This window comes from Bemisia tabaci, chromosome 1 (assembly GCF_918797505.1).
Source record: "Bemisia tabaci chromosome 1, PGI_BMITA_v3".
In the NCBI taxonomy this organism is placed as follows: Eukaryota; Metazoa; Arthropoda; class Insecta; order Hemiptera; family Aleyrodidae; genus Bemisia; species Bemisia tabaci.
Window position 1 is genome coordinate 71,163,699 of NC_092793.1, and position 237,062 is coordinate 71,400,760.

A 237,062-nucleotide genomic window follows, 5' to 3' on the forward strand; every position below is an offset into this window, starting at 1 on the left:
GTTCGGATTGAAGGAGTTCCTCTGTCAATGAAGCCGTAATGTAAAATTCATGAGTACGGTTCATTTGCGCGTTTATTTACTTTGCATGTTGTTTCATGATTGATATTCTCAGGATCTTCCTCATCAGATTTGAGGAGCTTCATAATGACATCTGAACTGCATAATATCTGAATATCTCGGTGACTTTCGCGGAATTTTTGGCCGACATTCGACAATTCGAAACTGACAATTCGAAATTCTCAGCAAGCTCCGTGTTTGAATTTCGAATGCAGAAACTGATTGAGTGATACAAATTGAAGGGTTTATTCGCTGGGAGTACTAAGCGTCCCGAACTTATCCTCTTATGGTAAAAGTGCAAAAATACCAGTGGTGGGCTGATGATCGATATTTCCCCATTTAAATGCCGCGGAAAAGAATCGATCATTCACGGGTAGGTTGCGAACACCATCTTTATTGATCCGATTCCTTAGGTTTAAATGGCAAACCTATCAATGTATCGCAAAACAATCCTCAAGAGCTGCTCCTCATATGTCCGCATGCGTTGTTTTTGAGTCCGCATAAGGCACTCTATGAGTTGAAGCTCTGCAGTAGTGTTTCTTCCCGCTTTTATCTACATTTGCGAGATTCGGCTTCATTCTGCATGCCATTTTATGCAACACCAGCTCCCTGGCAAAAATTGGCAGCAGAATCTGTGTTCCAAAATACCATAGACCTACAGCCGGCTGTAAGATTTCCAATAGCTTCTATAGCCGGCAACACAATTTCTTATAGCCTTTTATAGCCGATGGCGACTAAGCAACAGCTTGGCGATAAAGTGTATGCTAAACGTTACTGATTATACGGATGCTAGGACTTAGTTAGTTTTTGGACTACCGCCCCCTTTTGGGCCGTAGTATCTTGATTTATTTTGCGAGGAAAGCTCCGCACTTCTGAAGGATGCCTGCCATTCCTAATATATTGGAGAGCCTTCAATTTCTTATGATACTGTGCAATACCTCTGGTGTGAAATAGTTGCTTCAAGCGCCGTGGTACTCTGCGGCGCGGCGGGCGGATAGCCTGCGCGAAACGTGCATTGGCGCCTACAAACCTAACAGAGATACTTCACGCATTGCGCAATGCGTGAAGTATCCCTGTTAGGTTTGTAGGCGCCAGTGCGCCGCCGCTCCGCTTTATGTTAGGCTCTAATATTTAATCTCGTGGAGTCAGCGTTATTCAACTCATGACTTTGAAATGTTTGCACACTCTGTATGGATTATTCTCATTTTATTTGATGAAAAAAAAATATGTTCTAAAGGAAAATATAATGTGCGTTTTGTAAATATTAAGGTGATTCCGTACAAACTTAAAGATTTACAAAGCACACGAATTTCTACACAATTTCTTATAGCCTTTCATAGCCGATGGCGAAAAAGCAACAGCCAGGCGATAAAAACTATAGCCCGGCTGTATAATTTTTTATCGCTTCGTGTAGCCCGGCCGTATGATTTTTTCCACTTTCTACAGCCAGCTACATTATTTTCTATCGCCTTCTTCGGTCGGCTATAAGAACTCTTACGGTATTTTGAAACGCAGCTCCTATCGCCAATTTTTACCAGGGCTTCCTTGCGGCGAAACAGGGGTATTAAAACTGTAGTGCTGCATGCGGCTATTAGTAGTAGAGTTAGGCAAAAGTAATCTTAAGGTGAAAACTCAATTTTTTTAGCACGAGGAAATAACCATTCGGGGTCAAAAATATAGATCTTCGGTTTTTTATGCTTACTGCCGATTCCGTATAGCTTGACATTTTAGTTATTCTTCGCGGGTAATTTTTCAAGAAATGAAGAGTATTTTTTCAATTAAAAAACAAAAGATGACAGGAAATTTGCTGCGTCGCAACCCGAGGTACGTTTTTTGCAGTTGCATTGTCGATGCGCGCGAACTGCACGGAACGCGAGGGGCATGATTGACATCAAAACTGCCGTGCTAAGGAAAAACGTCGTATGAACATTCGAGAGTTGCCAAATTTTCACCGATAAAGTGTTTATTTTTGAGGAAAATTAAAGATATTTTTCCTTGAAATTTCCAGAATTTTCAGATCAAATTGCAAGCAAAAATATCTGAGAAATTGGAAGGAAATTTTCACAAATTTTCTTGAAAATTAGCGATTTGTCCAAGGAAATTTGGCAACGCTTGAAGGTTCATACGGCGTTTTTACTTAGCACGGCAGAAAATCTGGCGATGCCAGACAGCGCGTGCGCAGTGTCCATTCTCTTCCGGATTCCGCGCTCGACGACAAAGGCTCGAGCAGCTGAAAGCGCACAAAACTTCCTTTTCAGGGCTAAACAAAAAGTAAATAATTCTGGAATCCGATTTGAAGAGGACAAGAGAATGAAAGGCCGGAGGAAAAAAAAATCTGCCATCCTACAACGTCCTTGTTACCTTTCCTATTCTTTCCTCTTCTTTTTGCCTTTACTCCCCCCCCCCTCTTCAGACCTTTCTTCCCGAAGGATATTTACCTTATGCCTCGAAAGATCGTGGATGGGAGGCGTCTTGAGGTTCGACGTTGCACCTGGACTTGATCGTCTTGTGCCGGAGGAAAAAAATCATTTTATGGGGATAATAATTTTGACTGGAACGGAACAATCCCTCCTCTCTCCTCCCTCCTCACTTCAGCTCTTGTCGAGTTGAACAATAGTGTCGCGTGCGGGCCTTTCCGATCGGTCGCTTTATTCCGTCCAAATGGATCGCGTAAGGCGTAAGACGAGACTACACTAGAGGGAAGAAAATAGGGGGATTTCCCCTCAGTTTCATCACTGATCCGCACCTTGAGTGAGCTGTGACAAAAACTAACTCTGAAGACCATATAAGCATTAAGAATAGACTAAGGCTATCGGCTATAGGTGCCCAAGATCTGATGGGAGTCTGAACGCAGCTGCTGCTCCTGAATGTTTTATTTTCGATGTAACTTCAGAGGAAGGAGCATTCAGGGTGGATACCGGAAAAACATGAAAATTCATCGCAATGTTTTGAAAGCTCTGCTGTTATTTGGACCGCGCTAAACAGAAAGGAACCAAGCCACATCAGCTATTGCCAAATTTAATAGGGGAATTTGATTTTTACGAGAGACCGTGGCCGTTTGTGCGGATTCCTTTGAAAATTTTAAGGAATTTGCTTTGTATTATGGAGAAAATTCATAGAAATTTGCACACAAATCCCCAGAACCGTTTTCCTGTAAAAAATATTAAATTGCCCGATTAAATTTTGCAATAGCTGATGTGGCTTGGTTCCTTTCTGTTTAACACGGTCCATTTAGTATTCTTGGAGAAATAGCGAATGAACATTTTCACAACGAGATCATGAAACGAAATAATTCATAATAGTTTTCTATGGCAAAAATAAAACGTTACAGAAAATGTGTTATGTATGTATTGTGTAGAAATAAGTTTGGATATGTATAATGTAGGTATGAATTTGGACACGTATTTTCTAACCTCTACCATTGACACATTATTTTACATTACGCATAAGGAGTGAAGGAGACTAGTATCATATAAAAGTATAAACTAGACGGGGCCAAAATTTCAGAGGGGAAAGTGTAGTTATTGTTTAATTTTCATTGATATATTTACTAGACTATATAGTGCTATGGTTTTGCCATTACACCTATACGAAATTATATACGTTTATTTAGGCTTATGCTGTTACAGATTTCCTGTTGCATTTCATTTTGTCGAAGTACGAATGATGGTCATCGTCTTTATTCCAAATTTTGAGCGATTCATCAGAATTGTTCTTTGATTATCAAATTTTTTGGCGATTTTGAGGGCCGGTAACGTTGTAACACAAATAATAATTCATTTCTCAGAAAATTGACAATGTCGCATTGTCGTTATGAGAAGTAGTATTGGTTTACTTCGTAAGCACAATAGACAACGAAGGAATTAAATTGAGGCATAAGAGAGACAATCAATAAGTTCTAGTTAGTGTTGCATGCAACGGATACTAAACTATTTTCATTGTGACGCCTTAATGCAACTATTCGGGCTCCATGGATGTCCCTGTTGCATACGAACGAAAGCGAAGGCGTTTTGAATCTTCAGCATTACACTGCCCATTATGAGCTCACAAAACATTAAAAGCTCGGATCGATGGTAATTCGGAACGTAGAGGGTTTAGAAGTGAATTCATGGATTTTCTCGTAAAATTTCCCTCAAGAGGCACCCAACACAATTAATATTGTGAGAGAGTAATATCAAAATGTGCGGTTTTAGTTAAAATAATCATATCCAACCTCTCTAAAAAGCTCGTTCTGTTGTGGGGCGGGCTTCACTGTGATGATCTAAAATGACAGTGTGCCTTCAATTCTTCATACATGCATTTCGAAAACAACACGTTCATACTACATACAAATATATCTCTTAGACATGAATAGTTACTCTAAAAACCATGCTCAGCTTATCGCGATATCCAAACTAAAGCACAAAAGAAAAAGATACTCACATGTCATGTCTGCGTGCAACTTTTCGTGCCTAGGAGGTATCTTTGTAGAGTAAACGAAGAATTGAAAGTTCTCTGCCAGTTTGGAGCCTTGCAGTAAGCCCGCCGCGCTTATGGCGCCCATTGGCGGATCGAGCAAATCGGCAACTCAGTCTTTTTTCCATTTAAACCTATGGAAATGTATCGATTTTTGGAGGGGCCAGGGGCTCTAACAAGAATCGATTACTTAACATAGACCTAAATGGAGGAAATACAGTGTTGACATATTGCCGAATCTGCTTCTGTTGGCGCCGCGCATCGCGTCTCGGGTAAAGCGTAAAGCAGTGAGTGCCTGAACAGTCAAAACGCCTTCCCTTTCCGTGTGTATGCAACACGGACATCCATGGAGCTCGAATAGTTGCATCTAGGAGTTATAATGAATGTTTGTCGCATCCGACACTAACTAAGGGCGCTTTGCAAGTTCCTCTCGCACCGCAACTTAATTCCAGAGTTGCTTATTGTGCCGATGAAGTAAACTATTACCGATTTTTATCACGACATCGTCAATCTCTCGAATACTGCTTTGTTCGTTTAATGTAACAACGTGGCCGTTCTAAAATGTGAGCTGCGTGGCCCCTGTCTTCGAACAACGACGGATGCAGCAATGTCGATATGGTCACTGCGAGAAAAATTCGAGCGCGCACCTCGACATATTTTTATTTTTGCCGAAGAAAAGTCCAGTCAGAAACGTAAATCAACCTACAGTTGGACATATTTCTGCCAAACGAAACTATGTGCATCATAACGTGAGCCCTGTTGTGCATCTATTCTTATGGGTCTCAGGGCTCACGTCTTAATGCACATAGTTCCGTTTGACAGAAGTACGTCCAATTTTGCAGGACAAAGTTTTCTCTTGAGAAATTTGCCATTTTTGTAATTTTGAGGTTAAATTAGACATTTTTTCTTACATTACAGCGTTCCCCGACAAAATTTGAAAAAAACTAAACTATCAAACAAGTCAACGTCATTCATCGAAAATATTCATACAAAGTGTACCTGTGTAATAAACTTCACAATCACAAGTTGAAAAACGATCCGCGAGTTTGATTGATCGCGCCCAGCACCGCAGTCGGCTCGAAGCGTATGTAAGCGCCTGTAAGACTGCATAAATACTTCACGCATTGCGTGTACTACACCGTGCGCGCTGTTGGTGCCTGCGAGACTGCCTGGATACTTCACGCATTGCGCGTACGCCACGGTACGCGCTTCAACCGTGGCGAATCCCCGTTTTTCGTCCTATGTAGTTCAAAACGTAAACAACGTGCAACAGCTTTTTTGCAATTAGGAACTACTATTTCTTGTTCATTTCAGAAACAACTTGTTTGGTTTTGTTTTCCTCGTAGAGATTGGTGCTGTTGTGGGTAAGCCAGAAATCGTAGTTTCTAATCGTAAATATTAGTCCGAATAATTCTGCAATATATTCTTGACCCACAAACAAAATCTTGATGAGAGTTCAGATCAGAAGTCTCCAGGATCGTTTTCATCTTCTCATCAAAATATTACAACCCAACAGGTTTACAGTGATAGATTTTTGTTTAAATTTAAAAGATAAAATAGTCATTCAACAATTATTTTCCTCATCTTTCAAATCAATAAAGATAAATAAAGGGTGTTATAATAAACGAAACTATGTGCATCATAACGTGTGCCCTGTTGTGCATCTATTCTTATGGGTCTCAGGGCGCATGTTTTAATGCACATAATTCCTTTCAGCAGAAATACGTCCGGTTGATTCAGAGCCCGGTAAGCCAGGACCCAAAGTTTGTAGAAAATATGTCTTAAGTTACTGATAAGTTCTTATCAAACACACATAGTTTCATCCAGGTTTGCTTCCTTGGTGTATTTATTTTAAATTAACTGAATTAGATATGGACTACGTTTGGCAATAATTACTGATCAATTTTAGAAACGGCATTCGTGTCATTAGTTCCCTTACTCAGGTAAGTGAATTTATAGATCAGCCAAAAATATTGATTCCTTATTGCAGAATGTAGTCTATTGAGTATCTGCACGTATCCGGGCACGATTATATGAACACGAATGTTGTGTAATAGAATCATGAAAGAAAGATGGCAATTTTTCCTTTCTGTCTTACGAACAAAGTTATTAGGACGTCGGTCATTTTTTAATGGCACAAAAATGTGCCCTCACATGTGTGTATAGTCTGTAAGGTATGAATGAGAGTGTGAATGGAGTGCGAAAGGAAGAATGTGAAACAATTAAACTAAAAACCTTCATGTTTTAATATCTCTAAAAAAGAAGGCAGAGAATTTTACAATTCCTGTTTTTTTTAGATAATCACCGTGTTATCTAATGTTACCCTGTAAATTAAATGAAATTCGTTTAATTTTAGTTTTAAACCGTGCAGATAGATACAAGGAAAAACTTGTAGTAGTTACGTTACATTTAAATCAATTCCTTCAAAAAAAAAAAAAAAAACATTTGTGTGAAGGTGTGTGTGTCTGTTTCCCTCTGCAAGCTGTTGCCCTTGTATTCTGAGGAAGCTCGACTTTGAAAACTGCCAGAAAAAATTAATGTCATTGTAAAAGACGATTCCACCAGATCATTTGAAGGGATGAGCTAATTAGTTATGACTGAAACTTTAAAGTTTCATTCAAAAACCGGAAAAAACCCCCAATTTTTCATGACGAACACGGGAAAATTTGTATCACACATCCTGACGTGCAAATCTCCTTTGAAGTCAGCAGCCCTATGGGGAAAGTAAACAATGGTGCTTCAGCTTTCATGATAACTCTCATTTTCATTGGCTCTCAGCCTCCTCGTTCGGTTCTCGATCGTAAAACAACGTAACTCCCACAAAACCTGCATACAGATGTGCGATTTTTGGCTTTGTTTAGTAGAATTTGCGAATCGCTCAACTCGCCAGGGTTGCCGAGAATATACCAGATTGCCATGGCCTTAACAGTCCGAAGAAATGACATATACTGGGATACCTACTGCCGTGCTTAGGAAAAACGCCGTATGAACATTCGAGAGTTGCCAAATTTACTTCGATAAAATGTTTATTTTTGAGGTAAGTTGTGAATATTTTCCCCTCTTTTCAGAATCATTTGGTGACATTGCGAACAAAATTAACTGAAAAATTGGGAGGAAAATATCCATAAGTTTACCAGAAAATTCGCGTTTTATGAAAGGAAATTTGGCAACGCCTGAAGGTTCATACGGCGTTTTTCCTCAGCACGGCAGGAGAGGCGCAGAGCTGGCTTGGCAACGGAGCTGAGCCACTTTTCACGTCTGCGTCAAAAGAGCTTTCTGTCTCTTTTTCGCCCTCGATTCTCCCTGAAGCTGGAAAACACGCGGATTCTCAACGGTGCTTTTATTTACTCCTCTCGACTCTTGACAACTCAGCGAGAGAATGCGAGTTCCTCAAACGTGCAAATTCGCCATTAGAGCTTTTCTGTTTCTTTCTCGTCCAGGTCATGCTTTATCTTCGCTCCTCCTCCCTCCGCTCTTCCTTGTTTCCTTCCCTAATGAAATTGGCGCAAGTGTCTTGTCCTGAGTCTCTTCACCAGTCGTTCACTCACTTTTACTCCCGGGTGAGGGATCGCACATGATAGCCTAGGTTAATTACACCAGAGAGCGAAGCTTTCGTCTTGTTACCTCGCGCTCGCAGTTGTCTCGACTCAATAGCAAATCTTATTTTCATGGCTGAAAATAGACGACCCACATCACATATTTTCTAAGGTAAAAAATGACGGTTTTAGGAGAAAACCTATCCACTGTGTCACCTTGAGCTGCTCGCTAAAAAGTCTCGAAAAATCTAAAAGGAGCGCGGTTTTTGTCAAAATGTTCTTTACTAGAGGATTTACTCCACTCCTGGTGTTACTAAAATTACTGCAGATATTCTGAACAGTAAAAACATATGCCAAAACGTGCCTTGGGGTCAAGGCTGGAATTACCATAAAGCACATCAGGCGCGTCTCTGTAGAGGCCCGTGCTACATAATTTTTCCCCCCTCTCTTTCCCTCGCAACACAAACTTTTTCATTTTTTACGAACTCAGCATTTGTCCATGCTTTTGAATGCTTAATAGATAAATCTGAAAGGAGAGCCTTAATGGCCAAAAAAAGCCTCAAATTGCGACTGTCAATGAGGGTAGGTAAAATTTCAAAATTTTCCGGAGGAGACCCCTATGGTTCCGTTGCTGTGCTGAGAAAGTTCACCACCAATGCCGCCTTCCTCTCTCAGGATTAGTGCACTTTCAGGGGAGCCCACGCCATAGTTTGCGCCAGGGGCCCGAAAATCCTAAATACAGTTCTGTTGGAGGCCGTTCACAAATTGCCATGCCGAAACTTTGGAATTTCAGACCCCATCCCTCTCATAAAGCACTTCTCAGGCAGATCGATAAGCCCCCTGAAAAATTACGTTATGTTTTACCATAGCCATTATTATCTTTCCAACGTAAAAAGGACATTCTGTTGTCGATATTTTCAACAAAAATTTCGAAAGTTTTTGAAATAACAATCAGCGCTTCAAACGGACTTTTGAGGTACTTGGAATGGTCGATGTTTAAACCGAAAGTGTCCGTAAGTTGATGAACTACAGAATGTATAGGCTTTCTTACGGACGGGGCTGAGGGGCATCAGTAAATGGATTTGCGAGGTTTTTACGATCGATTGGTTCCCTTAGTTGTGATGGTGGCGTTGTTGCTGTGGGGAGCAGAGCCCACGAGAACAGGGTAATCTAACCCCGTTAGATTGTTACACAACGATAGACTAACGAATGTATGACTCATTGCGTAAAGAGTTAGATCTTCGATCAGCGGAGAGTCAAATAACATGGCATAACCAGTATCATTGGCTCAAACTTCAACCGCAGATCTGATCATGTTGTGAAGCCAGACTATTATTCATAGCGTGTGCCACGGTTTTATCACGGTCGAGCTATGTAAGTCTCCTCACTTCAAGTTGAATGCAACAAGCAACACACGTAAAGGATAATGCTAACTGAACGAATTGTCTAATACTCTGATTGGCATGGCCGTATTTGTATATAGGCCGTCGAGGCCGCTTGCCTATGGCGGCAAAAAATGTGCCAAAAGAAAAATAAAGATACGACGCCGACGTTCCTTGCCGTGCCGCCCAGTGGATCAAGTCAACAGGAGAGGTCGGACAAAATTTTGGAAACCTTAAAAGCTTATAACTCCGTTTATACAAAATGTTGAGGTTCTAAAAGTTGTTCCATTGGTTTCCGCGTGAAATTTGCCTCATGAAGCACCCCTTTGAATTTAAAATGTGGCAAAATAGACATCAAAATTTACAGTTTTAGTCAAACATTTTACGTCCGACCTCTCTGATTGACTCGATCCACTGCGGCACGACGCGACGTTCTCGGGGATTAAATCCTGAAGAATTAGGTCCGAGATTATGACTAACATAGACCGAAAAATAGGTAATGAGAGAGCCTGAAAATCTCCATGAAAAATTGTATTAGGTGCGTAAATTGCGAACGGCATAATACCCCCCTCCCCTCCCTGTCCCCATCCCTCTCACGCGGCGACAAATGGAGGCGGCAATTACACAAATCCGGCCGTTCTGATCAGGCTCCACTGTCCAACCCGTGTTGGCTCCACTGTCCAAGTGTCCAACAGCCGATCCAGGAAGCGCTTCGGCGTTACGCACTGCCTGAGGGCTGATTATTGAACTTGATGATAGACAAATCTATAGACGCTTGTTATAGATTAGGGGGAAATGATGGACGAACAATGGGTACTGTTAGTTAGTCTATTCCCATGCAGTCCAGTTTGTCCATTACAACCACCCGTTTCTTCCACGGTGAAAAAAAAAAGTTACGGGCTTTATAGACACACCGTCCGTTCCGGGCTTAGAATCCGAAAGTTCCGGGTGCTGGAGCCGAGTATGCCGAGTCTATGTAGCCCTCAAGCACGGCCTCCAAGGCAGGAGTTTTTTTTCAGTTCAATGGGATTACTACATTTTCTTTTTGTCCTCATTGCCTATCGCTTTGTCTATCAAGTTCAATAATTAGACGGCAGAGGGCACCTACACGAGGTGAAGCGTACTCGGCGATTAATCCTCGGATAATTACAGAGACTCGCCGGAGAAAATAAAGGAAATATGAATAGTCGCAGGGAACATCGAACGAGATAACAACGAATTTCAGAGGAAAGCTGCGACGGTAAGAGCTTGGCGCGGCGCAGCGTGGGCGGGGGGAGGGAAGGGGGTCGGCCAGCTGCATCCTTTGCGCGGGAAACGAGACTGCAATCTGCAAGAACCACGGATCTCCGTAAGGTTTCCAAAGGAGGTGCGAGGGTTCTACTCAGCGCGGCCGAAATCGTGGCACGAGCCCGGGGAACCCACCGGCGGCGGCCCGGCCCACCGCGATGTCAGCTGATGCAGATGCCACCGAGGAAATGATCGCACCCGGACCATTTTGGTTATGCCGTGACCCATGATTAGGGAATTAAATTAAATTCAAACCTCATCCGTTCCGCACTTCCCCCCGCCTGAAACAGAATTGGACGCAGGAGGCGTTAGACTAGGCAATAGGCATCGAGATGGGTCAAAGAATATGCTAGGTATCATTCCATTTATATCAAGCACTGGAAAAAAAAACACATTGGATCTAGAGTCCAGACTCTTGAAAACATTGACAAGAAAAAATACTCTTGATTCAATCAGATTGAAGCTTAAATGAAAAAGAAATCCGCTCAAATTAAGAGGCTTGGTTCTTGATTTAAGCTTAAATCTGATTGAATCAAGAGTATTTTTTCTTGTCGATGTTTTTAAGAGTCTGGACTCTAGATCTAATGTGTTTTTCTTTCCAGTGAGGGCCGTATTCAAAATCGTCGCTTGAAATTAGAGATCTCGTTTGCCACTGTATTTCTCTCGGCGCTCAGCATATGGATACCTTAAAGTTAAAGGAACGCTATGAGAATGTTCCCAATCTCACTTCATTTTAGGGTGACTGGTTTTTGTTTTTCATTGGTTTGGAAAAAAAATATGATATCACAAAACTAGGCAATGTGAGCGTGCACAGGACTTAAGTGCCGAAAAACTCAAAATTAAGGTGTTGGTTCAGGAAATTCCGAAAACAGCGAAATAATTGGATTTTCTAGGGTTATAAAGTTTGAAATAGAGGCGTCGTTTTAAGTTTTAATTCCCTTGGTTGGGGCTTAAAGTTGTGGGTTAAACATCCAAATTTACGAACTTTTGGTAATCTAGAATATGCCGGCATGTTTAAGTCAGGTTCGGACTGGCTCGCATCTGAGGGCGTGGACCCATGGCTGGTTGAAGAGGCGTAATGTAATATTTCCTGGCAGGGCATCCCATCCCCTCCTTGGAGAGGGGTTTTAGAAAATTTTGGCAAAGCAGCACAAGTTTACGAAATTTTCAGGTTCAAAGTTTATTAATCGTACAGAGTAAAAATTGCAAAATGGAACGCATTGAAGTAACCGACAGACTTCTGAATTTAAAGGAAACATAACAAATTAAAGCCACTAGACGCATCCAAGCACCATTATTTCTAAAAGAACCGAACCAGTGCTTCGGTTTACAACCGCTTCCGACGTGGTTCTGCAAATCCATCCTAAAAAGAATTAGACAAGAACCTGAAAAAAGAAGAAAGAACGAGTATCAACACAGCCGAGGACAGAAAAGACGTAATCGAACCTCTTTTTCACCTTTTTTCCCGAATCTAAGCGACACCTCATTGACAGCCTTTAGCAGAGCATTGACAGCTCACGCTTCGCGTCATCGCGCCTTCAATTTTTCAGACGCAGCACGGACGTCCATCAAGTACGAATAGTTGTATCTCTGCGCCGTCGTTAAGGTTCATCCTTTCCCTCGCTTTATTTCCATGTTGTGTTGGTTTGCGTTTGTCTTATTCGTTATGGCGCCTCAAGCCCTACTTGAGTAACACAGTCGAAGGTAGGAGGGATGTGTTCGGCCCTCTTTTTCAACTTTCCTCCCGAATCTGATCGACACCTCATTCACAGCACATAGCAGAGCATTATATTGAGAGCTCACGCCTCGCGTCATCGCGCCTTCAATTTTTCAGATGCTGTACGGACGTCCATCAAGTACGAATAGTTGTATCTCTGCGCCGTCGTTGAAGTTCATCCTTTCCCTCGCTTTATTTCCATGTTGTGTTGGTTTGCGTTTGTCTTATTCGTTATGGCGCCTCAAGCCCTACTTGAGTAACACAGTCGAAGGTAGGAGGGATGTGTTCGGCCCTCTTTTTCAACTTTCCTCCCGAATCTGATCGACACCTCATTCACAGCACATAGCAGAGCATTATATTGAGAGCTCACGCCTCGCGTCATCGCGCCTTCAATTTTTCAGATGCTGCACGGACGTCCATCAAGTACGAATTGTTGTATCTCTGCGCCGTCGTTGAAGTTCATCCTTTCTCTCGCTTTATTTCCATATTGTGTTTGTTTGCATTTGTCTTATTCGAAATGGTGCTTCAAACTAGTAGCATGGAGCGGAGCATTGCGAGTTTACGACTCACGCCATCGCGTCTTACATTTTTCGTATGCTATGTGGACATCCATTTTGCGCGAATAGTTGTATCGCAATTACACTTTAGATGTCTCTTATTTTTTTAATTTCGAGATAAATTAAGGCTAAGTTTGCCTGTCGTACTAAGGAAGAAAGCCGTATAAGTCATCGGACGTGTCAAATTCCATCTGTTAATATACGACTTTTCAGGGAAATCAGTGAATATTTTTCCTCCAATTTTTCAGAGAATTTATTTGCAATCAGTTCTAAATCATCTGAAAATTTCAAGAGAAAATACTCATGACTCTACTTAAAAATGAACATGTAATTGGAGGAAATTTGGCAAATCTCGAGTGTTCATGCGGCGGTTTTCCTCAGCACGGCAGTATGTCCTAGTTACGGATGTACTGTTCATCACGTCATCTCGGGTTTATACTAACGCGCATGACCTTGAGATATTGACGAAAATGTTGATAGTGTGACCAAGGCCCAAGAGGAGCATAATATGATTCAGAACCCATTTCAGATGCCGCTAATTTGTGTACCTTTCCGATGGGGATAGCGGTGATCGGAGCATCTGTTGCGTGAAATCGGACGCAGGCAGAAGGCAGGCGGCAAAGCGACCACTGCACAGTGCACCCTGCACCCGTCGCATGGCCACAAAAAGCCTGTAAACACGAATTAAAAGCCGCATCCGGAAGTCAAAAATCTTGTGCCTGCCGTAGGCGACAGGGACCGAAATCTATAACTCAAGAGGAATTATGGATACGTCAATTGCATTTGTAACGGCCCCAATGATGATTTTTTGTTTCCCCTCTTTCATTCCTTCTTCGGATCGGGCATCCATGTCACCCTCCCCTTCCCTCCCCGCTCAGCCATCGAGGCGCACTAACACCAAGAAATGAATCTTAAGAGTGATCAAGACTTGCATTGCAGACATATCAGGGATAGAGTCCCTTTATACCCAGAGTTAAGACAACTCGATTATCAGCTGACTGGCAGCCGGCCTTGGCTGGCCATGGAGGCCGAAACGAGTGCACCCAAACGAACGATATTGAGGGATAAAGATCAGGAATCCTGCGATGTCTGTCACACAAAAACAACAACATCAACAAATTGATCAGTTAAAAAGAAAATGAGATTGGTTTGTGAATAATTTCTTAATCTATTTTCATTTCGGACCGATGGAAATAACAATTTACTCTTGAAAAACCACAATTAGGTGATATTTTCATTATTCTTGTTCACATTCGAGGTACCGCCATCTTGGTGCACTCGTTTCGGCCTCCATGAGCGAGAACCAATCAGAATTGGATTTTTTTTTAGGCCACTTTCAGCCCAACCCTGGCCCAACCAAAAGTGAGTTGTCTTAACTCTGGGTATAAAGGGACTCTAATCAGGGACAGCCTCACCTCGTCGTTTCCGAGATGAAGGAACGTAGGTAACTCCCAGTGGCGTGGCGTGCTTTGCGATGTATCGATTGATCGGCCATGTAAACCTATGGAAAAGTATCGATAAACAGGGTGTTCGCAGCGAGCACCTTAATAATCGATTATTTACCACTGCTTCAAATGGGGAAATCTCGATCGATCGCAAAGCACGCCACGCCACTGGTAACTCCATTTCAAGGGCGCAAAATTAACTCAAACAATTCATTCCTTACGAAAATCAACCTGCTTAATTTTCGTTGAAATTTTGTATAGTTTTTATAAGAGATCAGGGGAAAAATCAGTGTGATTTTCGGCTAGAATTTTCCAAGATTCTCCAGGTAAAAATGCAATTCGTGCGAGGAAATTTGGCAACATTCAAATGTAGTTACGCTCTTTCGCAAGGGACACGAGCTGCGGTGAAAGCCGCTGTAATGCCGCCCGCCGTACCGATATGGACTTACTAAACTGTTAGAAATCTAGAGTCAAAGGGTTAAAGTTGAAGGTTTAGTTTGACGGACCGAATAGTTGGGATGTTATAAAATACCATATTCTACTTCATTTCGTGGATTTGCAATTTTACCCACCAGAAAGTCAAAATAGATGTGTCGCGCGTTTTGCCCCATCCAACTTTTCTACTCTGCGTTAAAGTCTCTGAGTCAGCAGCAATGAGTTCACGTTTTCCTTCATTTTGCGAATATACAATTTTACCTAATTAGAAGTCAAAATAGTTGTATCACGCGTTTCGCCCCATCCCACTTTTCTACTCTACGTTAAAATCCTCAAGTCGGCGGATAAGAGACCAAGCTCTTTTTCGTTGTAGATATATGGGAGAAAGTTGTGTTGCTTCATATCGTAATTGTGACGGGATTTAGGAAAAGAGACCTCATCTCTCGAAGAAACCGAAACTTCAAACTTCGCACAAAAAAAAAGAAAACGATGGCGGAAGCGTCCACAAAACTGTTGGCAAACTTCAAACATCGCGCACATTGCGCCGTCTCCACGAAGTCATGGCAGAATCTCTAGCTCTAAGTTCAGAGTTGCGTACGCTATTTGGAAATGCGTAGGGCAGCGCCTGTGTACAACTTCAGAGGGTGCACGCAAAAACTGAGCGCATTTTGATCAAATCGTAATAAATATTATGTCATCCATTATCCAGATCCGTAGACTGCGCAATTTTTCGACAGTCTACGCAGCTCGCGAGCGACCGATCGGTTTTTGGTTCGTGGACACTCTGCACCCCAGGAATATCCCTGGGCAAACAGTGACTGATTGCGTGGAGTTTTTGGCAATAATACAAACATTTTCGCGAAATTCACAAAGTCGGAAGGTGAGATACATGGTTCGGTTTTGTGTTCCAATATGCACCACCAATATGCTTCGGGAATTAGTTCATTTTGCCCCGCTCCACCAGGTCAGGCTTTTTGTGAGGACAGATCGCATCTCCAGGTAACAATAAATAAGAGCGCGCGTAAGGGAGGCCCTGCAGAGGCAAGAGGGGCATGGGTCGGGAGAAAGAGGGAGTAAGCAGGAACTATGCTGTCGTGCTAAGGAAGAACGCCGTATGAACATTCGGGAGTTGCCAAATTTCCTTCTGTAAAATGCTTATTGTTTAGGAAATTTATGAATGTTTTCCCTTTACATTTTCAGAATCTTTAGGTAAAATTGCGAGCTAAATTATTTGAAAAATTGGGAGGAAAATATTCATAAATTTACCAGGAAATTCGCGTTTCCTCATAGGAAATTTGGCAACGCCTGAAGGTTCATACGGCGTTTTTCCTTAGCACGGCAGTATGGGGTTGCCTGCTCCCTGACTGATACCGAGCTGCCAACTTGTTTTTATTGCCAGCCCGACTCTCAACTCCTAAATCATGGGGTTTGATCGACCCTCTCTTCCTACCCCCCCCCCCCCCCTTCCGCGAGAATCTGACAAACTTACGAATAGAAGACGGGCTTTCTTGCAGTCAAGATTCGTTTTCGCACGACGCGACAATGAAACATATCCAGGTGTATTTCGAGAGACGAAGTTAGAAACAACTAATATGTGGCTGAAACGCATATTTTAAGTTTGCAAATCGACGTTGAAACTGCAAAAATGCGTTTCTCGGTTGCGACGTTTGAGATCTCCGTTCCCATTTTATTTTTTAAAATGAGACGGAGCATAAATCATACCTTGAGATTTTCTTAGAATATTCTTCACATAGAGAGGAAACACGCCGACATTTTCAAGAAATGCGTTCTGTGTAGTTTTCGAATCGGAATGCGTGTGCGCACAGAGGCATAATATATCCTAGGCCCGTTTTACCGGGAGGTGTAATGAAATGAAAGCTTGATAAGAAACAATGTAAAAGTGGGCGTTATTCCCTTCAGGAAAATAGAAAAGCGGGATTTTACATTCTATCAAACGGAACTAAGCGCCAACTGTAGTATGCGGCATTCATGAGCCGTGGGCATGGGAAAAGAGCGTTGTGGATAAAGCTCTTGAGTTTAAGACTCCGGACGTCAAGATCCTCGCCTCGATCGTCCACGCTGACGACACTGGCGCTTTATATTTCCCATTAATTCTTACGGCCCGAGAACTAACGAGCACACCCCTTCATTCCTACCTGTCTCTGATTCCGTTTAGTATGAATACGTACAATGAGACCATGAAGGCTTTTTCCATTTAAATCTTCCGTCGCATTTCTGACGGCGCAATGATACAACTATTTGAACTCTCCGGAATGCGTGAGGTATCACGCCGCATTTGAAGGCGTTTTCAAAACAGCCAAGTTCCGATACCCGGATTATCGTTTTGCATAGTTCATATTCTTTTGTTATATTCCGCACCACTCGTTTATTTTTAATCCTCGTAGAAAAACCACCCATTTGCTAAATACAATTCTAGCTGGAGCGCACTTAAGCGCATTCACCACTGCAAAAGTGTCAAAGGAAAAAGACACGCCTAGCGTGCATGGAGACTATTTCCACTGTAATTTTCCGTCGCATCTCTAAGGCGCAATGATACAACTATTTGAACTCGTCGGAATGCGTGAGGTATCACGCCGCATTTGAAGGCGTTTTCAAAACAGCCAAGTTCCGTTATCGGAATAATCGTTTTGCATAGTTCATATTCTTTTGTTGTATTCCGCACCACTCGTTTATTTTTAATCCTCGTAGAAAAACCACCCATTTGCTAAATACAATTCTAGCTGGAGCGCACTTCAGCTCTGCATTCACCACTGCAAAAATGTCAAAGGAAATCGACACGCCCAGCGTGCATGGAGGCTATTTCTATTGTAATCTTCCGTCGCATTTCTGAGGCGCAATGATACAACTATTTGAACTCTCCGGAATGCGTGAGGTATCACGCCGCATTTGAAGGCGTTTTCAAATCAGCCAAATTCCGATACCCAGATTATCGTTTTGCATAGTTCATATTCTTTTGTTATATTCCGTGCCACTTGTTTATTTTTAATCCTCGTAGAAAAACCACCCATTTGTAAATACGATTCTAGCTGAAGCACACTTCAGCTATGCATTCACCACTGCAAAAATTTCAGAGGAAATCGACAAGCCCAGCGTGCATGGAGGCTATCTCCATTTAAATTGCATGCAAACTCCATGCAACAATTCGCAAGTATTTTGTGCTGAAAGTAGAAAAAAAAACATAATTATTCCGCAGAAATTGATGGAAAAATTCTTTATGGAAGCTTGAAAATGCGTCCGATTATTCGTAATAAATATAAATATATTCGTAATAAATTCTAAAATTTCTCGGGGGATGCCCCTCGGGCCCCCCCCCCCCATCCGTGCTTGGGGCCCGGACCTTAAAACTGGTACCAGGGCCCGAGATGGGATGTGGCGGGCCTGATGAGACGTAAATCATGTAAGAGAAATGGACTGGGGGCAGAGAAAAATGTATTTGAAGTTCCATTCCGAAAGGAGGCTCAATGTGAAAAACAAACCTCCAATCGAATTTTGGCAAATTACATATCCTTGACGGGAGAAAGTAGATTCCTGAACGAGCTCAAATCCGTCCTCAACGTCACCTGGCTCCCTTTACACATAAAACAGTGCCCATTCGGGAGAGAGGGCACCGATGCCTGCTCTCTCATTTTTCCTCGAGACGATCTTCATCCTAGAATTAGTCGCAAGAATTCTTTCGAGAATAAACATTTCCGAGACCTTTGGAAGACTATATTTTTGGACCCATCGTACTTTTTTCTTCTGAACCAACAATTATTTGTGTTTAAGGTGCGAGAAAAAAGGAACAGAGCGGTCGGATGAACGCACAGTCTCCCATCCTGCCATGCCAAGAAAAAAGACCGCAAGTTCTTTCAAACGTCGCCGAATTTCCTCGATTAGAACATGAATTTTCTGGAAAGTTTCGCATATCGACGGTGAAACTACCAAACCACGTATCTCGGTTTGCGACGTCGCAGACTTCCTGTCATACTTCATTTTTTAAATGAAAAACTACTTAACGTCCAGTCTTGAAAATTTCTGTGATTTTTCCTCTTCGTGCGGAGAAAATTCTGTGAAAATTTCAAGGAATGATATTGATTTGGTCTACCTCAAAAAAATAAAATGCGAGCGTAGATTTTTAAACACCGCAAACGAGATACGTGGTTTGGTACTTTCACCGTAGATATGTGGTTCATATGGATTTCTTACAAATTTTTCTCCTGGTAAAATTAAATGTGTACTTACGAATTTTTCAACGAAAATTGGTCATTAATTAGAATAAATAGGAATTTTCTCGTGGTGACATTCGAATGCCAAGCGTTGTGCCATATTCTTCCTTAGAGCGGCAGCAGTGCCTGGTGACATTGCGGGGTTAATAGGAGAGGGGACGGGGGGTGATAGGGTGGGTCACGGTGGCTGCAGCGAACGCCGACTGAGGATGACCCCACAAAACAAATTTATGCACCGCCAGCGCTGTCTTAATAAAGGAGCAAAACAGGATCCGAGTGCATCGAGCATGAGCCTGTATGGAAACTGCATCGCGTCAAATGGACGCATTTATGCTGAAAGGAACTATGCTGCGCGCAAACCCTATGCTCATAGTTCCTTTTAGCATAAACACGCCCAAATCATGAGAACCCGCGGGTAATCTCCTTCTCTGGGGGCGACCGAATCCGGGGCTCTCGGCTTCTGCCTCTCCTTTATTGATTGTCTTCATTCGTTTCAGGTAAGTTTCAGCCACTTGCAATTATGCACCGCGCCGACGACGCTCGCTCTCAGCCAATCCTTTAGCCCTTGCATCTGAGAGTCAAGAAAAAACTGACATCACTTGATTTGTGAAAAAAACGCCCCTGGATTTCGTCCCGTGAGAACCTGGAGTTACCCGCACTCTCCGCAGAAATAGATCCTTGGCACCTACGATGGATGGCAAATTTTCCGCTTTAATTCCTTCGAGCGTATGTTTGTAAATGGTTTCCTTCTTTTCTTACTTTTTTCTCTGTCTTATGAGTCGTTTATAATATGCGACAGCTGGATCCTGTATCCAGGAAATGTAGGGAACGGCATTATTTGATGTTGTGTCTCCGTCTATAGTTCCGTCTTCTAGAAAAACGCCGTATGAGCAATGAGCATTCGAATTCTCCACGATGAAACATTTATTTGGGAAGAAATATGTGCATTTTTCCCTTAAAATATTCAAGTATTGTAGATATTTGCACAAAATTGCCTGAAAAATTGGAAAAAAAATATTTACAATCGTTCCAATAAATTTGTATCTCATCAAAGAAAATTGGGCGACGCTTGAAGTTTCAAATGGCGTTTCTCCTCAGCGCGGCAGTACAACAAGAAGTCAAAGGAAAAGGTTATTAAATTTTTGGGAATTTACTGATTATTTCAGTGCTTCTTCGCGTTTAACAACCTTGAATTGATCGGAATACCCAAGATTGGGCGGTTCAAAATTGATTTTTCTCTACCTACTTAGTTTACAGAAAGAGAAAAAATTCTCAGTGAAAATGTATAATTACATACTCGGAAGTGAATCGAATAATTATAGTACGATTTTTTCACTTTCCCTCATCTTAATATTCTTATTTTTCCTCTCTTTCTCTTTCCTTCCTCTTCTTTCTCTCCTCTTCCCTCTTTATCTCCTTCCTCCCATTTCTCTCTTCTTCATCTGCCTCTTCTTTTCCTCTCTCTTGTCATCTCCTATCCTTTTTCCCCCTCTTATTTCTCCTTCTTCCTCTTGTTCTTTGTCCTCTTATGTTCATCTCCTTCCTCTTCTTCCTTCTCTGCTCTTCTTTTTCTCTATTTCCATCTTATTTCTTCCCTTTTCTTCTTCTCCTCTCTCTTTTCTCCTTTTTCTTTCTCTGACTTCTTTTTTCTCATTTCCTATTTATATCTACTTTTCCCTCTTACCTTCTTCTTATTCTTCTTCTTCTTCTTCTTCTTCTTCTTCTTAGACTTTTCATTTTCGCTCTCTTTTCCCCTTCTCGTCTGTTTTTCTCTTTTCTTCGATTTCCTCTCCTTTCTCTTTTCATATTCTTATGTTGTCGCGTCAACAAGAAATTCGCCGACAGAGACCGACCATCCATAGGGGAGGATGCCACTAATCGACCACGTGGGAGCTGGTATTGCCTAACTTAGAAATTGAAGGCAGACTGACAAGAAACCTCTTCTCATTTTTGCATTTGGCTCGAAATTTCAATAGATCAATTTTCTACTGATCATTTTTGTTTTTTGTCAACTGATGTCCTGTAAATCTATTTGATAAATGGATTGTCACACGCACGAATGCACTTATTTCAAAACAGTCTCAGCCCGAAAGAATTGGTCGGGAAGCATTGTGCTCTTTCTTACCAGGGCAGTATTCTGGTTCGCCAAGTCGACATCGTGCATTTAAAGTCATCCACCAATTTATCCTTTATTTTGGGTTGATTATCATGGGACATTTGTTTGTACACATTTATGTTATTAATGCAACATAATAACTTGTCAATGGAATTTTTTAAAGATATTGAGAAACTGCCTCCACTCATTAAGAGATCCTCACATAAACAAGATTTTGACTTTACAAGCCTTCATTGCTGGGTGATACTCTACGTCCTGCCCCGAAGTTACCTTAGTTACCTGGATAACTCGAATCTAACTTTAAGCCATTAAAAATGTTCGCTCGGCCCTTTTTTTTAGTACCACTTTTGAAGAGAATATAAAGTTCGATCTTTCGTTTTTCCTTTAGGCCCTTCAAAAATTTTACGAGGGGTGCTTTCCTCTTTAAGTGTATTGTCAACGGACTAGGCCAAGCGAACCTCCGAGGGTCAGGCTACCCTGACACCCCGATAAACAGAGTCGATAAGGAATTGAAACTGAATGAATTGGATTTAAATGATTCAATGGCCGGCTTACCAGCTCATCGTTGTTCAAGCTTTTAAATGGAGGTCAAACAAGTATGACTGGTACTTACCATTCTTATTATAAGGTCCTTACTTAAATCTGATAAAGTTAATGCATTCTCTTTCTTTCCTCCCCCCCTCTCTCTCTCTCTTCCCCAATCTTCCCATAAAAATGTCTCTCTATGGACTTTAAGAATAATATAAATCAATATGGCCTATACTAAGTGCGAAACCACGTTTCTCCGTTTGTGATGCTGCAGACTTCCTGTCATATTTTATTTTTTCCTCGGAAAACCAGTAATCTTAATCTGAAAACTTCCTCGATTTTTTCCCCTGTTAGCAGAATACTCTGTATAAAATGTAAGCCATAAAGTTGGCTCCCTCCAAAAAAAAAAATTAGAAACACACATTTTGGAGCACTGCATTAGAGATACGTGGTTTTGTACTTTGAATATCGAAGTGTATTAGTAGTATTTTTCTCCTAAATTGAAAGTTACTACTTACGTGCTAATAAATCCTCCTCTGCCTCTTAGCTCCCCTCATGGGTCCTTCTGATACGCTCCCAATTGGTTAATGAGCCACATACTTACAATTAGATGTTTCAAAATTTGTTTTGGAATTTTTGAATTTCGCGAACATCAAGATTATAGGTCTCTGTGAAATGGTATCATTATTTTCTGTCCTTGTTCGCGCTGGCCACGATTTTATGGTAAACTTATGGATATTTTCCTCCCAATTTGTCAGATAATTTTGTTCGCAATGTCACCAAATGATTCTGAAAATTTATAGGAAAAATATTCACAACTTACCTCAAAAATAAACATTTTATCGAGGTAAATTTGGCAACTGTCGAATGTTCATACTTACAGCGTTGTTCCATAGAATAAAGAGACTAAAGTCGTTGTTCCTTAAGCACGGCAGCGTAGCCGGCCGCGACACGGAGCGACGCGCGGCGATGTCAGGAGCGGTCGAAGAAAAAACCCACCTCAGAAAAAACAAATCGCATTGCAAACGCCTTCAATTTTTCGTCTATGCAAATGTTTATGCTTCTCACATCAGAGATCACATGACCACATGAGCATCACGTGACTCTTGTTTTCATTTACGAGGAAAGTTAAGGTTACGTTTTACAGCTCACGTCTATCCATGTTTTAGAAAATATCCTGCCGGTAATCATGTAATTATGAGTAATTGGTTCGCGAGAGGAAATCATTTTATTGCGACTGTAATTTCCGCATCCAGATCCAGCGGCATCGCCCACTTTTTCAAGGATCTCTGATCATCCAGCAGTAGTGCTTTCAGTGTTTTCCACCTAGTTTTTCCTGGATTTCTGGAAATATGGTTTTCGAACCTCTTATCAGCGTTAACAAATTCATCCTTAATGTAAGCCCGCACAAACTTATCTTCTCTTACTCACTGTCCCCATCTCATATCATTAAGTATAGAAGTTTTTTCAAGTGCCTCATCATTTCCTAAGTCAGTCTATAGGGTATTTGCTTAACGCAGCTTTTGCATTTTGATCCATGTAGGTACATCACTTGGAAATTGTACGAGAAATCATCCTACTGAACGATGTTTCAAAGGAAAGTGAAATGTGTTTTAAAGTAATTTTGAACGCTGAAATTTATGAGTGCTCATTGTTTGAAACTTCCCCCTTCACCCGCTAGTCACACCAGGTCTTCTTTTATTTGCGCTGCAGCAGCATATGATGCAATGCAATGGTTTTATATCTTGGCATATAGCATGGTCCAAATCTTACTGACGTCTAACTAAATCCTCTTTGGTCTGCAAATACGAGAAAAGCCCTGATATCGTTGCAACCTCCCCCTCTCCACACTACTCAAGCCATAGACTCACACTCTACATCTTTAATATTATTTTGTTTCTTTTATCTGGATCTTAGATGATGCACTGAAAGCAATCATAATAATACTAGTATAGTATTTTTATCCAAGTTGATAGTCGCTGTTATACCTTTTACTGGGTCACCCTACATCATAAGGTATTATTGAACCAACAACAATGAAATTTTTAGGACGATTCTCAGTTGAAAAATTAAAATTTTAGGCAAAAAGCAGCAAAAATGCCCTCATTAAAATTTTTAAGTAGGAAAAGATAGTTTTGGTGGATTATTATTTCAAGCGGATTGAAATAATGCCTCACCAATCAAGCCATGCATTCATTTTGAACTAAGAACATGTCCGCCCAGATAGTTTCTTATTTCATGTCCATCGGCATGTGCAGTAAGAATGTGCCAAAGTTTGCCATGGCACATCCATAAATTTTGCGCTAAATGCTATACTGGTCTATTAATAGATTCAAATTCGCTGTAGAATTATTCCTTCATTTTCAATTACCTTTTTCTTAGCAAAACTTTCCAATGGCCAATATTTTATGTACCCACTTCAGAATCAGCGTACAGATATGCATCTTTTAATATTTGGTATTCGTTTTGAACCATTTTTTTCTTCAATTTTTTGTTAAAATGATAAAAAAAGGTTACTTAATTTGCAGCAATTTCCTTGAATGCAGTTTGTGCCACCGAAGTATATTCCATTGGTGTCTAAAAGAAGTCAACTTCGACCAAAATTTGCTGGGAAGATCTTCCAGGGACCGCAGTAACGATAGACAGGGGGGGGGGGGGGGGTGTGGTGGTGGTGTTCCTAGAGTTCCAGCACACCCCAGATTTTTTTGATTTGGAACACCACAAAAAATTCTCTGCTCAAACTTATGTTCATGTCCCCTGTTTTTGTTCCTTCTGTGCTTGAATTTTTTTCTCTGTTTGATTTTTTGCTGTCAATCCCTTTCCTTTTTCAATCAGAAGAGTCTGATTTTTTCTCCCTTTTTTTTCACAGGCATCTCTGCAAGATTTTTTATTGGAAAGCGTATTGGGAGTTGTTTTCTTGTGGTGTTTGTACAGTTGGAGGAAGAAAAAACATTCAGCTCTTTCACTGGAGGTATGTCAATTGTTAACATTTTCAAATAAGCAGGCAAAGAGGCTTATGAAGGCCAAAAAATCATTCCAAACTCTCTTCTTAATTTTAAACATTAACAATTCTTAATATTTTTGCATCTAGTTTCAAGTAGAAATTACCTGGCAGATATTTTGTTTTACTCTACAAGCTTAGCCAAACAATTTACCAGCCCCAATTTAAGATCTACTGGTTCTGCAGCTTTAACATTGCACCAAATTTCCCTTTACAGTGTTGTGGTCTTTTAAAGAATGTGATGTACCCATAGAAGACTTCCAGCCATCGTAATTTTAGGACTTATTGAAGATAAATGATAAATGAATGTCTTATCGTGGAACTGATTACATAGGTGTTTCTTCCTCTGAAAATGTATCATTATTGCCGATATGTTTCCTCTCAAAGTAATCGGTGCTCTTTCTGTTTTGTTTTTTTCTTTGCTCTGTATAACAAAAGATTGACCATAATAGTCGCCTAATTTATTTTTTTGTCGCTCAGGAAGAGGAAGAAATCATAAGAAATTGGCATCCAGAACCTTTAGTCTCCAGTTCCGAGCCTCCTATAGATCGAGACCCTGCCAATTACCCATTAGTAACCAGTAAAGTAAGTTTTAATTAATTATCGTTTTATTTATTCATCTATTTTCCGATAAAAGTGACATGTATACAGATGTTTCAGTCACCAAGTTGCATAGTCACCTGCACCAATGTCGAATTTCCTGCAATATTTTATTATCAGAGACTTCACCCAAAATATACTCCATAGTAAATGTATAAAATTAAATAGCATTGTGGTCTCAAAAGAAACCTCTCATTTTCTCCCCAAGTCTTAGTATAATTTTGGCAGTATTCTTCCAAGAAAAACAAGTCTCTGAAGTCTGACAATATTGCAGGTGACTCTGCGGCTATGCATTTTGAACAGTCGGTTAGTTGTCATTTTCATCAGAACTCATAGTCAGAAAACTTACAGAACTCTCAAAGGATTCCAAAATTGATCATTCATATTGCAAGAAGAAATTGAAAGTCTATGTTAGTATTGTTCGTCTATTAGTGAACATATTAAAATCATGCTTGGTTAAAGAATTATACACTGCTCAGTTGAAAGTATGATGAATGAGAAAATATTAAGGTCTGCTTAATAAAAAAAAAAAAAAAAAAAAAAATGGTGAATGCGTATTAAATTACCTTGACTTGTGACTTAATACAAAATTTGCGAGTAAAGTTATTGTTTTTTCACTGCTTTAGTTCTAACGAAGCTGCCTCCTGCTGAACTTCAGTTTTGTTTTAGTATCACCAACTGGAGAAATTAAGAAATACTCTTAAATTAATGTCACTGATTTTTTTCCAGGACCAACGCAGCTTTTGCAATTTTGACCAAGTAATTCCCAATAATTTGATTATTCTTATGATTGTAGGTTGATGTCATTACTCAAATCAATGGGAAAAATTTCCTCAACTTTGCTAGTCATAATTATTATGGATTTGCTGCAAATCCTACAGTAGAGAAACGTGTCATCGATTGTCTCCACAAATATGGCGTAGGAACCTGTGGACCTCGAGGGTTCTATGGAACCTTAGGTATATTTTTGTATTCTTTCCTCTCTTTTCATCTTGAAATGTCTTTGTCCTCTCAGGAATGAAATCAGGACAACTAGTGCATTTCTGCTGTGCGAGTTCCTATATTCAAGTAGAGATGCAAAATATACCAATCGATCAGTGTTGGTATAAAATATAAACTAAAGCACCACATTAATTTGGCATAATTTTTCATGATGGTGTTAATGCTATTAAATTAATCTTACCCGTGCAATACCAGTTGAAAAACAGCACCCCTTAAATTTTATTACCCCTGCTGGAACCTTATTTAGAGTAGTCAACAAAGAACAAAAGATGTGAAATTAAAGAATTTAACTCAATATAAGAATAGAACTCAATAGAATTGGAAAAAAGTGTTCATTTTGGAAGCAAAATCCACAACAACTGATCAAAGAAAACGATATACATCAGATAATTAAGAAAATTAAGTTGATGAAATTAGTATAAATTGCGAAAGGCGCTTAAGGGATGAAAGGAAGAGTCTCATTCAATTATCTATAATTGGAAAAGCAGAGATCCATCCTATTGAACTGAAGCATTTGAAATGAACAAAAACCTCAACCAAAAAAAAAAAATCATTCATTCTCACTGTATTTCCTCGAATTCTAGTCCAAAAATTTGAGAAGTGACTTTGTTTTAACAAAAAGAAAAAAAAGAAAATGTATAATTATGAGTAGCAAACTGACACAGTTAAATAGACACCCTTATAAAATTAGAATTTATAATTAAATATCATGGAGCTCTGATCCACAAAAAATAAAAATAACGGTAGCTATGACTTAAGATTCGGAGTCTCAAACCATTGAAATCACAATCTAGAATGTTAAAGCTTGTACTTTTCATGAGCCACTTTTGAACATCGGGGAAAAATAAAAGATGATCACAAAAACCTGGATATTAGAGTTAGCAGTGTTAAGATAGAACAGGCAATCAAGGTGTGAAAAATTTTCCCCATTTTCATTTTAAAAATTAAATTAATTATCCTCCAGAAGAGAGCATTAATTGACTGTCTTTTGTAATACTTGTCAACTGATTTTTAGAAGTAATATGAAATTTTTGTTTTTGTTTTTTAAATAGATATCCACTTAAACCTGGAACAAAAGTTAGCTGATTTCATGGGAATGGAAGAAGCTGCGTTGTATTCGTATGGATTTTCAGCCGTGGCAAGTGCTATATCTGCATATGCCAAGAAACCAGATATTATTTTTGCGTAAGGTTTCAAATTTTCACTATGTACAAAGTCTGAAAAATTGCCGGGCTCTACTTACCTTCCCAGTTTCAAGATTTTTTTAGAATTTTTTGAAAAGTGAGGAGATTTAAAAGCTTCACTCCAATGATCATGAATCTACGTAAAATATCAGATTGGCAGTTCAGAGGTTAATTCTAAGGTAATCACTTGTGTTTGACACAAGTACCTTTTTCAACTGAGAGTGTAATTTGTTCTGGGCAATAGATCATTTTTTCCTTTGTTAGAGAAACATTTTCATAGTAATTAATAATAAAATGGTAAGACAAAGATGCATATTTTTCAAGTTGATAGCTGTACTTACAACATGCACTATCCTATGCCTCAAGGTACATTATTGCCTCTCTTTTTAGTTTCTTATGTACTGTATTTATGTATGATTTTATGCTCAATTTGTTTTTTTTTTTCTTTGCAGGGATGAAAAAGTGAATTTCCGAATTCAAAAGGGACTAGATGCGTCCCGCAGCACAATTGTATTTTTCAAACATAATGATATGGATGATCTAAAAGCAAAGCTTGAAGAGCAAAGAAAAAAGGACTTAAAAGTAAGCATTTTTCCTTTATCCATCATGATAGGAACCCACAATTCTCTAATCAATCCATGCCTAGGGCAGATTTTTGTCACGTAATTTCAGAGGAAAATTTTAATCTGGTTTACATATGTACCCCTACACAATTTCAGTAAGCCTCAATCAACTTTCAAAGCCCTCAATCGTAGCTCTTTATTTTTTTTTACACATCAATACTACTTTTCATCCCTCCAACTTTTCTTGTCTGATTTCTCTCGTGTTGTGACATCGAAATCCTGTTTTGTTTTTTTTTCCAGAATCCATCAAAAGCCAAGAAAATTCGGAGATTTTGTATCATTGAAGGCATCTATATGAACACAGGCAATATTTGTAAACTGCCAGAAATTGTCGCTCTTTGCACAGAGTACAAACTTCGTGTATTTGTTGATGAAAGTATATCTCTGTTTACAATTGGAAAAACAGGGAGAGGTGTAACTGAATATTTCAACATTCCGGTCAGTACACATGCATAGGATACTCTCTTATTAAAAATTGACTCATCCAGCTTTTATCATCCACTTTCCTCATGAAACATCTCTTCCTTATCATGTCAGCAAAAATTTGCAATAGACCCTTTGTTGCCTCCCTAAAATTTTGCGAATAAGACGCCCATGGATGCAGTTGCAGATGCTACCTTAAGCCATTTCAACCTTATTTTGTAGCGTTATTTATTATGTAGATTTTTAGATACTACTCACTCAAGGATTGCAAAAAGTCCCTGTGAGAAGTCTGCTGGTTTGGCAGTTTATGTTCCTAATCATTTTGTTACCAAATCTATTAACTTCCAACCAATTTAAAAATCAGCTTTATTTAATGCTTTGTGCTCAAATATGCAATACTCTTTTTTTTTATAAGTACCTCCTCATTTTTTCTTACTAGTTTTCAAAATTTAATGCAAATCAATTTTTTTCTAGACGACTGAAGTGGATCTTATAATGGGGAGCCTAGAGTTTTCTCTCGGTTCTGGTGGAGGCTTTGTCATAGGAACATCTTATGTTGTAGAACAGCAACGTCTCTCTGGCCTAGGTGTGTTATTCCCTCATTGAGTAGTGAATATTTTCAATTAATAGACAATATCAAGTAGATTTTTCTATGGTATTTTCAAACAATTCTATCAACAAGTTTTTTGGATATTACTTGGATCATTTAGTGTGATCCATAGAATAGACGGATACCTCTTTCACTCTAAAATTATCAAGAGTGACATACAGGATAGTGCGACATTTGGCCAATGGTTACCCGCGAAAATCATAACCGGTCGGAACTGGATATCCAGTACCCGGCTGGATAATCTGGCATTCCGGATAGTTGCAGGATACCTGGCCCAACTCTGAATATCAGCCAACTTAATAATCTTAAGTTTTATGGGGATTAGCCTGTTTCCAGTAGAGCAAAACTGAAAGGAAATGTTATGTTGAATCTTTCGGTAAAAGAGTTTACATGTGTAATACAAATACTCCTGTACTTTTGGAAAGTGCAGAATCTCAAGATTGATGATTCAAATATTCACAGTAGACTGTAGTCCTTTGTTATCCATCATTGGGCAATGCAGACATGAGGTGAGCCATAGTGATGCATGTGAGACTTTTTATTATGGTTTCAGAATGTTGAGAAGACCATTAATTGTAAACTGTTGTTTTCTCTCATTGTCCTTTGCCATCTTGAATTATTGCAATACCTAGCTCATTATGACCCTCTTTTTTTCCAGGATATTGTTTCTCTGCTTCTTTGGCTCCAATATTAACGGAGGCTGGAATGGCAGCTATTGAAGTTCTAGAGCAAGATGCGAAACTAAAAGATGAACTAAGTAGCAAGTGTAGATACATTGATGAGCAGTTGAGAAAGTTGCTATCCGATTTTTTCTCCGTGAGTGGACATGAAGAAAGCCCTATCAAACATTTATTTTTAGTTGTGTCCCTTCCAAGAGATGAAGAAGAGACCATTTTAAAATCCATCGTTAAATATGTAAGTTCAAGTTTTGTTTCCCCTTTTGTTTCCTTTCCTCATTTAAGCATCCCTCAGTATAAAAAATTATTGAACAAGGTGCGTATAGAAGTATTGTGATAAACATTATCTCATCAAAATTTCACATAGAACACAATTTTTACAACGCAAATTACTGACTCCTAACAACGATGTTAACGTTTTTCTTAATATCCTGGTCGGGAAATTTTCATCGCAAAAATCGTGTTTTACTTGAAATACTGAGGCAGAAACATACATCAAAATGCTTAAACTTGTACCCTGTCTAGCGGTTGACGATATAGTGGTATAGACTTATACAGTGGCTGGTATGGTATATAAATATACATTTTTCCTCCTTAGCTCAAGTCTTTATATGAGGCCTTATATGTAACAATGGCGGATGTGAAAAATTACCTTTTCGAAACACGCTTAAAAAACTGTTTTGTTCACACAAAAATTTAATATGTTTGGCTCTGGCATAATGTACAGATCTCGAAGATCACATCTCAAGTATTTTCTCAAAATTTTCTTGATGCCAAAACAGTTTCTTGAATGTGTTTCGAAAAGTTAATTTTTCACAACCCGCCATTGTTACATACAGGGTGTCTCACGAAAAACGAGCCACCTTGAATATCTGCCGAACGCGTCGGAATTTCGAAAAACGGTAAAAGACGTGTTCGCTTATATCGAGGGGGACACCATTTGGCGTATTCGACATTTTCCCAAACCGCGGGAGGGGCGCGGGGCGGGGGGTGCCCCACCCTCAAGTCGAACTTTTCAAATGGCACCATTACTTTTTTATTGCAGAAATAAATTTTGCGCAAAAAAACAAGCCACCCTGTCCAAACCGAATGTAAATCGGACAATTTTTCAGTGATTGAGAGAGTTTGAAACATTTTTTTCATGCTCTTTTCAAAAATTTCCCACGCCCAATGGAATCGCTGTATCAAACCAAACTTTCCGCCAAAAAAATTCTTAAACATTGCACTTTCGATAAAAAAATCAAAAAAATCTGCTGCACCCGAAATCTGGAGCACGCGGAGCCCTTCTTTGCGACATTAAAATTCGTAATACGGAACATTTCCGAGGAGCGCTCATGGGGAGGGAGTAGTAAGTTTTAGACAAGAATTATTAATCTTTTTTCTGAAGCATAAGAAACCGTGTCCATAAAGAAGCAGTTAAGTAGAAAAACAAATGGATTAGCTTTTTTTTTGGGGGGGGGGGGGGTCAATGACTTGAGCCGGACCTTGATACTTCTGAGGACGCTATTTTTCCGCGGTGCGTTGTTTTTCTACTTAACTGCTTCTTCATGGACACGGTTTCTTATGCTTCAGAAAAAAGATTAATAATTCTTGTCTAGAACTTACTACTCCCTCCCTACGAGCGCCCCTCGGAAATGTTCGGTATAACGAATTTTAATGTCGCAAAGAAGGGCTCCGCGTGCTCCAGATTTCGGGTGCAGCAGATTTTTTTGATTTTTTTATCGAAAGTGCAATGTTTAAGAATTTTTTTGGCGGAGAGTTTGGTTTGATACAGCAATTCCATTGGGCGTGGGAAATTTTTGAAAAGAGCATGAAAAAAATGTTTCAAACTCTCTCAATCACTGAAAAATTGTCCGATTTACATTCGGTTTGAACAGGGTGGCTTGTTTTTTTGCGCAAAATTTATTTCTGCAATAAAAAAGTAATGGTGCCATTTGAAAAGTTCGACTTACGGGTGGGGCACCCCCCGCCCCGCGCCCCTCCCGCGGTTTGGGAAAATGTCGAATACGCCAAATGGTGTCCCCCTCGATATAAGCGAACACGTCTTTTACCGTTTTTCGAAATTCCGACGCGTTCGGCAGATATTCAAGGTGGCTCGTTTTTCGTGAGACACCCTGTATAAGTCCTCATATGTTTTTGTCTCTAACAAACTCTCAAAAGATTAAAATTACATGTGTATAATTTCTTATTTCTTTAAAAAAATCATCGGAATGGTTAACACTGAAAGCGACACAGCTTCTATTACTTTCTTACAACAGATGTGGATTGATAAACTTTCCCTATTGAATCTCTCATGCTGGAGGAAACAGCATTAGCGGTCCTCTGCTCCCATCCAATTTTCCTTATCCTAGATTTTGTCCCCTGTGCGTTTCAGTAATAGTCCAACTGTTCGCTTTGAAATATAAGCATGATGAGCTATAGCCAACAGCTGGCGCAGTTGGACTCTATTCTTCTAAAATCCCCTCTTTTTAATTTTGAAATGAATTTTTTCCACAGAACATTAATTTTTGTGGTTTGCCATCTTACCAAAAAAGTCCTTTATTAATTACTATCACAGTCCTCAACCTTGACTTTCAAATTTATTAATTTAACAATGGCTTTTTTTATTTTCAGTGTTTCAAGAGAAACATTATCCTGTCAATGCCAACTTATTTGGACAAAGAGGTTTTCATGCCGAGGCCAAGTATCTTACTAACAATCAATGTTGCTGTATCAACATCTCAAATTAGTGAAATGTGCTCAGTGCTTAAAGATGCATGTACTCAAGTTTGTTTCCGCCAGAAACTTGTATTTGCCAGTCAGTAGATCAAGATTCGATCCAATCTCTCATGGACCTCACATCAGATCACTCCTTTTATATTGTAAGAGTCCAAAGCTTCCTTTCAACCTTGTTAAATAAACAAAGTTCAGTATACACTCAGTCTCTTAAACTGCAGTATAATTACTTTTGTAAACTTTCAGAGAACTCAATGATCCCTCCAATAGTTTTAAAAAAAATCGTGTTTAGCTGAAGAGGGTGAAGAGTATTAACTGTGCTTTCTACTTTTTTGTTTTTGATACTCAATATTTACTCTCATAATGAGACCCTTTTTGGAGAAAAGCTAGATAAGATTTCAAAACATAAAGTTGTTCTCCCTTTTTTTTCCTCAAACGTATACAATTATAAGCTGTTTTAATCCTTGCATTATAATTGAGCTCAGTTATCAGAAGAAGTTTGTCACAAGAGAATTAAAAACTGTATGATTTGACCAGTTTTACTTTCTTGACGGACTCTGAATTTTATTTGAAAGATGAGATAGGTTTCCTTTATACATGTAAAATTCTTTATACATAATAATATTTTCTGCTAAGTTTATTTTATTTAAACTCTCTCCGTCTTTTCTATTACAAGTAATGGACTTTGGCTTCTGTCACAGTAAAAATGGTCTCAAGGCGTTGGAATACAAGATATACGAATCAAGCGATTTCATTTTTGATGAGCAGTATTTGTGGTTTCCATAAAACCTTTTTTTCAAAGCTTCTTTAAATTCAAAGTTTTGTGTAGAAAGTGACTCCTGTATCAAAAAGATCAGAAACTAAGCTCTTAGTTGGATAGCAGCGATTGCCATTAAGACACTCCAAATGAAGAAAAAAAGAAAGAAGAAGAAAAGAAAAGATGATGTCATCTAATTTTCAATAAATTAAATTTGATGAATCTTATCCGTAAATGTTGATACTGGTTTGTGAAAATTTTCTTTACTTGCATCATTTTCAATAAAAAATTTTTAAGGGATTTTTGAGCAAATATTCTACTTCAAACTTTTTGTTTCTTCTTTTTTTCGAATTTCCTAATTTGAATTTCAACAACACTCAAATTTTTCCCTTGGATTTTTTTCTTTTTTTCATATAAGTTATTTTATTTATTTTATTTTCAGTATTTTGTATTGCATTTATTTTGTTACCGATCCTTAATAAAGGTTTTTTTTATTTATTTTCAAGTGAGTTCAATATGTTTTTTTTACCTTGTTTGAAGTATTTAATAGATCACTTCGTAAAAGTATGCTGTCACGAGGTCAAGTATTGCAATGAGGGATGCCCAGAGATGCAAAGTTTCTTAAAAATTTTTATAATGAAATTTCATGAAATTTTTTAAAGATTCTGCAATGGACTCGCAATAATGCCTTGGAACGCATGGTTACAGTTTAATACCAATTTTGAAATTGGGGGGGGGGGGGATATAAGTTTTTCAAAGATTCTTATCGAATTCTTGGATGATAGTTTCGGGTTGCAAATGCAGCCTTTGAAAAATCGTTGATATTTCATTTTGCATCTCTGGCCTAAGACCTCATTGCATTTTACCAAGACTCCTCAATCACCTGGTCTGTCACTGACAGTATCCTTTTCAAAACTTGTTTCAATATCTATGTACTCATATTAGAATATTTTTGCGCATTCATTTGTCTGAGAGAAGGAAACTTTTTTTTTATTTTTAAAAGCAAATAGAATCTCAAGCCCAGGGCCTCAGGGACACACATTATTTCACCAAATTCTAAGGGAGGGGGAGGTGTCAAGTTGATGGGAGGAGACAAAATTTGTTTGATGGGGGGGGGGGGGGGGGGGCGAAATTTCAAAAAACGCTCTCTAAATATCCCGATTCGATACCCTCGATTCGATTCGACCCCAAAAATAAAGATGACAAGCTGCCAAAATTACATCTCTCGTACAAGTTACTATCATTAGAAGCGGGGAAGGGGGCAGCTGTCCCTCCCTATAATAACTCGTCCCCTGTCAAACGATGCAAAATGAAAACATATAGTTTTTTTTTGCTGAAATGTGAAATTTCATTTTTCATGAATTTAAATTTTTCAGCGATTTTGGTTGCGTATGTAATCCGCAACCTATCCGCAACTATCCGAGAATTCAATTAGAAAATTCAAAATTTCAGAATATCAATCATTTCGTGAAATTTTGCATTTCTGCCTGTCCTCACTACTCACTAGTAGAGTCCTTCATCTCATCCTTTACTAACAATTAACGTACTAATAACGCAACTACTACGTTGCCGCGGTCCTCATGCGTGCTGTGGTATTGCATATCTTGCAGGATACATTACTGGAAAAACAAAAGCGGAGGTTACTGAGGAAGGTGACCCTTCTGTGGTTAGAGTAGTCTAACGTGTTTTCATCTGAATTCTGGATTGTATGCAAACAAATAGTGAAATTTTTTTAAAATTTTGTGTGAAATTCCTCTCTTTTCTCTTTCGACCGGCATCTCGCTGTCTGCAAAATGATTGATGCTAAAGAAATGTTTGAAATAATTGTTGGCACTTACGAGGAATATGTGATAAGTCACAGGGTCTCAACTTGTGATGGGAAGGTTAGTAACCTAAAAACCTGATTTAAACACGCTATTTTCTCTCTCTTCTTCGTGGAACCTATAAATCTATTTTTTCATTCTGTTGTCTTAAATTTTTTGTGCATACCTTAGCAATAATACCCTGCCCCCTATGACTTTTTGCCAGAGGGTCAAGTATGCAATCTGCTGGTGATGGTGAACCGCATCAGCTATCTTTCGCACTTCATAGAATGAACCTTCTGTACCATCACTGGCAAGCGCTCAGATGCACTACCTATTAATCAGACATCAGATTTGAAAGAGTTAGCCTTTTCACTGAAAGACGGCAAGAGGCATCATATTTGGTGTTATCCGACCCTCTCACTGCCTAGTTGGGTACATGAGCTCAGCATTCCTTTGGCTGTTCCCACTCGCTTAAAAAAAACTGGTTCTAGGAAGTTGCACCCTACTTAGTGCACTCAACTTTATTTAAATTTCCAACCTAGTGCTGGGGCAGACTGAAATAAATTCATGATTGCGAGATGACTGGGAAGTAGGGGTCTCCCCGGTAGAAGTAGATTTAGCCATATGAGCAAAAGGGTGCAGTACATTCAGTAAGATTAGATAGATCTCTTGTTAGACAAGGAGGTAGTTGTTTACTTTTGAATGTCATGTGCAATAGACAGTCTTCTGGATCTGCAGAAGACTGGGTCATCAGTCCTAGATCGTCCTTCAATGGCCGTGAGATGGTAGCAGTGCATCCATTTGGAAATTGAAAATGAACAACCATCGAATCATCTACTGGGAGCTCTACTTGATTTTACCATGGTTACTAAGTGCAAGGAAAGAAGTATTTATTGCATGATACATAAGTAAAATCTGGCCCAGGTCTTGAGCCTGGTTTAATCTGTGCAAGTGCCAATTTTAGGATCTGTCACAGCAACCTGACTTCTGCTTTGGTTTAATTTTTGAAGAGTATACAGATGGCAACCTCCATTCCTTTTGGAACCTAAGATTTCAGATTGCGGAGCTGTAGTCTTCCGGTTACAACTCCTTTTTACTGGGGGAACTGATCAACATTTTTGACCTAAGTATCTAGAATGACCATGTTTATTTTCAGTTGTGAACTACACGGAAAAGTATCAGAGTTTTTCAGAAGCATTCTAAAGTTTTCGCTCTACATTTTTATTCTGTTTGGTTTCTGGTACTCCTTATTTTATTTATTTATTTTCCTCCCATTTTTCTTATGACTTACAGTTATCTTTGACGCGAGTATTTGCAAGTCACTCTCATCAAGGCAGTGTAAATGCACTAGCAGCAAAAGATAAATGGATAGCATCTGGCGGCGCAGATGATCGTATTGAACTCATTGACATGGAGTCAAGAACCAAAGAATGTTCCATACAACATGAAGGTACGAAAACTGTTCTCTTTGGGATTTTGCCATGTTTTCTATTTCTTTCCCTAAATGCCAAAATCGTCTCTCAATATTGTGTCTGTGGAGGAAACTACTCAGGTTTAATGAACCAGATTTGTCATATAATCAACTAGTGCTCTTTTAAAAGATGTCCCAAGCCTACGGTAAAATCAGTTGGCCCCTAAAAGATAGCTTATCGAGAACTTACGCTTGAGAAAACATTGCATGTTGTCCTGTTTTTATTTCTTACTTATAAGGGGAACTTTCCAAGCTGCAGCCCAATCAGAAGCGGCAGCTTGGGAAGTTACCAGTGTTAGTTGCTTTGTCTGAAGACTTTCGAATGTGTTAAAAAAAGACATAATTTTCCGCATAGCATTTTCAATAGTCTTAGACATAATTATTGCATACCAATGGTGACAATTAAGAATCATGCTCCTTAATTTGCAATTTGACACATTTCTCGGCTCATTTCAACTCTTTCAAGGGAAAGCTAATGAACCTTATTTCTTAGAATTTTTACTGGTTTTCTCCAGCATACGTTCACAGTATATCCGGTGAAAAACGATGAGTAATCTTCTGAATAGTAACATTTGTTCATTCTGCTAATTTTAACAGAAACATTCATTCGTTATGCTTCAAATGAATATCAACAGCAGAGATTTAAATTATTGAATTGAGGTTTGTGTTATTGGCTTCTCACTATCGACATTGATGGCATATCTAGAAAAATAGAAGGAAATAGATATCTTAGTTTGAGAGGCTGCAAAAACCCGATCATTTTTATTTATTTTTCAAGTGTGACCAGTTATCTATTTTGCACAATATTTTTATTATTTTTTAAAAAAATTCCTTTGAAATTACGCACAAAAATATTGGGCAAATCTCTTGAAATAAAAAAAATTGAGCTGAGGGTCTGATCAAGTAATCAATATATGTCTTTCAAGTTTCGTATGAACAACATGAACAAGTGCTGGACTTAAACCCAATTCCAATGGGCAAACAAACTGAAATTGCTTATTTAATATGAGAGGTGTTACCTCTCTTACCAACTTGAGTATTTTTTTCAATCGTTGCAGTTCTTTTATCATACATTTAGATAATAGTGGTTACCAATCATAAGTACTCAGCAAGTACTTACCATTTTAAAAGTTTCTCAAAAATATTGCAACCCTCAACCAGTTCTGCGTCAACATAAAATGATTTGCTCAACACTCTATTCACTGGTTGCACTCTAAATTAGCTGTTACACTGTAACTAATGAAGTTATCAGCTGCTAAAACACAAAGATAATTCTCAATCTGTTCAATTCAAAATAAAATGCTGACTGGAAACATTAGAATGTTTCAGTGGAATGGTACGTTCCTACAAAATACTTTAGTGTCAATCGACAGAAAATGAGTTGCTCTTTCAAACACCACCAAGCTCAGCTCTCTAGCTCCCTTATTTCAACAGTTACAGCCCTAGTTTCAGCGATTTTGGAACAGCCATTTATTTACCCTATCCTCAATCATAGGATGGCCTAGGGATGTTTATTTGATGAAAACTATAAGAAAGTTACTGCTCAAATGTTCTCATTTCAATAAGTTTTTTCATTTAACTTCAAATTTCAGATACAATTACCTCCTTAAGTTTCACGCCGGATGGAGTGTACCTAATAGCTGGCAGTAAAAGTGGGAACATTGCTCTACTACGTGTGTCTAATTGGAAAGTGGAAAAAGTCTTATCCTCGAATTCGGGTAAGATCAACTTTAGCACTCTTTTCTCTATTCTATCAGCAGAGTTGTACCATTGAGTTTTGGCAAGCTATTGAAACAGTTAGGTGCAATAGTAGGTAGCAATTATGCAAGGATTTTCACCAATAGCCATTGGAGTTTTTAAAGCTGGGAACAATGAGCAGTTGCCGTGTACATCAGTATTACAAGTCAAACAACCCAACAAAGAGACGTGAATGGTAACAAATCTTTTATTCAGAGCTCACCCAATTCCAATAGACCTGGCTGTTTTGGACAGCATCGCGGATCGTGAATCACATCTTTAATTGGGAATAAGGTGTACCAACACCAACAGCTCACAGACAAACATTTGCTTGAACATCCTTATCAAGTTCCATCATCTCATCAGATAAAACTGTTAATTTCATAAGTACCCTATGGGCCACCAGACAGGGCCTGATTTAGAAAAATATGTTTCATATTTCTCCTTAAAATCTCATGTAAAAAATGATTCATACAGCAGCAAGTTTGGAAATCAATTCTTAAATAAGATATTTTTACATACTTTTAACACAGATAAAATGGAAGTTAGATAACACCAATGATGTAATTCGTATTTTTGCAGTTTAGTCAATGTTGATTGTAAACACTCACATCTTGTTAAGGAGTTGGTTGCCAGACTCCCTGTAGTGTGATTCATTTTCCTCATGAAATATTGAAGAGAAAGAATTTTATGTTGTGCTTTAATTTATATATTGTCTAGTGACCCACTATAGAGCTTCATTTCAGCTTATAACTGTCTTTTTAAAAGTTGCAAATCCTTTTTATTAGTTCTTATTATCTCTATAAGTAATTATCCTTTTGAAATTCATTTTCATTTTAAAACATTTTCATTTTGCAGCATCGTTCTTCAGCTATCACTCGAAGGTAATCAAATAGGATTCATCTCATAAACAATTAAAATGAGAATTTAAAATCCTCCATCTTCAAATTTTTTTACGCAAATGATAATTAAACTTGCTAATATTTGTTAAATCTAATAATGCCAGATCAGGTGTCAGAAGTTTTCATCGTGAACTGTCTCCGTCTTCGAAATTACTCTACATCTGATCTTGAATTCATTGTGCCAATTAGTTTGTCAGGAATTTGACTTCAAGATAAATGTTATCCTGAAAACTGAAGTGGATGAGTTTCTTTGAATTTGACGATGAAAACGTTTTGTTAGAAACAAATCTTCATTGCTCTACATGGCAGAGTAATCAAAGAGTATCTAATGATATTTTGTTAACTTTTTTTTTTCGGAAGTTGTCTTGTTTACAATCTAATCATCTCATTTTTTGTGCTTATAGGTATCCAAAGTATTTCAATACATCCCTCTGGAAAGCTAGCGCTCTCAGTTGGGCATGATGGGCATGTCATAACCTGGGATCTTGTAAATGGGAAGGAAGTTTACAAAACCAACATAGGGAGGTAATACTTGTCTTTCAGTTTTTTTATTGTAATTTTTTTTCTCTTTTTTATAATGAGACTTTTTCCATGGATGATCTGTTACATCCAGACATCAGATCTGCTGTGTTACCAAAGTTTTGAAAATATGAACGTAGTAGCGAACGAGTGAAAAACTCTATCAAACAAGTTTTTCGTTTTTTGTGAATTCATCAATAAGCATCCAAAAGACTCTCAGAACTCATTCAAATCATCAAAAATTGACAGATTTTGTCCTTGACCATCTAGAGGTGCTTTATTAATTTCATGTCAGGTATAGCAGAAGTATGTGCTATCCTCTGCACGCTTGCTTTGTCATGTTCTGGAAATATCATGTGTTCACATGCTGAATGCTGATGCTGGAAGGTGAATCATGAAAGTTGAGGTTAAGTTAATGCGGATACATGGTCATTCGTCGAGGCCAGATGCCTTGGGAGCTGAGCTAGCCGATGGATGCTCAGTTTGGCATCCCCAGGAAGACTTGACATTTCCCATAGTGCTTTACATATCATGCTCATATTTAGCTTGCATCCTGCTAGCACAGCTGGTCACCTGAGTGCTAAGTGTATCTAGGAAGCTTTTTTGCGTTCCTGCATATTCCATGACTTGGCAGGTTGTGCACACTGTGCTTTGTATATTGTATCCCTAATGAGTAACGACTTATTGAGTATATTCTTTATTTTTCACTGCCGTGTGGAATCCTCTTGACAGAAGTTAGACCAATCATAGTGCTTTGGTGTCAGGAAATGTAAATGGTTACCGGAACCTGCTAGCACCATCACTAATAAATTCTTATTTGATCTGTTTCAGTGTTTATGATCGTCCAGGAGCTGTTGTTTGGTCTCCTGACGGATCGTTTTATGCAATTCCTGTTGGACATATGTTAGAAATTTATAGTATTTCTTCTAGGGGAAAAATGTTTTCACAGAAACATGATTCAAAAATAACTTGTTGTCAGTTTCTGAACGTAAGCCACAATGTTTTTAATTTTTTTCTTTTCTTTCCTTCTTTTTTTCAAATGAATTTCAAGTCAAAGCTTACAATTGTTCAAGAGACAAAATGGATGAATTTTTTGACTCACTCAATAACATCAGGAATTATTTTAAGTCTATACTGATAGAAAAACAATTTAAAATTCCCAAAAAATGTAGGCACAAACTGAGAGCTTAACGTTTAGAATAAAAATGTGTGAACTTCTTAAATAGACATTGATTATTTTATTTGATAGGTGGGTATGTAGCAAAAATACAAAAAAAAAAAAAATGCAAGAATTAACTTACATAAAAACTGTTTTATTCGTTATAATTTTTGGTTGAAGTTAGAGTCAGAAAACTATACTTAAATAAATTTTTCAATCGATAATAATAACTTTGGTAGGCACTTTATTGACTAGGTAGGAATGTAAATATAGATAAGATGTTTTCAACCTATAGTTTTTTGACTCCAAAGGTCCTGACGATGGCAATGCAATGTGCCAAAAAGCTTAGACCAAAAATTATAATGAATAAAACAGTTTTTATGTAAGTCAATTCTTACACATTTTTTAGCACTTTGGCTGCATAGAGTACCTTTATAGACAGAGTATGGCCATTTGTATCTTTTAACTACAGGAAAACTGTGCCGCTTTTTGATTGGTCAACGAGTTTTTAGGCCTCATGATGCTTTTATGGCCGTGAATATACAAACAAGATGGCGACCTGTCACAACATTCATAAGAAGCTAAAATTTGACAAAAATTTCAATTATACAGCAGTAACAACTTAAACTAGCATATCGACGGTGCAAGTCGGCAATCACATAACTCGTTTGCGGTGTCTGAAAATCTCCGCAACTATGTTATTTTTTTAAAGGAGAACAAATGGACATGATTCCTTGCAGTTTTTGCAGAATTTTCCTCGCACATAGAAGAAAAATCATGGCAGTTTTAAGGAATTACCGTTGAGTAGTTTTCCGTTAAAGAATAAAGTATGACAGGAAGTCTGCGACGTCGCAAATCGAATTATGTGATTGCCGACTTTCACCGTCGATATCTATGAATAACACATGAAAAACACATGAAAACACTGTTAAATCGCCTTTATCACAGGAGGATGTAAGACGTGCATAACATCAAATTTGCTTGCTGATAACAGTCATTGTGTTTGTTTATTTACGGCCATAAGAACATCGTGTCAGCCTATTTTCTTGCGACCAATGAAAAACTGACACAGAAATGGCCATACTCTGTCTATAAAGGTACTCTATGGTTACATACCCACCTATCAAATCAATCAAGTGTTACTACCAGTATGTTACAAATCAATGAATAAATTTATGTTAAAGAATTTGGCCTTGTTAACAGGAGCGCAGTCTGTGGAATTTCAGGTGAACTCACTTCAGGAATTTATTATAACTTAGCTATTACTTGTTCCACCGAACCCCCAGCTCATGGTACTAATTCACCAAATTGTGCTCAAGTGGACAAGACCTTACTTCCGGTTTACCCTTCCATTGAAAATAGTTATTCTGTGCCAGAATAACATTCAAATCTATCATAGGATAAATTCCCAGGGCACACAGTATATCTGAAACTTCTTCTCTGAAACTGGAATTGACTTGATAACTTATTTTGTCACAATTTGGTCTTTTTCTGGTTTTATTTGCACTAGTTCTTATTATTTATCATTACAGTTAAAACAATTTTTCTCATTTGTTTAAAATATATTTTTTAGGAAGGAACGGTCTGTTTTGGTGATGAAGATGGGACTCTTTCTTGCTTAGCTTTGGATACTCTAGAAATGCTGTGGGAATTGAGGCCATCAGAAGTTCGTGTGAAACATATTTGTGTTTGTAAAAATACCAAATATCTGGCAGCAGCCTTTGGTGATGGTAGCATTAAACTGTATGATTTTGGAAAAAGTAAATCATATAACAAAGCACCAAAACTTGAAGCTTCAACATCAGTTGGTGCAAGAATTACCTGTCTAGTCATTTACGAACATATTTCTAGCAAGAAAAAGTAAGTAGGATCGCTATTTTTAATCTACTTGCCTGTGTTGCTAATATGTGAATAGCGCTAATAGTGTGCTACTTTCAACTCTTTTTCTGACTGCCTGTATGGCATGCTCGCATGCTGGTGACTTTTTGTCGGCCACTTTGTATTTCAGTCCTACTATAGGCAACAAATTGGAATAAGGCACAGAAAGATGCACCTATTTAAGATATTTTGATTTCTGACTTAAAATTATATGAGATCTGACGTTCCAATTTATCTTGAAACTGATCCCATTGTTTAGAGTTGTTTCTTATAGAAAATGTCTCAAAAATCACAATGAGCGCATCGGCTAAGTCTGAAATGCTTTCCTAACTTCACAATCTGCGTAAAAAATTTTGGTTTTTTTTTTAGCTTGCTGCTTTAAAAACGATACTACGGCACAAGTTAACATTGTGTTGGAGGAGCCATTCCATGTAACTCCTGCTCAATAGGATGCTACTCAGTATTCAACATGGCCGACGCCAATCCACCTAAACATGTATGACGGGATGAGATTCTAACCACCTAATAACAATCGGTGTGTTTACTTTCACATTTTCCTTGCATTGAGACTGTTAAGAGATATCTGCCTTGATTGATCTTGAGCTCTCCTCGACTTACGCGTGGAAGCATCAACCGTGTGGAATATTGAGTAGCGTCCTATTAAGCAGGAGTTACATAGAACGACTATTCTAATAAACTATTCACCTGCGCTGCGGTATCGTTTTTGATGCTGCCAACTTAAATAAACGCAAATTTCTTGCGCAGATTGTGATGTTAGGAGTACATTTCAGACTTTGGCAATGCACTCATCATGATTTATGAGACATTTTCTGTAAAAACTCTAATTTTTGCGCTAGCAAAAATTTGCAACAGACCTATTGTCAGGACTAGAGGATAAATCCGACTCATCTGAATTTCCGATAGATCCATAATAAGATTTATTAAGATTTCACTGCCGTTTTTATCTTCTGGGCACTAGCAGCTTACTCTGACATACAGCAACATTTTTAACTCATCGTAGATGAAATTGAAGCAAAATTGCAAAATGAAGGAACTTCTATTTTTCCGCATGCTCCAAAGTAGACATCTTCAAGAGGGCACATTGAATCACTGCTCTGTCAACAAGACTGTGGTTGAAAAAAGTATGTCGTGCAAGTTTCATCAGCCTTTACTAGGAAACGCTCCTTCTAAGAGGTGTGTTGTCTCATTTAAAAAATACATACATTTTCTGTTATTGATCTCTATCATTTATTTGAGATTATTATTGCAGGAAGCAGAAGCTGGATGAAAGTTTAGTAAAGAAAGAAAATGTCTATAAAAAGTCTAACAAGAGGAAGAATGCGCGTGTAAAATGTTTCCCAAGGAGCTCTCATTGGACTGTCACTTGCTCGTGAAATTCAGGTTTCTTCAATCCTTTTACAATCTTTTGGTCTTCTACTTTGACACATCTTACTTTTTTTCTTTGTACATTCTTATTTTGTAAATAATTTGTTATCTGTTAATTTAATGAATTGCACCCAATGTTTTAAGGTCACCTCCCTACCACTTTTTCCATAGTGAATTGAACAAATACAGTACTTCAATCAGTTGCTTCAATTTTGTACTCTTCTTTTACAACTGGTTCATAAAGTGTTTAAAATCTTAAGATCAAAGGCTTGTTTTTCTTACTTTTTGAGAACTTGGTTCTTTCATCGAAACTTCCCTCTGTCAATCACTCATCAACTTTTGGTAATTGGTTCAAGAAAGAGAAGGACACTGACACTTTTCGACGAAGCAACTGTGCTAACAATTCTCACTTGTAACTTTTTTTTCAGGGGTGCAAAAACTTCCTAGCCACGTGACCCGCCTGGTTGTATCACCTGGGAGAATTCCTGCAAGAATAGGACAAAATGGGGGAACCCTCTTGAGAAGGGATAAAATGGAGTAGCTCCCAAATGAATGAGATTAGTGCGAAAATGCAGTAGTTCGTTTTTTTGGGGTAAGAGGGTTTTCACTTTTATACCAGGGAAAAGCGAGCATGAATTTTGGTTAGATATGGGGAGGGGTAGATTGATTAAATTTGGGGGTAAGCTTGGAATCTTTTGCACCCTTGATTTCTTCGCAGAAAAATTAAGGTTTTATCTAGATAAACCAGAAATGAAGCTACAAGTACCAGTTAATTGGTCAACAAAGCATAAACCAACGAAACTTTGAGTATCAAAATGTGATTACGATAAATGGATTGCACTTAGCAAGAAGGAACCAGCGCGATTACAGTGATGTAAAAATGTTGCTTCTTCGTAAGTATCTAAAAATTCTCCCAGAATTGTAAAAAGTTTTGGCTTCCCACTATAAAATTGTTCATTTTAAAGGAAAATAATTGTGTAAATTTTAAGACTGTACGTATACTAAGTATTTTTAAAAGAAAAGGAGAAATTGCACCATTTTGAAAACACTGTAATCACAATGGTTCCTTTTTGCTAAATGCGATCCAAATGGAATACATGATGGTTGAAATTTGAAGGAGCAAGGTATTTTTGTACATGAATCACAAAAAAAAGGCCGAATAAAGAAGAAATAAAGTTTATTTAATAATATATGTGAACAAAAAAGTAACTTGTCAAAAATAATAAAATAAAACGGAGGGTAATGGATCCATCCTTAAGAAAAATTAACTAAAAAACTATCTCTAGGCAAGAGACTTCATCAGTCATTCTTAATAATCAGCAAACTATAAAACGTGAGGGAACTGCCAAGTTGTTCCTCTCAAGATCTCGTTTGTTTTAGAATCACTTGAAGGCTGCCTGAGCCATCAAGAGATCTACATGTAAGATTCTTACACATAATAGTATGCTATATGAAAAACTATTAGGAACGCGTAAATAAAAACCTAGCGTAATACCTAACTGAGTGAATAGCAGTCAGTGAAAAGTAAAAAAGTTGAAATAATTTAGAGATAATATGTTCGAATAACTTAGAAGTTGATACGGAAAAAAAGGAGAATAGAGAAAATACCCCCAAGTTGATGACAAGGAGACAAAATGGTGAAGAAAAGTGTAATACACAAGTACAGACTTGCTTCAAAATGATCTTCAATATTAAATAATGAGAAAAAATAAAAAGTAGTGTTGGTATGTTCAAAGACATTGAGTACTAGCTTAAGGTAATAATCAAAATTTCAGATGAGACTACAACACTAGCCTACATAATTCTAATGAATAATTTTAATGGTAAGAAAAAGGCAATGAATCAAGTCACAGCTCATAGGTAATACTGTTTAACTTAAGAATAAATTAAGCATAATTAACTATGCTACAAAGTCTTTGATACAATCAAATACATACAAAGAAATATAGCACTGAAAACCCCTTGATTCTCGCATTATATGCAGGAGTATCAAGACTGGGCAATTAATTACTTAAAAGAAATGGAGACCATGCTTACTCTGCATTAAAAAGGGCAAATGGAAAGGAGCTTTGATTAAATTCAAGGTCTAAGGTAAAACTTCCTGTTATCCAATTATCAATTTAGCCCTAGAGCAATTTAAAAGAAGATACAGACAAAATTAAAGAAAGTGCACTAAACTTCAAAATAATTATTGAACAATATTTTATTTTCTAATACTTTGCGAGGTCTCGAAAAAAATCGGTCCGAGTGCAAAATTCTAATTTACCTGAAGGATTACTTAGGATGGACCCTTTTTCATTAAGAACTTTTTTCAAAGGAGTTTCAGCAAAAACTCAGGATTGCCTTTCCAGTGATGAAGAAGGAATAAACATGAAAAGTTGCCCAATTACACAATTTAGCCCACTGGTTCTTTTCTCACTACTTTCGTTGGCTAAAAGGAAAATTCAGCACAGGATACATTACTTAATCAGTCAATTCGCACCATTTTTCTTAAGAAATAAAAAATGGAGCACCATACATAAAATCACAAGGTTTATAGCCACTCTAAAAAAGGACTATCAAGGAACCGCAATTTAATGAAAAGATCAGAAAATTCACAAGAGTAATAACAGCAAGTATGGTAGGAAGAATCACTAATTAGGAATATTAAAGGTTTATATATGATCAAAACAGATAATAAAGTCACTAATACGGCATTTCACCAGATTAAAATATTTTAAGTATTTAATACTACCTTACATAACCAAAGTTAATAAATACTTAAACTTAATAAAACTCGACAAAAACTTAATACTGCTCTGCAGTTCTTAAAAATACAAAACTTTCAAGAAGGCAACCCTTCAGTTAACATTTATGGATACTACATACATATCTCAATCATTTTTTTCTCAGCCTGCATTGCATAGCATGAGATAAACAGGGTTGCTACCTTCATAATGATCCTCAGCATTTATAAAGGTTTTCAACAAGATCAAAATGCAAACCAAAAATGTGGGGGGGGGGGGAGGGAGAGGAAGGCAGATCAAAAAGAAGATCAGTTCATGGAAAGTGGAAGGGGAGCAGGGTTAATTAAATTCCAATTTCTCAATTAATTTTATGAGAGAAGATATATTTTGGACAAAAAACATTCTTTAGACTTATGCATTGATTTTCATTCTGTGTGAACAGTTGTAGAACTATGGCTGATATTTTGGCCATATTTTTACGTCTCAATCTTAAAACTTCAGTACAACATTCTGCAAGAAGATTCAAAATCAGTGAAATCCACAAGCTATTTCAGAAAAAAATGCAGTGTTTCACAAAGGTGTCCACTAAATTTCAGGATTTCCTCATTTCAGGAACAAAAATCAATCGGAAGATGGAAAAAGTTGTGCTTTCTTCATTCAATTTTTCTGTATTAAATATTTGTAGAGGTATAACAACTCCATCTCAAATGGAACAGCTCTGCCGGGAAGTTCAATTGTTTGCTGGAGTTTCTGCTTCACTTAATTTTAACTATTTTTTAAAATTTTGTGCTTCTGCAATGAGAAAGTGAGATGCAGAAACTATAACTTGCATCATGGACTGTTTTATAAGAGAAAAAGTTGTTGACAGTTTGACACTTTAGAGTAAGGAAACATAGCTTCCCACTTTCTTAAAAGAAAAAAGACGGCTAATAATTCTATTAAATCTTCAGAATACAGTGAAATTATTCGTAGTAAGTAGGTTCATAAATACATAAAGGTACACAATACATATATACATTTAAGAAATGAAAAATATTGTGCTTTTACACACTACGTAATGAACGTGTTTAGAATATGCAGGTTCATCAATACTGATATAGGCACAAATACATTTTCGGAATGTAAAATACTGAGGCACTAAAGGTTGCTTTTAAGTTATTTGATCATAATTGACTCACAACTTATCATAAGCATCCAGCAGATGTTTTAAGTCTCTGTTATTCAATCTGCTCATTACTTTATCCATAAATGAACTTTTTGCATGATAATTTGATGAGAAATATTTTTTGACATTTTCGATTGAATTTTGTCGACGAAGCAATTCAAGTCTTGCTTGACCAGCTTTGTTTCTGTCGCACATTAACCTACAGAATCCAGGATAGAGAATACTGAGCGCTTTCTGGGCGCAATATTTATCAATGGCAGGAATTTCTATCAACTGCGCCGCATCTTGATCAGTTGATGTTGCAAAATCATAAAATGTGTAATCGGTTTGAGGAATTTTCATTTTTTTTAAGGCTACTAATTCATTCTGCAACTTTCTCAAATGTAACTCAAGTTGAAAATTAGAAAAAATATAACTTTTTTCTTCCTTTGAAAATTTATACAGTTTCTGGTCCTGCAGCAGAACCAGATGTTCCATTAAGAGTTTGCGGCTTTGCTCTGCTTGAGTCGACAGATCATCAGAGCAATGAAGAAAAGGACTGACCTTGGTTCCCTTTTCTTCACAGTGGACAATTATCGATGCTCCAGCATTGATGAGACATCTCGTGACATTAGAGTTAGCCTTCCTAATACTATAATGAATTAGTGATGGTTCATGGGCACAAATATGTGTATCACGTGTATTAACATTGAAACTACTATACTTAAGCAATAACTCAGTAATATCAACTCTACCTCTAGCTATGCCCCAAGCTATGGGTGACATTTGACCACCATTAATCAGCTCTTCTGTGCTCGCTCCTTTTATTAGCAACTGCTCAATAATCTCAGCCCTGCATAGAGTCATGGCTCTGGAGAGCGCAGTTTTTCCAGATGCAGATTGTACATTGATATCAGCATCTTTACTTAAGAGGAGTTTAACAAGTGAGGTAGCAAATTCATAATTTGTACCGACGACAGCATAATAAAGGGCAGTTTTACCATCTCTTGACGTTAAATTTATATCAATGAGTGAAGAGTTAAGTAGGACTTCTAAAATCTTATAGTTTTTATCAAATATTTCTTTGTTAATCAGCTTAGCCTGCTCTTTTGTGAGCACATCAAACTCTCCGTACGGGATGCCGGAAGGCACAGGTTTGGTGGGGTTTGCTTTTCTAATTACAGTATGTATTATCCCTAAACCATAACTATTTCTGATATTACAATTGGCCCCATGAGCTAATAGAAGTTGAACAATATCACTTTGTTCCTTTTCCACTGCTAGTTGAATAGGTGTTACTCCTCTATAATCGGGGGCATCTACATTGAATCCATTTAGAAGAAGTAATCTCACTATTGGGATATGGCATAGCCTAATCGCCACATGCAATGGATCCTCCTTTCTTGAGAGGTTGGCAAGTTGTGGATTTTGTTGCAAGATCTTTTGAACTTCGTTGAAGTTTCCTATTTTTATTGCTTGCATCAAATGAGCTGATGAGTCTGAAAAAAAAAAAAAAATTCATCCAGAATTTTGTAAGTAAATAAAGTAGGTAGCCAGGAAGTGCTGCATTGGTTAATTGCCGTATACTTTCATGAACATCCAAAAATTCCTGATCATCATTTCTCCTGCATTCAATATACTGACAATGTTCAATTCATTAGTAGGGCATAGTCAGTACAGCAGCCTGATTGTTGAAATTTTTTGTTTGTCGGGACGACATAGATGACACAGGTTAAAAGGCGGATCGTGATTGGTCGGCTATGTCTTATCGTTGCTTTGTTGTGCCTTTGTCCGGTGGGATGATCGATATACTGTCGGAGAATTAAGAGGTCCCGTTAGCTTGTCGAGAGGTCAACCCGACATAGACACGACAAAGCAGCGATAAGACATAGCCGACCAATCACGCTCCGCCTTTTAACCTATGTCATCTTTGTTGTCCCGACAAACAAAAAATTTCAGCAATCAGGCTGCAGTTGTATCTTGTCTTAATGTTTCTCATAATAATGTTTTTCCAGAAACAACATTCATTTTTTCAAAGTCCAGCTCATGTTTTTTAGTTACAGTGTTATTTGGAAGTATCATTTTCACAGAAACAACACTATACTTCTAATTCCTCTTTGAAAACGTTCGCGACTGTATTAATAGCCTGCTGTGCTAGGCTTGCCGAGATGAATCTTCGGAGTCAGCCTAGGGACTCATGCTCTCTGAAAAACTTTCCTGAAAAAGGTTCAGAGGGGCACTTCTCAATTGCAAGGTCATGGAATCTATGCTTGCTAACATTTCGTTCACAATGATCAAAGCAAATGTATGTAATTCATCAAAGCTTTTTTGAATGCCGATTCTTGACGATATCAAAATGATCTAAACCAAAAATTTTACATAATTCGGCCAACATTTTCGTCTCTAAAATATAACTTAACAATGGATATTCAAAGACCGCACCGAGAAGTGTCCTTTCCCTACCGAACACCTCAATCACAGTTTCTTATTAGAAAAGTCATGCTTTGGAGGGGAAAATATACCTATTTCTTCTGACTTCTTCCGTTTGGGAGGGGAATCATCTGGTGGCAGGCCTTCATTTTCTTGTATTGGAGATGAGGACTGTCTTTTCCTGTTTATCATTGGATCGCTAAAATCAAAAGACCCATCTTCACAATCGCTGTCAGAATTACTTCCAAAAACGTCACTGAAAAAACTTTCGTAAGTGCTTGCATTCGATATTAAAGAATCCATTTTGATTGTGTTTGCAACTGAAAACAAAGAAGAAAAATATTTTACCTTGTGCACATGGACTGGATGAATGCTAACTAAAAATTCAAATAGTGAAAATCTTATTACTATAAGACTGCTCGCATACCAAACAAAAATAATACTGTGAACATTTTTCTACCGATTTTCATCTCTCTGTTATTTAGAAACCATAATAGCTAATGTCTTGGGATTTTTGTGCCAAAGATGTTTTCAATTTTTCTTTTAAGCAGTGTGGGTCACAATGTTGGGTTTCATTTGATAAAAAAAATTACGGAGTTAAAGCGTCACTTCAGAATATCTCCAATTGTTTCTGCAGGGGTCCAAAAAATAGTTCCTTTTGACCATAGAGAGCCGCCAAAATATCAAGAGCTCTACCTCTATTCGTTAAAAGGAGGACACCTTACAACTTGTGGGAAACCCTGTACCAAGGGGCAAGTTTTGAGCCTGTAAGGAGCTTCATCTAGAGATCCAAGCATCATAAACAATATCAAATAAATCAAGTTACGCTAATCTGGTCAATCTTTGCGAAAATAGTATACTAAATCCCTGAGGACGAGCCTAAGGAAATTTGCAGGAAAACAAAAGAATGCACAATTTGAAGATGTTATAATGTTTCATAATACGTAAATATGATTCTAGTATGGAATACACAACTATTTTAATAGACAAATTTAAATGACCTAAATGTTTTGGACGTCTGTGATTTTCGTTTACGGAAATGATTCTTTAGACCTTCCTGGAGGAGCTAAATTCCCCCCTGACAAACAGTGGGAAGTATTCTTGTGACATTCATGCTGAATCAATTGATTAAAACATTCAGGAACAGCAGCATTAACACCGTTAATTAAATGATTGGCCGTTATCAACAGCGGAGCGAGAAACTTTTTTCCAGTATGGAAGGGGGGGGGGGGGGGCAGAGAGGCACCTAATCAAGGAGAATCGGTGGGACATAAAAAGACATTCTAACGAGAGAGATCTTTGGGATTTAAGTTGTAATTTTGAATTTCACTTGCACGTTGTTTATCTTATTCATCAACGGCGTCTGAACGGTTCTGGTCTCTTGAGGAGGCCTAAAAGCGTCCAACCGGTATAAGAATAACAAAGTGCAAGTAAGTTTCAAATGAATAACTTTAATATTAAGTTTTTGTGCAAACCCGATCCTAACATTCGAGATTTTAACTTACAAGATGCATAGGATCAGATGCTGGTTGGAACACAACTCAAACTCCGGATGAAACACCTTAGTACAAATCAACTTAAGATTTGAAACTAGCCACTGATGTTAAATTGCAAAAGGTTATTACTAGATAGGGATAGCTACTCTTGAATCTGCGTGGACTTACAGGTTCACGCAGATTCATACATATCCGATGTAAACTCACATGGGTGACATAAGCATATCAATGGCATCTCAGAGTGGAGAGCAGTGGCACTCAGCTAAAAACGGACATATAATCAAGCATTGAGTAGTGCTTGGTGTGGAATTAAGCGCACATTGATTGAGATACAGTGCAAAATGTGGAATTAGATTCCGTGTCACAGGTTATAGTGTCTATTGCTCGTGAGTGCCGATCAGTACCATTCAACATCCTACTTCAACGGCATCATCTACAGTAGAGCAAACGTCATGATGATATCTTCTCACTGGAAACTGCAAAGTCTGAACTAATACACTGGGAATATCCCTCCTCAAGCCTCGAAGCTCTAGCAACTTTGCTCCGTCCCGTGTCGAAAAAGTGGGTACAGTGTATATCTCGATATTGCAACGTGCATGTTGTTTACACCATGGTATCATTAGACAGGTACAGTATACAGCCAATTATTAAAAACTGGCATTTGCAGTGTCATTTAAACTCACATAAATTCATTATATTCATAGATAATGTAACACCCAAAACTGTTTCAGCAAGTCCTGCTAAAATTAACAAGTAGAGAGACTGACGAATTTTTACCTGAGCAAGTAAAACGAATAATTTCACAAGTGGCTCTGGCTATTGAAAGCAGATGATTATTGGGGATGGTCGGCGAAAGTAATGTTAAGGGCAAAAGTTAAACTTTATTCACTAGAAACTTTAAAATCAATAGAGAGATGAGAGACTAACTGACTACTGAGTGTTGAGTGATTTGGAGGGAATTTGCACGGTTTCAGTTTTCTTCTCACATTTCCCTCCAAATTTTAGTGATTTGCCGCATTCGCGTGGAATAGGATGGGAGGGGGGATAGTGTTGTCCCTGGTTTTCCCCTCCCGCCTACACCCTGCACGAGCGACAGCGACCACACCACCATAACAGGATCATACTACATAATACTGAATTTTACAACCTAAATCTTCAGTTATCAGTTTTATGTTGTAATCTCTGTTAAATAGATTTCCCAAACTGATCAAAATATTTTTTTGAAAATTCAAAACCAATTTTACAGATGAAAACATTATAGGAAAAGCCTCTTCATTGTCTTTATTGTAGGATCAGATGGCCATTTCATTTCAAATTTTCGCGCTATAAAGTTGGTTGATGACCAACGTCGTTGTGCTGTCACTCTATTTTATTCTATGATGCACGTATGTTGCTATGTTGTTGACATTTCCACTAATCTCCTTTTTAATTTCTTTCAATAAGTTTCGAATGTTTTTATTCTCTTAGAGTGTTTTAGATTCTACAGAAGCTCTTGTATCCTCTTTTCTATTTTGTGGAGCCCTGTTTGCTGTTTTTTACCTCGACAACTATTTCTCAGGAGAAGAGAATTTTGCCAGTCCATACAAGAGGATAGGACATGTAAGTTCTAATGGTTTTTTTCTTAAGCACAAATATTGAGTTTTCTCTTTACCAATTACTTCTCCGTGACTATTATTTCGAAATTTTACCTGATTTCATGTTATCTCTCACTCCGTGTCTTCCATTAAGGACAGTTCTCTGTAACTGGTGTCCTTGTCTATGCGAGGAGGAGTGCCCTCAATTTTATCTTTTCATGGGTCCTCTTTGATACAGTGCATTTGTGCCTCCAAATTTTCTCTGGATCTGCTAAATTTTAGTAGTGGATGTTAACAAATTTCCCGCCAAAACCAGTGACAACTTGAGTATCATCTGAGCAGAAGGTACATTTAAGTCTATTATTCACTCGTGCGACGTAAGTCGGCAATCACATAACTCGTTTGCGGTGTCTGAAAATCTCCGCCTCCATGTTATTTTTTTAAAGGAGAACAAATTGGCATCATTCCTTGAAGTTTTTGTAGAATTTTCTTGGCACAGAGAAGAAAAATCACGGCAGCTTTAAAGAATTGCCGTTGAGTAGTTTACCGTTGAAAAAATAAAGTATGACAGGAAGTCTGTGACGTCGCAAACCGAGTTATGTGATTGCCGACTTACACCGTCACGTGGGCCGTATTCATATCGTTACATGTATCCTCTCGGTGGTTTCTTTTTATTTACTTATCCCTCATCAAATGATGAAAAATTATGCTTTATGTTTTTGTTTCAAGATTTTATCAGCCAAGTAAATTCACTGTAATGAGGTGAAATTGAATCTTTATTCTTCATTTAGCCCTTAGTTTAAGGACATGTAATGGATATGAAAATTCAAGTTTCTTAAAATCCAGTAACTTATCTTTACTTCCTCTCTATCGTACACCCAATTAATTGTTCTCTCATACTTGGGCCGTTCTCTGTGAAGTTATTTCTCAGCTTATGGTGAAATTTTTTCTTATTTAATTGCCTTAGCTCATATCTGAAGTACCCACTTTCTGTGGGTGCGTTGCCATAATAAACCTCCCTGAAACCATTCAGTGATCTACCCTCCTCCCAGTATGACAGCTAGATTCTAATTTTAGGCTCATGCAATTCTTGTCTTCAGCATTTTTAGTCTGAAGTAACCAAAGTTGTAGGAGCAGATATTGTAACATTGGGTTTTGATCAATTCCATTTCCGAACAGTATGCATCCATCGCACTTCCATGGGTGTTGGGTTCTGGACAGTACCAAGAGTCTCTGTCATTTTGCACATCCTCAATCGCTAAATGCACATCCAAAGCTTATCCTCAATTGCTAAATTGAGGATGTGCTTTGGGCACAAAGATCTGGGAAAAATTGGCGCATGTGTTCACTAAAAGCATCTTTGTTGATCTCTCCTCTGTACCTGAATACTTGTTTTTTCTGTGTAATAAACTGATTCCAGTAACTTTTTATCATTTCTGTGTTTTCATACCACTTATTACCAGTTGTATATGAGAAACTTTGTTTTTCAGTGTAAGACAGTGTGGGCCTGGGGGTGTACGCCGCTCAAGCTGCAGCTGTCTCGACAGACAGTGGCAGTTCGCGGCAGAATGGGAGAGATCGTCATGGTTGGAGAAAGACCTCATTCGCCTGTCCATCTGCCTCACATCTCCGAAAAACACCCTCGTGGGATCCTCAATGAACTCAACGTCTTGCGGAGACATAGAGAACTCTGCGATGTCGTTCTCAATGTTGGCTCACGCAAAATCTTTGCCCATCGGTAAGATGACTATTTCTACCTAATATATTCGTTTTTTTAGTTTGCAATCTACAGAATGTCAAATTTTAAAAAACAATGAAAGTGTCCTGGAAGTGTTTCATTCAGAATCTTACATGAAGAGGACATAGTTTTTGCAAAGCACTTTATTCTTCCTGTCTACAGAGCACCGAAAAGCTGGTCGTAACAGAAACTGCTCTGAAAGGAAATTTTTTCTGTGAATTTGCCATGTCAAATGCATGTGAATAGACCTGGCTTTGAAAGATACCTGCTGTTAGAGCAGACGCATTGTATGTTGAGACAAAAGTCAAATATTATTTAGGTCACCACTCATCAGTGGTGCCATCTAATTGCAAGTATTAACCCGTTGAGAGGTGCTGATTCTTAGGTAATCAGAGATTGACATTTGTCTCAACATACGATGCGTCTGCTCCAGCAGAAACATTTTTCCATCCATGAGATTCTGATATGATCAGTTTCTCTTGATGTACAGTATCTGGATGCACTCACTAGAAATGAAGCCTACCAACAAAATTGTGTTTAAAATGCTTTCAACTTAACATGCCTAAAATTACATTCTTGACTACAATATCATGGTATGAAATTTAATGGAGAGTCTAGAATAGAAGGATTTTTTGTGTGAGAAGGTAAGCCACAAGGACCTGATAAGAAGAGCATCTCCCCTCACACCCTCCACAGGGTACACAGGCACACAACAGTCAGAAAAAAGTCACACGAGAGCATAGGCAAATAATGAGGGTGGCATTGATAAATGTGGCATAGAGTCGAGAGAAAGTTAGGCTTTGCAAAAAATAGTAACTGCTTTATAGTAAATTAGACATCCTGTAAATCTGCACACTGTGGAGAGTTTTTAGTCAGAATAAGCAACTACCGTTCGTCCACATATTGAGAATTTTGTTCCTACTAATTTGCCAGAAAACCAAATCGTAATACCTCTATCACCTATTTTACTAACTTACATATCTTTATTTTCAGTGTCATATTATCTGCCTGTAGTCCATATTTTCGTGCTATGTTTACGGGGGAGCTAGTAGAATCTAGGCAGACAGAGGTCACCATTAGGGACATTGATGAAGCTGCGATGGAACTCCTCATTGACTTTTGCTATACTTCGAATATTTTAATAGAAGAATCTAATGTACAAATGCTATTACCAGCTGGTAAGTTTTAAAAGTCACTTTCCTTCATGCTGTATGAAAGAGATCACCTGAGCCCTCAGCAATGCAATACCTCAGGAAGATATATTTGTTTATTTATTTTTTTTTAACAATTTACAGGCAAACATTTACAACAATTTACAAAAAATAGAGAAATAAGTACTAATTTCGGCAATTGGCAAGCAAAAACAGATATAATAATCACCCAATGAGAAGGGAGAAAAAACACAAAGAAACATGGCCCTAACTGTATGTAACAGAATGGTTAAGTAGTGCTGGGCCCACACAATTTTGCGGGGAAAACAAGGCCAAAAAATTTCAATAATGTTCAATTATAGTAAAACATTTTGAGCTCTAATGAGTGCCTAATCTCTCGGCATGATCTCAACTTAGTATTCCAATGTAAACCGCCTGAGCTGGACACTCTCCCCCCTCAGTCTTGTACTGGCACTCATTCAATTTCAAAATTGTTTGCTCTAATTGAACATTTTTGAAGTTTTTGGTCTTGTTTTCCCTGCCAAAAAGTGTGGACCCAGAACTATGTTACCACCTTGTAATCACTTAACATAGAATAAGTTGACATAACTGCATCTAAATCCAGCGAGAAAGAATGTTAGAACTCATGAAAGCAACATTAGCAGCTATAGAAAGATTAAGCAAATTAAAATTCCAGAATGAAAAACAACTTAATCAGCCAAAATACACATAATAAAACAACAACTTAATTTGGGGGAAAGGCTGCATAAAAATAACGAAGGATAAACAAAACCTGGAACATTACAATTTCATTTTCAACCGGAAAAGAAAAAAAATTTATGAGTTTTGTTTATCCTTTGTTGTTTTTTTTGCAGCCTTTTCCCCAAATTAAGTTGTTCTTTTATTAGAATTCCAGAGTATATGACCTCAAGTACTTTTTGAACATAGAGATAGTGGAAAATATCTTTGTCTCCAACAGTATTGTTATCGAAATGGGATTGATAATGTTACATTTGATCACCAGTTTTCCTTGAATTGCTTCAAGAAGAAATCGAGTATATGACTCCAAGGCAATAATATAGAATTGGAGTAACTCTGTCAGTGAAATGACTTTTATTCCAACCGATTGTGATGGACGCACGGTTGTAAGACGATATGTTGGAGTTTTTTTAACCAACAAGCATTAAATTCAACATAAAGCTGATATCTCACTACAGAGGGAAATATCTCACACACAAGCACAATTTTCCCTCAAAGAGATACGCTGTTTGGTGCAACACTAGTAACAACCATTCAGGTAGGCAACTGCAGACGCGTTTCGGCCTTGATGGGCCAATCCTCAGTGCAGCGCGGCCTCCTGAATTGTTTGCTACCAAGCTCGGAGGGGTCGAGAAAACCAGCCCGAGACTTGGGCAAGCGGTTGCTGGAGGCAAGTAAACTTGCGCCATCTAGTGAGAGATTATCCAAACAGCTCCACATATGCTTTGGAAGGCGGTTTTATACCAACCGATTGCGGTGGACGCACGGACTTTTATTCATCAATCAAAATAAGTTCTACAATTTTAAATTTCTATGTATCTATCTTGTTTCCAAATGTACATTGATATTCTTCAGTTTATATTTCATAATATCATAATATTTTTTTTTTTTACATTTTTGATACTTGAATTTTATTTTTTGCAAGTACTACTGGTTTCAAACACTGCATTAAGCACATTTATTTATGTTTTATTTTTTAGCTTGTCTCCTCCAATTAGCAGAAATTCAAGACATGTGTTGTGAATTTTTAAAACGGCAACTTGACCCTTCAAATTGCCTTGGTATACGAGCCTTTGCTGACACTCATTCTTGCAGAGATTTACTGAGAGTTGCAGATAAATTTACGCAGCATAACTTCCAAGAGGTATTGTCTTTATCAATCACTGTTTTTTTTCTGTAAGATCCTGCATCAAGCACTTTTTTCTCAAGCTTTTTTTTCATCGCCTTTATTTTTTTCTGTACCTAAGATATGTAACCAATACCTGAATTGCTAGTTCTAAGTAAATGTGTAGTGAAGCCTAACCTGATTTTACAATGAAATAATTTTGATAAAATTGTGGAAAGCTCTAACCCTTCAACCAAAAAAACAGATATCTGCAATTATGTTCGAAAATACGATATTTGGCTCTATGCATACATTCCAGTTGTCTGTTCTGAGCAAATGTGCCATAAAATGGAATCTATGTTGATAAAATCATCATTTAAAATTAATTGAAAAATGGTAGTGAAGCATCTTTTTTGTTCCTCCTTTTCAGGTGATGGAGAGTGAGGAGTTTCTGTTGCTCCCAATGTCTCAATTGATCGACATTGTTTCTAGCGATGAGTTGAATGTTAGATCAGAAGAGCAGGTTTTCAATGCTGTCATGTCATGGGTCAAGTACAACGTATCCGAAAGGCGGCAACATCTTTCGCAAGTAAGATGAAAGTTTCTTTTCTTCCTTTATACTTTTAGTTCTGTAATGTACTTGATCAATCATCTGTTATTAATTCAACTCTTAATTTTAACTTTACTAGGGATGGTTTAAGAAGCTCAAAATTAGTGGTGAAATTTAAATTGAAAGTTGTAGAGCAAATCCTTTCAATTAATTTTGTTTTTAAAACATATAAATTGGTTGAATGAGAGCGCAGGTTCAAAGATTCCATGAATGCTAAAAGGAGGCCAAAACAGTGTCTCCAGCAATACTATAATATCCATTGTAGGAATCATACGGGGATTGGAACAAAATCAATCTATGTATTGAATTCTTCAAAAGGTACATAGTGTTAGATAGAAAAACTGGATTTTTCAAAAATGGTCCCTGAAGTGAGAGGTGCAAAAGGCGATGTAACGCCAATCACTGCTTCACATCTAGTAATTTGCAATCAGCTCCATTCTAGAGCCATTTCCATTAGGGCCATCAACCAAATGGATTTCTCATACTTTACTAATTCATTCAATTTGGCTCAAAATGTTCAGGTTTTGCAACATGTGAGACTGCCCCTACTCAGTCCTAAATTTTTAGTGGGCACGGTTGGATCTGATCTGCTAATTAGGAGTGATGAGAATTGCCGAGACTTGGTAGATGAGGCCAAAAATTACCTCCTATTGCCGCAAGAAAGACCACTAATGCAAGGACCTCGCACCAGACTGCGGAAACCTTCCCGCCGTGGAGAAGTTCTATTTGCAGGTAAGCATTAAATGTTCCATGTATACTTCATAATAACAAGGTTGAAAAATGGTGCTGGGTCCACACCATTTCAAGGGGGAAAACAAAGCTAAGAAGTTCCAAAAATTATAATTAGAGTCAAAATTACATTTTTTTCAACTTTAAATGTGTTTTTCTCTAAATCTTAAACATGTTTTAACTGCCCATGAGTACGGCAGTGTGTCAGAGTAATCTCTATGACATCGTCAATACTTTTGATTAATATTTTTTGATTCTGATGAAAAGCAGTCTGAATGAATCAGGCAAAGTTAAAAAGAGGCTTCAGACCTAGGACTGTAGTTGATTAAATAGCTGATGCAGAACTAAAATATCTTTGACTGATGGTTAATTTGTATCTTATAGTTGGTGGCTGGTGCAGCGGTGATGCAATCGCCTCTGTTGAGCGTTTTGATCCACAAACCTCTGATTGGAAAATGGTCGCCCCCATGAGCAAACGACGATGCGGCGTCGGGGTTGCTGTTCTCAATGATTTGTTGTACGCAGTTGGAGGGCATGATGGACAGTCTTACCTGAATAGTATTGAAAGGTATGAGAAGCATCCATCAGTTTTTCTCTTTTCTACACAGAACAATTTCTACCTATTTGCTTGTTTTTGTTATCGCTGGAAAAAAGAAAAATCTTGCCTCTGCAAATGAATTTGCTCTAGACATGGCTTAGAATGTTCTCAACAGCGAAAAAAATAAGGCACTAATACCAACTAAGATTGTTACGGGTTATTGTCTTTAAGTTTTGAAATTCGTAGTTTTTAAGTATGAGGTTTTGTCCCACAGAAGTTATTTTTCCACACATTCTAAAAGTTTTATCCATAAAAGAAATCAAAATCTAAGGTTAGTCTTTAGGTTTTGGATCCCTTCTACAAAACCTGAATCACTTCATGAAGGAAGAATAATTCATACCTCCAGTCTAAGGAGCACTTGATCTAAAATGCTCGAGTTTCTAGATCCTCAATCATGAACCTAATACTTATTGTATACAAACATGAAGTATTTTTTAATTGAATGCACTATGGTTCGGGAAATATCTTGCGAAGGCTTGATACAACATAATTTTTATTAGCAATGAATTCCAGAAAGAATGCAATTGTTGAAAATCTCCAAAGATTTCATCCAAGTAAAATTTAACATTTCAAACCGATTAATTTTTACAAAATGTTTGGTAATGTCAGGTATGATCCGCAAACGAATCAGTGGTCATGTGATGTGGCACCTACAACATCTTGTCGGACAAGTGTCGGCGTTGCTGTTCTGGATGGCCTCTTGTATGCAGTTGGTGGGCAAGATGGCGTGCAATGTCTTAATCATGTTGAACGGTCAGTATAATCTATAAAAATTTACACTCAAACCTTGGTTAGCTCTTCACTAAATGTTTTTTCCCACTGCAGAAAAGGCAGTATGCTGGAAACTGGCCTAAAACCATTTTAGCCATTATAGCCAAAAATAATTTTTAAACAAAGTTTCTTTAGATTCTTTTCTTTCTCAACTGGCCACCACCTCTTGCTCTTTTTTTTCAGTTATCCTCTTGACTTCGCCAGTAATTCAGATTTTAAATTTTTGTGAGACTGCCAAGATCCTCTTTTGATTCGCAATTTTTTAGAGTTTTCAAAGCTATACATTTATAACTGTATGCAAGTATGTTGTTATACTGTGTATAGAATTTTTTTCACTTTTTTAATGCTTTTTAATGTTGCAAGCTCTATGTAAAATGGACAATTTGGTCTCTTACCATCAAAGCTTGTACCTTGAATTGCCAAATGCTGAAGATAAAATCTAAAATAATATTCTTTTATCTTTCATTATAAACAAAAAAAACCGTATTTGAAATTTCCAAAAAGAAAATAATTTTTATACCATTTTGTTTTTCATCTTGTTTGCTCAGATATGATCCAAAGGAAAATAAGTGGGGAAAAGTTTCACCAATGACCACTCGAAGGCTAGGTGTGGCAGTTGCTGTTTTAGGAGGTTATCTGTACGCGATAGGTGGATCTGATGGTCAATGTCCTCTCAATTCAGGTATACTTGTCTTTCTCTCTTTGCATTACAGTGGTGTATTGTTCCTGTCTTACTAAAAAAGGTAGAAAATCGAGGGAAACAAGTTTTCGGAAATCTCTTAGCCTTCCCATTTTCCAGACTGCCCTTCTCATTTCAAAAACCCCTTGGTCCCAAAATTTTCCAAATTATGACTTTTTTTTTCTTTCTCAAAAACACGCTGTAATTGGACGTATTTCTATCAAACGGACCTAAGCGCCATAGGGTGAGGAAGGTAAAGGGGGGCTTGGATTGGCGGCGGAATCAGGCGTTCGGCTTATTCCGTCCTATACTTGCAATGCGCGCTTAGGTCCGTTTGACAGAACGCGCTATCCAGGATTCTAAATTCCTCAAAAGGAACTCAAATTGGCGCTTAGTTCTGTTTGATAAAAATACGTCCAATTCTACAAAAAAAACTGCACATTTCTCTATGATTTTTATGAGAATACGCGATTTTAAAGCTATTGGGAGCTGGGTTTCCACATTTCAAAGCCTACTCATTTTTCCAAGCAAGTGGTCATGCGATCAAGATTGTATGATCGAGAAGTTTCTGCATCCTCAAGGGAACTTTCGTCATCCATTGAAAAACTCCAAAATCAGGGTCCACATTTGCTGTCAGTTTGTTGCTGTTGGGCCTCTAAGCTTATCAATGTATTAATACTTTTTTTGTCCAAATATCTTGGTCTTGCTCATGAACTGAGGTGTTAAATTTTAATCAAATACTTTTTCAACATGACACTGCTTGGATTGGGCAAATTTGCACGTATTTTTCCACTGTGACCTAGATTGTTTTTATATTTGATTGTTTGGCAGTGACAAAAAAATTAAAGAATTATTACTGTTAGTGAGAAAGGGGACCTAGTTTGACAGAGCTTAAATTTTCAGTTGACCAATACTTGTCAAGTTTAATTTTAAAAAAAATTGGATTTGGAGATTTTGATGGTAACTTTCATCAGTGTCCTAATGAATAAGTTGCGAGTAGTTTCCTTAATTTTTATTTCAATATAGAAAATAAAGTCTCTTCATAATCCAGGAATTTCGTGTCCTGAACATCGCAGACTAAAATTTTAAATTTATTTTTTTTACAATTACGTCTTCTTGAACTGCAAACTTTCAAACAGCCATAACTCCAGTTAGGTTTGACGTTTTTATCCTAAAGTGTCGGTAGAGTGCTCTTTCATGCTATATTAACACCTCAATTATGAGTTTAGTGGATTGAGGTATCTTACTGAATGACCGTCTCAGTGTGTCTGATCCAAGTTAGTACTTTTACTTCCTATTTCTCTTGTAAGTCTGCCATTATTTAGATTCTATCCATTTTTGTTGCATTTCTCATCAAGTAGCATTATAAAATAAGTTAAATTTTTTTAGTCAAATTAATTTAATAAGGCAGCAATGAGCATTAGTGGTGTTGTTTGCATTATATCAAAAGTAAATGATTAATATTTTTCCCCTTAGTGGAGCGTTATGATCCAAAGCAAAATAAGTGGACAGCAGTGGCTGCAATGTCAACACGAAGAAAACATCTAGGCTGTGCAGTATTCAACAACATGATTTATGCTGTTGGTGGGCGTGATGATTGTATGGAATTAAGTAGCGCTGAAAGATATAATCCCCACTCTAATGCATGGTCGCCCATTGTAGCCATGACTTCTAGACGCAGTGGCGTGAGTATATTTTCCCCTATTTAGTTTTGTAGTGAACTGAGAAAAGTTAATCAGGAAGATCTGAGAATGGTCGAAGTGAAAGGTTTCTTACTGGAATCTGCAGAATGTTTTAGGCTGTTTCAAAATTGACATAAGTTGTAAAATTGCCCTGAATTGCTAAGACCAATTTTATATTTCTAAAAAAAATGGTGTATGATTCACATTGCAGCATCGAATTCAAGTTTAAAAATCTACATTGTATTTTCATACTTGAAAGAAGTTCGGTGCTAATGTAGTTTGTATTGCGCATCTAAATTACAAACCACAAATAAGAGAAAACAATAACATATTAAAAAAATAAAGACTCAAGTAAAAATGTATTTCTGTGTCAAAATGGTTTAAAGGTCGATTGAAGCAATTACGTTTAATAAAACATTTTGAAGAATATTCCTAGCAGCAGGCTAATTATAGAAAGTTTGAAGCAGCACAATAAGACATCAAAATGCGATGTTTGCATGGTTAAGATGGGGCTATGTCTAGTCTTTTCGTGCCAGCATAGTTTTAATAATTGGGCTGCTGCTTGATAAGTTTTGTGAGATGCCTACAGTCTACAGCATGAGAAGTGGCGGCCAAAGTGCACAGTCAGTGAATGGCTTAGGGTATTGTTTAAGGGTTGAAACGCATCTACATAGGTACATTTCAAAGGTACATACATTGAATCTCAGCTTGCCAAATTTAATCAACCCTTATACAGTAGATTGAACCACTCACCTGACTCCGCCCCTCAATTGTCCCTTTTCATGCTATCGAATTTTAATGTTGATCAAACAATTGCAATCCGAGTTTTTCTGATTCAAGAAGCTCCTTTAGTTTTGATTCTTTAAATGTCCTTGAAAGCTTGCTTTGAACTTCTAAATAGTATTTTCAGGACTTTTTCTTAGAGATTTCAAGAAGCATTTTAAGATTAAGTGGAAATAATACTGCAACACTTACCATTGCCCATGCCTAAATTTTCTCTTAATTTTACGTTTTTTAGGTAGGACTAGCTGTAGTAAATAACCAATTATACGCTGTTGGTGGCTTTGATGGCACGGCCTACCTGAAAACAATCGAGGTGTACGACCCAGAGCAGAATCAATGGCGCATGTGTGGTGCAATGAATTACCGTCGATTGGGAGGTGGTGTTGGAGTCATGCGGTCACCTCACACAGAAAACTATTCTTGGAACAACAATAATAATCACTGGTGCTTGTAATTTTATTCTCATTTGCATTGATCATTGTAACTCAAACATATTTTTACATCTTCACTTATTCTTCCATGCACTCAGAAGAATTCCTTTTACCGGGAAATTTCTTCTCCTAACTTCCCCCCCCCCCCCCTTCACAGAATCATTGAACTTAAGGAATCAATGGCCTGGGATAAACCAGTATTCTGTCTGTATCTGATATTCAGAGGTCTGGAACTTAAAATTTAAGTTTTTTTTTTTTAATCTTCCTTCTTATTCGTCACAAAGGAAGTCAAACAGTGTTATCTTTACTGTCGTTGACTCAGGTAGTCATCTCAAAATTTGCATCTCAAAATGTTTGATGGATAAAAATTGTACAGTTAGTTGAGATACACAGCATTTACTCTTCATGATGACTTGTCCCAAGCCAAGTTTCTCTGTAATGAAAAAATTGTCTAGTCTCTTGAACTTATTATGTTCATTATCGCTGCTCGTCGTAACAAAAAATTGTCTGGTCCATTGACATTCCGTTGTGGAGGGGGGGGGGGGGAGAAAGAGTACTGTATTTCAGTTTCAATGCGCTTTCCTAAAAGTTCTGGATGCCTTAGGGCAGTCAATTTGTAATTGAATTAGTTCAACAATTGCTGAGAATTGTGTTCGATCAAATCTTTACTATTCAAAGTAGATACATAATTAAGAAAAAAATTTAAAATCTTGAATGAACATAAAATACTAATCGCTCGAAGCTAATCTTCTCTGAAACTACTTTAATTTCTTTTTAGATGGACCCTATGAACCAATCAAAATACACCAAGTGTATTCCTGTTGAGCATTGTTAAGTACCATTTCAGTAACCTTTAGAGGCTCCCTGCAAGGTGCCAAGTGTTGTGTATACTCTCAGCATTCTTAGTCTGTATCCATGTTCTCAATCCTCGCTTCTAACTTTGAAAAGACATTTACTTTTCTTGCAATTACACTTGTAACCAAACTTTGGTTGTTAACCAAACTTATCACTAAGAATGTAAAATCTGCATAGCTTGAAATTTTGCATTCTCACTTTTCAGTGTGTTAATCTGGTATTAATTTAATTTGTTTTGCAACACAATCATTCTACTAAAATAATTCCTGTCTTGATCATGAAGAAAACCTTAAGGGAGATCTGCGTGTGCTGTATCTTGTAATCTCCGTAAAATACTGTATGTAATATCTAACCCTCTCCTGCCTCTCAATTTCTTGAAATTATTAAGATGGCTCAAATTAACACCCGAATTGAAAACATAAGTGCTTAAAACTACGTGGAAGAATTAAGTTTTTCACTCATTTGTTAAAGTCTTTTTATTATTACTTTATCATTTACCATGACTTCTCACAACTTTCATCATCTTACTGCCATAAATTAACTAGAACTCATTTTTGTCATTACCAATTTAATTATGAATCTCAACCATGTTTTCTGTGTAGAAATCATCGAATATTCGTGGTGATGACACCTAAGTATGTGGTTTCACTCTCTTTGAATACTTATACCTAATTTCCAATGAATTTTTTCATGTTGATAACCATGATCACTCTTCAGGATAGTTTACCTATTATTCAGATGGTTGATCCAAGTGATGTATTTGGAGAAGTATTTATATCAAAAACTCACTTTTGGCAACATGGAAGTATGTCTCCTGAGTGCTTTCTGTAGAAAGATACTCCTCTCAATAACTGTCATTGTTGCTTTTGGTGAGTGAGATTGATCCTAATGCTGGAACTCTGTCAGTGGGTTTTTCTTCTTCTAAATGAGTTGTTTCTCATATTGTATGCTGTGAATCATTGTTGGAAACATATGTCTTACATAAATATTATTGAAGTTGGTCATCACAGTTATCTGCTAGACAGTATAATACTTATGTTTTTTATGTCTGATTTTTTCCTCAGTTTTGAATTTCCGTTCATAACACGTGTCAGTTTTTTTTTTTAAAAAAATTTGTTTAGATTCCATCAATGTTTCTTAATGATTAAAATTCCATCATTAAAACACAGTCTTATTGTATGAGCCGGAATTTTTTCGACTGGTCAAGCATACATTAAGGCCGCTGGAGTTGCTCATAAGTCAAGCGTAAGCTTTATGATTGTCTTAGTTGGATGATATTAGGCTATGGTCACTAGATTTGCAGCCATCTGTATTGGACCAGTGACATTCAGGCCCTGGACATTTAAAACATACTTATGCATTTAACCTCACATCGCCGAAGATTCGCTAACAAAAAATGCTGTATGCTGATCTGGTGAACTCTTCACTTATGGAAGTATGTGTACTCATCGTGAGAAAAAAAAAGAAAAAAAAGGAGAAGTATGCCAATTTGACCTTATCAAGTCATATTTATAAAATTTGCTCAAAATAGCCTAAGATCTACAGCCTTTGTGTACGTTTTAACCTCCTTTGTCAAATACACAACATGAGCTATTTTGTTTCATAATTTGTTAAAAGTTTTGAAAGTTTAATTTCTGAGTGATGTTTTAATGTTTCTACATTCATCGAGTTTCCTTCTTTTCATTGAATGTAATCATACTTTCTATCATTTAGTAGTATCTGTCCAAAGAAAGGCACATGAGAGAAAAGAAAAAAAATAAATGAAATAACTAAAGCAAACATATCGATCCAGTTATTCCAGTCTGAACTACCTTTTTGTTATGCTGTATTTCACAAAAATTGATGGGTGAGGGGCAGAGTCTGATGAGCAGTTTGGTCTATTGTGTAAGGGTTGATTGACTGTGGCAAGCTTGGGTCGCGAGCTAGTGTGGCCTCATTTTAATTTTCAAACAATGGATCAAGCTGGTCAAGATTGTGCTCTTCATCAACACCACCAGTTTTGGAGACGCTGATTATAAGCAACCATTGCATTTTATTAGTCCATCACGTATACTGCTAAAGCTGCCTAAGTGATAACGCATTCTATCATGTGCAAACTTATCTATGGTGAAACTGCAGAAGTGCTTATCTCGGTTTGTGGCATTGCTGACTTCCTGCAATACTTAATTTCTTACTTGGAAAATCATTGAACATTATTTCTTGAAAATTTCGGTGATTTTCCTTCTCTATGCCAAGATTATTCTGTAGAATTTTAAGCCATGATGTTGGTTCTATTGAAAATCATCTATTAAAAATAAAACCAAGAGCATAGATTTTACAACTCCATAACTAAGGTACGCTTCTTTGCGATTTTACTGTCCATACGGTGCGTTGAATGGCTGCAGCGAAACGACCAAAAAGATAATTCTACTGATATTAAGGGGTTTATTTGGTCTTTGTTGAGTAATCAAAATGCATCTGATAAAAAATAGATGATACTTACAGTCTTAGCCGTAGCTTTCAAAAATTGCGGACCAGAGCATTTCCCAACGTAAGTTCATGGAAGCAAAATAATTTTCAAGTAATTTTTTATTCAATTAATTTAAGTAATTAACAAAATTGTGATTCAAAACTGATGTTGCAGTGATTATGAGGTTACAGTAACAGTTATTGACATTAGGTTAAGGGAAGGAAATGGACAAAAGAGAGCTCAACCTCCTCCACCACCCAACTCTTCTTCATACTGTTTGCGGAAGCAGTCTCCAACCGGGAAGAAGTCCCAGCATCGTTGTTGGTACATGTTCCAAACATATGTTTCTTGACCAGTGTATTCTGTGTCGGGTTTGTTGATCAAATGCATGAGGAAGAACCTGAAATCGGTCAAGACCAAATTAGAGACAGAATCCTCCTCTAGTGTTTTGGAAGAAGAAAAGAAAACTTGAGGGAAACGCATCACTCAACCATAGTATGAAAATAAATCTTAAGTTTTACCCCTTAATCTACACCAATGAACAGAACCTTCCAAAGCCGAGAAACAAGTGTTTTTGACCGTTTTTGATTCGCGGTTATTTGCCAATCACGCAAACCAGCCAGCTCGTGGAGCTTCTTTTAGACCAAAACATTGGACTCAGCAGGTGATTTCTTACAAACTGCCTTGGTTTCAGTCCAATCGGAGAACTTTCGATTTTGACTCCGAAATTTTAGTCCACATGGAAAAAAAAAAATGCTGATTCAACAATTCAATTGCTAAAAACAGTGAGTGCAATGTTTCAACGCAGATTTTACAACAAAAAAATGCTACTTTAACCACCCCCGTGGTTAAATTAGTTTACAATGTGTTTAAAGTAGCATTTTTTTGTTCTAAAATCTGCGTTGAAACATTGCACTCACTGTGTTTAGCAATTGAATTGTTGAATCAGCAATTTTTTTTCTCCGTACATTTATCTAACCCCTGTCGATTTTTCTCAATTTTGAAAGGAAAAAAAATTTCGAGATTACTGTCGATTCCTACTTAGTTTGAGGTGTAGAATTGATTCTGCTTAGTCCAGAGAGTATTAGGAACTTCCTTGGATGAGAAACGTCACTTTTTGACCGTTTTCGATGATTCACCAGCAGACAACAAATTGAGACAGTTACATTTACTGTAACTGCTGAGGGTTTAGATTTCAGTTAAAGTGACCTCGTTTGAGCAGAGGATTTGAAACAAATTCCTCATGAGAAGTGGTCTAGTCTGCATTTTTTTCTCTCACACTGGATGACTCGTGACTGAGCTGGTATCGACTACCCAAATTTACAAGAAAACATAGTGGTTGTTCGGGGAAAGCACTCCTCAGTTAATATTCTTAATTTGATCCAAGCTTTCACATCAAATTAATTGCAAAAGGTTGGGTTCAAAGTTTGGGTACAGAAATCTTTTAGAAAGTCCCAGTCAGCTAAAAAAATTAAGGTTTGCACAGCTTTTCATTTACTGAACTCTTCTCTGAAGAATTTTTTCTCTGTTTTAAAACTTACATGTAATTGGCTAAGTTGTGTTCCTGTTGAACATGAGTATCAAACCCATGAGGAACGGTATCAAAGAAATCTTTTCCTATGCCACAAATAAAACAGTTGGATTCCATGTCATCTTTTACACTCTCAAGTTGATCTCTCAACTCTCCAAAAGCATCGATGATCAAACCTGAAACAATCGGCAGAAAAGTCAAACTGCTTGTCAGACTAAAAAAGAATCAAAAAAATTGACAATCAAAATCGAAGGATAAAATATGTGTGAAAAGGACCCCTCATGGAAAACCATGAGATTCGGCGCTCGCTATATTTTGTCATTACTATGCAGAGCATTTCATAATCAAGTATCGACTTGGAATATCTTCTGAACGAATTCGAAAATCGAAAAGCGCCAAAACGCTCTCTGTAGGGCCCAAAAGTGAAAATATGCGGAAAAGATGTCCCCTCAAAAATATTACACACATGTTTTGGCGTCTTTTGATATTTGAATTTGTTCAAAAGTTACTTGAGGTGGATACTTACTTCCTTTTAAAACAACCTCTATAATGCTCTTTACAACCCTCTGAGCATGATGGGGTTTTAAAATCAAACCTTGTACGGGCTATAATTTAGAAGAAATATGGGCGGAAAAGAGGAATATTTCAGCAAAAAAAAAAAAACAAACGTTTTCCTGATCTCCTGAAAACAAAAGGCTCTGCACACCCAATACAGCGGCAGTTCCATGCCTCCAAAAGATAATGGTGAATGGTGGCCCCTCTTTTTTCAAAATTAGCATATTAAAAATTAGATCACTTAAAAACTTGCTACACTCAAGACAAGAGACATTAAATAACATCATACCAAAAATAACAAAATTCAGCCCTTAAAATCCACTGGAATCCCTTGGTTTCCCATACTGTGTCATTTACTTATTGAGTAGATTCTGTATAATTTGTTAAAGAAGAAAGAATTAAACACCTTTCTATCCTCCTGAATTCAATTTTTTTTTAATGATAATATCGATGGCCAAAATGCAAAACCATTTATTTCCGTTGCAATGTTTCAAAATTTCCGTTCCTGTTTGATTTATTTGGGGAGAAACAAGCCAACTTTGCAGCTTGAAATTTACACTGAATACTCTGCTAATAGAAAAGAAATATCAAAGTTTTCAAGAAATTACGTTGACTGGTTTTCAAAAATAAAAAAATAAAGCATGACAGAAAGTCTAAACGTTGCAAATGGAGATACTTGGTTTTGCACTTTGATCATCAATATGCTACATAGCAACTTTGTCTCCGCTAGCATTTTCTTCACTCCCACTGATTGAAAAAGAAATATTGAAAGTTGAAGGCCGCATTATGAAATTTAAGTGTATCTGATTCTAGATTTAGTGACTGTTAGTAAGATTATAGAAGAACTATATCTTGATTCAGCGATTCCAAGCGTGCGGATAAATCCGTGCCGCGCAGACCTTCCCTATACCAGCACGAACCGTATACAGACTAAAACCTTATGGGAAAACACTTCCCTATTTTAACTCGTCCATATGCATGATGTCACAGAATGACAGTAGCAGCACGGAAAGCAGCAAAGCGGACGGATCTCGCATGTAGAGCACCCGGGAGCTCTGCTTTTGATGATAAAATCTAACATAAAATGAAAGGTTAACAACAGGAAAGAAATAAAATCCAGTTTTAAATTACTAACCCTGGATGATGGCCAAAAGGATGACAATAACAAAGAAGAAGAAAGTAATATCGAACATTATCCGATAGACTTCATAGTCATCACCATCTGGTGGCTCGATTTCATCACCAATACCACCACCAGCACGCACACCCTTATATAAATGGAACACAAAACACTGAAAAAAATACAGAATAAATAAGACACAATCAGGTTGGTAATTATTTTAAAATTTTGAGGAAGAGAGAGTTAAAAATGTTAGAACTAAATTATTTAAAAAATTCCCAGATTTTTTGTTCGTTTTTGGGTACAACTGAATACGTAACAGGACTGTGCACTTAATTTGAGATTGGCATGTTGTTGATTGAGGAATCTTTTCTTTGAAGAGGTTCTTTGAGAGGTCTTTTCTTTTTGTTGAAAAGGTTTCTTTTCTTTGGCATTGTACTGGATAAAAAGTACAAGAATATGAAACATTAAATAGGTAACGAGTTGGTTTATGGCAATAACATGGAGGTGCTGCGTTTGAATTTTGCTTGTCTGAATTCCCCTACTTTACTGACTTTCTGGGGCTCGTTAAAAAAATATAAAAATGCATGTTCCCCAGGATCATCAACACTATTTCCATGCAAAAAGAATTAATGTTGCAACCTGAACATTAGTTCTACAAAGGAGGCTCCTATTGTAAGTCCATAATGTGTTCTGATGAAGTTCACATCTTAAAACAATTAAGTAGTGACTTTAATGGGATTAAAGAGGAAATTGTTACAGGCGCCTTTCATGAAGCATAGTAAGCAAAATTTGAAAAAGTGTATAGAGCAAAATATCAGGAAAAATTCCTCACCGTTAACATATTATGACACTTCATGTCAACATTATCATCCTCTTCTTGAACATAGAATTTTCGGAAGAAGTTAAATGCTATTACAGTATAAATATATACAATGATTGTCAACAGCATGACAGTCAAGACAAGCTGCAAAAAAAAAAAAAAAAATCAGATTGAATTAATTGACCTTTATTACCTGCATTCTATTTACAATTTAAAATTGAAAGGGCTATGTTGTTGACCAATGACGTTTTTCTTTTACCACATGTCCACACTGAAAGTCCTAAATCATGTATTTCAGTTTAAGATGTTGTTAGACTTCCTGATATACTTCATTTTTAAAATGGGAAATTGTCAATTCTTAAAGACTTCTGTGATTTTTCTTTTCCGTGCAAAATATATTCTGTGAAAGCTTTAAGAGATGATGTTGATTTTTTCTCCTTAAAAAAGTAGAGTGTAAGAGCATAATAAGAACGAACATTGTTAAACACCACAAATGAGATGCATGGTTTGGTAATTTTACCAGCGATATGTTTCTTTCTTCAAGTATAAGTTTCAGGATATGATACTCTGAGTATGCAGGTATATTTACACATATTTGTAGTAAAATTTCTTAAATTACTTGTTTCACATTACTCAAATTTTCATATCACAGGAGGTAAATTTACTTACTTTTTGTTCTTAAGAATTACTGAGGCTATAAAAATGATGCGAACAGTTTTCCTTAACTTTTGCCATCTTAATACATAATTTTGATACATTTTAACTCCCCAATTGTTGACAGGATTGCTGCCTAATTTTTGTACTTCTTTCTACATCCTCCTCATGACAGATATTTTTTCGTTATTGATCTTTGCTCTGATATTTTCCCTTAGTTTCTGCGTGATTTTCTTTTAAAACTTAGATTCATGAGTGGAAACTTCAAAACAGATCAGCACAGACATGTTTAAAGCCCTATGAATTAGAATTAGAGGACATGAGGCCCCAGCTGCCAGTAGAGCTCGTATGCCTGGTGTTTCAGAGCAAACAACAGGCCTCAACATGTAATGAAGGGCAGAAAAAGGATGAGATGAGATGTAACACAGAAATCTTTAGAGCCTTAGGGAAAATTAATGTACCTGTTTGCCATTATGGGTGACAGACTGTAAAATGGTTCTCAAGGTTTTGAAACCAACAGCAACGTCCAATAAATGAGCAGCGAAGAAAAAATTGTTAAAATTGCCTAGAATTGAAAAAGTGAAGTACCATAAACTGTACAAGAAAGCCTGAAAAATAGAAACAGAGGAATAATGACATTTTAGTGATTTACAACAGTAATTAAATGAGAGTGAACGGACAGTGAAAAAAAGGAAAAATCAATAAGATGTAAAATGGACATTACATGTGAACGTACGATTACAGTATTGTATTAATTAGGAGTAAACAATACTTTCAGACAAATAAAGGTACTTTTAAAAATGAAATTTCTATTCAAATCGATGCTAAGACTGTAGAAATGCGTATCTCGGTTAGTGACATTGCGTGGTTCCTGTCATACTTTATTTTCTACGTTGAAAACTTCCTGATGTCTTTTTTTGAAAACTTTGGTGATTTTTCCACTCTAGGTAAAGAGTATTCTGTGAAACTTTCAAGCCATGATGTTGGTTTAGTCTGCAAAAAATAAAATAAGGGCAAAGATTTTGAAACACTGCAATCGAGATACGCATTTTTGCAGTTTCACCATTGATATGCATAGGATGCTAAAACAGTCCCTTTTCATTAACTAGTGTGCGTTGCGACTCTCAGTCACTGCTCTGAGCGATCCTAACAGAGTTTTTTCTGCAAATCACATCCGTTTGTCTTGTGGTGCTTATCATGCATTCATGAATTCTACAATCTTGCAATGAGTGAAATTTTTAATGACTCAATTAAACTGACCAAACAGTTACTCGACCTCCATTAGATTTGCATGGAGTTGATGAGAGGTCTTGCCAAAACCATCTATTTCCACCAAGGGCAGAAGCAGTAATGTAACTATTAATTAAATGACCCCATTCAATATGGTATTTTATCTGCCTTGAGGAATTTTTGCCTTAAAGTGGCAGGTGAAAAAATCTATTCCTGGGGCCTCATTGCAGATTATCAAGGTTTAGATAGATGCAGGACTAGGAGGATCTTTCAAATTAGTTAACGGTGCATTATAAGGATAATACATACATTATCAGTTATTGTGACGCCAGCTTTCCAAATTTGGTACCTCCAATCAATATTCAAAATACTGAAAAACAAACATTAAAATGTAATAAGGCTTCAGAAGTTTTTTCAATGGCAAATATTTAACATAGATATTGAATACGTTGTTAGGATAGGAGAGGAAAAGCGAAGAGTGAGTTTTGAGACAAATGTTTTTATATCTTCTTTTCACAGCACTTTATCCCTGAACGCACATATAAAAAGTGCATGGTGAGTGCAATTTGGCCACCACTATTTGATCTAATGCCAACACCATCACTGCCCTCAAAAGGCAGCTTTTACTTTTGAGCTTTTTATCCTTTGCTGACTGCTCAGGAATGGATATTTTTTATCTTCCCTGCCGCTTAAACCTCAGAGAGCTCCAACCCGAAAGGTGACAATAGGGCTCCATTTTGGTCATCCAGTTTTCTACACTCCATACCAGTGAATAGACTGGGGTCCCTCCACTTACATCACAAATTGCCAACCAATTGCTGATTCTGTTGGCACGCTTGAGGACAAACAAGAGGAACCCTGCTGGTGTTTATTATCATCCACTCTCTCTTCAAACACTTTGCTCTGTTGCCCTACCCCAAAAAACGAGTTGGGGAGATAATCACCGGAGAATCCTTGATGAGACTTTGTTGCCTTTATTGAACCGTTGATGACCACATTCTTAAATTCTGCAAAAAATTACTGATAAGTCTTTTGAGGGTATGAAATTCTCATGGAAACCGTTTGCAAAAATGAAATGGTTAAGGACTCGACATTTCCACAATCAAACTTTGAACGCATTAGTCGTCAATTATAATTGTGGATTCGGCGTAAAGTATTATGCAACCGAGGACTTGGAGAGAACTTGAGATTTAGAAATAAAACCTACAAGTAAACGATGCCGGAGCCCTCTTCGTTTTCTTGTGAACTGAAAGAAGTCTTCTCCATGCCAAGCAGGTTACTGATTGAATCAAAGTCGTACGTTTCACTATACTTTTGTCTGACTTTTTTCTTAGCAAATTTGTCCCAATAATTTACAGGAAATGACCTGGAAAGCGAAATGAAATGTTTAGATACTGACATTTGAAAAGAGACACTGTAAATCTCAAAAAGAGTAACTGATACACTGAAACAAGTACTTAACACTGAGGCTCTGTTATTCTCAAATAAAAGACATGTAAAATATCAACAGTAAAAAAAGAATTAAGCTCCGTATTCAGTGCGTTTAGACTTTTCGATCATACTTTTTTCCCATGGATACTGCTGTAATAAGATTGGTTTGATTTATGAACTAAATTAAATTCTTATTAAAGGATACATCTTAAGTTTAAAGACTTGTAGTACAAACATTTGAGCAATTTTTTGTGATTTATAAACAATTTTACGAACATAGGTGCTACACATTCTTATAAAATAATGAATCAATGGCACCAATTTTTTTAAAAATTCATTTTCTGCAAGCACGGAGCGGATTGAAATAAGCTCCAAGGAACTTTTTCAGATTTTTTTAAACCTTAAATGGTAAAGAAACTTCGTTTTAAAAATGCCAAAAAGATGCAACCCACTGAATACCCATTTGAAACGATATTTTGAAATGAGGGAGAATGTCAATCAGTCTTGGTCTGGTTAGCAGCAAGCCCATTCATTGTACAACTTATTCATAGAGATTATGTAAACCAGACAACTTTTTTTATCAACCAGCAAAATTCTAACATCTTCACTTTATTTGATTAGTTTAGAATCGTTATTATTCTAGAATAAAGAGTTCACAAGAAAAATGCAAAATATTTACGACTCTTTAGCCAAGAAACATGCTCCTTCAACGATACTGAAATGATATATGGTTGCAGAACTAGACAATGTCTGAAAAAATTATCTGCTGATAATTGTAGTTTATTGTAGTGCTGATGATTGAGTTTAATTGTAGAGGTTATAACAAATCTCGATGATTAAAAATGATTGAATCATACTTGGCAGAGATAACTAGCTTGTCCCAATGCGACTTGATGTCATCATCACTTGGTTGTTCAGCAATAAATAAACCGTCAAACTCAAGTCTTCGAGCAATTTCTTTCTCTCTTTTGAAGATGGCGAGAGGCACCTACAAAATTAAAAAACAATAATTATATACTGAATGAAAAAAAAAAGTTTTAGAGATACTTTAATTCCAAGAACTGACTGGAAAAAAAAATTAGTTTCATCTACCTGAAGAAATTAGTTAACTCTAAAACAGGAATCATGGCTATTCCTTGATAAATATGGCAAGTGCAAGCATGAACGGAGCTGAATTTGATCTATGGCTACCCATACAGCAGGGATGCAAATTGATTTAGGACGCAATTTTCTGCAATATGCTGGGTTTTCAAAAAAAGGTCAGTACAATGCGCTGATCTTTTGTTGAGTTTTTGGATGTGTGTTAAAATCACATTATTTCACAAGAGTTGAAAATCTGAAAACCTTCAAACAGAAAAAAAAACCCTCTCAGCCTCCACAATTTTTAGGGCACTTTCACAATTTGCTGTGTACATAAGATTACTTTCCTTCAAATTTTTGGAGGCAGTCTTCACATTGCTGTCCACATAAGACTGCACACTTCACCATTTTCTTAGCATCCCCTTGGTACATTATACAGTTTCCTTTGCCAAAAGAAATGAGTTCAGTAGTTTTCCTAAAAATAAATAACACGTGTAATGGTTTTCTTCTCAAAAATGCCTCTTGCCTTCACATTTTCCCCCTTTTCAGGCGCCTTTACATTTCTCCCGCAAACAGGCACATTCTGCAGCCCTGGAGCAAAATATCATAATTGAGGGAGGAAAAATCAACTAGAAAATTCATGGTATTTAATAATGCATGAAGTAGACGCTGTCAGTCTGATACCTTGAGATGGTAGTATGCAATGAGCATGGCTAAAGAGACTAAGGAATGGAGGAAAGCAGCAAAACGTAGAATATGGTACATGTAAAAGAAATCCTCGTCAACATGGACAATCTCCAACGGCTCTTCTTCATCCTCTCCACTCCCTCCACTACCGCCCCCATCCTCACCAGAGCCTGCATCCAGACCAACCGAGCCTAAAAGGTCCTCACCAGATAGACCGCCAAAATCATCACCACTTCCGCCATCTTCCTCTTCTCCACCAATTACTGTTACCTACAGTTCAAAAAATAAATTAAAAAACAGGAATATAAAGGAAAACAAAACAAAATGAGTAACTAAGGCTAATATACTGCATAAATTGCCTGGAACGTTTCTGGATACTTTCAACTTCTTCACCAACCAGAAAAATGAAAATAAAATAAAATGTTCACAAAAATCATAGACCTTGATGGTCTGGTTTTTCATTTGGGTTATATCTTACTTTTATTTTCTGGGTCGAAGAGGGTGTTGTGACCATAGGGAAATATCCTCGGCAGATCGTGTAAAATTTAGCATTATGCAAATTTTTGGAACTTTTAATACATGTGGTCTTACGGCACACTTTGTTCGGAGTCTATGAAAAACAATGAGCTAAATCTGAGGTGGCTTGGATTTGACAGTTCCCTAGCATAAAGTGATTTTGTAAAATATGAAGACAGGGGTTATGAAGGCTGTGAGTTTATTTTACCAAGCAGGTCCAAGTCAGAATTGTTTCCTTCATATCATTTAATATTTCTGCGATAAGAATCACTTGTAAATCATTATATCCATTGGCCATTTTGTATTTATTACTCTTATAATTGCATTTCTAATGCAACACTAAATTAACATATGTAATTTCTAATGTATCAATGCAACACTAAATTAATATATGTATTTTATAATGTATCACTATATTCAACACATTGATTGTATCAGAAAAGTTGAGAGGAAAATAATACCTTGTAAAAGAGAAGAATGAAGTTGATGCAAAATGCAAGAACAAGAGCAGCATATTTCAGATTGTAGAAATTTCTGGCTAAGAAACTCAAGGCACGGTGGGTGTATCCATTAAAATCAATCTACGAAAATGAACAAAAATTAATTCCAAGGGGATGAATATTATAAGAGGCACCATTTTGCGATTTGACTTGTTTTTTTTGGCAATTAAACTGTTTTGAGGTTATTAAAATCTTGCATTAGAGAATTATATTATAAAATGAAATGGTTGTTAGCAAGGGTATCCTTTTGGGCCAAAAAAATAGCTAGACAAATTTTTAGAAAAAGATGAGATGGAATGTAAATGAACATTTCAGAAAATTAGCCTACCATAAAAAATTATTAGAGTATATCTAAAAAAACTGAGAGAATTTAAAATAGAATACATTTCTGCCGCATCTTTAATTAAGATACTGAAGTAATTTCACGAACTTCAATGCAGGGTTTGATTGACAACTTAATTTACAGGTTTTTACTGAAGTTTATGATATTTTTTTCAAAATTCTCAAAAATTGCATAAAAAAGATAAAATATTAAACGATGCACATTTTTTATCTTCTCCTGTAAAATTTGACTTTCAGGATATTTTAAATTTTAATTGACTTTATCATATTTTTTATCAATTAATAAGTTTGAACTCACCTGTGAGACTGCTGAAGGCTCTGAAACAGTTTCTTGTTTCCCTTCAGCTTCAACTGCCGCCATTACTGCTTGATGCTGAGCTGCTACTTCTGCAACAAGAGCTGCTTCTTTTTTGGCCGCTCCACCACTAAATGGAAAAAAAAAGAATTTAAAAGGAACATTCTCAAGAAATTGTAATTGTAACTCAAGGAATTGTAACTTTCAACAGATACGTCACAGCTCGTAAAATGAGACTGCGCAAAGCCCACAACAATTCTCATTAATTTCTCCTCTTTCAAAATCCAGACAGAAAGGTCTCCTAGCTTTTTCTGGTAAACCGTGAATGCTGGAGAGAATCAATCATATATCTGGATTTTCTATACTATCAGTTTAAATTTGAGCCCTTATTTTCCAAAATTGGACAGAGTGAACCCCGTAGAAAAGCAATTTTCACTAAGCATTTTTCGACATTGCCCTTGAATTTGATATTCCCAAACTGCTTTCAAATTTATGACAATCTTCTGAGTTTGCGTAAGGATACAAAATATATTGTAGTATGAGGGTCATCTAAAGAATGAGTTTTAATCTCACAGGCTGAAGAATCCCAGTAATAATTACAATCATTAGAAACAAACCCAAGTCCATTGTCCATTGTTTAGTGAGTAGTTCATTTTTCACCCAACAGTAGGAGTACAGTGAGAATTTCTATTTCATTGCTAATAAATCATGAGAGCAAGACAAAGTCACAGTTTCTTAATTCTTATGCATTGCAGGCCAAGAATTAGTTTTCAACCAATATTTTTGTCTCTAGCAATTTAGATTCCATTTTAACCGAGTTCAACTGGATGAGAGATGTGCTGTATTCATTCAGTTACAAAAATACTGTCTTAAGATTACTTTTCAAAACCATTACGAGAGAAATTTCATCAAAATGCACTGAACATTTACATATTTACAAAGAAAATTGCAGTTGTCAGAATCAGAAGTTAATCTGTACTTATGAGCGAGTTACATGACAAAATATTTACATGAATTTATGATTGTTTGCATGAGAGTATGAATATGATGGTAATGAACCTTAAGACATGATCTCCATGAAATACACCTGGTTAAGACAGTCAGCATACTCAGAAAATATACTTGGTGGCTTCAAGATTTGAAAAAATTCTGTCAAAAAATTTACAACTTTAAATGACATTAGTATGAAACGAGGGAAAGTGAGGAACTTTTTCTTCCTTTCCACAAGAAAAGAGAACCAAGATATTGAAATTTTTGCTGTAATCTACACAAGTTGGCAAGTCGAGATAAATTCAATTGTTTCATATCTTAATGCATTAAAAAAGGATGAACTGACAATGCACTTGCATTTCTCTTTTCGAGCAATATTCATCGACAACAGAAACGATGCAAAGACAAATTCATTCAGAGTTCTACATAATAAGGTACCTATCTTCTGTAGAATGGTCCCATCTGTAAAATAAAATTGAAGCATAGGAAAATATAAATTTATGGGCTTTATCCTTGCATTTTAAATAACTATCTCCAAGAGGATAATGAACAGAAAACATTAAAAAAATAAAAGAAAAGATAAGTTTGACGGAAAGTTCAATCTTTAAATAATGTCAACATTATTTCAATGAGAGGATTATCCCAGACCTCTTAGGTGTTTCCAAAAGCAATGAGAGAACGATCACAAATGCTGACACTGGATCAGCAAATTAATGATTAGAGAATGTCCAATATTCACTCTGATAAATTAAAGATTGTGATTACATTAACAGATCGGAAGAGGTGCGGTTTGAGTGAATCAACTTAAATGTCATATTGTTCATTAGACTTTGATACTAAAAGAAGCAAACATTGTCAAACATAGAGGCAAACGCTGTATTGTTGTCGAATGTACTATGTATAAGGACAATTGTTGTCATTGAGGTTAACGTTGTGTACGTTGTTAAATAAATTTTCATGTAAAAAAGTATTTTCTGGACATGGATGGAGTTCTTTTAATTTACACTAATCCAATTTTTTGGCACATATTTAGAAAATATACGCTTGGATTAGTGAAACGCATATTGCTCTTAAGACTAGGTAAAGACTGATATAAAACCTTCAATAAATGTTTAGCTCTTAGCTTAACTTTCTTTAATTCATGGAAAATTCTTTATCTTCAATTTATTATTACATAAAACTGGAAATTGAATTTTGGGGTGAAACTTAGATATGTTAAATTAAATTCTAAATAATATAATTCAATAAATTATTTGATATAAGAGTTAAAAAAAGAATCTTACCCTAAGAATTCTGTGAGCGTTAAGGCACCCTCTGCCCTAAGTCCTTCATCGGAATCAGACTTGGAATGGGAATCACCGCTTTCACCGGTAGGCGAGTCACCACCTTCCTCAGTGCCTAACTGTGCGCTCATTGGAGTGCCTTCATGACCACTAGGTTTTATGCTAAAATAGAAAAAAAGTGTAGAAAAAAAAAATACAGTCAAATATTCTTTAAAAGATGTCCACAAATAATATCAGGGTCCTAGGGGGAAAGAGGGAAGTCTAATGGGTATAGCCAGGCTAAATCTGGTGTCTGACTGAGAGCGTCAGAGCAAAATTTAAATAAAATTCCAAGGAACGTTTTTATAAGGTTTCAGCTTCATGAAACTTACTAGAAACTTAACTTGCTTGCATTTATTGAATCATTCTGTCACTGCGCTCAATTTAATACTGAAATGATTAAGTTTTAGGATACTGGGTAGATGAAAAATCAAACCATGAGTTTATTAATTATAGTATTAAACAAAAAACTTACTGAGCCCCATCTTCTTTAGATCCTTCTGATCCATGCATGATGAGTTGAGAGTCTTTGCCATCTTCAGGCGGAGGTAATGCAGGAAGTTTTCTCATAGAGCCCCACTTTTCTTCTTCTTTAATTTCCACGACTGGTTCCTCAACTTGAGGTCCTCTCATTAAACTCATTAATATTCGCCCGAAATACCTTGAAATATTTTGGACAAAAAATCAATAACATACATAACTGTCAATGATTTTCACAGAAGGGAATTTAGAGGGAGGAGACTGTACAAGTAATTGTGTCATGATAGTGTAATTGCGTCATGATAGTAAAATTTAATCCCTATGCTAAGAAAACTGAAATGATGGCACAAACGGTGAGACTTCTTAACTATGTATTCCGGTTTGCAAGGATTTGAAAAAATTTTGGTAACTTTGACAGCCTCATCTCCCTCTCAGAATTTTTTCGAGAAAAAATGATCAGCGGAAAATTTCAGCCAAATCGGTGCGTTCATAGAAGTCATGCATAGACTTCGAATTTTGCTGCGAAATTATTTAGTTTTAATTTAGAAAGGGGGAGAAGATAAGCTTTGTACCAGAATCACGTCATTGGTGAGAAAAGTTATCCTATGTTGTCTCCTATTCTTGTATAATTATTATCTTTAGAGATTTTAGGAAAAGAAAAATGTCACTTTGCATCAGGAAAGGAAAGGGGAAAGTTTTTCTTAAAGAAGAATCAGAGTGGTAGAAACTGCAATCAGGGCTTTCATGCTGCGCTGAAGTGGTCAGCAAGCTTCGTAAGTAAGATATTTGGGAAAAAATTGAAGATTTTACGACGATGGAATATTTAGTACATCAATGACCCCATTCAATTTACCCCAGGGCAGGGGCCATTTTGGCCAGAGTTGACTTTGACAAGCCAATAGTAATGTTGGCTGATTCTATCATTGACTACAACAGACTTGAAAAGCTCCTGTAAGATTATACGAAGCTATAGCTGTGCAAAAAGATACAAACTGACATTCTCATCCTTTGGACTGTGAGTTACTCCAAAATTATTTCAATGGATGAATTTTCAAGATATCATAAAACGCATAAAATAAAGCTTACCTGAATACAACCATGACACTGAAGCCAGAATAATAGAACAAATAGAAAATAAGCTTGAAGAAACCAATGACCATTTCCGGCACACTCATTTGTTGTAGTTCTCCCAATTTTTGTTTTATGTTTGATGGAGAGAGCATTGCAAAAAGGAAGAAGACTGTATCTTTCACGGCTTGTAAACCTCTTTTTATTGGATGTACATTCCTGAAAATTAAGCATGAGAAAGCATGAATGTAGTTTTTAACTAATAATTAAATGAATACATTTTTGAGAATTATGTCTATTAGCAGGCTTTAAAATTTCACAGTTCAAAAGATGAAAAAATACACCTCATTCATTTTTTAGAGCACTATGAGTTAGGGAATATTAATTCTGGAAGGATAAAGGTAAAGATAAAATGGTATTTTCTCTTTCTTCTGATTTTTCTTTTTGTGATTTTTCCATGACATGTCAGTACTTTTCAGCTGACAATCATTTAGTATTACTTAAAAATAAATCACTTTACATCACAACATCCACTTGTTATTGCACAGCTGTAGCAATATTATAGCATATTGCAGAGGTTCTTAGGAGAGTTCATGCAGAGAACATTTTTCATGGTAAAGCAGCAAAACCATGTGCCTCGGTTTGAGCCATTACTAGGATCCTGTCCTATTGTATTTTTTTACAGGATGAGAAATCATCATTATCACACAAAAGTTCATCTGTTTTTTTTTTTTTTTTTTTTTTTTTACCATTTCATAAGTTTTCGCTGATAATTTTGTAAAAAAGTAAGTGGCAATAATTTCATACAAAAATAGACAGTTTGAAACACTGCAACCAAAAAGGTATTTTCATAGTTTTCTTATCGCAACTCCTGTTCTTTACAGCATACAGCTAATATTACGAGAGCTCCTCTTTCACACAATCCTCTTTAATGCAATTTTTTTTTACCCAAAGTGTGTCTATTTGCTCAATTTAGAGCGATAGAGAAACAGAAAAATAAGATCGAACATTAAGGAGGTATCTAATCGCAATGAAGTGAATGTAAAAAGGTATTACCTACCTGACCGAAGTTGTTACTCTTGCATTTTTTTAATGAATTGTTTTATAACTGAATTTCTTTAATTCGTTTAACTTTTTTGAATGGTGAATGAATCTTAGTGATTCTCCACAATGCAGCTTAAAAATTGGCCATGTTATTCCATATTTTTCTGGGCATAATAAGAAAAGCATACATCTGATAGAAATTAGGTGTTATTGCTGCATTACAACTTTAAATTTTTTCTTGTATTTCTTTCAAAGAATACTTACTTTTCTTCATCTTCATCGGATAAATAACTGTAAGCGGCTTTCCTTGTTTTTCCACCACCCACTCCGCTGCCATCATCAACAGCCATTAGTCCACTAGCATGCTGCATCTCAAAAATGGCATCTTCACAAAAATTAACAAATGCCTCCAGTTTCTCTTTATCACCACCTTCTGTTACTATGGAGTAGAAAAATGCACGTTTTGATTCCTGCAAAAAGAAGGAGTTTTATGGTTTTAGGATCATTGAAATGTAACAAGTTCTAACGACCCATGATTAGGCAAAGTAGTTACTTTTAGTATAAATACATCAAACTGATCTTCATCTAGTATATTGGTATGTCTGCATAGCACTAGCACCCAGCTTAGGGTCATGGCAAGGTATACATATCGGCCTGAGCAAAACTAATTTTGCTGTAAAACAGATTTTATTACTAACAAATGCAATGCATCAGAAAACTTGTACTACAGTCATGTAAGCTACTTAGTCCTGATAGAATATCCTATACATTTTAATTATGCTCAGACCAATCCACACAGGTCAGTCATTGCGCAGCTATTTTGAAATCCACTCCACCGCCCGGCTCTAACTCGCAGCACTCAATGCTACGTCACAATGGGTGCTCCCATAAGAAATACATTGCAGGCACTCAATACTAGGTCACTGCGCAGTAGAGTACCAAAACTCGTCCTCGGGAATGACTGACCTGTGTGGATTGGTCTTAATTATGCTCTCTTGTAGATAAATAAAATTTTCTAAGAAAAGTGTTTTCTTCCCTGTGCAGAAACAGTTTGTTATGACTACTGTCATGATCACAACCAACTCGTGTGAGGGTGAGCGCACTTAACTTTTAGAGGAGCCTCGATCTTCATACAAAGAGGGCAAGAACTGAGGACAACACATGAATGGTGCTCATAACATCTTCAACCATAATTTTTTTTGATCTTTTCGAAATACTATAGACATGAGGACGAGCTAATAAAGAGTTTTTTTTTTTTTTTTTTTTTTTTTTCGTAAAATTACTTACCTTAATTTGTGGTTTTTCCCATTGCTCTATATTAGATTCTTTGATTTCAAAGTATACTCTTTCAATCTTTTTACTTCCACCTAATATTTCTATTCGACCCAGGAAAGGCTCAAAGTAATTTAAAACACTACCAGCAGTTTCTAAAAATCGAGCTAATCTGAAAACACGCAAAATAAAGGGAGTGAAACTAAATGATAACGTAAAAGATACTGAACATCAAATAGTGTATGATAGGTCTGACTAAAATAAATTCCTAGACTTTTTATATCATTTCAAGTTTTTATTGTCTATATTTTTGTTTTCCTGCTTACAACAAGTAAGAAAAGGCCAGCCACAAAATAATAAAAGATATTAAGACTCTGACAACTTTCAACCTTTTTTTAACTTCTATCCCTGCATTTGATATGAGAAAATTTCAAACCTGATGGTAAAATCATTTTAAGCAAAAAATTCAAATCATGATATGATACTAGTAATATGTAGTGTTATGAGATCTCACTGTCGAACGCCCCTGTATTTGAAGATGTCTCTATCATTTACAAAAGTGTCTTTGATTAAGGCTGACCCCTCACAGTTTTTTCAAGCATCCAATTGTTGTTGATAGATAAACGAGCGAGGGGATGTAAAATAGTTATGGCATCAGAGATTTAAATCAGTTATGGAAATTACCTAGGTTCATTGGGCATATGCTCTGATAAGTTTGTTAGAAGAACTGCAAGGTTAAAGCCAATTTCCTTGGCAGGCTCATGGAACCTATCAGTAAATCCAACATAGTCAATTTTACCATCATGATTTGTTTCACAGCAGGCCAGCATAAACTCGATCTCCTCCCTGGAAATTCGAAAAATAAAACAGTCATAAGATAAAGCATTCATTTTCAGCTTTACAAACATAAGCTATACATAGCAATCATAGCACTGATAAAAGAGAATCATGCATTTAAAGTGCTATTCACTTTTTCATATTTTTCTCACAGTTGAAATCTTCACCCTAAGACCCCTGTTCAGTCACTTCACAAACCCACTTCCATCAAATAAGATGAGCTCTGCTTCAATGCTGACGCACAGGATGGAAGAAACTCTGCACAGCTACGCTTACCATACCAGTTCCTACCCAAATTGCAGTAATTGCAATAAAGAGCGATTTGATCGGTTAATTATCGCGCTTATTTGGATGGCAATATATCGAGATATTATTGCATTAAAAATTGAGATATATGGCGATTAAATCGCAACATATTGCAATTTTTGGTTTGATAAATTTTTTTTTTTTTTTTTTATTTTATTACATATCGACTTCTTTATACAGAAATATGATACATTGTTATAGCATTAATTAGTAATTAGCTTTTATCGACTAAAAATATTTACAATTGTACAGTCTTTTTTCTAAATTGGATGCCCTGGGACGAGCATCGCCGAGCCTATAGGGAACGGTACAGTTCCCGGTCTCTGCGGTGTCCGACCCCGGGCAACCGGAACAGTGTTATACCCACCATGAAGTGATGAGCGCAAACCTAACCTTTATCAGTGAGATTAGATATTATACACTTTGTGCAGACAAAAATAGAAGATACTTAAAAGAATATAACACTAGACTTATCACTACAGTTTTAAGCCACCCTCAATTAATGGATTTTAAGATGTTGTATGGGGGTTAGGTTTGATAAAATCGTGATCAGTTTTTGTTGATAAAATCGATATTAAATCGCCATTTATCGTGATTTTTATTTCGAAAATATCGCGATAAATTGTTGGGCGATAAAAGCGCAATTTTATTGCAATAAGATCGAGGATATGAGATGTTGATGATCCTGGCGATTTTATCGCCGATAAAATCGCAATATATAGCGATTTTTCCATTGAGAAATGCTACTTGGGTATGATTGATTGAACAATTGTATGAGACTAAGGGGGGAAAAATTGCCCGGTAAGACAGAGAGCTAAGCAAAAGGGATGAGCAAGACCTCAGCAGAAGGGGATTAACAAAAGGGTGAAGCTGAAGCCTAATGGAAAGGAGGAAGAAGGATGAAACCTTTGCACTAAGTTTGCTATGACTATTCCTTACAGTAACAGATATTTTGTAGAAGGCTTGGAAATTGAATACTCGTATTGTGATCAAAGTTTTGCGAATAAAACTTAAAGAACTTACGGAGTGTAACTTTTTTGTTGTTCCATTTTTTCCTTGAAATCTTTCGGTAACACCCAGCCTTCATTGTTAGGGTCAATTTCCTAGAAAAAGGTGCAGAACAAAAAGTAACATTTATTAGGAGTACAGTTTTTGATACAGATACAAGAGAAAACCGAATAAAGTCAAAAATATTTTAATAAGATAACCTTGAAAAAACTTCCTAAAAAACCTTTGAAAGATACAATGAATTTCTTGACTGCCATTAAGGTCCATTTCACCAATGAATAGGGGTCTTCTTTTGCGACGCCACTTAAAAGGGCGGAGCAATCAATACGAGTGGTTTGACTTTTTGCCTGAGGACTCACTATCAAGGTGTCTTTTAGCTATGACTCTTGTAATCAGTTTGGAATCCAGCACCCAATGCACCCAAGACTTAGATAAAGAAAGTCGTGAAATTCGCCATCATTAATATTAAAATTGTATTAATCACTCGTTGAATTTCAAAGTCTGATGGTGTTGGACAAAATTCTATTTCTTTTTGTAGAGAGAGACGTAGTCTTACGCCGAAAAAGAGGGAAGAAAATAAACTAAAACTGCTACTTTAATAGGTCTTTGAAGAGTGAAAGAAAACTTACTAAGAAACTCGCTGAGCTGGTTAAGTCCTTTAACTTCAAGAACATATCAAAGTATTTCAAAATTAGCTGAAACACAATTGGGAGAGAATTAATGCAAGAGTTTAAAAAACAATAAAAAATAATTGAGAGTTAGTATGAAAGCAATATCTGAAAGTTTTGAGTTTAAAATAAAATTCAGAGACTCGAAAAGAGGGTAGTTCATACTGCAGGTTCCAACATCTTTGAGCCAGGTAGCATATTCATAGCTAGAGTAAAAATGCGCGACTTTGATTGCCACATTACAAATCTACACTTGTAATTTTTAAAAGGCAAACTAACAAACTGTTTACCTTAAAATTTTCTTTCTTCATTCAGAAACTTTCACGAAAAAATTTTAGAAATATTTTTCAGATTGTTTTCTCTTGAAAGAATGAGACATGCAGTTTTCGAATTTAGGCATCGATATCAGGCTGTCATTTCCACCAAAACTGCTTTTACAGACTATTTGGTTTGGTGGGAGGTCATCAAACCAAATTGGAGAATATATTAAAATTTGTAGATAGTTAAGCTGAGAAATTGACAAAAATTCCAACAAAATCAATACTAATTAACAAATCCTGCAGTAGTAGAACTGATTCACTTGATAAAAATTAATAAAAGGGGGGAAAATAGGAAAATAATTTATAATAATAACTTATTACCTCAACATTGGATGCAGATTCTACGAGAGTGTCCACCATTTGCTTACCAATTGTGCCATTCACTACATTACCTACAGGACATGATAAAACCAGTCAAAAATTAAAATGTTAAAAAGGATTATTTTAATGACTTTACTTTTTAAGAAAACAATTCCTGGGAGAATGATTGAAATTAAATTTTCAGATAATCTGAATGGATTTGTAACAATGGTTTACCCAATCTTTTTAGAAAGATGGTAAATAATTTTTTATGATCAAAATCTATGATATTTTTTTTATTTGTTGCTTTTACGGACAACTTGGGAAACCAAGTAAACTTAGGCAAGGGATAAGTATTATTAGAAAAATGAATAAGGTCAAAATATATGAACGAATCAGACATAGTACGCATTGATATTGGGTAAAACAGAAGATAGCGTAGGAATATTATCAAAACATGCCTTGGAAACTTAAAACACAGTCTGAATAAAATTTTGCCGAAGAGGTAAGCAATTTTTTCTAAACCGTTGCATTGAGTTCAATTAGAAATCTCAACTTAAGAGCTCTTAGGTTTCTTTAACCACATCTAAAGGGAGAAAAGAGAGGTCAAAGGATAAAAAAATAAACAGGTATGAAAATAATTATACCAAAGCCAAACTTGAAAAGGCGAGAAGCCTACCTTAATTATGAGTAGAATTCAGATTTGTTTCTACCAATAAACAAAAGTCTTTGGCAAGTAAGAAACTCCAAACTTATAAAAATGTAAAATGAGAAGAACGGGATGGCTTGAAGCTTGGTAAGAAAAAAAAAATGTTCAAAATAACAGTGCTGATTTTGACATTTCATTTTTGGGTGACATGTATTCTGTCTCATTTTATTTTAGGCCAAGGTACACTTTTTTATGAACAAAGAACGTACCTTCTAACATGGAAAGCATCATGGTAATCATGTCTTTTTGTAAATTAAGAAGTTCTTTAAGGAGATCCACTTGACTGGAATGTTTTGATAGTTTGTCTTGCATATGAGAGAATAAGAATAAGAATCCACCCACAGCATCCCACAGTCTGAAAAATGACAAGGAAACATTTAATATTACAGGTTCAGAGTTAAATTAGGAAGCAGAGTTAAGAACATATACCTACTAACATTTATCTAGGTCGCTAAGTCACCCCACTCAGGGTTTGACTCATGCACGTCTTTCAAAGTGTCAGACCTATCCAACGCTAACATTTTTAATGATTAAATGTGCACAATACTAAACAAGCTCCTGATAATGAAAAAATTATCCTGTTCAAGAGGTATCTTTACCAAACTATAGGTAACTGAACCTGGAAATAAAATATAAAAAGTTACTTGAGAGAGGCTTCGAAAAATAAAAATTTCCAGGGGGAAATTTACCCGGTATAGATCTTTGCTTACAAGAGGTAACGATTTTCTACTAGGAACAAACCTTGAGTGAGCAAGGGCCTGTTGATTCTGTGTACATGGACCCTGAATGACTTCAGAGAGGGTGTTAAAAACTTGACTAGCAACACCAATGGCTTTGAAAAAATTGGCTTTACCCGCAGGATCAATTAACTCTTTGCTAGAATAATGCCAGTAGAAGTCCATGATAGATTCCTAAGAGAAAGACAATAAAACGAATGTAAAAATTTGAGATACACAGATAGACATAAAAAACACTTTCATCATTGTAAATAACAAGCAATAATTTCTTTCCACTAGGTATGAAAACTTTATTTTTAACTGCAGATAATCGCACAATTAAAGCAGGAATAATGAAACTTTATCAAGGTGAAAAAATAACATTATTTCGATCTTTACAACCAGTTTTGCTATTTATGACATTTTTTTAGATGAAGATTAGGACGGACAATTGTACAACACTATTATTGCGTTGACTCCGTCCTCCTAAATGGAATCCAAATATTACTGTGATTTTTCTGATAATCTTCAACATGAGTGCTCCAAAAAATCCAATTTTTAAAAATCAGATTAAGTTTAAAAGGTCAAATGGAACGAATGGTAATCCAAATTTTACGATTCAGCTATAATTTTGAAGACCTTAATGGATTAGCACCGGTGCATTGAGAGTGAAATTCCTCAATAGCTTCTTGTTGACAAATCTGACTTAGATTTTTTTTTTTTTTTTGCTAAAATCCTCTTTCAATATGAAGTTAGGTCTGCATTTCAGATATTTTTTCACAAAAAAAGGAAACACGTTGAAAACAATGAAATTACCTGTAGCCTAAGCAGGTAATCAACTGTGCAAATGACAACATTCACAGTTGTTGTATTACCAGCTTGAGTCCTAAGATAATTCTGCCATTCTGTAAAAGAAAAAACACAGTTGACATGAAAAATACTTTTAAGCAACTGAAAGACTTAAAAGCAAACACAGAGCCAATTTTTCATTTGTTTTCTTAATAGGAAAGTTGTTGTCATATGTACTTCGGACTGAGACAGAATTTTTCTGTTGTAAAATCAAGTGTTGATGGGCCCTCCATTGACTTAGTAAGATCCTTTTTTTTGTTCTTAAACCCTTCCCTCCTCCCTCATCCTAGGGCACCTGTGATGCATCCTCTCCTGTGCGTTTCCTCTGCGTTTCTCCTGCGCATTTTCAATGCTCAATCAGCTTTTCATTTTGGCTAAAACCATACGGAAGTTATAGTATCTACGATATGCGGACAAACATAAAAATCAATAAAAGCTAAGACAGGCAGTGAGGAAACTTTTTATTTCTACAAATACATAATATCGAATACCGATGATAAAACAGATGATATAGCCACACCAGTATCAGTTGAAACATCGAATCAGACTCACCCTGAAATTTCAGTCAAGGAAATATTGGAAAAGGCTGAGGTGGTGATCAAAGAGGGTATTTCCATCACTCACAATGATACGAAAGCCATAAATCAGGTGCAAGGCCTTAAAAGCACGATTGAAGGACTTGTTAACATCGTTAAAAAAGAGGAAGAAAAAAAAGAAGAACAAAAAAAAATAATTGATGACCTTCAAAATAGATTGCTCGCGCTTGAAAAAAAGGAGCAAAGACATTCTGAAACTCGGAGAGAAATCCCCCAGCCTCAAGCAACCTACTCAGGGAAGTACGCAATTCTTAGCAATGATGGAGAAAACAACGAGGATGATCCAATGGACGATGAAGACCCAGAAGATCAAATCGTGGAAGAAGAAACTGACTGGATACTTTGCAAGCAGAAGAGGAAGAGAAACGAAGGAAGTGACTCATCCCCACAAACAACTCAGGCTAAGAAAGGAAGGAAAGCGGATACAGCGCGGTCCGGAAGCAGAGGAGGTGCCGAGAAAGTCGCCACATCTAGTAAAAACACCAATGGTTCGTTCAATAGCTCTAATGATAAAGATAAAAACAAAGGTACTAAAAATACTGAAAATAAAAAGGAAAATGAGGTGAGCAAGAAGCTAGTTCCTCCTCCATTTAAGGTTACCCAATTAAAATCAATCAGCGAGGTTAAAAAATTTGTTGAAAACATCGATTCTGATAAGTATAAATTAACAGCATTAGTTGGCAACGTCTGGAAAATTAATACTGCAGACCACGAAACTTATAGATTAGTTAGAGAAAACCTTGAAAAACATAATGCTAAATGGTACACATTTTCAGACAAACATCTTCGTCCAAAGGTTTTTGTAGCTAAGGGGATGCATTCTACCACTGATCTAGATGAAATTACAGAGGATCTTACATCCAAAGGTTTTAATATTGTTAAAGTTGTTAATTTGCTAAGCAAAAAAGACGAAAATGGGAAGAGGAAAGGTCTTCCATTACATCAAATCATATTCGATAACAAAGATGATACTAAGAAAATCTTTGAAATTAAATTTATAGCACATCAGAAAGTAGAAATCAAAAATGTTAAGCACAATCCGGCAAGGATTCCTCAGTGCCACCGTTGCCAGGGGTTTTTGCATACTCAAGCATTTTGTCATAAAGATCCTAAGTGTGTTAAATGTAGTGGACCTCATTTGAGTTTCTTATGCGCTGAGAAGAAAGTGGATAGTCCAAAATGTGTGAACTGTGGTCAAAACCACACAGCAAATTATTCCGGTTGCGAGATCGCTAAGTTTTTCAAAGAACGTAGGCTGGCAGATTTAAACAAGAAAAAACAAAAAAATAGTGGTAAAGAAAATTCAGGAAATAAATTAAGTCAGAGACCAGTCAGCAAAAATGTATCTTTTGCTAGAATGGCTAGCGATGGTAAATCCAACGATAAAGAAAATTCCGAGAGTCTGATGGAGAAAATACTTAATTTCTTAAATGAACAAGCAACTATTAATGCTCAAATTCTTTCTAGGCTTGATGCTCTAGAGGGAATACTTCTTGGCAACGATGGCACATAGGGTGCCTCATAGCAGAAGGCCAGGACCTCCTTCGAATAGTTTCAAAAGAATTCCTGGTAGTCACTTTGACAGGGATAAAATCCCCACTTACGTTGAGTCTAATTTAAATTGTATTGAAACAATTAAATTTGATAAGATTAGAATTGTAGCATGGAATGCTAACGGACTGACGGCAGAGAGGAAACTAAAATTATCAAATTACATAGATTTTTACCAAATTGATGTGGTGTTGTTGTCAGAGACTCACTTTTCCGACACTAGTCACTTTAAGAAGCGTGAATTTAATGTCCACTGGGTTAATCACCCTTCTGATAATGCTCGCGGGGGAGTCGCTATCATGGTCAGAAAAGAATTTCAATACTTTATATGCAATGAAACTAAATCTGAAGCGATTCAATCGATAGCAGTTACTATGAAAACAGAAGTAGGGGATATAACAATTGCTTCCATTTATTGTCCTCCTGGACCTAAGATTAAACATAATGATTTTTCGGAATTCCTAAAAACTCTGGGGAACAGATTCATTGCTGGCGGGGACTGGAATGCTAAACATATAAGATGGGGTTCTAGAACCACCCTAACAAGAGGAAGAGCGTTGAATTCTGCAGTAAGAAGCATTAATGGAGACTATGTCTCTTTTGGGAGTCCCACACATTGGCCGACTGACCCAACAAAAAAACCAGATGTAATAGATTTTTTTGTAGTTAAAAATATTGCTATGAACTCAATAGATTGTGGTGAAACCGATATAACTAAGGAATTAGACTCTGATCACTCTCCCATTAATATGGACATGTATAATTCAGCTATTTTAAAAGAGGTAACCACTTCAATAACAAATAAAAAAACGGATTGGAAAGCATTTAGAGAAGAACTAAATTCAATTGTTACGTTAAAAAATCCTATAGATACACAACAGCAAATTGAAGACGAAGTCGCACTTATCACTGAGCAGATCATTACAGCAGCAAAAAGAAATACTCCAATTGTTAGACGAACGAAATTAGCCCCTAAAGTTCCTCATGAACTTCTGGAAATAATTAGCGAGGCCAGGAAGGTTAGGAAATTATGGATGAAAGAAAGAACTAATGCACTAAAAAATAAATTAAATAGACTAAATAGAGAGGTCTCAAAAATGAGCTGGTTTTTTAAAAATAAAGAAACTGAAAATTTTCTGAAACACTTAACACCTACGGCCCCTACTGATTATTCCCTCTGGAAGGCGACAAAGTACCTTAAAAATCAGATTTTTTATTCACCGCCCATATTAGATAAACATAATGTTAAAGTAAAAGACGATGAAGGGAAAGCTAAAGTTTTCGCTGATCATTTGGAAAGTATATTCACTCCTAGGAAAAGTCTTAAGGACGAATGCGATCTTGCTGACAAATTGCTAGAAATAGAAGAGCGAGACAATTTGGAAGTTCCTAAAATTACAAAAACAGAATTATTTGATCTAATTAAATATAAAGTTAAATTAAAAAAAGCCCCGGGCGCTGATGGGATCACTGGTGAGATTCTAAAACAGCTCCCAATGAGAGTGATTGCCAAACTAGCCGAAATTTTTAATGCAATTATTACAATAGGATATGTGCCAGAATCCTGGAAGACTGCGGAAGTAATTGTTATCCCGAAACCAAATAAACCCATGGAAAAGGTAGATTCCTACAGGCCGATTTCATTATTGTCAGTGGTAAGTAAACTATTTGAAAGGGCTTACTTAAAAAGACTATTGCCAATTTTAGAAGAAAGAAAGATAATACCAAATCACCAATTCGGTTTCAGGGCGTCACATTCTACCATAGAACAAGTGCACAGAGTTGTGAGTCTTATAGAGAGAACATTGGAAAATAAAGAAGTATGTTCGATGATTTTTTTAGATATTTCAGCAGCTTTTGATAAAGTCTGGCATCTGGGTCTTCTCTTCAAAATACGAATTTTTTTACCATTTAATCATTATAAGCTAATCAAATCTTACCTGGAGAACAGAAAATTTAGAGTTAGATTTAATAATTGTTATTCAACATATAGAAGAATAAAGGCAGGAGTACCGCAAGGATCATGCCTGGGCCCATATTTATACAATATCTTCACTAGCGACATCCCAAAACCGAAGAGGGGCTTTATCGGCACTTTTGCAGATGATACTGCCTTAGCAGAAAGAGACAAAGACATATTTATCTCTAATCATAGATTACAAAAAGCTATCGATGAAATGGTTGAGTGGGTTTCTGACAATGGCGCCACGCTCAACGCATGTAAATCTGCTCATACTGTTTTTACAAATAGGAAAATACCACAATTACCAGTTCTCATAGAAGATGAACAAGTTCCTTACGTTACAAGCGCTAGATATTTAGGAGTTTATTTAGACTCTAGACTTACTTTTAAAGATCACATCAGAATCAAGGTGAAAGAATTAAATAAAAAGTATAAAAAAATGTATTGGTTGTTAGGCAAAAGATCAAAATTGTCAAAGAAAAACAAAATTTTGCTGTATAATCAAATATTAAAACCTATATGGCAGTATGCTTCACAACTATGGGGTTGTGCAAGCAAATCTAATATAAATAAGGTAGAAAGATTCCAGTCGAAGGTTCTACGAGAAATTATTGGAGTACCATGGTTCGTAAGGAACGAAGACATAAGGAGAGAATTAGAGGTACCCACGGTTAGACAAGTAATTGCTGAGACAACGAAGAGATATGAATGTCGTATTGAAAAGCATATCAATGTAGAGGCTTTAAACCTTTTAGATAGTACAATACCTGTGAAAAGGTTAAAAAGGTGGGAGACCTTTGAACTCCCATCAAGATTTAAGTAGTCTGTAAGGTATGAGTGAGAGTGTGAATGGAGTGTGAATGAGGGTGAAAGGAAGAATGCAAAACCATTAAACTAAAAACCTTTATGTTATAATACATTTAAGAAAGAAGGCAGAGAATTTACAATTCCTGTTCTTTTAGATAATCATAGTATTATCTAACGTTAACATATAAAATTAATGCAGTTTGTTAAGTTTTAGTTTTAAGCCACGTAGATAGATACAAGAAACACTTGTAGTAGTTACGATATATTTAAATAAAATTTCTTTAAAAAAAAAAAAAAAAAAAAAATAATCATAATGATTTATTATAAGTAGAACTAAATTTGACAACTGCTTTAAGGTCATAACTCATAGGAGAGGCTCTGGACAAAAGGCTTTATTGCAGATATTTTATTTTAACAGTTTTCATCTTTGGCAAATATTCCTTGAAATTTTATAAGGAGAGATACAGCTCAGGACCATTTATCCAGAAAAGCATTGATTCAGGCACTTGTTTTTGTGAAGAAAGGTTGGACCATCTCAATGAAAAAAGTCACTTGTGGAAAAAGTAATATTCTAAGGGGTTTTGCATGTAAAATATACATACCTAAATTATGTCCCTCACAAGTCAGCTGGATAAATCTGAAAAGTGTGCATGTAAATTCAGCATCGTGCATATTTTTTTCACCGGCTGCTCCTTCCAGCCCAACTCCTAGACCCTCTGCTTTAGTGTTTCGTTCAAAAGCATCAAGATCAAGAACACTGTAAAAATAGAGCAGTCTCATAAGGGACAGAACAATCATGGATAAATCTGATTCAAAATCTTTTACAACAGTTTTTTTTTAACTAATTTGGAATGACCTAAATGTTGGTCTCACAAAAACATAGATCAAAGAATTGAACTTTCTATGGTCAGTATAATAGTTCATAAATAACTATCATGTGGCAGCTTAGAATCATGAATATAGTTTGGAAAATCAATTTTTGAGCAACAGAAACTTTTAAAATCCCTAGAAGTAGAAAATTTAACGTCATTGGTAAGCATAAAGGAGGAAGTTTTCAGTTACCTGCACGAGTTCATTAGCCCAGCTATAGATGTGAAGAATCCTACATCCTTCTTTTCTTTTAGATGATTCAACATTCCCTAAGAACAAAAAGTAAAGAAGAAAAAATATAAGAATAACATAAGGCAAAAATGCAAATTTTTAATGGTTAGTACAAAAGAAATACAATGAGGAGCCTTTTTGAAATGCTGCTGCAATTTTAACAGTTTTGGCGGACAGCTATCTTCCGCAAGCTGATTGCTCAAATAGAATGAAACATGAACTGAATTTTCCATGAGAAATGTTAATTTGTTAAACCGATCTCGATACAAATTGCTCATTGATTGATAGCTTTCTTCAAACTTGTTAAATTACCTAGGTGAAAAGTCCTGGGCACTTGATCAATCAATCTGTCAATATAAATGACATCATGACTGGGCCATTTTTGTCAACATTTAGTCAGCTACTGAAAATTTAGAGCTGGTCATTTCATCAAATTTTGTTGATTTTGATGAGTATATTGACCAAAACCAATGTGCCTAACGTACATTGCAAAATATTTGTGATGTCATCATGAAATTTCAGCCACCAATAAAAAATTTACTTACCATTTGAATATCAGAATTACCACCTCTTAGAACAGCAATTCCTAATTGTAAGGTTTTCATCACCATTTCACTGGGCACACCTTTGCAGGCCGAGATATGCAATAGTACCATTTCTGCTACTCCGCGATCTGCAAGTCTAGACTGGTTAAACAGCAGTTTCTGTTTTTCCATCTCTTGTTCCTGTGTCCGCAAAAATCAGACACATTATGTGCAAACTTCAAGTAATACATTTGGGTGCAGTTTACCTCAATAAATTTAGATTATGAATTTTGTAAACTGCAAAGAAAACGGCAAAAAAATGTTTTTGTGCAAAACTATGTAAAGAAAAAATGATATAACGATCCTAGCGGAGATAGGGGAAATTTCTGGTTGTTGGCACCAAAATTCCAAACAAATTTTCTCATTTTTCTGATACTTTACATTCCTCTATGAATCCCAGTGGTTTTCAATTTTTTCAGGTCCCTAGTACCATTTCCAAAACATCATTTGGTGTAACATGGACTTTCCAGAACTTTGAAATAATTTTCTCATCAGATCATGCCTAAGTATGCTTGCTGGAACGGCTTTTTGCCCATTTTTGGAAGATTCTCATGACCTTCCTTAAAGTAAAGACAGAGTAAAGGTAGACTGTGCAGTGTTGCTGGTGGGTTCTAATCCAAAACGCACCTATGGTTCAATTCCTGGTTGTTCATGTAACGGGGTGTCCCCCTACCCCTTCACTTTTCAAAAATTTAGCTCACCGAGTAGCGCTAGAGGTCACGTGGCGGCTATTAGCACTACTCAGCCCCCCACCTCTTTTCTTATTCTATCCTTGAGTTTGTGTTTGGGTCAGTTGTTCTCTTGTCGTCCTCGTACTAACAGCCGGTTACCATTTTCTTTAAAATGTGAGTGAAAACCTAGTATTGCCCTGACGGTGGCTAAACCCATCAAACTTCAGTCTTTTGTCCCCTTTGTGTGTTTATTGCATTTATTGTGTCACTTGCTAGCCTTGTCTTGTTCGCCTCTTCGCCAACCGAATTTCCAGTGTTCAGACTTTCATTTCCCGAAACCCTTGTTTTTTAATGAGCTCTCCTCCCTGCTGGGAGAGGAAATGTTTCATTCATTACTAATGCTGTGCCAATGTTAGGATATTTTTGTAAATGCTAACTGAGCAACAAGGAGCACTTCCCTTTCATTAACGTACATATTTAATTTCAAAGAAGATTGATGCGACAATATATAGACTAAAATCGATTAATTAAAGGCTGAAAACATACATGGATAGAGGTGCCGCCTTCTTCACCTTCAGCTGCTTCTTCGCCCTCTTCTTCACCTCCTTCTTCTTCCTCCTCACCGCACGATCTGGAAAAAAATTAAAGACATTGCAATTATTTGATTTCTTCAAGAGAGGAAGAGTTTCTCAATTGATTTGCAAAAGGAAATTTTCCCATTTATATTGTTACTTAAAAGTTGGTCAAACCTAATTTACTTTTATTTTTTTAAACAATATTTAACATTTTATTTTTTTATTCTTTTAACTACCTTGTTCTCGCCGGATACTTAAAGAGCACAAACCAAAATAATAAACTGAAAAACGTACACTGCTGGAAATTTTTTCCAGTAGAACATCTAACTTTTTTCTGAGTAATAAGGTAATTATTCACTTTATGTTAAATTTCCAAGCTTAAAACTAGATTCCAATAAGATACAGAGGCCTATGAACCTTGTTCTTATCTTTTTTTGCGCTCATAGAGCGCTTAATAAATTTGTTTTAATGTGAAACATAAATTGACACAAAATTATCTCTTCTAGAGATGGAAAAGGAAAAGTACTGAAGTTGACACTTTATCTGCCAAAGTAAATATACATAAACTTCCGAGTCATGGAAAATTTTAGTCTAAATTATGAAGATTTTGGTATTAACAAACGAAGAAGCATCGAAAAATTTCATGATGACGCTATCAACAGGTGTCTTAAGGACAATTGAATCGACGTATGCGAAAACGTCAGTTGTCCAATACAGGATTTCATAATTGCGGTGAGTTTCTTTTGTCCCATGACACTGATGAATGGGATCAATCTCTTTTCTAAACGTTTAATTACACTTGGGGGATTACTTATAAAATTGTTCTACATTCCTAACGTCTTGAACCATCTTGTGTCGTTAAGTTACAACGAAATTGTCCACTCAAATTCTGAAACACTGTCTTGGACATCGGACGTTTTTGCATACGTCGATTCAATTAACAACAAGTTCATGTAACAATTGTCCCAATGACATCATCAGTGGGTGTAACAACGCTTGATGAAGTCATCAAAGAACGTCCCGAAGATGTCATTGGCCAGAAGCTGCCAAAAACAGCCAAACGTAATCCGGAAGCAACAAGTGATTGCTAGCTTCAGAGGGAGAGCGAAAGTACCAGGTAAAGAAAGAAATTGACTTTTTCAACAAATTAGATTAGAGTTATTTTTCCATTGTTGCCAATTTTCAGAGAAAATATTTCCAAAATGTTAAAAATAACACCACTCAGAATAAAATGTCTGTTAAGGGCTTTTTTGCTAGGGCTTTTGATTCCATTTTGATGCTTCTTTCACCCCTAGTTCAGCTACACAATGTAGGAAAAACTCACTTGGCAATAATTTCGGCATAGGACATGTAGAGAGGGTCTTCTTGAAGAGCGCCACTTCGCTCTGTCATAGCTCCTCTGCAGAATGTGGTTACCAGTTGAGTTAAAGGGTCTGGTTTTCCCTCATTTTCTTCTTTGTCTTGTTTTTTCAACTCCGCCTCTTCAAATGATTGCTGAAAAAAGGAAGAATTGTGGGGAATACAATTTAAAGCCTTGGAGTAACCTTGGACCACCAACAGAATCAACGAATCCAATCGGAAAGCAGTAGAATTTTAAAAAAAGTGACAACCTGTTACTTTATTTACTATCTATAAAAAACAAATGTAAGAATTTAGTTCAATTATAGAAGGTCTACGCGGTAGGTGTAGTTCATTTTTATTATCACAGCCTTCGATGGAGATTGAGTTGGGGTTTGGTCTAAACTTTTATTTAAAAAAATGGTCTATGGTCTATAGACAATTATTGCTAGAAAGACCATTAAAGTCATAATAAAAACCTCTAGCGGTCACTTTAGGAGGGATTTTATTATTTGTGTGCGGTATAACCTCTTTAAATATATAAAAAACATTTTCACTTCAAAGGTAGAAACAAGCGTATTTGTAAGACAGAAAATGGCATTTACGTTTATGTTGGACAAATTGAGCTACGTTCGTCCCTTATTAGTCAACTATACGAAGATGTAAATAACTTACTGTGAGATCTTCTATCATGACTTCTTGACCAACATTTTCATCTTGAAGCCACAATTCTCTGTATGTTCTCCCAAAAATATTTACAGCTCGATGCCTGGAAAGATAAGATTGTGATATTATAGGGGCAGTTTTCAAACCAAGATAATTGGTGGCCAAGATAAGTACTGCTTACAGCTGATGACTCAGTTTTTTTTAAATTGAATAATTGTACATATTTTACAAATATTGGTGATAGGTTTTAAAATTTTCCACAAACAAAATTTCTCGGAGGCTGCAGAGAGTGAAATACAGACTGGAACACAGACATTCTTCAGGTGCGTTTTAGATTCAATAAAATTTTTCCCTAAATCTACAAATAGTGAGACGCAAATTATTTCTTTTATAAATTATAAATAGTGTTTTAAATGTACAAAATGGACACAATTTTTAATTGAGAAGATAATATCTGTCAATTAAATAGTCATTTTATGATACATTTTGGATTTTTCTGATTTGAATTTGACTTCGGATAATATTAAATAGTCTGCTGATTTAGTCTCCTATTAGAGCGACAGATTCCTGTGGTTTTAAAATTTTTTCCTGATTTTTCAAGGGCATGAAAATACTTTGGACAAGAGAACTGTCCATGCTGGGACCCTTGAAATTGAAAAAATGCAAAACTTGAGAGTATTGGGGCAGAAACGATACTGCTAATCAACAATGGAGATCTCATAAATTTTGCAGAGGATCTTATGATATCAATACTATCTTATGTTATATTTTTGAGGCTTTCTCTTAATTATTCTTCCACACGCCAAATTTCCTACTGACGTATTCTTCAATGAGTTTAAATTGTTTAAGACCTACTTCATTCAGTTAGTTCTTTCAAGGTTTTTAGAGCAAGAAAATGTTAATTTTGAAAATAATCACTCAACAGCACAAAGGAAAACATGTAAGAAGATGAATATTTAAACATGGAAGATCAAAATTTTAAACATTTTTCATGAAAAGTTTGGGACCAAATCTGATTGCTTTGAATGCTCAAAACTCACGAGGCATAGTTGTTCCATACCTTGGCAAGTTGTAAAGGGGAACAGCTCTCAAACAGGCAACAGCAGCTCGAATCCTAGCAGCAGTAAGCAGCCTCTTCCATCCTTTAGGCTGGGTTTTATACTTATGCGCATGCTATTATAAAAAACGCACAAAATCACACGTATGTTAGTTGTTCAAAATTGAATAAAAGTGCAGAGCAAAAAATGTTAAATCAATCGCAACTATGAGAACAAAGTTCATGCAAGAGATGAGATGGAGCATCATCATATGTTTTTGACTAACTACGGAATGATAAGATGAATTTTTTATGATTAATTAGGGGACATTTAAAAAAAACAAATTCAAAATAAAAAATGTGTTGAACAGGAAAAATGAGAACAAGCCAGAAAATAATTATGCAGACCTTGGCAAAGCATGGAGCGAGAGTTGTCGGAAACAGGCGATGACAGCTCTTTTACGTTGGGTGGAAACAACAGAACGATAAACAGCCTTACTCTGAAGTTGTGGATGATCAATCTAAAAAACAATCACAAATGCGAACGTTGCTAAAATAGTCAAAAAGAAGCTTAGAGTACTGAAGAACTAAAATTCAAAAAACAAAATTGAAGAGGAATATGTATCTGACAAATGAGGCATGACAAGCAGTTCTAATTGGGACTGAAGGGAGCAGTAATTATTATGGAAAGTAAAAAGTTTTCAATGAGACTTTTCATAGGGTTCTATCAAAGCAGCAATTTTGAGTGAGTTAAGATAAAAAATTTTCAGACATACTTCCTAATTTGCATTTTTTTCAAGAAGCGAAGATTGAGTACAAGTAATTTTAAACCGTTATAATATTTGCAAAAAATTAACGAATGGAAACAGTTTGGGCTAATTATAATTTATTTTGGTACTTTAGGTTTCGCCAAGGGAAATTGCCTTGATTACCTTTACATAAGTGTCGAGGAATTTTGCACAAAGTAACCTCTTATGATGCAGGATAAACTTTCCACAACTCAAAATTCACTCACATTTTTCAGTAGAAACACACGCAGGGTTTAGAATGACAAATGCTAATTTGATGGGAAAATGATTCAAAAGAGGTTGCGCACTGTCTGAGATGCCACCCATGATCATTTTTTAAGGACACACTAAAGGCACGAATGAAAAATCAACAAAATTCATCACAATTGGTGTATTCAGAATTCTTCCGCAGGGTGCCCTAATAATCAGTTTGGTTGTAGGTGCCAAATCCCCCATGAATAAGACACTTATATTTTGCCTTATTTGCACAGCCCCAGAAACTTTTTGTTTGGTTCAAGTCAAGGATTCTTTCATAGCTTTGAAAAACGAGGATTAAAAAAATGATAAATTTTAAACACAAGGAACTTAAAAAATGTTGACTCCAGAAGTTATTTTTTGTGATATTCATACCAATAACAGAAAAGACAAAAAAGCAGAGCATACTGAAAAGAAGGTGCAGGGTTCAAGTCCGGTGCATAAGCAACCTTAAAGTATAAGACTGCAAAGGGTTAAAAGCTGTGAAAAGTAACGCCATTATTTTGATTCAACAAAATATTTTAAGACTTCCGACTTTTAAGGAAGAGGGTGAGGAAAGTTGGAAAGCATTCATGGAAATGTGTTTAGCTGATATAAGTTGTAATTATTTTAGGACATCCCTGATATTAACTAATCTTTGCTGAAAGTTTGGTGGATGAGGTTTTAGATCTTAGATTTCAGACTTTGTTGAGTCAAAAGATGCAAGACATAGTTTTGTTCCAACAACAGAACTAATGAGACTAGCAAGGGAAAAGAGATACGGAGGCAAGATTATTTTTTTGAAGAAATAAAAAATTCCAAACCATATGAAGTCCGTATAGAACTTTAGCCATAGCAACAATACGATCCACAACTTCATCAATTTGCTGGGGTTTCGCGACTTCACCTCCATCCTTCTTGCTCCCTAATTTGGAATATAGGTAATGCTGCCATGACATCTCATCTGCTGGGTCAATTTTGTCAGGTAAAGTGAGCTGTGTTTTCACAAAGTCCATTATTTCATACTCCTGCATTTTCTGTTCAGGAAAAAAAGAAAAAACAAACAATCATTATTCACGAGATAATTTGTAAAGTTAACAGAATCAATTTAGGCTCTACAACACTAAATGGCACTGAAGAAGAGTATATTTTATTTAACTGGTAAAGATTAATAGAGAATTTGCAGGTGTCTTAAATTTTGTGAATTTCATCTTTAAAATGATACTACTAGGAAAACTGAGTACGAGGATATCCTTGGTCTCTAGATTGAACAATAATTGGAGAAAATATGACAATATAACTTAATCTGCTAAAATACATGTGTTTAAATGGTAAATGCTGCCATATGACGTCTTAAGGCAACACATTTTCTGACTCTTAAATTTATTTTTCTCCCATTTTCCATGTCAGAAAAAAATTATGAAAAATATTGCAAACTTAGCTCATTACGCACTCTCAGATGAAGCAATAAAATTTTTGTGTGTAAATTCTCCATTCTGTCTTCGTCTTTCAGTAGTCAATTAATGTCTAAATTAATCTCTGGTCACTCACAAAGGCTTTGCGGGGATTGTGATTTCTACGTAGTTGAAGTTAAATTGAGGTTTCTATTGATTAGAAAACTTACTATTTTGATCGCTTTAAAGTCATACTAAGGCAACTGAAAGAAAATACGCAGAATCATACAAGAGTGAAAAATCCGGAATTACCTTCAAAAATCTATCCTTGCAATGTTGAACTAGTTCTTGTTCTCTTCCTGCGAACAAGTTCAGTCCGACAGGTAAGAGTCGCTTCAGACATGCGACCATCAGACTCGCCTGCAGTTCCTTGTCTTTGTCCCTTTTCTTGTCTCGATGTTTTTTCTTTTTCTGGAGGAGGAAAACAGAGGTAAAATTAGTACTCAAGATTTAAATTGCTGATGCATTCTAATTTTGCTAATCTGCTAGTTCTAATTTTCTTTCAGTTTTTTTCATTACATCATAAAGTTCACATACAGACAATGAAAAGTTGGTTTTAGAAGTCAAAAGTTGGTTTTACACATCTTGGGCTGACATTTTGGGAAATTCAGAATAAAATACTGATAAAACCTTCCAATTGCAAGTTAATGTATTGCACCATGTATGAGTAATGCTTTGTTCTCTTGAGTAAATATCATTTGGCTGTTTTGCAGCATTAAAGTTATCTAACCATCATTTCCTAGACCAAAATCAATTACTAATATTAAAATACTTAGATAAATTAATGCAACGAGATGCCTACTATAAAAAAAAGAGAATTGTCTCTTCATTTGTAGGATGGAAGAATGCTACGGCTAACAATGCGATTGTTTCATTACTTGTTACAGAAATGACTTTCCTAGTGATTTTGCTTTCAGTTTTACTTAATTATAGGAGCCTTTGCAGGGCAGCCACTGATGGACATTACCTCCAATATCAGGGTGGTTAAGACAACTGCAAGGGACCACCATCAGAAGCTCTGGGAGTCTACCGCCTATTGATCGACTGTTACAAATAAGAAGGAATTACTTCGATTCAAAAGGGATGGTGAACAAAAAAGGGAATGGTACCTTTCCTCGACCTCCACTGCCAGTTCCTTCAGAGACTGCCGATGCTGAACGTCTTGTTGCTGTTGGCATGATCAAAATCATGTTATCAATTTCATTGGCAGAGATGAAGTTCTGCTCCTCACGAAGGAAGTACTGAGATTTTGACCAGATGTTGAAAATTTCTGAGATGTGATTGTACAGATCTTCTGCCTCTGGGATATTATTTCGCAACCAATGGTTACGTTGCAAATCCACATATTTGATGAGAAGGGGGTAGAATGCATAAATGTCTCTCACGACAAGACTCCAATCTTCTTGAATTTGGGTTTCTACCTTTAGGGGAAAAGGAGAAAGAATGAAATGTACAAGCTAAGTAAGTTCAGTCAATGAACGTAAGACGTAATACCTACAAAGTTAAGCACCAAAGAATATGTTTCTTTATCAAAATTTTACCAAGAACTTGATGTATGCATTGAAACTTTCCAAATTCAACTCTTAAGTTGGGAAATGAGGTTTTTGTATGCATGTCTATTTTGCATTTTCTGTTCTCAGAAACATGGTCTACCCTAGTCAAATCAAGCACTAAACTGATTTCAGTATATTTTGCAGTAGAAGAATTTTCCTATGCATGACAAGTTTTGGGCAAGATTGAAGGTATCTTGAAGAAGGAGAAGGAAGGCAATTGTGTGAAATCAAGCTCTAGTTATTTGCCTGGCGTACAGGTTGATTTCACTGCTAAATTTGCCCTATGCTAATTAGCTTCCGATGTTTGACCAATACCTGAGATGTGTCATCAGTGGCAGATTTGATAAATCCTCGCAATGATTCTTCTTTATGGAAAAGATTTTCTGTTCTTCGTTTAACCCGTTCTGCTAAAGGTAAGAATGGATCCTTCAGTAGCTCTTCTGAGGAGTTGATAATAATTTGTTGTGTGTAAGCTGTGGATAAAAGCAAATGAATTGGTGATTAATGCATGATTTTTACAGCTCAGCAAGTGAAGTATCTATAAAGAAGCTTCCAGCTATGAACCTGTTAAATGAAAATTTGTACAGAAGAGAAGTTTATTCCCTTTAAGAGTAATTTTTAAAAATTTTTTCCCTGATTTCCTGCAGATTTTTTTAACAAATTACTGCTCCAAGACAGGGCACGTTTGTGTAAGAAGTGTCTTTGTACACTGTTTCTGAGAAAGTTTCTCTGTCCTATGGACAAATAAAAAAATTTCAGATAAATGGGTGGGATAAGTAGGGTTGGCAAGAACACCTACAATTGTAACACTCCATGCTCAATTTTATCAAAGTTTTTTTTTTTTTTTTTTTACTACTTCAAATTCCACACAAGTGGTAATCCTTGAGCATGTACACAAAGTACACATGTACAGCCCATAAAATATGCTTGAAATTTCTCTGTGGAGACTTGCTGTCCCTCTCCTACCATTTAGAAGCAAGTTGAATCAGTTAATTTGATTGAATGGTTTAAAATTCGTGACGATGGCTTTAATTAAGGACAGAAAGAGATGAAGAAGGAGCTTACCAGCGATACGAGTCATCCATGGAGCATTGTCATTGCCAATATTCTTTTTGATCATATTTAGAACGTTTTTCAATAGTTGGTTCATATGGTCACTTGTTACCATTGTAACGTGGTTACTACAAGAATGAAAATGAAAAAATATTAATGCTAATCTAATTTGTTAGAACTAAGTTGTATATCAATAAAGAGACTGCGAAAACATACATTTTCCTTCAAGTGTTTCAAAATTTCTGCTCCAATTACATTTTAGCAAAAGAGACCAAACCAACAGTATTTTACTGATATAAAGAAGGTAGCTGTATAAGCTTTCAGACACTGCCGAATTTCCTTTGATTAAATACACATTTTTATGGAAATCTGAGGGTGTTTTTCCTCCAATTTTTTAGAGAATGTAATCCACAATTAGATCTACATTATCTGAAAATTACGAGAAAAAAATTCTATGCACTCTTTGAAAATGAACGTTCCCATGGAGAAAATTTTGCGACTCTTGAAAGTTCATACAGCATTTTTCCTCAGCACAGCAGTATTGCTTGATATTGTCTCATAGTCTTACGGAGGAACAAAATCACGGAAGTTTTTCTTTTTAAAAAAAAAATTATGTTGAGTGTTTTACACTTTGGAAAATAAATTAAAACGGGAAGTCAAACCAAGATATGTATTTTTGTAATTTCACTGTCAATTGCTGATTTACTTTAGTCTTTACAATCTTGAAGCAAAATCCCTAAAAAAATATTATTCAGGGGATTTTAACAACATGGTTGCTGGGTTTATGAAAATAAAACAATACCGGTGTTGGATCAAGTATGTTGGAACTGCACTACACATTTTCTTCTTTTTTATAATTTTAGTATTAACAATATCTGAGCAAAATCTTCAAAAATTAATACTAGGAGAATGATTAATTTCTTCTGATAGTCTGAATTGGAGTTTTATACAAGGACTTAAACATGTTCTTTAGGAAAAATAGAATGAACAAAAAAAGCAAAAAAATAATGAAACCACTCACCCTGCTGTGAGATTAACATTATCTGGTCCTTGGGCCCACCACACTGGCAAGTATGAGCAAAGGAGGGGAAGAATGACATCGATCACATGAGGGGCATCACTGTGGGATTTCCCAGATTCCACAAATTGATCAACCTCACCTAGGACTGCTTCAAGAGTAGGCATGCTGCTTTCCATACGTGCCATAATATCTGAAAAAAAAATTAGATAAATGATTCTGCAATTCACTGAACAGTAATAGGTGGTTATAAAAATTCTTTAATAGGAAATTGCACGATGGGTTAGTTGCGCTATTCACAGAATCGCGCTTTTTTTTTTTTTTTTTTTTTATTTTACTTTACAAAGCATACATAAAGCCATCAAAAGGGGCTATTGTAATAGTCAGAAATAATTACACAAGAAAGAAAATCAAAAGCATTTCTATGGCTAGTAAGATTTAAAAAGTTCAAACATATTGGAAGAAGAAACAGCAAATACAGCGAATTAGGGAACAGAAGCATTAGGCATAGTATACACCACCGCAGTGGATGAAGTCAAATACTGTGTTCTTTAAAGGGCGTTGCCTCCATTAATATTCAAAATAGAAATTGTGCGCTTAGACAGTTGTAATTATTTTTTTACTAATATATATAATCTGAAATAATTAGAATACGATTCTGTGACTAGCACAGCTGATCCATTTAATTAGAACTTGCCCACTTTGTTTCATTAGCGAAGGACCAGCATTCTATGAATTAGAGATGACTTGCTCAGCAGTTCAAGCTTTCCACGACTCTGTTCTTGCAGTACAGCTATAGGAAAACTAAAACTCCATGGACTGAAAATGGTGCCTCAGCTCAGAGGGGTTTTATAAATTATCCTCAATACTAGAAGAGGGTTGCATAAATCACTCAAAGAGTTGTATTTAATGAGTACTTCACAACTCTTACGGTAAAAGCCATTCAATTCTTAAACGCATGGAGGAGGTGAAAAGAGACCTACAGATTTTGATACTTAAATCTTCATGGTTTGTTGTAAGAAATTTTTAATCTGAAAATTGACAAAGCAAACTTTTTTGCATTGTGTGAATATACATATCTAATTTTAAAAAAAATTATGAACATTTAAAAAATTAAGCAAGACAGGTGCAGAGGAAATCCCGTGAATTTGGTACTGCTTTGCTATAGGTTTACCTAAAAACAAAATATTTCTCCTCATTTGCAGAAATGGAGAAAAAAAATCCACCAAGGCTTCAGACTGGATTGTTTTGTCTTTTCGAGAGAAATTGTACTACATTTAGCAATCAGGAACTAAAATCTCTGGCTTATTTTAGAAACAACATTTGTGCCATTAGTTTCCCCATGCAGATAAGTGTTTTTATCTATGAGCCACAAATTTTAGTTCTTAATTGCAAGATGTAGTCGAATTGATGGTCATAATAGAAAAGCAGGATAACATCCATGGTAACCATATCAAATGAATAAGTTCTTTTAAAATTCAGAATGTTTTCAATACACCAAATTCATAGTATATTTTGAGTTGTTTGCAAACCTAGCTGTTTAATGCAGAAAACTAAAAATTACTTGAGCAGACTCCAACCATTTAATGAGCTGCATTTAATAAAGTGTTGAAGGGGACCAAGGAAGGCAATGTTAGTAAATGGAAGTGCATGAATTAACCTAAAAAAGCGAGATATCATAAATCATATGATCCAAAAAAGGTAAGCATTGTCTTAGCACTATCCACAAAGAGAGACCCAATTCCAATTTTGTGTACGAGTAAATCCGAGAAAAACAATAATTCATTTATTATAATCACCTTCATTCATTGTTTACTTTAAAAAATAGATAGGAATTTCACACTCAGATGGGTATGATTTCAAAAGATCAAGGTTCAGCCGGTATGATGCAATTCATTATGGCGCAAATTAGGAAATTTATATTCACAGCTCAAGGTCAGTAGGAGTTATAAGTATCTCGTGATCACAACGCTACGTTGTTAGCATGAGATTGTTGGAATTAATCTATACCTCTGGGGAAAACTTTGACTGATAAGTTTTTTGCCACATTTGCTGTTAGACCGAACCAAAGATGGCCCTTTTGGCAAGAGGATAAGAAACTTAAGAGGATAAGAAAGTAGTAAGAAGGTGCGGTAATATTAACATCTTCCATTATTACGTTGGGTTTGCTCGTTCAGATGTAGCAATCAGTTTTCAATTGCATGTTTTACAATATTATCATCCAATAACATTTAGCTTAGGAAAATAAGAGTGCTTACAACCATTTTTCAGCTACTTTTAAATTTCATAATAATTACCATTTATTCAAGACAATAAAAAACAAATTGTTTTCAGCTACTATACAAAGAACCACGACAACAAAAAAAAGATGAGGTCGGTTTTGTTGTATGAACGGTATCATAAAGCGAGAATGAGTTAGTTAGTATTGGATCAAATTATAGATCAAATAGGTTACACTTCACTTTTTTTTCATAACTTTTCTGATATGCGTTAGGCATAGAAAATTCATAGGGTAAGTTGTTCAATTTAAGGTACACTGTGAAAAATAATTATTTTTTCTTCCGTTTTTTCTAGTGCTGTAAGAGATAGAATTCAAATTTGAAAAATAAATAAAAATTGATTCCAAACGAGGAACAGGAAAATGATTTAAATAAAATGAGCAAACGAACGCTTGAAGAAGAAATTTGGAAAGAATGAGCAAGCCGAAAAGCAGATGTATTTTCAACATAAGAAGCCATGTGAAATCTTCTCGGGAGTGTAAATGTCCAAATGAGACTTCGGCCGAGCCTCAACAAGAAAACACCAACATACAAGAAAAAAGTAACGTTGAATGTGACGAAACAAAATTTTATGATGGGTATCCCCACCCAATTCTTAAAAAAGTTTTATCTACAGCACAGCAAAGCAATAATCAAAAACTTCAAAGAGAAAGATACCATTCGATGGTAAATTCTGACCTCTATGCAAACAGGCGGGAAACTTTAATACAACGCACAAACAGAGATCAGTACAAGAGGCCATTGGAGGCGTCCAGGGCACAAGAAAAAAGTGCTATCTTTGAAAGTACTTCAAATCAGTATGCAAGCAGTATTAAAAATGATGTTGCTTATAATACCAAGAAACAAAATTGTCACCCCAATTGTGTTGATGCACAATTTAGGGAAAACTTAGGAGAAATCAATACAATGAATAAAGTCTGCATTCATAATCATGTGGCAAACCACAATCATGTGAGAAACCATGATCATGAGATAAACTATAACCATGACGCAAACCATGTGGACCACTGCCATGGCGTTACTCACTGTCAAAATCATGGAAATTATGCATTTAGCCATAATATGATGCATAATTTTTGCTCTCATAATTCACGACATCACTCAATGGATGATTCTTTAGCTAAAAATATTCATTATCATAAACTTCACCATTGCGACAACCATCACGCAAAGAAATCTTGTCATCATTTACATGGATTGAGCACTGAAAATTCGTTTGATAGAGGACAGTTAGCTCCCTCACACCAAATTGAGCTATCCTACATTGAACAGATACTAAAAAAGACTGAAAAGTACAAACTTGATGGAATGAACAACAATGCTCCAAAGACTTACGATGACAAAAATACAAAATTAAAGTACAAGCTTGCTCAGAGATCAGAATCATTAGATGATGTTCCAACAACAGAATATCAGTCTAGTTATGGGAAATTTCATGATACCAGTAGCATTATTGAAGCAAGAAGAAGAAGTCTGAAGATGGTACGTGACAGGAATAGAGACTCATTTTCAAAATTCCAAAATGAGCCAAAACCACTTTCATCAAGATTGAAGCGTGTATCCTACGAAGGTGTTCCAATCACCTGGAATCTGGAAAGTGCTTCTGCCCCAAGGTTGAGATGACAAACTTCAGCTCGATATTTGTAGTTGTCAGAAACAAACCCTCAATAGAACAAGACCGTAAAAGCCTTATTGCAACAAATTCTTCATTCTTATTTCTAATGTCATGATTCCTATTGATATTACTGAAGAGTGGAGCTTAGGCAAGGAAAATTCTCATGAGAATATAATGAAAAAAAGAATGGGTCAGCAAACAAATGATTTAAAACACTTTAGAAATGTTGCTTCTTTAAAATTTCGAGTGGGAAATGATTTGCACAGCCGCAAGTTTGGATATTAACTCCTAAGCAGGATATTGACATGTCTGCTTAGTAGTGATCAAAAAGAAGATGGATGATGTTATTATCTCATTGCCACTTAACTAAAGTGAACAATTGAAAATATTTGTACCTTTTCAACTTTATTTATGAATTCACTTTTGCATGATTCATTTCCGACAAGAAATTTTGAAAAGAGAAAATGAACAGCTTTTAGCAAAAAGGATCAACTTTTTTTTCTTCAAAAAATTGCGCAGCTGATAACTTCAGGCTTGCTTAGAAGCATGATTTTGCAAACCAAGACTTTAAATGTTGCAAAAATTTGAATTAACTTTTACACTGAAACTTATGGAGGGTTGAAACGTTAAACCTATTTTTATAAGATCCAAGTCCATATCATATGATTCCCATTTGCTAAATGCTGCTCACATGTGATAAGGTTTTTTAATTTAAACCTGACCTGCTAGCTTATTAAAATGAACCCAAAAGAAGATAAAAAGGTATTTGATCACAGTATTGATTGAAACAATAAAAATAAAAAATTCTCTCAATTTTGAAGAAAAGTCAGCTATTCCTAAATTCGTTCATTTAAATATATTAATTAAAAAGAATTAAAAAAAATCTTTACTTCGAGTTTCATGATTAAGAACAATAACCTGTCTCTTCATATACAGTTTTGAGCTTTCAGTAAAAATGTAATGGGTATTGCAAATAGTTTAAACTTACCTTGAGCTTCAAGGGAATGGTCTGCAATTCTATTCAGCAAAGAAAATTGATTATGTTTATTCAAATGAGGCTCCAAGAAAGCAACGGGGAAAGTTGAAGAGAATGCTCCGAGACAAGTTCCTAGTGCTGGGCGATGACGCTCTATTTCTGTTTTTAAATATTTCCTGCACAAATGAATCATGAATATAAGAAATATGTTGATAAGTTTCTGTACAATTGTATAACATTTTTTATATACCAAATTGAAAGAAGACCATTTTGAATTATTTAGGTGCCATTAAGAACTTGTCATCTCTGAGACCTAATGAAAAATTTTAGTGCTAATGAAGAACTGCCTTAACCTTGTTTTTAGGAGCATCTTTTGACTGTACTTTCTATAACCAACCTAAATCATGAACACCTCATTTCGTTTCACATAATTTTTGGCTGTTAATATGACTTGAATCGCTTTGTGTTAACAGCATTGGGACATTCATGGCAGTTATTTAGTCTAGATGATCAAGTAAAAAGCCATGCTAGTGTGGCAAAAGGACATAACACCCACAAAAATCTGTGGATCTCGAGCCCTGAAAACGAACCTCATATCTCTTCAGTGATTGGCGAAAATACGTAGAAATTACAGGAACTTAATGGTTTTATACTTAAAGTGATCTGTGCTTCTAATTGTGATGCACTTGACGGCAAGAGGACTTGAGGTAAAAATAAAAAATGAAAAACTGAGATAGCTTTATTTTTATATTCAGGGAATAATTTTGGATCAAATTACGCAAAAAAAAAAAAAACCACTACAAAATGTCAAAAATTGATGTTGGTAGAGCATTTCAAAGCTCCTTCAACTTGAGAAATGATTTTGACAGAAATCTGATAACAAAGGAGGACACGAGGGCACATTCTTGCAGTCTGCATTTTGATTTGTTAAAATTTCAAAAAGTGTGAATATGTGGACAGCATCTTTTAACGGATATTTCTAGAATTTACCTGTCATGGGTGAGTGAACTATCAATTCCAAGAGTGAACAAACTGGAGAGAATTTTGTAGGAAGCAACTTGAATTTCATCCACTATTGATAAAAGAAGAATAAAACAATTAGTAACTGTTCCAAACATTGCTTCGGGAGCTTAAAATTTAAAGATTTTTTTCAATTTTTATTGCATAATTTAAAAATTAAAGGAGGGGTTGCGATTTGGGCCGAAATCGGCCCCTCCACGGAATTGAGAAATTTTTGGATATACGGCAGTTGACGGTGCATATTTGACAGAAATAATCGAGTTTTGCCAATACTCACGTTTTTTGGCTGTGAAACGGGGGCCTGAACATGGCTCCGAAGGCAAAAATAGCTGAAATTTCGCGTTTTTCGCGGTTCTACCTCAGATTTCGACCTGGGCCCAAAGGCGATGGGTGATGAGCTTTAAATATGGTGTCAAGGACACCTAGACACGTAACATACTTGAATATGATCAACCGTTGCCTTTGGGCTCAACTTCAAAATCAAACTTTTCCAACTTTTTAGCCCGAAATGGCTGAAAATCCATGTTTTTCGCGGTTTTACCTCAGATTTCGACCTGGGCCCAAAGGCGACAGTTAATCATATTCAAGTATGTTACGTGTCTAGGTGTCCTTGACACCATATTCGAAGCTCATCACCCGTCGTCTTCAGGGCCCAGGTCAATATCTGAGGTAGAACCGCGAAAAACATGGATTTTCAGCCATTTCGGGCTAAAAAGTTGGAAAAGTTTGATTTTGAAGTTGAGCCCAAAGGCGACGGTTGATCATATTCAAGTATGTTACGTGTCTAGGTGTCCTTGACACCATATTCGAAGCTCATCACCCGTCGCCTTTGGGCCCAGGTCGAAATCTGAGGTAGAACCGCAAAAAACATGGATTTTCAGCTATTTTCGCCTTCGGAGCCATGTTTAGGCCCCTGTTTCGCAGCCAAAAAACGTGAGTATCGGCAAAACTCGATTATTTCTGTCAAATATGCACCGTCAACTGCCGTAAATCCGAAAATTTCTCAATTCCGTGGAGGGGCCGATTTCGGCCCAAATCGCAACCCCTCCTTTATACCTAATCAAATAATATGCTGAGAGAGCACAGCATTTGTTTAGAAAAAGAGACAGTATGGTAGAATAATGCAGAGTCCACCCTGTTCTGCAAGGAAAAGAAGGCTACAAATTTCCAAAAATTTTCATTAGATTAGAAAAGTTGAACTCTAATGAGTATCAGTGCAAGAATTGGGAGAGGGGGAGGGGAAGTGTTCAGCTCAGGCAAATGCATTGCAATATTAAGCTAAGGTCTTGCTGAGGGACCTACATCGATTTGGGTCTCTTCAGACCTTGTCAGTGGATCACACTTGTCAGAGCCTATGTCAGCCAAAGGCGGACAAGCCAACTAACTAACTTACTAGCAAAGCTAAACTAACTGACAAGCCAACTCTACAGTTCCTCTAAATTACCCAGTCCATAGGTATGTCACCTTGTAGCAATGTTGATGATTAAGTTGAGGTTGTAGATAGGAAAGGGTCATGCTAACTACCTAATAATGCAGAAAAACAAACTGCACTAAAAAGTAAGGGACTAATAATTGATTTACTGATTCATACTATGAAAGAATAATTAATCAGAGCTTGATGTCTTCCTTTAAAGAGGACGGCAACCTTAAAAACAAGTTTGGCAAAATCAACAAAGAAAAGTGTGCAATGAGTGATGCCAAAATCCGGTTGCGAATATCTGCATTCGTTGAGCCGCTATCGCGAAAAAACAGCTGAGCGCGTGACGTCTTGAGCTCCGTCTCGCATTTCGCAGTCTGCACTCTGCAAGTGGCCGATGCGTGTCCGCGACATGTTATTCGTTCGCCCCAATCTCGCTCGTTCCTAGCCGACTCTATTTTCTTTGCTTGGGTGTGACTATTAAGGCGACTTCACGGCACCAGACAGCGAACGTGCCAGACTTTGAGTTGTGTGTAAGTGAACCACAGTCGCACCGGAAGCGCATGATGTCACCAGTCAGACTTACAATCTTTCATATCTCTACCAATTCTGCGAAATTTTCATTTGGGACAAAGCCATTTTGCTTCTGATACCTTCCCGCTTCAATTTTTAATACTATCTCATTTTCGATTTTAGGGTTGCCGTCCTCTTTAGAAAAAAAAGAAGAAAAAAAAAGAGAAAAACGTATCTGAGGAAAAACTGAGAGAGAGAACTACTCACAAAGTAGATCACTGCCGTATTCACAAGCAGCTAGATGATCAAACATGGCTGTTAGAACAGGAAGAATCACATCATTGACATAGAAAAGTGAAGTTGAAGTTTTCAAATGAGTTCCTCGCAGATGACTATATTTCCCCTAAAACAATGTAAAAAATCATTAGTATACAAATATTTCATCAAGTTTTTGAAAAATTAAATCAAAATAGTAGATTACTGCCTTAAAACTGAAAAAAAATTTCACATCTGAATGAAAAAGGAAGAGCAGCTGAGTATTGGAAAATTTTCCACTGCAGAAGAAATTTCCGAGGAAGAAAATTTTTACCCCATCAAGCTGCTCAACATGCAGTCTCTATTTCTTTTGGCAGATAACAAAACGCTGAGTTTTTTTTTATACTCACAGATTCATTGTAAAATATGCCTTAAAATCAGGTCTGACTGGTATGACTGATACTACTGCTCTACTTGTGGCTTAAACAATGATATTAGATTTATAGGCTTCCGAGGCTTTTTTCATAAAAATGTCCTTGAGATTCTTTATTTGCACTTAAGAATTTTAAAAATCTTACCAGCAGTCGTAAGATGGTGATCTTGACAAACTTCTGATCAAATGAGCTCAAAAGAATATGTTAGAACCATAATTACGTTGTCTAGAACCTTGTAAAAACAGTTTCTTTAAATCTTTCTTCAATCTTACAACTGTGACAGTGACATAACTTTCATGAATAGCACAGCCTTTGTAGATTTGTTAGGATCAACTAAACTCAAAGCCTTACATTAAGGAGGGAAATTGTTAGGCTGTTCATAAAATGAACAGGCATAGACAATTGAATGAAGAATGGAAACAGTATTTTCCATAAAAAACTCACTTCTTGAAGATTGATGATTGTGTGTCCCAAGTCGTCTGCTGTATTATTGAAAAATGTGAGCATTGATGTTCGGATGAATTCTGGGCAATTCTTGACAAGAGATCTAAAATTAAACATCTCGTTGTTAAAAAGGACACCAAAACTTTAATATTAGAAATATTTTCAGAAAATTAGATGATTATAGTCCATTTCACACAACCTGAGCTCGTAAAATTAGGATTCAAATTTACGAGTGACAACGCATCAGTCACTTCTGCGATGACCTGGCCATTCACTTAAGACTCTATAAGGCAGCTAAGACAGACACAACCTATGTATTGTGCAAAGAAGAACAGTGGTTACCTTCCATCGCTCCTTGGAAACTTCAAGAACCTAAACTGAATTTTTTAGCCGTTGAAAATTTATGTTCAACAAAGAGTTCTTGTGACATTACATTGAAATTCCATTCTATTGGCATGATTTGAAACTGATTTACGATCTTAAGCAAATACTAGAAATTACCTTTAAATTATGATCATAGACTGAATTTTATTAGATTATCATGAAAATTTTTCACTGAAAATAAATCTATTTGCCATAATAGTAATTATTCAATGGCTAAAAAGTTCAGTCCGGGTGCTAAGAGTTTGGGAAGATGAGAGGTAATCGTTCTTCTCTTCACAATGCACGGGTTGCCAACCTCTCTTGGCTGCACAATGGAGAGAGTGAATTGAAAGCCCAGGTCATTGCAGCCAGGCTTGATGCGTGGTCACTTACCAATTTTAATAGCTCAAGCTTTGTAAGATGGACAGTAACAGATGACTTGCTGCTACACCCTGCTACATCCTGCAATAATACTATATGGTTTAGGAGCTATTTACATCAAGTATGACATGACACTTCGTCTCATAAAAAATTGTGACAGAAAAATTATTACAATCGCTATGATGCAAATTAGTGAGCCCCCATGGATGATGCAAGATACTTGGAGACATTTTTTCAGCATTTCAGATTCTCGAGTCTCTCTTTAGATTTTTTATGATCCTCTGTCTTGAAAACTTAAAAAGTATCCAAAACTATCTTCAAAACACTTCAATCAGCAATCACCACGGAAAAGTCTTACCTGGCATCAATGCTTTTGACTAGGGTTTGTAGACAACGAACAGTGATCCGAACATCAGCTCCAAATGCTGCTAAACGAGATCGTAGTAAACTGGCCAATTTGCAAAATAAACTAAATTGAAAGCAATGAGAGAGAATCTGAATTAGAAACTTATGTACGACAATCATTTTAAAAGGAGAGTTTTAATTTTGCCGTCGAGTACTATTGAAAAAAAGGGTCTTGATAAAGTTTACTCGTACGGTTCCAAAAAAATTTAAACAAGCAGATCAAATGGATTTTAGTCACATTTTTCTTCTTTTTTATTACCAAAACGATGGTGAAACATTGAGACTAGACAGATTTTATACTATCAGTTCTGAAATATATTATCAGCAGCCTCACATAAACTACTGGACATAAACAAACATCATGACAAAGCTTCTCTGTGTGACAACTTGCACAAATCCACTTACAGAAAACCGAAAGGAAGACCCTGCCCTGAAAAATCCCGTTACTATGTGGGATATCAATAGCTAAAGTTGAAAAATATGTACCTCAGATTGCAAAGTTGTAAGTTTCCACTTATGTTTTATCTTTATAAGGGAAAACTTAACGACAGTTTTGATTTAATCTTCCTGTAAATTTTCTTCTCTCTTTCTATTGAAAAAAATAATACATAATTCCAATTTTTCTTATGTTGATTCTTAAAAGTTGCACTTTAAAAAAAGCATTTTTTGGATTCAGCCATCAATATGTGACTGATGGTGACGTCATCACATCAAAAAACCAGATGTATTACTTAAATAAGGATTTGAACAGGGCTACAGTTCTTTTATTGATATAACCATGAAGACATTACAAACAATATTCACCGTAAGTTGGAAAATGTAGCCAACTTGCATTGAAATGCAGAAAACTGGAAATCTCAATACAGAGGTAAGAAGCTCATCTGAACACAATTTTCTCTCAAAGAAATACGCTATTTGGTACAACACTAGTAACAACCATTCAGGAAGGCAGCTGCAGGTGGGTTTTGGGTTTAATTGGACCCTTCATCAGTGCAACGCAGCCTCCTGACTTCTGCCTCCTGCAGTTGCCTTCCTGAATGGTTGTAACTAGTGTTGCATCGAACAGTGTATCTCTTTGAGGGAAAATGGTGTTCGGATGAGCTTTTTCCCTCTGTATAGAGATTTCCAGCTTTCTGAATTTTAACGCATGTTGGCTGCATTTCCAACTTACTGTCTATACAACTCGTTTGTCTGCCTCGATCTGTTTGTGAATATTCACTGTGTATGCGACCAGAAACTTGGCCAGTCTGCGGACAGGACAAAAAGCCCTGCTCTTATGTGGACAGGCCGTTTCACCAACAGGACATAATATATACGTATCAACAAAGGAGAATTTTTGAACAATACCTTGCAACCATTTCTTTCTCTTTCAATGAGGCAGCACCAACATTATTTGAAGCTGTTGCCACGACAATAAAATAGTTACGATGAGAGTTAAAGTATTTTTCCACCAGAGGTAAAACAACCTGTAAACAAAAAAAGAGAGACAAAAAATGATGAGCGGGTGGATAGTTGACTACTATTCAAGCTATTGTAGCCTATTTTACAATGAAATTACTAAATTGTGTTTGCAAAATCACCTAAGTGTGAGGGAAGCGAGTCAAGACTCATTAAACGAGGACATTCCTCAACTGAGGTAATGCACACCAATTTAGTGAAAGATTCTCTTTTTATTTCCCATTTTCCATTCATCGCTTGCACGATTGCAGCATTAGAAACTTAAAAATGATGACATTTAATGCATCGCTACTTACATGAAATTAAAATGAATTCAACTCATCATGTTAAATTGAGGCAATGGATGCAAGCGGATTACTTCTGGGTTGGGAATTTTTAGAATTTCTCCTGGTAATTTATACTTTAGAGAAAAATCTCATTAGTGATTATTTATTGGAATTTTTTGTTTGGAACAAAAGAATATTTGATCAAAGTTTAAAGGAAATACATGCATTTGCTTCCCTTGCAGTGGATGAAATGTTAGGAGAGATTCTGAAACAATGAAACCAAGATGTTTCATTCCTGCACCTAGCCTCTCCATTATTTTAACAAATAGTTACATACCTTTGAGAAAAATTTTATATCTCTGGAGCAAGTTTTAAAACTGCTTCTCCTACTAAATGTTGCAGATGGCTTCAGAAGTTTCATATTAATTGAGGCTTTATCCATGTATTGTATTAATTTTTCAAGAAGACTATATGCGAATCGCAACTCGCCAGTTTGTACGGCAGCCAGCTGTTCAGCCTCTGATGTTGCTGTCCCTCGGTTTGGCCTACAGAAAGAAAAGAAACAGATGCAGAGAGTGGGTAATACAGCCAGATTTTCAAGAGAATTTTAAAAAATCATTGAAAAACTCATCAGTTTGCTTTTTGAGGAGAATGGATAATACAGCAAAAGAAAACAAATATGAATGTATCACATTTTTAGATTTGGTTTCAGATACGATGAGCACCTTTGATCAAACAATTATTTTTCTGAAGGGTTTAAAACTCAGGCAATGACTAACAATTTAACAATGACTATTAAGGACGATTAAGCAACTCATACATTTAATTGAGAAAACAACTCACGAAAACTGGATCAACAAGATTAAGTTGAACTAATCTATAGGGATTACCATTGTCATAGAGTAAAAGGTGTAATTTCTGCGCTCAATTTGTAATCTCACATCCCTTTTGACTATTATCTGGACTAAATGCACACAAACCAATGCAATATTTGAACTGTCAACCTTTTTTCTTGAAATTACAAAAACGTTGTTCACACCCTGCACCCTTCAATTCAGAAAATTCATAAATGTTATGAAGTTTCTTACGGAATGGTTACTCTGGCATGAGATACTTTGGCTTCGAAATTTTATAACGGAATACGACTTTGATTTTATGAATACTCACCTGTGTAATTTGTATCCCTGATACTGCAAATATTTCAAAAACTCTTGTGATCTTTCTCTGTCCTTGCGTTTTTCTTTATCTGTGAGTAAATCGTATGGGACGAGTTGAGGGTGTATACCTCCACCACATGTGACAAGCTCTTCCTTTTTCTTTTTTGCCCAAATATCATGTGCATTTTCAGCTAATCTCTCTGCCATATTCTGCATTTCTCGACTTAGTGTCAGATTTGTCATGTCGATAGGATTCGGATGGTAATTGAATGGTGTTGCTGTATCTAAAGTAGCTTTTGATTGCCTTCGGACAGAGTTGCGGTTAGAAATTGGGACATCAACTTCTGTGTGTTCCACAGTCCAGCCGATGGCAAGTAGTGCTTTTAGAGACTCTCGCACTGGTTCTTTGTAACGTTCTTTTTCCTGAAAAATGTATTGGGGAAAATATGGATTAATATAATAAAAAAATATCAAACAAAAACGAAAAAACCCAAGAAGGGCTTCCAACTTTCTGATCTCAGCCTATCTGAAAGATTTGCTGTAAAAATTAAAGCCTCTTCATTAGTATAAAAGTACCTACTGAACAATAAGTAATAGAGAGTAGGACCTTAAAAAATTGCAAACATTTTCATCTGACTTGCACAGCTTTGTTCAAAGCACTCACGCTTTGCTGGCATATGGAAACTGTCGCACTAAATATGTGAAAGGTAGAGCTGGCAAAATGTGTCCACTTTAAACAATAAAGTCAAATTGAGTTAGACATATTTACATAAACAATTTTAAGAAGTTTTGTGCAACATCTCTAACCTTATTCACTTTGAGACTAATACTTACCTATTTTCGTACTGACATTAAAAAAAGCTCTGATAGGTACCCTTCAGAGCCTTCTTATTCTTATTCTGGATAAAAATGATGCTTTATGTAATACTTACTTTTTTCTGAAAACTACCAAATAATTGAAATAAGGTATTTGTGCCGACAGGTTTTACTGAAGTGTTTTTTTTGGTTTTTTTTTTTGTTTTGTTTTGTTATTTTTGTTTCAGTTGTGTTTTTTACCGAGGGGATAATACAAAAACTAATTTAGAAAACTAGAAAAAAAAAATTACTTCATCTGGACGAGAGAAAATAATGAATTGAGCAGTATAAAATATTAATTTTCATACAATTTTGCATGAGGGAGAAAAGCTATCAAACAAATATTGAAGCGTTTAATTATACCTAAGTGATTAGGATATCTAGGTGATTAGTTATGCAAAATAACTATATTTGTTGTTTTCATTCAAGAATTGAAAACATTAGCTAGCCCTACAGAAATTTTACCAGTGGTTAATCTGAAATAATGCTAGGAAATATTGTAAAAGAGAAGGCTTATTTTGTTGCAATTACAGAAATCAAGAGGCTTTGACACCTTGGTTCTCCAAGCAAACTGTACACTCTGTATATATCAGCAGCTCTAAGTGCATGGTTATGCGAAAAGCATTGCAAAAAATTTACAAGCAACGCAAGCCTTATAGAGATAACTAGGAAATCAGCAAAATAAAAACTTAGCAATAGGCTGAAAAGATAAAATTGCACGAAAAATGGATTAAGCAGTTATAATCAAGCTGGTTTAAAATTCTCGTAGTGTAACTCGTCTACTTTTGAATGCCTACATCATCAAATCATGTCAAAAAATGAGAGAGAAAATGAAATTTTGAAAATCGATGGATAAGAAATGAAAGGATAAAAATGAGCATGAAACTCTTTGTAAAAGTAAAAAGCATTTTCCAATAGCAGATGAGTTTAAATGTGAAGAAAAAAACTAATTTCAATGCTTGTGCACTATACAAAGCAAGCTTTGCAAAATAATGCACCATTGTTCAAAAAACTACATCATCATATCAAAAAACCAGTTTCGAATTATCATAATCATACAAACATGACTAATACTTTGATTTCTTGTATTATAAATATGCCAAAACATTCAGTAGCTAAAAAAAACTTGAGACAGTTTATTTATTGTGACACCTTGTTTCAGAAGTAAAGATTTTTATATTACACCTAGGAGAGTACTTGTACCTCTACACAAAAATTTAGAGCAGTTTATATAAAGAAACATAATAAAAACATTAGTGCTAATGATCCTTGCCCTGAAATAATACATTGGCAAATTCTGGGACAAAATTAATCAAAAAGTTTAAATTTTTATTGCACAAATTGTACTTTGATAGAAAAAATTAATTACGTAGGGCCACAAGTTCCGATGAAAAGGTAGAAAAAGATTGGTTAATCTTAGCAACTTTTGAAGGTATAATAAGGCATTCATAAGGCTGATCATAATATCTTATTACATTTCATAAACTCCACCATTTTGAAATGTTGGTGGACTGCTTTTCAGATAAGTTGGTTTTCCTTTCTGAGAAAATAGATTATGTACTTTTTTTCAGATAAACTCAACTTCATCTGACAAAATGATGATGATTTAAAAGAAAAACTTGTCAAAAATCAATTCTCGTCAAGCAAGTATATCTAAAAGCTCATAAATTACTCAATACAATTAGTAAAGACGTAATTCCTCAGCCATCAAACTGATTTCAACTCTTGTTATTTTTTGGTTGACTTTAAACTTCATTCTCGGACACATTTTTAGGTTGGGTCAAAGAATTTTTCTTTGAGACAGTTTCAGAGCTCTCACTTTCATTGCTGGTAAAATAAAGAGGGTTGTTTGAAGATGCCATATCATTACATGCATAAGTGTGCACCGAGCGTTTTTCCAAGTGCTTCAGATGGCAGATATGTTATGGTGACAGTTCAAACTTAGATTTTTTGGGCAGCTCAATAAAAGAAGAAGAAAAGAAAATTAATGGCTAGAACTACTATTGAAATAAAAAGGATAAGTTAACAGGGCAGATTTTCTAGACTTTTAGAGAAGTGCATTACTTTCCATACCAAAATATTGGTGGTAGTAGAGAAGCAGTAATTTTGATGCAAAATTTCAAACACATGTGTCAAGACTTGTAAGACAGTGAGAAGAAAGAATTAAAGGAAAAATTGTATAAAGTGTTGACGAAACAAAAAGCAAAATTCCGAATAATTATTGGAGGCAGAATGACTTACGATTTAAGTTCCAATTACCTCCTACACAAAAATGGGAGAAAATGTATTGGTAAAAATATAGTACAAAACTTGAAAAAAAAGAATTTGAAGAAAGTTCAGGAAGAAGGTGAAGACATTTCTTACATGCAGTTACATCAAAACTCCTGCAGGGAAGGAGGAATAGGGAGAAATTCAAATGATAGATGCAAAAGAGTACAGTTCCTGTGTACAAAAGGTTTAGATCATAAGCCAGCTAAAAAAAAATGGCACTGCCTGAATACTTCATTTTTATCTTCAGTCACAACCTTTCTGGTCAAAACAGGAACTCTACAGGCGCAACTTTCAATAAGCTAGATTGAAAAGTACAGACTGTCTCAAATGCGTCTACTTTGGAAGAGGAACAAACTACATCAAAAAAGAATAAATAAGTATGCGCAAAGACGGATCGATTATATGTTGACTCTACCGTATTTTAAATTAGCATATAATTATAAATCTTTTAATTCAATAAGTAAAGAAGTTCTATTGTTGTTCTTTAAAGTGTAAAAAATCAATTGATGACGATTCAGTATCCAAAGTAAATTCACTTGATAATACTTTTCACAAAAAAGTTAATACGGCAGAGTGAAAAGCTCAACTGTTTAAAACTGATGAGAGAGGAAGATCTTTCATCTAGAAAAAGGAAGAAAAGGAGGGGTTGAACAGGGCTTTAATTAAAGGACAGTTTTTGTGTGCCAGGACCTCAATACATTGTCCTTTCAACTACATTAAAAACTTCAATGTTTACATGACAGGCCATTTGTGAGCAAGACCGGGCGAAGCTGCCTCACATACATCAAAGGTGGCTCCAAAAGATTTTCCATTCATGAATAGAGTGAAGATTTTGAAAATATAGCGAGTTCATCATTCCAAGGATTCATAATTGCATGATCATCAGAAATATATTATTAACTGAATAAAATGGGAATAGCCCGGTATTACTGCTGAAAATGGAAGGAGACAAAACCTCTGAAATGGCGGATAGATAAAGAAAGAAGTGAGGAAAGTTGGAGTTCTTCAAATTTAGCACTTCCCATTTTATTTAATTTGATGCTTTCCTTGTTTTTAGTCTTGTTTAACAATTTTTTTTATGATGAATTCTCTTCAAAGATAAAGAGTCTTTATTGAAGCCATTTCTTATCCTTGATTCTGCAAGAAATTGGCAAGATGAAAATATCCCCAAAGACAGTCATAAGAGACAAAAAGTGGTTAGTTTGTCAAATTCTTTGACTGTGATAAAACTAGCGGCTTATTTGTAGGATTAAATAGTCAGACATCAGAGTCAAATAGCAAGAGAGAAGAAAAATTTAAAGAAACCCAAGCTTACTGATGATGTGAGAAAACAACAGATGCTCATGTAAATTCTCACAGTAATAATTATTCACACCAAAGGTGGTATGACAAAAATTGACTTGAATTTTCATCGTTCTATATTTGAGGATGCTTTTTTCACAAAGCTGTAGAGCATTAATGTAGCAATTATCTACAAAATGAGATAGATCATAGCCAGTGTCAATGAGTTCATAAGAGGTGTAGACTTTTATAAGAGCTAAAGGGGACAATGGACCACTAGACAAGGTACGAATTTCAGCATTCTGATACATGTTCCTTAACCAAAATTTCACGTAGAACACAATACGCACAACGAAAATGATCGAAATCAACTTCTTACAAAGATACTTAATGATTCTTGATGTGTGAGTTCAAATCACCCGCTCATGAAAACTCAATGTTCTGCGTGATTCACATTGCGCTAAATGTTATCATGACAGTCTCTTGCGATAAAAAAATCTGGCAACCTCAATCTTGACACTTTGGCTCCGCTATAGCGAGTAGCATATAGTTTGAACAACACACGGTGGGAAATGAACATTGCTCGATTGAGAGGCTTGCTGAAACCGTTGTAGTGCGCGATTTGACTCATGTAGAGCTTTGAGTTTCTTGTGAGCGGGCAGTTCAAAATCCGCGTAACCAATGTAAAATAAAAAAGTTACTATCTTTATTAGGAGTTGGTTTCAGTAATTTTTGTTGCGCGTATCGTGTTCTACATGAAATTCTGCTTAAGAAATGTGTATCAGAATGCTTGAAATCGTGCCTTGTCTAGTAGTCCATTGGGAAATTTTGCAGCATTGATTATAAGTGATATTGAACTGAACTACGTTTGAGCACATAAAACAATTTCCACCTTAAATGAAAAAACAGCTGTGTTATTAATTAAAAAATAGAACAAGATAGATTTGCATAGAAATGGCTCTCAATTTTAAAATCATTTATACATTGAATGATGAGTTCTTACATTGGAGACGTTAGATTTTGTGCTTCAAAAAATAACTATGAAAGACCACCTAAATTCTCTTTTTCCCCCAAATTCTCAATGCCAACAAATTGGACCACTTATTGCATAACCTCTCGTGAGAACCACTGGTTATGACCTTTCTCATCATATCAGAAATGATTTTCCTCTAATTCATTCCAGCAAAAGGAAGATGAATAATATACTTACATAATCATTCAGCATTGCATAGGGTTTAAGCCTTGGATGAACTTTCTGTGAATCTGAGTACTGCTCCCCATACACCCATCCATTTTCCAGCTTGCGATTTGCCCAGGCGTCATGATAATGCTCTGAGAACTTTTGCACTATAGTGTTGAGGTCATTGTTAAGCTGGACACTAGATGTGTTGATGGGCTGCGGGTTGTAAGGTCCATCAGCAGGCCCTGTTTGAACTTGTGTTTTTGATCCATACCACTCATCATCATAGTTCTTCGACAAGGAGTAATCTGGTGGTAATGCACATCCTATCGCAATCAGGCATGGCAATGCTTTCCCAAACAACTCGGGATCATAATCCTGAAAGAGATTAAAAGTTCACATATTTTACATCCTTTTTAGCAGCTTTTAAAGATCGAGTATTTTTACGCGTGTACAGAAAATCATTCTGGGGCTTTTAACTTTGTGATTTCGAAATTAACTAACATTTTACATTCTGTTTTCTATAGATTTGTACTGACGTTTACTTAACTGAATATTTGTTTGGCTTCCTAGGAGGTAACTTTGATCCCTAAGAAACGATTACCTACTCCTTATAATCAATAATTATTTTCTCATAACTGATGCAAAATAGAGTTTCATAAAAAGTTTTTGATCAGTATGTAATATTAGCTTACAAATGTATAACATGTATGTTTCTTTATGGCCTTGACACCTAGAAGGGAGATTTTTAAATAATGCGATGACATACTTACCATTTTGGATAAGGAATCAAAGATGTTACTGAACAACATCATGGTTAACCGTTTTTCCTCTTCACTTGAAGCGCCATATAATCCTTGACCTCCAGATGAACCATAGTATTTTGCACAACGATCATAATGGAGGGTTAACAACTGTTGAAAAAAACCATTGTAATAAATATGTGCATGTATGCATAATTTACAAACAATGTATCTAGGTATAATTTGTTCTACAGCCTACGCTGCATTTAAAAATCCTGGATTAAAAAATTCGAAGTATTACAAGATTATGTACTCAATTTCTTTTTTTACCTTCTTGCTCCCCTTGTTTTAGTTTGAATTCAGTTTTTGAGAACAAACCAGCTTCTTGTTAAACTTATTTCAGAATTTTCTTCAGCTTCATGATTATCTGGACATATTTTTGCACGAAGGAAAAATGTGATAATGAATAGAAACAAAAAGAACTATGTAGCACATAAACCTATGCACAAAGTTCCTCATGATTGAATTAATTTTCACTTCGATCCTCTTGGTATAAATACATCACTTGTGTGTAAACACAAAGGTGAACTTTGCTTCTTAGACTTGAATTTAATTTTTCACAATGGGATTAATTACTTTGAATTTCACAAAGGTTTATACAATTTTCAGACTGGGAATAGCTCAATCCATTACAAATGGATTTTTACTTCCAGTGATTTTGCTCATTTTCTGTGTAATTAACAATGAAGTGAGCTTCCTGTTCATGATATATTTTATTTAAATAGCATGAAACATTTTTTGTTTGAGATGTACACATTCCAAAGATATTTAAGAATAAGTGGAAGTGATGGCTTACCCTGAGAGCGACAGTGGTGTATTCAGATAAAGTTGATACATCTACAGTCAATTTCCGTAGTAATTTTAGCAGCATACTTGGTTGCATTTGACTGAAAAATATTTTTAAAAAAAATTAGATTTGATTCAAGAGACAGAAACAGTTTTATTGAGGAAAATGTGAGCATAAAGAGTTTCCAATTAAATGTTGATAGAAACGGATAGTACCATGGGGACCCAAAATAGCAAGACGCAAGCTACTATTTTTTGAGGTTACTATTAGGAGTCAAATTTTAGCCTTCTATCACCTCTTGTTCCCTCAAAGTGAACCTTTTTCTGAGAGCAGTTGGTCAGACTTTCATATCTATCATCTTCCTACCGTCTTTTTCCTGAAGATTTCACAATTGGCTGAAAAGTAGACAGTAATAATCACCACCATGCAAGTTCAGTTCAGCCATTGATGCATTCTTTGACAGAACTTGCAAAAAGTTGGAGATCTCTACGGCCCTTAAAAATTGCTCGGGAAAAACTGACACATGTAAATCAATGTATTTTTAAGTCTACCTTAGAGTGAAACTAAACTTACAGCTAATCTTTTTGGCTATTTTGTACCCTGGACATGGCAAATTATACAATTATAGTTTAGAACAGCTTTCTCTCCAGGCAACTTTCCCTGGACTGTAAACTTGGAACCAACATAACTTAAAGAGCCTCCCAAAATTTCGCCCCTTTTTCGGTATTCGATTCGACCATCAAACCAAGGTTTAAGTGGAAGCTTATAATAACAGAAAACTCAGGAAAAAATTTCAAGATGAGTATAGGAACCGTTTTCGAGTTACGGGGGGGCAAAGGGGTCAAACTTCGGCCTTATTTTTCGCTATTTTCTTGTTGAATTGATGCGTCTACAGGGTTGTTATCGTTGTTTGCACATGTTATACACACCAGTTCCTACGTATTTTTACAGGCAAAATCGAGTTTTAATGTTGACAAGTCGATATATCGATCAGGTATATCGATTTTTTAAGATTCTTTACGGAAAATCAACGATTTTCTGAGATTGATATTGTTCATTTTTGATTCATGCATGACTAAATGCACCTAATATGATTGTAGTACACCGACACCTACGTAGTTTTTCTTGTAGAATTGATTTTTAACGTTAACGAGTCGATATATCAATCGCTTATATCGAATTTTTGCGATTTTTTTAGAAAATCTATGATATATTGGTATTGAAATTGGTTATTCTCCATCCGAGAAGACCAAATTTTGAGTTGAAACACTTTTCCAGTCGGGTCGATTTCCAGTTGAGTCAAGTTTTTGATTAGGGCACATTTCCAAAACTATCCCACACTGAAATCTACCATGTTCTAGGGAACAGAATGGCCATTCAGAAAAAATTTCTCAACTGCACAATTTTCCTTAGTGGACTGAGGTTCTTTTTCTTATGGACGGTCATGGAAACATAGGCCACTATATATAATCAACTCGGTCAAATACCTCGAAGTTCTGAATACCTACTTCATTAGTAAAAATATGAAAATATATGAATAACATGGTTGTTTAAATACAAACCTGGTGAGTGCAACAAGGAAATCGGAGACAGCCTCTCTTTGACCCTTAGTGAGCATTCTGTTCTTTGATAGTCGATACACAGTATGGAGAGTAGCATCTAGTAAGTTTGCATAGTTATCTGACTCATTATAAAATCTTGAGTGACTGATCAGCAGAGGTAAAATTGAATTCCCTATATATCGGTTCATTGCTAGTGCCATCTCTGATTCTAATCCATCATTCTGGAAAAAAATGGCGAGGAAAAAATTATGAATGATACATTTTCCTTAAATTCTCCTTTTCTCACTTTAAGCACTAATGAATATTTACATGCTATTAAAATTAACCTATTGCGTGTCAATATAGGTTCTTGGGCCCCATGCAAAGGGCTGTTTTTAAGGCTCCTTTTTTGGCTCATAAAGCTGACGTTTTGTTTTTATTCCTGGCTCCTTCGTACGTTGTTGAAATTGTTTGGGCTTTTGGAGACACTTTTGTTACCTTATACAAAGAAAAGTATGATAGAAGAATAATAAATATAATTGAAAAACAAGTAAAATGCATTTGACCTACTCTGTCTAGCATTGTAGCTGCTCTTAAATCCGGCAAAAAGGCTTCCTCAAGAATTTTGAAGAACAAGTCTTGCTGCTCAATACCATAGACACGTTCCAGAAACAGCACGACACTCTGCTTGTGACCAGGAATCAATCCAGATGGCATGTCACTCTTTGGTCTTTCTTCACCAGCAGCAGGATTTTGAAGCGTAAATCGCAAACTTAAGACACCCAGTAGATCTTCCAAGGGCACTAATGAACGCAAAATTGCTCTTGCTCGGAGAGACTCATTCTTCCCCTGCAAGGAAGTTAATGAAAATTTTTAGTACAGTCATCTCACTTCCTTAGGTATTGCATGAGAACTTTGATTGTATGATTGCTGTCTGCACTAAAAGCTCATAAGTACTTGAGAGTCTCCATTAGTGGGTACTTAAATATAGTTATGTGCTTGACTTTTTCTTTACTAGAAATGCTCAAATGTAGATGGAACTGAAAACAGTTAAGCCTGAATTTCCTTTGGACTGACTGGGCACAGTGCATTACACTGATCATTTGCCAGTTAAAGGAAATCGTGACTTCAAAACTTATTTTGAGTAGCTCTTAAGAGACTAAATATTTTATTTCAAGGGAGGTAGTGCAGAGAACCTTCTGCAGTATTGAAGGAAAAACAAAAGAGATGGTAGTGAAAAACGCTGACAGAGTTTTTTAGAGCAAAAAATGACAGGCAAATTATAGGGTATATATTACAATTGGACCACTTTTTTGGAGAGTGTACACTTCTTTGGATTGTATTAAACAGAAAGAAACCAAGCCACATCAGCTTTTGCCAACTTTATTTGGGCAATTAAATTTTTCACATGAAAATGGTTGTGCGGATTTTCGAGCAAATTCCAGTGAATTTTCGCCACAGTACGAAGCAAATTCCTTAAAATTTTCAAAGGAATTTGCACAAACGTTCTCTCATAAAAAATTAAAACACCCAGTCAAATTTGGCAATAGCTGGCTTAGTTCCTTTCTGTTCAACGCAGTCCATATCACAATGAGGTCAAGTTATTGGAAAAAACCAAAAATTAGAATTAGAGCTACAAAAAGAATCTGCAGAATTTTCAAGAATTAAAACACAAAAAAGTATGCAAAATGTGCTCTAATGAGTTTCAGTGAAAGACTGGGGGAGGAGGGGAGGAGGGTTTTCCAGCTCAAATAGGTGCATTGGAATTCTTACTTAGAGTCCTGCTGAGAGATATGTACCGCTTTAGGTCTTTTTCGACCTTGTCGGCAGATGACATTTGTTCAGGGAGCCAAGTTTAGCATCCTGCAAAATCCTGAAATGGGAGAATCCTTCAATAGGGGAGATAAAAGAGAAATACATTAAAGTATGTTACCTGTGCAATGACTGAGGCATCTGGTGCGCATCTACCAAGAAGATCTACAAGGGTACAATAAAAGTTAAGAATTGCTGCTCCAGTATCGATATAGTCTTCATCTTCATCGGACTCTGGTAACGGATGCTCAAACTGCATGACCGCCGTTGACCCCTCAGCTTCATCCATTAACTTTTTCCGGTCAGCTATTTGTTCAGACATCTACAATCAGCAATCACAGAGCATTGTTGATTTATTGATCATTAGAAGTTGACAATTATAACCCAGAGTAAATAAATCAAATGGAACACTTAAAGGACCCCGCACACCTCTTATGGGAAGCTGCACCACGTCCGATTGCCTTCTGACTTATGTTTTTCGATTCTCCTCAAGATGCTGATCAAAAGTTATAATTGCGCCAACTTTCTACGATGCACCGTTTTCGCAAAAAACCTAAGAGAAGATTCAATTATTCGGCGACTATGAATAAAAAAGAACAAAGCATTTGAGGACAGGCCCGATGTAAATAAGGAAAAAACGTAGCGCGTGTCCGTCTTCTTATCTGTACCTGCCGACTCAGAGGCTATCTCTCTCCCGCACTCGCCCGGTAGACGTTCAGACTTTCCTGTTCTTATGCTCCTCAAGAATCTGATTTGTATGGTCGAGCAAAACGGCGAGCGGAATCCGAGATAAGACTGCCGCTCAGTGCGGGAGTTCCCCTGATTTGTTCACTCGAGTACTGAAATGAGGAATCTTTCTGGCTTTTTATCGCCGAATAATTGAATCTTCTCTTAGGTTTTTTGCGAAAACGGTGCATCGTAGAAAGTTGGCGCAATTATAACTTTTGATCAGCATCTTGAGGAGAATCGAAAAACATAAGTCAGAAGGCAATCGGACGTGGTGCAGCTTCCCATAAGAGGTGTGCGGGGTCCTTTTAGCATTTAACAGCACTTTGAATTTCAAATAACACTAAGTAGAGACAGCAGCAGACTTACCTATAAATCATTTTTTGTATTTTTAGTATTGCTCATAAAAAGCCTGCTGCAATGAGTTGTATTTTTTGTTACTTCATTATTTTTCATTCGTTTAAAAACTAGGATTTGTAAATGACATCCTTTACTACTTCCTGCAGAGGAAATAACTCCAGTAAAATTCTTTTGATACATGTATTGCGAATGATTCCATATTTTTGATACTCTTGTCTCTGATAATGGAACTTGAAAGAGTAAAATGCATTAGTGTACCAATATGCGCTCCTGATTTGTACTTGGACAAAAAATCATTTTTCAACCAAGGAGTGTCACTCACCACTGATAAGAATGACTAAAAAAATAAATTTAACTAATAACATGCAAGGAATCAATGAAATATCTACGAACATCGATAATAATCAATTGCGGGTAGGCTAAATATTATTATTAACCAGATATGCACGGTTAAACCCTCATTTTCAAATTAAAAATGAAGCCTTTTGAACATTATATAATATCTGTAATTTCTAGAAAACTTTTAAATCATTTTAGTTCTAAATTATAGGAATTTTCATTGAGCTGACCAGTAAACTGTGTTACAGGATTTGCGCTCTCTATCTACTATCAAAGTGACAATCAAAGTGAGCCCATCAAAATGGGTCATCGATGCGACTGATGAGTGCTATCAATCAAAAGTAAGAGACACCTCTGATTTCTGATCAATAAAAATTGCAAACAGAGTGTTAAAAGACATACATTCGATACTCTGTTAGCAAAGAGGCAGCACTTCTTAGTTTTTATTGAGAACACTCAAAAGTTGCATCTACGACCAATTTTGATAGTAGAATCTAAGCTTCAAGTTTCAATTTTGCATATTTAGTAGAAAGAAAACAAATTCAAATTGGTCAATACGCAAAAATTCCAAAAGAATAATTTTTTAAAAATTTTGGTAGTATCTTTGAAAGTCAATTGAAAAATGTAAAGAGGACAAAGAAAAAGGGATATACTTTATTAGCATCCATAATTGCTCGTAGAAGACCTTCTCCCTCTCCACGCAATGCTGGGCCTAAGCATTCAGGACGCCGAATGAGAAGACGGATAACAAGATTTGCATTCTCCTCGACTGATTCTCCTGAAAATATAAAGAGTTAGAAATTAGGAGCTAATCATTTAAATATCGATTTGATAAACATTTGGAGACAACTGCTCAATGCATTGTTAGAAAATGAGGGGGAACAAACTTTTAGTGAATAGGATATCTCAAATGAAGAATGGATCAGTCGAGACATTAACTTTATTGTGTCATTTGAAAGTATCAAACAACTGAGCCATTTGTTTTTCCAGGAAATGTTTTAGTAGCCGCAAATGGGAGAAAATTTCACTCTAAAGTGAAAAAAAAATAGGATAGTCAAAAACAAGGTCTTATCAGTACACTTGCAGCTTTTGAATTGAACTTTATTTTGCAATTATGAGCTTTAATTTCTAACTCATATGTAAAAATACTTAAGTGCATAGGGAAACTAGAACTTTCTGAACTGAGCTAGAAACTGAAGTTCCTAAATGCAAAAAGTAGTCCAATTTATGCATCAAGATCAATATGACAGTGGAATCCATTGAAGAAAATTTGACAAAGTACAGTTGATGCATATTGTTGATCAGCAGAAGAGTAGCGTTGTGCTGTGCGATTTTGACAAGTTTAGCTGTCAGTTAATGTACTGACTAGATTTTCCCATCACTGCATTTGCCAAAATGGCACGTTTTTGAGGAACACTAAAAAAGTGATGTTTCCCTGCAAAGATGATTTATTTTGCGACATTCCAGGTGCGCATTGTTTTACTTGCACCAATGACTATGAAAATCAACTATTGACAAGCCAAGTCCTCCTGAGGTCTACTGACCCATTTCAGATGAGTTTTTACACATTATTTGAAAACTGAGCCGACCAAACATTAGAACCTCGTGAATTGGAAAGTACTTGAGGGGCTAAAAGAGATACTGAAAGAGACTGAAACGATTAAAAGGTGAACAAAAGTTGCTGGCGGGAAAATGCTAATGAACCTACCGTTGACCCAGACACAGAATCTAAGGAAATCCAAATAACGCTCCCCTTCAACTGGATCCCAACCAAGATCAGGATAACCTTTCTCAATCAATTCGGAATTTGATTGCAAACCGCAACGTGAAAGGTAGATGGCAATTTTTTCCAAATAATGCTCTCTGAAGGAAAAGAGAAGAGAAAAATTCAATAAAAACAAATAATGAAAGAGCGCAGTTTTTTGGTTTAGAAAATTTGCAACAAATACACATAAAAATACATTAAACATTCCAAAGCTGCTCCCACATTTTGGACTCAAGTCATTTTTGAGAGAAAACGATCAGACTTTGGCATGAGGATGCGATTACATAAGATAGCGATTCCATGTTGCATTAAATATTTGAAGCATCATATTTATTCTTTGAGAAGAAACACATTATTCTTGCAGATTTTTTTCACTTGTTATTAATGAATTTTAAACAACGGCCACTTTAGGTTTGGTAACCATCTTACATTTTTAAAAGGAGAATAAACAGAAACAGGATTGAGCTTTGTAAAGGATGTAGAGTCCGACGCATTATCTTAAATTTATAAGTGTGGAGAATTGGACCTAATTTTCGATTTTTGTTGTAAAATACCATAGAAAATAAAGCTACGCATAAATCTGTTGTATTAGGAGAGCTTACTACACCACATCTACCATCTTGAATTTTTGAAATTTTACCATGCACGTTGAATTGGAAAATCCCCTCACATTCCAATTAGAACTCAAATCAGCTAAGGACTCACTGACATTGGATTTTAGACTTTATCTTCCACTTTAAATTTTCAAATTTTTACAATATGATTAAAAATTCTGAATTCTTGTCAAAAAATATCTTCTATATCATGTTTCATTAAAATCGGTTGGATTGGATAGACGTCAATATAGCAGTTAGGATCACATCCGCAGGGTGCCTGGCATTGTTTCATTTTATCGTTCTCTGACTTTTTTACAATAGCGTAAGGTCACTCAATGAATGTATGAATGTGAGCAGGACATTGGCACAATAACGCGATCGACTGGCTTGTCGCAGACCCAATTTTTACATGGAATCCAGCTCCACAAAAAATTCTCTGACTGTTGACAAAATTCCCCGACCCTTCCCTGTCGAGTTGTATTCCCTGACTTTTCCCAGTTTTCACGGTCACTAGTCGCCCTGCATCCGCCGACTAGAATTTTTGAATTTTAAAAATCTGACCAAAAAATAGCCACACTTATTACCTTAAGGCTAGAGCCAGTTCAGTATTTTCCATCAAAGAAGAGTAAGCAACATCAAGAGGTGTGCTTCCTCGCAAAGAAGGTCTAGACAGTAGGATGTTACTGTTTTCCAATAGGAATGATAAATGGTCGAACATGGCTTTCTGATTTTGCCGAGAGGTACGACAAAAGTAACAGAGAAATCTACAGCAAGCTACCACCATTTCATGAGAAGTATCCTGTAAATAAAGAAACATATTTTCAATAAATAATTGATTGCATATTTTTATGTATTCACGGGGTAGCCATTAAATTTTTACACTTGCGTCATAGTCTTCTTTTCAAGATGCTTGAGATGTAAACAGCTCCTTTTTCTACAGACTGTCTCTTATTCCGGGTTATTTTCAAGATGTTGTTGATTTAAAATCACTAATTCAAGATACTACAAAAATATAAATAAGTTTCTTCCAGGCTACAGCTCAGCCTTATTCTAAGCGAGGAAGTTTTCCACTCCTCTTTTCAGTTTAAGAGATGGAATGAAACATTGAAAATTGTGCAATGTCTGTCACGACAACAGACACACTTGAATGACGTTGGTTCTGCATAAAAAATACATGACAGGGCCAGCTGTTGATGATAGATATGAACTGACCTTTTCTTTCGCTACTGGTTCTCCATCTAGTGCTCCAGTGCCGACTTGCGGAGCATCTGATTGTGCTTGAGCCCTGCGTCCAAGAGTGTTTATCATAATAGCCATGACATTCTCATGCACCCTCAAAATTCGAATAAGATCTGGATGCTGGAAGAATGTGTGATTGTTCACAAGCTTCCTGAAATTTAAGTTTATATTAATTATTGAAGTGTTATGGGCCTATCTATTTGCGAATATTCGTTGAAGGATGAAGATAAGCTGCCGAGACGACGTCTCGGTTTTTATGTGTACTTTTTAGCCTTGTACCCCGTTTTTTCTCCTATGTTTTTGATACCACCATTGTCACGGGCTGCTGCTTTAGAAATTTTAACCTACGATAAGCTTTGACAAGTATACATGTTTTATGTATCAAGGCAGATTTGAATCAGCCAATTTTAAAAATCTATTACTGGGAAAATCTAAACCTGTCAGGGTAAACTAAACCTACCCTTGTGCATCTGGGCATATTTCAGCTCAGGTAATCAGTTTTCTGTCTAAGGTTTATGATGGTTCTATTTTTCATACAATCTGCTTGAATTTCACCAATAGCAGCGAGAACATTTCAGGAAATCTTTGTCTTAAAATCAGGGCAATAGGTTTTGTAACTCTCCAAGTTTTAAAAAGATTGAATGTGACCTCAAAATTTTCAGCTTCAAATCACCCATCAAACACGGTTTAAAAAAAAAAAAAGTAATCTAGGATGAAAGAGGTAAAGATGTAGAATTCACATACCATAATCTTTCTCTCATAAGTTCTTCTTCTTCTTGGGACATTTGAACAGGGAGCAATGAACGTATCTGACTAAGCCCAACCCACATTCCTGCAGCATCTCCTTTTGTTTTATTATTAATCACATACGTTTTTTCCAAAGCTCGCACGAGTTCTCCCACACTGTCATACTGACGAACGAGTAAACTGAAAAAGAAAATCAAACATTCAGACAAAAGTAAGTTTCTACAGAGATAAAACAAAAAAATATTAGCTACATTCGTATCTGGTTATAATATTTTCGAAGGGAAATTAAAAGTAGAGCGTTTTTTCCGGGAAAACGTTATTTTGAGCGACACTTTGACGAGAAATGGCCGGTAGGGACTTGAAAAAATGAACGTAATTTCCAGTAAAACGTTAAATCGAGATACAACTACGACCATATTGTTAAATTTCACCACTATTTCAGCTTCATAGTATTTGCACACTAATAAGAAAATAGTAAATAGATTTCAGAATTATATATTCACTTTTTCTTTTCATTTTTATACCCTTCATTGAAGTTTCAAAAAAAAGAGAGGGAGAGGTGCCTCAAAGCTCACGGGGAATGGTCGATAAATTGGGTATTTCCTTGAAGTAGGGTTAGACTCAGCACTGTAGCGCAACAGATTGAGACTAACATTTATTCAGTCCTTTTTTCAGTCTTGTTCAGTTTCTTTCCTGTTTCAAATCTCATTTCATTAAAAAATCGTCATAAATTTGTCTTTGCAAATAAATCAAAAGGATGTTCTAATTCTCTCAGAAAAAAAGCAGTCAGGGTGAGATAACATAAAAGATGAGGGTATGCTATTATTGACTGGTACTGGTACTTCCAAAAAGTAATGATTAATCATAAAGAGACATCGACATTTGGGGGATCTCTCTTTGTTCCAAATCTATAATGAAAGATGAGCGCTTTAATTATAATCTGCTTTAAGAAGGCTTCAGAAAAGAACATTGCAGCAGTTAAGGATGTTACCTGAACATTTCTCGGACAAGTTTTGGCATTTCTATTTGAGATTCTTCTGCCCATTTGACAATTGTACTGATGAGAACTTTCCTGAATATTTCTGTGGAAAAAATAAAAATCGATCAATGAACAACTAACCCTTTTATGATAGAAGACTTTGCACACAATAAACTGCCGGAATTTTTAAAGAAAAAGAAAAATATATTTGATTTTTTGTCATGGCTATGTCTTGAGATAGCAAGAAAACTTACCACATTAAGCAGCTTCATAAATGAAAATTCCTGTGCTCGGCAAATTATTAAAGGGTGCATAAAAAAGATATGTATTCAAAATTTTTAACCATAATCGGAAATCACTGGAAAAATTTCACTTGTTTTTATGGTAAACTTTTTCGGATTAGCAGTTGAATATTGAAGTATGGTTAATATTATATTACCGTTTTGAAAACACATAGACATTATATTTGGACTTTATTGTCACCAAGGTCTGCAATTGTTTGGAGGACAGAAGCTTTCTTAGTAAAATAGTATTTCACTTTAAACTTATCTATAACGGTACAAGATTTTGAAGGAAAATATGTAGAAAAACGATTTGCATATTTGTGGCTTGTACCTTCTGGTGACTTTTTTTCTGGTTCCTCCGGTGGTTTGGGTTCTTCTTCTAATTCCTTGACAGCATTTATGAAATTGGTTAAACGTTTGAAAACATTTGGTTTTGCAACTCCATCTGTTTTTTCCTCTTCTTCAGACGGCTCTTGAAGTGCCAACAGAGACACATGCCGCATGACTGATGTATGAAACTCATTCATTCGTTCCCTCAGTTCATCACCACACGGACAATTTTCATGGTCATCTTCCTCTAAATTTTTGAAGCCAAGAACAGCATTCATCTGTTCCCTGGGCGGACAACGGAATTCTTTTGTTTTTTTGGCAGCAATGGCTGATGGTAAATCTGACTGCTTGATATCAATGTATCGTCTCAACTGGTCACTTTGCAGCTCCCCGACAAAGTCATGGCTGAATGCTATGATCGACTCTACTCTATGTCGTAATTGCAAATCACATAAATGATGTAATAAATAGCACATTTGGAGTTTTGCACCTTCAGCCATTTTCATATTGAGTAGACCTTTGCGATGCTCATCTTTCCCATCTTTTTCAAAAAGCGGATCCCAAGTTTCAGGATTGAACATGATAAGAAGTTTCATCACATCTTCGTCGCGTAAAACCCCCACCAGCATAAGTCGATCCACTAATTTCAAGAGCGGAAGGAAAAGGTTTTCGTTAGAACCTCCCACAGGATCTCGATTGTGCACTTGGTTGATTTGAACAGCTTCATCTAATGCTGTCATGACAAAGTCTCGAACAACATCCAAAGGAAAATATGGACTGTAAAGACTTCGAATATTATCGACTGTTTCAGCAATATCTGTCATTTTCATGAGAGGCTGAACAGACTCAGTGGCTAGACTTCTTAAACTGTGACCCATTTGTGGATCTTCATACAAGACTTTCAGTTCTTGTCCCAAAGGTATAATATACTCATTCTTACATGCCTCCATTGTCATAGCATGCGGATCAAGGTGAAGTGCTATCAAGAGATCGTAAAAACCTTGGCGCAGAGGACCAGACATATATTCTGAGCGAATGGCGTACAACAACTGCTTCTGATCCACATGCTGGCATAAAGTATGAGCCGCTCTGTAGTTTGCTTGATAACAAAGAGCTGCATACAGAGTTAGAGTGTGTGCATGGAAAGAGAGGAGTTTTTCCATCTCGATCAATTCAAGTATATCAATACAACGATCTTCTTCTGGAATGTGCAGAGCGAGCATAGAAACTGGATCTTCGCAGAGCATACTCCAACCTCGAACATCAGACAACTTTAGGGCATGAACTTGCAGAGAGATGTTTGGGACTCGAGCCCATTGGTGTGGTCGTAAGCACTGGACTTTCAGTCTCGGTGGGAACTGGGGAGTAACATGCCTCTCAGAGTTTTGAAGAATAGCTGAGGATAGAGGCAGGGTTGTTGAAGTGCGCCCAAGCTCTATTTGGAGAACTTCTTTGCTTGTGGCTTCAACAAAGATTGCAGGAAAAAGTTTTGCTTCAGGTTCCATTTTAAATTTATGAGATGTCTCTTTGCCTTCACAAGTAAATGACATGATCCCTGTTGCTGTGTCGATGAAGCAGCCAATGGTCATCCCTTGAGAAGCACCTTTTCCAGATGCATCATTTGTAACCTCATTGTAAAGTTCATCTGCTCGTAGCATGTAACAACTCTGACGATTGATACTGCAACATAAAACCATCATAATTCTGGTAAGTTATGCTTAAAAACGGAGAGAGAAAGATGAGAAAACCAACAAAGAAAGAAAAATAACAAGAGGAAATAAATGTTTCATAAAAGAATATTTACCTTCTTTGGTAGCAAAATATTTTTTAGGAAATAATTTCGTTTTTGAAAATACTTTCGTCTAAGAGGCGCTTTAATAAAAGCTAAAAATACCCCAAACTGGTTTTAAAGTCTTCCACACAAAAAAATGAAGTTTAGGTATGAAAAAAAAACTTTAAGAATCCTGCTCACTCCTACAAAGAAATTAATCTGATGCAAACAAGAGGTCTCTGTGAGGAAAATACCAAAAGAGTACGGACGTCTCTCCTTATTCGAAAACTTGTTGATCACAAGTTGGCAATTTTTACCTTCCCTCGCAATTTGAGAGTCTCGGTCTTGCTTATCTCCAAATTGTTAGAGCAAAGAAGATTAGAAAAAACCCATCTGATCATTATTATTTTTCTGTTTTTTATTTAAATGACTGTTCATTGCTAGGGAGTTTTTGATAATGGAAATATGTGGATAAGCAACTTCTAAATTTCCAAATTTTCAAAAAATTGAGAAGAAAAGTTTCACATCCTGCCAACCCATGTTACAAATAAAAAGGATTCATAATAAGAAGATAGCATTTACATACCTATCAACTATTCGGCCATAATCATCCAATACTGTAATGTTACTTTGCCGTACATGCGACTGATTGAAAGTGGAACTATGTAAATGATACTGGGTTGTTACCCAACCAATGTAAACATGAGTGGGGTCTTGGCCAGGAAATATTCGAACTGCGTAGAAGTACTCGTTCATCATTTTAAGACATTCAACATCGTAAATCTCGTTTCCAATAGCTTCTACTCCAGAACTGGTTAGTGGTGATCCAGACATTTGCTTTGGACCAGTGGGATTCCGATCTGGAATTGCAGGAGGTACCAGCTTGATGTTTGCCTGCAAACGTAGAGTAAACTCTCCATAAGAAGTTAATAATGGTGAGAGTCTTGACGAAATCAATACATCAGCTGATTCATAATGCTTTCTATAGGTACATATGTATATATTTTCTATTTTAAAAAAAAAAGAGGCGAGGATAAGATCCTCTAGCTTAATGAAATTTATAATACAATAATCAGTCCACAAAGCTGCTTCATCCAAATTTGGTAGAATCTAGTGGCCTCTCATTGATCAGTTTATATTGTTGAGGAAGATAACTACTGCCACATTACATACCAGTTGCTGAAATTCTATGTTTGTCGATAGGATAAGACAAGATAAAGTAGATAAAGGTAGCAATGGAGTAATGTGATTGATCAGCTGTATCAGTCCTCCTTTTCGTTAGGCAGAGTCGGCAACAAATTAAAGGTACACGTTGAGTTGCAGATAATTTGTCGTCAATATTGCCCAACATGGGCATGACAGAGAGGATGACTGATAAAGCTGACCAATCACGTAACTCCATTCCTATCTAAATCAGCTTTATCTCATTTTCTCTGCTTCAATTGTCTTATCCAGCCAAGAAACACAAAATTCCAACCATTATCTAGCTAAACTTGTTAAAAGCAGTGACCTGTTGACTTCAAAGTTGATTTTGAAGAGGAAATCATTGATTTCTCAGCATCATTTCATTGGACATGCGACATTTAAAATATAATTAGTTACCTGGGAAGTCCTAAATTGTTGACCTGTTCGTCCTTGTCCCAATCCTTCAAATCTTTCTGCCACCATACCGCCTGGTTCCGGAGTTTTTGCTTTCTTACCTCTCTCACCACTTTGGTCTCGCTTCCGAGAGAAAAACCTGCGTATCAAAGCAGATGAGTCAAAAACGAATCAGTGATTTATGCTGATATAACTTGTAAAGGTTAAAATTTACTCTCTGGAATGTTTAGTACCATTTTTAAATTAAGGATTCTTAGATTATGTCCACTACCCCTAAATGTAAAATGTTTGAGGAATCATGAATAGACTCATTACAAGGCACTAGTCACCGAAAATTTTGAAATTAAACTAGACTTATCATGGAATTACAGTGGAAACAAAACAAGTTTTAATTCTTTTTTTTTTAAAAAAAAAACAAGCATATACCTGAATGGTGAGCGACCCCGTTTCTTTTTGTCATCTTTTAAATCAGCGTTGCCATTCATGTTACTGTAACGGTTGACATCCAGTTCACTTGAGGATCGATGAATTTTTCCTGCATGTAAAAAGGAGTGAGAGATGTATTAGCGTTAGTGATGAAAAAGAAGAAATCACAGTTAAGTACATGAATTGTCATGATATCACTGCATATATTGGAATAGTCTTCAATGTTAGTAACACAACTTTAATGATGATAAAATGTTCTGATGACTACCTGATGGCATGATTGAATCCATTTGAAGATCTTCATTCCTTGAGAGAGAACCTTTACGAGGTGGTCGAGCTGGACTCTTCTTTGATTTAGACTGGATTGGTCCTGCTCCTCCTCCATTCATCATCATTTCATCAGCCTCTACGGCATCTTCAGAGTATCCTCGATGAAGCCCTGGAATTCAGACAGCCCTAACATTTTACAACCGTTACAATTCCAATGTCATAGCAACTAAACAAAAAATTCATGAGTCTACAATGAGCAGCCAAATACAGAATATCAGCTTTTGAAAAAAAAATATGTTCCTGTATGTTAATTGTGATAAAATAATTCATTAAATGAGAAGATGCTAAAAATATGAAACATAAAATACGCAAGCAACTATTTCAGTCTCCCTAAGATTGAATTATGCAAGCTTATTCTTATACTATTCTCATTATTTTTTCTACTTTGAAGTTTCTTCAAAGTTAAATCTTTTTAAATAAAGCTATTGCAGAGTTGCTTTCATCTTGAAATTAGTGGGAAACACAGTAAGTTCCTCTGATGAATATGGAATTGAAAAAAAAAAAACGATCCTGTTGATTTTCAGGGTTGCATAGAATAACCATTGTTGTTTTGTACCTTTGATATCGCTCATGGAAAAACCAGATTTCATTATCTGTTCAATGTGAGCTGGAGTTGTTTTATCTGCCTCTGCCAAAAGACGATGTTGTCGGATGCGTATCTCTTGCCAACGTCGCATTTTCTCTGCTTCGCTGACAAATACATGACATTGTGATTAGAGCCACAATAAAAATTACGAGTGATATTCATAATATAATTAGATAGATGAGAAGTTTCAACAAGAATTCAAACCTAACAATGATGAGAACGACTCCTTCAATTATGAATCAAGGCTTTCTTTCTGCACATCTAAAGTTTCTAGCCACTGAAAAAATTTACAAGGCGCTTTGAGGTGAAGATATTAAAAGCAGCCTTTGGTTCACATTGTTATGTTTATACCTGTACATGCTGCGTGCATAGTGTTACTTTCTACATTCAAACAAACTTTGACCATGGATCCATTCACAAATTTCACTCTTCAGATCTCTTCCCAGGTGATGAAACTTCTGAGACACCTAGCCAATACCATTAAAAAGACAACTAAATGTAAATGCTGTTATGACGATTAGGTGGGTGATGTTTTTTCCATCATTATCATCATGATAGTTAAGTGTGCTGACGCGTTTCCATTTGAATGATACAATTGCATGAAGACCATGAACAGAATATTTGGACATAGAAATCTTATTGATGACATTTTCCGCATCAAAATACAAAAGAAAAAATATCTTAAAATGCTCATACTCAATGAACTCTGGTAGGCAGATGATTGGCAGGGAAAGTCTTAAAAATTCCCAGTTGGCTTTCTCCATGGTCTCAAACGTGTTGTGACTAATTTTCAAACAGGGCGGAGTATCGGAACCAGCAGGAATACGAGTCACATCAAAAGGAGAAGCATAATCATCAGTATTTTCAAATATTGGCTGGTCTTTCGTGTACCAATATGTTACAGCACGATTCATGTTTCTGAAATGAAGTATTGACAAAGAATTATAGGTGAAAAATAAAAATCATGGACGTTACTATTCTATCGATATTTTGAAGATACTTTTCCTAAAATGGACGTATTTTTATCAAACAGGACTATGTGCAGGTAAGAAATATGGGGTGTGCTCTAGAAAGCTGCATAAGAAACAATGTAAAAGTGGGCGTGATTCCTTTTGAAGAATTCGAAAGGCGGGATTTTAAATTCAGCAAACAGAACTATGTGCCAACTGAATGCGGGATATATGAGCCGCGGGCATGGCACGAGAGCACTGTGGACAGGGCTCATGAGTTAAAGCTCACTACGAGGAGCCGCATCTATTTCCGTTGACGTCACTGGCGCTTTATTATTCTCATTCACTCTTACAGCCAGAGAACTGACGAGCACACCCCATATTTCTCACCTGAACAAAAATCTGTTTGATAGGAATACGTCCAAATATAGTGACAATAAGCATTTAGGTCCTGGTAAATTCATTACAAGTCATTATTAAGCAGAGACCAAGGAGAGCATGAAAAATAATGATACACTTTTTTAACCTGGCATATTGGATAATCAGAATTATCCGATTATAATGCAATGGTGCACCCTCTTTTGGCACGAAAATGAACTGCGCCACTATCGGTTTATTTTAAAGGACACTGAATGTAATCCGTTCAAAACTCAAATTCCCATTTGAAAATTTTGTAGTTGGGTTTAGTTCTTGGTTTAACATCACCATATTGATAAGACAGAAATTGCTCACCAGAGAAGTTTCCTCATTTTTATGAGGTGCCTTTTCTTGCCAACAGTCACACGCCGTGTACAACTGTATTATTATTGTTTTCTAGTGCTTAACTGATTAAGAAACTACCAAACCTCGGATCTCTATTGCAATGTTTATGATTCATTTCATGTTTTAATTTATTTTTCCGAAAAAATATGCCGCAACATTTTTTAGCAAAATGTTCAGAGGATATGTTCAGAGAATATTCCCGAAAGAACTGAAAAAAATCGAATAAAATTTTGTGCAAAAATTATGAGTAGGCTTCCATAAAAACTAAAATGGAGGACCGAAAATATGCAATAACACAAACAGAGACATGTAGTTTGGTAGTTTCATTATCATTATGCTTTGAGGCTGGATAAATTCAATAAACCGTTACCTACTAATAACAATCACACAATAACAATAAAAACAATAGGTAATGTATAAACGACAATATAATGAAGTTTTATCTTACTCAATTTCTTTATAACTAAAGAAAAAAGGAAGAGGGAAGAAGGGAGTACAAATTCTTCCAAACTTACACGCAAAATGGCTCGTATCCTTCTTGCAATCCGCAGACGGTGAAAAATTTAAGCAGATTGACATCTTGACCAAACGTTAATTTGGCTCGCTGACCGACTCCAAGGGTGAACGCTGGGACAAAGGCATCTCCCTGAACATCTGAAAATGTTGTTTCTCCTCCTAGTGCATCCATTAAAAGCTCTCCATTCAGAGAAAAACCTATAGAAAAAAGAAAAAGAGGAAGAAAAAATGAAGTTAGCTCTGATACCCAAACTAATACCTCTATCTTGGGGTCTACTCTTTTAAAGTACAAGTGAATCAAAAAGTTTACATTGAAGAGATCAATGTACTGACAATTAATACATTGGAACTAATGTACCTAAATTAGATCAATTTAAGATCTCTTTATGAAAGATCGATGTTCAGAAGCAAAAAGAGGAGTAAAGGAGTGTCCCACAAGACTTCGCTATTGATGAGATCTCTTTATGATTTTTTAAATATCAATTTCAGATATTTTGATTATTAAACAACGACATCTGAACTTCTAATTGGAAGGAAAGCACGTTCCATTTTAAAAAAAACCAGGGGGATTTGCAGTTTTACTATCGACGAGCAAAGAGTTAAGGTGCAGTCTTCACATTAGAATTAGGGAGAATGTAAAGTGCAGAACTTAAGAATAAAACACCAGCACTTCTAAAATGCTCAAGTCAATTTGATGATTTCAAACAGCAAAAAAAGACACTCTGGTTGATTCGCTAAGGACTACTTAAAGAGGAAGAATTTTAAAATTTCCTTTTATTCATTGATCTATGACTACATGTTTGCACCTTGAACGTTAATTTTTCACTGACACATCAAAGGGGTATTTGCTAAAAGAGGAGTGACAGAAAAAAGTTCGATAACTTCTACAGAAAAATGTCAATACTTCATATTTATCTTCTTTTCAAGGTATCTTCTAAATAGACTTGATGCGGAATGAACAAGTTTCTGAGAGTGATCAATTATTATTTTTCTTTCTTTCGTTTCTTTCCAAAATTGTCATTACAGTAAAATCTTGCTTATACTTTATCAAAAAGAAGCCACTAAGTTCAAAAATAATTATAAACTAAACATCAACTATGAGGGGGTAATTACAAAATGAGTGAATGCAAATGGCAATGTAAAACTACAGTCGGGAGAAATATGCTCCGAGAGGATATCGGCATGGATCTATAGAAAAGAACACACGTTAAAGGATGCTTAAAAGCAGCCAGGTGAAAGCCTCTCTTTAATCTTATTATCTCTCCTGTCACTGTTAGTAAGACCCACCTATCCCACTTTTCATTATGAAAAGTAAAAAAACGGCTTCAAGTCGTACTTGGGTTACCAAGGGAGTACTGTTTTTGAGTATTTCTTTGTTCTTTCATGAAAAATCCTCAAAAGTTGGGATCGAGGAATTGTCCATCAGATATGATTATCAATTGTTTACATAACAGGTTTAGCTGATTTTCAGAATTACGGGTACTATTCAGATGATTATGATGCGGTTACTGATGAGGTTAAGTTAAATAATTGTGACAAAAACAATGTGTATGATGCAAGGATGCCAACATAAATCGTCTTCACTATGGTGAGTTTCAGAATATGACCAAAATAGTGAAAAACAAACAAACATACGAGAATTGAAAAACAATTTAAAAGAAAAGGGAAAAAGAAGCTTTCACTGAAATGGGACTTACTGATGGTGCGGTCCATTAAATCTAAGCAAGCCCCAACAATATCGCCAACTTGCCACTGACGGCCAAAAGTCTCGGCAGCATTACAATGAACTTTCTCTTCCTAGCAAAGGGCATCAACAACCAACACAAACACATTCCAAAATCAAGCAGTGATTACATTTAAAATTTTAACAGAAATTGACAGTTAAAGGTATCAACATTTTAAAAACAGGTCTTTTTAGATTGAAGGAGGTATTTAAAAATAATATTTGAGCCCTAAAATTTCCGAACAAGGCATTCAAATTTTTAATTTCAAAGGAGGCTCACTCTCGCAACTAAGCAAGGGCTATTTTAAAAATGTCTGGTATAGTACAGCACCTTTACTCTAATTTTTTAGATGAAAATTTTCATCAGTAATTATGGTTATATTTCAGGATATTTTTAATGTATGAATGAATTAATTAACGGGTCAGGGAATGACAAGCCACATGAAAATCAGGGTGCTTGTTAAAAGAGACTGAAAAGAAACATACAAAAGAACATTTTCAACAATGGAGCGCTAGACAACATGCAAATTGAGGCATTATGATTAATTTTTTCTCAGAAAAATTTCACGTAGAACACAATTTGTACAACAAAAATTACCGAAAGTAACTCTTGACGAGGATATTGACGTTTTTCAATAAATCGATTCAAAGTTACCGCTTATAAAAACGAACCCTGTAATCTCTTTGAGTGAAATCATTCTCTGAACATTACAATGACAGTCTCCGCCAGATGGAAATATGAAAACCTCAAGATCGGCGCTTTGGCTCAGCGATTGCACATTGTTCACACTTTGAACAGCACAGGGTAGGGAAGAAACACTGCTTATTGAGCCCAACCTGTGACCTGTGTGTGTCAACCTGTTGAGCCCATTGTAATGCACGATTCAATTCAAGTACTCTGGTTTTCCATATAAGCATAACATACAATTTTTCCTGACCAATGCTAAATATAAAGATATTGATTAGGAGTTGATGTCAGTATTTTTGTTGCACAAATCGTGATTTAGGTGAAATTTTGAGTATCAGAATGCTTAGTTTTGTTCCTTGTCTAGTGGTTCATTGGATTCTTTACAAATTTCTTGGCTGAGTCTTCCTCAAACTGTCAATTTAATGAGTGAAATTGAAGCTTAAGTTGTAGAATTGGATTCTTATCCTATTACATCTGTCTAAAATAACATACTTAATATGTAAGATAGAATGAAAAATAAATAAATGGGATAAGAATTCAATACACTGATTAAAAGAGAGACAGATAAAGAAGAAGAGCCCTTTTCTTTCCTTTCATTGAGACTCAGAACAGTAAAAGGAAATTAAATTTACCTTTAATGTTTTACCCTACAAAAGCCGACTTTACATGTCCACTCACATGAAAAGAGGAACTAACATGAGGACTATGTTCAAACTCAAATTATATGTTTTCTCCTCCTAAAAATTCATAATTGTATTTTTATTGTAATATAAACAAATAACGACTACCTGATGGAATTTTAACAACGCCCACTCAAAAGGCAATCGTTGGTGATTGAAGCAATTTTTTACTGAGAAGAATTGTGTCTTTTTCTGAGTGATTGAACAACGATGTATGATACTTGTATAATAGGATCATTGAAAGAGACAGTGTAAAAGAAGAATTAATGATGAATGATGATGGTTGACAAAATTTGAGGCAACGAAATGAGCCACTCTGCTAAACTGAGCAAACAGAGGAAACTCAGGATTTCTACTATTTATAATCGGAAGGATCGTCCTGACTGTGGTCAAATTGGCATTAATGATTTATAAACTTTTTATACCACTCAACTCTTGAATCAAATAAGCTACATTTTTGTGTATACAACTATTTGCTGTGTGCAGTTTTTCTCACCAAAATAAAGGGATACATTGAATGTTCATTTGACCATGATTGAATCTGGGGATGAATAATTGAATAACCCTTAGAAAAAGACAGGAAAGACACGGTGACTTTCAGATCACTAAAGCCCCTTGGCTGGTACATCTGAGCACCTCTATTCATTTTAAGAGAATAAATTGAGAAAAAAATAAAAGTCATCATGGGTAAATGGATGAAAAAATAAGTTTTCATTCCCCTTCCTTTGAATTCGAATACCTCATGAATAACTCTCCTTTGTTGTCATGCTTTTTTAATAGTAGAAACCCTGAATTTAATTTACATGGTTTTGGTATTTGTGATTTGAGAAATTTGTGCGACAGAGTTACCAAGAAACTTAAGAATAAATAATACCAGTTTTAACATTTCAGCCAAGATATTATGCCCAACAACAGGATAAGAGGGATTCGGATGAGGAGTCACAGGTGATGAGGAGAAGAAACAAAAAACACAAAACAAGACATAAGGAAAGGGAACAGATAAGGTCACAGGTCAGACGTTGAAGGGCTAGCAAAATTAGAATTACTCACTGATGGTACTATCACACAAATCGAGAAAACATCCGACAATGTCTCCTACTTTATACTGATGACCAAATAGCTCTGTACTTCCCATGTGGATCTTGACACTCTATGAGTGAATTAAAAAATGATTCAAGGTTTTAAAAAAGTCTTTCTGGGAAAAGCTAATGATTGAAAATTATGATGCTTCAATTCGAATACTTATTTCGGGCTTATCTTACATTAACGGAGTTTTATACGAAAAAATTGCAATGAAGGTTGAAATTATTTCAACAGACACCTTGGAAAATGATATGACACATAAATCGCCGCAAAACAATCCGAAAAATTGAAGGAATGTCTTTTATTGAGCAGTGACATATTATTAATTTATTCAAAGAATAAATTCTCTGTTAAGGTTAAGACTTCAATTGAGGATTAACTCTTCTACAATTTTGAAACCAGTGCTTTAAGGGCAGTGTAACTTTCAGTTATAATAAATAGAAAGAGGAAAAAAAGTGCCTTACAATAAAAATTTAACAACTAAAGATTGTTCTGATAAGTCTAGGCTCAGTAACTCGATTAGCTTCTCTAGGAACATGGTTGAATACAAAAAAAAGTGTGATAAAAAGGAGAAAAGACTTACATTAAATCCATCGAAAGCCCAGGAATTTTCATCACTACCTAATTGATGTCCAGGACTGCAGTCTACTCTGGCCCAACCAACGCGCATTGGTCCTGTTGTTAGAACTTCAAATTCAAAATACCTGAGCAAAAAAATCTCAAAAATAATAATGATTTATTTGGGGGGAGAAAAACACTAATGATACACAAATTTATTTAATTTAGTCTCCTGGAGGTATTTAATGTGAGAAATGTACCTAGTAAAAAGAAATGCTGTTAAAATATTACATCCAGATTACAAAATCACTGAAATTATTTTGGAGAGAAAATTATTTACATCAGAATAGGTAATATATCTGTACTTGATTATTCTCATAAAAAAAGTGGGTACATACAACAACATGTATGTATGCCTGAAATTTAAGATGACCCTAGAAACTGCTTTGCCTTAAAACCTCCTAGAAAGTTTCTTGTATACATCAAAATCTTATGCTTCAGGCAATTTAGAGGAGATTTTAAATTAAGGAAGTTTCAAGCAGAATCTTAAAATTATGACCTGAAAGTTTGCTCTTGGGTGAGCATGCTTTAAGAGTCTTAGGGGGATTAAAGAGAAATGCAGCATCAATAATATAGCAGTTGCCGAGATACAACAGAAATAAATTTTAACCAAAAATATGATTCAAAAATGATGTAAATATCATTGTGAAGAAACGATTACCATTTTCCGCTGGACACAGCATAGTTTTTTTCAACACGATAGGTTCTAAATGCCATTTGTCGCAATCTGTTTGCCTCTGCAAGTAGCGCAGCTGAAAAACAAATAGTAATAAAGGATGATCAAATCTACTGCCTATTGAAATGGAGAGGTATTCATGTACTTATTTTTTATAGTTAGCTCAATTTATGCAATTAATGAATGTCAGCACCTATAACTCACAAATTATTAGTGAAACTAACATGCTGAGGTAGAAGAACTTGAGATATTTTGTTATTTTTATTTTGGAGAGAGTAGCAGTAAGCAATGAATGAAATATTATTTTCCTGAGGGGTAGAAAAAAATTATACTTTAAACCTAATAACTGTAGATTGTAGATTCTTTTTGTTAAAATGCACAGTTTTTACAGATGATTTAAGATGGAGCTAGCATAAAAATTTAAAAATGAACATGAGAAAAGTACAATACCTTCGTTTGGATCCCCAGTAGGTGGGTCAAGCATGTATCCATACACTAACAATGTTCGCACAGTTTCACTAGCTGTGTCTCTGAAAAAAAAAGAAGACATTCAAAGAAATTTTACAGGCATGATCTTAGTGAGGAGCAGTTCATGTCCAAATTGGCTTGAAATTTCATAGATACTTGCACACATCATTCTAAAATAAAGTTCTCACCACTCCGAGGAAATCATACAGGGTTATTCAAAAGTTACGCACCACTGGCCATAACTTTAGTTCTAATTATGATATCGATTTGCAGTTTGTGACGTCCTTCCTCATATCGAGGGGGAAACTTTTTGAGGTACTTTTCAGTTCTTCACCCCCCCAGGGGGAGGGGGGGCGGGGGGCAACTCAAAAATTTCAAATGGCAACCCCCATCATGTGATACATCGTTAGAAAGAGCATGAAAAAAGAAAATTTTTGGCGCAAACCGGAAGTCGATCTGACCCCCCTGTCAAAAGTTAGGGGGGTCCAAAGGTTATTTAGGGGGTCCGTACCTTCATTTTTTAGAGTAGCTTCGGCGGCTCTTGGACATACCGTTTCTCTTTTCAAAGAGTCCTCGAATACTCCAAGTCTGATACCGAAGTCTTCATATTGCCCCCGGGCCACCAAAGCCCCCCCGTAGGGGGGGATGGGCCTGTTACAATGAAACATTGCATTAAAATGCGAAAAGTCACAGAAGAGCTTCAAACTTAGCATCAAATCCGAGTGGAACTTCTTGCCGATGTTAACGCAAACGCAGCCTGCGACTTTAAAGTGAGTTTTCAAAACTCTTAGCCCCCTGCCCCCCTCATTTTTGGTTGCAGAGCGGGTAAAAACCGGGAAATTCACTACAAATAATGCCCAAAACTAATGTCCAACTTGAGGAGGACCCTTGAAACGTTGCGATCAGTCGGAGCATTGGAATACAAGGACTGCCACCCCCTTAAAGTACGGAAACATCCAAAACACCCCCGCTGCCCCCCTCATTTTTCGTTGCGGAGCGGGTAAAAACCGGGAAAATCGCCAGAAATGATGCCCGAAACCACTGTAGAACTTGACGAGAACCCTTGAAACGTTGCGCTCAGTCGGAGAACTGCAACACAGGAACTGCCGCCCACTTTAAGGACGGAAACATCCATAAAACCCCCGCTGCCCCCCTCTTTTTTCGTTGCAGAGCTGGTAAGAACCGGTTCATCATTTCTGGCGATTTTCCCGGTTTTTACCCGCTCTGCAACGAAAAATGAGGGGGGCAGCGGGGGTTTTATGGATGTTTCCGTCCTTAAAGTGGGCGGCAGTCCCTATATTTCAATGCTCCGCCTGGTCGCGACGTTTCAAGGGTCCTCGTCTTGTTGGACAGTGGTTTCGGGCATCATTTCTGGCGATTTTCCCGGTTTTCACCCGCTCCGCAACGAAAAATGAGGGGGGCAGCGGGGGTGTTTTGGATGTTTCCGTACTTTAAGGGGGTGGCAGTCCTTGTATTCCAATGCTCCGACTGGTCGCAACGTTTCAAGGGTCCTCCTCAAGTTGGACATTAGTTTCGGGCATTATTTGTAGTGAATTTCCCGGTTTTTACCCGCTCTGCAACCAAAAATGAGGGGGGCAGGGGGCTAAGAGTTTTGAAAACTCACTTTAAAGTCGCAGGCTGCGTTTGCGTTAACATCGGCAAGAAGTTCCACTCGGATTTGATGCTAAGTTTGAAGCTCTTCTGTGACTTTTCGCATTTTAATGCAATGTTTCATTGTAACAGGCCCATCCCCCCCTACGGGGGGGCTGTGGTGGCCCGGGGGCAATATGAAGACTTCGGTATCAGACTTGGAGTATTCGAGGACTCTTTGAAAAGAGAAACGGTATGTCCAAGAGCCGCCGAAGCTACTCTAAAAAATGAAGGTACGGACCCCCTAAATAACCTTTGGACCCCCCTAACTTTTGACAGGGGGGTCAGATCGACTTCCGGTTTGCGCCAAAAATTTTCTTTTTTCATGCTCTTTCTAACGATGTATCACATGATGGGGGTTGCCATTTGAAATTTTTGAGTTGCCCCCCGCCCCCCCTCCCCCTGGGGGGGTGAAGAACTGAAAAGTACCTCAAAAAGTTTCCCCCTCGATATGAGGAAGGACGCCACAAACCGCAAATCGATATCATAATTAGAACTAAAGTTATGGCCAGTGGTGCGTAACTTTTGAATAACCCTGTATGTGCAGCTTGCCAAACATTTGTTTTTTTCAGATGCATCAACTGAATATTTTAGCTTGGGCTTAGATCTGAACAATCAAGTGTAGCTACCAGTCTCCCTTTATTTCCAAACATATTCTAGTATTACTCTTCTGATACCCCACTTTCCATGCATGTTTTGGCCTATGAGAATTTTTGTTTAGAATGACATGTTGAATAACATTAGACAAGAAAGTATTAATCAATCTTAATGGAAAATGTTCCCCATGAGCTTGTTGTATTGTCCTTGGGAGGAGATATAATCGGAACAATACATTAACACAAATACAAATTAAAAGTGTTTCATAAATATATTATGATAGTAATAAAACGATACTTGGTGTGAGAGGACCACTAAGCACATTCTACTAAAAAGTGACTACTATTGTAAGACTGTGCAAACATGGAAGAAAAATTTAGTAGACTTATAGATGTAAGCCTCCAGAATGATTTATTAGCTAACTATTGCACAAAACCTGGGTGACATCAGTTGGTTAAAAAAAAAAGGGGGGGGGGGGGAGGAAGGGAGGCAGAGGGAGAAACTTATTACTTTTCAGCTATTTCAGGAAGTTTTATAAGGGAAGAAGGATAGAAAGAAAACAAACCTTCAAGACTTGATAGGTTTTTAGGAATAGAATTCATAGCATTTTCAACAGCCCTGAACGAAAAATAAAACTGGCGAATTTTAGCAATATAATGAATTGATAATTTCTCAAAGCCAAATTGCAGAGGATCCCTAAGCAAAGTAGTAAATAATCTGTAAAAATGAGAGAGGGTAGATTATTACCTGTTAGCTTTTTTGATAGCATCATCAACTTTAGGGTAAGGTACTAAATGCGGGCTTCGCAACATATCAGGATCCTGTTGAAAAAAACGGTTTTTGAGATAATCGTTTCCAATGCAAAGCTCATACAAAAAGTGTTCAATAAGGTCACTCCCTTTTTAGGATTTACAAACATGGACTAATTTTAATGGTCTTGGTCTTAAAAAGTTCTGTAGGATATGCTGTGTCCAACAATTAAAACAGGATAAAAATAAGAAAATGCGGCCATGTGACGCCTTGACTTCCTTCTGCAGTGTCAATTAGCAAACCATGTCTAAAAGGAAACTTATCGCAAGTGGGGATCTCACAAATTTTGCAGACGCTGAAAAATCTGGATGACCAGAATAAAATACAGACCCATCTGACTTTTTCGCAGGGTAACTAGCTTCATCAATGCACTTCTGGTACCAAGAGGCCTCCTTCTTAATACCATGAGCATAGAAGTCATACTTTTGATTTTTAAGTGTGGACATCTTGTTGCACTTGCTCTGATGACTCAAAATATTGCCTGCCTGATTCGGCTTTCAAAAACCCAGGTTCTATCTATAGTTCAAGTTAAGTTTTTTGTTTCTCCTGGGGAAGAGGTGGTAATTTTGGTTTTCTGATTAAATACCTCATTTAAACCATAGGTCCATCCTTGCTGAATCCGTTCTTTGGCCCAGAGATTATGTGTATTTTCAGCCAACTGGTCGACGAGTTCTTCCATTTTAACATTCAATGTGATGGCTGCCAAGTCTAGCGGGGCTGGTTTGTACCCATTGGACTGCATGAATGGTTCATTTGGCAATCGTATCGTCTTTATTCGAGAAGAGGGCTTGTCCATAGTTATGTGATAACCCAGTGCTAAAATTGTCCTGCAAAAATTACAAAGGAATGGTGATTCATGACGCTACAAAGAATGTTACTGTGATGAGAGGAACATACATATCATTCATGACATGAATCTGTGGTGTATAGCTCTTACAGCTTTCCGGCTAGACTCACTGTGACCAACCAGCACTTTCCACGTTCATCACAGATTGGCCACCTCTCACAGTGCGTAGCTCTAAATCTAGTTCACTTCTTGCACCTTTGCTCAAAGGTGGGGTTACTGGATATTACACGTAGGCTGGCATTACATAGGTTGGCATAACTGTAGCAAAGACCTGTGATAGCTACTTCAGTTAAGACGCTATGTTTAGGCCATCATTTCTGATCGAAATGCAGGCGCATCCACGTATGGAAAAGGGTTCAACAAATTGTCTCGATAGGTGTAGAATATCAACATACTAATAATTGTAAAATATATATTTTAAGGATAGCAACAGTCCTTGACATTATTTGGAAAGTCTGGACAATCAAGTTCTGTTTAAATTTACAGAGATGTGATATTTAAGTTATCTGAATTAAATTAAAAGCATGAGTGAAAAGTTTACATTGATAAAAAATGAGATTAATTTACAGTTAATCGCATTTTGATACTTTGCAGTCAACTTACTTTAAAGTTTGAACAGCCAACTGTGAATCGTATCGTTTTTCTGCTGGGGGCAATCGATCGAATTGAACAAGACATGGATGAATCTTCCGAATGTCATCCCTAACTTCACCATATTGCCAGCCTGCTTCAATTTTGTTAAGTGCCCACATCTCATGTATGTTTTCAGCAAGTCTGTCTCGGATGTTCTCAATATAGCTGGGTAAATTTATCTGAAATCAAAGATGACAATTAATAAAATTGACGGTATAATTTCTTTTTTTGGAATACAATATGCTTCAGTTGCAGTATGAATATCTTGTAAACAGAGAGTGGGGCATGCAAAATTCCATATTACACGTAAGAACTAAGGATATTATATCAAAGCTACTTATCATACTGGATTGAAAATGGAAAGATTACCATCGAGGTATCAACAGGAGCTGGCACAAATGCAGTATCATCTTCGACAGGCCAAGGTCCAGCCAAGGTGCACTTGTTGAGATTGCCGAAATAAAAGCAGGGATCAATCGAGAGAATCTGTTGTGGAAGTAGACTCTCAACCAATGGTGAAAATTCTTCAGGAGGCACATACTTTAATCGACCATGGTCACCACCTAGTAAAAACCGGCAACTGAAAGCATATTGATTAGATGGTTACAATCAGATATCAAATTGATTTCCTTACATTGCGTACAGTTTGGAATTTGATTGATTTGATACTGCAATGAAAATACAAAATAAAGACACTGTCTTTGGCTCTCTGTAGACTTATGATTGCAAATAGAGCAATACTTTTGTACTACTTTTTCACTACTTTCTATAGTAATTAGAATGTTGGTAGGAATGGGGGCTGATATTAGTTGAATTGTTTATCCTCCTTTATCTATAAGGTTATCACATAGAGGATCATCTGCTGATTTTTTAATTTTTTCTTTACATTTCGCAGGCGAGTCTTCAATTTCAGGTTCAGTAAATTTCATTCTTACTATTTTACCACGATATGCTCGACCTATACACTGACTGAGGGAAATTTTTTATCACAAAAAGATATTGGATCTAATTAAAAGACACATTGTGAAAAGAGGGAGCGTCAGAGAAAGGATGAAGTTACCTTAATTTGGAAGAGCAACTGATGACAGGAAAGAACATTCCATCCAAGTTGAAATCTCTGAAGTGTCCTTGAACTGGCTGACCATTGAAACTAAAGGTGATAACAGGAATTGTTAAGTCTAATGCGCAACCGATTACATCCCCTTTCTTGATAAATGGCTCTGCTGCCTCTGCCACATTTGTAAATTTTCCACCTGTCCATAGATTAGCTCCATCATAACCAAACGAATAAAGATCATCGCCCACTCCATTTCCACCCCATTTTTCACCTCCTCCAGGGTATGGTACATATCCAGCAGTGTTTGCCCAACCTATTCGAAGGTGAGGAGTCATATGCGTTGTCTTCTCTATGTGGTCCAATGTAACCTACATTAGGAACCATCAAAAGCTCAATTAACAAAAATTTACGACTTTTAGGCAAATACACAAGCATTGAAAGTTTCAAACATTGAGAAATAGACATACATTGGAATTAAAACAGTATCTCATTTTCCATTTGAGAGGGAAAGCTGTCCTTTCCTTGAACCAAACTATATTTTCACATTTACAAAAAGTTGGGTTCGGCAAATATTCGAGTTCAAATATTTTTTATTGATATTAGATTCCAACTCGAACTTGAAAACCTCAAATTTTCGGACTTATTCGAACAAGTAGTGGTACATTCGAATATTTGCATAAGAATTGAATACTTCCCATTATTTTAGTAGTTCTGTATTTTTTCTCTCCGCAGCAAATCGGAATTTGTGCTAAAACGTTACCAAATTAAATATCTAATGAATTTATTTATTTCTGATTCTGTAATCTTCAACAATGATAGTAAATACTAAATTTTCTTTTTAAACATAATTAATTTTTGCGATTCTATCTAAGAACTATACTGAAAAGTTTGCACCAAAAAAACACTTTCAGTGCCCAAATTTAAATAAAATATATTGAACCGCAAGATACAATGTAAGGAGATACTATTTAATATATTAATTAAAACAAAATAAAAAATTTTTGCTATGAGTTGAATGACAAAGAGGTGTTTCTATACAATGTACTGAATGATCAAGCATTTCGATGCTGTCTACCTTTCTAAGAGATATATTTCTCACGGAGATTCTTTGAAAACTGACCACTGACAGTGAGATTTCATCACTGTTCCTCTTACACAGAAAAAATTGGAATGCAAACCATGATATGATTGTTAAACAAATAAAATTATGGCCGATTCAAATTGAGTATTTCAAAATGTGATAGTATTATGAAGAGGATAAGTTACCTCAAAATACCACTTCTGATAGACTGCTGAGCCCTCAACTCTTCCAACGAATATATTCGGACGAACGCTTGCCACATGATCCACCAGTTGCGTTTGAAGGAGAAGATTTTTCCCAGGCAGCAAAAAGTCACATATATTATTCTGAGAGCTCCTAACTGCGACTCCATTACCGACACAAAGAGAGCATAGGACATCTAGAACTTTTGGGTCCCGACCATGCTTTTCTAGTAGAGAAATGATGACTTTGATATGTTCATCGCGCATCATATTGAGGGCTTCAGGTGAGTCGATTAAAACACAGTGGAGTACATCTAACATTCCTGTTCCTTCGCTGGAGGCTTGTGAACCAAGCCGACTGAAAAGCCAATTTAGACGGTTTGAATTGGCAAACTGGGCACAGTTCGTATGGTTGCCTCGGATGATTGCTGCAAGAAGTTGATACAAGTAACCAGAGATGACCTCCCAACATTGGCCGGATTCATCTCCTCCAAGATTTACCTGAAATAATAGACATCTTCATAACTCAGATTCACAAACTTTACATCCTTTAAAAATATCACCTTGTGAAGGTAAATGATACAGACAAATTGAACTGAATAAATCATAGATCGGGCTAATCTGATAGGCTTAGGAGGCTTCAAAAGGTTTGTATAATGGGTCGTTTTGAGTTCAATTACCACAAAAATATGAATTTTTGTCAGTATGTTTTAATTGCATCCGGTAAATTTTTGAACCATTAATGGCATATCTATCAGATTGTGGCCGCCTGATGAGCTCAAACAAGAGTAAAACTGGTGGCAATCTGTCTATGGCACCCTAGCCATGCATTTGGATGTGCTTGCCTTGAACTCTCTCCCCTCTCTTATATAGATTATAGCTTCAGCTTGATTACTCTCATTTAATTTTAAATTTTTTTCGGCTTTGTCTCCCTTCAAAATAATGCAGACCAATAACCATTTTTAAATTCTGTTTTAGAAATACCCAGGTCATAAGTTAAGTGTTTTTTCTGCTTAAGTAGCTTTTAAATTGTTCAGATTTCTCCCTTAGATTTTTTTTTTATTCTGCGAATGCATTTGATTTAAAACTTCCAACTGATTTCTTGACAATTTTAAAATTTAGACTACCAGTCAAATGATTTTATTTTTTCTAGCAGTTCTAATTTCAACAGATGATACTCATTTTGAGTAGAAAACTTTAAAGATGATATTGAGCCAATTGTCTTCAAATTAAACCTTACAAACCATTGAAGAAAATGCATTTAAGGTTAAATAAATAAGACGCACTATGTACTTACCATTAGACCCTGGGAGGTTATGACATTGATCTTGTCAATGGCCTCTAGAATAAGATTGAGAATGCCTTCTTCTTGGAACAAATCTTGCCGATTCCTTAAGGCTCGTAACTTATTTTGTTTCTCTTCATGTTCCATGTCTTCTTCAGGCTGAGCAAAATAGTTGATTAAATCTTCTAGACACATGACCATTTCGTTTAAGTTTACTGAGGATGTAAATACTGATTGTCGCCTGTTGGACTGGAGCGTTTCTAGTCCTCTAAAAAATGAAAAATTCAGAAATGCTGAAAGTATATATTAAATGCCTACACATATTTCACTCATAAGTTAAATATGTAGCATCATTCAGAAAAAGTTGACGCTTGCATGCAAAACGCATTAGTAAAGCCGCTGTGGCTAAGATCTTTCACATAACATAAATTATTAATAATACACATTTGTGATTCTATAGATCTGACATGATGCCTAAAACGAATTAGCCATAGAAAAGCTTTTTCAAGAAATGTTTCTCATGTTGAAGAAAAGGGTTTACATTTGTTTTTCTTTTCTTTATCAACACGCATAGTATTCAAGGCTGAGTATTTCCTGCCTAATGACTCCGAAAATGTTGGTGGGAAAAGCAAGGCCTAGAAAGTCGGAAAATTTTGATCGGGAGTCAAAAATTTTAGCTCTAATGAGTATCAGTACAAGACTGAGGGGGGAGAGATTAACAGGTTTTTTTTGGTTTCGTTTGTTTAGTTCTTATTCCGTTTCCTGTTTCATTCCAGTTTATATTCTCATTTCGTTTTATTTTATATCATATTCATATCATCATGAGGTTAGTTTAATCCTTTGTTTTACATCTGATGATCTGACGATGATGCTGCCATCGAAATGGCCATTTCCATAATTCAAGTTTTTTTGACCTTTTGAACATTTTCAGAGTGATCAGGCAGGGAGAAATCAGACTTAAGGTTTGGTTCTTTAATCAGGGTATATAATTATGTAATATATATTGTGTGTGTATATGTATATATATATTCCCTCCTGATTGCCTGAATGATCAAGTTAAAAATACATGGACATTAATTACTTAATAACTACTACAATGCATAAGTAGCTTGAACTTGATCATTCAGGCAATTGGGAGGAAACACGGATACACATAACGATTCTTTTTCTATCATGTCATGAAGTTAAAAATATAAGTGAATCAATGAAATGCAGTGGTTTGAAAATTTCTGAATTTTGGTCGAGTTTAAAAATCGATTATGTTACATAAAAAATCGTAGACGAAACAATGTTACAGTTTTTTTACTGAATCTTTCATTCAAGGTAAGCCACATATCAAGTGTAGAGAGATCATCATACCCCTAAGTTTCTCAAATTAATTACGACCAGCTTAAAATTTCCTCTGATGCTCTTAAACGACCTAGAAGAAATAAACCCAAATTTCAGGGAAAATAATTATCTCAGATGGACTTAAATGGAACACTTGTAACAATGTCACTTACTTGATAAATTGGGTAAAAAGATGAGAGCATTTTCTAATAACTCTAGCTGTTCGGGATTCTTCTTCTTGGCTTCTACTAAAGTCTAATCCGTCATCCATTTTTCCTTCTTCGTGCAAGACAGCTTGCTTTTCCTCTACCTTGCCAACTCCTTTTTTTTTTGTTTCATATGACTAAAACAAGAAAATGATACATGTATTAGTAAGATATATCGCCGTCATAAGTCCGCAATCACACCTCTCGTTTGCAGTGTCTGAAAATCTCCACCTATATGTTATTTTTTAAAGGAAAACAAATTGACATCATTCCTTGAAGTTTGTGCAGAATTTTCTTCGCACAGAGAAGCAAAATCACGGCAGTTTTAAAGAATTGCTGTTGTGTGGTTTTCCGTTTAAAAAATAAAGTATGACAGGAAGTCTACAACGTCACAAACCGAGTCATGTGATTGCCGACTTGCACCGTCGATATGCTTTGGAGGAAATCTTTGATTTGAATATTTTAAAGAGCTGAAGTTATGAAACACTCGAACCAACTAAAACACCTCAAAAATTTGACTCATTGGCGAAAGAATACATTTTCAGTAAAAATTCAAAGGGACGAATGTCACCAGGCACCTGACATATCTGCAAATAAAAATCTAGTTTTTCACTTACATAATGGTTTGGAAGATTACTGATTGAGATTCGAAACATATTTCTGAGCTACTTTGTGAAATTGTGATGCTCTGACTTCAGATTGACTAATCGTTTTATGAGTAGGATGCAAAATACTCAAAGTAATGTTAAAAATTAAGAGAGCTATCATAGATGACAGGGGTAAAAAACGTTGTTACTGAATACGTTGAGAAGATGGCAGACACAGAAAAGCAACTCATATACTACCTTGTAAGTAAGCCATAGTCCTGTCTCAGAGTGTTGCACAAGAACAGTACTGTCACCATATTTGATGATGGGTGCTCCAATTACTTCTAGGTCTTTATCTTCCAAAACTACTTTCTGATCATCTTTTTCTTGGCGTAAGCAGAATGTTGATGTCGCTGTTGTAGCTTCATCTCTACAAACATAGAAAATGAAGGAATGAGAATTTCATGCAGTAGTGCCTTGTTCATCTGACAATCCGACGTCTTGACAGAAGCACACAGAGGAAGCGTGAGTTTTCTTATATAAAAAGTTCAAGAATTAAGTAACAGCTTTTAGGGTTTTTAAATAATTGATCGCAAGTGCCAAATTTTCAGAGATTGACTCTTCCTAGATTTTCGAAGGGTGTTGGACACGAAAATGCTTTCCTTAAAAAATTCAGGGAGAAGTTTGACCTCTGCTCATAAAACGTATGAGCTCCCCCACAGAGGTGTTTAAAAGTTTTGACACAATGTGAAAATTTAACACGTATCAGTAAAAAGTTGTGCTTTCTATGGTTCAGTAAAACTTCCTGCCTTTTCCAGGTTTCTACGATTTTTCGAAACTTTGTCACCTCGTTGATCAAGTGATTAGGTATGAAAAAAATTTTTGTCATAAAGAAAGAATAAAACCTACAAAAATCTTGGTTATTCACCAAAAAATTATTTATGAATGTATTTTTTACCTTCCGACTAAATGCAATTCATTATTTTCATTCACACTTAAATAGCGGCCAGTGGTGAGATGCCTTATTCTCATTGGATGGTACCAATTGATGAATGCTCCTGCCCACTTGGTTCGAGCCAGTTCTAGCCTCCACAAGGATCGTGCTTGAGACATTACACTACCTCCTTCATAAATCACAATGCTGCAAAAAGGAGAGAGAAAATTAGGGGGAGAATAGAAATTAAAATCGCACACACAATCGAATTAGATAGTATTTTAAAATCACAAGTGAGAGGAACAAGGAGTAAAAAGAGGAGAGTTACGGATAATGAGATCGACCATATTCAATTTATAAGAGACCAATTCAGAATTCACTTGGTACTTGGTACCAAAAAAATTTGGCGTACAGCAAACTATAAAAGAAAAAAAGAGAACAAAATTGATAAAGGGAACTAAAATTAGTGAAAAAAACTTGAGTAAGTAACATTCTTTTCCTGTAATACTGTAAAGAAAGCAGCAATTTTGAGAATAGAAGGGCACTTCACACTCTCTGATTTTTAAAACCAGTTTGAGCTATTGAATGTAAATCGGAAGTTTCTCTTACTTAGTAAATTATTTCACTCATTTATTCACTAGTATTAACTTTTTAGTGGTAGGTGGAAAAGGATGATGAATTTGTCAGTCACACATACAGGAACAGTTAGGGGAAAAATGAATTCTCTCGCGAACTCTTCAATCAATTTTCAAAATCTATGACTCCTGAGAAAGATAAAAGGAAGCCGCTAAGTTCTATTTACCAAGTGTTCACCAATTACTAACTACCGTTGTTTGTATCGTCAGTTTGTATTTACCAATTGTTTTTTCTTGATAAGAAGAGAGGATAAAATAGGACTTTTTTAAACAAAGAGTGAAAGAGGAGCTATATTTTAATAGAATCAAGTTCCTCAGAAGCCCAGTAATCTGTCCAAAACTTTAAATTGTTAGAGAACTGAAAGTGTGTTTAACAAGTCTGCTTTAAAAGAATCCTTCTTTCTTCCATGATGTTTTTGGGAAAAAAGCGATTCTCCTATCAGAGTTATTATCGTGAGAGAAGGTAAATAATTTCAACTCAAATTATTGTCAGGTTTTGATTGAAGGAGAGAGTCGATCCAGTCAGTTTCAACTTAATTTACTTACTTTTGACCAGTTGTTTCCGTCCAATTTGATGGAATTGTTAAACATTCATCACCACCATGAAAAAACCTTAAGACGTCACCCCCAAAGACGTAACCTAGACAGAAAAGGAAACAAATGAAACTCGAAAAAATATTTCCTATGGACAGTGACCGTGACAATGATAAAGAGAGAGAAAAAAAAAAACAAATAAACAAACCAACGTTCTTGCGAAAAAATGAGGTACCACTCACCTACATATTTCATCCTACTAATTCCGGTTCCATAGGGTTGTACAGACCAATGCGTAACATGGAAGGATGCATTTACCACAGACAGATCATTTTCTTTTGCTGTATGCTGTAAAAGTTTGAACACTCATTTAATTGAAGGACATGGTGTAAAATTAGTCTTATAAAAATAGAGGTAGCGCTCTAGAAAGACCTTTTTTTCTGCTGCTTAGTTTATATCCAGTTAGAAATTTTAAGATTGCCTCATACAATTAGGTTTCTGTGTTCAACTGAATCCTGAGAGATCCTGAAAATGAAGATCCTGGAAGTTGCTGATACTCAAGTTTTAAAATTGCAATTACAGGCTCATGATAATTGTCTTCATAAAAAAATAATGCATGATCAAGACAAAAAACTCTTTAATTGCATCGCTCATTTTAGAATATAATGTTATGATATAAGATTAAAATATATGCATATGAATATATAAGATAAAAACGGGTCATTTAAAAGCCGATGTTGTCCATTTTTCCAATTTTCAGTTTTTTGTGTTAATAATGCTTTCCAAGAATCGATGCAATCATAAAAGCTGTTTAAAGACCCCTTTTAGAGTCAAAGTGCCTTGAAATGAGTCTTTTCACAATATTTATGGTTGTACGTAACTTTGGAAAGTACCGCATACAAACTCAAAAAAACTCAAAATTAGAAAAAAGGGCATTAATGCTTTTCGCATGACCTGATTCAACTAAAGGCTAAAATGAAAAAACTATGAAAAAATTAATGAAAGCTCAATAGCTCTTGTTTGTGAAAAACTTATCATAATCAAGAAATTTGAACAGCTTTGTATGCAAAATGTCTTCATTTCATGATGATTATGAGGCCTTGTCTCCAACGGTACGTTTCATGGGATTTGTCCCCTAGAAAAATCTCACTTACGAAGTTGCAAAAAAAATTGAATGAGTCAATGCTAATCACAGTACCAAGCAGAGTCTTTGCAGAGTCTTTAGAGCAACTCGGAAAGAAGAAGAAGAAATTTTGTAGTTTTGTTTAACAGGGAAAAAGCCCAGAAGTTTCATTCCTGCAATTCGACCTCGGGACAAATCCCATGAAACGTCCTATGGAGATAAGGCCAAAAAGTTTTAAGGATTCACAGTTTTTTTCAAAAGTGCTATGAGGCACCTTTGTAAACAAGAGACAGATTCTCAGAAAGATGTCATGCTCTGAAAGAAGAAAAAAACTACATGAAACTGCAGAACTACGGCACATACCAGATAACGTTCAGTTGCTACAGATACTAGAATTAAGTCATCTCCAACTCTCACTTTCTCTCCTTCAGATCTTTGTTTTGAAGCAGGATGAACTGTCCACCAACACGCTTCACCTGACAACAGAAAGGTACCAAAATATCAAAATAAAATTGTAAAGCTGGGCATTGCAAACAAGAAAATAATTTGTTTTAATGCTCTACATATATTATAGATTTTAGATAAATTATGATTATTTTGGTAATTAGCAAAGAGGTAATGGAAACTGATAGTTAAAAACATGATGGGGAAACAGAAACAAGAAAACATTTTTAATTACTAGTATTATTAAGTATTATTTAGTATTATTTCTATTTTCAAGAGATAAAAAAGAGCAAAAGGAGAAAAGTATTAACGTACCTTGTGAATGTTCTTGCAAACCAACATCAAATGAGAGTTTGTCATTAGAAGAGCTAGTTGAAAGACAGGCGAGATACTGTAAACAAACAGACAATCAGACTGAGAAAAACTACACAAATTCAATGCATACATTTATAAGTCAAGCAGAAATAAGTAATTGCATTTTTTATAATGGTATGATTTTATGGTAATGATTAGAGAAGTTGGGTGACTGATAAAAATATCAAGATATACCCTGTCAAAATGGAGAAATAACGTATAACAATCACGACTAAGCAGAAAGCTTGACTTAAGACAGGTCAGCAGCCTGATTGTTGAAATTTATGTCGGCACAACAAGAATCGAAAATTGATATATTACACGGTGCAGATAGGGCTATGTCTTGTCTTATCGTGCCGACATAGCCAGTTAAAGTTTCAACAATCCGGCTGCAGGTGGGATAACTTGGGGAGATGGGCAAAAACTAGCATTTACAGGAAGCGCTGCAACTTGATTTACAAGTAGCACTCATAGCTTGTATGCATGTTTTGAATTTGCTCAGCCAAGTAACTGTCACTAATCCTTCAAATTTTCTAGTACTGCAGGTGATTAGAGGTGCCTATCCATCGTCTTATTCAGTGAGCCTTGTGAGCAGTTAAAATTGTATTGTATGCCTGTGTATCAAAAGTACTGCAGGATTAGTTAAATGGGAATACTTACTAAGATAACTAGCTAAACAGCCTTTGGAACCCAGGTAGTGCTGTGGATTGAGTAAAGATTTACCATAACCTTTTCTGGTGAGTTTGGTTGAAACATGTCTGTTTTAATTTTTTAATGATTTATTAAGTAACTAATTCACAAGTTGCAAAACTTTATTAGAGTTTTTTACGATGAAATAATTTGCAAGCATTGTGGGTAATAATTGCATCAACTTACATTTACACTTAATTTAACTTGTGCTTGCTTATGCATTTTATGTAAATTTTATATTATTCATGATGCAGCAATTTTGAACCTTGAGAATGACAGATTAGAATTGTAGATAATTTTTTCTCATAACTGACTTTTTGAACCTCGAACTGAAGACAGTGATAACTCCGGTTTGGCTTAACTATTTTCAGTGCTTTGTCTCAAAATGATCACAGAACACTATTTTACACTCTGGTGTTGTGATTCAATTTTGAATTTTTGTGAACCAAAGTCTCTTTTCATATGGACAGTCACAAATGAACTCCATGCCGCAATTAAAGGAGAAAATAAAAATAAACGAAAAATTAATAAAATGAAAAAAAAACTTCACAAAAAATCGTCACAAGAACTTTAAAATGGTTGAAGACTGAGCTATTTCTTTCTAATTCAACCTAACAGACACAGAAAACTCATAGCTCTTGCAATGCTCAAAGTGGATTTCAGGTCCAATCTAGAATTAAACCTACTACTTTTGGTTAAAAGTTAACTTTTATAAAAAGTAACAAGTTTTTCAGTCTTGATAACAATGCTGTAACCGTTAAACAAACTGGAAAATTGGGCCTGAATCCATCATGAGCATTGTTAGATCTACGATTCATTTTATGTGCAATGCCATTGTTCATGAGCTTCTCGTTTTAGACCTTTTCTCTCTGTCTAATTGCAAGTAAGACAGACAAGAAAAGGTTATGAAATGAAATAAACTTTAGGAATAATTATCTTGAATTAAAAGAATATTTAATTTACCATATCACTATTTTGATGTCGAAGCAGAATTGCATTTCCATACAGTAAAGTTCGATGACCAGAGCCAGTTCCTTTGCCCTGAAAACAAAGAATAAAAGAATAAGAATTAAAGTCACTCATAAATATTACCTCTGGGCAACAGAGAGCTATACTAGATCTAACATTAGTGGGAGGAGGACATTTTTATAATACATAGGGATTAAAAGTGGATTGGTAAAAGTTTAAATTTTCATTTGTGCTTTAAGCACACAAAAAAACAAAAACAAAATTTTTAACGAAAAATTATTTCAACTTAGACAAACATGTGATGCAATTGAGAAAAAGACTAAACTTGAGATTGAGTTAGTTGGACCATTTTAACCTATAGATGAGTGAGTAAACATCTCGAAAGGTCTCTGGTAAGAAAACGAATAACTGTAATACCAAAATCCAAGAATAAAAATTGAAAGAACAGAGTCTATCATACTGGGAAGGCCCAACTTTTTCTCAGTTTTGAAAATTAAAAGTGAGAAGCAAGTATTATGTTGATTACTTAGATGGAACTATGACTTATGATGAAAGTATTTACTCCAAGTTAGAAGGAGAAGTGTAAATTTTAAATATATTGTAAATATGCTTCTTAAAATGTTAACAAGTCAGGGCCTGACTCTAGAACGAGCTAAATGATCACTGGCACTTAATTACAGAGATCACTTTTCAGAAGAACTGGCAACTGAATATAATAAAGACCTTTCTTCTAAGTTTTTGAAAAGTATTTTGACTTAAGAGAAGTGACCGATAAGATTTTTAAGAGCACTTTACACATACATCAAAATGCAAACAGCATGCAAGGGCTCTGTAAATATTAGAATTTCAAATATGCCAAATTTGTTTAAAATCCATTATTTTTATTCATTATCTGAGGAGAAAAAAAAACCAAAATTATAGGGTCTTTCTATGACCAAAGTAATTAAGTGTCTTAAAGAGAGAGCCGATTCCACATATTTTGAAAGAAAGATAGAGATTAAATAGAATACCATGATTTGATTTTGGCATTCAACACATGTAATTTCTCTCATACAGAATGTTTGTCCCTTTGGATGGTGAACACAGGTTTCATCACTACAATATAAGTTTTTTTAATCAATTATTGGGTGATAGTTAGGATTAGAGCCTAAAATTTTCTACCAATGAGTATAGAGCTGAAAATTATTGATGCCCATAAACTATTTAAAAGAAGACGAAACAGGTGCAAATTCAGAAAGAAAGGGGAAGTTGTTTAATACCTGACAAGGATTAACATTGTGATCGAATACCTCACCATAAAAATTATTAGTTTGAGAATAATTACGCATTCTTTGTGAACTTGAGGGATTCTTGAAATCTGGTCGCTACTCTTAGTAATTTTCGTTACACTGATAAAGTTACAAATGCTTCAATTGCGTGTAGAAAAATGTGGAAAATTACTGTTAAATAATAAGAGTCAAATCAGATTACACTTTCTGCTGCACCTACTTTTTAGTTCTGTGACAAAAAAACATTGTGCATTGTACATACTCATCATAATTCATCTGTACTCTTATACTTGGAACTTTTTAATGTAGACTCAAGTTAATGTTTTAAGTACTTAGCTTCAGAAAATTAAACAAAACAAAAGAGTCCTTGGATTCGAGAATCACTCATTATGATGTAGGATTGGGACATTGTGCAAAACAGCACCAGAATGGTGGAGAGCAATCTGCAGATTAATGTGTACTTTTTCCGTTACCTGATGAGAATGATTCAATTTTTTATTCGAACAAAAAAAAAAAGCAAATTAGTTTAAACTCCAAGTTGATGAGATATTTACATTAATAACTTTGTTATGTGATACCTAAACTAAATGATGAACTTTTGACTAGAAGTGGAAATCTTATGTACTGCTCAACATAAAAAAAGAAGGTGAAAAAATTCGATGATTAAGCCTCCTAAAAATTGCTGTAAAAATTTTACACAAGTATTTGCTGAACTCAGAACACATACTTAACACCCCTGTCAAACAGGAATGAGTACAGCTTCCCCTGAAATTTTCGCATCTCAAAGTTAATACCCTCTACCTACTTGACTTTGGGTTAGCTTCCAGCCAACTTTTGAATTAAAGTACGTTTGCTGAATTTAAAAGCTGTTATCTGGACATTTTCAGCAGTCTACTTCTTCAATTTCAAAAGTGTAAACTGCAGATCAAGCTCAATGATGTGCATTAAAATCAAATGATAGAGCTTCATTCTCCAAGTTTAAGATCTTTCTTGGGCCACTTTCAATTTCCTGTACTTGTGAGCATAAACAATAAAGTTTCTTGACTAATGCCAATTTTACTCTTATAATGACATAACTGTGAGTTTATTAATATTAAAATGTTGAAACCAACGAATATGCATAGAATTACTCTAAATGGACACAGAAGAGAGACAAATTACCAAGCAGCTATGATATTGATAGAGCACATGACAAAGCTTCAATTACTTGATAGAGCTAAGTGCGGAAATATTTCAAACAAAGTTGCAATTCATTAACGGCCTTCCTTATTTGGACATATTTATGCTAAAAAGAACTATGTGCATAAGTTTTGCATGCGACATAGTTCCTTTTCGCAAAAATACGTCTATTTGTAACCATCCATGGGAAAAGGGACCCGAGTCCGGAGGGGCAGAAACTTTTAATCGAGCAATTTTTGTTGATATTTGGGTCGGCAGATCGGATTTTAATATTTTCATGGAAAACTCTCTTTAATGTTCAAAAGACTACGTTTTGAGCGGTTCAGTCAATGTATGTATCAATTGATGTTGTAAAGTAACATTGCAGTCTAGCACTGTTTCAAAATTGTAAGTACCCAACGAAAGATAGACCAGAATTTTAAAGAAACCTCTTAACAACGCTTTTTGCAGTGCAAATTTTCAACTGTCATGACATCGGTTCCCCTTGACATTTTATCATTCCAAAATATTCACACTTATCTACGCTCTAGCATCAATTAGCTTCATGAACTGTAGTCCCTTTTCCTACAGACGGATACATATAATCTTAAAATCTTATCAAAGAGCTTGCATTAGAACCAGAGGACAATACTAAAATTGATGCAGTGAAAAAACAATACTCCTGAAAAAGAATAAGTTGCTTTAGGTAAGTAAAATACTTCATCTGATGAGAAAAAAATTCAGCATTACGTGTAGCAACCTATATTACTGAAAAGTAACTAAATAATTCTTTTTTTTCAGGAAGAGTAAAGAGATGAGCTTTGAAACCGCACTCGAAAAATTGCATTGAGTATACACTAGCAGAGAGGAAAGAAAAAGATAGACGAAACCAGACAAGTTAGACAGAGGCACAAAAAACACTCTATTTATGCTAATACTCTGCTTCTTTTCCAAACTTTTATCAAAAATACTTACAATTGGTTCCTGTTCCTGTAAAAAAAAGTAAAGTAAACTCAAATGTGGTTCCCAGTCAAAATGATGCACAGTTTTTCTTTTTTTTCAAACCATAATGAAAAAACTTAAGATTTTAGTTTTTATTTACATTGAATTAAGGAGAAAGAGATGAAAAAAGTAAATTGATTACTTTCAAGGATTTTCTTTTAGAAGGCAAGGGGGAAAGTCTTTTTAGTTTTGGCCCGTGCATGTATTTACAACCTAATTCCTTGTCAGATATTGCAGTTTTGTGAAAAAATAAATAGAAATTAGGATAAGAATGAGGTCAATGTTTTGATGACTTCAAAAAAATGTGGCGTTACAAACATTTAAGATCTCATGCAGAAAAATATCAGACCACTGGGTAAATTCTTTTCAGGCAAGATCTTCGTTAAATGGCTGATTTGTAAGTCAGTGACTGAAATAAGTTCCATTCCTCAGACTATCCATCTAATTATGATGAGTAACGGTGTGATTGAATGAAAGAAATGTACATTCCCTTGCATATAGGTCACCATTCTACATTCGTTGCATTTTGTTGACTTGCTGCATTCTTTGGCATTTAAATGCTCAAAAAAAAATTACAAACAGACTTACAGGTTTGAATAAATTCAAAGGAATGACTTTATTCTTGGCCCTACGATGACCCTAAGATAAACGTAAAAAAACAACTATTACATAAATGTAAATTATGTCCGGTTTCATAGTTAAAGTTCTTTATCATTACTTTAGCCAAGCACTTTGAAAATGTCGACATGGAACTGTTTACTTGTGCACAATGAAAGTCAGTTCTGCTTTGATAAACTTTAATGAAATGGTCTTCAGTGAACGTCTCAGGTTTAGTGCTTCTTGAGTTGGTTCAAGAGTTTTAGGACTCTCATAAGGATATTAGGGACCAATTTAAACAAACCCACTCTAAAGAAATTTGTACTATTAATGGAATGCACGATACCCTTGAAAAAGTAAGTCTCAGCAAAAATATCAAAACAAATTTGTTTAGAACTTGTTTCTGACAAGAGATATTACGATTTTTCATTAACTTTTGAACTTTGTCACCATCTTGTTTCTTTATATTAGTCATAAAATAAAGCAGAGCGGTTTGATGAACGGGGAAGAATGGTGCAACCTACTTGTTAGCATCACCGTTTTCCGGTACTAAAAATATTGAGTTGATAATACTCTCCCTGCAAAGAAACTTTAATCTTCACCATTGAATAGATTGAAATTATTGGAGAGTTGCCAGGTGGAAAGTCTAAATAACGGCCTACCATAAAAAGTTAGGTAACTAATATAAGACTAACAATGGTTGTATCAGTCTGAAATTTGAATTTAACATCTATAGCTGGGGGAAAAAATAGGGAAACAAGAACAGAAATAAACGAAGAATTGTCTGCTGGGTTAATTGAAAACTCCAGTTGATAAGTAAAGTGAAGGAAAGAGGAAGAAGGAATTCATTTGCAAGAATTGATACTTAAGATAGTTCTTTTAAACTTTAAGGAAATAAAAAACATTTCTAAACGTCTTTAGATGCACTCGTCTGGTAGAGCTTTGCTTCTCATCAATAATTTTAAATGAAGTTTGTTTAGTTATTTTAAACCAGTAAAATTTACTCAGCATTAATTACAATTTTATGCAAAATGAATGATACTTGCAATGCATATTTTAGGTATCACATGAAAATGATGGATTTTCTTCCATACTCTTTTCCATCATTTGTACCTTTTTAAAATATTCATATTCATCTGGAATATTAGATTGCTTGTTGTCTCCGTCTTTTATATTTTTGAAACTGCAAAAATCTTTGAAAGAATCTAACAATGTTTTTACAGTTTACACTATGAAAAATAGTGGCTAAGGGGCAGAGTCAGTGACTGGTTTTACCTAGGTATTGTAAAAGGGTTGAAATACAGGTGAGTTGGCACATTCAAAGGACCTAGGCTAGGCGGAGCTAATCAACCTCTTAAATCATAAACTGGGCCGCTATTTTTCTGCAGGAGGGGAATGACGATTCAAGGAAGAGAAAACAAGAATTACCTGTTCTGAACCGGCAGCTGTGACAAGTTCTTGTAATGCTCTGACTGAAAGTGCTTGTTCGATAACAAATACGCATTGTGATAAGTCGGGAGGAATGTTCTGAAAAGGAAAAACAGAAAAAGAGAGAGTTAACATTTGTGGTACTGAGAGGACAATCAACAAAAGGTGACTAGTGGGATGACTTGGTATAATAATAATTGGATAAATGGTAGGTAATGGAGGGATTAATATTGGAAAGAATAGATTGTCTTATCACAATAATTTAAAGGAATTTTTGTACAAACTTGAAAAATCTTTGTAATCCCTATCAGATATCCTATTGACTTCCCATGTTAAATCCCATGGCTTTTTTGGAAATTATAGCAGCAATTAAAAATAAAAATACACTCTTGTAATACCTACGTTTCCTTTGTATTTTGTTATTTCATTTCAAAGGATGGAATATAAGTACTTCAATTAGATATGGAATGATTAATAAAATCATTCAAAGAAACCAAAAAGAAAATACTATACTATGAGGAAGTCAATCATCAAGTGCAATTCCTCATGTCAATTATCTTTAAAACTCTCCAATAAGAATTACCTACATTGTAATTGATATAAAATCCTGAGAAAGGCTGAAAATAGGTGTTCGAGTCAGTCCTTTGGCTCTATAAAGTACCTAGTTGGATGAAAATCTTCTTGTAAGAGGTAACAGCTTGAAGTGACTGGGCGAAGATTCACTTTTCAGGCAAGAAATTCAAAAATATATGGGGAAAATGCAGTCCTAATCCCTGCTGGTTTAAATGCAAGATTAGCTACAGTTGGCTCCTTGGCAATTGAAAAACTTGACCTTTCAATGATGAAAAGTTGGTTACAGATTCTGAGAATACTGTCCACTTAAAAAGTAGGAATTGAAATAAGATTTTGAAAATTTGTCCACATTATTTGAACAAGTTTTTCCTTTAATCCAAAATCAATTATTGATCGATAAAAATTCAAGAGATTGTAATGAGCCAAGGGACACACAGCAACAAATCTTTAATCATCATCTCTATTTTGAAGTAGAGAGTCAATATTTCATTTCTGCCATCTTATTTAATTGTATTGGGTTCCGATGGCTAAACCTTGAAATTGTTCCCCAGAGCTCCTAAAAAACAATGCGCTAGCTATTTTTATGCTTCTTCTCTCCTTTTCCGCAGCTTGAAATAAATAATATTTACTCCTTGGTAATTAGGGTTACTGTTGCTTGTTTATTCTTGTTCGATTTGCTTACAGTGATTCGTCAAGCTCAAATGACGTCGAACTGGCATGCGGTTTATCGCACCGATTAGGTACAAAATCTCAGCCGATTTTGAATTTTTAGCAAAAAAAGGACGATAGTCTCTGCATTTCATTCTAAACCCAAAAATCAGCATAATTCAGAGAAATGAAAGCAGAATAGTGTTATGAAAAAAACCTCGCATTCGATTCAGCTATCGGTTTCTGTATCGAATATGAGGTGTTTTCTTACCACTGGACTGCTTTTATTTCTTGAAATCATGCCGATTATTGGGTTTAGAATGATTCTTTAGGTTCAAATGCAGAGGCTATCGTCCTTTCTTTTAAAAAGTCTAAAAATTCAAAATCTCTAAAAGTTAAAAAACTGCCGAGATTTTGGACCGAATAGATGCGATATACCCAATGCCAGTTCGACATTACTTGAACTTGACGATAACTCCACTGTGTGAATGAATAGCTACTATCAAAAGAGACAGATCAACGTTGGATCATGGGACAATTTGTGTAGTTTGAACTTCACTTAGACCACTTGTTGAAAAACCTCAACTTGTTGCACTGATGAGGTTGACTCTAAATCAATATACTTAGTCTCATACCTTCTGAAAAATCTACAGAGCGAGGAGAGGGAAAAAGCGAGATTAAAGTGAATTAGGGACTCTGAGAAGCCAGAGAAGTATGTCCATAAACGAGGGGGTAGAATACTACCTGGCGTTTCTATGCATTGGCACTGTGCTACGTGTTTGCGACGACGATTTGAGGCCTTTGATATGCAGATTTTTCTCTGACTTTACCGCGGAAACTTTCTCTTTTCATAACTAAGATAAAAACTGCTTTCAAAATTGTACGTCGTGAAAAAGAAGCACGGCGCGAAATTTTGAGTGAGGTGCAGATTGAGGTTAATTTTTTGTTTTCAAAGTGAAAGTATTGCCAATATTTAAAACAGGGATAGTCTGGTCTCTGCTACTCACGAAAATTATGCAGGGAAGACATGAAGACTACTTCATGATTTAACAGGTGTTTGTAAACAAAAATATATATTTCGTTTATTTCCAGACTATTTTTATAATAAATGCCTCTATTTGATTCTTTAATGAGAACCGTTCCCTTCATGTTAGAGGGTGGCGGGTGATGGGGAAACGAAGCAAGTAGTGGCACTGCTGCAAATTCGTAAATTCTTCTTAACCAATCAGGCGTCGCTTAAAGAGCGCTGAATCCATTGAACTTTCAAAAATTACCGCGAAATTTTAAATTGACGCTTCCGGGTAACAAGTTGCGACAAGGGACGTGACTGAGACCGCGATGGCCGAAGTAGTAAAAAGTACTCCTGATTTCTGAGTAGCAATAATTGATCAGTGTGAGTAGCGAAGAGCACTTGCTTATATGGTCGTTTTTATCATTTCTTCTAAAAGTAAATTGTTGGGAGTATGAGTAATAGGCAATGCATAAAAACTGTGCTTTTAAAAGGGGATAAAAGTAATTAATAAGATCACACATAGCCATTCCATCATCGCGATTGATCGTGCTGTGATTCCGGTTGAAGTTGTAGCGGTTGTTAATTTGGAAACTTCTGAACTATGCTGCCGTGCTAAGGAAGAACGCCGTATGAACATTTGAGGGTTGCCAAATTTCCTTCGATAAAATGTTTAGTTTTCAGAAAAGTTATGAATATTTTTCTTGAAATTTTCAGGAAGTTGAGGTGAAATTGCGAACAAAATTATCTGAGAAATTGGAAGGAAAATATTCATAAGTTCACCAGGAAATTCGTGTTTTATCAATGGAAATTTGGCAACGCCTGAAAGCTCACACGGCGTTCTTCCATAGCAGTATGGCATCGAATCACTAAGAAAAAGAAATGTTTGATATCACAGGGTGGTCTCAAATAGTCAAAATTTGAAACTTGCAGGACATTCCAAGGTTAAAAGTAGCTACTTTGTAGCCCCCTTAAACTCTTCAGAGGGGTTTCTTAGGGGGGGGGGGGGGATGGACCCGAAATTTTTTTCGTGCGGAAGGATTCCGTTTGTGACACTTCGCTGAAAAACCATAGAAAAAAATTGCGTTAGCCCAAAGTCATTATCTCAAACTGTTCCAAAATGGCAGTCGGTTAAAGTTCAAAATGGCAAAAAATCCCTTTTTTATCGATGGGAGGGGCGGGGGTATTCAGATACAAGAAAAACGAATTTGAAGTTAGATTTCTAAAGAGCTAATTTTCGACCATTTTGAACTTGACCCGGCCGCCATTTTAAAAATTTGGTTCCTCTAAAATTTAATGTCAAATTCGTTTTAATCGTAGCAAAATAACCTCAAAAACCGATTCTCAGGCAAATCTATCGACAAAAAATCAAGGTACCAATTTTCGGTCTTTTTTACTTTTAACTGGTCACCACTTTGGACAAAAAACTGGGTCCGTCGCCCTCTTGAAAATTTTAGGGGTGTCAGGTAGTAGCTCTCTTTGACCCCGGAATATCCTCCAAGTTTTAAATCTTTGCCGCAATTAGGTAAAAATTTACTTTGGACTTTTGGATTACCCTGCATGTCGACGGCGAAACTGGAAAAATGCGTATCTCGGTCTGTGGCATTGCAGACTTCCTGTCATACTTCATTTTCTACATGGAAAACTACTGAGCGTCATTTCTTGAAAATTTCGGTCGTTTTTTTTCTTTGTGTAAAGAATATTCTGTAAAAATGTCAAGCTATGATGTTGGTTCGATCTCCTTTTAAAAACAAAATGAAAGCGGAAATTTCGAAACACCGCTACCGATATACGCATTTTTTGTAGTTTCACCATCGACATACACGAATTATCATAGATTGTTCCACTGGGGTTAGATCGATGGAGGTTCTTGGACTTGTCATCAAACACCTCTAGAAAAACTAAACTTTTTGATGAGAATCCTAATGCTGTTTAAATGTAAGCAATGATCTCCAACTTTTGAGGAACAAAGCCCCTTTCTCTACGATTCATCTAAAAATGTCCGTAGGCCAATCGAATCTGGTTGCACCACGGCTGAATGGTTTTTGCTCGAAATCAGTCCATGATGGCTTCCTTATTCTTTGCCGGAGCCAAATGACGTAACTATAGTTACGGGGGATATACGCGTATAAAGAAGTGTCTAAGAGGGAGGGGGACGAGAAAAATTGCAGGCCTCTGTTGCCATTCAATATTTCCTGATAAAATGCGCTCATCGGAAAATGTGTCCCACAAAGCGATTTAAAAGAATAAAACTGCCCAACTGTAGCTGCTGCGGCCTATTTTGTGGTGCTCATGATTATACAGGGTCTTCAAAAAGTTCAGCTCCCCCCCTGTAACTTTTGAACGGTTGCACCTAGCGAAATGAAATTTTTACAGTGTTCCTAGGTCAATAGGAACTACTTTTGGGCATACTCAAAATTTGGGGGCGGCGCCCCCGGGCTGCTGGGCGGACCCCAACTCAAAATTTTCAAATAGCAACCCCCATTTTTTATGGCATTTTCAGAAAGAGGATAAAAAAAGAAAATTTTTGAGCTATTGTGAAGATCTCTACGATTTTTTTTCGCCGAGATATTCGCGATCAAAGTTTAAAATAGGCCTATTTCCAAAAAATCGTGTGCGCCGACCGAAAAATCCTAGGCAACCAAACTTGTGCTTCAAATGTTCAGAATTACACGCACTTTCAAGAAAAATTGGAAATTTCGACTCTGAAGGTCGCAGGCCGCCCTCCGCTACTGCGGGGGGGGCGCGGGCGCAGCGCGCCCCCCCGCGAGTAGCCGGAGGGGCGGCCTGCGACCTTCAGAGTCGAAATTTCCAATTTTTCTTGAAAGTGCGTGTAATTCTGAACATTTGAAGCACAAGTTTGGTTGCCTAGGATTTTTCGGTCGGCGCACACGATTTTTTGGAAATAGGCCTATTTTAAACTTTGATCGCGAATATCTCGGCGAAAAAAAATCGTAGAGATCTTCACAATAGCTCAAAAATTTTCTTTTTTTATCCTCTTTCTGAAAATGCCATAAAAAATGGGGGTTGCTATTTGAAAATTTTGAGTTGGGGTCCGCCCAGCAGCCCGGGGGCGCCGCCCCCAAATTTTGAGTATGCCCAAAAGTAGTTCCTATTGACCTAGGAACACTGTAAAAATTTCATTTCGCTAGGTGCAACCGTTCAAAAGTTACAGGGGGGGAGCTGAACTTTTTGAAGACCCTGTATTAAAGGCAAGGTTCCATACACATTTGGACGTATTTATGCTGAAAGAAACTATGTGCAAGTGGAAAGATGGAGTGTACTCGTGGTGAGCTGGACAAGAAACAATGTAAAAGTGGATATAGTTCCTTTTGAGAAAACGGAAAAACGGTATTTGACATTGAATCAAAAGGAACTGGGCGCTAACTCGTGAGCCGTGGGCATGTGACATGAGCATTGTGGACAGGGCCCATGAGTTAAAGACTGACGACCTAGTCGTTGTCGCTCCTGTCGGCGTCGTCGAGCCCGGTCCTCACCGCTGACGTCACTGGCGCTTTTGAATTCTCATTCATTCTTAAGGCCCGAACATTAACAAGCACACCCTATCTTCCCACTTGCACATAGCTCTATTTAGCACAAATACGTCCATTGCATTAAGTTTGACAATGCTGTGACATGCTTGGTATCATTCTTCAAAGAGAAATATTTTCAAATCAAATTAATATTAGATGATCATATTTGGAGTATTCCTGTTAAATGGAACTAAGTGGCATAGAGGGAAGAGGGGGAATGCGGATTAGACTAGCGAGTGCAGCAGACAACGGAGCTCGTTCCATCTTAAGCTCACAATGCTTTTCCATGGCGCTTACGGTTAGTTCCGTTTGACAGAGTGCGCTATCCAAGATTCTAAAATCCTCAATGAAGGAACTGAAATTGGCGCTTAGTTCAGTTAGCAGAAATACGTCTATTTGTTAGAAGGCATTCTACACCCCTGGTAAACATTGGCGATAAGAGCTGCGTTTCAAAATACCAGAGGAATTCTTATAGCCGGCTAAAGAAGGCTACAGAAAATCATACAGGGTGTACCAAAAGTCCGTCCCACCCCTGCTAACTTTTGAACGAATTGAGCTAGGGTAATGAAACTTTGGAAATGTTCCTATCTCAAAGGGGACCATCTTTTGGGGGGGGGTCAAAATTTTGGTCCCCCCTCAGGGGGGGGGGGCGCATGGGGCCCCCAACTTTTTTTTTTCAAATAGTAACCCCTATCTTGTGATACATCAATCGAAAGAGCATGAAAAACTAAGAATTTTGGCGCAAACCGCAGATCAATATCTCAATTTTTGACCGAGTTATGATAGGTCAAAGGTCAAATTTGACCTATTTTCAAAAAGTCATAACTCCGGTTCAAATTATCGTAGAGAAAAAAATAAAACGGGAAAATTTACCAAATTGTGTCCGCTTTTAAGTAAAAATTGCAGAAATCACTTCGCTGTAATTTTAAGGGGGGGCTGGGACCCCCAAATACGTCAATTCAAAGGTCATTCAATTTTCCCGCGAAAAAAGGCAATTTCCCCTAGATTTGCCTCCACATTATCTCAGTAAGGTCAAAATCAGTTCAACATTACGTTGGCAAGTCCCCAAATTTCGGGAAAAGTTTAAAAAAAAAACGAAATTTAAGGTGATTAAATTTGACCGTTTAAATTTCGTTTTTTTTAACTTTTCCCGAAATTTGGGGACTTGCCAACGTAATGTTGAACTAATTTTGACCTTCCTGAGATAATGTGGAGGCAAATCTAGGGGAAATTGTCTTTTTTCGAGGGAAAATTGAATGACCTTTGAATTGACGTATTTGGGGGTCCGAGCCCCCCCCCCCCCCCTTAAAATTACAGCGAAGTGATTTCTGCAATTTTTACTTAAAAGCGGACACGATTTGGTAAATTTTCCCGTTTTATTTTTTTCTCTACGATAATTTGAACCGGAGTTGTGATTTTTTGAAAATAGGTCAAATTTGACCTTTGACCTATCATAACTCGGTCAAAAATTGATATATTAATCTGCGGTTTGCGCCAAAATTCTTAGTTTTTCATGCTCTTTCGATTGATGTATCACAAGATAGGGGTTGCCATTTGAAAAAAAAAAGTTGGGGGCCCCCCGCGCCCCCCCCTGAGGGGGGACCAAAATTTTGACCCCCCCCCCCCCCCCCAAAAAGATGGTCCCCCTTTGAGATAGGAACATTTCCAAAGTTTCATTACCCTAGCTCAATTCGTTCAAAAGTTAGCAGGGGTGGGACGGACTTTTGGTACACCCTGTATAGCTGGCTGTAGAATGCGGAGAAAATCATATGGCCGGCCTATACGAAGCGATAAAAAATTATGCAGCCGGGCTATAGTTCCTATCGCCGGGCTTTACACTTTATCGCCCTGCTGTTGCTTTTTCACCATCGATTATAGAAGGCTATAAGAAATTGTGTAGAAATTTGTGTGCTTTGGAAATTATTAAGTTTGATACGGAACCACCTTAATATTTACAAAACACATTGTATTTTCCTTTAATACGTATGTTTTTGTCATCAATTAAAATGAAAATAATCCATACAGGATGTGCAAACATTTCAAAATCATGAGTTGAACAACGCTGACTCCGCCAGATTAGATATTAGAGCCTAACACAAAGCGGAGCGGCGACGCACTGGCGCCTACAAACCTAACAGGGATACTTCACGCATTGCGCAACGCGTGAAGTATCCCTGTTAGGTTTGTAGGCGCCAATGCGCGTTTCCCGCTGGCTGCCCGCCTGCCACGGCGCTTGAAGCAACTATTTCACACCAGAGGTATTGCACAGTATCATACGAAACTGAAGGCGCTCTAATATATTAGTAATGGCTGGCATCCATCAAAAGTACGGAGCTTTCCTCGCAAAATAAATCAAGATACTACGGCCCAAAAAGAGAGCAGTATTCCAAAAACTCACTAAGTCCTAGCATCCGTAATTAGTAACGTTTAGCATACACTTTATCGCCTGGCTGTTGCTTAATCGCCATCGGCTATAAAAGGCTATAAGAAATTGTGTAGCCGGCTATAGAAGCTATTGGAAATCTTACAGCCGGCTGTAGGTCTATGCGGTATTATGGAACACCGATTCTACTGCCAATTTTTACCAGGGCTGAGCTTGTACGTAACGGCACCCTTGCAACTTGCAGCTTACGTAAAAACCACTTAATTTGAAAAACTTGAACTTCTACAAGTTCAGTATGAAGTGTATCTATCTATACTTGATATAAATAATGTGAATGTTTATCACAGTGAGGTTAAATAATTATTATATCTGGAGTCATTAGGGATTGCAATTCTTGGTCAGTAGTTGCAACTTATTACTGTTGCTGTTTGCAGTGTGAGAGTGTGTTGGACAATACCTCACTCAAAAGAGGGGAGTGTAGCGTGTCTCTTCTAGCTTTTGCACTACCTATGAATGATAATACTTAGACAAATATTGATACAAACCTTGTCTGCAATATTTTCCAGAAAGCAGTGTCTGTTACCGAATCCTTCGGCGGCCAGACAGACACGTTCTCCGGTGGCTGTGCAGGACAGGCACACCATGTCTTCCTGGAACAAGAAATGCACAGTGTTTGAAAATGTCCGAATAAGAGTTGCTGTAGATCGTATTCGATACATCGAACGGGTGAGATTGTATCGATATCGATTGGTTCAAAACATAAACATAGCCTCAAAAGTAAATTCAGAAATCTGAGAGAGCAGGTCTTTTGTAACAGATTTGTTATTCTTTTGAGTACCAAATGCCAATTCAAAGTGAAATTGTCAGGAAATATCTCATTTTCAGCTTTTCCAACTTAAATCCTTAGAGTTTGGTTTGAGGTTATGTTCTATCGTTTTGAACCAAACGATACATCGAACCGTTATCGAATACGGTCTGTTAACATTGATAAGTGAGGGAAAACACCCGCGTGGACTTTTAATCAATGAAAGAAATTCGCGGTGGATATCACGAGTGTCGAGTAATTTATCATTGGTTTGAAGGTATGTTTGGACGTATTTACATCAAAAGGAACTATGTACATTCTCACATGAGTAGGGACATAAGAAGAAATAATGTATCCATAAGAACACATGAATGACAGGATACCACTGGGTGCCAGTGACGAAGCGTGAATTGTCGATTATCGATATTTCCCCATTCAAAACTATGGTAAAGAATCGATGGGTTGGATGGGGGAACACAATTTTTGTAACCAATGCCAAATAAAAACGTTGGTTGAGAGTTACTTCCGATCATTTCCGCTGCGCAAATCGTGTTGCATGTGAAATTTTGAGGCAGGAACAAAATATCAGAATGATAAAATTCATACCTTGCCCCGCGAGTCATTTCATCGTTTCGAACGTTCGGACGGAGGAACGTAACTCCATTCCGAGGTTGCTAAATTGACTTCAAACACGGAGAAAAAAACTTCGCGCGTGGGACCCGAAGTTGAGGTCATGTGGATCTCTGAAGTTTACGGATCACGGAAACTTGAGGTCCAGCTGCCCAAGTTCGGGTCAGACATCTGAAGTACTTCGATATATACCGAAGGGTTCGGGTCACACATCTGAAGTACTCCGGTACATACCGAAGTGCCTCGATGTCTGACCCGAACTTCGGCAGCTCGACCTCAAGTTTTCGGATGCGTGATCAGGCAACTTCAGAGATCCATTTGAGCTCAACCTCGGGTCCCATGCATGAAGTTTTTTTCTCCGAGAACAATTTAATTTTTTACCAGGATGCAGCCATTCTTTTGTCTTCGGTTTTTTTCTGATTTTTGCATAAGAATAGATGAAAAATCGGTTAAACCTATAGTTAGAAATGCCTGAGATCTACTGGTAAAAATGCAAGTTGTGCGGGAAAATTTGGCAAGATTGAAATGTAGTTACGACCTTTCGTGAGGGGACGAGGATTCGACCCCCGAATGGAAGACAAAGGGAGTTTCACGGGCTCGTTTCTTGGCGTAAGGAGTGAGGGAGCATTGGACGGCGAGTCAGACTGAGGGCGAGGGGTGAGGGTGATGGTGAAGGGCGACGACGACGCAGCGGTAACGGGACATACGTTACACAGACGTCCAGACGCGACGACGGGAGCGCGCTCAGGTCCAAGAATGTCATGCACATTGTGACCTATATACCGTATTAAACCGTTCTGAACTCATTTATCAAAGTTGAGATAAAATTCTTTATTTAGCGGAAAAAAGGAGCCACTCTTGGCCCGCCTCCAGATTCGCGGACCTGAGTTCCTCAATCATGGATGCGGCGGAAGAAACACACCCAAACTCCAGACTTTTCTGCCTTGCTGTAAGGAAGAATGCCGTAAGAGCTGTCGAATGTTGTCAAATTTCTTCTGAGAAACTCTTCACATTGGAGGGCAGTTATGGGTGGTTTTCCTTGAAATTTTTAAGTATACCCACATAAACTGAAGAAAATGTTCTCTAAAAAATGCTGAGGAAAACGCCACGAATTCTCCGAAAATACCGGTCTTAATAAGAAGTTTGGCAACGCCTGAACTTCCGTACGAACGTTTTTCCTTAGCACGATAGTTAAGTGGAGAGTTTATACGCCAATTTCACATTTTTAAACGAATTAACCAGAATTTCTCGGAAATGATGCGCTTTCTGCCGCTGGAATGTTAGCTAAGGGTTTCAACCGACAAGTGTCTATACCTTTTGAACCAAATGGACGAAGTGTTTAATTGGGAGAACTTAAGATTGGTTCTTTCGCCTCTTGGTATCGTTTTACCTTCTGGTTGAAAAAAGACCCTATGTATATTCAATTAAGAATAGTAATATAACCGGCGACGCGGCAGTAAAATTTTACAGCTAAAATTTATTGCTCAAGTAATGTTTAAACTAATCTATAAATGTCATTTGAGGTTCGAAAAATAATTCCTGATTCAGAATGTTTCTTTAACTTTAATTTGACAGAAGATATTGAGGTCGTTCCGAAAAAAATAGAGAAATACTACATTTTGCAATTAGGAAATACAATTTCTGACTCATCCTTAAAAAAACACTTATGTGCATAGTGAAACTAATGGTACATACGTTGTTTCTGATAGGCGGCAAGGCGCCGCATAACAATCAAAGCAGTATATGAATATGATGGAACAAAGTACGGCAAAACAGGATACAATTCAACGCTATCCTAAGTTAAGAAATTGCCTACCTACGAGCAGTAAAGGCGAACATATGAACGTATGAAGGACGTCAAGTTGACGCGCAGCGCGACGTCTTTAAACGCTATGTATACCTGTATAAATTGCAGCAAAACAGGATACGAAACACGTGCTCCTAAGCGAGAAATTGCATACCTATGCTTAGTGAAGGCGAACATATACGAAATGAAAGTGCTGAGGAAGCCAGGCTAGCATTACAGTGAAGTGCCGCAGGACATCGACCGGCTTACAGTGGATCGAATCAATTAGAGAGGTCGGATGTAAAATTTTTGACTAAAACTGCAAATTTTGATGTTTATTTCGTCGCATTTTAAATTGTAAAGGGTGCCTCTAGAAGGAAATTTTACGCAGTAAAACAATGGAACCACTCTTAGAACCTCAAAGTTTTGTATACCTAAATGAGTATTGCATTTAAGTTTTCCAACTTTGTCCGACCTCTTATTGACTCGATTCACCGTGAGGTGGAAGATGCAGGTCAATGCACTACCTTAAATTGCACTCACGGATCGATTTTTTTATCATCGCGCAAAAATGGTATGCGCGGTGCATTGTATCAAATTAAATAATGAAAAAACGCTACACCTACTGGAAACACAAACAAGTTTGTCACTTCATCTCATTGTAATTTTCTACTCGAAAGTAAAATTTTCGCGAATGTGAAAGTTTCGGATTTTCTTCATATACTTTATGAATTACATAAAAACATAATATAGGCTGAATCCATTGACCTTAAACACAGCTCTCAGGTGGGATCAAAAAAATAAAAATAGAGAGGATACTTGCCGAGATATAACACGCGTTAGACTTACGTAGCGCGTGCCGCCACGTGTTGGTTTAACCACGTACCTGCGCAACTGCTGACATTTCATTTAATTTTTATCGCACGAAAGCTAGTTTCGTAGCAAATTAGCTGGCGTGGCATAATTTTCCAACTCCCGTTGCTCAAGACGAAAAATTGATTTCCTACTGCGTTAAACAGTTATATCAAGTAAAGCATTGCATAAGCATTTCATTTTAATTGTTATTGGCGGTTGGGTGTCGCAGAGCGCTCAGAAGCGCTATAAGAGCGACTTGTTAGTAGTAGTAGCATTTGATACAATTTTAAAATTCCCTTAGACACCAACAAAATTGTGCGCCGAACGGCAGAAATTAATGACCAAAACTTCTAAGTGGCGATCACATAGCTCTGAAACTAGACTTAAAAAGTGCTTCTCCCTCTGAAAGAGCTGTTAATGCCTACAATTATGCACCCTGAAAGTGGCAATTTCCAATCAGAAAGTTCAGGGTTTTTTGTGTATACCTATCCCATGTGCTATCTGGCTCTGACCCCTTCATTGCTGAGGGAATTCTGTACGTGAATTCCGATAGCATAACGTACATTCCATTACACTGCCTTGCTGAAGGAAGAGCGTCATGTGAGTATTCTGGTGTTGCCAAATTTCTTCTGACGATTTTTCTGAGGAAAATGATGAATATTTTTCCTTGAAATTCACGCTCAAACAAGATTAAATTAGAAAACTAGTCCTCTGATTATTCAAAGAAAAATAGCCACAAGTTTTCTAGAGAATTCGTGTTTTATCGGAGAAAATTTGACAACGTCGATCAAAATATTCTCGCAGCGTTTTTCCGTAGCACGACAGATTAGATGAAAAATAAAAATTAAAAACCCTATGTACGCGCCATGTAAAGTGTTGCTATAAAATTGGGCTCCTTTTAACTGTAGAAAAGACATACCTAGATAAATTGAACGGATCTCACCGGAATCAACCTGACTGCATTTCACATTTCCTAAATTTCTCTCCTGCGGCCCGATTATTGAAACTGATAGACAAAGCCAAAGACAAAGAGAATAAAAGTGATATGGAGGGATCCTATTGGTGGAAACAGGTGGTTGCAATAGAAAAAGGGGGTGGGAAATAGATTAGCTGAGGGCAACCCACGAGAGACCCTATAGTTGGTCCATCATTTTCTCCCTCGGTCCACAGGAACCACCCACTTCAACCAATAGGATCGCTCCATACTCCCTATGTCTTCTTTGTCTATAGCTTTGTTTATCAATTTCAATACTCAGCCCGCCCCCTACATTTTTCCTATGCATAAAATTAAACTTCCCGCTCACGAAAAACCTATAGTCTATAGTTCAGTTGAAGTGTACGACAGTGGCGTGGCGTGCTTTGCGATCTATCGATTGTTATGCCATTTAAACCTATGGAAAAGGATCGATTAACAGGGTGTCCGCAGCGAACACCTCAATAATCGATTCTTTACCATAGGTTTAAATGGCATAACAATCGATATATCGCAATCCACGCCACTGGTGTACGATAAACGTGATCGTGGGAACGAATCTTTGTGATATGAAAATGTGAAACTCGATCTCAGGGCTTTGGTCCAGCTGTTGCACACTTTTCACATTTCGAGCAACATAGGGATGATAAGAAACATTGTATACTGCTAGCCTGCCAAATTCGCGGTAGTGCCCGCTTTGATTCAAGCAGACTCTGGTGTTTAATGTGAGCGGAAAATGTTAAACTCAAATTCGTCGTAACCAATGCTAAATAAAACCTTCAATATATTGGTCCGGAGTTAATTACAGTGATTACGTGTACTACGTGATATTTTGAAGCGAAAACATATATTTGAATACTTGAATTCGTGCCTTGTGTATTGGTTAATTCTAATTATTATTAGGGGGACACTTTTAGGAGTCCTAGTACCGTCTCAGCGACAGCTGATGGCACATGGGATGTTTCCGCAGTCACCATATAAAGAAGCAAAGTTGGAAGTCTCAGTGTTGGGCAGTGATTCTTAAATAGTGATCGTGATAAGTTGCGATTTGATCGGAGAATGTATGGTGGTTTTGTCGACGTTGGTGGATTGTGGTATTTTCGAATGAAAAGTTGCGACTAATTGCGATTTTATCAAGTGTGCAGTAAAATCGAGATTTCATCGATGATGATTTATCGTAATATTATGGAATAAAAAATCGTGATAAATTGCGATACAATTTCGATTTTATCAAATGCGGAAAGAAATAAAAATGCGACAAGATCGAGGATAATTGCTCAGATGCTGATGATCCTAGTGATTTTATATCCAAAAAGTAGTAAAAAAATCGCGACTTAATTTCAAAATATCGCGATTTTTTCTTTGAAAATGCTATTTGGGTTGTTGCATATGAACTTGCCTCCTGGCAACGGAGCTAGTTTCAGTCCAGTTTTTGGCCGAGGCTCAATCGTCTTTATGGACACTTTGGAAGTGTGAATAAAATGCGGAAGGTGAGTCGCCTCATCTGCTTCAAAGCACATCAGGCTCACACACACAGTTGTCGGATTCTTATCAAATTCAACCTCCTTCAAGCAATCGCCAAAGAAATAAGGAACCGCAACCGGCGCGCGGCGCGGCGCACAGTGGATCGAGTCAATAGGGGAGGTCGCCCTGGTAAAAATTGGCGATAAGAGCTGCGTTTCAAAATACCAGAGGAATTCTTATAGCCGGCTAAAGAAGACTACAGAAAATCATATAGCTGGCTGTAGAATGCGGAGAAAATCATACGGCCGGCCTATACGAAGCGATAAAAAATTATGCAGCCGGGCTATAGTTCCTATCGCCGGACTTTACTTTTTATCGCTTGGCTGTTGCTTTTTCACCATCGATTATAGAAGGCTATAAGAAATTGTGTAGAAATTCGTGTGCTTCGGAAATCATTGAGTTTGATACGGAACCACCTTAATATTTACAAAACACATTGTATTTTCCTTTAATACGTATGTTTTTGTCATCAATTAAAATGAAAATAATCCATACAGGATGTGCAAACATTTCAAAATCATGAGTTGAACAACGCTGACTCCGCCAGATTAGATATTAGAGCCTAACACAAAGCGGAGCGGCGACGCACTGGCGCCTACAAACCTAACAGGGATACTTCACGCACTGCGCAACGCGTGAAGTATCCTTGTTAGGTTTGTAGGCGCCAATGCGCGTTTCGCGCTGGCTGCCCGCCTGCCGCGCCGTAGCGTGCCACGGCGCTTGAAGCAACTATTTCACACCAGAGGTATTGCACAGTATCATACGAAACTGAAGGCGCTCTAATATATTAGAATGGCAGGCATCCATCAAAAGTACGGAGCTTTCCTCGCAAAATAAATCAAGATACTACGGCCCAAAAAGAGAGCAGTATTCCAAAAACTCACTAAGTCCTAGCATCCGTAATTAGTAACGTTTAGCATACACTTTATCGCCTGGCTGTTGCTTAATCGCCATCGGCTATAAAAGGCTATAAGAAATTGTGTAGCCGGCTATAGAAGCTATTGGAAATCTTACAGCCGGCTGTAGGTCTATGGTATTTTGGAACACAGATTCTACTGCCCATTTTTACCAGAGCGGACAAAATTGGGAAACTTTAAACACTTATGACTCCATTTAATCACAATTTTGAGGTTCTAAAAGTGGCTCCATTGGTTTCCTTGTAAAATTTTCTAACACCCTTGAAATTTCAAGTGCGACAAAATAAACATCATAATTTGTAGTTTTAGTCAAAAATTCCATGTCCGACCTCTTTAATTGACTCAGTCTATTTGTGCGGCGTGGCGGGAAAAGTAGGTATACCGTTAAAGGGAGAGTATGGCTACTAGAGGCTTCACTTTCATGGCTCAGCAATTTAATGAGACTTTCTTGGAGCTGTTACGAACGATAAAAATGGTTGAATGGGTATTGGTGGAAATGATGAACAGTTGATCTGCATAACTCACGAAATGAATTTCGGTATACTTAGTCGATTTCCGCTTTCCTCTCTTTCGAATTTCCACATCTCAGATGAAAATGAAAATATTACTGGGTTCCTGGATGGGACAAATGTTGAGACTTGGCAACATCGCCAAGTGCCTAGCGTGACTCGGAGTTTGCCAAAGAGCCGCAGACGAATAAACAAATTTTTATTTCGGCCTCGTGCCATTCGGTCCAGATCTGATCCGCTCTACTCGGATCGGACAAACGGAAATGGACCGTTTCGAAGTCGCTCCATCCTCTCAAATGTTATAATATCGATGTCCCGAGAGAGGTGGTCGATATCTTCATCATCGATATAATTGAGGGGAAACTTCGTTATATTGAAATGTAGTAACACGATTCCGTCTGAGAAACTGTGGTTTATAAAATACTATGAGGCCACGAGCTCTGACCACTTCGCGTTCCAACCCCCGCGAAGCGCTTCGCGCCATACGTTGTGCGTCACGTGTTACACTTATGATTTTATATTATAGAGTAAGATATACACGGTCACATAAGGTTGTAGAAACAAAGCTAATGCATGATGTCATAGTTGTTTCCTGATCTCAAAATTGCATAGACCCATGGTCAGGGCCATCGCGAATAAAAATGAGAGAGAAAGCAAGAAATCCAATCGGTGCCTTCTCTCGCTAAATGGACTACATTTTGCAATTTGGAACTATAAAGCCCGGCCAAGTTTAAAAACAACGTATGTGCCATTAGTTTCCCTATGAACATAAGTGTTTTTTCAGATAAGCCAGAATTTATAGCTCCAAATTGCAAAATGCAGTCCAAATGATTGTTTCCCGGGTCCGAGGAATCGTAGGTCTCTTTAATGCGATATTCCTAATGAGAAGCTCTTTATCCAGCCATTATAAGATTTGCAAATGAGACAAGCTGGAGATATTTTTTTGTTTTACTTTCCCCCGTTTACCGGTTTCAGTGAGATACATTCCTTTCATTTTATATGTTACTTAATTTGATATAAGGAGAGGAAGGGAGGGGGTTGTTAAAACACTTCCTCGAGGTCGATAGAAACTTCGCACGTCGATGAGGAAGGCGCTCAAGTTGATGGATGGGTGGCGAACCAGCGGACGCACCCAAAGTTCCTTCATTTCGTCGGGTATGCAATTTGATTTCTGGAGAGTTAGAATAGTAGCCCGCGGTGAGGCACACTACCTACCCGTTCCAACCCGTGATGCCCTCATCATTTGACTGCCAGGCCACGCATCAGCGGATTCTTTAAAGGCTGCCTCTTTTCGTTCGGTGTGCAATTTGATCTCTTGAGAGTTATAATAAGAGAAGAGAGATAATGAGGCGTTTACTGCATTTTAGCATACGTTTAGTAGTCCGGTTTTTATGGCAGTATTCCTTACTTAATGGCCATTAGTGGAAAAAGTACATTAAACTCCCATTAAAGGGAACAATACTTCGAGTAAAAACCATAATATTAACATTAGTTAAGCTTAAATAGCTTAGCTTCAAGTTGTACAGGGTCAAAGAAAACTACTTGCGTTAACCTTTTCATCTTTTTTTCTGCATTTTGGCGGTGGAACCGCAAAAACGTGCATTGCGGTGTAATTGCGGCGTTGCTGACCTCCTGTCATGTCTTACTTCATACGTATAAAAGTACAGCACGTTATGTTTTAAAAACTTGCGTGATTTTCCTTCTCTAGCCGAAGAGTATTCTGCGAAGATTTCAAGCTATGATGTTGGTTTGGTCTCATTTGAAAAAGTAAAATAAAAGCGAACATTTTGAAACGCTGCAACAACTTGATTTGTCATTCGGCGCGGCGAGGAGACCGCGGCTAAAACCTCCAATCGTGCTACAAAAAAACGTGTGGGAATGAGCTGAAAAACTTGACGTTACACTTTTTTTTAAATATGTATCTCAAAGAGAAATAGAAAAATCTTTAACATCTTTAGTACACAAAAATCCCATTCATGAGCCTCATACGTCCCGAAGTTGGTCGAAAAAGGCTGATTATCGATCCTTGGAATGTAAACTGTGGGTATAAAAGGGTGGCAAGAAATCTGAAGATTTTCTGGTGCAAGTGCAAGTGAGTGTCTTCGGAGAGGAGATTCAGCGACAGCGTGGCACGAGTGAGGTAATTTCGCAGAGTGAACAACCACCGAGCTGCTGTCGGCAATTCTACTGGGCCCCATTTTAAGGGATGAATGTGTACTTTTCTCCTACGGCTCGCCTCGTTGTCAAATTGACCAAACACTATTGCGATAAAATCACGAATGTATTAAAAGAAAATCATCTATTGAAAATTATTATAAACGATCCGAGCAAAATTAATTTCGGCCCTCAAAACTGCAACTCTCCTTCGATACATCATTCAACGAGAGAAACTTGAAAAAACTACCTATATAATTTGTCTAGGTCTCCTTTCTAGATAATTTTTTAAATCAAAAGACGGAGATACTTTTCAAAAACATTCCTTAGTATTTTCTTGATTTAAAAGGTATTCTTTGATAACATTCAGATTGTAGAAATCGCTGTCTTTTCATTTTTTTTTCTTTTATTCTTAAACTTTAAAATTTCTGGGACTGATATAAAATACGATAATTTTTGGTCCTTCTTCCTGGCTGACGAAAACCTAGCCAGCAAAAATCTTTTAGAGGAAATTGATGAGCACAGTGCGAATCCACGTATCTCTATTCCGATGTTTCATAATTTCCACTGCCTATTGATTTGTTTGGAGAGAAACGAGCCAAATTTATAGCTTGAATATACGAAGAATGTTTCGCTGGCAGAGAATAGAAATCAGAAAAATTTTCAAGAAATTACATTGACTAGTTGTCCAAAGACAAAATAAAGTATGGCAGGAAGTCTGCATTGTCGCAAACGGAGATTCGTGGTTCCGCCTATATTGCCCATCGATACAGTCTTTTAATATTTGTCAATAATTTTCATCAATCGTAGGTCATCTTATTTAAACGTCAGAGGTTTCCCAAGGGTCAAGAATTATTGATTCAATTAAAATTCTCGGAGCAAGATTGAAAATTGGCAAAGAACAATCGATCATTATAAAGTATGTTTGTTCACGCTGAACAGTTCGATCTCGAGTTTCAAGTTTGTGAGGCGTAACGAGACTGATGAATAAAAGAAACGCGCCGGCCATTTGTAAAGTAGGAGACTATGGAGCGCTTGCTCGGATCTAAATTAACGTTTTGTAAGAAATATTCATTCATCAAAATTTTTCATTGAACACGCTACACATGTTAAAAATGAAAAAATGTCCGGAATCTACTCATAATCCATTTTGTTCCATCGTAATGGACGCAGGATTTAATCTTGAGAAAGATTTGACCCTGTATATATGCATTTTTGACAAGCAAGACGTTTGGAAATTTCGATCAAAGAAAATGCTAATTCTCTCCTTGTGAGTTGAATTTAAATGAACTGACCGTGTCTGACGTAAAATTTTTGGGGGAAACATTTTATGTAGGTATCGAATATCTTAATTTTTTACCCTGCCCGATGATACCTAATAAGTTTTTTTCTGGGACGTGATCAAGCGGGATCCCGCATACAATTTTGAAGTTGAATGTAGCGTTTCATAAAGTATTCTGGTTTTAGAGACTTTGACATGTATAGAGCAGCTTAACAGAGGACAAAGTTTCAAACTCAAACTGCATGACTAGCTCGAAACTTCTCAAACTTTAATCAGTGTCTACTGAAGATAGGTAATTACCGCCGTCCCTGCTTAAACAAGCACTGAGGTCACTTCGAGAACTTGGGCGACTACATTAATTCTCAGAGAAACATGCACATGGTAGAGATCAATACTTATATTCAACGCTTATTGCAGTTTCTAAACCTCATTGCACCATACCTACGTTCTCTCCATTTGACACGAAGCTACGCGAAGTTTCCCCCAAAGTCTTCGAGAATCTTTCATGTACCTAAGAACTAGAGCAACTATAGGGAGGGTACGACCTTGTCGAAATATGGAGCACTTAGGGCCCAAAAAGGCAGCCAACCCTCTAAAACAAAAAATGCCACTGCCAATCTTCAGATTCAAATGTCAAACCAAGATGCACTGGAAAAAAAAAACACATTGGATCTAGAGTCCAGACTCTTAAAAACATAGACAAGAAAAAATACTCAACTTGATTCATCGGATTTTTGCTTAAATCAAGAACCAAGCCTCTTAATTTGAGCGGCTTTTCTTATGATTTAAGCTTAAATCTGATTGAATCAAGAGTATTTTTTCTTGTCAATGTTTTCAAGAGTCTGGACTCTAGATCCAATGTGTTTTTTTTTCCAGTGTGGCCAAAAATATTCATAAGTAAGCGAAGCGTGCTTCTGTAGTAGCAAAAAAAAATAAGTCGAACACAACGACGTCTTTACAAACGACGGGTCGTAACGATCGGAATAATAAATCACTCTGGATAATTTGAATTCATAGGTTCGCTGCCCTTTTTGGTCATAAAAGCTCCATGACGTTACCTTAAAATTACCGATATGCCCGTCGTCTCCTTGAAATAGGTGCTCTAGAAATAAACTTGAAGCATTCATAAAAGTCCATCAACATTATGGCGATCGGTCTGTTATGATGTACAATCTTCATTTCAGTTAAAGTAATTTACCGCCAAATGTTAACAAATTCTTCGTCACGCAAAAGTCGTCATTGAATAAAAAAATTCGTCGACTGTAATAGAAGAAACGGAGCCAGAGAATGGCATAGCCAAAAGTTCAGTGACTTGTCGTCTACAACTTTACAAGCATTAGACTTGTAGGCTGTTAATGCTAGGCAACCCAGGGCATAGAGTGTCTGTGGGACCAACGCAAAGAGAGGTTGAAATTCTGTGCCACCAAGGCGTGTCGACTGTCGCCAGCGCCGCCTCGTCCCTCCCCACACCTTAAATTTTAAAGTCGCCAATGCAGACGTTTCGATTGTTGTCAAATAGCCGAACGGTGGGGCCTATAAATATGTCATTGGCAAATCGGTGCGACTCGGTTCAATGACAAGAGCTCACACTTATTGCATTATCTTCTGCGGATTAGAAGTCATCTCAAATCAGTGCCAAAAACGCTAGTGAAAGGGTAAAAATCTAATCGATTAATTTCAATTGATTTTCACCAGACTGCTTCGCGGTTCAAAACCCCCGAGCGCTTCGCGCCCCACACGTGTGACTCTTATAATTTTATATCATAGAGAAGTATAATTTAAATACAAAACATTTACTTTTGGGAAAGTACCTCAACGTTTCAGCGTGTAATTTCTAGCCGAGATATTTCATGAAAAAAATGGGGGTTCAGGCGTAGCCAATGGGGGTGGAGATCCTAGGGGTGTGGAGTGTGGACAGTTGGACACCGCCCCTTTTCATCTGAAATTATAGCCAAGAAATTTCGTATTCTACAATTTTTGGAAATTTTTATATTTGGACCAAGAAAACGAGAAATTGTCTGCATCAAACCTCATTATAAATTTCTCGTTATACGGAGGAAAAATAATCGTTTCCCTTGCAATGTTTACCTATACTGGATTACAGGCCCCACCAACTTTTCCAATCTTGATTACAATTCTACCTTTGTTGACAATTATTGCGATACCGGTTACAATGCTGGCTGGGATGGTGTATTTTGGACCTAAATAATTGTTATTACAAGAAAGCGTTATAACTACGATTAGGGAAGTAGGTAAGACCTGGAGTGCATCATGACCGTTGCTTTCACGGAAAAATTATATTGCTGATTTAACAATTCAATTGCTAAAGAAAGTGGCCGCAATGTTTCAATGTAGATTTTACAACAAAAACCTGCTACTTTAACCACCCCCATAGTTAAATTAGTTCACAATAGTGGTTAAAGTAGCATTTGTTTGGGTGAAATCTGCGTTGAAATATTGCAGCCACTTTTTTTTTTTTTTTTTTTTTTTTTTTTTTTTTTTAGGAATATTGAATTGTTAAATTAACTTTTTTCGTGAAGAGCAGCGAATTTCTTTTTGCCGTATACGTCACTGAGTTGTATGTGTAGGAAGAATGTACATACAGAATTGCGTTTTGATGCATAGAGGCTTCCAGGCACAAATAATGAGACACGATTCACAATTCCGAATTCCTACTTTCGATATAAAATGTATGTGGGGTCGACCAGCGCTAACAGCCATATCACTGATCACACTGAACAACAACTTTGGTTAGAAATAAATCAAGGGAGACCTGTAATAGACCAGTCGATTCCCTTATTTCGCGGCTACTACGGCACTGAGGCCACAAATGACAGCAAAAAGTCCAACTTTGCCTCTGGATATAACATATTTGGGTTTTTTTAAAAAAAAAAATTACTTAAAAAATTATAAAGTTTTTCTTTTTTTTCATTATTTGTTTTCCAGTTAGTTGTACCATGATGGATAATGAAAATACTGAAGGTCAGTGCACTGCGCTTGCTTTGATTTCAAGCAAACGATCGAGAGGCGTAAGACAATTTTCCCGGAAAATATGAGGGGAAGGAGAAAAATAAAATACCGTCAGTACTGCGGATATCAGATAATTTTGACTCAGGACAAGGTTGCCAATTTGTGCGATAAACTGTTGATAATTTACATGGGTCAACACGAGAGAGGGGAGATGATTTTTTTTCGCATTTTTCGGCAACAATGGCTCGGAGGCATTTGGCAAGTTCAGTACTGAGGAGGTGAGTGGATCAATGCACTCTGCATCAGGAACCGGGAGTTACTTGCTCTTCGGTTTTAAATAATGAATGCTCAATTTTTCAAGCATCCTCTGCGGGTGTATCGATCTCAAACAGGGGGTGGGGGCGACGCTACGGTTTGCAAAGGTATTACTAGGGGTCCTCTCCAGTCGCTATACGACTCAACTCTGAGCAGGGGCAATACTAGCGAATTGGCAATGCTGTTATCTTATATTTAAATCCCTTACAAAAGTCGATTCTAGGTGAGGCAGCTGACCGCAACGTAATTCGATTGTTACCGATAAGTTCACAACGTGTCGTTCATTGATTCAATCAAAGAACATGGAGAGACATAAATGTGTGTTTTTCGAATAGATAGAAAATCAAAGATATTGTAATAGTTAGATATGCGCTTAGGGTGGGGTAATCTGGCCTGTTAGGGGGTACATGCGCCTGGTGGACAGGCAGTGTGTTTTACGTGGAGGCGAACCCTCCCATGAGAAATGCCTAGGAGTATGCCGCATAAGAGTTTGCCTCTGCGTAAAACACGCTGCCTACCCACCAGGCGTACGTACCCCCTAACAGGTCAAGATACCCCTCCTTAAGTAGGCTCTTACCGTATATCTAACTGTTGCAATATCTTTGTGGAAAATACAGATTGAAACAAATGAAATGGTCTTTCTTATCTCTCGGTTTCTGTTTATTTCATTATCTTCATAATAAAAGTACTTCAATTTAAGTTAATAATTATTACTATTTTTGAAAAGTGAATAATCAATGCAAAAATAGCTGTTGTTATTAATGTAATAAACATGTGATTAATATTATGGCATTCGCATTCCGCGGTATGTGTGTTGCCTACGCGACTAAATTGAAGGCTAACCTCAAGCGGACGTCATCTGTCAATAGGTTCACGCATCGGTTCTATCAAAGTTTATGAAGCGAGATTTTGCACTCCCCGGCTGGTAATGTGGCCTATTCGAAAAATCGAAGGGGAACTTCAAGTGAACGATACCTACTTGTATATTGGCAACAATCATTTACCGGTTCCATCAAAGAGTTTGGAAATAGATTAATGTGTGTTTTTTATAACTAAATAACTGTTCATCCTGATGTTTTTTTCGTAAATGCGGCGAGATTGAAGACCAAACTCGAGTGGGCGTTATACAGGGTTATTCAAAAGTCACACACCACTGGCCATAACTTTAGTTCTAATTATGATATCGATATATGAAATCGATCGATTTGCGGTTTAAGACGTTTTTCCTCATATCGAGGGGGAAACTTTTTCAGGTACCTTCCAGTTTTTGATCCCCTCGGGGGGAGGGGGCGGGGGGAAACGCAAAAATTTCAAATGGCCCCCCCCCCCCCCCTCGGTGGTGCGTGACTTTTGAATAACCCTATATGTCAATAAGTTCACACATGGTCCATTGGTTCTATCAAAGTTTACGGAGCGAGATTAATTTGAGTTTTTCGCATAGGTAACTATTCGCACTCCCCGGTTGGTGTGTTGCCTGTATGATACATTGAAGGCGAAATTAGAATGGACCATATATACCAACAAAATCACATATAGTTTATTGGACTATTCAAAGCATGCTGCGGAGATAACAGGTTTCCGAATAGCTTGCTGTGCGTGCTCCCTGTGTGTGTATTTGACACACTAAATATATGACACGCGCATCTGACTCAGTTTTACTTACAATGCTAAAAAGCTCAGGGTGGAATCCATAGTATATTACACTCTTGGGCGTATATGTTTGACAAATACCCCGAAAAATTTGAAATGAGGGAGGAATTTGCTCTGCTCTTGCAGAACGGGTTTCACTCCACATTCCTGTTCATCGGGTCGTTAGGCAATTATCTACCATTCGGAGTGAGACATATCGACACTCTAGAATCGATTCCGCTATTTCCACAGTATTTACCCAAGTAGCACAGATTGCAATAAATTGCAATTTTGTGGTATAATTATGGCTATTTCATCAGAGTGTTGTTTATGTTGCCTATCCACTGATTGACGGAACACTTCTTATTGAATTTTATTGCAATAAAATTGAAAAAAGTTGCAATTCTTCATTGCATTGTATATTGCATATATTGTTGATTGTATAAAATCGGCATTTATTGACCAAACGATGTAAAAATATTCCAATTTCATGGTGAAAAATTGCAATTTTATTTCAATATTTTCATTGCACTCTGCTACTTGGGAGTGCGCTTTAACTTGATAAAATTCACAGGACGAACTTACCGTACGCAGGAATGAAACATCATCCTGCTCGGAACCTCCGTCTGCCTCCGTCATTTTGGTCAGTTAATCCTTATACAATATTCCCGAACCAAACAAAAACTACCTACGGCATAATATCGAAAACAAACGGGGACATCACTTAAGCAAAAAATCACGCACTTCCGGCACAATGGTAACTTTCGAATCGCACATACATACACTGATTAACATCGTTTAAACTACGGTTAACAGAAAGAATAGACACACTATTTCTAAAATTCTACCGAGAGTGAGGCCGTGAGGGGGAAGGGGGGGGGGGCGAAAAATCGGCAAAACACAAGAATTGGCGCGGTGGTAGAACAGGTGCTAAGAAGCACCCCGGAAGCCGGGCAACTGATCCGTTTTCTAAGTCCGTTCGCGAACCGCAGCTCCGGGCGCCAGGGAGCCCCGCGGCGCGGAGGGGAGGGGAGGGGGGCTAAGGGAGGAGGCACATCGTCTGTGTTCCTGTGACGTCACCGTTTCAGAATAGAACAGTTCAGAAGTTTTGTGGATAGGCTATCGCGCCTCTGGATCGAGAGGCGCCGGAATTGGACCATTTAATCCAGCTCAGAGTGGCATATCGACGGTGAAACCACGTATCTCGCTTGCGGTGATTGAAAATCTCTGCTCCCAATTTAATATTTTCAAGGAGAAAAAATCAACGTCATTCTATGAAGTTTTCATAGGATTTTTCCCGCTCAGAAGAGAAAAATCACGGACATATTGAAGAATTGACGCTGAATAGTTTTTCATTTGGAAAATAGAGTAAGATGGAAAATCTGCTACGCTCCAAACCAAGATACGCGGTTTCAGAGTTTCATTGTCGATATCGCTCAGTATACTGTGTGTGTGAGTATGTGACGAGGATAAAGATGAACTTTTGGCTTTGACTCCAAGACCATGGATATCACAGCCAAAGAGTAGGAAAACGCGCTGGTATCGGGACTCCAGCGTTTTAAAATTGTATTTACCAATTGGATGACAGTCCGACATTACTCAACGTCTAAATAGATGGTCATAAAGCGAAATCACGTAAACATTGAAACATCTGAAACATTGTACTGTCGTACTAAGGAAAAACGCCGTATGAACCTTCAGGCGTTGCCAAATTTCCTTTGATAAAACACGAATTTCCTAGTAAACTCATGAAAATTTTCCTTCCAATTTTTCAGATAATTTTGTTTGCAACTTCACCTAGAGTCTCTGAAAATTTCGAAGAAAACTATTCACAACTTCACAAGAATAATAATTATTGGTTATTTTCACCTAATTTTGAACACAGATAATAGGATACTCAACTTTGGATATTCGATTGTACCTTCATCTTGCGACGCAGCTTTCAAATTGGGTCATATCATTTAATTTATGTTATTTAGTGGAATATATAATCTGTCAGATGAAAACTTTGCTCGAGAACTTTGAATTTTTGACCGCGATTTCAGGACCAAAAAAAATCCCTATGGATACCTATTCTTCAACTCTCACACATTTTCTGCGCCTCTATTTGATCTCTCATGGAGGACTGACTTCCAGTGGCGTGGCGTGAATTGCGATGTATCGATTGTTATGCTATTTGAACCTATGGTAAAGAATCGATTATTAAGGTGTTCGCTGCGAACACCCTGTTCATCAATCCTTTCACATAGGTTTAAATGACAGATCAATCGATATATCGCAAAGCACGCCACGCCACTGCTGACTTCCAAAAGTTCGGCAAGGGGGTAAAAATTATCGTTTTTATGATGCAACGTTTAAAACTTCCTCAAACCTCCCTTGATCACAGTGTAAACCTTGGGCCGTCCTAGATTAAGTGACGCACTTTTCCGGCATTTTAGACCGCCCCTCCTCACCTTGTAACGATTCTGTTACGTGGGTCCCTATCCTTTAGCACGTAAAGACAAAATGGCGTAACGCACTCCTCAATCCCCAAGGAATGTTACGCAATTTAGGGACGGCCCTTTATGGAGCTTCCTTGGAAGAAGAATTGATCAAGGAACGACTATACCCTGGTAAAAATTGGCAGTAGAATTTGTGTTCCAAAATACCATATACCTACAGCCGGCTGTAAGATTTCCAATAGCTCCTATAGCCGGCTACACAATTTCTTAGAGCCTTTTATAGCCGATGGCGACTAAGCAACAGCCTGGCGATAAAGTGTATGCTAAACGTTACTAATTACGGATGCTAGGACTTAGTGAGTTTTTGGACTACCGCTCTCTTTTTGGGCAGTAGTATCTTGATTTATTTTGCGAGGAAAGCTCCGTTCTTTTGAAGGATGCCTGCCATTCCTAACATGTTAGAGCGCCTGGAATTTCGTATGATACTGTGCAATAGCTCTGGTGTGAAATTGTTGCATCAAGCGCCGTGGTACGCTGCGGCGCCGCGCGGCGGGCGGGCAGCCAGCGCGAAACGCGCATTGGTGCCTTCAAACCTAACAGGGATACTTCACGCATTGCGCAATGCGTGAAGTATCCCTGTTAGGTTTGTAGGCGCCAGTGTGCCGCCGCTCCGCTTTGTGTTAGGCTCTAATATTTAATCTCGTGGAGTCAGCGTTTTTCAACTCATGACTTTGAAATGTTTTTACACTCTGTATGAATTATTCTCATTTTAATTGATGAAAAAAAATATGTAGGTAGTAGGAAAATATAATGTGCGTTTTGTAAATATTAAGGTGATTCCGTACAAACTTAAGGATTTGCAAAGCACACGAATTTCTACACAATTTCTTATAGCCTTTTATAGCCGATGGCGAAAAAGCAACAGCCAGGCGATAAAGTGTAAAGCCCGGCGATAGGAACTATAGCCCGGCTGTATAACTTTTTATCGGTTCGTGTAGCCCGGCCGTATGATTTTTCCCACTTTTTACAGCCAGTTATATGATTTTCTATCGCCCTCTTCAGTCGGCTATAAGAGCTCCTATGGAATTTGAAACGCAGCTCCTATGCCAATTTTTACCAGGGTAAAAACGACACTTTGGTTATTGATCGTTGCAAAAGGGGCGCACGTTTTTTTTTTTTCATTACATGCATGGATTTACTATTCTTACTAGGGAAATGGGGCTACGAATGGTGGAATGGTGGATGTTTTGGACCGCTCGGTGAGTTTCGAAGACCCGAGCTGACTCGAGCGGCCACCTGGAAAGTTGACAAGCAACAATTCCGCTGCCTACACAAAATACGAATATAACTAGAACATAATGCCGGTGTGGTTGAGGGTGAGAGCGGGGCCCGGGCAGCGCATGTCAGGTGCAGCCACGAGCGGCTCGGCGTGGCGAGCGCGCTCGCGGGCACAGAATCCGTGCGCGCCGCGCCTGGACCCTACGAAAAAACACTGGAATGATACCAAGAATTGCGCCAGTACCTCTCCTCGTCAGAGACATCATTATTAAAAATTACGTAACTTTGTATAATTATAGAGAATTCTGGAAAAGAAGCTCTGATGGTAGGCGCTCAACTCAATTCGTAGGTATACGATTTGCTTCAAACCTGCCACTGGTGAGGCTGCATTTTTTCACGGAAAATGAAAACTTGAAATTTCATTTTTCACGGAAAAAAACTGAAATTTCATGTGAAATATATCGTCAAATTAAAGGATTTCATGAAAAATATTGAAATATATCTTTCGAAATTAAACGGAAAAAATGTAGTTTTTGCTGATTAGTATTCTCTTGTGCATGTTGCATACCCAGCCCCTAAAAATATATGTTTCATAGTTTTCACAGCTGCGTGATATTTCATGAAATAGGTATTTCACTAAAATTTGCAATCATTCATATTTTTCATTTCGCTTTTGCAGCCCTGGCCACTGAGGTATTGGAATATCCTATACATCATAAGGAACATTTATCAAAATTTATGTTGTTACATGCTCTATTAGTACACAATTTTGGAGCAAATTGCATGTTGCATTACGCTCTTCAGCAGGGATTCGAACACATATTAATTCAACTAAAAATTGAATGTAATTAAGGTTCGAGGTAGAGCTCTACAAAAATCTTGAGCGAGGCGGAAAAGTGTACATCATTTCACTCGTCAACTGCATACAGTTACGAGACCGAAGTCAATGCCGCAAGGAATAACGGCGTTGACCGAGCGCCATCGAATTTAACGGGCAAACAGTGGCGATTCTTGAAAGTTGGCAACGCGATTTTTCCTCCATTTAAATGTACGTAAAACAATCGATTCTTGGTGAGGCAGCTTGCATCACCTAAAAGCGATATTTTTAATGGATTTCAATGGAGGAAAAACAGTATTTCCAACTTCTAACTGAATCGGCACTGTGGGCAAATGAATCGTATATCAGTTGGATGGTCATCGTCTTCATGTTTTTGGGAGTTCTGTAACCTGTAAAGCTAAAATAATCAACTTTACTTTTCAAAAAAAGGTTTTCGACTTTTTTCTTTCGTACTATCATTTTAGTATGATTAGAAGAGAGTTCACATTGTGTTTTGCAGGCTGAAACTAATCGCTATCCATTTTTTCAAGATAAGCCTCTCATGAAGGGATTTCATACATTCCGGGGAACAAATGCGGACCGATGTAATTCATTCACACAATGGAGAATTTGCACACAAAAAATGTATTGCTTCATCTGAGAGTGCCTAATGAGCTGAGTTCGCAATATTTTTCGCAATTTTTTTCTGACATGAGAATTCGGAGGAAAATAGATTTAATAGTGAGAAAATTTGCCGCCTTGTGACGTCATCTGGCGGCATTTTCCATTTAAACACATGTATTTTAGCAGACTAGGTTATTTTGTCATATTTTCTCCAATAATTGTCCAATTTAGAAACCAAGGATATCCTCTTACTCAGTTATCCTAGCAGTATAATTTTAAAGATGAAATTCACAAAATTTAAGACACCTGCAAATTCTCTATTGCAGATACAACAAAGGATGCACTTCGTCACAGACAAATTTGATCAGTTTGTCAAAATAGGGTTGATTTGGCTGTGCAAATGTTGCCATGAAAGATGCCAATTCAAAGAATTACTACCGGATGAGTGTTTCCCTCCGCATTCGTATAAAAGTATACCACAGAGGTAGAAATTGATAAATGTAGGGGCCACATCGAGAGGCACTGCTTAAAAATAGTCAAATTGACGTCAAGTTGATGCCTCACTGCCTCAACTTCTCACACAAACGCACAAGCACACGCGCACCCTTTCGCACCACACAACCCTCCCTCGCGCACACGTGCACACGTTCATACTCTCTACACACAAATCAAACACTACCTGGTCTAATTTACGATTCTAATTTGGAACTTTTAATCCGACACCTTGCTGGGAAAAATTTATTCATAGAACTAACCCTCCGTTCAAACGATTTGAACAGGTAGCGCACGGGCTTAATTCATGTATTTTTCTCTCGCAATTTACGAGTTTATTGTTATTCGGGTCAGACAATTGAAGTAGTTCGGTATATACCGAAGGTTTCAGGTCACACATCTGAAGTACTCGGTGCATACCGAAGTGCTTCAGATTTCTGACTCAGAGATTTAGGAAAAACACAGTAGAGAACCAAGGAAATCACAGTAGAACAGAGAAAAAAATACAGTCGAATAAATAAAGAAAACTATTATCGAAGAAATTCTAATTATTAGAAAGTAATTAGCTGGCGTAATCAATGCGTAGCTGCATAGGAGCATGAGCGAGATTTATCATCAACTGACCGCTGGCCGCTAGGTACCTGGGTGGGCGAGCGACAATACGTAAGCGGTGGCATATGGTTCGATTGACAGAGGAGTGGGGAACGGTCAGACGTAGGGGAAAGGTTCAGGCTGAACCGTTCAGCACAGCGCAGCGTCAGTCACCGGGTGGGGAAGAGAGTCCGGGAGGGGACACTTCCCCTCGAGTGAAATAGAAAAAGGCAGAATCCTTCGAAGTTTATATTATTACCTGTGTATGACCCTTCACGCGACTAAGGATCTTGCCTCCAAGAACTCAAAAAGCTATTGATACCAGACAACAGACAGAGTACAGGAGATCTCTCCGAAAATTTTAATTCGTAAAACGCCCAAAAATCAAACCGGACCGGAGTTGACAGTTTACAAAGCGTAGTTAAAGAAAAAAAAATTAAAAATCTTAATTTACCATGTTTATTGTTCAGTATGAACATAGAAATGTGTGGGAACACCATGATATGTGCTTCTGGGGATATTTTAGAGTTTAACAGAGCGCTCAAAGTTTTTTTAAAAACTCTGATACACCAATTTCTAGTCTTTTCCAATCGACAAGCCTCCTCCTCGTGTTCAGAGCATTGAAGATAATGTGGGTATAAGGAGTAGAAATTAATATTAAGAAGAGCTGGTAAAGGAGGGCACACGAAACTATATTTCAATTTCGGAAGCTAAATTCCGTGCCGTCTTCAGTCTCCGACCGGTGACGTCTAATTTTAGACCGACGAAGACGGAACTCATTATTGTTCTCCGCTGTCGTACAGTCCCCAGGTCACTTAATCCAGGGTTTATGATAATTCGCAAAATTTGCCGTTATTTTGCATTATTTCGTAAATGGTTGAAACACGACGAGTTTTAGCGTTCCACGCTATGAGGGTGGGTAGAGAAAAGGAATGGCATAGACAAAATTCATCAAATAGTGTGAAATAGCAGTATAGGCTCACTAAAGTTGAAGATGGGAGAAAAATGGAGAATCTCAGTTTTATCAGTTTTCAGTGAATATCCCAGAGATCTAGCTCACTGTTGAGCAGTGATTAGGAAAAGGAAACGTTAAGAGACATCCTCGAAAAAATCGAATCAAGGATATTTTTTATATTCTTTATATTCAGTACAACCATCAGGTCGACGCTAATGTTGCTCAGGATTTCGTGACTTTGTGATCCCTGTAAACTTCAAGATGGACCTTAACCACAAAACTTTTTCGACACAACGTCTCCTAAAAAGGCAGCTTTCATTCGATTTTAACATGGTTCAGCGGGTGAAGTTTTACAACAGCTTAAGTTCGACAAAATTTAAGTAGTTTCCAATTATTGTTGGTGATGGAAGTTCCATTCGTCAAACCTTCGGAGTAGAGTAAAAACTGATTTCGATTTCACTCGATACGGAAGTAGATTAAAAAGAAAATTATTAAATTGTTGCCCTCCCCCTCCCCCTCCCCCTTCCAGATGTTTTCATACCGAACGAAATGAACCCCCTCTAATCAGACATTCGATCGGCGGTGGAAGGTGAAGTGCAAAGTTGCAAAGAGTGCGCGCATCGTTGCATTGCGCTGTGGGGGCAAGAGAAGTTAAAGCGCCTTCAGTTTCTGGATATGCAATACGGACATCCCTTGAGTGCGAATAGTTGCATCAAGGCGCTACTTCGATGGTGAAAGTGCAGAAGTACGTATCGCGGAAAACACGATTTTCCAGCAGGGTAAAAAAACTATTTACGTTCCTCCTTATTGTCAGTAGGAGGGTGATATAATGACCCTTTGAAGTTAGCAAGAACAAGATGCTTTTTCAGACTCCATCAGCATTTTGAATAATTTCTCGAACTGTCAGAAAATACGGAGGAAATGCCGAGATTCGCGTTTTCGGCACTAAGAAGTGACACTTCACCATGAGATACGCATTTTTGCAATTAGTGTTTTAAACCTATTATTGGCAGATTTTGATCAATTAAAGACTGAAAAAAGAGTTTCACGCTTACAATTCCTTAACAGAAGCTTAAGTTGGATCTCATACGGCCGGATCAAGCATTGTATGATTGGAGAATGACATTTGATCACAAGATACGCATTTATGCAATTAGCGTTTTGAACCTCCTCTTGATCATTAAGATAAAAACTAAAATTTATTCATACTTAAAACTTTTTTAGAAGCTTTAGTTGATCCAATACGGTGGATGAAGCATTGTATGACTCAACTGACTCTAATACAACTGACTTTTGTGATGAGCTGTCAGTTGATGATTGCATTTGCCCAGAGAATGAATATTGGACGTGAACGCCGCGCGCCGCTAGTAATAGCCACCAATGAAGAAGTAACACTGGAAGGCTTTCGAGTGATAAGCATCTACCAACTTTTCACAATCAGGGAATTCCTGAAAATGAATAAAAACACAGAAAAGCTGATCAGCTTATATGTATGCTGTTGGCGGGAAATGCTGAGGAGCGCGCGTTGTGCGCAAGGCGCACCGGATCAAATGAAGGGGCCAGAACGAGATACGCATCTCTGCACTTAAGCCCGAGGTATGCGAAACAATTTCTACGGCCTTAGGTGACTTCGTCCTGATTTTTTTCGATTATAATTTCTTGCTGGCAGATGGACGACATCTCCAACAACACGTTTATGCGGCTAACTCAAAACAGTCAAAAATCGAGGTACGCACTTCTGCACTTTCACCATCGACTTCCAATGTCGCATCTCAGAAAGCGTAGAATTTTAAAACAAAAAATGAGTTATGAAGGATTTTCCAAATATACCTCTCCACCAAACAGATCCCCTTTTAGTTGGCTGCGTAGTTAAGCATTTTCCTTAATACAGATTAAAATTTGAGTCATTGAGTCGTTAAACTCTAGCGTATTATAAAATTGGTGTACCCAAGTAGCAGTGATCGCGATAAATAGCGCAATTTTATCGGTCGGTTATCGCGATTATATCGTTGGCAATATATCGAAATACTATCACATTAAAAATTGCGATATAGGGCGATTAAATGGCTACACATCGCAATTTTAGGTTCGATAAAATCGTGATCAATTTTCATCGATAAAATCGAGATCCATACGTCATTTATCGCGATTTTTATTTCGAAAATATCGCGATAAATTGTCGGACGATAAAAGCGCCATTTTAGCGCGATAAGATCGAGGATAATCGCTCAGATGTTGATGACCCTGTCGATTTAATCGCTGATAAAATCGCAATTTATAGCGATTTTTCCTTTAAGAAATGTTACTTGGGTATAAAGACAATATACAATTGTTTCCTTAATTTATGTTTTCCTTAACGAACTTTTCCGGTATTTTTGACTCCTCCCCCTTTCCCCGCTTGTAATATTTTTGTGACGTAGGTCCCTGTCCTTTAACACTTAAAAACAAAAAGGTGTATCGGTCTCCTCGACCCCCCTCCCCCTCTAGAGCGTTACGTAATTTGGGGACGGCCCTTAAAGTACGAAAAAGTTTTCATACTTGACTTATTTTATTTGCCATAAATGTATGGCTAATAATAACCCCCTGCATAGGAACATGGTTTCAGCGTGAGTGCAGACGAACGACAAATAATGGTTTGCGGGCATGTCAACGATCTTTTTCCCGCAGTTTCCGTGCTACAATCTAAAATCGAAGCTGTCGGAGCCAAACCCGGCCAAGTTTTCTATGGCGGCGGCGGCCGGCCGGCGCGGCGCGGCGGTGTCTTACACATTCATGTCAGATAAATTAATGTATATCTGTCTGTCTGCAGCAACGGCACAGGGGTTCTCTTATTATCTTTACTGCAACTGCCAGTCTTAAAGCTCCCGTTTTAAGCCCGACCGCCCTACATTCCCGTGCCTCATGCACTTTTTGCCGTCCTCTCATCCTCATTCTCTCACTTTTCGCCTCTCCATCATAAAATTAATGCATTATTTCGCTCGAGCAATTTTTTACCACTGCTTTGTTCTGGACCCCGGCTAAGGTCATGCGGTCACTTGTATAGTATATTATGCGGATGTGAGTTCCATCAGCGGAGAGCCGACCTCGATTGGTCCAGTGGTTAACGTGACTGGAGGTCGCGGGTTAGAATCCCGGGCAAAGTGATGGTCTCGGGTCTTGTCTCTTTGTAGAGACACGAGACATGGATGATCGCTCTTTCTCTCTTTCATCTATTCTCCTATTCCTCTCTTCGATTTCATCTGTTGGGCCCTCCTCGGCGAGAGGGGACTGCTTAAATTTGGACTGCATTTTGCAATTTGGAACTATAAATTCTGGCTCATCTGAAAAAACACTTTATGTGCATAGGGGAACTAATGGCACATACGTTGTTTTTAAACCGGGCCGGAATTTATAGTTCCAAATTGCAAAATGCAGTCCAATTAGTTTCAACCAATCGAGCGGCCCAGCATTGTTGAGGCACTCCTGCTGATCCTCTAACGTAAGGGCGTATCTCAATTTCCGCATGAGCCTCAGGAAGCATGGATTTATATGTAAAATAGGGCTTACGTGGTAATTGAGTTAAGTCTTTACGTCAGAGAGGTGATGATATACGTCGCTGAATTGAATAATTTTATCAAAATCTATACAACTTGAGTTTAAGTCGATAATTTTGGGTTCCGATTTATCATTTTCAATCGGACCGTGCCTTCTAAGTTCTCTAGTATAACTATTCTGTGAATCTTTAACTGTGAAGTGCGCTTCGCATGTCTTAAAATAAATGAGATTTGGGATCAGGAAGGACACGATTACTCGCGTATTTTAACGTGATAGTTGTTTTTTTAAGCCTAAAGTATTTCCGGTTGTGCTCATCATTAATGCTGGAAAAAAAAAATTATCAGTATTGCTAAGGGATCGCAGTTTTATCTAAAAAATTATCACAATGCATACGTACTCAATAAGAAATATGAATGAATAATAGGAAACATCACTCACTCACTAGGATCATCTACTCTCGCACATTAATACCTAGTACACTACAAAATGATCGAAGATTCGAGGATTTTTAAAGTAATATCTCATTAGAATTCAAGGTGCCAAGAGGTCAGGTCTATTCATCCACAGTTTTTATCTAGGGGATCATTCACTCACACAGTTTCAGCTATCTTTCACGTTATTTTAACCGACGAATATTTACCTACCCACAATCCTCTTCACATACGTGTTTTCTGACCTACAATAATTTTCATCAACGATTTTTCACCTGCATTACAACATTTACCCGGTCTGGGTGAATAATACTGTGGGCGTATAGTCCCAAAATCAAATTGAAAAATTGTTGGTGATAGTAAACCCTTAAATAAAATCTGTGGAACTAACTGAATACTGATTGCGAGTTCTAAATCGAATAACTCGAGTGATCTGTGTCACTCGGACATTAACTTTGACCCAAAGTATCAACATACCCTTGTTCGCATGTCCAACTAGAACGTCTACAATCCCGATTGGGATGACCGCGGTCTGTCATTCAAGGCTGGACTCCCAACCATTCAAACAATTTTGGCTCTCTTAACTCTCGCACGAGCACCTGAGCTTGAGGTTAGCAAAAACAGTAAGTCATCTCCTTCATTGAAATTCGTAAGGGGATCCGTTTTCTCGGCTTTTGCACGTGGGGAGCCAACGTTGATAAAAATGTAACAATACAGCCAACCACCTGATTTGTTTTGGGCAAATAGCTTGCTAGATGCGCGCTTCTTTTGCTGGAAGGATGCGCACCCAAAAATTATGTATTTGTTTTTATTTCCATTAAATAATTGTTGCAATGTATGGTTAGATCATGAATAGATTCAAAATATACCCCCCTTCCCTGCACCGTACCTTTAAAAACTATCACATTGTCGACCTCCAAAATATAATATGTAAAGAATTAAAAATCCACAAAAACATTCAATGTTGGAAGGTTTTACATCAATTATAGGTAACCAAAGTGCGAAACCAGCGAAACGACGTATCTCCACTTCGGTATTTCAGAATTTCCGCTCCTATTTTATTTTTTCGAAGAGGAAAAACCAACTTGACAGCTTGAAATGTACGCCAAATTTTTTGCTAAGAAAGAAGAAAAAACAAGGAGGTTTTCAGTTTTCATTAAATTACGTTGACTAGTTTTTCAAGGAAAAAATAAAGTATGATAGAGAGTCTGCTACGTCACCATAACGGAGATGCGTGATGGTTTCGTACTTTGGCCATCGATGTCTGTATTTCGATTAACTTCACTATTATAGGTCTTCAAGCTCTGCGCAACAGGAAGTTGTGTACAATAGATCTTGCCTACTCGAGTCAGTTGGTCATGATTAGATACGGGGGTGTGGGACAATGTAAAACTCGACCGATAAAAGTATTTCGTTTTGGAGACTTACCTAACCTAACGCGAAGGCTTTTTTAACGTTGTGAGCGGGTTCTTTTCTTCTTTTGAAATAAAAGAAAAACCGTTTCACTTTATATAGGTTTGTCGCTTTGCAGCGCTACCGGGCGTTCTCCAACCCATAACAGCAATGGGTCAGTTGCGCTGGTCACAGAATCGAGTTTTAATGCTTGATTCTTGTAGATTAGCTGAAAATGATAAGATCTGGCCTAACCGCGACTATCCATGCTCCATCTTAACCGAGATATAGCCTCTTTGAAAAGTCGGGTTTTTGACGTCATCCACCGCGGTAGTGACACCCTTGCCTTGGTTTCTTCCACCTTGCTTTCGTCCAAGTTTCACGTCGAACAACCAATGCAAATGTGCGTTATACCGATTGATGAAAACAAGGTATATGACGGGAAGTTAGTAACGTCGCAAACAGAGATACGTGGTTGGTGGTTGCGGACTTACACCGTCGAAATGCTATTTTTCCTGCCTATCAGAAAACACCGCTCACGTCGAAAGCTTTAGGTACTACGCATATCGGTGGCTGAAGATCGAAACCTCGTATCTCCATTCCAGTGTTCCAAAATATCTGCTCCTATTTTATTGTTATGCAGGGAAACAAGCCAAATTCACAATTTGAAGTTTATACGGATCATTCTGCTGATAGAGAGGGAAAATCAAGGAAGTTTTCAAGAAATTAAGTTGACCAGTTTTTCCAAAAAGGAAATAAAATATGATAGGAAATCTGCAACGCCGTAAACAGAGGTGAGTGGTTTCGCACTTTGGCCATCTATTTTCCTAAGACAGTTATCATAGTTTTTTTAGATAATAAACTGACAAAATCGTTCCTTAAGGGCAATCTCAGCTATTGTGGGAAGCTGGTATCCATTTTGGCATCCGATTCCACATTTTTATCCTTGAGCCCATGAAAAGCGAGTAACATAACTAATAATATTTTCTTCGGATTTGACTCTATAATATAGCACATCAAGAAGGGGACTATTGAGGAGGAGAGGGCAATTACCGATGAAAATATAACAACAGCGGGATGAATTTTGTCGGGTGACTCGGCATATAGCAAGAATTTTGTAGACGTGGAATAATCTATTTATGTAATTATTTCTGACCATTCAACAAGAGCCGTTTCGCCGCCCGGCGATGGTGAAAGAAGAGAGGGGTGGCCACAGCAAGAGAGCAGAGCACAACTATAGAACGGCTCTGCATGGCACTCTTGCCAATTTTTTTTTCTTCACTCGCGGTTGCCTATTTTCTGAAACACCGTCGACTTTAGGCTCTTACGAGGGAGGTACGCCCCCTGACAGCTACGCAATCGCAGTTTAATCCCCAGAAAACGTCTTGCGTCCTCAATAGGCTGCGTTCTTTTATCGCACTGGAAAAAAAACAAATTGGATCTAGAGTCCAGACTCTCAAAAACATCGATAAGAAAAAGTACTCTTGATTCAATCAGAATCTAGCTTAAATCAAGAACCCAGCCTCTTAATTTAAGCGGATTTCGTTTTGATTCAAGCAGAAATCCGATTGAATCAAGAGTATTTTTTCTTGTCAATGTTTTCAAGAGTCTGGACTCTAGATCCAATGTGTTTTTTCCCAGTGCGTCATTCGGAAATGTAAAGAAATTGGTCTCATCCAGCGGATGTTATCTAATCCACAGAATCGTAGCTATGGCGGTCTGAGAGGTGGATTTTGACCAAAAATGGAAATTAAGATAGTTTAAATGGGATTATTAACAATTTTTTCACATAATATTGAACAACCGGAGTCATGTTTCAAAAATGTAAAGAGAACGAGCCTATATTTACGGAGATAATACACTGCCGAAATTCACAAAAGTAATGGATTTTGGCCCGATACATCTCCAAGACGAACTTTGGAAAAAATTGAACATTTGCCCTGCTAAAAACGAGTTGTTGTACAAAGATGGTAAAAATAGTACTCGTAGATGATAGATTCCTTGATATCTCGTGTTCTTTGACATGCAATTTACATTTGAGAAAAGAAGAAAAAGGAGCGAGAAGGGACCGGAACATGCTGAAAAGGCTTGCAGAATTTAAGTCTTTTTGTCTGTAGGCTTTGTAATGCAGTGATTTAAATTTTAATTTTCATAGTCTACCTACACCCAGTGCTGATAAAATGCTGATTTGAAGCTGATGGGGATCACTGAAAGCATCGGAGCCGACTGAATTCAACTAAATGCTGTGAAAGTGGCCGCAGTCACTAGCTGACCTTCGGTATCGAGGTGGAGAAGACTCGTGCGGATGATGGCTCCACGTGAATAGATCAGCGCAGGAGTGAATAATCCGATTAATTATTCATGAATATCAACGGCGCGACTAAAAGAAATTACAGTGGCTTCATTCTAATTCCGTACGAAATGCCCGATTTCTCACGCATGAGGGCGGGCTTGTTCCCCATTCATTTGTGTTTATGAGGGGGCGGGGGTGATGGCAAAGTACCACTCCGACCTCCAGCACGCTTCGTGAAAAAAGTAAAATCATTTTTTTTTTTCCGGGTTTATTGGCTTACATTCAGTTAGGAACCTATGCAGCCATCAAGGGATTGGCACATCCATGCTTCAGGCTTTGTGTCCGATTTAAACTACGAGGAAGTATGATCAATTATTTTAAAAAGTACCTAAAAAGTATTACCTAAAAAGTATTTCTAAAAAGTATTTTTAAAAGTACGAGGAAGTAAATGGCTATTCCACTCAGTCCAGATTTTTCTTCATCCGGCCCTACTTAGAGTATCCGTAAGCATGAAAATCGACTTTGGCGCCCCCCCCCCCCCCCCAAATAGTCAGACGTATTTTAGTATGGAGGAAAAAATTCTGCCCTAACTCAATTTGGCAAAAAGAGGATGTTGCAGCTTTTGACACTATATGCCCCAATTTTAGAGTATTAGTTACATGTGACGTAAGTACATGACAAACAGGAAGCGTTAGGGTTACGGCAAGTGGCGGAAATCTTGATTTGAAGCGTTCCAGCTTCGCCGTTTTTTGCACGTCTCTCTGACTTGACGGAAAGGTTTCGCGAAAACACGTTTGCAGTGAATGTGTTGGGGGATAAACATATTGGAGGGGTTCAGAAAATTTTGGCAAAGTAGCACAAGTTTAAGCTATTTTCAGGTTCAAAGTTTATTAATCGCATAGAGTAAAAGTTGCAAAATTGAACGTATTGAAGTAACCGACGACGGACTGCTGAAATTAAAGAAAACATTAAAAATTAAAGCCACTAGACACATGATTCGTGCCTTCAATTTTTCAGATGCAGCACGGACATCCATTAAGTACGAATAGTTGTATCTCTGCGCCGTCGTAAACGCGCATCCTTTTCCTCCCTCTGTTTCCATATTGTGTTTGTTTCCGTTCGTCTTATTCGTAATGGTGCTTCAAACTATAGTAGCATAGAGCAGAGAATTGCGAAGTTCACGACTCACGCCATCGCGACTTACATGTTTCATGTGCAATGAGGACATCCTCCTTGCGCGAATCGTTGTATGGCATTTAAAATTTAGATGTCTCTCATTTTTGAATTTTGCGATAAATTAAAGTTCAGTTTGCCCGAGATATGCTATGGTATGTCCAAATCGATAGTCATTTTGGAAAGGAAGAGATACGTTTAAAGGTCTCTCAAGAGGTCTAAAAAGGCACAATCGAACCGACCATCGCTTCTAAGGGAGTTACTTACAGCGAATGAAGGAAGGGATGATAAAGCGCCTGTATGTCAACAAAAAGGTGAAAATTTTACAGAAAAAAGTTTACGCTTCAGAAAGAAGCTCCTGGACCTCTGTTCACCACCATCATGCGTAAAAGCACCTTTCTTTACTTCTAACTCTCTCTTCTCTCGTTCATTTAAGAAATTTTCCGCATATATTCTCGGTCGTAATTTTTTTGCAAATTCATCATTTTGAAGGGGAGTCTTGTTCTTGCGTTGCTCTAGTAAGTGATCACTTAGGTACTAACACTGAATAATTCTGATTTCTTTCCCGAGATGCTTTATGACAAACTCAACTTTTATCTTCCCCCTTTATTTCTTTCACTTGTTGTTAGTGTGCCTTAAAGGTCACACAGCCTTAAAGGGTGCAGGTGCAGGAAGGTATTTTCTTCCTCTCTCCCTCTCCCCCCTCTTTCATTTTATTTATTCAACAAGTCACTTGATCTACTGGTCTGATCGCTGAGATTGCATCTTGTTCTATGCACTATTTCATTTTTTTTTAAAAAAATATTTTTATTTATTTATTTATTTTTAATATTTCACTATCAGCAACGTTTTATCGAGATCGATGTGTGAGCCTAATTAGAGGAATTTATTCGAGTATTGTATTAATTTTTTTTAGATCTTGAAAACATTTATTCCAATTTTTTACAACGAGACAAAATCGCTGGGAGGTCACCTGATGAGAAGAAGGGAGCACAATGGCGAAGTTGAAGTGAGTAAGCCAATAGGACTGTGCACTTTGGATATGATAATGCTGAATGCAATGGGCCTCAATGGAAATGCCCAAGAAAGCAGCGATCATGTTTTCGTTCGTGGTTATGACACTGTCATAAATGTAAGTAACAAATGTAAGTTGTTAAAAACAATTTTTTTTTCCCCTGAGCTATTATTCAAAGGAAATAACTGTAAGTATAAAAAAAAAGTATGAAGTCTTCAAAATTGCTTATTCTACGCAGTGGCGAGGCGTGAATGATCGATTATCGATATTTTCTCATTTGAAACTACGGTAAATACTCGATTATTAAAGTGTTCGCTTCGGACGCCCTATTGATCGACCCTTTTCCATAGGTTTAAATGGTAGATTAATCGATACACTGCAAAGCACGCCACGCCACTGATTCTCGGTCAACTCTACCACAGAAGTTAAAGTTTATCGCGTGTGAAAAACCATTAATTCTTTGTAATTCATACTAATGATACAGATAATTTAGACGAAAAATTTGATGCTTGATCAAGGCATTCCATGCTTGTGCTGAATCGAGAAATATGTTATCTAAAGTTAATTTACATGGGGAAAGGAATTTAGCACGACTGAAAATTAATCGTTCATGTTTTAAATTAAAGTTCCGTAAATCGTATAATTGCTCTAGTACGTTTAAATTAATTTTGAATTTCAAATTACTACTACTCTTAAATTCAATTACTAAAAAAAGTGACTGCAATGTTTCAATGTAGATTTTACAACCAGAAAATGCTACTTTAACCACCCCCGCGGTTAAATTAGCTCACAATAGTGATTAGTAACATTTTCTGGTTGTAAAATCTACATCGAACCATTGCAGTCACTTTTTTTAGCAATTGAATTGTTAAATCAGCAATTTAATTTTTCCGTGAAGGAGGCCTCAGAGCTGTCAGGCTGTCAATACTTCCGAGTCTTGCTCGATTATTCATCCCTTATGTATGCCTTACGCTGCTTGAAATTCTTGTCAAAACTTTTTCGTTTTATCAGGGTGAAGCAGTGGGAAGATCTGGAAAGATCACTATCATTTGTAAGTAAGTATGTAAGTAGGTATGGAACTGAGTCTTAGATCTAACTAAGACCTTTTATTTCTTACTCATGTTCCGGGTGTCGCTTTTTTTGAGCGAATTCATACATTTAGAGGCATAGCGCCTCCTCGAAGACAACATGATAATTTGAAAAATGAAATTATGAGAAAGATAACAAAAATTGATGACTGTTTCTCCTCAACCAGAGAGGCCTTAGAGCCTCAAGACTGTGCAATCCAATAAGTTTTTCGAATGACACAATCATGTCCCCTGCATCAACAATATTGGCCTATAATAAAGGAGCCAATTTGCAAATATACCTTCGCCAGTCCTTTACTTCTGCCGATCTTTACTCACCTTTACTTACCAGAGTCTTGAATTCTTGAAATTTTTTGGAAGGAGAAGCTTTTTCCGTAGTACTGAAAGACATCCTGAAAATCAAGCTTAAGCTAATGAAGAAAAAAAAATCCTTTTAACTTTAAGTGTACAAAATAGCACTCATACCAAGAAATAATAGTGTTTGAAAGAGAAAAATCTCGGATTTCTTCTGCCTTCACATGAGTATGGGTATTTCTCCCTTTTAGGTGTCTTCAAATTTTTTCTGCAATCAGCCGATGAGCACTTTCTGCATCTCTTTTGCCGATTAAACTTTTACAGAATTTATCTTGAGTGAGTTCTACTCTGAGTTTGACGCCATGCATTCAAGAAAATTAATTCTTGGATCAATTTTCCTGAAAAGGGACGGTTCGGTTCCTATTCTCACTCGTTATGAAAGTTTCGATAGAATAAGTAAATATTTTATTACCTTTGGTGCTGACAGTTTCCTTTGGTTCTTCAGCTGCTGACAGCCAAGGATTTGCTAGATAATCTGGTGATTGCCAGGATTGTCGATCGGTGTCTCCAAAGTCTGGTCGATACAGGCTAATGATGATCATTAGTTGTAATGGATAACCAGAACTTAGGAGAAACCGGAGAACATCCATGAAAGTGAGTAAGGAGCGATCCACTTATCACTGTATATCCTTCTGTAAATCACTTTCATTGCTGGCGATTAAGGATCCAGGCTTACACATCAACTGGTGCACACTTTTACCATTCATCATGAAACCAAGGCCACTGATGTGTCATGCTGGCAGGTGATTCTACTAATATAGTCACGGGCGACGGCAAACTGCCACCCGGGTGGCAGTTTTCAAGAAATTTGTATGAAAACTGCCACCCGTATAAATTTGAAAACTGCCACCGGTAGTGAAAACTGCCACCCGTGTAAATTTGACAACTGCCACCCACATGAATTTCGGCGCACAGAGGGTCGAAGCGGACATTTAGAGATTTTCGAAGATCCCAGGTAAAGAAAAAAGTAAGTGGGTGGATGCTGTCATCAAGCGATTTGATGAAAAAATCCCCAACAAAGAAGGCGAAGTGATGTCCCTTTATGACTTCATGAAAAGAATTTCCACTAAATTCGCCAAAAATCCCACCAACCTCACCAAAAAGAAAGAAGGTAAAAGTCAGAAGAAAGTTCAAAAGGTAAAAAAGAAAAAAAAGAATAACAAAAGTAATGCCAAATGATGAAAAAAGCTCCTAGTAGTGATGTACTCTTTGACTGTAATTTTACTAAAATTTTACTACTTTTAACTATTTTTTACTATAAAAATACTGTAAATTACTGTAAAAATACTTTTTACAATTTTTCACTACTTTCAACTAAGAGCCCATTGACCTCTTTTCACCATATTAAAAAATTTTAAAAAAATTGTATTAAAAAATAACTTTTAAACACGCCTATTAAAAATCATCACAGACACTGCTCAATTTCTTATCATGTGTTGATTTTCAGTAGACAGTCCTCAGCCTGTCCAAGTGTGAAGGAAAGTTTGGTAAACTGTGCGACCCCGCTCAATCGCGCTCCTTGGTCAAATTTCAACGGGTGGCAGTTGTCACTACCGGTGGCAGTTGTCAAATTTACACGGGGGGCAGTTGTCAAGTCGGGTGGCAGTTTTCAAATTTATACGGGGGGCAGTTGTCCATGTTTCCAGGAAATGGGTGGCAGTTTACAGCCTCCCATAGTCACCCCTTCAACACGAATGTTATCCTGACAGAATACAAAATGGATTATTGCTTCTCAATAAATGGAACTGAGTCGAATAACTGAAGCGTCACGCATCAGCCGAAAGTGGGTTTCTTTACCTAAAATATATTGACCTCCTCTTTCAAATCTTGAACTGAAGTACACATACATAAAGTCGCGATTATAGCGCCGCCTCGCGCTCTGCGACGCCCAATCGCCATTGCCCCCTATCCTCCCAGAGATCATCAGGCAATTGGCACCTTCTGATCTCCTCCTCCACCCCTTGCCGCCAACCTTTTACAGGACGTCCACGCCGTCGCCTTCCGGGAGGAACCCAATCGAAGACCTGCTTGGGCAACCGATCATCTGCCATCCTTCGCACATGTCCATACCAGACCAACTGCTTGGACCTGATATCGTGCACGATGTCCTTTTCCACACCCATTATCTCGCGTACCCTTTCATTGCGGATACGCTCTCTTCTCGATATCCCAGCAGACCTTCGCCAAAAGTCCATCTCGGTTGCCCTAAGCATGTCTTCAGTTCTTTTCTTAAGTTGCCAGACCTCACTCCCGTAAGTTACGATACTCTTCACGATGACGTTGTAAATTTTCCTTTTGGTCTCCTTGGAGATACTCTGGTCCCAGAGAACCCCATTTAGCATCGCGATAGCTTTCCTGCCTTGCACATTCCGATCTTTAATGGCCCGATCCAAATTTCCGTCCTTAGTTAACCAAACTCCTAGATATTTATACTCTTCACAGTCCAGGATCTTCCGGCCATCCTCCAGTTCAATGCTTTGCTGATCACCACCGATAACCAACTTCTCCGTCTTAACCACATTTACTTCCATTCCCCACTTTCGGTATACTTCCACTAGCTTCCGCGTCATGTAATTCGCATCTTCTTCGTCCTGAGCTATTACCACCTGATCATCAGCAAAGCACAGAGTATAAAGGGTGCCATCTTCACGTAGCGGGACGCCCATTCCCGAACAGCATCTTTTCCATTCCTTTAAAACTTCTTCCAGGTACACTTTAAATAAGGTTGGCGACAAACAACACCCTTGTTTCAGTCCTTTAGTAATTAAAAACCCCAACGATAACTCCCCATGCGATTTAACCCTAGAGAAAGCCCCACCATAAAATTCCTTAATAGCACTAATTAGTCCCCCACTAAAACCCCTTTTGTTCAAGGCTTCCCAAAGTTTCATCAATGGCACACTATCGTAAGCTTTCTGGAGATCCACAAACACTAGATGTAATTCCTGACCAACTCCCTTCTTTTTCTCTATGACGTGGATTATGGTAAATAAGTGATCAATCGTTGACCGACCGGCTCTGAAACCTGCTTGCTCTTCCGCTTCATGTTCTTTCCACTCCTCTTCAATGAACTGAAGTCTTTGATTATAAATTCCTCCTCCTCCCCTTCTAAAGTCGGCATCTTCCAGCAAGTGATTAGAGGAGAGGTAAAAATACGGACCATTCAGAGTTGTTTTTATTTATTCTAAAGAGCGTAACTTGACATCACTCTAAAGTTCTTCGTACCTAGGAGTTGTGACATTTCAAAATAATGCTGTACCTACTCTAGACTGTAATGGACCACTAGGCAAGGTACAAAGTTACTTAAGCATTCTGCTACATGTTTCTGAACTAACATTTCATGGAGAACACGATTCGCGCAGTGAAAATTACTAAAATTAACTCCTAATCAAGATATTTAGTGTTTCTTGACACGTAAATTCAAACCACCCATTCATGAAAACGCAACAGTCTACTTCAGTCAAAACACGTAAGTACTACACAAAATCCTGACAGTCTCTGCAGCATGAAAAAATTATAATCTCAGTCTGAGCGTTTCAGTTCAGCTATTGCATGTTGTCTGCACTTTGAACAAGGCAGAATGCAGAAGGAATATTGCTCGATTGAGAGGCTAGCCATGATCAATGGGCCATTTTACTCTCATTGAGTATAATTGCGTTTCTTGTGACCAATTGCCCATGACCAATGTAAAATAAAAACATTAATATCTTGGTTGAGGGGCTTGGTGGACGAGGCGCATTTAAAAATTTACGCTCACATTTTATTTTTTTGAAGTAGACCAAATCAATATCATTCCTTGAAATTTTCACAGAATTTTCTCCGCACGAAGAGAAAAAATCACAGAAATTTTCAAGACTGGACGTTAAGTAGTTTTCCATTTAAAAAATAAAGTATGGCAGGAAGTCTGCGACGTCGCAAACCGAGATACGTGGTTTGGTAGTCTCACCGTCGATAATCCTTTATTCATTATGATTTGCCATCTTGCCCATGAAAGGAGGAGTATCGTTTTGGGCCTTTTCCGGCCCCACCTGGATTTTGCTGAATGTTTCATATTTTCAAAGTACTAGTCCTAGGTAGACTTTACTAGGGGGCTACGCCCCCTGGCCGCTACGCGGCCCAACCCCCTGAAGGCGCTCCGCGCCATCAATGGGCCGCTTCGCGGCCCTATTTTTACCCTCCTATCAGTGTTAGTTTTATTTTTCCCCTAAACAATTACGATATGAGGTATACTTTAATTTTAAACTTTACTTAAAATTACTTTAAAATTAAAAGGACGCGTTTTGGAATGACTGCTTGATGAAATATTGCAGTAAAACAATGAACAATGATAGTCAGGTAATAAGATTTCATGAGTCGGGGATCGAACCTACACCGAGTACAAAATGGACGCACACGACGTCTTAGACGACTTGGTCACCGCTCGACGTGAGGAATTGGTGCGAATCTTGTGTAGATAAGTGTAGAGCTGATGCGCAGGCTACACAGCTACTGCGCAACCTCCTCGACCACTGCGCATCCTCCCGCGCATAGCGGTAGCAGTACCGGAGCATTCTATAAACGCACTCACTTTTATAACGTGATTTTAAAAAAACCTGGGTCCTTTTTCCAAAATCTGATTAGAGCGGGCTCATCTAGGGCCTATTACCTGTCGATTTACGCAAAAATCATGGAAATCGGCCCGGTAGAACGCTCAAACGAACTATGACAAAAAGTATAAATTTACATTGTTTAAATGGGAGAATTCGCAACTTTACAACGTAATATAAAAAAACCTGGCCATATTTTGAAAATCTGAAAAGAGTTGGCTTATCTAGAGACAATTGCCCGTCGATAACCGCAAAAATCATGAAAATCGGCCCGGTAGAACGCTGGAACTAAGTGTTACCAGTTTCGCAAAATTAGGAGGTCTTGGAGCTTATAGTAAAGAAGATACCAAATATTTTACCGAACGGAGCCCATGCAAAGGTGCAACAACGCCTCAAACCCAGAATCTTGGCATCGAAAAATAGTTATTTTCGTCGACTTTTTCGACTGTTATCACTCTTTCAGCAGATGATTCCTATGTATTTTTTTGCGTAATTTCCGTTTCTGGCCTTTTTAAAGGCCTCCGATAAATTTTAAGGGGCCTTATGGCCCATTGTTGCCATTTTTGGCCCATTTTAGGTGTTTTTTCAATTTTACACACGCAGAAATTAATTCAAACTAAAAACCGTGTACGTTTTTGAAAAAAACGCAAGAAAATGAATAAAAAATGTTCAGTGAAACTTTTTCCTACGTTGCCAAATTTTCGAGAAAAATCGTCCCAAAGAGCCGAAAATGGCAAAAATTCGATAAATTGCCACGCCTAAGGTTCAAGAAAGTGGAGTACAACTTTTATATTGACGTACGTAACAGCTCTTACCTATATATACAACATATCAAAAAATTATAGTTGTACCTGGATTCCCACGATGTGAAAATTGACCGGGATGTCGATTTTAGCCGCCTTTTTTTACTTGAAGATAGCTCTTTTGAATGTTTTTCGACCTTAGTCACGCTCTATGGGTGTGTACTATATGTATTTTTCTACGTAATTTTCATATCTGGCCCTAGAAATGGCTTCCTGTGAATTTTAGAAGGCCTAACGGTCCAATGTTGCCAATTTTCACCAATTTTTAGGGGTTTTTTCAAGTTTACGCGTGTGAAACTTAATTTAATCTAAAAACCGTGTACATTTTCGGAAAGAACGTAAAAACAAGCTGCTGGTTCCAACACTACTGTGTTGGAGAGCTCGCCTTTGGGAAACTATTAACAACTATTAATGATTTTTTCTGAAATTGTATATGTATTAAATGAATCTTTACCCAATTATCAGAGGTTACATGCCGTGAAAAATGTTATGACGTAATTTCATATGACAAATTTTTCACATTACAATAAATAAAGAGAAATAAAGAGAGAGAAATGGAATTATCTTTTATGAATGTGATTTTGCGGCAAATGTTGCAATGGCTATTTTTGCCATTGCATTTTTGTTTCTGGCTTTCATCGTTGATAAGCTTTTTCTTAACTTGTCAACAATGTAATGAAACCATATGATTTAATTTTAATTTTTTTTTTTAAATCAAGTCGCCAACTTGAATTAAGGTTATACTTTGTTAAGCTGGCAGTCTGAAATTCTGAATTTTTATCGGCACAGAGTTCAAAGAAACTATAATTGAGCACGGTTCGGAGGAACGTTTCTGCCATAATTCTTACACAATACTTATGGTATACACTAAGAGCTGAAAAGGAACTCCCTTGAATTTTAGCGTGGAGCTCGAAAGACCACTTCAAGTCTTTGTATGCGAGTGGCTCAATGGAGCACATCACGCCTTTGTAGGTATGCGGTGGCTCAATGGAGCACCTCGCGCACTATAAATAGCACGGAGCTCGAAAGAGCACTTCATGCATCTGTATTTTAAGGTTAAAACGAACTCTAAAGAAACTCAATGCGAGGCTCAAACGAACTCTCAAGCATTCTTAATGCGAGGCTCAAACGAACTCCCAAGCATTCTTAATGCGAGGGGCTCAAACGAATCCTAAAGCATTCTTAATATGAGGTTTAAACAAACTCTGAAAGGATCCCAATGCGAGTCTCAACCGAGCTCTCAAGCATGCAATTATTTTGAGGTTAATTAACCTTCTATGGTACCAATAACGGCAGTCTTAAGGATTATCCATTAATTATGCGCAAATCTCAATCTTAGTCTTAGTAACTTAAAATTAATTGAACTTATTAAATCACGTCGAGGTCACCATGTTTTTTTATTTTAAGAAATAATAACAATTGCAAGTACAACTGCACACAAAAACGGCATTGAAAAGATAAGAGGATGATAACATACAATTAGGTTATTTGCTATAAAACCATAGCAACATGCTATGATATGCTCGGCCACTGGAAAGTGCTGCTCTCTAGTGTAGCAAACGAGGAACAATTAATCCTCAGTTGAATGAGGGAACGGAAATGTTCGACGGAGGAAAACTGTAACCCGCGAAAATTCAACTTTTAGACGTTGAAATCAATGGGATTTTGGCCGTTCCTCCGCCGGCAACGAGAACCATCCATTTGTCGCCACGGACACTACCAATGCTAAAAGAAATCGATCGCAAAGAGCTCTCCCGAGTGGGCGAGCTCAAAAAACACATAAAAATGTGATTTGTAACTTTTTCCTACGTTGCCAAATTTTCGAGAAAAATCGTCCTGAAGCGCCAAAAATGCCAAAAATTGGATTAATCATCATGTCGAAGGTTCCAGGAAGTGCATTTTAAGTTTTCTTTCACTACAAATAACGTATCGAAAATGGAAAATTGCAATGCGTCTCACGGAACATGTAATGGCTCAGATGAACGTGACAAAACGGACCCTCAAGGTGCTTTTACCTTATCCTTCACTCCAGTTCACCTCTTTATTCTTGTAACCTCGAGATGATCCTTGGTTCTCAAGATGCTTGCTACAGGCCAAATATACCAAACAACAGAAACTGCGTGGGGAAGTGTCCCACGATCCACACAAAAGTCATAATTCACTTTCTAGAACCTTCGACGTGATGATTAATCCAATTTTTGGCATTTTTGGCGCTTCAGGACGATTTTTCTCGAAAATTTGGCAACGTAGGGAAAAGTTACAAATCACATTTTTATGTATTTTTTTACGTTCTTTCCGAAAATGTACACGGTTTTTAGATTAAATTAAGTTTCACACACGTAAACTTGAAAAAAACCCCTAAAAATTGGTGAAAATTGGCAACAATGGACCGTTAGGCCTTCTAAAATTCACAGGAAGCCATTTTAGGGCCAGATATGAAAATTACGTAGAAAAATACATATAGTACACACCCATAGAGCGTGACTAAGGTCGAAAAACATTCAAAAGAGCTATCTTCAAGTAAAAAAAGGCGGCTAAAATCGACATCCCGGTCAATTTTCACATCGTGGGAATCCAGGTACAACTATAATTTTTTGATATGTTGTATATATAGGTAAGAGCTGTTACGTACGTCAATATAAAAGTTGTACTCCACTTTCTTGAACCTTAAGCGTGGCAATTTATCGAATTTTTGCCATTTTCGGCTCTTTGGGACGATTTTTCTCGAAAATTTGGCAACGTAGGAAAAAGTTTCACTGAACATTTTTTATTCATTTTCTTGCGTTCTTTTCAAAAACGTACACGGTTTTTAGTTTGAATTGATTTCTGCGTGTGTAAAATTGAAAAAAACCCTAAAAATGGGCCAAAAATGGCAACAATGGGCCATAAGGCCCCTTAAAATTTATCGGAGGCCTTTAAAAAGGCCAGAAACGGAAAGTACGCAAAAAAATACATAGGAATCATCTGCTGAAAGAGTGATAACAGTCGAAAAAGTCGACGAAAATAACTATTTTTCGATGCCAAGATTCTGGGTTTGAGGCGTTGTTGCACCTTTGCATGGGCTCCGTTCGGTAAAATATTTGGCATAAAGTCTACCTAAGACTAGTACTTTGAAAATATGAAACATTCAGCAAAATCCAGGTGGGGCCGGAAAAGGCCCAAAACGATACTCCTCCTTTATACTGAAGTGGGGGTGGGGTTGTTAATAGTTTGAAAGGTTGATTTAACCTTCATTTATGAATTCTACGACCCAAATAACCTGTAAATGGATACATATCAAGATATGTATCCATTTACAGGTAGCTTAGAATAGCGGTTTTTAGCTTGCTTAGAATTAGCAAGCTATTCTAAGGTCAAGGCTGACTGTATGATCCTGTAAGGGATAATTTCGGCGGCTATCTTGGATTTTGGACTTCCCAAGGGGCCGGGGTGAATTTTGAATACAAGATTCGGATTCTACGACCAGAAATCTATGGGGTTCGATACGTCACATGATATGAGAAGCTATTATAGAATTTTTGGTTCCAAAATTTCAGCAATTTTGGCCGCCATCTTGGAATTTGAGGCCTTAAATGAAGCGCAAAGGATTTTTTAACATCATTTCTCGATTTTACGGCCCAAAAAATGGTATGAAGGATACCTCACATGCCATATAAGAGCACACGTGCCCGTTTGACTTTCAGGAGGCGAAATTTGGCCGCCACCTCGGATTTAAGGGTCTTTAAGAAGTCGAAGTACATTTTTAAGCACATATTGGAACTTTTTGACCAAAAATACATAGGAATCGACATACATGTCGACCATAGGAGTCACTTTCACCCACTTCACCCCCGTGGCGGCCATTTTGGGCGCCATCTTGAATTTGAGGGTGTTCCGGGGAAAATTGAGCCTGACAACATCGAAATTCTGTTTCAGGACATCAAAACGAAGAGATCAAGCCATCTCGCCAACTTGTATCATTAACGGTCCCACGGGACTACATGTGCTCCCGGACTATCATTCTTACCTCAACTTTCGCGTTCCTTTACCACTTATAGTGCGTCCAGCCCACTCAGTTCAACCCTCTAATTTTTGACCAAAATCAATACCAATTTCATGAAAAATCAACTAAGAAATAATTGCAAAGAGCACTGCATTCACAGCACTCTTTTTTATTCAGAAATAGGCACTAATTTTGCCAAAAAAATATAATTTCATAGAAATCCTATCGTGCACATGATTATTACCACGTGGGAATGAAATGTTGCAGAATGAATTGAAAAGCATGTTGGCAAAATTTATTACAAAAATAGTATAACATGTAGGTACATAACATAAAGGTAATACAAATTAAATGATTAGAGCGTGTAAATTTTATTACATTATAGGTATATTATAATTATTTTTGTCATTGTTGGAAATTTTGATAGTTTGAAATTTGATAGTTTGAAATTTGATAGTCGATAGTTTGATAGTTGAAAATGTTGGCACTTTATTTAGTTAAGGTGATTCGTAGAAATAGTTACTCCAAAAAATCATGTTAAAGCAGAGAAGTACGGCAATGACGTAAGGACGTTTTCATTGCCATACTGCAAGGAAAAATTTCCGTCCGCAATCCGAGCAATTCCAAAAGGAAAAAAACATATATATAAAAAAAGAATGATCACATAGAAACATTCACATACAAATCCATCCCTACCGAATATGTGAATGGCTTCGACATCATCTTGAGATACTATTCGGAAATCTTCAAATTTACAAAGACGAATCAGCTTCATACAAAACAAATATCAAAAAACGAATTTAGAAAATTGGTGCCCTCCGGTCTGAAATCACTTTATAGACCATTGAAAAGCCCTATGCAAAATGTCAACTTTAAAATCGAATTTTTAGGGGTCCCGCCCGCATTGGCCCTAAACATTAACGTGAATATTCCATGAGAATTTGCCAGAAATTGTTCAACAATGATTTTCTTGGCGGGGTGTGACAATATTATTGATTTTCTTTTTTAAAATAAGGGCGTTAAAGTTGGTTTGAGTTAAAAAGATTCCTGCTTGGCACGAAAGGCTAGGGTTGACAGAAAATCCTTCGGCGCGTGGGGAGTGCGGCGAGTCTGCAGAAAGGAAACCTCGATGTTCCCGACTGAGCACCAAACAGTTGGCGATGGAAATTCGCAGGATGGAAATTTCATATGAATAACGTAAAAATAAAATGACAAAAAAAACATATGTGAGCAGTTGCGGAATTTCCCGTTTCCACACGATGTACACGAACAGAACTCTCCGACCGCTGAGAAAGATCCGGCAACACCGCAACACTCGAACAATCGGGACGGTAGCCGTAGAAACGCTCGTTCCGTATACAACAAAAGGGCGACCGAGCTCCGGTCGTCGTTTCAGAGTAGACCATCAGAGTAGCCGCGACGCCTACGCGGAGGGACTCGCGGCGCCCCCCCCCCCCCCCCCCCGCCAAAGCCGGCCGAAGGCCAGCTCCGCCGAACGCGCAACGAATGAAGGGACCGCACGGCAAAAACGCGGCCCCGATCGACCGACGAGGAGGGCGCAGAAACGAATTTCCCAGAAACGTTCGAAGGGCACCAGCGCCTCCCCGGATCGCCGGATCACGATACCCGCCCTTATCGGACGTCGGCACCGTAGGACCCGTCCGCCGACGGAACCACGAGCCCGGGGGACGAACGGGGAGGTACGAAGTGACCGTTACAAGGAATCGACCGACGAAACGGTCCGAGGGGCACCGCGCCCACCCCGGGAGTTCGGGGTCGAAAATTCAGCGGGGACGGGACGCCGGCCGGCCGGGGGCCCCCGCTGACCGAAACCCCAGGCCGCGGGCCGAACGTGACGGGAGCGGTGGCGGTTTTTCCGAAAACGGTCGCGGGGCCCCAGCGCCCCTCCCGGGTCGCCGGATCCGAAATCCGACCTTATCGGACGTCGGCACAGTAGGACCCGTCCGCAGCCGGAACCCCGAGCCCGGGGGACGAACGGGGAGGTACGAAGTGACCGTTACAAGGAATCGGCCGACGGAACGGTCCGAGGGGCACCGCGCCCCCCGGAAGCGCAAAAAAACGAAACGGCCGGAGGGACAAGGAGCCGATAGCCGGGACGCGACCGCACGTCGAAGCGCGACCGGAAAGACGCGCGCCAGGCCGAGGGACGGGCGAAAAACGGAACCACCCCCGGGGCCCGTAGCAACCCCCCTGGGGGTGGGAACGGGAAAACCCGCGGGGAGAACGGAGACCCGGCCGCGAGGGGTCCGCCGAACGAACATCAAGGGCGCGGGACGCGCTGGGACGGCGTGGCGGGGACCGATGTTCAGAGGGTCGCGGGGTAAATCGTATAACTTTATATAAGAGAAGAATATAGGGAAAACCCGACTTCTTTCCAACTATCTAATTTTTCCAAAATCAAGATCAATGTCACAAAAATAGTCATCCAAAGTGTAAAATTGAATGAGTATGTAAGCATATAAATTTTCAAGGAGCAAATGAATAGAGTCTAAGCGCTCAAATCTCGAGGTATCGCATCGTGTCATCATCACGCAACGACGACATAGAATCTGTGCATGAGGTCAAAAGATAAGAATTATCTCTGCAATGCTCCTGTATGCTTTCACACTGTTGATGTGAATTTTGAAGCTATGATAGAAGGAGCAGTGTAAAAGAGCGGGGTATTTTATGTAAATGATGAATAATAGTCAGGAAAATCTTAGAAAAATGCTGTGAATTGGACATTTAAAAGAGGCAAAGAGGAAAATCAGAAACGCGTTATAGATACTTACAGATTTTGTATTCAAAAGTTTTTTTAAAAAGCGTCAAACAGTAAATATAATACCTTCTTTAAAAGGGTCCTTTTTAGACGATATGACACAAGAATATACTTAATTACTCAGGATGTATCGGTGCTTCGAGAGGGTGGGTCTAGTGTATAAATTGATAATAAAATCTTCAAAGCTGCGCTCGAGCATCCGAATACAGCTAAGTTCACATCGTACATATTCGATCCAGTCATACTCTTGAGAATAGCAGGATGAATAAGTGCCTGAGACAGATCTTTGTACGCTTGGGCAATACACAAACTAAACTCCGGTTTGGTTTTTGGTGGGTCTTTATTCGCTTTAATCAAACCAAGTAATATCGTAGCGGGATAAATTGTATTATTATCACAGAGTATCTTGTACCACAGTGCTGCCCGACGATATATCTTTAATTGGTCATAAACTTTCTCTTCGTATATTTTTTCTCCTCGTGTTTTGCGTACAGCGTCACTCCTCTTAATCAAGTCCTTCATTTTCGTTACTTCTTCTGTACTAATATCTGAGTCCAGACCGTAAGTGTCTTCAAAGTACTCTATGGCACTCCTTGCTCGAACCATGGACCAATTCTTCACCAGCTCTGCCTGTTAACATACGCCCAGAAAATATTTGAAAAGTGAAACTATAATTAAATTATACATTTTCTTGAAAATTCCACAAAGAGAAATCAAAAATCAAAAGAAAGAATAGGCTCTCAGCTCGAGAGCTGAGACAGAGTCGCGGCTCATAATCATACTTTCCAAGTCATCATTTATAGTCCAAGTCTAAATAAATTGTCAAGATTTGCGTATTGGAATATGTAATATCTGTTGAAAAAACCAGAAGGAAACTGAAATTCATCAACAAAAACACGCAAAAATCCGGTAGATAATAGGTTCACAGGCTGTTCTTACTCAAGTATAGTGCTGCATTTACGCAACCTCCAATTCCAGGTTTCGTTGGAAAACGTTACTAAGACATCACTGATACCACAAATAATGGAATCACAAGTTTTTAATCACGACTTCCAGGAACATAAAAAATCGTTAAGAATTCGAAAAAAGGTAAATCATGAAAAATATCAACAGGTCACCCCATAGTTTTTCATTCCAAAGAATCGGAACTCCTCGAACACATCACAACAGTAACGATTACTTAAAATCCTTCTCAAAAAAAGTGACAGTTTTACTCACCATTGATTAAGGGTTACTTAATCGTGAAGTAAACGTGAATTCACCCTTACTTTAAGCTTACTTTAAGCTTACTTTAAGCTTACCTCACGTTTACTTTTCCCTTACTTAATCTTTGTCATTGTAATTCCTACTGATTCTTCCTACCAGAGTGATTATATCGTCCAGAAATTTGATATCTGCCTTCTCACCACGGTACAGTTTTGGTTCCTACATTTTAAATTCGGGATCCTCCGTGACGAGGAGGTAAGCGTCAGAATTTGAGATGTGCCGCCTATACGCAGACGCTGGATGCTCCGAGTAACCATGAGTTTGTTCTAAGTAGGCTTCAAAGTCTGCATAAATTACGTAATTATGTTTTATTTCCTGATGGTGATTTTTGAATTTGATGTATCGCTCGTCTGGAAATGAAGCTAGGAATGCGTCTTTGCTTACTAAAGAGCAAAGAACTTTGTGTTGACTCAATTGCTCCATCGAGTTCTTGTGCGTAAAGCATTTCTTGCAGATGTAGATACGATGATGATATTTTGTCAACTGTTTTCGTACAAGTTGTTCAAAGTTACTGATCCAGCAATAATGGTAACTTAAAGGTACGGGGGTTGAGAGACATAGTAGGTCGGTGTGGTCCTCTCTTTCCGGGTCGGCAACTTTAATTGGGTAAACTGTATACTTTTTCTTGTTGGACACCAAACTCTCACGGTGCCCAAATACCGAAACCGATACGTTGTTCCTTTTCTCGAATTTGACAATGTCATCTATGCTCGTGGGGAATCGAACGACCGAGAAATCGTAATGATGGAGTATATCAACATATTTATTCGGATCATATTTATACTTCTCTTCCTTCGGGACGAACTTTCCCAACATCGCGAAGAAGAAACAATCGTTTAATGCACCGTTATTTACATTGACAACATTGTTCGTAAAAAATGGCAGCTTAACATACGTTCCTCCTCGATGTACCTACTCGTATTTTAGATGACACAGAATAAACACTGATCAAAATATAAACAAAATCTTTGAATCTAGCGTTCTTCAGTTTGTTATCAGCTACCAGAAAAGTCCAAGGAAACCTAATTCGGACGCAAACCCCTGCTAAAAATGATGAGTAGGCTGTTTAGAATTTGCCGACTCACATGAGTAGAATTTCCTACTTATATGAGTAGAAATCCTACTCACATCACAAAAATATTCTACTCATAAGAGTAGAAAAGTTCAACTCATGTGAACTCAATTTTTTTCATTTTTCAGAAGTGGTGTTTTTGACCAGGAGACACCGACATAGTACGTAAATTTGAAAAATAAGAACATTTTGTTCATATAATTTTTTTTGATGCGGTGACTAGTTTCTGAGATATCGGACACGGTGCGGTGGATTCAACGCTGGACTTATGTGAGTTGAAATCTCTAGTCATGTGAGTCGGTGGAAAAGTGAATAGAGAAATTCTGCTCATATGAGTTGAATTCTACTCATATAAGTTAAAATTCTATTCATATGAATTGAAATTCTATTCATATGACTTTGATTTTCTACTCATTTGTACTCACCATTTTTAGCAGGGACTGGGCTAGTTATCACCAAAATCCGGTTTCTAATCTAACAGACCTCGTGCCATTTGCGCTATCTTATTCTGGGAAAAATACAAGTGCCATGGACACAAAAACTGAATAAATTACACACCTCTTATTTTTGTTTACTGAAAAGTAGCGTGAAAGCTGCTAGGTATTCGAGGCTATATGAACGAGGCCTTATAAAACCTTTACGAGCAATGTTTATTTGCGGAAAAAAATCACGATGTGTTCGTCTGCACAACCAATTTTGAATTTTCAAAAGTTATTTTGAATTTTTTCCCCTTATATTCATTTCTTCAAAAAATATAGAAGTAAATTAAATTACGACTTACATATCGTTCCGTCGTTTGATGGCATTCGGCAATAGTAATGGCATGCGTCTTTAGTTTGCCAAATATTAACGCCGCTCTTTCCTCCGTGTTACTTAAATTTGCCAAAGTATTTGCTTCTTCTTGAATGCACTTCAACATATGTGTGGTCAAAATCTCGTTTTCGGGTGGTTCTTTGGGTGGTATATTCTTATCTGGTCCCAGTATTAGGGGCCTTAAACCAGCCTTCGGAACACATTAAAATAAATTATTAATTATGAATTTATAAAAACAACGTTAAGAAAGGACTGTATAAGAATAACACTTTAAAAAGCTACAGAACATGAATTAAAATAGCTAACAAATAACAGTTTCTATTGCATTTAATTTTTTTTTTTTTAAATAACCAATTAAACTGCTTTGCAGGTACAACAGTTTCAGGTAGAATACAGATATTTTAGGTCAGTTAATTAAAAGTTTAAATTATGTAACTATTTTTTATGAGATAGCATGTAGTTTTATAATCATATTTTTTTAGTAATTAGAGAGGAGAACTGGGTAAAGAGAGACCGGGGTGATGGGAGACTTTTGCTCCTGCTGCTGCCTATTTGAGACTAGCGAAATGCCCGTGACTGGAGTCACGGGTCTAGAGGCCGCTAAAATATCTAAAATCCCGAAAAAATACTGGTAGGGGAGCAAGACATGCCATAAAAAAAAATTATAAAATCGATAGTAAAATGAGTTGAGGGGAGAGGGTGATGGAGCCTACAGAAAATGAGCTGGGGGGTGGTAGAATATTTTTTTTCTATTTGGGTGAAATAACTTTCTACAGACACAGTATAAATGCTGGCAAAACAATTAGAACTAACCTAGCAATGATTTATTAAAAGAAAAGAGAGAAAAAAAAATGAAAGAAAAGAAAAAAATAAATTGAAATAAAACATCAGCTGATAGCAAACAAAGGTTACCAAGGAAACCAAGGAATGGAACTTTCATCAAAATAGATTAGTAGAAAACAGCGTAAGTAGGGCACTTACGTTAATTAGCGTTTATGAGTAAACGGTAAGTGAAATTTAACCAAAAATCTATACAGTTCTTTATAAGACCAAAACGGACAAAATTACAAAATTTGAATAGGCTAACGTAAATCTAACGATAGTTATCGTGAACGAAAGAATTGACGACATAGGTCGGGTAACTATTATAGGTGGGATGGGATTTGAGATAAAAAAGCTATCAAAAACCTACTTCAATGGGTAGAATCACTATTTGATTTTAAAATAGTCTTAAAATAATACGGGTATTATCTGGCAATCTATCCTAGAGTACTTTTATAGACAGAGTATGACCATTTCCGTTCCGGTTTTTCATTGGTCGCGTGAAAATAGGCTGACACGATGTTCTTACGGCCGTAAATAAACAAACAAGATGGCTGTTATCAGCAAGCAAGATTGAGGTTATGCACATCTTACATCCTCCTATGTTGTTATTTTAATCTGTAATCCAAATCAAAGGGCAGGCTAAATCCAAAATTCAAAAATTTTGGCAAGCGACATATCAATTCTGAAGGTAAATTGAAAGTTACGGCCCTTTGATCGGAAATTTCGTCCGTTTTGGCGTATCTTGAAGCGTAAGGTCACAAACGGCCCAATGACGACGTGAGGCAATGAGCCGGCGAGGCGCGCCGCGGCCGGCCGGCCGCTGAGCGCGCGCGCAGGGCAGGGTTGCGCATCGCCGCATTACATCAGCGTAGAGGAAGGGACGGTGGGGTAGGAGGGGGATATCCGGTGGAAAAGCATCCACATTTTCTATCCATAATGAAAATGCATTAGGCTTTTTCGATATAGATGAGGAAATATGAGCCATACAAGGAAGTGATGAAAAGAGGGACAAATACATATGTAGTTTGTACGATTAGGAGCGTAAGTGGGGAAAATGTGCCGTAACTACATGCAGAACAGCCCTGAAAATCTCCGAGAAATAAAAGCTGCTGTTGTTAACATACCTGTTGATCATTCAAAACAGAAAATTCTCGCACCCACCGGAGGTATACCAGAAACCACTGGTATTTGACGAATTAAAAAGATATGTGCGATGTTGTCGAATAATAAGCCCTTTACGCGATCAAATGCGATTAGTGTAAATTCAATTGGAAAAGTTGAAGAAATATTTGATGAAAGAAAATTGCCCTAAATTCGGGAAGTGCTCCAAGTGTTTTTCTACCATGTGAGGTGTTTGCACTTGAATGTCAATGGCAGTGCGTGGAAAACCTCTCATCTGGTAATTCCAATATGGAAAGAAAAATTTAGAATCCCTGTGATACATAGTGTCCATGTTTTTAAAAATGTTTACATTTTTATGAGGAGTAGAGGCGCGTATCAAAAAATGCTAGCCGTCGATCGCTGGTTCAAGAGAATTTGAGACTGACTTTACGGCAAAAATCGACGTGTTATTCGACAGTGCTTTATGGATTTATTAATATGAATTTTGGATTTAGGCCCTTTAGGCCCTTTGAGGCACGGGTTAAAATTTTTTTTAAATTTTTTCCTTTTAGGGGGTTCATTTAGAAACTACATAGAAACTTTTTAGGGTTGACCAACTTGATTTTCGCAAGACTCAAAAATAAGATACACCCTACGCTGGGGCGCCGCGCCGCCGCGTACGACATAATGCGGCTACGGTGATCCACTTTGGGCAACTTCGGGAAATGAACCGCAATGCTCCCTAAAATTGTTCAATTCTATCAAAAAACTAGAGTCCCTTTATACCCAGAGTTACGACAACTCACTTTTGATTGGGCCAGGGTTGGGCTGAAAGTGGCCTAAAAAAAAATCCAATTCTGATTGGTTCTCGCTCATGGAGGCCGAAACGAGTGCACCAAGATGGCGGTACCTCGTATGTGAACAAGAATAATGAAAATATTACCTAATTGTGGTTTATCAAGAGTAAATTGTTATTTCCATCGGTCCAAAATGAAAATAGATTAAGAAATTATTCACAAACCAATCTCATTTTATTTTTAATTGATCAGTTTGTTGATGTTGTTGTTTTTGTGTGACAGACATCGCAGGATTCCTGATCCTTATCCCTCAATATCGTTCGTTTGGGTGCACTCGTTTCGGCCTCCATGGCCAGCCAAGGCCGGCTGTCAGTCAGCTGATAATCGAGTTGTAACTCTGGGTATAAAGGGACTCTACAAAAAACGATGCATGCAACGTATTTTTACTTTCTGATCATGCTATATAAGACCTGCCTCCGTGTGATTGTTTTTTGGGGAAATTGAAGAAAAGAGCAAAAAATAGTAAAAGAGACGAATGTTATAAAACTACACACCGTAAGCAGCGTTATGCCTCACTCGTGTTTGACCGCGCCCCTAAAATAAGAATTTTTAGGTTCAGCACTTGTAAAAAGTTTCCAGAAGCATAGAATTCAGGCAGATTTGACGCATTCTAAGGGGGGTAGGTCTTTCATTACCTGGTTCTCGCATAGGTGCCTGAAAGTTCAATTTCAATCCTTTCGTTGAACAGGGTTTTTAAATTTGAAAAAAAAAGAAGTCTGAAGAAATTTTTATGAAAGAATAATTTTACCTTCTCACTTAAATAATCAGTATTATTTATTAATATATAAGAATTGCTATAAAAAATAAAAGGAAGGAGCCCAAAGAGGGGAAAAGCAACTACGGTTCTCAGAAAAGAAATGTTTTGAAATAAATATGAATTATGAAATTGTAACAAATTTATGGAGCCAGAAATGTAAACCTGGAGTACATTTTTCGACATGTACATACATATTAAAAGTTTACTGTAACACACGGTTCATGTACCAAATGAAAAAATAAATAAATTGTCAGTTTTGTACTCACATCTATGGGTGACTCTTCTGTCAGAGCCAGGAAGGCTCCGATATGAGAGATAGAATATAAGAAGAAAATGTACGTGCACATCTTCATCGCGACGTGTTAATAACTGACGATCGTGTTCGAACCTCGCACAAAATTCTCTCTTTTAAATCAGGCAGCCACGTGCAACAACTTTGACTTTGTTCAAGATAAGAGTCATTTTATCAAGGCAAAAACGCAACGAGAGGGAACGGCTATTTTTTAGCTTATGTTAGCGGAACTTGCCTATCGGAGAAAAAACTTGTCATCCGCTACCCACGACTGTTTATTTTGAAATATTTTTCATCGAAATCATGCATGCTATTTGTTAAAGGGTAAGAACCAAGTTAGAAATCTGGTGCTCATTTTGTTCGTTCCCAAGGATGACAGGACGTGCTGCGTTTTTGTTGAGAAACTCACGACTGTCCCACGCTCACGACCGTCACAAATAGCTAAAATTTGAATAGGAAAAACAGTGTAAAAAAAATAAATTTCCGTAAACATTGGGACCGTATACGTTTTCAAATCTCAGAAATCGTCCAGAATTATGGCCAGTCCAAGCCTGAACTGATTACGGAAATGGCAGGAACCGTCAGCCAATCGCAGGGAATCTCTCTCAAGTCGCGTCGCTCGTTCACCCGGAGAAAAGGAAGAAGTAAAAAGGGAAGGAAGAAAAAAGGAATAATGGATAGAGGAAAGAAGAATGGAGGACGCTTCCATTTAATAATTATTCAGAACAAAATTAACACTAACTGCATAGTATATGCTTTAAAATTTCGACAAATTTCTGGAGGAAGCCCCCGGATCCCACCTACGGTTACAGCTCTTACGTTCTCTCTAAGAGGAAAGGTGCTACGTTAGTCCCGTGAGTAAAGCTCATAAAACGTTGTTCTCGCACGAAGGAACGTAACTTCATTCCAAGGTTGCAAAATTTACTTAGACAATTAAATTTTTTTCGAGAATATACTTGCATAATATTCGTCAAAAATTCGTCTGGTTTTTGCATGAGATCAGGAGAAAAATTAGTGAAATCTTCAGTCAGAAATTCTCAAAATGCAGTATGCGCGGAAAAATCTGGCAACACTGAAAAAAGGGGCTTGGAGGATAAGGCGCATCAGTGCAGTTTTTGAAAAAATTGAGATATTATATGAGTTCAAGTAAAACTAATCATAATGCATATTCTGTGAAAAATTCGCTCCCGAATTCCAGTTTTAAAGCATCAAAATGACAGTTTGAACTTTCTTTCCGCCATATGGATGCATGTAATTTCGAGAATTCAAACAAGTATTTCTTGGAACAGCAAAAACTGATATGCGCCCTGGCTTCCAAGTCCCTCAAATGCAGTTACGTTCTTTCGTGGGAGAAACGACGAAAAGCTGCCCACTATTGAACCTGCCCCCCCCCCCCCTTTCTTTCATAGAGTACATAGAGTCGTAATGTAATTGGGAGAGCTGGCGCCACTTTTAAGCATTTTCCATGTCCCGAATTCCGAGACTCCTGTGTGACGCCGGGTCACTTTTTCGATACATAATCGATTGTTTGCGATACACGGGTACCCGGCTATCCGATGACAACAACAACAACAACAACAACAAAGGAGATAGGAATTACCACGTATTCCACACCGCCATTTTGGATCGAAAATGTATCGAAAAAGCGACCCGAACTCGGCGCACACGGGGCTCGGAATTCGTCGAGCAGAACATGGCGCCAGCTCTCCCATTTACATTACGACTCTATGTACTCTTGCTTTCTTCCCAGAGGCCGGTTTTGTAAAGATAGAGTTCACAGTTGGGGGATGCGAAATAAATGTGAGGCGCGAGAATTCCCTATCAAAGAGAAGAACATGATGAGAAGGCGGTGAGAAATCAGATCTGTCTTAATTAAATCATAGCGCAGAAGCGCATCAGACTGAGACAGTAATAATTCACTTCCACAATAGAATTGCAAAATTGGAATTTAACATTTAAAATTATAATTCATCAAACGGTGCAAACCTGCTCCGGTAAGTTCTGATTTTGAATGCGAGAAAAAGGACGAGAGGCTGAAAGATGGCGCAATGAAATTTTTTTATTTCAGATCAGTTTTCAATCTTCAATTTCAGTGATCAGTGCGAAGTGCTCTCGTGCGTGAGAATACCGCGTGACCAGTCGCTCAGTGGATCTTCCGGCAATTTCAGACCGTTACTTCTTGTAAGTTTGCAACATCTGATTGCTCCGAAGTTTTTTTCTGTCAAGGATACAATGCAATAATAATTGGTCCATTAGAAGTC

The 237,062-nt window shown here is 37.1% G+C and overlaps 7 protein-coding genes and 2 long non-coding RNA genes across 16 annotated transcripts; 5 read left to right on the forward strand and 4 right to left on the reverse strand.

Annotated features, from left to right (window-relative positions):
- The first annotated feature begins 22,858 nt into the window (after positions 1 to 22,858).
- Positions 22,859 to 33,838, forward strand: Spt-I (serine palmitoyltransferase subunit I). Its single transcript, XM_019045722.2, has 10 exons — positions 22,859 to 23,138; positions 24,611 to 24,712; positions 25,223 to 25,327; positions 26,139 to 26,301; positions 27,397 to 27,529; positions 27,981 to 28,110; positions 28,392 to 28,589; positions 29,049 to 29,160; positions 29,843 to 30,099; positions 32,475 to 33,838. The coding sequence occupies exons 1-10, from the start codon at positions 23,094 to 23,096 to the stop codon at positions 32,664 to 32,666; spliced, it is 1,437 nt and encodes a 478-aa protein (XP_018901267.1). The 5' UTR covers positions 22,859 to 23,093; the 3' UTR covers positions 32,667 to 33,838.
- Positions 33,839 to 34,983: 1,145 nt separating this feature from the next.
- On the forward strand, positions 34,984 to 44,400 carry LOC109033211 (p21-activated protein kinase-interacting protein 1-like). The gene is made up of 7 exons (XM_072306116.1): positions 34,984 to 35,216; positions 36,432 to 36,588; positions 38,202 to 38,327; positions 39,653 to 39,773; positions 40,599 to 40,755; positions 42,500 to 42,786; positions 44,075 to 44,400. Exons 1-7 carry the CDS (start codon positions 35,127 to 35,129, stop codon positions 44,196 to 44,198), a joined length of 1,062 nt encoding a protein of 353 aa, XP_072162217.1. The 5' UTR covers positions 34,984 to 35,126; the 3' UTR covers positions 44,199 to 44,400.
- On the reverse strand, positions 36,953 to 38,195 carry LOC140226002 (uncharacterized). The gene is made up of 2 exons (XR_011900803.1): positions 37,730 to 38,195; positions 36,953 to 37,311 (listed from the first exon to the last, which is right to left on the reverse strand). It is a non-coding gene; the product is annotated as an uncharacterized lncRNA (long non-coding RNA).
- A 950-nt stretch (positions 44,401 to 45,350) lies between the features above and the next one.
- On the reverse strand, positions 45,351 to 53,239 carry LOC109033136 (uncharacterized). Its single transcript, XM_019045589.2, has 3 exons — positions 52,764 to 53,239; positions 50,583 to 50,810; positions 45,351 to 49,559 (listed from the first exon to the last, which is right to left on the reverse strand). The coding sequence occupies exons 2-3, from the start codon at positions 50,791 to 50,793 to the stop codon at positions 48,091 to 48,093; spliced, it is 1,680 nt and encodes a 559-aa protein (XP_018901134.2). The 5' UTR covers positions 50,794 to 50,810; positions 52,764 to 53,239; the 3' UTR covers positions 45,351 to 48,090.
- Positions 53,240 to 53,375: 136 nt separating this feature from the next.
- Positions 53,376 to 67,244, forward strand: dbo (Kelch-like protein diablo). Of its 2 annotated transcripts, none has more exons than XM_019045588.2 (11): positions 53,376 to 53,585; positions 55,051 to 55,298; positions 56,292 to 56,476; positions 58,189 to 58,352; positions 58,744 to 58,902; positions 59,445 to 59,655; positions 60,037 to 60,220; positions 60,860 to 61,003; positions 61,570 to 61,703; positions 63,177 to 63,385; positions 64,401 to 67,244. In XM_019045588.2, the coding sequence occupies exons 2-11, from the start codon at positions 55,129 to 55,131 to the stop codon at positions 64,617 to 64,619; spliced, it is 1,779 nt and encodes a 592-aa protein (XP_018901133.1). In that variant the 5' UTR covers positions 53,376 to 53,585; positions 55,051 to 55,128; the 3' UTR covers positions 64,620 to 67,244. The 2 variants fall into 2 exon arrangements, with proteins under 2 accessions (XP_018901133.1, XP_072162216.1); XM_072306115.1 differs by lacking the exon at positions 53,376 to 53,585 and adding an exon at positions 53,716 to 53,905.
- A 757-nt stretch (positions 67,245 to 68,001) lies between these two features.
- Positions 68,002 to 198,122, reverse strand: RyR (Ryanodine receptor). Of its 6 annotated transcripts, none has more exons than XM_072306110.1 (88): positions 197,776 to 198,122; positions 181,387 to 181,491; positions 172,696 to 172,794; positions 171,259 to 171,309; positions 167,237 to 167,314; positions 165,545 to 165,620; positions 165,149 to 165,261; positions 163,905 to 164,010; positions 163,675 to 163,768; positions 162,518 to 162,700; positions 161,818 to 161,989; positions 160,940 to 161,109; positions 159,450 to 159,705; positions 158,156 to 158,653; positions 156,893 to 157,257; positions 156,202 to 156,412; positions 155,803 to 156,011; positions 154,939 to 155,179; positions 154,290 to 154,363; positions 151,278 to 151,357; positions 150,813 to 150,903; positions 150,117 to 150,237; positions 147,057 to 147,156; positions 145,359 to 145,557; positions 143,828 to 144,049; positions 143,102 to 143,235; positions 142,484 to 142,654; positions 142,216 to 142,324; positions 141,793 to 141,928; positions 140,777 to 141,084; positions 138,421 to 140,099; positions 137,818 to 137,908; positions 136,824 to 137,006; positions 136,053 to 136,230; positions 135,425 to 135,639; positions 134,188 to 134,342; positions 133,133 to 133,257; positions 131,176 to 131,376; positions 129,813 to 130,091; positions 129,264 to 129,484; positions 127,711 to 127,801; positions 126,885 to 127,025; positions 126,142 to 126,489; positions 120,535 to 120,947; positions 119,705 to 119,912; positions 118,991 to 119,109; positions 117,597 to 117,707; positions 116,495 to 116,597; positions 115,629 to 115,764; positions 113,402 to 113,483; positions 112,424 to 112,587; positions 107,545 to 107,734; positions 106,536 to 106,651; positions 105,786 to 105,943; positions 105,027 to 105,338; positions 104,170 to 104,328; positions 103,288 to 103,500; positions 101,850 to 101,962; positions 100,415 to 100,508; positions 99,726 to 99,895; positions 98,373 to 98,457; positions 97,117 to 97,296; positions 96,533 to 96,609; positions 96,073 to 96,227; positions 90,521 to 90,609; positions 89,730 to 89,899; positions 89,198 to 89,343; positions 88,301 to 88,371; positions 87,621 to 87,686; positions 87,007 to 87,086; positions 85,525 to 85,686; positions 84,856 to 85,012; positions 83,833 to 84,038; positions 82,543 to 82,743; positions 81,452 to 81,637; positions 80,938 to 81,099; positions 80,093 to 80,116; positions 78,668 to 78,794; positions 77,989 to 78,108; positions 77,009 to 77,281; positions 76,102 to 76,232; positions 75,021 to 75,179; positions 74,123 to 74,183; positions 73,045 to 73,191; positions 71,942 to 72,073; positions 71,122 to 71,278; positions 69,442 to 69,607; positions 68,002 to 68,300 (listed from the first exon to the last, which is right to left on the reverse strand). In XM_072306110.1, the coding sequence occupies exons 1-88, from the start codon at positions 197,827 to 197,829 to the stop codon at positions 68,141 to 68,143; spliced, it is 15,444 nt and encodes a 5,147-aa protein (XP_072162211.1). In that variant the 5' UTR covers positions 197,830 to 198,122; the 3' UTR covers positions 68,002 to 68,140. The 6 variants fall into 6 exon arrangements, with proteins under 6 accessions (XP_072162211.1, XP_018901129.1, XP_018901131.1 ...); XM_019045584.2 differs by lacking the exon at positions 171,259 to 171,309 and adding an exon at positions 170,644 to 170,658 and having other exon boundaries at positions 197,776 to 198,121; XM_019045586.2 differs by lacking the exons at positions 147,057 to 147,156; positions 171,259 to 171,309 and adding an exon at positions 149,501 to 149,600 and having other exon boundaries at positions 197,776 to 198,121.
- Positions 108,900 to 111,512, forward strand: LOC109033134 (uncharacterized). Its single transcript, XM_019045587.2, has 2 exons — positions 108,900 to 109,242; positions 110,116 to 111,512. Exon 2 carries the CDS (start codon positions 110,235 to 110,237, stop codon positions 111,441 to 111,443), a length of 1,209 nt encoding a protein of 402 aa, XP_018901132.2. The 5' UTR covers positions 108,900 to 109,242; positions 110,116 to 110,234; the 3' UTR covers positions 111,444 to 111,512.
- On the forward strand, positions 184,659 to 216,427 carry LOC140226003 (uncharacterized). Its single transcript, XR_011900804.1, has 3 exons — positions 184,659 to 185,517; positions 214,128 to 214,343; positions 215,238 to 216,427. It is a non-coding gene; the product is annotated as an uncharacterized lncRNA (long non-coding RNA).
- Positions 216,428 to 226,315: 9,888 nt separating this feature from the next.
- Positions 226,316 to 234,947, reverse strand: LOC109033092 (uncharacterized). Of its 2 annotated transcripts, XM_072306118.1 has the most exons (4): positions 234,776 to 234,852; positions 234,388 to 234,406; positions 230,938 to 231,159; positions 226,316 to 228,448 (listed from the first exon to the last, which is right to left on the reverse strand). In XM_072306118.1, coding segments are annotated over exons 1-4 (753 nt in total). In that variant the 5' UTR covers positions 234,778 to 234,852; the 3' UTR covers positions 226,316 to 227,938. The 2 variants fall into 2 exon arrangements, with proteins under 2 accessions (XP_072162219.1, XP_018901072.2); XM_019045527.2 differs by lacking the exon at positions 234,388 to 234,406 and having other exon boundaries at positions 234,776 to 234,947.
- Positions 234,948 to 237,062: the final 2,115 nt, after the last annotated feature.

What these genes read in the sequence shown, in the direction of transcription:
- Spt-I (XM_019045722.2), top strand. Translation starts at nt 23,094, where the DNA reads ATGGTTTTCGAACCTCTTATCAGCGTTAACAAATTCATCCTTAAT. An exon ending in ACCCATTAGTAACCAGTAAA is followed by an intron (nt 25,328 to 26,138) that starts GTAAGTTTTAAT and finishes TTATGATTGTAG; the next exon opens with GTTGATGTCATTACTCAAAT. An exon ending in AGGGTTCTATGGAACCTTAG is followed by an intron (nt 26,302 to 27,396) that starts GTATATTTTTGT and finishes TTTTTTAAATAG; the next exon opens with ATATCCACTTAAACCTGGAA.
- LOC109033211 (XM_072306116.1), top strand. Translation starts at nt 35,127, where the DNA reads ATGATTGATGCTAAAGAAATGTTTGAAATAATTGTTGGCACTTACGAG. An exon ending in AGTCTTATCCTCGAATTCGG is followed by an intron (nt 38,328 to 39,652) that starts GTAAGATCAACT and finishes TTGTGCTTATAG; the next exon opens with GTATCCAAAGTATTTCAATA. An exon ending in TACAAAACCAACATAGGGAG is followed by an intron (nt 39,774 to 40,598) that starts GTAATACTTGTC and finishes GATCTGTTTCAG; the next exon opens with TGTTTATGATCGTCCAGGAG.
- LOC109033136 (XM_019045589.2), bottom strand. Translation starts at nt 50,793, where the DNA reads ATGGATTCTTTAATATCGAATGCAAGCACTTACGAAAGTTTTTTCAGT. An exon ending in GAAGAAGTCAGAAGAAATAG is followed by an intron (nt 49,560 to 50,582) that starts GTATATTTTCCC and finishes TTTTTTTTTCAG; the next exon opens with ACTCATCAGCTCATTTGATG.
- dbo (XM_019045588.2), top strand. Translation starts at nt 55,129, where the DNA reads ATGGGAGAGATCGTCATGGTTGGAGAAAGACCTCATTCGCCTGTCCAT. An exon ending in CGCAGCATAACTTCCAAGAG is followed by an intron (nt 58,353 to 58,743) that starts GTATTGTCTTTA and finishes CCTCCTTTTCAG; the next exon opens with GTGATGGAGAGTGAGGAGTT. An exon ending in TCAATGTCCTCTCAATTCAG is followed by an intron (nt 61,704 to 63,176) that starts GTATACTTGTCT and finishes TTTTCCCCTTAG; the next exon opens with TGGAGCGTTATGATCCAAAG.
- LOC109033134 (XM_019045587.2), top strand. Translation starts at nt 110,235, where the DNA reads ATGAGCAAGCCGAAAAGCAGATGTATTTTCAACATAAGAAGCCATGTG.
- RyR (XM_072306110.1), bottom strand. Translation starts at nt 197,829, where the DNA reads ATGACGGAGGCAGACGGAGGTTCCGAGCAGGATGATGTTTCATTCCTG. An exon ending in TGCCTACCAGAGTTCATTGA is followed by an intron (nt 143,236 to 143,827) that starts GTATGAGCATTT and finishes TGTATTTGTCAG; the next exon opens with CGAAGCAGAGAAAATGCGAC. An exon ending in GCAGTGGAGGTCGAGGAAAG is followed by an intron (nt 104,329 to 105,026) that starts GTACCATTCCCT and finishes TTCCTCCTCCAG; the next exon opens with AAAAAGAAAAAACATCGAGA.
- LOC109033092 (XM_019045527.2), bottom strand. Translation starts at nt 234,862, where the DNA reads ATGAAGATGTGCACGTACATTTTCTTCTTATATTCTATCTCTCATATC. An exon ending in CAGAAGAGTCACCCATAGAT is followed by an intron (nt 231,160 to 234,775) that starts GTGAGTACAAAA and finishes TGTGTTCCGAAG; the next exon opens with GCTGGTTTAAGGCCCCTAAT. An exon ending in ATCAAACGACGGAACGATAT is followed by an intron (nt 228,449 to 230,937) that starts GTAAGTCGTAAT and finishes GTATGTTAACAG; the next exon opens with GCAGAGCTGGTGAAGAATTG.